This window comes from Argentina anserina, chromosome 5 (assembly GCF_933775445.1).
Source record: "Argentina anserina chromosome 5, drPotAnse1.1, whole genome shotgun sequence".
Taxonomy (NCBI): domain Eukaryota; kingdom Viridiplantae; phylum Streptophyta; class Magnoliopsida; order Rosales; family Rosaceae; genus Argentina; species Argentina anserina.
The window spans coordinates 21,695,427-21,983,784 of record NC_065876.1 but is presented as its reverse complement, the minus strand read 5'-3'; the positions used below and the strand labels follow the sequence as shown (position 1 = coordinate 21,983,784).

At 38.6% G+C, this 288,358-nt stretch overlaps 23 protein-coding genes and 3 pseudogenes across 30 annotated transcripts; 12 read left to right on the top strand and 14 right to left on the bottom strand.

Annotated features, from left to right (window-relative positions):
• The first annotated feature begins 3,450 nt into the window (after positions 1-3,450).
• On the top strand, positions 3,451-5,183 carry LOC126795743 (peroxidase 43). Its single transcript, XM_050522510.1, has 4 exons — positions 3,451-3,666; positions 3,805-3,987; positions 4,062-4,224; positions 4,639-5,183. The coding sequence occupies exons 1-4, from the start codon at positions 3,451-3,453 to the stop codon at positions 5,058-5,060; spliced, it is 984 nt and encodes a 327-aa protein (XP_050378467.1). The 3' UTR covers positions 5,061-5,183.
• Positions 5,184-16,594: 11,411 nt separating this feature from the next.
• On the top strand, positions 16,595-18,445 carry LOC126794327 (cytochrome P450 94A1-like). The gene has a single exon (XM_050521007.1). It carries the CDS (start codon positions 16,685-16,687, stop codon positions 18,188-18,190), a length of 1,506 nt encoding a protein of 501 aa, XP_050376964.1. The 5' UTR covers positions 16,595-16,684; the 3' UTR covers positions 18,191-18,445.
• Positions 18,446-19,224: 779 nt separating this feature from the next.
• LOC126795742 (phosphatidylserine decarboxylase proenzyme 2-like) lies at positions 19,225-30,988 on the top strand (the record flags this gene model as incomplete). The annotated part of the gene is given in 22 exon segments (XM_050522509.1): positions 19,225-19,389; positions 19,482-19,533; positions 19,536-19,554; positions 19,967-19,991; positions 20,747-20,806; positions 21,391-21,459; positions 22,081-22,185; positions 22,264-22,314; positions 22,494-22,577; positions 23,663-23,754; positions 24,317-24,472; positions 24,579-24,663; positions 25,537-25,648; positions 25,745-25,845; positions 26,258-26,305; positions 27,678-27,824; positions 28,523-28,618; positions 28,709-28,783; positions 28,867-28,959; positions 29,119-29,205; positions 29,535-29,786; positions 30,857-30,988. Coding segments are annotated over 21 exon segments (1,869 nt in total), but the record flags the coding sequence as incomplete, so codon positions are not given.
• A 797-nt stretch (positions 30,989-31,785) lies between these two features.
• Positions 31,786-36,078, top strand: LOC126793441 (uncharacterized). Its single transcript, XM_050519962.1, has 9 exons — positions 31,786-31,943; positions 32,051-32,244; positions 33,670-33,768; positions 33,974-34,030; positions 34,593-34,673; positions 34,951-34,985; positions 35,146-35,235; positions 35,351-35,510; positions 35,634-36,078. The coding sequence occupies exons 1-9, from the start codon at positions 31,820-31,822 to the stop codon at positions 35,736-35,738; spliced, it is 945 nt and encodes a 314-aa protein (XP_050375919.1). The 5' UTR covers positions 31,786-31,819; the 3' UTR covers positions 35,739-36,078.
• Positions 36,079-36,696: 618 nt separating this feature from the next.
• LOC126794532 (cytochrome b-c1 complex subunit 6-1, mitochondrial-like) lies at positions 36,697-38,560 on the bottom strand. The gene is made up of 4 exons (XM_050521281.1): positions 38,491-38,560; positions 38,292-38,376; positions 37,002-37,091; positions 36,697-36,915 (listed from the first exon to the last, which is right to left on the bottom strand). Coding segments are annotated over exons 1-4 (210 nt in total). The 5' UTR covers positions 38,493-38,560; the 3' UTR covers positions 36,697-36,882.
• A 1,258-nt stretch (positions 38,561-39,818) lies between these two features.
• On the bottom strand, positions 39,819-43,824 carry LOC126795741 (uncharacterized). The gene is made up of 5 exons (XM_050522508.1): positions 43,701-43,824; positions 43,565-43,602; positions 42,413-43,354; positions 41,227-41,954; positions 39,819-41,088 (listed from the first exon to the last, which is right to left on the bottom strand). The coding sequence occupies exons 2-5, from the start codon at positions 43,571-43,573 to the stop codon at positions 40,257-40,259; spliced, it is 2,511 nt and encodes an 836-aa protein (XP_050378465.1). The 5' UTR covers positions 43,574-43,602; positions 43,701-43,824; the 3' UTR covers positions 39,819-40,256.
• A 2,061-nt stretch (positions 43,825-45,885) lies between these two features.
• LOC126794505 (protein ECERIFERUM 16) lies at positions 45,886-49,347 on the bottom strand. 2 transcript variants are annotated; one of them, XM_050521237.1, is made up of 4 exons: positions 48,967-49,347; positions 48,742-48,872; positions 47,229-47,333; positions 45,886-46,664 (listed from the first exon to the last, which is right to left on the bottom strand). In XM_050521237.1, exons 1-4 carry the CDS (start codon positions 49,229-49,231, stop codon positions 46,020-46,022), a joined length of 1,146 nt encoding a protein of 381 aa, XP_050377194.1. In that variant the 5' UTR covers positions 49,232-49,347; the 3' UTR covers positions 45,886-46,019. The 2 variants fall into 2 exon arrangements, with proteins under 2 accessions (XP_050377194.1, XP_050377195.1); XM_050521238.1 differs by having other exon boundaries at positions 45,886-46,661.
• Positions 49,348-60,165: 10,818 nt separating this feature from the next.
• Positions 60,166-62,475, bottom strand: LOC126795740 (subtilisin-like protease SBT1.4). The gene has a single exon (XM_050522506.1). It carries the CDS (start codon positions 62,473-62,475, stop codon positions 60,166-60,168), a length of 2,310 nt encoding a protein of 769 aa, XP_050378463.1.
• Positions 62,476-64,542: 2,067 nt separating this feature from the next.
• On the bottom strand, positions 64,543-66,847 carry LOC126795270 (cytochrome b-c1 complex subunit 6-1, mitochondrial-like). The gene is made up of 4 exons (XM_050522114.1): positions 66,770-66,847; positions 65,568-65,652; positions 64,833-64,922; positions 64,543-64,756 (listed from the first exon to the last, which is right to left on the bottom strand). Coding segments are annotated over exons 1-4 (210 nt in total). The 5' UTR covers positions 66,772-66,847; the 3' UTR covers positions 64,543-64,723.
• Positions 66,848-67,991: 1,144 nt separating this feature from the next.
• LOC126795739 (fructose-1,6-bisphosphatase, cytosolic-like) lies at positions 67,992-69,373 on the top strand. The gene is made up of 7 exons (XM_050522505.1): positions 67,992-68,013; positions 68,066-68,096; positions 68,388-68,465; positions 68,560-68,625; positions 68,802-68,934; positions 69,070-69,144; positions 69,272-69,373. Exons 1-7 carry the CDS (start codon positions 67,992-67,994, stop codon positions 69,371-69,373), a joined length of 507 nt encoding a protein of 168 aa, XP_050378462.1.
• Positions 69,374-92,694: 23,321 nt separating this feature from the next.
• On the top strand, positions 92,695-97,122 carry LOC126795265 (uncharacterized). Of its 3 annotated transcripts, none has more exons than XR_007672255.1 (3): positions 92,695-94,155; positions 94,580-94,710; positions 96,589-97,122. XR_007672255.1 is itself a non-coding variant. In XM_050522109.1 (2 exons), the coding sequence occupies exon 1, from the start codon at positions 92,785-92,787 to the stop codon at positions 94,117-94,119; it is 1,335 nt and encodes a 444-aa protein (XP_050378066.1). In that variant the 5' UTR covers positions 92,695-92,784; the 3' UTR covers positions 96,589-97,121. The 3 variants fall into 3 exon arrangements, 1 of the variants encoding a protein (XP_050378066.1); XR_007672254.1 differs by having other exon boundaries at positions 92,695-94,119; positions 96,589-97,121; XM_050522109.1 differs by lacking the exon at positions 94,580-94,710 and having other exon boundaries at positions 92,695-94,119; positions 96,589-97,121.
• A 558-nt stretch (positions 97,123-97,680) lies between these two features.
• On the top strand, positions 97,681-103,014 carry LOC126795262 (disease resistance protein RPV1-like). The gene is given in 5 exon segments (XM_050522102.1): positions 97,681-98,311; positions 98,402-99,506; positions 99,654-99,929; positions 100,022-101,464; positions 101,619-103,014. Coding segments are annotated over 5 exon segments (3,348 nt in total). The 5' UTR covers positions 97,681-97,805; the 3' UTR covers positions 101,637-103,014.
• A 28,755-nt stretch (positions 103,015-131,769) lies between these two features.
• LOC126795738 (plasma membrane ATPase 4-like) lies at positions 131,770-134,555 on the top strand (annotated as a pseudogene).
• A 5,699-nt stretch (positions 134,556-140,254) lies between these two features.
• On the bottom strand, positions 140,255-143,256 carry LOC126795269 (Golgi apparatus membrane protein-like protein ECHIDNA). The gene is made up of 6 exons (XM_050522113.1): positions 143,102-143,256; positions 142,222-142,278; positions 141,901-142,104; positions 141,720-141,779; positions 140,897-141,023; positions 140,255-140,540 (listed from the first exon to the last, which is right to left on the bottom strand). Exons 1-6 carry the CDS (start codon positions 143,114-143,116, stop codon positions 140,452-140,454), a joined length of 552 nt encoding a protein of 183 aa, XP_050378070.1. The 5' UTR covers positions 143,117-143,256; the 3' UTR covers positions 140,255-140,451.
• A 2,430-nt stretch (positions 143,257-145,686) lies between these two features.
• On the bottom strand, positions 145,687-150,555 carry LOC126795263 (YTH domain-containing protein ECT3-like). 5 transcript variants are annotated; one of them, XM_050522103.1, is made up of 9 exons: positions 150,298-150,555; positions 150,151-150,212; positions 149,462-149,618; positions 148,886-148,950; positions 148,444-148,794; positions 147,631-148,143; positions 147,081-147,293; positions 146,638-146,811; positions 145,687-146,057 (listed from the first exon to the last, which is right to left on the bottom strand). In XM_050522103.1, exons 1-9 carry the CDS (start codon positions 150,323-150,325, stop codon positions 145,947-145,949), a joined length of 1,674 nt encoding a protein of 557 aa, XP_050378060.1. In that variant the 5' UTR covers positions 150,326-150,555; the 3' UTR covers positions 145,687-145,946. The 5 variants fall into 5 exon arrangements, with proteins under 5 accessions (XP_050378060.1, XP_050378061.1, XP_050378063.1 ...); XM_050522104.1 differs by having other exon boundaries at positions 148,444-148,785; XM_050522106.1 differs by having other exon boundaries at positions 149,540-149,618.
• An 11,185-nt stretch (positions 150,556-161,740) lies between these two features.
• Positions 161,741-244,826, bottom strand: LOC126795268 (40S ribosomal protein Sa-2-like). Its single transcript, XM_050522112.1, has 6 exons — positions 244,822-244,826; positions 163,656-163,813; positions 162,852-163,114; positions 162,479-162,676; positions 162,154-162,358; positions 161,741-162,014 (listed from the first exon to the last, which is right to left on the bottom strand). Exons 2-6 carry the CDS (start codon positions 163,798-163,800, stop codon positions 161,929-161,931), a joined length of 897 nt encoding a protein of 298 aa, XP_050378069.1. The 5' UTR covers positions 163,801-163,813; positions 244,822-244,826; the 3' UTR covers positions 161,741-161,928.
• Positions 167,539-170,191, top strand: LOC126795267 (WAT1-related protein At1g68170-like). The gene is made up of 7 exons (XM_050522111.1): positions 167,539-167,735; positions 168,206-168,268; positions 168,856-168,972; positions 169,130-169,403; positions 169,502-169,660; positions 169,780-169,931; positions 170,044-170,191. The coding sequence occupies exons 1-7, from the start codon at positions 167,539-167,541 to the stop codon at positions 170,189-170,191; spliced, it is 1,110 nt and encodes a 369-aa protein (XP_050378068.1).
• LOC126795737 (uncharacterized) lies at positions 182,114-184,832 on the bottom strand. Its single transcript, XM_050522504.1, has 4 exons — positions 184,827-184,832; positions 183,604-183,960; positions 182,775-182,894; positions 182,114-182,602 (listed from the first exon to the last, which is right to left on the bottom strand). Exons 1-4 carry the CDS (start codon positions 184,830-184,832, stop codon positions 182,588-182,590), a joined length of 498 nt encoding a protein of 165 aa, XP_050378461.1. The 3' UTR covers positions 182,114-182,587.
• On the top strand, positions 196,890-199,536 carry LOC126795266 (WAT1-related protein At1g68170-like). Its single transcript, XM_050522110.1, has 7 exons — positions 196,890-197,086; positions 197,494-197,556; positions 198,008-198,124; positions 198,223-198,490; positions 198,603-198,761; positions 198,906-199,057; positions 199,207-199,536. The coding sequence occupies exons 1-7, from the start codon at positions 196,890-196,892 to the stop codon at positions 199,412-199,414; spliced, it is 1,164 nt and encodes a 387-aa protein (XP_050378067.1). The 3' UTR covers positions 199,415-199,536.
• On the bottom strand, positions 203,096-204,112 carry LOC126795736 (uncharacterized). The gene has a single exon (XM_050522502.1). The coding sequence runs from the start codon at positions 204,110-204,112 to the stop codon at positions 203,096-203,098; it is 1,017 nt and encodes a 338-aa protein (XP_050378459.1).
• On the bottom strand, positions 210,015-210,542 carry LOC126795735 (uncharacterized). The gene has a single exon (XM_050522501.1). The coding sequence runs from the start codon at positions 210,540-210,542 to the stop codon at positions 210,015-210,017; it is 528 nt and encodes a 175-aa protein (XP_050378458.1).
• LOC126795734 (uncharacterized) lies at positions 238,884-245,873 on the bottom strand. The gene is made up of 6 exons (XM_050522500.1): positions 245,421-245,873; positions 244,294-245,014; positions 242,642-244,173; positions 241,389-241,679; positions 239,787-240,426; positions 238,884-239,224 (listed from the first exon to the last, which is right to left on the bottom strand). Exons 1-6 carry the CDS (start codon positions 245,871-245,873, stop codon positions 238,884-238,886), a joined length of 3,978 nt encoding a protein of 1,325 aa, XP_050378457.1.
• A 19,341-nt stretch (positions 245,874-265,214) lies between these two features.
• Positions 265,215-269,421, top strand: LOC126795732 (WAT1-related protein At1g68170-like; annotated as a pseudogene).
• A 1,352-nt stretch (positions 269,422-270,773) lies between these two features.
• Positions 270,774-274,770, top strand: LOC126795924 (CDP-diacylglycerol--inositol 3-phosphatidyltransferase 1). Its single transcript, XM_050522652.1, has 11 exons — positions 270,774-270,922; positions 271,475-271,615; positions 271,705-271,789; positions 272,154-272,203; positions 272,942-272,981; positions 273,071-273,115; positions 273,192-273,257; positions 273,359-273,473; positions 273,586-273,642; positions 273,722-273,820; positions 274,383-274,770. The coding sequence occupies exons 2-11, from the start codon at positions 271,543-271,545 to the stop codon at positions 274,440-274,442; spliced, it is 690 nt and encodes a 229-aa protein (XP_050378609.1). The 5' UTR covers positions 270,774-270,922; positions 271,475-271,542; the 3' UTR covers positions 274,443-274,770.
• A 1,156-nt stretch (positions 274,771-275,926) lies between these two features.
• LOC126795922 (uncharacterized) lies at positions 275,927-279,334 on the bottom strand. The gene is made up of 2 exons (XM_050522650.1): positions 278,965-279,334; positions 275,927-277,007 (listed from the first exon to the last, which is right to left on the bottom strand). Exons 1-2 carry the CDS (start codon positions 279,256-279,258, stop codon positions 276,168-276,170), a joined length of 1,134 nt encoding a protein of 377 aa, XP_050378607.1. The 5' UTR covers positions 279,259-279,334; the 3' UTR covers positions 275,927-276,167.
• A 1,324-nt stretch (positions 279,335-280,658) lies between these two features.
• LOC126795731 (exopolygalacturonase-like) lies at positions 280,659-283,157 on the bottom strand (annotated as a pseudogene).
• Positions 283,158-288,358: the final 5,201 nt, after the last annotated feature.

Genomic DNA, 288,358 nt, shown 5'->3' with positions numbered 1-288,358 from the left:
TGGTCCAAACTGTCAACATACTCCGGTTCTAAGTCTGTATACCACTCGAAGGCATTTCCCTTCAACGAGCGAACGAACTGCTTGACAAGGTGATCGCCTTCTGTCCCGGCGTTACTGCAAGTCTCCACGAAGTGGGCAACATGTTGCTTTGGGTTTCCTTTACCTTCAAATTGTTGGAAATTTCGTGGCTGATACCCCCTCGGCATCCTTAAGCTGTCGATCCTCTTCGTGTAAGGTTTGGAGTAAGTGATGGAGTCACGAGAAGGACCTCCATATTGAGCCCGAATTGAGTTGGTGATGATGTCTTGCAATTACTGGAGTGATAAGGAACCAAGCGAGTCGCCATCGTTCTTGAACGTTTCTCCCTTTTCATTCACTTTGCTCCTCCCAGGCGACCCCTTGGTGGAGTTCTCATCATTTTGATCTTCCAACTTGCTATAGAGCTCAGGGATTTGCACATCCTTTTCTTCAACTGTTCGGGTGAGCTTTTCAACCATCTCCAACAGATTGGAGAGTTGCTCCTCGACTGTGGATGCCCCCGTCACCAAGACCTACGCATTGTCAGAAGATGATTCATGTGTCATAGAATGAAAGTTATCGCCATCTTCTTTGGGACTTCCATGGTATGATGCCGTGCTTGATTCGTCATCAGAGAAAACGTCTTCTAGGATAGGGCCATCTTCTTTGGGACTTCCATGGTATGATGCCGTGCATGATTTGTCATCAGAGAAAACGTCTCCAAGGATAGGGCCATCACCATGAACGGGTAGAAGAGATTGCTCACTTGGCTCCTTCTCCTTTGACACTTGCTTCTTCCCGCTTTGAAAGGCATGATCTATTGCTCCCAAGCTCTCCAAGGTGATGACTGGTTGACGAGGCTTACTAGAAAGTGCTATGAACGTCGTGGGTTGAGCTGTAGCCACGCTCCGGGTGACAAGGGCAATCGGTTCACTCTTTGATTTGGAGGATGTTTGGTTGGACTTCTTGATCAGCTCGGCCTCTCTGCTTAACCTCGCGGTTGTGGACTTGGATTTCTTTGTTGGAACGACTTGGTTGTTCTTGGAAGCCATCGCACAAACGGATTTGATTTCTTCGGAGAAGGAGATGAGAGGCCAAAAATGTCCCACTGGGCGTGCCAATTTGTAGAACACGAATCTGAAAACAAGCAAGAGAATGCAGACACGTATACAAATAAATGTAATTTATTGAATATCAAGCGCAGGGTTACAATCTTTGGTGAACTCCTCTGATTCTATCTCCGTATGTGATTTGGCTCAAGGGTGATATGCACTTGATCTTGAGGATTTGAGTTTGATTTGGATTTGATTTGATGAAGAACGAGCGATTTGGCCGCTTGATGATTCTTCGTGGACTTGAGTTTGGATTGGATTTGGATTTGATGAAGAACGAGCGATTTGGTCGCTTGATGATTCTTCGTGGACTTGAGGTTGGATTTGGATTTGATGAAGAACGAGCGATTTGGCCGCTTGATGATTCTTCGTGGACTTGAGGTTGGATTTGGATTTGATGAAGAACGAGCGATTTGGCCGCTTGATGATTCTTCGTGGATTTGAGAGACTTCGGGATTTGTCGAGAGTGATTCTTGCTCGAGTGATTTCTCTCCTTCTTCTCCAAGTCTAAAAATCCCTCTCTTCTCTTCATGTTGAAGGGCTATTTATAGTGTCAAAGTTTCCATTTTGTAGAATATTTTAATGACACTTAAAATAATAAATTTCTTTAATTGTATAATTAAATCAATATGTATTTTCCGATTAATTGAAAATTAGTTATTCTCATAACTAAATTAAACAGAAAATAATTGATTTAATTATAGCCATTAAAGAATTTATTAATATAATCAAATGTCCGATTACTATTTCGAGTCGTCAACGACATTAAATTTTCCGATTTACGTCAGAATCACGTACCTTCGATTACGATCATCCGTTTATGTGCTGACACGAGTTTTATTCGGATCCGCACCAACTTTGTTGACTTTTGGCCACATGTGCAATTTTTTCGGGCTCTTGGTTGATTTAATTATTTAACGAAGATAATTTACTTCATTAAATTTCATGTGTCTACAATATGTTCTGATCAAATCACATTCTGTTATAAATTGTTGATCAACATGAATCATATATGTGACAATTGGTTACGGCATCGATAAAATTGCTTGTCTTTGATCATATGCAATATAGGTAATTCATTTATGGTTTTATTCTTTACTCAAAGGCAGATTTTAAGTATGCTTAATAACGACTCGAAGAAGGGATAATTTCCATGCTTGTTTCGAATGCCAAGTATGTACAACTACAGAACTACTTGCAGGGTATCCATGGTGCCACAATTTAAGAGCAACTTCTCGAAGCAAATCATGCATCATTAGCTTGTTTCTTTAACTAGCAGATACAAGGCAACGTTGAAGGTCTCTGGAAAATAACACCACCTTTGCAGTATATGTGATATAGTTTCTGTCCCTTCCAATCAAGAAACAAGATGTATAGGGAGAAATGCATGCCAATAAGTAAATGGCTCAACAGCTTCTTCTTCATTATTCATTTTTGGAGTCGGATATATATGTAGTGATTAAGTGATATGGGCATATGGCCGGCCTATGCATTCAATTGTTCCACAGATCATTATCAAGAATGACAAGTGCCTTTCTCGATCCAAGTTTCAATCTTATCCCATCATTGATCAATCCCTCTAGTAACACCACCTAGATCCATATTTCTCGTTTGGTTTTAATATAAATCGATCGATCACATAATACAAGTCTCTCTTCCAAAGCAATAACACCATTTGGTTTAGTTGACATCTGCTGGGAAACTTCTACTGTCAATCAATTAACTGGTTTTAGATGTGGGGCTTTTGCAAGTGATATTTCCCCAATTACAACCGTGCGAACATCCTCTCTAAGAAGCCAACAGAGAAAGATTCTAATTCTGATATATGCATGAACGTACGTGATTCCAGTTGGGTTGTCTGCTACATTTCGATCTAGCTAGTTTTATTAATTCTTGGGTACGTACTTAGCAGTTAGCACTATGAACAAACTAGTATAATATATATAATCGGTGTTTACCCCAGAAAATAAGTTAAGAAGAATAGTATTCACATGGATGGCGACTCCTTTAGACTTTTTGGATGACAATTACGTAAGATAATAACTAGTAATAACTATGATAGGTAAACGAGCGGTAATTAGCAAGGTGCCAAATTCTCATGCATTCTATTTGACACATTGCAGTCCATTTTCCTTAGAGCTGTCAGTTGAAAAGCTTCTTCTTAATAACTGCAGCCGGGGACCGTTGGCCTCTTCATATAAATATATAACTATATATATATATATATATGTATGCATATAACTTGCTAGGGTCTCTTCTTCAGTTCCTCATCTTATCCAGCTTGCGTGCTCGATCAGATTATTGCGTTCATCAGAGACTTATGGCTTTGGTCTCTGGTTTGATTGTGGTCTTATTAGTTGTTGGTAGCATTTGTTTGTCGGAGGGCCAGTTTGACCAGCTTACAGTTGGTTTCTACGACGAAACATGCCCCAATGCTGAGGCCATTGTTCTTTCAGTTGTCCGGGAAGCTGCTCGCTCGGATTCCAATATGCCGGCCGTCTTGCTCAGGCTCCATTTTCACGACTGCTTTGTTGAGGTACTGAGCTAGTTCCAATATATATATATATATATATATATATATATATATATTTTCTATCTTCTTCTCCTTTTTGATTGACTTCTGATCGCACTACCTAGTGCAATGAGTTAATTGTGTTGTTTTATATATATGTAGGGTTGTGATGGTTCAATCCTCATAGACAATGGTGAAAACGCAGAGAAAAATGCCTTTGGTCACCAGGGGGTAAGGGGATTTGAGGTGATAGAGAAGGCAAAAGCGCGGTTGGAGGCTACATGCCATGGCGTCGTTTCCTGCGCAGACATTGTGGCCTTGGCTGCTAGAGATGCCATAACCTTGGTACTTCCAAATACCTGCTCTTGTGTTAGATGATTTATGTATGATTCTAAACAGTTTTACTGTAAAAATTGGAGGCGGGTGGGCCGAGTTACGAGGTGCCAACAGGGCGGATAGATGGCCTCGTTTCAAATCTGTCCTTGGCCGGTGATATGCCGGATGTTGGTGATTCGATTCAGCAACTCAAGGCAAAGTTCATGAGGAAAGGACTCTCAGAGAAAGACCTTGTCACTCTCAGTGGTATGTAATTATGTATAATCTTTTCTTTTTCTGTTAATTAGTCCTTATTATCTCTTAGTCTCATGCAAGTTGAGTGATGATAAAGGTTGGTTATACATGCAATTTGACAACAGTGGAAGATTCACAGTTTCGCACTACCCCATTATTAGCTAGTAATCACAAGTCGACAGAAAAGACTAGCTGAGATTTAGATGTTTTAAGTTGGCATTTTTTCAATGAATTATTAGGACAGATAGATTAACGTGGCTACTCTATATATATGCTCACCAAATTGGAACTGTGTCATTTATGAACAAATCTGTAAATTCTCTATATAACGTACATATATATTTGAATTTCATTTGATTCATAGTCATTTTCAGATTAGCATAATGTTTCTTTTAATGATCATCGTTATTACGTACTATTATGCAGCTGCTCATACAATTGGGACAACAGCCTGCTTCTTCATGACCAAGAGACTCTACAATTTTATCCCGGGAGGTGGATCTGATCCAACAATCAACCCAAATCTACTCCAAGAACTCAAAGCAAAGTGTCCTCAAAATGGTGATGTTAATGTGCGCTTGTCAATCGATCGAGGAAGTGAGGAAACATTTGATATTCACATTATGCAAAACATCAGAAATGGTTTTGCAGTGTTAGAATCTGACGCCAAGCTCAATGAGGATGAAACAACCAGTAGTGTAATAGACTCCTACTTTGGTTTTTTCTCTCCACCATTTGGACCTTCATTTGAGGAAGACTTTGTCGAATCGATCATAAAGATGGGGCAGATTGGTATCAAGACAAGTTCGGAAGGTGGGGTTAGACGAATTTGTTCTAGTATTAGTTAGAATAAGAGAATATGGAGACTGATTCTGAAGAAAATTTTGCCTCTCAAATCTTATGGTCTTTTTCACCACTGTCTTGGAATGAATTTTGTATCCTTCATTTCTACAAGTCCCTACTGTAAATGGCATTAGTAGATACTATAAAGCTATAGAATTAATAAAGAGATATGTCTTCGGTCCTTATCTTGTACGTAGAAGGCCTTCATTTCTACAAGTCCCTAGGGTATGTTGTTTTGCACCTTCGCTCCATATACCACATGTTTTTGTGATGATCAGTTGTTTTTCTCTTTAATGAGCGAGTTTAATCTGAACTTATATCCAAATTGAATTGATTTCGATCCTTCTGAACTCCAAGAATAGACAAGATCTTCGTGTTCTACGTTAAACATTTCGAGGTCTAAGATACGCAATCATATCAGAGACTCACTAAAAAATTTAAGCCTTATGAGTTTATGAGGTTGGTACATTTGTCTGCGCTTGTTCAGGGATATTCGATCAACTATTTTCATCATCTATGGCGAGAATTCGATACGCAGAATCATTCATGATGAGGCCTGCATGTAGATTTGTCCTAAGAAGCAGTTTCCTTATAATAGTGATGATAATTAGGCCCGAGTTATTTTCACATACAACCAGAAGTGAAGATGTCATCAAACTGTTTCATTCCTCTCCATTTTCTTTTTCAAGAGGTCGATCTTCAAACTATCCTTTAGTTGGGGAATTGAAGAAGAAAAGGTATGTGCCTAGTTTGCGCTACATGAAAGAGACTTGTGGCCGTGGAGAAAGTCATAGTGGCACAGTGCGCGCTAATGTAATTTTCATTAAAGGTTGAGGTAAAATGTTCTACCCTACAAAGCATTGGAATCTGCTTGGTAGGTAATGTTATTTGCTTTTGTTCAAAAGATATACATGGTGTGGGAGGACCAATGTTGTATTGAGCAAATTTCTAGTACATGTACCTCACATATAGAATCTTATGTTTATTAGTTATATGTAGGTTTTGTTAATCTGCTGAATATGTGGGAGGATCGATGTTGCACATATTGAGTAGATTTTTAGTACATGTACCTCACCAATAGATTTGATGTTACTATTGTAATGGTAAATATCTGTGTAGTTGTCCGTTCATAATGTATAGGTAATTTAGTTATGTACATAGAGTGGATATATGTACCTTACATGTAACTTAATTTAAATCTTGATTTTTTGTTCTTTGTCTACAGATTGTGTCCTTTTTTGATGGTGAAAGAGTATGCCCACCTAGAGTTTAGGTGTGACCTACTAAAATTTGAGCGCATTATGACTGATGAATTAAGGGCAAAAGTTATTGAATCAAAGCTACAAATGGTGGGAATCACACCATTCACTAGTCTACCTTTCCTAAGGTGCTATAATTGAGTAGAGGGCATAAGTCTTAGAAAGGTTCATGAATGACCGAAATGGCGGTTAAGGGTGGAAGGAGTTTTGCGAGACTGAATAAAATGACATCTTATGTAATTTTTTCCAGTGACATTTTACGTTTAAATAAGTGTGGTTTTTTAACATGCACCTTGAATAATGTTATTTCACAATGATGTTGTTGAGACCATTAATTGGATTGCCTTAAACAATATTTTTATTTGATTTATTAGTTGAAGAGCTTCGATATTGTTCACTAAATTACCTTTAACTCATGTACCAACAACTAAACAAGGCAGTAAACCCTCTATCAATTAATAGGTTTGAGACTGAGAAAATTTATTATTTTAGTGAGATATTAATATATCGATAAATTAATAATTTATTAATTTATAGATTAATTAATAATTTATTAATTTATCAAGATATAATAAATATTTTCCTTCATTTTTTCAAAGAAAAAAGTTTTACTTTTTATTCATGCACAACATTGTTAGATTTATCACAGATACCATTGTTCAAAATATTATGTTGTAATAATCCTAAATTTCAAAAACAATATTTGGTTTAATTTAAATTCTTTTAAGTTGTGAAGTTTGTTTAAAAACGAATGTGATGGTTGCGATACTTTGAAATGAAAAACGGAAACGTTTTCGGAACGTTTATTAAGAAAAACGTTACATTTCCGAACGAAATTATCGACTTTTATTCCGTCGATCGGTTGCGAAAACTTCCTTCACGAAAGTTGTAGAGCTCGTCGATACGATTTCGTGAGTATGTGACGCGTCCTAATCGGACGATGTATGTAGAAGTTATTGACGTCGGAAGTTAGTTTCCGATTTGGGAATGAGTATAAATAGAGTGTTTTGTGATTAGGGTTTTCCACATTTGGAAACCCTCACTCTCTCCGCCTCCCTCTTTCCCTCTCTCTCTCTCTCGGTTCTCTCTCTCCCTCCCCGATCTTCCTTCCCACCTGCGACCTCTGCCTCCAGCCCGGCGTGTCGTGCACCGCCGACCCAGAGAGCACCGCGCGGCCCTCCTTAGCCGGCCCAGAGGTCGACGCACTCACGCACGCAGCGTCGGAGCTCCACCAACGGCGTCAAGGTTCTGCGATTTCCACCGAAGCCTTCGTGAGCTCTCCGGCGACGATCCAAGAGCTTGATTGAGGTGAGGGTTAGCCTAGGATGATTGTTGTGAGGCCTTGTTGAGATTTTTGTGGTTGTTTGATTCGTATAGAGGCAGATCGGAGGATGAGGTTTTGGGGGGGGGGGGGGGAGATGCCGCCGCCTTAGGCGGCGCGTGTGGGCGTGTGGAGGGGGCTAGGCGCGGCGTGAGGCCGTGGCGGAGAAGAGGGGGGAAAAAGGGAGAGAAATGGGGCGGCGGTGGCATGCAACGCGCCGTCCCTGGGCTCGGCGCGTGTGCCCCACGCGCGGCCTGCCGGCGGGTGGCGCGTGTACCCCACGCGCCGCCACGTGCGGCGGCGTGAACAGTGATTCCGAGAAGGGTATTTTGGTAATTTACTTAAATGTAAATGTAAATTTTATTTACTTACGGTAAATGTAATTAAATTTTACCTACGGTAAATGTAAATATAAATTACTTTCAGTAAATGTAAAAAGTAATTTGTAAAAGGGTAATTTGGTGAATTTTATTTACTGAAATTGTATTTACATTTAAACAGTACGTATACGTACAAAAATACGTATATAATATTTATACGTACAGAAATACGTATATAATATTTATACGTGCAGAAATACGTATATAATATTTATACGTGCATAAATACGTATATAGTATTTATACGTACAGAAATACGTATTAATTGTGTATTTGTACAGTAACAGTGAACAGTAACTTCGTAAAACCGAAAATTGCTGAACAGTAACCGATTATTACTGTTTCGGCATTTAAAGGTTTACGAAACGATTCTAAATTCTTTTCTTATCTTTTCAAGGTGATCGTTAAATCGAGGAAAGGAATTATCTTCGGAAATTGTGGAATTACGCTCAAGTCAATAAGGTGAGTAAAATCTCACATAATTACGAATCTACCCTCGCGGTGATTCAATATTTTGCAAGAGTATTTAATAATGAATTACAAACATGTATACAATATAGTGGACTACATATATACTGTATAAATGGTAATAAGTATATATATATATAGTTCATTATGTTACGTACTGTTATTAATTCATTAGAAATGGTCATTTCAAAGACGAGAAATTGTGTATTGAGCATGTGTTGTGAAATATGACATGTATAGGATTTAGTGGACTATATATATATTGTATAAATGGTAAATAAGTACGAATATATATAGTTTGCTATATAATATACTGTTATGATTTTTATTGTGAATTATATCGAGCATGATTTTGAAACGTACAATATGATGTGTGATTATTGTACATGATTTTAACATTGAGATTGTTAAAATGTTGATTTGTCTTCGGACGTGATTGGTACAATATGATGTGAGATTATTGTACGTGTTTGGCAAGTCGGAACCTAGCCTTTGGCCGGGCGAAAGTTACGATACAGTTAGAGCTCTAGTCTGTCTGCCATAGTACCACATGGGAGGTAACGGGTGGTTGTCTGCTCATGAGTACTCAGTTGTTTTTGGATGTTGGGTGGCGGGTGGTTACCCAACATCAGCGGTATACTAAGTGAGGGGTAACAGATGTGTACCAACGCTCATTAGTAACCATATTGTGAATGTGTTAGAGTAACCAGATGGGTTGCTCGATTTCTCGTGATTACATTTATGTTGTGGTGACGTGGATTTTTGTATATGTTGATACATGAGTTATATTAACATTTTACTCATACGAGCTGTAAAGCTTACCGGGTTTGTGTTTATAATCCCGGTGCACCAATTCAATGGTGTAGGGGATACTTCTGCAGGTGCTGAGTAGTGGTGATTGAGTGACGACTCCGAAGACTCGAAGTCGATCTTATCCAGTTTGTGGTGAGGTTCTTGCGTGGATTTGTGTGTGGGAATTTGAGTGAATTTATTTGTGAGATTGTTGTGAGGATTATACAATTCCATTTGTTACATGTTGAATTATCATTGGGTTTGTAATAATCGGCTTGTCTGAATTATATTTTAAACTCAGAGATGATCCGCTGTGGCATTCTAAATGATTTCGATTTCATTGAAATTGTTTAGTGTATAGCGACTTTGGAATTTTGAGTTTTTAGGCTCGAAATTTTGGGGTCGTTACATATGTTATCCGATGTATTGTATTATTTTATTTGATAATAATTAAATCAACAAAATTCTTCAATGAAATCCTCATAAATGTAAAGTTTATTATATAAATTATGTCATTATTAATTTATATATCCGATGGGGTCTATATGAATTCTCAAATTTTATATTATCTTACAAATTTAGCGAAATATTAATTTAGCACATTATCCCCGAGTTAGAACAGGCAGAAAGTAATTTTAGTGAGATTAATAATTAATCGGGTATTAATATAACGAGATTATACTGTATGTTGAATCTGCTCAATAGGTGCAATCTTAAACTACCTATAATGACGACATGAATTGTAGGTAGTACAATCTAATACCTTAATAGTGTGCTTCTGCATTTGTGTGTCTAGAATCAAAATCGGCTATGAATTATCAGTTTTTTCAAAACACTTTGAGAATGTAATTAATTAACAATTAATGTTGTTCACCAAATTAATTAACATACCTTATGAAGGAAATTAACCGTTAATAACAGTTAAGAAATCAATTGTGAGAGGAACAAGAAAAAGTTTCATTGTCACATTCGCATTTTCCAATACATGACAAAATAGAGAAAACGTTTGGTCATAAGGAAATAATGAAAGTTAGTGATGACATAATGTACGTGACAAAAGACTAAATAGAACTAAGAAACAGAAACTAAGGGCCAAAATTAAAGTCCATTATGGCAAAATTCAACATTAATTTTCTTAATTAAGGGGCAAAATTGAGAATGCAGTTATGAATTTATTAGTTCCGTTTTCAGAATGTAATCCTAAAATTCCTCTAACATAAAACTGCAAATTAATATTTTCAAATTAAATTGTAATTTTCATTTATGATAGAAACAATTATATGTTAATTAAAATAGAAAGTCGTTAGTCACAATTAATTTGAAGAAGATGTTTCACATTTTTAATCAGAATGTTAGAAACGTGAAACCATCTAAAATATAAAATAATTTAATTGAAATAAAACCTATAAATAATGTGAAAATAACTAATTTGGGTATATATTGAAAAAGTTTTGGGCATGGGTCTAGATTCAAGGGGAGGGTTGAAAAATAGGTTTATATCTAATTTCCTAAAAAAAAATAGCAAGAGCAGCTTTGTTAAAAACAGACACAGATCTAAGACCTAAACCACTTTTAGCCTTCGGACTTCTGAGTGCAGACTTGTGACCAAAGACATAGGAGAAGAATTTGTCGACACATGGAGTCAACCTGAGTAGCTAACTTTGAGGGACACTTAAAACAAGAGAGAATATGGTTAGGCATACCAGTAACATTAGCTTTTAGAAGAGTCAACTTACCTCCTTTGGATAAAGAAGTGGCCTTCCAGCCAGCAAGCTTCTTCTGAACTTTGAGAACAATATCTTTAGTATCGAAGGGGTCCTTCCAGCAAGCAACATTACTAATGCCTAAATACCGACAAATGGAGTTCTTATGTTGAATTTGCATAATTTGATAAAGAGAGTTCCTATTATTAGCAGAAACATTAGAAGAGAATAATACAGTAGATGTGTGAAAATATATCTGTTGACCCCTGAAGCAGAAGAAAAAGTATTTAACAAAGCTTTAAAATTTCTAGCTGCATAAGAAGTAGCCTTACCAAATAATAAAAAATCATCTGCAAAGAAAAGGTTAGAAATTCTAATGCCTTTTGGAGAAGATAAGAATAGAAAAGAATAGAAAGAACAATGGTTTGAATATGAATGATATATTGCACTTGTACGTGATCTACAACTGAGAATACACAAAGATATATAGGCCAAGAGAAACCAGCCTTTATCTAACTTTAGACTAAAACCTACAGAGTAAAGAGTAGCTATATATACATTGATTTAATCAACATGATCAGACAGATCATTAGGACTTAACCAAGACACAAAGCTGAAACTAGCCGTTGCTTTCTGCACAAGGAACTGCAGAGGAGAAGGAGCCGTTGCAGGTAGCAGCCATTAATGCAGTAATTAATGCTAGGGCAAAACCAGATAGGTAAAACCCTAATTAACACAGATATCTAGTTCATCCAATACTCCCCCTCAAGCTGGATCAAGAGTCTTTCGAGCCAAGTTTGGACAAAAGACGTTGAAACTGAGCAGTAGGCGACATTTTGGTGAAAACATATGTCAGTTGATCAGAGGAACAAACAAAAGATGTGGCCATAATTTTAGTTTGAACCTGGTTACGAATGAAATAACAATCCACTTCGATATGCTTGGTGCGCTCGTGGAAAACAGGATTGGCAGCTGTGTGCATAGCTGCTTGATTGTCACAGTCCAAAGTGAAAGGAGTTTCGCACTTCGAAATAAGTTCTAAACTTTAGAAGGATCAGTAATAATAAGTCCTTGATCATCTTGCAACTAAGAAATTTGCTTTTTTCTTTTGCCCTTATCAAGTTTGAAAAAAAACAGTTGTTCTTTGAAGCCAGAAAATCTCTTCATCCCTACTCAACTTGTCCAGTTGAGAAAATCTACATTAGTCAGTGCGTAGATGATTTTCATCAACGTCAGTAGCATAAGCTTGTTGTTCCTGTTGAATGTGTGGGCTAAGAGATTTTTTTTTCTTTGAAAAAGATTGCCAAAAGTAGTACGATTCCAATTTGTAATTGAAAACAAGAAGTAAAAGAAGAAAAAGTCTGCATAGGAATACCATGATAAACATGATTAGCGGCAGTAGAAAAAACAAGAAACAACATTCATAAAATCATAATGGTTGTAATTATTCTGTCTATCCGGAACACCATGTGACACTGTCATGTGGTGTACCTAGCCAATCATATTACGCCATAGTATAATTAACATCCACGCGGTGAAAATAACAAAAGTATATTTACATATAATAACTAATAAAAAATAAACACAGTAAAAAATAGATCAATGACATTAAGGAGGTACGCCACGTAGGCTGTGTACCAGGTATACATAATAACTTCTATGCATCACATAGCCTCAAGCCTGAAATTCTTTTTAGAAGATGGGATCATGGGAGACAGAGATAGCAAGATAGGAGCGTGGTCAGAATGAAAAATAGGTAAATTGGTAACATGTAAAGAAGGTAGTAATTGTAGACAATTGGCATTAGCAACAAAACGATCACAGTTTTTTTTTAAATTCTATTAGGAGGGCGTTGCTTATTTGTCAGGTAAATTTGCTACCAGTCGAAGGTAAGGAAATAAGAGAACATGAGTTCAGAAAGTCAGCGAAATTTAACATATATTAGTAACAACACGAGCACCACCAGATTTTTCCGAAAGATCTATGATACAATTAAAGTCACCCAAAATAATCTAATTAAGCATCAGAATTGGCAGGTCTTAAAGATGCTATATCAATAATATCATTCCAAAGGTCCAGTTGTTGATTCTTATGTGCATACATATAAAGAAAAGTAACATAAAAGCTCTTTTGGATAGTGAGATCAGTAACAAGACAATGGAGATAACGATCATGTTTGAAAACAAAATAAGTTTAGTATCACAAAAACAAACAAAATAAGTCTAGATAAATCAACCTAATAAAAAACAGGGATGAACTAAGGAAACCATCTTTAGAACGAGAGTGTATTTAGTGCTCTAGTGTGCGCATACTGACCCAATTTAATGCTTTATATGATATGTGGATTCCAACTTTTAATATCAAATTAATACTTTGTTTTAGTTTTCTATTTTTACCCCCTTATTTATCATTCTCTCTCATTCGATCACTCCTCATCTTGGTTTATGATGATGATGGTCGATGATGATTGTGATGGTACCACTCAACAATGATCAGATTGCCTCTGAGCTGCATGGGGTCTTCGATCTGCATCTTCTTGAGCAAATTAACACAATCATGACCTCTCTCTCTCACGGTCACACTAATACCAGACCCAGGACCTAGGAGATCAACCACCTCTAGCTCTTTTGCCTACATCATCGACCTCCTCCAAGTTCTCGACTGTGCATGTCATCAACATGTGTGGTTGCCTAACATTTTTTTTATTTCGTGAATCATTGAGAAGAGAACGAGCTTTGCCTAACTTTCTTTGATTCTTACTATGTAGAGGAACATGTGGCTCTCTCTCTCTCTCTCATAATTTCCAAACCCGATTCTCTCTCGCTCTCTCAACCCTAACCATAATCTCTCAAAACCAAACACTCATCTCTTCCGCTTCTCGTCACTGAGAGCGACGAGATGAGTCAAATGAAGAAACATAGAGACAAAGGGGGCAAAAGAGGAATCTAATGTCAAAAGTAAATTATTCATTTTTTAATTGTTTATAGAACATTGTGAAAAGACAACGTGTCATATAAATATCGGTTGGTGTGCGTACACAGTTCAAATAGAATGTGTATTGAATATGTTTCCCTTTAGAACATCACGAACGTTTCAAGAAAGCCAATTAATAGTACATGACCTATGAAGCACGAATATGCTATTTGGGTCGCGTGTCCGACACGGAAACGCTCAGACACACGAACTGATTTTGACACGGCTCGAACATGCTGCAATATGTAATGGACACGCGAGTATCCGCATAGGACACGCGGACACGCACTAACTCATGATAAAAATGAAAGTGCTTATGGTGAGATTCGAACCTTGGTCATCTAAGACACCCAACAACTTCTCAACCATTCCAACATATTTAGTTTTTGTTATATTTATGCACACTTTAATATATATAAGGAGAGAAACTCGTGATAAAAATAAGAATACTTGTTATGAGATTCGAATCTTGGTTATCCAAGGTACTGATCAAGTCCTTACCATTACAACAAGTTATGTTTTCTTCATTTTAATGCACACTTTGACATATATATACATCTAAATACTTATAAAATTAATTTTTAAAATAATATATATATTAAAATAATAATTAATTAATGTGTCCACCACGTGTCCGTGTACGTGTCAAAAACTTTTTTTATATGCCGTGTCTACATATCGAATCGTGTCAAATACGGACACTCGTGTTCGTGTCCGTACTACTTAGGACAGAACACAATCAAGCTGAACTAGGAAAAGTGAATAGTTAAAGAAAAAGAAGGCAAATCGAAACAAGAACAAAAAAGGAAAAGACTACAGCAAACCAGCACAATGATCACAACAACAAATAGCAAAGAATATAACAACAATGTACAAGAAGAAAAAATAGAAAGCATGGGGTTTAAATGAAGAGGTTATGGAGAAAGCGCGGTCAAAACGAATGAAAGAGGAAACCGTGCGTAATCAGATTGTAATTAGAGCAATATGACGACAAATTCGGCACGACAATTATATATGACATACCACATAACCTTGCCACGTCAGTAATTAAAATAGTTATAAAATATCATTTTTAAATAAAAAGACAATTTTATCCTTGTTTAATATTTATTCATTATGATTATTAAATTTAAAAATATTTTCGTTAAAAAAAATATATTTTCATGGACATAATTCGGATATCATATTTTGTAAATAGAAATTAAACTTCAGATGATTTAGTTACCTTATTATATTTATTTGAAAATTATTTTACGATATTTGTTAAAAAAGTTACCTTATAAGTGATGAAAACAACATTATAATCTTATGACAATTTATTAGATTTTATGGGACATGTAAGGTAACAAATTATTTTTTCCATGAAATTAATATTGGCCGATAATCATCATATATATGGCCGACAATTACCATATATATTTGAAAATAATAATTTAGGACGAAAATAGTTTTATTTTAAAATATATGTTTTGCACACACATGTTTATTTTTTCCGCGGATGAAATGATTTTATTTTGAAAATAAGTTTTATGAGTGCATACACACACACACACATATAAGCATACTTTCATAAAAATATCAAAAAAAAATTAATTTCATTTTAAAAGTATTATTGTAATGAAAAAATTATATTTTTATAATAATTTAGAGCTGTTAAATTAACACGAATAATATTATTTTTTTATTTAAAATGACATTTATAATTATTTTAATTATTGACGTGATAAAGTTATGTGCCATGTCGTATATGATTATGACGTCTAATCTGGCACCATATTGTGATGTTAAAATATTTTCCTCGTAATGTTTTCCTCGTAACCGGCGGTACCGCAAATTAAAAGAAACCCAGTTTCCGACGATCAGAAGAGCGGCTAGCTAGTAACATAGATTGTTGATTGTTCCTCGCTCCTTCCTAATTACTGTGGAAAACTGCAGGTGAAATTTTACAGACTAGTGGGACCACCTGAAAAACGACCATGCTGACGAATCCACTTACGTAGTATTCGAGGGGCCCACATCTTTACATGGCAATTGCAAAACACATTATTTTACTCAGTCTTACCACCTGAATCGAGCCACTTTTGCTGACGAACTTACTTACGTATCATTATCATTATCATTATCATTATTACTCGTTATTACCACCATGACAGCGACTCTCTATACAATTGTATTAAGACTGAGAAGAGAAATGATTACTGTAACCGTTACATAGATCACTTGTCATACTCTTTAATATTATATTATTTTTTTATTGTAATTATTTCTGATTAATTTTATATATAAATAATTTTTTATAATTTTCACCACCGCGTAGACGTTAATTCATTATATAATTAATTAAATATATTATATAACAGTGTCATAGTGTGTGTAACGGGTATATAAAATAATTACTCGATTAATAAATCAAATATTATACGTCTTAGAAAAGAATCAAATATTGTACGTGTTAGAAAATTCTACAATGCATGCAGTGTACGTCACTGCCCTAAAAGGAAGATAATTCTTCTTTCTTAGCAAAAGAGAGAAGAACGTTACAACACCAAAAAAAGAGAGAAGAATTGTTCGAATTACCATTCCCACGTATATACAGAAATGCATATCAGATTATCAGTGGTCTCTATAAATAGAACCACCTTTCCCACCCTCTCATACACAACCACGAGCTTTATCCTAATTAAGCCAAAACACACAAAGACTGCACCTCCTAGCTCTACTGATCCATCAGCCATGTTTCTCCAGCTGTTAGCTTTCTCCCCTCTTCTCCTTCTCCCTTTGCTTTTCTTCATCCTCAAGCTTTCCGGCGACTCGAAAACCGCCAACAGCAAGCTCCCCAAATCTTACCCAATTATAGGATCCTTTCCTGCCATTTACAAAAACCGTTCCAATAGATTCCCGTGGATCACTGACCTTGTCAAAACCTCCCCCACATCTACTATTTCCATGCACCATTCTCCTGGCCACCGCATAGTCATCACTGCCAATCCCGCCGTGGTCCAGCACATCCTCAAGACAAAGTTCCATATATACCAGAAGGGCAAGTCCTTCCGTACCACTCTCCAGGACCTCCTCGGTGACGGCATTTTCAACGCCGATGGTGACAACTGGAAGTTCCAAAGACAACTCTCCAGTCATGAATTCAATACCAAATCGCTGAGGAAGTTCGTTGAACAGGTAGTTGATACCGAACTTTACGACAGACTAGTCCCTATTTTATCGAAATCTTCTAGCAATCGAACCGTTCTTGATTTCCAAGACATTCTCCAACGGTTTGCATTTGACAACATATGTAAAATCGGGTTCGGATACGACCCCGAGTATCTCCTTCCTTCTCTACCGCAAGCGAAATTCGCTGTGGCATTCGATGATGCGGTCCAGATCAGTGGCGAGAGGTTAAATTCTATGCGTATAGTGTGGAAGATCAAGCGAGCTTTCGGGATCGGATCGGAAAGCCATCTTCGTCGGGTGGTTTCCGAAGTCCGTCAATTCGCGAATACCATAGTCAAACAAAAGAAGAGCGAAATGGACGAGATGAAGACTTCGGAGTCTCACGATTTGCTGTCTCGATTCTTGAGCTCTGGCCACTCTGAAGAGAAGTTTGTCACCGACATCGTCATCAGCTTCATTCTCGCCGGAAGGGACACGACCTCGGCAGCACTGACATGGTTCTTCTGGCTGATAGCAAACCATCCTAACGTTGAAGACGAAATTCTCAAGGAGATCAATGAGAAAGTGGAGACCGGAGCCGGATATGACGAAGCCAAGGACATGGTGTACACACACGCGGCACTGTGCGAGAGCATGAGGCTGTATCCGCCGGTTCCGACAGACGGCAAAGAGGCTGTAGAAGACGACGTTTTACCGGACGGCACTGAAGTGAAGAAAGGGACGACGGTGTCGTACCACGTTTACGCGATGGGGCGGATGGAGCAAATATGGGGTGAGGATTGGGCGCAGTTCCGACCGGAGAGGTGGTTGGAGCATGACATGGCGGCGGACAAGTGGAAGTTCGTGGCGAAGGACTCGTTTAGCTACCCGGTGTTTCAGGCGGGGCCAAGGATCTGTTTGGGGAAGGAGATGGCGTTTTTGCAGATGAAGAGAGTGGTGGGTGGCGTTTTGAAGAGGTTTAAGATTGTGCCGGAGAAGAGGGAGAATGGGAAGGAGCCAGAATTCGTTGGGTACCTCACCGGAAAGATGAAAGGTGGGTTTCCGGTGACTGTTGTGGAGAGGGCATAAGTACGTAGTAGTCGACTATCAATAGTAGTGTGCCATTGTGTGTATGTGTGTTTTTGTTTTTGATGATGAGTGTCAGTGTGTGTTTACCTATTCGAGACTATATATAATGCACTCTCCCCTTTGAACAAAAAATGTAGAATGTACTGTTGTACAGATGCATGCGATATCTTTATTAACTTATTGTACAAATGTCTTTCAATTTGGTGCTATGTTATTTCAAGCATCAAGCTTATTAGGAATAGGAGGTCGTTACTTAATTAGTGGCCAATCAGTTATACATGGATTACAATTTACAACCATCAGGCAGTGTAAAACACACAAGACGATTTCAAAGATCCCAGAAGTTACAGATAACAAGATCCCAGGTGACCAGTCATTGGTCCTCAATGGCCAAAGCAAAATAGAGAAAAACAAATTAGGAGAATACGAGAAGAAGCAATACGTAACAGTACGTCGGATCAAGGGTTTAACTAAAATTCTAAAATTAATATGAGAATCAAGAAGTGAAAAGAAATCGAGTTAAGATAATAAGAAAGGGAGCTGCTGATAGCTAAGATCGCACAGCTAAATGAAAATGCTCGATCAACGATATATATATCTCTCTCTTAAGATTTCACACTTCCTGATAATTGGTTTCGGTAGTGAATTCGATTTCCTAAATTAAACAACCACTGAAACAATTGACAGAGAGATTGGATTGAAATAGCAAATAATATATTTTTAATAGTAGAATAAAAATGGTGGTGCGTGTTACAGTTGAATAAAAATGGACATGGCCGGCATAAAGAATCAACCCCACTTTTTAAAAAAAAATGTCCAGACAAAGCGGACCATAAACATATGACATGTCTCGCGCGTCCATGGTAGCACCAATGGTGCGCCCTCCCACTCAAATGAGTCAAATCAAAATCCCCACTGAAACACACAAACAAATAAACAAACCCGTCAAATTGTAGGTTACAAGTCTCCTTAATATTCTGAGAATTCCAGGAGTGACGTATAGAGAGAGAGAGAGAGAGAGAGAGAGAGAGAGAGAGAGAGAGAGAGAGAGAGTGGGGCAGGGAAGCTCCAGAGAAGACTCCAATGGCCTCAAGCACCGCCTCCACCGTCGTCGCCGTAGCCGCTCCAATTCCTCCTCCCATACCAAACACCTCGCCGCCGAGGATTTCGCCGGCATCGCTCTCCTCACCCTCCTCCGAGTACTCCTCCTCCTCCTCCTCTCCGTTTTTCTTTTTAGAGATAGATTGAATGAAATTGAAATTGAAATTTTGAAATTGAAATGGTGTGGAAGGCGGAGATGAAGTTCAAGGACAAATGGCTGGCCTGTCTTTCCTTCGGAGAGCAATTACGCAGACCTCCGACCAGTAATCGCCTTCTCTGTCTTATTCTTCTTCTTGTTTTTATTTTATTTTATTTTATTTTAATTGAGGTTATTATTTTAATTTTTAATCCCGGTATATGTACAGTAATCTCACATTGATGAAACTGTAAAAAACTAGTTACAACCACAACGCAGGCTGAAAACTGTAAATAAACTAGAAATTAAATACTTCCATTTTGATGATGACAGATATTTGTCACAGAGTAAAGAACCAGTGAATCACACTGTTTGCTATATAGGGGAATGGATTTGGTCAAGTTATTACTCTTTAACAAAAAAGTTACTTTGTATATGTATGATGTATGTGGAAAGTAGTAGTTTCTGTAGCTTGCTAATAGTTATGCTCCGGCTGTGTATTGAGTCTTTGTTTCTGCATCTTTTTTATTTATTTGCAGAACAGACAAACCTGTTTGGAACTCTGTAAGTACACTAAACCTGTGTCTTGTCACTGTGTTTATGTGCATTTATGGCAATTACATCTGTTCTTTGCTTTTGTTCTTTTTTTTTTAATCAACTTAGTGCCCTTGGTGCACAATTGGCATACTCATAGTCATAACCCAGGTGAGACTATGTATACCTATGAGTGCTCACTTCTGGTGCCATCCTTAGTTGGCGGCTGTAGTGCATGGGTTTCCGTAGTGAGAAAATCTAGAGGCTGTGTTCAGACCATTGAAGATAAAAGAAAAATGAATCTGTATGAACGGGAGACAGTTTTGGGGGGTTAAGGGCTGTGATATTTACTTTGGTGCAGTTAAATCTGGCAACAATGCAATCTATTACTTAAGTTGACTTTTTAGAATTTTTTTCCTTGTCACTGTTTCTGAAAATTCCCAGTAGGAAGCAATCAGACTTAATAAACTCGGTTTATGGTCTCAAATTTGGGATACTGGACATTTTTGGGGAAGGCAATATTGTTAAAATAAATGCTGCTCTTTTAGTTAAATGAAAAAGGTTGGGGTGAGAGCCATTGTAATTTGTAAATTAAGATGCTAGTTTGGTTATTGGCTTGGGGGAGGGTTAAATACATGTGATCAGATCCAAAAGAGAAGGCCTAAATGCATTTTGAATCCCTTTTTATTTTATTTTGAATATGGTGGAATCTGAAACTCTCAATACAGTATTTGAGCTTGTTGGAACACTCATCTCTCAGTACTTTTTCCCTTTTATTATTGCAGCAAAAGAAGCTTCTTTTGGAAAAAAATGGGCCTCATGTTGCAAGGATCTCAGTGTATGAGGTGTGTAATGAACTTAATCTATTTAGTCTCCTGTGTAGCTGTTTTGTGGAAGAGGCTGTGAAAAACTGAAAATGAGCTAGTTAGAGTCTTCCCATGTGGAAGGAATCTGGTTTGTAGGTCTCCTTCTTTGGGCATCTCTGCGGCTTTTGGCATAGATACTAAAGAGAGTGGGATGCATTGTTACAAGGAACAACACATGGTAACACCTTGAAAAATGAAAAGTTAGGGCGTCTTGTAGTTCATTTACACAGTCTTTTAAGTTTTAGCCCTCTGCAGCCATCTCTACTTTCAGGTTCAGTTGTTGTTCTGAGTTGTTTAGAGTTTCTATTTGGGGCTGAAATCCACCACTCATTTTTCTACTATCCTCCTTCTAAAGTCACCAAAGTCAGAAAATCTCAAAAATATCCAAGAAAGAAAAGAGTGTGAACTGTAAATGTCACCGCCTTGTATATGGTGGTCTTGTTAATTCTATGAGAAAGACATATATCAGATCTTGCCTGTAATATTTTTTGGAATATGTTGAAAAGTTTATAATTGCTGTTATTTTGCATGTCCTTCCACCTGATTAATATTACATGATGCAGACAAATAAAATGCATAAAAACACTCTGATAGGATATTGTGAGATTGGTCTACTGGAATTTCTAAACAGGGTAAGTCACCTTCCTTATATACTAATTCACCTTTCTCAACATGTTACAATTGTTTAACATGGGATGACATATCTACTTGCTGCAATAATGACACAGTTATGCACAACTTAAGTATATTCAGTACCCTTAAAGTATTTAAATTAAATCCGCTGTTTGGTAATTTCTGTACTTCTGGACCATTTGCTATGTGGAATAATGTTTTTTTTGGTATTTTTTCCTTCAAAAAAAAATAAAAAAAAATCTAGGGGGATTACATTGATATAATTTGGCAACATATTTACAGAAATTTTAGAAAGAAACAATTTTTGGTATGTAGCTCCAGTTCCTAAAAGAATTGCTTATTGCAACATGCCTTATTTCCGGGCAAAGTTGATGCTCACATTCTATGGCTGGTAAATTGACATAAAAAAACATGTATCAGAATTGCACGGGAGATTGTTGAGTGAAATTTATTTGATTTTAGCTTTTTTCATTTCTTTGTTTGAAGTTTGTAAGTTTTTGGGAACAGAAAGAGGGGAGTTAACTGATTAATTCGATATGTATTCTCTTTATGTTTATCTATTCATTACTGTTTAGGATTTTGTCTTTCTAACACTTAGCATGGATTGTAAGCTGTCATAGGAATTAGAATCCGATTCCAGTTCCTTGAGTGAGACACTGAACCTGTTGGATCCATCATCACCAGACAAAGTTGTGGGACAAATATCTGTTTCAATATCTGTTGAGGTGTGAAATTATAATCTCAAGTTTTGCATAAGTTAATTAAACTTGTAACATATTATATGTCTTTTGAAAAATTGGCAGGACCCAATTGAAACAGAAAAGAGTTTTGCAAGACGAATTTTATCCATAGTGGTAAGTTCAGATTTTTGTTTACATAATAGTAGTTTTGACACTGTTTGATTTTCACAGGAAAAAAATCTATGTTGCCGTTCTATTTCTAATTTCTTAAAGGAATCGCAATGAATGAGTGTTTTTTTTTCTTACAACTGATGCTTACTAATAAAAATTGTTCTTGATTGTACAATATACAGGACTACAATGAAGATGGACACTTATCATTGTCTGAATTTTCTGACTTAATTACTGCTTTTGGGAATCAAGTGGCAGTGAACAAGGTTTGACCTATGTGTTAATATATAGGAAAATCTGTTATCAGTTCCTTGGGTTCTGATTTTTATTATCTACATTCCAGTTAGATTTCTTCTTTTCTTATTGTTGCTTACTGTTCGGTATTTAACATATTCTACACTCACTGTCATGTTCCCAGCCCCCTCTGTTTCAGCCTATAAGTCGATGTTTACCTTACACCTATGAATGCACAGCATACCATCTCATTTGTTAGAAGTTTTATCAAATGCTTTTTAACAGGAGGAGCATTGTGGTGCATACCCTTATTGTGACTTCTTTAAAATTCCTCATCTTCATGATGAAGGGCATGAAAATTTCCCTTCTTCCCACTCTGGTTATAAAATTATAAGAAGGCATTTCCTAGACAAAAAAGAGTAAAAGAAATAAAGAACATTAATAAAAAACAAGGTTCGAAAAAACGTTAGGCGGTAACCGGGCGGACAGTCACCGCCTAGTGCCTAGACGGCGCCTAGGCGGTTTTGAATTATTACATATTTATTTATTTTTATACATGTATTTAATACTATTTATATGATTAAAAATATATAATGAGTAAAAAAGTGCTCAATATTAATGTTCAAAAATCAAAATAGTCTCAACTCATCCAAAGTTCGTACCATAATTTAGAAATTTAGAACAAAAGGTAAATATTTTTTTACAATCACAAATGGCCTAACCCCCAAATCCAAAAAAATGAGATTAAAAAAAATATATTTAAAAGTCAACCCGCCTAGGACCGCCTAGGCGGCCGCCTAATCACCCGACCGCTGTGGACAACTGAATAGCCTAAAAACGTAATGGTGACCCACTGCCTAGCGCCTAGGCTGCCGTTTTTTAGAACACTGATAAAAATTAAAAAATCATGGTACCCTGATATTTAATGTTGTACACATGTCCAATTTCACACTTTAAAATCAAATTCTTGCATTATAGTTTTCAGGATAAATTGATATTAAGTACGTTCCTCCAATATCAGATATGTGTGTGACTGTCTGATATGTATTAGTTTGTTGTCTATGTTATCTTTTCTTTTTGGTTTTATGCTCTAAAAAGTATTTTCTTAACTTGCTAGAAAGAGGAGATGTTCAAAGCAGCTGACAAGAATGGGGATGGTGTTGTTAGCATGGATGAGTTGGCTGACCTTCTTGCCATTCAACAAGAAAAGTAATGATACATATAGATATTGCAGCAAATTGTTAATCCATTCATTATATCATGAAGATATCTATTGTTCCTCTCCACATGTAGGTTACATAGATACTTTTGAGAATTTTGAAATATATGTTTTCTTTCCTTCAAATATATCATGCGGATAGTATGTCATCGTACTTGTAGATATAGTATAACCTTTTGCAGCTCATATTATGAAAGTTTCCTCTTTTCCATGCTTTTTGTCAAATTTGCGCTATGGAAAAGTTCTCGTCTAATGGTTTGATAGAAAAAGTTTTCTTTAGTTTATCATTTGTTAGCATTTAGATTGTTGTTTGGTAGTGGCTTCATTTCAACATCGGTTTTCCTATATTTTTCTATTATAAGGTTCTGAAAAAGACGAAACAAAGTGCTTGCATGCCTTTTAAAAGTTGAGCAATTAATATCACCACTTTTTATATAGCAAACCTGAAGTTTTTGGTGTGCCATGTTCTTGAGTTCTGTATGATTGCAGCATATTTTTAGTTTAGAATGTAATTCCCTTTGGTTCTCATGTGAAAACCTGTGCGATTTACAGGGAACCACTAATGAATTGCTGTCCCGTTTGTGGCGAGACCCTTGAAGTTTCAGATCGACTGAACCACATGATTCATTTGACCCTGTGTTTTGATGAAGGAACTGGAAAACAGGTTATGACTGGAGGATTTTTGACAGATAAACAGGCGAATTACGGGTGAGAGTTATTCCATATCATTTTTATGCGAGATAGCGAGAATCTACTTTCATTTTTCTGGCTATGAATATGATTCTGTGATACTAATATCTGTTTATGTCTGTAGGTGGATGTTTAAGCTTAGTGAATGGGTCAATTTTTCATCTTATGACATTGGTTTAAACTCTGGATCAAGTGGTTCCCGTATTCTGGTATGCTTTGGTAGATTTTGATTTTTATAAATTTTCTTAGTTGTTTGTATGGTTTTACAAATAAAACTTTTGGGTGATGATTTTGTCAGTTAGAGTCTGGTTTTCGTGATTTCATGTTACCTATAGTTACCACCCTAGTCAGGCTTTTTACCTTTTATGTCTTCTGGTATTAGTTAATGTTATAATGACATAATACCTCTGGTCACGAGAATGACTCTGGTCTCCGGTTTTAGGTGTTACAAGGACACAATGAACTTCCGCTTTCACGCTTTGTTTGCTGTGCTTTCCGTCATTAAAAAAAGAGCATTAGGGATGAGAAATTTGGAATACAGTTAGATTTGCATTTGTTCACAGGTGTAAATTTTCGTTTATTTTAAGAGATCGGAAGCCTAAATCTTTCAGTGTGTTGATTTACTCTGTTTAAATCATCATATAGTAAATTGTATCCATAATGTTGTACTATCTTATTGTTTTAGCTTGTATGTACTTATTGATGATGTCTGTATCAACTTATATATCTACCCTGTTTCTTTCCATATTGCGATTCCACCTAGAATATGAAAGTGAATATATAACTGAATGTTAACTTGTAAGCATCACAGTACTTGGCTGTGGGTAAATCTAACATTGCATAAGATCTTGTACCATCCCCACATAACCAATTGGCATGACTTGTACATGATAGATATATAAAACATTGGGACCATCCATAAATATCTTTGCATTAGAGCTCATAAGGTCCACCTAGCTATTGACTTTCTTCATTTTTTAGTTGCCTCTTTCTCTCCACTGGCATCTCATTTATGCATTGAACATGTGGTTCAATCACTCTCTAATGCTCTTGTAATGTATTCTTAACCACTTTTTGGTAAGGTTTTTGATCGGAGGACAAAGACACTTGTAGAAGAATTGATAGATGGAAAGATTGCCTTGTCAATGAGAGCCATCTACCAGTCGAAACTAGGGCTTGGCCTTATGGATACAGGTAATGGTGTTAATGACGATAAACTTTAAACAGAAAAAATGTAATGAGGTTGCTGTAAATCCGCTTATTTTTTCTTTGCTTGCTGTTGTAATATAGGGGCTAAGGACGTCTTGCAGAGCATCTCCGAAAAGCAGGGGCGGAAAATGAACTCGGTGGAATCTGCTAAAGAGATACCAAAATTCATTGAATTTTTTAGGGTGTGCTTATCTCTTCGAGTTATCATCATTTTGTGATTATGTATTAATGTTCTTTTTCACAACTTTCTGGAAACGATTTCCAACCAAAAGGTACAATGATGACCTGGAATTTGTCTGGGAATACGAAAATAGATGAAAAAAATAGGGGTGTGTGTGTGTCTGATGCAGTCATGCTTTGATTATACCTAAATAAACATGGTATTCTATGATCAATTCAAGTTGGCTGAACCTTTGCAAAAATAAATAAAGATTTTTTATTAATAAATGTAATTTAACATTATGTCTATGAAAATTGTAAACTTAATTAAATCTCTAGGTTTATAAATTTTTAAATGTTGGTTTCTGTGTCTAAGTATGTGATTTGACTGTTTTTTATTGGTTAGTTTGATTATATATAACTATGGTATTGTAGGATCAACTAAATTTGGCTGAAGTCAAGTACCCTTTGGAACATTTCAAGGTAACCACACACTTCAAGTATTTGAAATTTATGATAATTTAAATTAGATCATATCCTAAATGTCTTAATGAGGTCGAGTATGATCATATTTTTATTTTATAATTGCTTAAGTTAAAGATAAAGTATAAACTTTGGCATGTGTAGACCAAAGTAATTTATATACTTATCAGTTATCATTTTCTTGATTGAATGAGCTTTAATTTGAATGCGATTCGAATTGAAGATTGAGGCGAGGCTATCATCTGAAAGAATTTAGATGTAACTTTTTCCCTTTTGGCTTAGGAGTGACTAGAGGACAATTAACTGATTCTCCTTTTTTTTCACCTGAATCATTAAAACATTGTCCAGATGGCATGCTCGTATTCATGTCAGACCAATCCAGTGGTCTGACAGCTTGACTCAAGACTCTTGGAAGGGAGAAAGATGCAACTTTTTTTTTGTCCAGGTATTTAGGATTATTTTCAGAGATAATATGAGTGCCCAAGTAGGTAGAAGTAGAACATTGAGGTCTGCTAATAAATTAAATCCTGGGGCTAAGCAGACCACTTGGAGCAAAAGCGTATCAGAGAAGAAAGCATTGGCATGGAGCATTGTTTCTAGTGAATCGTGATATCATCTTCATTTACTTCACCCACATTAGCTGCAGCCGTAGAAAAAGCAATTACTGGAATTGAATAGGGGGGAGAATGTGCAGCTGAAGGAATAGCAGATGAGAACGTCACGCACACTGAACGCAAGTGGTGAAGATTATGAGGGGAGGATACTACCTTGAATTGTATCATCTAAAAAATACCTAGCCTGATCCCTTATATATGTCCTCTAATTCTGTGGCTAAAGTAGTTCAGGAACAGCTACCACTCATTTGAACAGTGCTTCTCACATTATATTGACTTTTTTTTTTACAAATTATTACAACCATGACACCAAAAGAGGTATCATCATGCCTGTTAAGATAAAGTCATAAAGATAATACTTAAATGCTAAGTTTGAGCTGAAGTCATGGTCATAATATATATGCTCTGGTACCAAGAGATGTGAGGAGCTGAAATTGGGGAAGATTTGGTGGCAAACTGTATTTATTTTGCTCATAATACCAGTGGTCTATGCTAATTTGATAATTAATGTAGTCACTAACCGGAAATTTTTCTAATCAGCTTACACGTTAATGCTGCATGTTTAAGTTTCCTGACTTCCTCTGATTATTAGTTTATTACCTCTGTAGAATTTTTAGTCGTTTAATAACTCTAGGATCTTAGATTCCATTCTCGTTGGCTGATGACATGCTCCTACTTTTTGGAGCATTTAACGTGTAACAGTCCCCTCTCAGTCTCAAGAAAGTAACATTTGATTTTCTAATAATTTGTGTTTGTAGACATTCAATCAATTTTTCGTGAGAGAGTTAAAGCCTGGTGCAAGACCAATTGCCTGCCCAGAACGTGATGACGTTGCCGTCTGTGGTGCAGATTGTCGTCTTACAGCATTCAGAACTATTGATGAAAGTCTAAGATTTTGGATTAAGGTAATTTCCAACTAATGCACCTTGAACAATTCTGAGGCAGACATACAAATTAATTTGAAGAAATTTTTAAGTCTTGTCCCTCATAGTGCAGGGAAAAGATATGCATATATGGTTTGATGCTGAAAATAAATGAAATTAAACAATGAACAGGAACCTTTAAAGTAATAAATCATTCAACAGTTGATCAACTCAAACATTTTAACTTAGTACTCGAAGGAAATAAATGAGGTGCTTGTCTATAAATTTACTAATGCAGCAATCTATTGCAGATTGTAGAAATTATGTATTTTTGGTAGCCCTCATAGTTCAGGGAAAAGAATTGCAGCTTCTTAACGATGCTGAAAATAAGTGAATTTAATATGATGAATATTGGATTAAGAAAAGAAATCTTATGCCATTAATTACAAATTTAAATTCTGTTTACACTCAATCCATCCTAACCTTCTTAACTGGGTAGTTGCCTATTTTGTACTATATTATTATATATCAGTCTGCATGGACTTTACTGAATTCATATTAGATATATATTTCACGGAACAAATAGCTAAATAGATAAAGGCAACTACAAGTCTACAATAAGTTAAGTCGTGCACACCTCTATGATATTCTTATGTCTCCATAAAGTCATATTATATATACATTATCCATTCTTAGTCTTAACCTTGGAATGTCTCTTGACCATTCATTGTTACTTTTAGGGTCGGAAATTTTCAGTTCAAGGACTTCTGGGGAAAGATATATGTTCTAGTGCTTTTATTGACGGAACATTGGTCATCTTTCGCTTGGCACCACAGGTACCTGTCATTTTGTGCACATTATTACCTTGTAGCATGAACTTGTACTTAATATTCTCTGATAAAGACTGAAAACTAAAACTGTTTCAGGATTATCATCGTTTTCATAGTCCTGTTTCTGGAACTGTTGAGCAGTTTGTAGATGTACCTGGATGTTTATATACGGTATGTGACTGTAGATATGATTCTTAATGGCTTCTCATGACATGTTTTTGTTATGCCATTAATGTCTTTCTATCCCTTGTCAGGTTAATCCTATAGCTGTTAATAGCAAGTATTGTAATGTCTTCACTGAGAACAAGCGAGTAGTATCGATTATATCAACAAAGGAGTTTGGAAAGGTTAATTACTGCAATCGTCTGTCTTTTCAAATTGTTGAAACTCTTTTCTATTTCAATTCCTGTTTAGTTTGCACTCCAATGAATAAAAAAATCTATGTTCTGAACTCATAAGTGGAGCGGCACTAGTGTGAACAGTTTCATTAACTTTCTCTCTACCAGGTGGCTTTCATTGCAATCGGTGCAACTATGGTTGGCAGCATCAGCTTCTTGAAAAAAGAGAGAGACCGTGTAAAGAAAGGAGATGAGGTTAAGATTCTTTCTTTGATTGATTAGTGTATTCTTCATTTTGTTTTTCTTTTTCTGAAAGGGGTTTGGAACCCAGCCCCTGGGAGGCTCAGCCTCATGATTAATTTCTGTATCATGTAGAATTATTTGTAAATGATGTTATACTTGTATCTGTTTTTAACTATGTTCATCTCATTTACAGTTTGGATATTTCTCGTTTGGAATGAATAATTATCGATGATCTTGGCCTCTTATTATATGTTGAGCAGAAGCAACATCCCGTTTTTTCAGTTCTTAACTGCTATGAATATAACCAGGTCCTCTGGCTTATTGTTTATACTGTCATGCAGGATGCAATTCAGATAGATGAGGATCTCTTGGCCAATAGTGCACGGTCGCTGGAGACCTTGGTGTATGTTGGAATGAAGTTGGGCGTCTCGAAGAAACAAGCCAACGTTGGGTTGCCAAACTTACAGAACTGTGTGTTGCAGGATTAAGGGTGTACTAACACGCTAGACTTTTTTGTATGAACATAAATAATGTTCAGTTACAACTAATGAAATACCATAAGTTGGCATCTAAAAGGTTTGGGATTTGATTTGGAGTTTTTTTCACCAACAGTCCCTCAACTCTGGTGTACCTACCAATGTGATACCTCAACTCTTAATTGTACCAATGTGATACCCAGACTCTAGTATTGCTATCATTCAAGTACTTCCGTTAGTTTTTTTAAACTTTTCCGTTATCTTGGTGACGTGGCAGGTACGTGAGGCCCATAAAGAGGGTTAAAAGACAAAATTAACCTCATCTGAGAGGAGCAATGTTTTTCCCACCCTTTACCTTGAGAAAGACACCAAACAATTCCAATTTTGGCGCCAATTTTCACTCCATACTCCTTAATTTGTGTCTAATATCTAAACTAAAGAACTACCGCCAACCAGTCGACCACAATCTGATAAAACCTAGATCAATCTCATTTTCTATTTTTACCCTAGCACTTGTTAAACTAACAGAATAAATATATAAATTTATATGAAACATCTCATTTCCACAATCTCATAAGAATATAGAAACACATAACTTAACGAAATTCAACTACATGTACCATTAGTTCTTACAAGCAAAAATCATGGCAGATCAACATAAAAGGTGGCAACTAATGGTACTTAAACATGTATTTGAATTTCGTTAAGTTATGTGTTTTTATATTCTTATGAGATTGTGGAAATGAGATGTTCCATATAAATTTATATATTTATTCTGTTAGTTTAACAAGTGCTAGGGTAAAAATAGAAAATGAGATTGATCTAGGTTTTATCAGATTGTGGTCGACTGGTTGGCGGTAGTTCTTTAGTTTAGATAAGAGACACAAATTAAGGAGTAGAGATGGAAAATTGGCGCCAAAATTGGAATTGTTGGGTGTCTTTCTCAAGGTAAAGGGCGGGAAAAACATTGCTCCTCTCAGATGAGGTTAATTTTTTCTTTTAACCCTCTTTGTGGGCCTCACGTACCTGCCACGTCACCAAGATAACGGAAAAGTTAAAAAAAACTAACGAAAGTACTTCAATGATAGCAATACTAGAGTCTGGGTATCACATTGGTACGATTAAGAGTTGAGGTATCACATTGGTAGGTACACCAGAATTGAGGGTCTGTTGGTGAAAAAAACTCTATCCCTCCAAGTTTAAGCTAGGAGTTGGTTCTCCAACGTTTTCAACAGGATTGGATTCTTGGTATAGTGGTATAGAGTCAGTCGAAGGAATCAGTTTGAAATTCATTATGTGCGACTCAATTCATTTGCCAATATGAGATTGTCTCTTCAGGAGTTGGAACTTAGAACCCGATAGGTCGTTTCATTTTCGATTTGGACAAATTAAGAAATTTCATATCCAATTAAAGAGTGTCACTGCATTTCAGTTCGGATTACAATAGTTACAATGTTACATGCATTAGTTCGGTTCATGCTTAAATCGACACTTTTGTTTGGGTGAAAAATGAATAAATTCATTAATGAAAGGGCAAGTCCAAATACAAGACCACATATATGTTAGGTCAAAAGAAAAACACTTACGTTAGGTCAAAAAAACTTGCACCATTTTTAACCAAAAGAAAATAAAAATAAAAAGTATGGCTCGCTAAATCGATTAAACTAGAAAGAGAGTAAGGAAACTGACAACTCGTTAGGGTCAAAGACTCTACAACCGAAAACATAAAAAACAACTAATTGCACCACTCTCACCACGAAAACTAGCTAACATTAACATCATCATCAACATTGGCACATTGGAACAATAAGCCCGAATATCCGGCTTCATTCTAATTTCAAAACATCATATGGAAACCCACGAACAAAACAACATCATACAAACCACCGTCGAAACTCAATACATCGTAATTAGGAATTCTGAAACCAAACGGAAAGCAAACCCCGTCCATATGATCCTTCCTTCATTCATCTATTAAAGACGGCATGAAGGTTGCGCTATGCGGTAAGAAAAGTAAAAAAAAGAGTTCGAAGTTGCGTATCACCCAAAATTGAATAGCAAATGATAATGGCATATCTTCCCAAATATGGATAAGCTCTTTTGTGACAACCTTATATATCAAAATCAGAAGAGAAGAGAGCTGCCCAAATATGGAGACCCTTTTGAGGGTTGTTGTTTGCTCCTCATTCCCAGCAGCTCCTCTGTTCCCTCATCGCCCTCTTTCCAGTAGAAACCCATCTGTCTCTGCCCTCAGAACAACCACCCCAGCTCCTTGTAAATATTGCTTCTTCTTCTTCTTCTTTGTTTTTTTTTTTGTGGGGTTTAACATTAGTTGCATTTCTGGGTCTTTACTCATTTTTCCATGAACTCGACAATGGCAGTGAGTGAGGTTGCGAATGAGGACGTGCTGCAGACGTTCTTTAAGGAAAGACGGTTGAATGGAGACTTTGTGTCGAGACTTTCTGACGTCTTTTGGCAGAAGGAGTTTAATAATTTAGTTGATGATGATGATGATGATGATGATCGAGTTGGTGAGAGTGATGAGACCGCTTCTCAAATACATGCAGAAGAGCAGGTACATGAAATTCTAGCTAGCTTTTTCGGCGACCTTTGATTTTATTTATAATGTTTTGATCTGTTTGGGATAGAGATGTCAGTGTACATGTAATGTCAGTTTGTTTTTTTCTGAATGAGTTCCTTGGTTGGTCAAAATGTTCATAAGCTGAATTTGAATGTTGCATTGCATTGATCTCTAGTAAAGGTTATGTCTTTGTTGGAGTCATTTCATGCAGTTAACTATAGTATACTGATTGTGCTCTCTTTGTAATTGTCATTGTCGTCCTACTCATTGCCTACTCATTTCTGGATAAGCAATTGGATGAGACTAGGCAGATGATACCTCATCCTCTATCCCTTTACCAGCTCTGAAAGATTTAGTTAACTACACAATTTGTAATTTTGAAAACTAGTTGAAATGATACATTGCATGATTTGTTTGACTACTACTCCAACAGAGGAACCGCAGAGGCGCAGAGCATATCGTACGCTTTAGAGAGATCAATTTTCATGCAATGAAACCCTTGAAGCCACTAAATTTTACTGCACTTGTGCGACTACTCTAAAGTAACCATGATTTATCAGCCATAGTTTTCCCAGGGACAAAGCTTGCTTAATTGGTGCTGACGAGTTTCTTCAAGTTGATTAAATGTAGCCACCAGCAATTCCAAATAACCATGAATTAAATGTTGTGTGTGCTGATGGGTCTAGTAACGACATTCTCTTAGGTTTGCAGTTTTACGAACCAAATTTTTATGCCTCAAGGGTAAGAAGCTTTCTCAATGCTTATGGTACAGATATCTGGAAAACCATTCGCTCTCATATCTTTTTGTCCTTAAATAAAAAACAATGGCGTTTTCACTTCACCATGATAATCTTCTCTTTGCATTCGCTGAAGCCCATTTGCAGCAAATCAGAGTAAATCAATTAAAGATGTTTTCAAATTCCCATTTTAGGAATCCCCTTTTTAATTTTTATGATACATGAATTATTTTTTCTGTTAAAATACATATGCATGCATTGTATATATTATTCTTTAAGAAGGCACCACAGAGGCATATTTTGGAGATCATTGCATGTGTTGAAAGTTTGAACACTCCATATACTTGAAGGAAAGTTCTGACTTGTGGGAGCTGGAATAGTTAATGCATTTTAGGTGTGTGCATGTTTTGATTGTTGAGGCTAAAGGTTGTGGATTCGTGTTGTCGATTGATAGTCCATTTTTCAAAAGTGATGAACTTAATGAAGGTTGGAAGGCATTTGCTTCCTAAGTTTTAAAATACTTAATGGCAGTACTGTTGGTCTTTCTCTTTAATGAAGCTTTCTGTATCATCTGTTCCAATACAATTGACTAATGCATTGTATTTTGAAGCAAACCGTTTTAATTGCTGAAAAGACAAATGTATTGACCTTTTATTCGATCTTTTCTGATCGACTTTGTTAGGTTGTGAATGATGCTGGTGGGTTTTTAAAACTGTCAGGAACCAATGAATGGGTATTAGGTGATAGCTCTGCACCTATTAATAAAAAAGCCATTGCTAAGGTATGCTTGAAATTATTCATCAATATTATGGTTCTCTTATGCTTACTTTGGACCCTGCTATTATAATGAAAGGCAGAGAGCAGAAACAAATCTCAGGATTGGTGCAATAATGATACTTTTTTAAAATGGAACAATAATGATATATAAAATGACGCCTTTTGGTGACACTGATAAATCTCTTTTGTTACTTAATATGTCTTTATAGGCGATGCGGAATGACAGTGAAAGAAGGAAGAAACTAAACTATCTTCAGTATGAAGCTGTATGATACTCTTTCTCAGTATGTTTCTCAGTTTTCTGCTTGTATAAGTCAGGTGTTATGTGTATTTTTTTTTGCGGTATATGAAATGGGAATATCCTTGTAAAGTGGTCATATTCCAAATGATCTATAACCGTATAAGCATTTTTTTTTCTTGTTATTTTCTATGTGTCTATAATCATTTGGTGAATATCTGTCTTCTAATTATAGAAGTCATACTTTCTCCACACCCAGTTATTAAGTTTGTATAAAGAAAATAACAGCACCTGTAGCAATATGATTTACAATTAGGCATATACAGATAAGGTCTATTTTATCCACTAGATTTCTGGGGTGACTTCAAAAAGTATCGATTAGGGGCAAATATCATGTGAAATGTCTCTTTGTTGATCATATATCATTTCCTGTTTATATATGTATGTTCGCCCGCATGCTTCCGTATTATCGATCATTGACCTTATTGTGTTGTCAAGTGTCCCACTGATGATCGTGTGTACTGTGTGAGTGTGTGTGTGTGTGTTTCAATTGATGTCAATTAAACTCTAGTGACTGTCCTTCCCTGCAGCTACAGAGGGAACTATTGCTTTTGTCTATTAGTATTGGAACTGCTTGTACCGGATATTGTTTAATAATACTGTCATTCCAGGTAAACCTTTAGATGGAGCAGACTAGCTTCAAATTATTTCAGATTATTCCATGATTCCAACGTACCGTTCTTAAATTTTAATGTTCTGGCCCAAATAATTTGTAAAGTACTCAGGTTTTGGAACTTGCGTCTACTAGGAGATATTTCAATATTAAGGAACAAAGAAACAGTGTCTGCTGATCCATCCTTTCATTCACTTTAGTGCCAATTTGATATTGCTGAAAAATTGTAGTTTGTGTTTTTCTTATGGAGAACTAACATGAAGATATCCACCCAGGGTGCTATCAGTTACGCGACTGGAGTTCTATTCAGGTTTGTTGATTCTACTTGATGTTAAATTTTTCAAAGGAATTGTTTGCACGTTTACCAGGTCCACAATGATTTCCCAATATAGAGGGAATTTTCGCACTCTTTGATGCAGATCCATTTATTTGTGATTAATCAAATGTTAACTATCTTATTGTCAATGCAGTTGCTTGTACCTTAAACTCTTGTACCAGCATGTAGACAATGTATCTCGAGAAGCAGTCCCTCAGATTTTCAGGCAGAAGAAGTCTAAGAAGTACAACGATAAACTTCTTTGTATTGGAATAAGAAGTTACTTAATGTTTGGTCTTATTGTTTCTGTCAATGTTCATTATTATTGTTCCTCAAGTGAAGGTTATCCTCTGATGCAGAATTGGAATAAGAACTCAGGATCTGGAGGATTCTCTAGAGAAACTGATAAAGGGCTGTGGTATGGCTCTTTCATCCCCAAGGCTTGTGTTACCAGCAGCAATTTATGGGTTGTGGATCCTGTCTCATCAATATATTTCCAGTGATCTCTTTGATTTTCAGGTAAATCTCGAGACTATTTTGTAGAAAGGGTGAAGAAGTTGACCATTTATAGGAACGGAAAGAACTCAAACCTATTAATATTCTTGTTTTCTTGTTGTTTACACAACTGCTTCTTCCTCACAGCTTGCGCCAGCCATGGTTGGGTTGTTTGTTTATAAAGCTGCTGCTCTTGTTCAAGTCTATAGAGATAACAAAGACCTGCGATTGATATGGCCTGATGACCTTTAGGACTCTCAGTAATTTTTGGTATCTAGTAGGAGTGTGCAGTACCAGCTTCTGGTTAGATTTTACAAGAGCTGGGTGTGCCTCAGAACTTTTCCTCACACAGTTATACAATCAGCGACCCTTTGAGAACACCAGCATTGCCTATTTGCATGTATGCTTGAGATATCCGGATGACTAAATTGATGTACCATGGTCTGAGCTAGTTAAATTCTGTAATTATACCAAGGCATATACCTATATACTAGACAGCAGAATCTGGACTGGAGAATTGGCTCCTGCCACAATTGCAACTTTGATCTGATTGCTTTCTGTCCTACAAAATTTGGAAAATCTCATCTATGAATTCTCGGAAAAAGTACTCCTACATAGAGCTGTGTTGCAGGATTAAGAGTTCATTGACACGCTAGAGTTTTGTATGAAAATAAATAAAGTTCAGATACAACTAATTGAAATACCATCACTTGGCATCTAAAACGTTTGGGATTTGATTTGATTTGATCCCTCGAAGTTTAAGCTAGGAGTTGAGCAAATGCAGTATCTTGGTTCTCAGACGTGTCAAACAGATTGTATTCTTGATTACTAAGGGTGGAAAAATAGTGGTATAGAATCATTCAAAGGGACCAGTTTGAAATTTATTATGTGCAATGCGCTCGGTTACCAGTGAGAAAAGTCTCTCCATGATTTAGAACCTGATGGTCTCTTCGTTTTTGATTCAGACGAATCAAGAATATCGTATTGTCTAATTTTTAAATTTTGTCAATACTTCGAAATATTGCACCACAATTACATCAGCTCAGACAGTTTTGTTTGGGGCATAACTACAGCAGATCCTACTCGAGTACTGAAACAACCCTTCCAAGCCAGAGGGGCCTAAAATGTCTGCTTTACTTTGTGTCACACAAACAGTATATTCACATTGTTATATATGTAATAAACTTTCAAGTCTTTCACCCGCAGATCATAAAGCGAGGTAAAAACGGTGATTTTTTTTATTGATTGTAAACTATTGTCTCCATGTTTAGCAAAGATGTGCCATACATCAGATACTACCGGAAATAAAAGTAATCATTCTGAAGGGACATTTATACGTTTCAAAATTGAAAGGGGGAGAAAAAATTATTTCAGTTTGCAACAATTGATCTCCGCATCACTTCAGTTTTTCAAAAAGCTTTGGTGCAACCTGCATTGCAAAATGGTAGCTTTAGCTGAAGAACTCTATTGCTGAATTAGTCTCAAAATAATTTTGAAGCAGTACTTAGTACTTACACATTTGTCCACGCAAGACCAGTGATCAAAATATTGTCCGGTACAATGCATGTGGCCGCTTTCATCACTTTGGATCCTCTGAATACATGCCTGTAACAAATTATAAGTGAAACACTGTATAACGATGCCTGTAACTCATGTATTTCACAATCCATTTCTTAAAATTTGGACTAAATGCATTCCAGAGCCTTCAAATTAGTCTTTTTTTTTTATCTTAACCACCAGTCAGTGTTCCTAAGCCAACTTACACAGCCTAACAGCTAAAGGATAGTAGTAATTCACCAATTTCCAATAAATGGTATCACAATAGAAGACCTCATGCCACCTGGCTGCCCGCCAAGGAAAAAGTTCATTAATCATACCACATACCACAGCTCCAGTGACTATCTCTTTCGATTGCAACTTTAATTTTGAATAGGGTAGGAAGTATCTTTTTTTTTTCTCCTCAAGAGCTTTTACAACTCTAAAAAGTTTCCCCACTAGATTAGAATTCAAATGAAAAAATGAGAAAAGAGAACAAAAATAAATGTGGATACCTTTTAAAGAGATGCACATATCACGCACAAGACCAGTCATACGATTACTTGTGTATATGATACTCTACCGTGTATTCTATTTTCATTGATAACTTTGTCTCTTTTACATTCTCTACTGCTTTGTCTGTTGTTATTACCTAGGTGATACAAGTTATTTTTCATTGCTATAACCCAGGTGAATCCATAGGAAAAGACTTTTCTACTGGATCTGGCATGATACTATGTTTTTGACATGAAAAATGGGACTGGAAGTGAAGAAGTTGCTCGGAAAATCATTTTCTTTATAAGAATGTTTGTTTTAGATAGTATTCTTATTGAGAGTAAATAAAAACGAGGACATCCAACAGGAAACAGTGAGTAACCATTGTTACCAGCCAGCTTCATGAGGCTGATCCACCCCTCCACCACCACACACACAAACACACAACCTTTTCAGGTGTTATGGATGAGATATCAACTCTGGTTGCATGCGAAAAGAACTAATAGACCTTTGAGACCAGGATACAGTTAAAGCCTTGGAGGGGCAAGTGAACGGAAACACAAAACAGGGCCCAAAAATATTACTCTACAATTATTATGCATTATATGTTAGCAACAATCTGTTCAAAACATACACACTAAAATTAAAAACTTCAGCCATTTCCATATAGATGATAGAAATGATGCCAATGTACATGACGAATAGTTCATATTCTAAGACAATAGTTTATTTTTTCAGTCGGTCAGCAATATTTTACAAAATGCTGGAAAATACCTGGTACTGAATATATGGTTTCACACATTTTGACTTGCAAGACTCTTCGAGGGTCTTCTTCTGATCAATAGGTTCCTCGTCTGCCCTAATGTTTTAAGAAAGATAATAAGTGGAACATGATAATAATTTCCTTTTTGTACACACAACCCATACACGACAACTAAGACACTTGGCAATAAAACAACAACATGACACTTACATTAGAAAACAACCAAAGCAGAGAAGTCACAAAACTCGGCACGAAGGAGCCTTCCAACCACCTCCTGACTCTGCTAACAACAAGAAATTTTATGTTATAAATATCCTCATGTGGGAAATAAAAGACATGCACAGTGTTATATACATCACTCCAAGAACATCACAGATATTATCCATGTGGGAAATACTGAATGCAGAAGGACAATTGTGAAAAACACAACCAATGATCACTAATTCACTATTCGACGTAAGTGGAACGATTGAGCTAAACTCAGCTAGCAACCGTGCATTTCCAGTACATTGTTCATAAGAATGTGCATTACAGAAACTCAAAAACCAATATAATATGAACCGAAAACCCAAAAGTTTCAACATCCCAATAGAAACCTGTAAGCCCATCTCCAATTCAGTTCTACAACCCGAAAAACCAGACCCAAGTTCCTTTATAAAACTCACAATCAGTAATCCAAGAAATGCTGAAATAAACCGATGAACAGATCAGAAACATGAACACAACCCAAGAACACAAACACAGAAAATCGTAGATTCATAAACAAATTTGGGCTGTAATTTAATCAGATTGCAAACTACAAGTACTGTTTTACTGTAATCAAATAACATCGACTAACACAAGATAGAGAGAAAGCTAACCTTAACCAAGGGAACGACGTGGAACTGCTTCTAAAGCGCGTTGCTTTATATATCAGGTCGTTTTGTTTTTTACTTATTTTTCTCTTCGTTTTGGTAAAAAGGGAAAGGCAATATTTACCTAACCGGTAAATTGTTCCAAGTGTTCAATTGTTAGTGGATGTAAATCCAATAGTTGAGGATAAATTTATTTTTTCTTGAGAAAAGTTCAAAACGGAAGTCCCCGATATCATTTGGTATAGTGACATAAATCTGTTTCCATAAGTGAGAAATCGACTCACAACAAACTCGTTTTAACATATTATTTGTTATATTTTGATCAACGAGAAATATAATGAAAATGACAAATAAACTATTACAATCGGTTATTTTTGTATTACAATTATTTTTTTCTAAAAGGAAACCACATTTCCCATTTGTTTGCCACAGCCAACATACACTTCTATCAATGCCAAAAACACATTGTGTCACTCATTTTCTTATGAAATTTTTGGTGATAATCGTCAACTACATTGGTGAATGCCTGCTTACACAACTTCCAGTTTCATTAGTCCAAATCTGCGGCTCCAGAATAATTGAGTTCAATGTAGTAACAAAGCTTTCCCCGGATCACTTTGCCCTCAAGGATCCCCAAGAACCTCATGTAAGAGGGTCCGTACGAACTTCCGGTATCATATATACTCCCACCATGTAAGAAAACTCATTCACGATTCCAAAGCTTATTCACCAAAGAATTAGGGTATATTGAAACTCACCAGTGGAAAACACCCTTTCAATTGACAAAATTTCAGGAAATGCATTTAATTTTTGCACAAAGTTTCTTTTGTATACAGAAAACAGGACACAAAACTCATCACAAATTTCCTGTGCAAAAATGATACCGAGCTGGTTAGGTCTCCCTCTCAACCTTTTCAGAGATAGAGGTTTCCATATTCTTCACTAGCTTCGTCTGCTACTCACTAGTCACTACCTTTAGCAAAAGTTATGTTTCAACTTCCTCAACATTCCTTTGTCCCTAGTTTTGCTTCAAGTTCCTCCTTGCTGTCATCCTTATATTCTAGTTGTGTTTCATATCCTTCTTGAGTTTTGCTGCGCCATTACTTTTCTTCCTAGACTTGATTAAAGATTCTGTGGAGGTTCGTCACTCACTTTCGCTGTTCCTAGTTGTGTTTCAAGTTCCTCTGATGATTTGCTTCCCATTTCCTTTGTGCCTAGTTGTGTTTCAAGTGCCTCTGGTGGTTTGCTTCCCACTTCCTTTGTTCCTTGTTTTGTTTCGAGCTCCTCTGGCAATTTGATTGTCACTTCTTTTGTCCCAAATTTTTCCTCATGTCCTGTTGGAACCTTACCACTCGCTTCCACTGTCCCTGCTTCAGCATCTTCAGTGGGTGTTGAACTTCTGACTTCCTTCGCAGCTGGTTTTGCCTCTACATTTTCTGCAGGTTTAACTCCCAATTCCTTTGGTGCTTGTTTAGCTTCATGTCCTGTGGGGACCTTGCCGCTCACACCCACTGGCTTTTCTTCAACATCTTTCAGGGGTTTCGCACTTATGGCTTCCGGTGTAGCTGGTTTTGCCTCTACATCTTCTCCAGGTTTAGTGCTTGATTCCTTTGGTGCTTGTTTAGCTTCATGTCCAGTGGCGGCCATGCCGCTCACACCCCCTGACCTTTCTTCGACATCTTTCAGGGGTTTTGAACTTTTGACTTCCTTCGTAGCTGGTTTTGCTTCTACATCTTCTGCAGGTTTAGTGTTCAATTCCTTTGGTTCTTGTTTAGCTTCAAGTCCTGTCGGGGCCTTATCGCTCACACCCACTGGCCTTTCTTCAACATCTTCGGGGGGTTTTGAACTACCAATTTCCTTTGGAGCTGGTTTTGCTTCAAGATTTTCAGCAGGTTTACCGCTCAGTTCTTCTGGTGCTGATTTAGTTGGGGCCTGACCACTCACTCCCACTGACCTTGCTTCAACATGATCAGGGGATTTTGATCTACTGACTTCCTTTGGAGCTGGTTTTGCTTCCAGATTTTCAGCATGTTTACCGCTCAGTTCTTCTGGTGCTGATTTAGCTGGGGCCTGACCACTCACTCCCACTGACCTTGCTTCAACATGATCAGGGGATTTTGAATTACTGACTTCCTTTGGAGCTGGTTTTGCTTCAAGGTCTTCAGCAGGTTTGGCGCTCAGTTGCTCTCCTGCTGGTTTAGCTTCATGTCCTGTTCGGGCCTGACCACTCGCTCCCACTAACCTTGCTTCAACATTTTCAGGCAATTTTGAACTACTGACTTCCTTTGGAGCTGGTTTTGCTTCAAGATCTTCAGCAGGTTTGGCGCTCAGTTCCTCTCCTGCTGGTTTAGCTTCATGTCCTGTTGGGGCCTGACCACTCACTCCCATTAACCTTGCTTCAACATTTTCAGGGGATTGTGAACTACTGACTTCCTTTGGAGCTTGTTTGGCTTCAAAGTCTTCTGCAGGATTAGTGCTCAGTTCCTCTCGTACTGGTTTAGCTTCAAGTTCGTCCACGGGTTTTGTACTGTCTTCTTTTGGCTCTGATCTTGCTTCAAGATACTCCGATTGTTGGCTAACTCCCTTTGGTGCTGCTTTTAATTTAAGGTCCTCTTCAGGTTTATTGCTCACTTGTTTTGTCCCTGATTCCACAAACTCTGGAGCTTTACTGTTTACTTCCTGTAGCGCATGTTCTGCTTCAAAATTCCCTTGTTGTTTCCTGCTAATATCCATCGCTCCTAGTTTTTCTTCAAGATCCTTGACGGCGGAGGTTAGAGATCTCACATCTCGAGCTCGTGCCAAGTTATTGGATGAAGATGCCTGTCATTAGGCCAAACATTCTCATCTTATTTAACTGTGACCAAGTAAGTGGTACAATGATCTAGAAACAACAACATTACAATACATAGCTAATACTAATAAGTAAGCAATATATGGCTTTATCTATAATTTTTGTTGATCTGCTTTCTATTAGTTTCTGATTCATATACAATAGCAAAAACGCATCTGAAGGACTTCAATCATTTAAAGAGAATTCATTACAGTCACACTAGTCTTTCATCATGTGCCAAAAAACCCTCAGTTCCTGCAGGCATATTCTAAAAGGGTTGATGACATAAAACTAAATCACAGAAGAATAACAAATATTTTGTCCAAATACGTTTCTGCTATTGGTGGAAAGAGAATTTCAAATAGCATATCAATCTAGTGTTTGCCCTTAAACTTTAGTAAACAAAAGTGCAACCAGATATATAAAAAATAAAAAAATAAAAACTTACGCCTTTTAGTTGCTCCAGCCTTCTTTTCAAATCTTCTATAGATGTCTCCTTATGAATACTATGTAAAACCAGCAGCATGTGAGAATGGAGATCATCTGAACGATGCTGCTCAAGGTTACAATGCGGGACCGGGGACTGACAACCCACTGCATAGAAAGGACAACTAACAAGCTTCATTGGACAGACGGTGATACAATGTCTGTCCATGTCACGTCTCATGATCATGTCAGAGCAGTTCTGTTCGCACGGAATTATCTTGAAGGGGCAAACTGCATCATGTTTATCCACCTGACTTGCACAAAAGATGGCATTGCATCCTTCATTTATGCAACCCGTAGACCGATAGCTACAGTTTGGGACATGCGCTTCAAGCTCCTCTAGGGTGTGAAATCTCATACTGCAGTGATGCTCATTCTTAAGGTCGACATTCTTTAACAAATTCTGTGCTATTGTTTCTCTTTTATCAAGCAACCAAAACCCATTTATTTCCATCTCCTGAACAAAATCATCAATATTATCTTCTCTCTTCTCACTGAGCAGCCATCCTGAAACCCGACTAAACAAATTCCTCTTGGAACTCGCAAAGTCATCAACAAAATCAGAAATGATGTCAAAGGGATGATCAGACGCTTGCCCATCCTGACCACCACCCTCTAAAACAACAGACTCCGCAACAAAACTCTCGCTCCTCTGAGTGATATCCTCCACCATTTCCTTTCTCACCTCAGCCGCCACAGAAGCAGGTGTCTTGAAAATATCACCAGACGTGTAATCAACGCACGCGGTAGCTAATCCAGGAACAAAACCTTGTGCTATCTTGTGGACCAGTTCCGTGTCGTAAAGGTCACAACTGAAGGAAGGACCTCCATCTTTCCCATCCTCAATCTTTTCTGGCTCGAATTCCACATTAGTGGCGGCCAGGTCATCAAACGTTGACAATTCCTGTAAACAATACACATTGTCGACATGAACACAATTTTGCAAGCTCAACTACGCATCGGACATTGCAAAAGGCAAACAGACATAGTTTTGGGTCTGGTTCCTATATGCCAAATTGCCAAAGCTTGGGTTATACCCGACACAGATTCACAATGTATATTAAGTATTGGTATCAAAATCAAAAGCACAAGGAGAATGGTGGGTTTGAATTACCTGCATCATTTTGGTAGGAGATGGGGTCTGGTTTCACTCTGCAATAACCCAATATGACAATTACATATCAAACTCAAAACACGAGAAAACATGAAACCTTTGATTTACCCGAGTAGAAATTTGCAATGGAAAATACCCAAATGAAAATTCACTCCGAATCTGCGATCAACTCCGGTCTCGAGATCATGGCCCCAAATTCTTTCTATTCTCTCTTTTCTCCCGCTGAATTCTCTCTTCTTGGGGGAGTTTTTGTTTTCTCCTTTTGTTTTTGGCTTTGGCTTCTCGAATTACCATCATATCCATTCCACATGACAAGAGTTTTAAATATAAGATGGGCAATTTGGGAAGCTTTAATTCTTTATTTATGTATTTTTTTTTGTTATTATCAAAAAACAAAGATTACTTCGAATATCCGACTATTTAAATTTCCCTTCATTTTGTTTCAATTAAAAATATGGGGTTCGGCTGTGCAAAAATCTAAAACTTATAGCTCGAGTAATAGTACATGCATCTTTGTAAGGTGCATTTTAGATGTTCAAACTTATGTTCTGCACAATTTACTTCACCATAAATAGTCAAGAAAGAGAAAAACCGAATGGATCTCAAATTATGGCTTTAACTAATATAAGAATATTGAACCATTCAATAACATTTCGCTTTTACCTTTATAAAAGAAAGTTGATTTCATAATGAAAAGCTTGAAACAACGAAAGAACAATTTCTTTACCTTGTAAAAGTAACACTCTTTGCACATCTACTCTACTGCCCACTGTTTGGCATCAAGGTAATTGCTTTTGATACCACAGTAATTGCTTTTGGTCACTTTCAATTTTTCATTTTCCATAACCAGAGAATGAAGCATGTAACCACGTCAAAATGACTTATGCCATTACATGATAGTGAGGATAGGCCTCATCATTTAACACGCGGATCCGAAAAGTGTCTACTAAGGAATTATAACCTTTATAATAAATCTATGCATTATGTAACGACTATATGAAAAAACCTTCTTGTAATCGATCGACACCAGCCGATGTGATTAGTATATATATTTAGTGACCTTGTAAAAATTTCATCCAATTCGGACTTCGTTTGACCGTCGGAATTTTCGGTAAATCGAAAACACCACTAATATACCCTAAGGGAGGGCCTATTACAAATATGCGAATGCCGAAAGTCGTTTGCATATATGAAATCACATAATTTTTGTTACCTATCATGCGCGGTCGAACTGAATAAATCTATTTGGGAAAGCCTCGGTCAATGGGGTTTCAATATATCAAAACGCCTCTTTAGTAGTTGACCGTTGGTACGAACGGTCAAACCATGTCCAAAATGAATGAAATTTTTATGGGTTCCCTAAATATATATACCGATCACATCTACTGGTATCGATCGACCATATTTTGAATTGGAGTTGTCAATCACCGAAGTGTCTACTAATGTATTATAACCTTTATATTAGGTTTTATAATAAAACTATCACATTATAGAGTGACTATAGGCAAGAAACTTCTCGGAATCGATCAACACCATCCGATGTGATCAGTATATATATTTAGTGATCATTTTAAAATTTCATCTAATTCGGACCTCCTTTGACCGTCGGAATTTCTTGTAAACCAAAAACAACACTAATGTGTCCCAAAGAGGGACCCATTACCAAGATTCGAATGTGAAAAGCTGTTTACATATTTGAAATCACCTACTTTTTTTGTCACCGATCGTGCGTGGTCGCAATGAGAAAAACCATTTGGCAAAGCCCCGGTCAATGATGTTTTATTATGTGAAAACGCCTCTTTTTTTGGTTGACCGAAAATTCCGACGGTTAAACGAGGTCCGAATTCGATGAAATTTTTACAGGGTTCCTAAATATATATATCGATCACATCTATTTATGTCGATCGACAATATTTCAAAACTAGAATTTATTTGTGACTTTTTTTAAGAATGTTTTCTAATAATTCTTTTATTGTTTCAAACCCATAAATTAAAGTATTTTTTTTTCTAATACAAACCCACAAGGCTCGGCCCGCAAAAGCCCGCAATGCCCGCTTTAATTGGGCGTTGGATCTTCATATTTGTGGAAATACTCGGCCCCCCATTTATTTAAACTTATTAAAGCCTAGACCGAAAGCCCGCAATGCCCGCTTTAATTGGGCGTTGGATCTTCGTATTTGTGAAAATACTCGGCCCGCCATTTATTTAAACTTATTAAGACCCGGCCCAAACTGGTCCGAACCCGTCACTCATGAGCCGGGCCGGGCCTGGGCCGTTGACGAGCCCTAAGTGAGGATACCAATGGCCATCATCATTTCCAAAAAAAATGTTACAATTTTGGATTTCTTCCATTCAGCAAAACAAGGTTCTTCCCCTACCCTGTGCTAAAAGTGACCACGAAAACCATCTAAAAATAAGTCTACATAGAATTGTGGATTTCTAGATTACAACCAGATCAAAGTGTATCAAACCAAGAATCAAAATCTTCCAGTTCTTTGGACTTTGAACCAGTATGAGAAGAAGATTGGAACTCATGAACCACTATAGTCTCCTGGGGGAGAGATGGACGAGTTTGGTTGATCGGGATAGATGTTTGGCTTATCAAGTCATCAAGAGCATCATCAAGGTTGGCAGCCATCAGGATTGACGAATCTGTTCCTTTTATAGGAAGTTGAAGTGGAGACATAGAAGCTTCTTCTGGTACAGACCTCAAACCAGATGGATCATTTATCTTGGTCTCACTAAATGAATTGAGAAGCATATCCAGTTCTTCCTCCGCAGTTGCTGCCTCAAATGTGGCCGCATTCTTGTTTGGAATGTCTGCAGTATTGGACTCTGGTTGCTTCCTTTCATTGGTGGATGGCTCAACACCAACTTGGTTGAGTAAAGTTGATCTCAGGTTGGACAAATTTGGATCTAGATAATCACTCTCAGGAAAACTTGATATCATAATATCAATATCTTGATCTGCCTCGTCAATCTTATCAGGATATTCACCACAGCTTGCTTCGGATATTAGTGTGGCTCCTTTGTTGGTGAATGTATCTTGGTCCTGATCAGCATACTGACTGCTTGTAGACTCTAGCCCCTCCACATTCTGCTGTTGCATAAAACAGAATCATGTATCACTTATATGTAGCACACACCATCAAAAACCTAGGAATGGAAGTTTGTTCATGATCATTTGAACAGTACTCCCTCCGAAAATAAAGAAGAAAAGGAACTGAGCATCTAAGACATGTTCTAAATATTCTGAGGATGTGCCAACATGACTAAGTTTCAAAATACTACCATCGAGACATGTAGACTAATATCAGTCCCATATCTCAGACATTAGTCACTTACGAAAAAATATTACTTTAGTCACTTACGAAAAAATATCACTTGCATACATATATATTCAGGCTTTACCAATTCTGACTTTTCATCAATTTGATATCCCTCTGAGGCCTTTAATTGGTATCACTTGCAATGGATATAATCAAATTAACCCCGCAAAAATACGTACAAAGTCTCCAGTAGTCTACAAGTACCTACTGATTCAATTATCATCTTCACCTACCAAGCGCAGATGCATATTAGATGGTACAAAATTTCAAATAGAAGACCAAAATTCTATTTTAGTAATGATCCAAAAAAAAAAAACAATCAAAGGAAAGCATACCAGTTCTAGAGGCAATAAGTCAGGCTCGATGAAAAGCCTCTGTGATAAGTCAACTTTCTCCAGTTGTTCTGCAAGGGAATGCAAATTCAACGAGAGAAATGATCCCTGCATGAGATATAAATAAATAAATAATAAAGCTCATTCTCTCAGTGTAACTACAGAAATTATAAGAAATGAAATCAAAGAGCATAGCTTAAAAGTTCTTACACAGAAAGACTTTCATGTAGAACTTATAACATTCTATTATAATTATACTTGCCCCTTATTATTGTATTCCAAAGTATTTATAAACATGCTTTCCAGGTGTAATTATTCTCCATATTTTTCTGCTTCTGGTTGACAACCCTGTATCTATAAACTTGCAACCTGGATTTAGATTTTAGAATAGATCTGATATCTGAATGAATAGGAAATGGTTTCAGAAGCTGGAAGGGGTGAGTTCGGTTCCAACAAGTTTGATGCAAGATAATAGAGATTTTAATCAATTGGGGATATGGGAAAATTCTACTTTAAACATCTACTACAAAACAGAACGGTGATATTGGACCACATTGTCATAATCCCCTAGAAGCACTGAACAGCCCTCTTGGCCTTCCAAATATCACTATAAAAAAAAATTGAAACTCAATCAATGCCATATCTCCATCATGCTCCAAAACCTTTATCTTCCAGCACTTGTTACTGGGCTGGAATTTGCTTACAGATAAGATTGATGAAAGATGAAGATTGGAAATTCAGGGATTTCCATGCAATGTATCATGCACATTTATTACTGTAATGGCGCCTATTTAATGCTCCAACCGTTTATGTGAAGGGGGAGGGAGAAGATACGTATAGTTAACCACCTAAAGCAGGAAAAGAAACAAAATGCTGTAATAAAGATAATGTACCTATAGCCAGGCCAAGCGGGCATAATGAAAAAATATAGCTATCGTATCACATTTTGCCAAAGTAAAAATCAAGAAGTATAAATAGATAAATACTTGAAACAGATGTGTAAGATAAATAGTTGGAAAGGGAAGGCATATCAATATCTAAAAGCAGCAACACAAAAAGAACTAAATTAAAAACCAAGTTTAAAATCCCTTGTCTTTCTACAAAAATCAACCAGCAATGTATTTCCTTGTACATAGATGTTCATTGCAAATTACAGTATCAAAGAAAATGCAGCAGCCAGCTGCTTAAACAAATTCAATACTTTTTTCATGTAAAGAGGTGTTAGTTTTAAACCTACTTCGTAGTCATAAAAAGTACATTCGGAGTAGCTTATGAGCTTTTCTTTGCCTTCTTAAATATATGACAGCATGATTTCAAGATTGAGAAAGAACATAAAAACCCAAAACTTGAACCTAACGAATGGCATTACATTAATATGTGTGTATATATAGTTCTTAAATTTTGAGTATCAAGTCTCCAATTTTGAAGTATCACTCCTATCGAATGCTGATTGTCTAGGAACTCAGATTCTCAACTTAACTTCATATAAACAGTAATGACATGAAGAGTGCATTACCTCATGATGTGCAGGAGCAGTCTTGTCGAAACCCACAACAAAGTTATCATCACCAATCCAAGACAGAATACTCTCCCCCCTTGCCGAAACCATAGACATCATCCCCTCCTTATTCCATTCCCCTAAGTTTTCTACACATAACTTAAACAACAATCATTAACAACCAAATGAACCAAACAAACACGCTCACATGTAGAATGCATAAGCAAAGCAAACAACACATACCAGACAGAACATGGTCGAGTTGAGACTGAGACTGTGCCTCGGAAATCAGATGACTGTAATCCGCGCCTTTGCTCTTGGGCATAACAGCACCTGCTTCATGGAGTTGTTGTTCTTCTTGTTCTTCTTCATCGTAACGATCCCAATTTGAGGGGATTTGCTTGGATGGGGCTGGGGAATTTGATTTCTGATTTGGGTGGTGGTGCTTTTTGTTGGAGTGGTGTTGAGAGTGAGCCCTCTTGGATTTTGCTAAAGCCTTGGAATCCATCCCCAAATGCCCAGTTGAACAATACAACGAGCTCCTATTTTCTACTTGAATTGTAATCTCCCTTTAGTCTAAACTGGCTTATTAACGGAAGATAGAAAGTTAAAGGTCGATCTGAACGGAATGGATCCATTAGTCCAAATTATAGAATACGAGGAGTATTCTACAATTGGGAAAGAGAGGACTACAAATTTGGAGATATTATCTGAAAAAAAAATTTAGTGTTCACGGATAACCACGTGTTAATTTGACTTTTATGGGTATTGATAATTTCGGGTAAAAGTTTATGGTTTTTGATATAGGGTTTTAGAGTTTAGGGTTTATGGTATTAGAGTGTATGGTGTATGATTTTAGAAATAAACTCAAAATAATCTTTAATAAAATAGCTTAAATATAATTTTTTTAATCAAATTCTAAGAGTTAAATTGTGATTTAAATGAAGTATCACTGGACATTGCCACATGGTTCTCCGGGATGACTAAAAAATTCCTCGATATTATCTATCGAGTAGTGCTACATGCATCAAAAAGATTTAACAAAAAAATGATAACAAATTACATAGCATCATACGTGGCACAAGACATGTCATTACTTTCAATTGTATAATTTCCAACTAACATAACTAACTATTTCAAATTTTCTCATTAACCAAAAGTTAATAATAATAAAATAAAATAAAAATAATAATAATAATCAATAAATAACTTCTTTAGTAGAAGAGTTGATGAGATTAATCTAGACTTATCAGATTTGATTTGACCAATTCCAAATGTATTCTTCCATAAATGAATATCAAGTCTGCTCTTGTTGTTGTTTAATTAGATCGTAACTTTTCTCACATACGCAAAGTCTAAACTCATATATACATTATATTGTATATTTATTTTATTTCTAATTTTCTTTATTGAATTTTCAATTAGATTCGTTTATTTTTTTTCAAGCAAATTAAAATTGAAACGGTTTCCTAACCTCAACTTAAAAACAAGGAAATGGAGCTTTGGTGTGATATAAATATATATGTTAGGATCTTGTTCTTTGTCTTCAGTTTGATCAAAATGATTTTTTTTTCATCTTTGATTTTCACTTTCAGATTAATAAGCATTTAATAGATTTAGGAATACCATACATGTTGGAAATTATTAAGGTTAGGATGATGATATGGCATATGCCACATCATTTGGTATAGATTTTTTGTATAATATTTTTGTGCCTTTAGCATTTTCCTTATCTATATTATAGGTTGTACATTTTCGGTATCAAACAAATAGGGTGAGTGTAGTTTATAACAATATTTAAAAAGACGCCCATTGAGACATGTTATAGCGCGCCTTTAGGCAAGGCAAGTCAATTTTGCATAAGGCTCCATCTGTAAGGTTTTTGACACAAAGGGCATCCCCTTTGGCTGGCCTCGGCACGCCTCAACACGCCTCGGTGCGCCTTTCACGCTATATCATGCATTGAGATGAATTTAATATTTTTGTTGATGTATATGCAACAACTCTAGTGATTAATAGAGAACAAATTAGAATGAGAAAATTAAAATTTATGCGTTTGTTAATTTAAAAATGTATGAATTTAAAATATTTTAAGTATTTATTTAAATACAGTAAAACCTCTATAAATTAATAGGCTCAGAACTGAGAAAATTTATTATTTTAGTGAGACATTAATATATTAATAATTTTTTTAATTTTTTTAATTTATTGATTAATTAATAAGTTTTTAATTTATCAAGGTATAATATATATTTTCTTTCATTTTTTTCAAAGAAATAAGTTTTACTTTTTGTTAATACACCACATTGTTGGATTTATCACGGATGTCGTTGTTCAAAATATTATGTTGTTCGATATATTGTATTATTTTATTTAATGATAATTAAATCAACAAAATTCTTCAATGAAATCCTCATAAATGTAAAACTTATTATATAAATTATATCATTATTAATTTATATATTCGATGGGGTCTATATGAATTTTCAAATTTCTATTATCTTACAAATTTAGTAAAATTTTAATTTAACACGTTAGCTATGAGGTGGAACCAGTAAAAAGTATTATTTTAATAATATTATTCATTAATTGAGTATTAATTTAACGAGGTTCTATTGTATTATGTAATCTGTAAATTAGGAATATTAATTATAGGCATATATTTTCTGCCTCTTTTACTCCTTGATTATGAAGATAGTTTCCTTCTAGGCAAGGTTCTCTTCCTCTTGTAATCTGTATATATGTTTCGAACGTGAATGAATGAATTAAGTCGAGACAAAATATATTCTTTTTCATGAATTAAGAACTGTTTTTATCCACATATATTTACTTATTTTATTATAATCTGAATATTTATAAAGCACGAAATGTTTCGTCTCGGTGCCTTAAGGCTTCCAAGGTTTGAGGCTTCAACAAAACGCCTCACCTCATGCTTTTCCCCTTTTTAAACCTTGGTTTATAACACTTTAGCGCCAAGAATAGCGTTGGAAGAAAAGATGAGGCATTTTGTTTCAATGGGTACATTTGGAATAAAAGCAAGACACACATAAATGTGTTATGTGCTAGCGCTGAGGACTAGTTGAGGACTTTTCGGATTGTCACACTTTTTTATCTTATATTTTCATCTCAACCGTTCAATTTACATATATTTATGAGAATTGAAAATTATGGAGGCATTCATAAATGTGATTTACCAATTATGAATTTGAACGGTTTATGTTTGACAGATTTTGTTCGTTCATTATTTTGATCTAATTTGATACCTTAACTATTACTAATTTGGCTGAAATTTTGTAACAATGATCTAATCATATAGACCTATAAATTGAAAGGATGAGATGTTAAAATGTGATCGAAAAATGAACATTATAAACCATAAACCGAGAAGTTCTCAACTAGTCCTCATTATAGTGGTTCTCATATGATCGGCTCCCATGTAGTAGCAATTTCTTGTCTATATCTTGTGAATTTTTAATATGCCAACCCCTTCTTACCCAACAAGCAACAATGTGGCGGATCATGTCTCTAATCTTGAGAATAATGTGTTTCAATTTATTTATTGCATAGGCTTACAAACTTCAACTTTGGAGCAATGCAACATATGCAAATAAACACGCTCTGAACAGACAACACCCTTTCCCCAAAACCACATTTCGTAAAACTTACAAAGGGGAAGCTAGGTTAAATTTGCAACAAAACGAAGCCAATTTGCAACCCTAAAGCAATCATATTGATCTAAGTATCCCTTCATCCCCCACCAGTGGCGAAATTTAAGAATAAAGAATGGATATGGCTCGTTTTATGCATAATTTTTTTATATATAGAAAATTAAATATTCATTGAATTTGTGAAGAATATGTTGTAGTTAAAGAAAATAAGTGAGAAAAATGAGGAGATAGTAGAAATAAATATAGATTTATTAATAAAAAATGGTATCACTAAAGTATAAGAATAGAGAAAAAAAATAAAAAAAAGGAAAAAAATGAGAAGTGTTCCGGGAGAATTATTATTCTACCCTTGTGTGTGTCTTAGCCTAATAGGTTTCCTGTTAGGAGATAGATTAGCATCTCCGTAGTAGATTAGAACTCCGAATCCTACGGGATTGTGGTGTTGTAAATGCCTATATATATAGGCCCCCATATCATTCAATAATATACAAGTATTTCATCCTCAAACACGTTATCAGCACGAAGCCCTAAAACCCTGAATCTTTTAGAGCCTTCCGAAATTTTTTCTCCTGCCCTCGCAGCCCCTGCCCTCGCAGCCTTGCAGCCCTGCATCCCCGCAGCCCCGCAGCCCCGCAGCCCTGCAGCCCCGCAGCCCTGCAGCCCCGCAGCCCCGCAGCCCCGCAAAGCTTCCGCCGCATTCGCCGCTCGCCGCTCGCCGTTCGCCGCATTCGCCGCTCGCCGCATTCACCGCTCGCCTCAAAGCATTCAAAATTGCTCCTCCCGCATATTCACGCAAGAGACGTGAAAGTCACAAGCAAGGACTTCGCTCAAGAGAAGCTACTCCCGTATACTACAAACCTCCCAAGGTAAATTTTTATAAACGTTCCCGCTTTTGAACGTATAGATATATTATATCGGGCGCTATTAGCCTTCTTCTTGTCTTAATTCCGGCCTTTCTTATAACGCCGATGAGACTATAGAGGGATGGGTTTCCCCTCTTGGTCGATGTTTTCTGTGTGACGGTCCTGGGGGAGTCACGATTGTTTTGAAAGGGAAGTTAATCGATTTTCGTGTGGTCGCCTGAGTGCACCGCTGTTTTGGGTGCGATCATGAGTATCGCCGCTTGCATCAATTTTTCTTGTGACCATATACGTCACCCATTCTAATTCCTATTATACTTGAATCTAATTGATTCCGTATTCGTGTTTGTAGATGTCATCGCCATCTCGACCGGAATTTGGCCTTCTTGATCTAGAAGGAAAGGAATACCACCGCTGGGTTTCCGATATGGAACTCGCGTTTGAGAGCCGAGGGATTGAAGGCATGTTTGCCGACCCTCCTGCTGATTTCCCACCTATGGCTAAGACTCAGACTCTCATCTTTATGAGACGTCACATCCATGCAACTCTCAAGAGGCAATACTTGAACGTAAAAGATCCTAAAGAATTATGGGACAAACTACGCTTGCGGTACAACAACGTTCATGATAAGCTTCTTCCTGAATTGACCATTAGATGGGATAACATCCGTCTATTGGACTATAAAAGAGTGGATGAGTTCAATCAGGATATGCTATGCTTGCAATCCGATCTTGGCACCGTTGGTGTCATTAAGACCGACCTAGATCTTCTCAATAAGACATTGGACACGTTTCCAATCAACTATGAGGTTCAAGCTCATACGTACCGCACTCATGTAGAAGAAGGGAAGATCCGGTCTTTTGCCGACTTAATGGCACTCTTAGCTAAGAAGGAGAGACATTCTGAAATTCTCCTCAACAACAACAATAGACCTGTTGGCACTAAAAGAATTTCTACGCCACAGGCTAACTATGGGAAAGCTCCTAAGCAAAAGAATCAATCAAGGAACGCTCCATATCAGCACCAAAATAACAACTCTCGTGGTGGGAGGCAACAAGGCCGATCTCGGCCTCGGTCCAATACATGGACCCGTGATGGTGGCGGTGCCGCACCCTCAGGGGGAGGCCGTCCCCGTCCCACACTCCAAGGAGGCCGTGCACCTCCTAATGCCTCCACTTCCGGTAATGGCAAGTCTCCATGCTTCAAATGTGGCTCCTTTAAGCACTTTAATCGCGATTGTCGCGCTAGCAAAGAGATGATCAAGGCTTACTCCGCCTACAAGAAGTTTCTACAACCCGAATCGAATCATGTGGATGAGGACCATGAGATCGAGACTCACCATATCTCCATGAAACCCGAGCCCCTTGCTTCTAAAGCTAGGCCTCCGGTTGCTACCATGGATACTCCCGACTTTGATTAGTCGTTTTAGCTTCTTTAGCTTTATGATTCAAGTATCGTTATGGCCGACCGCCATTGTTATTTTCATTGACTTTGTAATAGTCTTTTGATTTTGGAATTAGAAGTTTATGAGTGATGTATTAAAGATTGGCATTCAATAAAATTTCTCATTTCTTGCTTACAAGACGATCTCTTTGAGAATTTTATCCGACACTTAGCATGATGATCAACGTGTGCAACTCACGTGGTTTTTAAATTGGACGCTTTTTGGGTCACATGGGACCCCAATAGCACTACATTGTGAATTTGGAACTTAAAATTCGGAAAACGAACCTCGGAACGTCGAAAAACGACGTCGTTTTGCCTTGGCCGGCCCCGGTTACTATTCCGGCGTTTCCGGCACGTTTTGCCGGCGTATTCGCCGTCTTCCGGCCATTTCCCGGCGTTTCCGGCACCGCAACTCGGTTCCTGCCGGCGTCCCCTGTTGGACCTGAAGTCCCGGCCTCCATACCGGCCAGTTTCGACAGCCGCCGGCCGGTTTTTCCGGCAATAGGTGCCGCCGGTTTTCCACCGAGTTTTTCGACGATTTTTTCGTCGTTTTCTCGTGTTTCTTCCGGCATATTGCAGCAGCCCCTGCTGCCACGTTTTCCTCGCCCAAAATTCACCCGGTTTTGAGTTCTTTTGACATGGTTTTCCGGTTTGTTTTTCCGGTTTTCTCCAAGTCCGTTCTATGCACTCACCGGTACTCTTTGTGTGTGTTTTCCACACCTTTATTGGATGGTTTCTACCACCCTCGTTTATTGTTTGGTATTTCACTGCTTCAATACCATGATTTCCAACTCTTTAGTTGAAGAATGTAGTACTATTGCCATGTGATACATTCGATGGAATCGCGCTTTGTTTCGATTCCCTTTCTTACAATATCCTACGGCGTATTGTATAGAATTGTTCCCGTGTCACTGACTCTCTTAATTGTCATTTTGTAGATGTCATGCGGTGAAATCGAATGTCTAGCTGATTGCGGAACCACCCACACTGTCCTACGGCACAGGCAGTTGTTCACGGATCTAGTGTTTTCGACTTCTTCGATGACTACAATGATTGGCTCAAAATCCATCATTCAAGGAAGAGGCACTGCTTCTTTCATGTTGCCTAATGGTACGACTCTTAACGTCGTAGACGCTCTTTATGCGCCGAAGTCTCCCCGCACCTTGCTAAGTTTTAAGGACATACGTGCCAATGGTTTTCACCTCGATACTTATGTTGAGAATGGAGAGGAATATCTTTGCGTTACCTCTGAGAAAGCAGGCCATCGCCGCATCTTAGAGAAGATGAAGAGTCTTGGGAATGGTTTGTATCTTACTTCCATTCGGATCTTTGAATCATATGCGGTTGAACGCAACTTTTGTGATTCGGACTCTTACATGCTTTGGCATGCCCGTCTCGGGCACCCTGGACGTGATATGATGATTAGAATTCTTAAGAATTCACATGGTCATCCATTTTTCAAGTCCCGGAAGCGATTGGACGATCACCTCACCCGTGCTCCGCACGGTGAGGCCGTGCCGACCCATGCACCGCATGGTGAGGCCGAGCATGCCTCACTCGGCAGCTCCACGGCTTTCATGCCGTCGGTGGCGGCATCCCCTCCTTCACAGGAGCTTGTGATGCCTCCCGTGCTTTCCAATGCCTCCATGGCAATTTCTGATGCCCATCGCTCGTTTTGCAAAGCTTGTTCTCTTGCTAAATTTCAAGGAAGTCCTTCTTTTGCTAAGGCTTCAACCGAGAACATTCCATTCTTACAACGTATCCAAGGTGACATTTGTGGACCTATTCAACCAGAATGCGGACCTTTTCGATATTTTATGGTATTGGTTGATGCATCGACGCGTTGGTCACACGTCGCATTGCTATCCACAAGGAATGCTGCATTTGCTAAGTTATTAGCTGAGATCATCAAACTTCGGGCTCACCACCCCGATTATACTATCAAATCCATTCGTTTGGATAATGCTGGAGAATTCACCTCCAAAACTTTTGATGATTACTGCATGTCTATTGGGATCGAAGTTGAACATCCCGTTCCTCATGTTCATTCACAGAACGGTCTAGCAGAGGCTACCATCAAGCGTATTCAGCTTGTTGCTCGGGCAATGGTTATGGGTACTAACCTGCCGGTCTCTGCGTGGGGATATGCAGTGTTGCATGCAGCGACACTTATTCGTTTCCGACCCGCGGCTAACCAAGCGTTTAGTGCGTACCAGATGGTAACTGGTTACGAACCCAATATTTCACACTTACGCATCTTTGGTTGCGCCGTTTATGTGCCTATTACGCCTCCGCTGCGTACTAAGATGGGTCCTCAGAGACGATTAGGTATCTATGTTGGCTATAATTCCCCAACGATTGTCCGCTACTTAGAACCAACCACCGGAGATCTCTTTACTGCAAGATTTGCAGATTGTCACTTTGATGAGACATGCTTCCCGTCGTTAGGGGGAGATGGGAATGTTATCATTCCAAATGAACGTCAGGAATTGACGTGGTGTGTCCCCACTATGTCTCATTATGATCCCCGCACTGCTCAAAACGAGTTAGAAGTGCAACGCATTATCGACCTCCAGAAAGTCGCGGATTCGATGCCCGACGGCTTTGTAGATATTGCTAAAGTGACGAGATCAAACATACCCGCTGCAAACGTACCGGCACGGTTGGATGTCCCGAAATACGGGCGTGGAAGACAAGCTCCTGGACCTAGCAACGTTGGCACCGCCCCTGACAGTGGGACGGAGGCCGACGGCGGCACCACCGTACGCCGTGGTGTTGCCGGCGCCCCTTGTGGCGACGATGCCGAGATGGCCCGGCATGGAGCAGCTTCGGCCTCGGCTCCTCAAAGAAAAAGGGGAAGACCGATAAACTCTAGGGATTCAAAACCTAGAAATAAGCGAATGACTAAGGCACAGCGCGTCATCAACGATGAATCACCATCGTATGAAGTTGTCTCTGATTACAGCTATGTCCATGAATCAACTCAAGTGTTTCCGTGGGACGCTATGGAACCTTGTTTGATGCCAGAGAACAACGAAATCTCAGTAAACTACACAAGTGAGCAGTCGGTCCGAAACCGAGCCACTACATGCATTGATGACGTTTTCGCTTATTCCGTCGCACTTGAGATCATATCTGAAGATGACGTTGAACCTCGCTCTGTAGCTGAATGCGAACGCAGAGCAGATTGGCCGAAGTGGAAGGAAGCAATCCAGGCAGAACTTGACTCATTAGCGAAGCGAGAAGTCTTCGGAAAGGTTGAATTGACTCCAAGAGATGTCAAACCTGTTGGACATAAATGGGTCTTCGTTCGTAAGCGTAATGAGATGAACGAGATCGTGCGTTATAAGGCAAGACTCGTGGCGCAAGGATTCTCACAACGACCTGGTATTGACTATGAAGAGACTTATTCTCCTGTTATGGACATCATTACCTTCCGCTACCTTATTAGTCTGGTAGTGTCCGAAAGACTAAACATGCAGCTTATGGATGTGGTCACAGCTTATCTCTATGGGGATCTTGACGCAGAGATATACATGAAAGCTCCTGAGGGACTACCTTTACCTCCATCAAGTGCCTCCAGACCACGGAGTGCTCATGCAGTCAGATTACGTCGTTCGTTGTACGGGTTAAAGCAATCCGGAAGAATGTGGTACAATCGGTTGCATCAATACTTGGTGAGAAGGGGTTACAAGAATGATGAACTATGCCCATGCGTGTTCATACGAAAGACAAATTCCGGATTCGTCATCGTTGCGGTCTACGTTGATGACATGAACATAATCGGTACTCTTGATGAGATTGAAGAGACCGTGTCTTATCTGAAGTCGGAATTTGAGATGAAAGACCTAGGGAGGACGAAATTCTGTCTCGGCCTTGAGCTTGTGCATAGGGCCGACGGCATCTTAGTGCATCAGTCAAATTACACGCAGAAGATGCTCCGACGTTTCAATATGGATCTATGCAGTCCATTGTCTACCCCCATGGTCGTCCGAAGTCTAGATATCAAGAAGGATCCCTTCCGTCCTAAAGAGGATGATGAAGACGTTCTTGGTCTTGAAGTTCCATACCTTAGTGCGATTGGGGCACTATTGTATCTTGCTCAATGCACTAGACCAGACATATCTTTCACAGTGAACTTATTGGCTAGATTTAGCTCCGCACCTACGCTACGTCATTGGAATGGAATCAAGCATTTGTTTCGATACTTGAAAGGTTCCCTTGACATGGGATTGTTCTACCCCTATTGCAGAGAGAACACCGCCACGGTATCTCCCCACACCACCGCCGTCGCCGACCCCGGCCTTGCCGCCGTACGCCGCAGCGACGCCGCCGGCCGCCATGGCGTGGAGACCGTGCGCGGTGCCGAGAGCAGCCACCGGTCCCATGCAGCTCTATCCCCCGATGCAAAGACTCCAAACAACTTGTTAGTTGGTTATGCCGATGCAGGGTACATCTCTGACCCTCACAAGGCTCGTTCTCAAACCGGTTATGTGTTTACCATTGGGAATACGGCGATATCTTGGAGATCCACAAAGCAATCTCTTGTTGCTACTTCTTCGAATCACGCGGAGATCATCGCTCTCCATGAAGCAGTTAAAGAATGTGTTTGGCTACGATCACTTGTTCGCCATATTCGTGATTCTTGTGGATTAGTCTCTACAACTGATCAACCTACGTGCATTTATGAAGATAATGCTGCTTGCATAGAGTAGACGAAGTTAGGTTTCATCAAGGGAGACAACACCAAGCATATTTCGCCTAAGTTCTTCTACAACGTTCAACAACAGAAGTTCTTGAATGTTCAGATCAATCAAGTGAGTTCAGAATCCAATGTTGCGGATTTGTTCACCAAGTCTTTGCCTAAATCTACTTTTGTGAAACATGTGAAGAGCATTGGCATACGTCGTTTATCGGAACACTAGAGTTTGGTAGACTTCAGGGGGAGTCTACATCACATGTTAAGATCCTTAAGTAGTTGGTGCGTTGTGCTCTTTTTCCCTTCGATCAAGCTTTTGTTTTACCCAAGAGGTTTTTGTTTTGCTTGACAAGGTTTTTACCGAGGCAACGATGTGTGCACCATGCAACCTAGGCATGCGACACAAGGGGGAGTGTTCCGGGAGAATTATTATTCTACCCTTGTGTGTGTCTTAGCCTAATAGGTTTCCTGTTAGGAGATAGATTAGCATCTCCGTAGTAGATTAGGACTCCGAATCCTACGGGATTGTGGTGTTGTAAATGCCTATATATATAGGCCCCCATATCATTCAATAATATACAAGTATTTCATCCTCAAACAAGAAGGACGAGAAATAAATATAAATGAAAAAGAAAACAGAGAAAACAAAAAGAAAAAAGTGAGAATTGAACCCAGGAGCCCCTACCCAAGTTTAATTGTGGTTAGATGCTTAGCACATATACTAGGTAATATTTGAAAGCAATTTTTGGCTACCAGCCCACTGTACCTCTCACATAGAGGCAGAATACCCAGAACTAGTAACAGCAACTGGACTCCTCACAAGGTGACTCCCATCGCCCCACTCAATCGACCCGTATCTCTCCCAGTTTTCATACCCAAAACCTTTGGCAAATGTAACCTCATAACTCTGAGTCTGATTTACTTCACTGAAAACCAGCTTACTTGGCTCAACACTGATTTCAACACCCGCCGGAGCATCCACATTAACCTCATAAACTGCATCAGCAACACTCCCAACATTTGTCGCAACTCTCTTGTACTTCACCAACTCCTGGCCAGGCTTAAACTCCACTGCAAAAGACGGATAATTCAAATCACCAGGGCTAGCTAAACTGTTTTCAGCACATACATCATCCCCAGGCAACTCTCCCGTGAAAACAGCTATCTGCCTAGGACTATAACCAATCGAGCACATGAATGCAACATAGTCTTTCACATCGATATCATACACCAACCCAGGACTAAGTGCCTTATTAGGATCAACATGCCCGGCTCCATGAACAAAAGGCGTTGACTCTCCCCCATTCGCAAGATCCTTAATTTTGTTCCTTGAATTGTCCACAGTGTACGCTGTTGTCATTAATGCGGACTTAATAGCAGCAGGAGACCATTTCGGATAGGTTTTTCGCAACAGAGCAGCAATGCCGCTAACATGCGGGCAGGACATGGATGTGCCGGAAATGATATTGAACTTAACTCGCCTCGGATCAATGTCTAATTCAGTAGGCGACGAATCACCGGTCCATGCAGCTAGAATGGCCACTCCCGGAGCAATCACATCGGGTTTGAGTATCTCCGGAGTCACCGAATTCGGACCCCTGCTCGAAAACGATGCAACCTTTGGCGATGGCGGAGAAGTGCCAATCACAGTACCCCGGAATTTGATGGTGGCAGTCGGATATTGCCCATCTCTGATGTAACTCCGTATCTGATCAGCGGCCATTTGGCCCACCATTGTTGCTGGAATAAGGTGAGAGTCAGCAAAAAGCTCCTCACCGCTCTCTTTTGTGTTTGCAATTATCATCCCGCTCCCACCGGCGAGCTTTACGGCGCTTCCTATGGCGACTCTGGAGTTACCTCCACGATCACACACAACCATCTTGTCTTTTACTCTCGATGGCTCCAGAGCACCGGACCTACTGCCGCAGTCTCTGCCGTAGACTAAAGGGAGCTTGTCGTCCGGTAGCCCCTTGCCGGAGTACAACGACACACCCTTGAAGACTCTGTCGTCACCCAAAACAACGTCGGCCGGGAACTCCCTGTCAAGAGTGGAAGCTCCGACTGTGAGGATCCAAGGCGCGATGTTGGTAGCGGTGAACTTTCCGGGACCTTCGTTGCCAGCGGAGGCCGAGAGCAGAACGCCGTGCTGGGCCGCGCCGAAACCTCCGATGGCAATGGAGTCGTCAACGTACGGTCGAGCGCCGCCGCTGCCTCCGACGGAAAGCGAGATGATGTGGACTCCATCAGCGATGGCTTGGTCCATGGCGGCGAGAATATCGGAGTCCTGGCAGCCCGAAGCCCAGCAGATTTTGTAGGCGGCTATTCTTGCTTTGCTGGCCATACCTCTGGCCTCGCCGGAAGCGTATTCGTAGAAGCTGGCATTGGAAACCCTAGAGCCGGCGGCGGTGGAGGAGGTGTGGCTGCCGTGGCCATTTGTGTCTCTCGGCGATTTTGATTCGTTGGACTCGTTCATTGGTTTTCCGAGGTTGGATTCATAGCCTCTGAAATAAGCCCGAGCTCCGATGATCTTCCGGTTACAAGCGAACGCCGGAAAGTCGTCGGTGGTGACGCATTCGCCTTTCCATGATTTCGGGACGGGGCCCAGACCCGAGTCCGAGAAACTCAGGCGCTCGGGCCAAATGCCGGTGTCGAGGACTCCGATGATGACGTCGTCAGCGTAATCGGAGTTGGGCCAGATGCCGAAGTTGTCAGCGAGGCCCATGAATTCGTATGTACGCGTGGTGTGGAGCTGGCGGGGCATGTCGGGGACGACTGAGAGAATCGCGGGGTGGGATTGGAGCGCGTGGGCTTGGGTGGGGGAGAGCGTGGCGGAGAAGCCATGGACGGCGCGTGAGTACGTGTAGAGGAGCTTGGTGGGGTGAGGGGAGGGAGGGAGGGAGCGGAGGACGGAGGTGTACCAACGGCGGTAGGAGGAGAATAAGGCCGGCTTGGAGGATTGCGACACGTGGACGATGAAAGTCCGGGGAGGGTCGTCGGATTGGTCAGCTGAGAGAGCTGCAGGGACGGAACAGAGGACGAGGAGGAAGAAGAAGAAGAGCAGACGAGATGAAAGAGCCATGAGGGCCGGGGTTTTGGTGGGAGAAACACAAGGGTCTGAAGAGTGAAGTGTCTACCCAATCCAGGAGCTGGGTTTTAAAGCTAATCAGGTTTGGGGTAATCTGGACACGTATAATGGTCAGCTTCATCTAGGTATACCTAATGTTTAAAACATTACTTGTGATTCACGTTAACAAACTCTGGTCAGTTCCTCTTAATTATGTCAATATAGAGACTGCTAGCTTGTATGGATTTACAGCTTTTGAACAAGACATTCTAATCGTCATCACCTTAACGGCTCCACTCTCATCAATATCTCCAAGAGGCAACTGCATTCAGGAAGAGACCCTCGATCGATCTAATGAAGCAAGTTAATCAGAAGAAAAAGGGTGATGGATCACCAATACTCTCTAATCATGGTTTGCCCATTTGGCCCTTAATTTCTTATTTCACCTCAATAAGAGAGGGAGCCATAAAACTCTCGCATGCATATATTGTCTCTTGTGTTTGAACGAAAGCCGGGAGGAGATGATATGTCTACTTTGGGTTTGGGCAGACCTTTTATCATTGAGTTGAACACTGAGCTTCAAAGGGAGAGAGTCCAAGGGGGAGAGCTAGAGCACTTGCGAAATCTTCAGATCGATGTTCATGATGCATAATATTGATGGTTAAATACTTGTAAGTTGTAACAGAAAGGATGACATACAAGTGATGATACAAACTGATTCAAGAGACAGTACATTCACTAGCTATATTGATCAGATAGCTTTGAGCTGGCATCAATATCCCCTTAATTAATCCACCCTGAAGACTAGAACACGCATGGGCAATGTACACAACGGACATGCAGGACATAATTTTGATTAGTATTTTAACTAGTTATAGGCTTCTCATAATCTCATTAGATGAAAGATTAAGAACCGATTTTAAAAAGATTAAGAATCGATCTCAAAATAATCAACAACGATGGAAGTTACAAATACTATGATTTTTTTTTTTTGCATGCATATAATGAATCGAACTCATTCAATGCTATGAAGTCAAGAACAACGTACGAATATCTCAGACTACAAAAATCTAAGGGAAGGAAATTTTACGGCCCTCCAATTGATTGGGTGCAAAGTACTATTGGAGTATTGGCTGCAGTAGATCGGATGAGCGACCTGCTAGTGATTCTATCAGGACCTCTGGTTGATTGATATTCATGAAGACATATTATTTGTTTAGAGAAAGTGTTAAGAGTTCATCATCTCATCATCTTGTTTGCGATCACTAGCAAAAGTGTTGTGGGGGTGGCAAACGTCCTCTATGCTGGTGTTGCTAGGCGTGCCAGTTCTTGACGAACAATGATTGTGAATGTGTGATGCTGCGCTTCCTGACTCCGGCGACGATGACATGGATGAGAACTTTCCCTGCTTGGTCCGTTGTGATAGGTCGCTTGAATGCTTCAAGCCTTCTTTCACGCTCTTAGTACGAGACGTGAGTCGATACTCAAATCACAGTCGTATGCAATTGAGCAGAGTTTACAAAATAGGTCGCCGTTCACGTGCTAAGGATGTTGTATCTTTAGCCGAGATGAATTGTTCGCTAAGGACAAGGGGTCTTTAGCAGGTTTGACAATGCTTGTTCGTTGGGTTTGCCCGGTGGGTCTTTTGAATTTTGATAGCTTGTGCGCTAAATAGTAAGATGAAAGACTGGTGTTTTATGCTCAAGTAGAAAAATCTGAACAAGGATATATAACATTACTCACATTAGCTAATTCAAAGTGCCTAAAGTGCCAATCCATGAATGCTATTATGGCGAGGTCAACTATCATAAGAGAAACAAGCAAGCCACCCTGGGAAAAGGTCAATGTTTCCAAGAAAATACATCACCTAAAACAAGCCGGATGGCTTAATGATCAACCTCATGCTTTAACAAATGGAAAGTTCCTACGATCGTTAAGTACATAAACTACAACTATTTTCTTGGATAATGATGAAACACAGAATGATCAACTTAATCGTGATTTAGTTTCTAAACTGAAGAGGCAAAACATAATTGTTTCATTATTGTTCATAACTAGTCAGAATTCAAACTACCAAGGATATTTGTATCAATGACTCTAAAAAGGAATTTTATTTATTAAAAAACAAGTGCCTATGTTCTGAAAAAATTCGCCAAACATCACAGGCTGCTTCCATTAATTAACATTCAGTGTTCTGAAGCGTTTAAACGTTTCCAAAATCATCAAAGAAAATTGCTCTCGCTGTATAACAGAATATGCCGCATCATTTCAGCTTCGTAAAGAGCTTTGGTGCAACCTGCATTGGAGAATGCTTTAGCAAAAGTACAGGAGTACATATAACCTGCATTGGAGAATGTTTTAGCAAAACTTACACATTTGTCGACACAAGACCAGAAATCAAAATATTGTCCAGTACAATGCTTGTGGCCGGTTTCATCACCTTGGATCCTCTTACCGCAATCCTGTTAAGATTATGAAAAGACACCGTATATATGAGGTATACTGTTTACAGCTGATTTGAGCAATAACATCTAATTTACTAACCCATATATATCTCTCTAAATGTTTTGGGTTATGTACATGTAACAACATTCAAGTTTGCCATGTATTACAGTTCACCACCAGTCAATTTCCAGTAAACAAAGAGACGCACTTGGTAAAGTCAAAGAAAAAGAATCAACAAATTTCCAATAATTCTTTCAGTATAAAAGACCTCAAGCCTCAGACCGGCCAAAGGAAAAGCTACTTTAGCAATCACCTCAACCACCAGTGACTACCTTTTGTAAATCATGTATCCAATGGAAGTATAAAAAAAAATTCCTAATTTTTTTCAGTATGAAAGACGTCAAGCTTCAGACTGGCCAAAGGAAAAAACCTCAACCACCTTCAGTGACTACCGCTCTTGTTTGTACAACATGTAGGACTTATCATTTGCCAACAATGAGTTTCCAAGTTTAAATATTTCACTACTAGATTCGTATTCAAATAACAAAATAAACAAAAAAGAAATAAAAATATAAAATAAAGAAAACATTGTGTTCTTCAACCAGACAATTCTTTTCCTGGCAACATTTTAAACTACAAATGTCCGAAATGCTGCAAAATACCTGAAGGGAGAGCCATTGTTTCACACATTTCGGCTTGCAGGAGTCTTCAAGGTACTTTTTTTGATCAACAGGTTCCTCGTCCGCCCTATATAGTTTAAGAATTAATAATGAGTGGAAAATAACTTGCAACCATACAAGCATGCAACCTATGAAGCACAGAAAGGGATGCAGGCTGTGATATGAGAAGAAGTGTAATCACATTGCAAAAACAGATGCTGGCTGTGATACGGGATGAAAAGTGTTGAATGACATTACAAAAACAATTCCACTGAGACTCCACAAGATAAAACGCGAAAGATTCAATACACCATGTTATAAAACAGCACTCTTTTTGTACGCCACAAATTTATCGAACCAAAGGCTCATGATACTAAAGGTTCTGTTTGAACCACAGGATGTTTAAATAACAGGATTAAGATGTAAGAGCTTATCATTCGCCTCCTATTCCTCAGAAGTCTTTATGATATAACGAAGCTGAACCTAGCTTTGTTCATGTTTAAAAGAATTTAAACAAATGAAGGACCAGACTGTGTTTTCTGTTTCTCTGATAGATGTTTAAAAGTATCTACCCAATAACAAAAAAAAAAGTCACCAGAAAACCAGGGCTTGGCTTTAAAATTAACTAATCTGAAGACCAAGAGTTGATATGCACATCAAAATTAGTTGATCAATGTCCGTACCCAATCTCTTACACGCGTAAAAATCCAGCTCCCCAGAGGATAATAAAACTTGGTCTTTTACCACAAAAATGGTCAACTAATTTGGCATCGTTGCATATCTAACATTACCAACGTCCTAGACCGCTCTCTTTCTGATTCTATCAAATGTACACAAGATCGAAGTCGTCACTTATCTTAGACAGCAACACTAAGGGGTTGCAGGGTGCTACCTTGTAGCATTCACCTATTCTAACAGGGAAGAAAGAGTCACGTATGTCAAATCAACGCACACACTTTCTCAATCTGTTGCAGAAAGAGGGAGGCCCTACTCTACAGAAACCGGTGGAAGCAACAATTGGAGAGCGAAAAAGACAAGAAATATATAGGTGCAGGTTGAACCACGGTACCAGGCATTAAATAAACAGACACGAAACAATTAAGAACTACTCAACTGCCTTTCGGACACTTATGTGTGGAAGTGCAACCATATGCAGCGAAAACAATAATTAGATGTTATCAACAAAACAGAACTAGCGCACTTACATAAGCAAATATACAGAGAAAGAGAGACAAGCTGAGAAGACACGAAAATCGGCACGACAGAGCCTCCAAGCAACCTAACTGCATCAACAGAACAACAGCAAAATAAATACCCTAAATTGGACAAGAAAGTATGAAATAAAAACGTAATACACATGACTTAAAACCCTAAAGTGGAACACCAACTAGATCTTAAGGCAACATTCAGTTCAGTTAATCTAGCATTTCCAGATCAACAGAAGAAAAAACAAATGGAATCTGAAGCGAAAACCCAAAAGAGATGGAAACTAGAACAAAGACCCAATGAATAGATCAGAAAATTGAATCAATCGAAAACACAGAAGCAAAAAAATCGTAGATTCATGGAGGTAGCCGGTGTTGATTGAAATAATAAGATGAGGGATCGAAGTGAATCTAGAGGAGAAAGAGAGGGGGCTTACTGAATCGAAAGCTCGTAGACTAAAACGAATGGAGGAGAAACTGCGTTTTTATAGGTCGCGTACCGACTCACATTAGCAAAAGCGACGTCGTTTTAGCGATGACCGAAATTGAAAATAATTAAATAATAGTGTGTTTTGGATAGGCTTTCTTCCTTTCTTCTTTGGTTAGGCTTCATTAGATTCAAGGATGTGTTTTTCTTCACTTCTCTTTCTTGTATTATTTTTTTCCGAAGAAAACACTTTTCTTGTTTAGAATATTTTCTTTCAAATATTTTTTTGGATCTAAAATATTTTCTTTCATTAGTTTAGTTTTCCAATTTTCTACATTTTTACTAACATGCATTGCATTAATTTCATATAGGTCTACACTTGCATCAGTGTGCCTTATATGGAAATTTCAATTGATAAGTCTTATATACTTCAAAAAATGGTTACAAAAAAAGTAAAATAAAACATTACACTTATAATTAGCCTAGAGAGTTTTGGGATCCTAAATCCGCTTTTGAGTTCAATTCATTTCCAGTGTTCCAGTCTTCTATAACTTTAAGCGTCATTTTAAGTGTCGACTTTACTAATAAAGGTGCTACTACTTGCACCGTCTGTTTTCCACAAATCTATTCACGGTCTTTGCTAGAGAAGCTTCAACAACACCAGGAAGCAAACCAAGGCATTGCAATGACCAAATAAGTGTTTGAAACATAATAATTTTAGTGATAATATTCCTATAATATTAATATAGAGTTTCATGTTTCTAGCGAAGTTCCTAATATAATTGATGTGGTAGAATGGACTTTTTCCTGATCCATGGTAGTGTGGGATCAATTTCCACCATTGAAGTAACAACGTACACCATTTTCAGGCCTAGGAGAATTTATATTAACACACCCTAAGATAAGGTATGAATACTCATCTGAAGTTTTTTTTTTTAAGTTCTAATTAATGTGGTTGAGTTGCATGTAGTATATATATATATATATATATATATATATATATATATATATATCAAAAGAACAAATATATTATTATATATGAAAAATCTATATTATTACTTGCCTTTATCTCTTTACAGTTATCTTTAGCTGATAAGTGATAAGTTTTGCAGGTTATAAGTTACAATTCCAAAGTTGTATAGAAACCAGAGATCACAATGAGTAAAGCTTTTTATTCTAGTTATGTAAATTTTTACAAATTCCAAAGAAGGAAAAGATCTACTCAGTAAATGAAGGAAATGCAAAAAACTGGGATAAACAATCTACTGAGTATGTTCCATTTATGCTCTCGTAAAGAGTTGAAATGTATGCTAAAACTAATTCATAAAGTAAAAGAACTTGTAATTGTTTGTTATTTTTCTAGATATGTGACAAATTGCAAGTTCCCTACAGATGGTTCATCTCCCAAATCTCTCAGATACATTGGAAGGTATTAGTTTAATATCATGTCATTGCCTAAGACGTATTTTCCATGCGAGGCTAATTTGTTAAGTACATCCATCAGATTTTGCCTACTTGAGTATCGATCTGTAAAACCTACTTGTGATTCACATATTTGTTAACTATTAATAACAGACACAATTGCTACTGCTTACAATACTGTAGCATGGTTGCTAATGTTCATAGAACATTATTATACGGTAGCATTTTTTTATACCCTGGTAACAAGAAAAACCCAAATGGGAAACCCAAATTTTTTCTACATATAACAAGAATCTATTTATGCATTTTGATTAGAGTTAAAGTTTTCTCATGCCACATACATAAAGAAAAACATTTGGTTTTGATGACAATAGATGCACATAATTGATTTAGAGACCAGTTTTAACCGAAAAGTAAGCAATTGAATGTAATGCAATTCTTATGAAACAAGGTTCTTTCTGAAGTTTTCCCAATGTCCTATCTGGTTGAGCAAGCAAGAGGGCAATCTTTTACTGGCAAGAAACGAGTATATATCAATATATTGTTAACTGCTTTATTTGTATTTGCACCACAAATAAGACCATAAAGAGTTTAAATTCATCGACGTATAGGTGTTACTGTAATATATTAATAACAAGTTAACTTATTTGCAGGCACTTGATCTGTTTCCAAGGAAGATACATGAAAAATCCTCAATTTTCCTTGGAAGCTATGATGAAGTCGAAGAAATAAAACTACTCTATAAGGCTACTTGAAATTTTTTCACATATAGGGTTTGTTTTTGTATTAATTTGATACGGGTTTCTTTGTTTAGATGAGGAAAATTGGAAATAAGCTCTAGATTTCGATCTATGTGGAATTAGGAGTTTGAATATATTCAAGTGAAACAGTAGAAAGTTATCGTTCTTCACATATTCATCCTAGTTCCTCAATCTTCAAATAGGTGGTATACTCCATGGTTTTTCCCTTAAAACTAATATAAATATTAAGTGCTATATATACTCATGCCCTAGATCTTATAGATACACCGTGTACGAATGTAATAATTATCTATAATGAATTCAACATGATCTTTTAAATACTTAGTAAGAAGCAAAAACACAATTTGTTACTTAATATAATATCAAGAAACCTAGACCGCCATCAAATTGAACTGGATACTACAACTTGTTCAAAACGAGTATAGTTGGAGATCAAAATGGAGACCATAAGACGTGTTAAGCTCCGAGTTGTTTTGTACTATAATGCTCTAAATTACTGTTTATTACTGATTCTTCTCACTCAAGTGCTGAACGGTCATGGCCTTCAGATGCCTTATTCTTTTGCGTTGCTTGGTCTGGTTTGTTATTTGAAACTTGTGCTCTCATTTCTTCAATCTGTAGAGGTTGTGTATATGTAATTAGGGTTTGGAGAAACTAATATTAATTTCATGCTCCAATATTATTTTTTGTTTCAAATGATTGCTTATATATCATATGAAATACCATTATGCCAAACTCTTAATTGGCTCCAGCTAAAGGTGTACCATAACAATTTAAACTCAATTATTTAATTAAAAAATTCTCATTTAATCAAGTCACCCACTATAATTCTAGCCCTAGTATATTGTAATTCGAGTACATATTCAGGAAAAAACATTGGGATCCAATTCCCATTTTCTAAAATAATGAATACGTAAGGTAAAGTATGATACCGACTATAGAGGTAAAATTAATCAAAATACAAGAAGTGCTTTAGTAATGAACGGATTCCGACACGGGATTGAGCCTCCTAACTAGGCTGGGTTCCAAATCCCATTTCAAAAAAAAAAAAACTATCTTTGGAAAACCATAAATCACACATCCCATATTATGTATAAAGGCTGAGAATCTAAGATGTTAACAACTTAACAATGGATCAAAAAATAACTCAAGAATGAACGTGGGTTTAAAAGGTAATACGATGACGAAATAAAAATGAGTTATATTGAGTTCTCAATGGGCTCATAGGGATATCATAGGTAATCTCTGATAGTATATGTAACAAGATTAATTAGCCTGAGTGAGGGTGGAGAATGAATTTGAGAATCAAACAATGATGGTAATTTGATTTGATATGCCATCTCCAACCAGCTCTAGAGTCTTAATCTCTACGTGGGGAAGCCCATTCTGATCATTAAAAAAGGGAGGCAAGTATGCAGAATGTTAAAAGTGAGAGCGTTAAAACTTTGAAAATTATCCGCTCTTGTAAATCGTGATTTTCTAGTTATCTCGTTTGTTTTTCAACCTTGCATAAAGATGATTATTCAAAGTATTAAAACTTAGAGTATCCCTTCACCAAAATACTAATTTATTTAATTGAATCATATGTAAATTACTTGTAAAATATGAGACTGTGAAGTTTGATTTGTACCGCACTGAGCAAGGATCCAATAGACTTATCAGGGCCAGTCTGCACTTTGTGCAAAGCTTCGGTTCCTTCTGCTTCTGCTTCTTCTTGTTCCTTTGGCTTATTGATATTACTGTTTGGATCTTTAGCTGCTGCTACTGATTTGATTACATCGTCTCTATCACTGCAACCGCATCCCATATTATTGCCCATCATACGACAAAACGATTAACATCCAATTTGTGAGGAGAATGTTATAATGATATAGGCCAAGGGGCCAATTGTATATATGTAGAAAAGTTTCCTAATTTTCATGCAATTCTAAACTTTCCTAGAATCAATATTAACATGTATATTCTTTACCTTTTTGGTCATCCTTGGTTAATGAATGATTATGAATCATTGTATATAACTATAACTACCCTAAATGGTCTGTCTTTCTATGAACATGTTTATGGTAAAATTAGTTGAATCATCCAATGTATGTATACATATCCACAAAAAAAAAATTCATGTACGTAAAAACTTGCACAAGATGAGAGAAACCTTATGGAATATTATAATTCAAAGTTAGAATATGATTCATTGTATCTTGTATTGCTCTATATTTAATTAGAGAAATTTTATTCACAAATCTCAAAAAACTAGATGCACATCCCTTTTTTCTTACACCCAATATTAGATTTTGTAGGTTTGTTAATCAACCAAAATATACATTTACTGTTTTATAATATAAGTTGCAAATTTGCAAAAACATTTCACTTTCCCTTTCTAAATTTACTATGAATGGAAATTCTATAATGGATTAATAAATTATTTCAATTAAATTTTATTTCTTTTCCCTTTCCATTTCTATTACAAATGGAAGTTATGTCATAGTTCATAATTAGTTTACCTTAAACTATTTCAATCATAATACATTTGATTTATTTATTTAACCTAATTTAAAAATTGTACATGACATTAACTAAATAAATTACAAACTTGCTCATGATTGAGGAAATTAATGACAAAACAATGAACAAATGAGTTCATATATGAATAGAATTGTTAATCTTCAACATCGACTAAATAATAAGTTGTGCTTATTGAGGTTTTCAACTTTTGATTATTTTAAAAATGTATGAATAGATGAATATATGCACCTTTGAATTTTATTTTTGAAATGAATGTTGTTTGTGTATTGTAGAAGAAAAAAAGGATGTGTATATAGTAGATAGGATGTGTATTTTAAATTAGGGCATTTAAAATATTTTAGGGGTGTGTATCTAATAAATTGTAAAAATATAAAAGGTAATTGTGTATTAAAAATGAGGTGTGTATCTAGTATTTAGGTATGTGTGAATAAAATTTCTCTCTTTTATTTATCAATCAAATATATTAATATACACCAAAGTTTACTTCTGTACGACATACATCGTAACTAGTTAATTTTTTATTGCTATTGCTAGATGTGTCTCCTCAGTAAGGGAATTTCAATTCAATCTCCAAAAACAGCTAGCTATTATACATCCTTGCTTAATAGACATCCCATGCATTCTCTTTTACAAATAACAAAAATGCTATTTGCGTGGAATAATGCCTGTAATCCAATAAAAAATCAACAAATATTTATTTTTAGAAACTTTTTGTACCTTCAAATTTAATATTAAACCTCCTTAATTGTTTGAATCTTAAGAACATAAAGTTAAATTATCCCAACAAATATAATAGTGTATATATATCTATATATTCATACACAAAAAAATATATATAAATTTCATTTTCTTTGATAAAATTTTGAAGATGGTGGGAATATTTGAGTTAGATTATGCAAGTATGATTATACAATTTGGAGCAAAATAATACTCGTTGACACTTAGCTAGGTTCCATATTATGTACCGTAATCGATGGTTGATTGGGTTAACATACTGGATGATGGGGTAAATGAGTATATAATTAGCTATCCTCAATTTCATTATATTAATTTAATATATTTCCTTTTCTTAGTTAAACTGTTTTGGTATAATGACATTAACTTTATTTGTGTTGTCACATTTCTCTTAAACAAATATTTATTGATATTATTTAATTAATATATTATGTGTCTTTATTAGTAATTATTCGTGAGTTGAAAAGGTCAACATCAATATCCAAATATTACTTTTGGAGGTATCAATATAAAAGCTCACCCTTCGTTATCACTTGAAGAAACTGAAACATATATTTCTCAAGTTTTTTGTGTGTTTCCAGCATTGTAACATAAATTATATATGAAACTGCTCTAAGAGGCAAAGTAAGGGTTATGCGTACCAGGATCTATTCCTGACCTCTCAAAGCTTTCCAAATAAAACTAAAATGGGTACAGCACGAGCAAAGTTACAAATGAAGACAATGAACATTATCAATGCCTAATCTAGGAGAGACAACTAAACCTTGGTTATGTGTGATACTTATAGCCTGACCGGAGAACCAATTCTAACAAACAAGAGATTTCATGCATGCCTGCAACTAAGTGGCTAATGTTGTTGTTGTTGAAATGCTCTTGTATGGTTTGGGGAAGGATTACACCTTGTCCCAAAAAAGTGAAGGGCCACTAAGTGGCTAATATGTGTCTCTGTCCTCAGGGACTGGAATATTGAAGCTGCCGCTAACAAAGCATTTGGCTATGACATTGTTGAAGCTTATTACAAGGCAACTTGCTTATATGCAAGAACCAATAGTGGAGTGATGACAAGGTTGTGAAAATTTTAAGTTGGTCATTCTATGAGATGCAAGTACATAATGAATTATGGGTGGCTCGATATATTTTAAAGAGGATCACAGAGAGATCGTTTGAGTAGTTTGATCTTTCTTCTAATCCTAAGCCAATGAACGGTGATTGGAACGGAGTTGGACTCACACAAAATTAGAAATTACAATATTCACTCCATGAAGAACAAATGAGTCTATGTTATCATCAAGCTACATAGAAATTGAAAAGCTGGGACTAGTATTCAATCTAGATTTCAAATGATTTTGTTTGAGTTCTTATAATTCGTGGAGTCTTACTGAATTGCAGAATCCATGGATTATTTAAACTCCGTATGAATTTGAGTATAATCTATTGTATTATATTTGAAAGAATTTAATAGATTTTACGATGGTATGTTGGTAAGATTTACTAGTTACTTATATCCTTATTAATTTTATACATGCATGTTAAGCAATAACAAACATCCATATGTATTATTAGGGATTAATATCTCATTTTTACATAATCCTAAAGTCACATGAGTTTGATTCAATTCTATAAACTTCCATAAGCATCAATAAAACAAAGGTACAAGATCAATATCACAAAGGTGCAACTATCTTGAATGAAGATCAGAAATATAATAACAATTTTATCAACTTACACCCAATTAACATTCAATAGTATTCTAAAATCTGAAATTCGATTGTTATACAATTGATTTTTTAGCAAAACAACTATTAGTACAATTATAAAAACAACCATCATTTCTTTTTTGCCTACACCAATTATACAAATCATAAGAAAAACTCGGAAAATTTATTTGAGCAATTAAAATAAAACACATGATTAAGAACATAATTTTTTTCGATCTTATTGAGAGAGAGAGAGAGAATCAAAATCTCATGTCTAGATGCTTGATTTCTAAAAAGCATGATATGGTGTAAAAACACTTCAAAACAAAATCAACTAATAAATGAAATCATTCAAAATCAATCTATTTTTAAATACCACCAGAATTCATAGGAATTTTTGAAATCTAAATTGAATATCTTGAGATTTCAATGAATTATTTAAAATCTTAATTGAATACCACAAAATTTCAAAAGATTTTTAAAATACAAAATAATCTTATAGAATCTTACTTGAATACACCCCCTAAGTCACAAAAATAAAATACTGGATGTATATAGTTAATTATATACACTCATTATTGGGTACGTTATTCAATTTATTGTCATTCTTGGTTGACCTCCTCACATACATCAAATGCATGTACTTCGTTTTAGTTGCATGTCCTCATGTGTATATATGTTTCAATTCGAACATTTTCAATTACTACAAACTATAAAAATCAATTGTATAGATCTCATAAACCACAATGACCAACACATCCAATAGCTTTCCCTTCAAAACAATAGAAACACACATGTTTATATATTTTCTAGTAGAATTCAATTACAAACTCACAACGACATATTTCTTAATCATTTAATTATCTGGCTTTTTTTCTATCATTTGATCATACTTCACTGCTTTTTCAATCTCGACACCCCTTTCTTTGGGTTTATTTTGCTCGTTAATCTCTTCAGGTTTCTTTATCTCCTTGACTTCTTCAATTTTCTTCATCTCGTTAATCTCTTCATATGGTTTTTTGTTACCTTCTTTTATTTCTTCTACTAGTTTCTCGATATCAACATTATCTTCTGCTAATTTCTTAATTTCAACAATCTCTTCCGCCGGTTTCTTGATTTCAACGATTTCTTCTAGTGGTTTATTGATATCGTTGATCTCTTCTGCTAATTTCTTGATATCTTCGATCTCTTTTACTGGTTTCTTAATCTCGGTGGTCTCTTCAGCTAGTTTCTTATCCTCATCGACTACTTTGTCTTCATGGGCAACTACAGCTGCTAATACTGATGTTGTTTCTGCTTCAGGTGCTTTAACTTGGTCGACACATATCTTCTCTTTCATTTCGGTCACAAGTTTAGGTTTTTCTTGTCCTTTTTCTTCTATGGGCTCAACGTCGACCTTCGTCATTTTTGGCTCAATTACTACTTCTGTTTCTTTTGGCTTTGATGGAATCAGAACTGCTTTCTCTTCTTCCTGTCAATCATTACAATGTGTGGGTCGTCATTTGAGCATTAGTTGAGGTAATGTGAAGATGTATTGGTGTGTATAGTAAAGTGCTTTCTTCGTAAATTAAAAGATTTGTGCAATAACAAGGAATTCTCATTATTTGTGTGACTAATTGATCACGAGGAAATGAGGAATCCTCATTTTCCTATAAAAATATAATCAATGTAATTCAAAACTAGTTTCGTAAAAACCACACAATGTCAGATCAAAGTAGTAGAGTGAAACCCTAAGGTTAGAAACATCCGTGAAGATGAAGTGTTTATATTGCAAAACTACTTAGCTCGACCATTTTCTTTAAAAAAATAAATAAGCAAGGCTCTTCGTTAGATTTGATAGGCTGGTAAGATTATCGTACATGCATGTTCTCTTTTACAATGTTTGCAACGAGGGCTATCATTATTAAGAAAACCCTCTTTGTATTCCTATGTTTTTAATTTTGAAGATTACGTACATAAAGACCTAGAATTCATTTTGGAAAAGAGGAAAGAATTAGATCATGATGGTAAATCATACCTCCTTAAGCAAGGCCCCAAGAGATGGTTGCTTATTCGCGTGGTCATAATCAGGTTGTGTTGAATACTCTTCATTCTTTAGAACAGGTGCTAGTGATGCAGAATCATTGGTCTTCGGTTCGCTAGCGCAATTACCCATAGATGCTAAGTTAGATTATGTGTTAAATCAGGTCTTCTTAATCTCTTTCTCTACGTTTTAGTGAGAGAAAGGTTGAAGAAGACTAACAAGATTTTCAGGGACTACCTTAAGTGGTGCATTGATTTATAGTAAAGGGCATACATTCTTCTAGTGGTCCAGAATATTTTTAGGAAATGTAGCAGTTAGTCATTTTGAAAACAATTTATGTTTAGCACGCAAAATGCATCAAACTGTGAGTAATTTATCTTAATATAGTATTTACAAATCATTATGTACGTGTGCCTAACTGCCTATAAATTAGAAATAGGCATTGCAACTCTGAAGAGAAATAAAGGGGAAGAAAAAGTACATAAATTTGTCAGTAATCTAGCAGAGCCAGCCAGATTGATCAACAAATACATGATCAAAATGGACAATTGGAGCGGTACCTACAAATCTACAACCCAATTTCACTACAATGGTACTTGCATATGTAAAAGGGTAAAAGTTGCACTATATATATTGCTTGCCATATATATTAATTAAGTAAAACATATATATTATTATTATTTTAAAACTAAAGCGGTCTTTGAAAGCCGGAAGCCTTGTGCAACCGCACGGTTGCAAATCTCAAATGTTGATTGTGATGGTTCGAATGAGTGATTGTCTCATTGTTGAACCATTAATATATATTTTTTAAAACAAGAACTTAATTAAAGGGTCTTTGGTGGAAAGGGAACTTCTCATGGGCTCTAGTCTAGGCCACTGGTGTAGTATGTTGGTGGTGGTTGTACACAGGTTTGTGCAATGCGACGTCGAGTTCGTTGTTCTTCCCAAACAAAGAGGACGACAAATGTGAGGAAGGCGTGTAACCTCCTTAGAGAAAGGGACTTGTGCGTAGTGGCGTCGGTAGCAAGCTAGGAGATCGGCGTAGGGATTTGTGGGTTCTTGAGTTTAAGGTTAAGCAACGGTGGATGTGTATAATTGGATTGATTTGTGCAGTGGTGACAATCCCTTCTTGTCGAACTTTGGTTCGCAAAGGGTGACGGCCACCTGGAATGGTAGTCCTCCAGACAAAACATCGGTGCCGTCGGTTCTGATCTCGTGGACTGACTTTAGTGGAATGCTTATCTGGGACATGACTTTAGGGTTTGGCTTTGGGTTTGGGTTAACAAAATATAGACTCTAATGTTGTTTTATTTGGGCCCTAAGTTTAGGGTAGCTTAGTTTGTATTCTTAGATAATCTACATTTTATTATGCACAATTTCGTATTTACAATAAACAGAGCGTAAACAATGTAATCAGCCTTAGCAAATTAAGTTATGTTAGTTGGTTGCTTGCTGTAGAATATGAATTTGAAAACAAATAAGAGTGCAGACACGTGTACAAATAAAATATAATTTATTGATAATCAAGCGCGAGGTTACAATCTTTGTGAACTCCTCTGATTCTATCTCCGTATGTAACTTGGCTCAAGGGTGACATGCACTTGATCTTGAGAATTTGAGTTTGGAATTGAATTTGATGAAGAACGAGCGATTTAGTAGCTTGATGATTCTTCGTGGACTTGAGTTTGGATTTGGATTTGATGAAGAACGAGCGATTTGGTAGCTTGATGATTCTTCGTCGACTTGAGTTTGGATTTGGATTTGATGAAGAACGAGCGATTTGGTAGCCTGATGGTTCTTTGTGGACTTGAGTTTGAATTTGGATTTAATGAAGAACAAGTGATTTGGTAGCTTGATGATTCTTCGTGGACTTGAGAGACTTCAGGATTTCTCGAGAGTGATTTTGCTCAAGTGATTTTCTCTCTTCTTCTCAAGTCTCATTCTCTTCATGTTGAAGGGGGTATTTATAGTGTCAAGACTTCTATTTTATAGAATATTTTAATGACACTAAAATAATAATATTTCTTTAATTGTATAATTAAATCAATATGTATTTCTTAATTAATTTAAAATTAATTATTCTCATAACTAAATTAAGTAAAAAATAATTGATTTAATTATAACCGTTAAGGAAACTTATTAATTTAATCAAATGTCCGATTACTATTTCGAATCGTCAATCACATTCAATTTCCGATTTAAGTCAGAATCACGTAGCTTCGATTACGATCATCCATTTATGTGCTGACACGAGTTTTATTCGGATCCGCACTAACTTTGTTGACTTTTGGGCTACGTGTGCAATTTTGTTGGGCTCTTGGTTGATTTAATCATTTAATGAAGATGATATACTTCATTAAATTTCATGTGTCTACAAATGCCCCCACTTCAAGTCGTGCTGCGGACATGTCGTCGTCACGTGTCGAAAGCGCAGCTTGAAGTATGCACTTTGATTTGGAGAATTTGTGGAGCTAGCTTCCGAGGCTCCGCAAATTTTGTAGTAATCTTTCCATCATATAGTTGTTTGAAGCTTAAAAGCATATAATATCTTGCTTTGTTATTGCATAGAGATTCCACCACCGAAAGCATGTTTTGCTTTAAATTACTTTGTGCTTTCTCTTTACTTTCAATTGCGATGCATAACCCGGCTGTGATTCTGCTGATTTCATGTCGGTACATGGTTGTAATCTTTGAGTAGAGGACTGCCAGCTTTGTTAATTGGGCATGACAACGGAGCATATAATTTAGTGGAGGAAAGCTAATGTCGGTGAGCTAATATGAGTGAAAAGGTTCGGGAAAGCAGAAGAAAAAGAGCAAAAGGTTCCAAGAAATGAAGGGCATTATTGTGCCAGGATGGTAAGCATATTCGTGTCATTGATGTTGATGATGGTGATGATAAGGACCTTGCATTTGTCATCATCAAGAATCAAAGCATAAACACAACTTTTGCTTTATCAAAAGCCTAAAGCCCTTCTGTCAATCCTTGTTTATCAAATGCTTTTTAGGCGAACATCTTTCCAGGGGCTTGACGACCACTCTATAGGAGATAGCATACAACTTGCCTTGTATATCATCCAAAATTGCCAGAACCTTCTTGTCTTTTATCCTACCAAAAAGTCCATCCCCAACTTTTTAGCAATTCTTTTTTTGAATTGCTTCCAAATCTGGAATATTTTGTTTACATCTAGTACTATAACAACATCATCATCGCCTCATCCCCAAATTTTCAGCAATTCTTTTTTTGAATTCCTTTCAAATTTGGAATCTTTTTTACATCTAGCACTATAACAACATCATCATGGCCTTCCTCTTCACTGTCACTTAACATATTACCGACCTCCATCAAAGTCTCAATGCAATTGTTTAAGTCAAGCCCCACTTCGCCAAATTATAAAAGCATTTGGCAGCCTTCTTCTTGGTCACTATCTTCCTCAAATTGACCGTGTATGACCGGAAACACTATGTCCATATTGACAGCAAGGTGATCCGCAAAGTCAGACCATGACTTGAAACCTAATTCATGCAAAAAGACTTCCGACCAAGAACAACCGAAATCAGACAAGGCCAACATAAGGATAAGGGAGCCCATTGTTGCGCAGAACAACAGTCAAGGATGGTGGTGACTGGTCAGCCCATCGCAAAACCACCGATCCGCAGCCAACCGCAGCAGCCTCATGACCCGATTTGCCTCTACGAATCCATTCCATTTTTAGCTCTTCAAATCTTGAGCATTTGGATCTAATTTGTTGAATAACCAGATGGGTTCTCCAATCAACTTTCAATCTCTTCAATAACCTCCAATGAATCTAATTCCACTCAAATGACTCTGCTTCAGTGATGGGGCTGTAAGTACTTGGAAATCCAGCTCCCGTAATCATACTGCCCAACTCGTTCATGATAATCACTCTAATACCTGATCGGTCCAATTTCCAGGCTGCATCCGTATTGACCTTGCAAAAACCCGATGAAGGAGGAGACCAAGAAAGAGAGGATGATTCCTTGATCAGACCGCCAGGCAGTAGAGAAGTGGATGAAGATGGTACCATTTACTTTGATGATTCCTGTTTGTGCGGCTGGGAAGAGGAGAAGAGAGAGGGAGAGAGAGAGAGAGAAGGGGGGATTATGTATTGACTAGTTGACCTGGTTTTTTTTTTTTGCTTAAATTACGGATTCTTTAGCATGTTTAGCAAACATGCTGTCATGATGTCTTTCTAAAGGCTCGGCTCCAGTTCGGCTTGGCTCCTGATCGGCTCCGGTTCGGGTATGTGATCCTTTTTTTTTAGGATATTGACAACAATTTGAGTCGCGGTCGATCTAGCCATTTGACTGCTTTCAAAACGCGTTGATTTCTGGTAGATTTGAATAATGTAAACGACCTAATTGCTTAACTGCTCTCATTTCATAGAATTGACAACACTCAATAAAAGCGTTTTAGACTTTACACATCATATTCACCACGGTGGCTTTCAAGAGTTTCAAGAACGTAAACGACCTAATCGCTTGAATGCTCTCAATTCATAGACTTGACTTGACATCACTCAATAAAAGTGTTTTAGGATTTATGCATCACATTCAGCATGGCGGCTTTCAGGAGTTTCAAGAACGTAAACGACCTAATCGCTTGACTGCTCTCATTTCATAGACTTGACATCACTCAATAAAAGTGTTTTAGGCTTTACGCATCACATTCTGCATGACGGCTTTCAGGAGTTTCACGGACGAGACAATCACTATCCTCAACGATGTTAAAGATGAGCAACATGATGGCACCACCTTAGCCGTATATCCCTTGCTTACCTAACCATTCGCTTTTAAAGCCCCATTCTATGGCAGTTCAACTCCCGTCTTGCAGTGGACTTAAGCAGTGAAATAAGAATTTGCTCTATGATTGGTAGACAAACCCTTATTTTTATTTTGATGTGACTGAACTTAATATTGTTATTCTCAAATTGCCTACGTATCTTTCTAAAGAAGGAATCAAGTCATCACGTAGTTCAAAGGTTTTTTTGTTTTTTTGTGCCTTGTGCAGTTTAAGCTCATGCAGGCGTGAAACGTTTTTGTTTTGTTTTGTTTTTTCATGTTTTATGCAGTTTAGGCTCGTGTAGACTTGGAGCATTTTTGTTTTTTTTTTTGTTCTTTTTTTTTGTCTTGTGCAGTTTAGGCTCGTGCAGACTTTGAGCATACTTTGACGTTTTCAAGCATGGTACTTCTTCAAGAACTTGCCGTTAATGAGACCGATCCTCAAACCGTGGGTGTATACTTCTCTGACGACGTAAGGACCATCCCACTTTGACTTGAATTTTGGGCCAGTATTATGCGTCATAATGATGGGTCTTCGAACAGCAAGAACTAAATCATCAATTTGAAATGACCATGGTCGAACACCTTTGTTTAAGGCGTGTGACATCAGAGCTTGGTAGCATTTCAGGTATTGTTGTGCATCAAGCCTCTTCTCGTCCAAAGCTTCTAACTCTTCAAGGCGCAATTTGACATTTTCCTCATTTGTGAGACATTCTTGCAAAGCGATCCTCAATGACGGAATTTCTTTCTCTAATGGTAACACGACTTCGACACCATAGACGAGACAATAAGGTGTAGCATTTGTGGCTGTCCAATTTCTCATGCCAATCCCTATGCTTCTTGCTGACAGTTTTCTTCAGAATGTTACAAAGCGTTTTATTGAATGCTTCTGCCAAACCATCTGCCGAAGCATTGTACATAGAAGAGATGTGAAGCTTGAAGTGGAATTTCTTGCTCAACTTTTCTGTTGAGGTATTCAAGAAGTACTTGGCGTTGACTGTGATGATGCATCGCGATATACTATAGTGTTGTATAATGCTTCTCGTAATGAAGCCCACAACATTTTCTTTATTAATTTTTTGAGCAGTATCGCCTCTGCCCACTTTGATAAGGAATATATGGCTGCCAGAATGTATATATGACCAGCCATTGATTTCAAAGTGATAGGTCTGATTGCATCAATTCCCCATACATCGAATGGGTGCGAAGCAATTGTCGGATGCAATAGCTCATGTGGTTGATGAATGAAGTTGGCATGAAACTGACAAGCTTGGCATTTCTGTGCGTACTCCATACAATCCTTGACCATGGTGGGCCAATAATACTCTAGTCGTCTTATTTGAAAATATAACTTTGGTCCTGACTGATGTGCTCTACACACTCAAGAATGAACCTCTTTCATGGCGTTGACACTCAAGAATGAACCTCTTTCATCTTTTCCCAAGCATCGAAGGAGTACTCCGTCAAATGACCTCTGATATAAAGTTTCTTTATAGTAGAGAAAATGCGGTGCTCGCCGTTTGATGCTCCACCTTTCATTCGAATCTTAGAGAAGTTTGTTGTGCTCAAAATAGTCGATAAAATGATGTCTCCAATCTTCAACATCATTGGTGTAAACTGACAGTACTGGCACACTGGAGTGAATGCTTTGTTGTCACGACCTACCTTTGGCAAATTGGGATGTCCAAAATTTTGTCTCCAGACAATGCCAAGTTTGCCTGCCATTTGATTTTCTTTCTGTGGCACATGTATGAGTGTAACATTATCAAAACCCTTCAAGAGTTGTGTTGCGAGTTGGAAATAAGGTACCAAATTTTCCTTCTTGACCTCGTAATTAGTGAGCAGTTGATCAATCACCAACTTCGAGTTTCCATACACTTCGAGACTTTGGATTTCAATTTCTAACGCTGTTTGCAATCTCATGATCAACGCTTGGTACTATGCGACATTGTTGGAGCACAGTTTCCGAAGAGTGAAAGAATAAGACAATATATGTTTTTGTCGAGAGAAAAAGATAACACCAGCCTCTGCTCCGTCTGCCTTAGATGAGCTATCGAAAAACATCTTCCAAGTAGGGAGAACCTCTGCAAGGAAAACTTCCTCGTCCGGGAAGTCATCTGAGATTTCCCAATCCGCTGGAATAAGGTGGTCAGCCAAGGTCGGTCGTTTCACTGCTTTAGCAGGAACATATATGATGTTGTATTGATTTAATAGTAATGCTCACTTAGTCATGCGCCCGGTTAGAACTAGTTTAGATAATATGAACTTATGTAAACTTGCATGTAATGCCTCAACTTTTGAATGACGAAGACGAGTGCAAGACACATCTTCTCTATCGGCGGATAATTTAGCTCAGGTCCGGTGAGGGTCCGACTTAAGTAGTACACGGCTTTCTCCTTTTTGGTTTCATTTTCTTGCGCAAGAAGGGCCCCAAATGATCTCTCTTGAGCCGCGATGTAAAGGATAAGAGGTTTCCCGGCGATAGGTGCACCCAACACCGGAGGATTTGCTAGGTATTTCTTTATGCTCTCAAAGGCATTGCGACAAGCTTCATCCTATACAAATGGAACATCTTTCTTCATGAGTTGACTGAATGGTTGGCAACGGCCCGCCAGGTTCTATATGAACCGTCTGATGAAGGAAAATTGTCCTTGGAGGTCCTTGGAGGCTTTTAAACTCGCACAAATTTCTTGGCTCTGGCATTTTTTGGATGGCTTTAATGTTGGATTGTTCTACCTCGATGCCTCAGTGCTTCATGATGAATTGTTGGTTGAATCACTTAAGTATGATTATGTGTATTTATGTGTGAAACTACCTACTCCAAAGTATAGGAGGTCACATTTTAATAAGGGAAAATGTAGAGTATCGTACCCAAGGGAATGGGGGATACTCAACTCTAATTAGATTTCCGCAACAAAAACTAAAAAACATGCATTCTAACTTTTTACAAGTTCACAACCTTAGCCCTTTGGAAGCTAAGAGTCATAGAGATAGTATTAACCAGTGGTAGTGAATCGACTTGGTTGATTTTAGAATTAAGCTAAGCAAACTAATTCTTGCACAAAAACAACAAAGAAAGATAAATGTAGAGATAGAATCAAAAGAGGAGTAGAGACTTAGGTATTGCACCTAGCCTTACTCATGCACAAATGTAACTCAATATTAATGCATAAACATATTTGACAAACTTCCCCCTAGTGTTTGGTGAAGCTACTAAGAAACCAACTAAACATGCAATTTAACAAAATCTTTTGGAGCCAAATTAAATCACACAACCTTAGTCCCAATTATATTACCTTATAATACAAGTGGGTTATGTACCACAAGCATAACACCCCCTTAGAGTAATTACACTCATGGCACAAATATTAAGTTCAAGGTAAGAAATTCAAGCAACTTAATATTTCCAGTAAGAAACACTAAACCACCACCTAAAGACTACCGATGCTCACAGATTCAAGAAGTTGTCAAGTTCAAGTTCCGAATCATTAATTACCTAAACATGTTTTTAGGTGACAAAACTAGCAACACATTTAGTAAACATTTTGAGTGTAGAAGCCCATAGATTTAACATGCATCAACATTAATTAAAAGTAATTAGCACATGAGTTTGGCTAGGGCTAGCCTAGCCTCAAATCCAACTACTTACAACCCATTAAATACAACAAATCCTTGAAAATGAAATACATCAAAAGAGAAGTAGAGTAAGAGAGAAGAGATTACCAAGGGTTTGGTACAAATAATACCAAACCGTACCTCTAAAGGTTCACTACCCACAAATAGGGGTGTTAATTGAAAACCGAAAACCGAAAAAAAAACCGAACCATAACCGAAAAAAACCGAAGAAAAAAAAAAACCGCACCAAACCGCAAAAAAACCGCACCAAACTGAAAGATTTGGTGTGGTTTTGGTTTGGGATGTTTGGAAACCGAAACCGAACCGAAAAACCGAATAAATATATATATTATAAAGAAATTATATTATTTATAGATATATTTAATATACATAATTAAATATGTTATCGATCGAGAGCCAAACTTTATCAAAATTCGGTGAATTTTTTACCATATCTGTATTTATATATGCTGATCACATCCGACGGTCGAAATTTAATAATTTGAAATTTAGATATTGGAACCACAACATGTCTACTAATGTGGTATAACTTGTTTAGTGGTCTTTTTGCAAATGTATGCAGTTGTGAAGCAACTATATCTTATAAATAGAATTTTGCAAATCTGTCCGCATGATACGTTACGTATAGTAAAATATGGTTATGGTAAAAAAATCACATATTTTCGATAACGTTTGTGTCCCGATCGAGGCGGTCAACCCTTTTTACGCTTATTATCACCTATGGGTAGTCTTATCCCTGGAACGTAAAATTTTTGAAAATTTTACACTAGCTGCTACATCACATATATGTGAGAGTGTGTGCATGAAAAAATCCACCAAAACTAGTCAAGAAGGAGGGGGTAAGAACAAATTCACTTAATTAGATGAAATTAAGTTAATGTTGACCACATCGATCGAGACCCAAATATTATCAACATTAGATGAATTTTTTACCATATCCTTATTTAAATATGTTGATCACATCTGACGGTCAAAATTTAATATTTTGAATTTTAGACATTGGAACCACAACATGTCTACTAATGTGGTATAACTTGTTTAGTGGTCTTTTTACAAATGTATGCATTTGTGAATCAACTGTATATTATAAATAGAATTTTGCAAATATGTCCGCATGATGCGTTACGTATTGTGAAATATGATTATGGTAAAAAAAATCACATCTTTTCGATAACGTTTGTGTCCCGATCGAGGCGGTCAACCCTTTTTACGCTTATTATCCCCTATGGGTAGCCTTATCCCTGGAACGTAAAATTTTTGAAACTTTTACACGAGCTGCTACATCACATATATGTGAGAGTGTGTGCATGAAAAAATGCACCAAAACTAGTCAAGAAGGAGGGGGTAAGAACAAATTCACTTAATTAGATGCAATTAAGTTAATGTTGACCACATCGATCGAGACCCAAATATTATCAACATTAGATGAATTTTTTACCATATTCGTATTTAAATATGCTGATCACATCTAACGGTCAAAATTTAATATTTTGAATTTTAGACATTGGAACCATAACATGCCTACTAATGTGGTATAAGTTGTTTAGTGGTTTTTTGCAATTGTATGCATTTGTAAAGCAACTATATCTTGTAAATAGAATTTTGCAAATATGTCCGCATGTTCTTTTTATTTCGTTAAGAATCAAGTAGATAGACAAGGAAAGAAACTCCGATTTTCTTTACAAAATAACCGAAAGAAAAACCGATATAAACCAGAGAAAAACCAAACCGAACCAAACCGAACACAATTGGTTTTTGAAAAAAAAAGTGAAAATCAAACCGAACCAAACCGAATAAATAGAACGGTTTGGTGTTCGGTATCACCTATAAACCGAACCATTCACACCGATTAACACCCCTACCCACAAAGATGTAATAAGAAAGAAAGTGCTTCTAAGTATGAGTAGAGGATGAAGAGGGTGCAGTGAGTATGACTTTGGTAAAACCTCTACACTATCACAACTCTTTACTCCAACCCAAATCTATGAAACAAGTTTGTGATTGATCAAAGGTGTAAATAATCTTTAGTTTTTGGTGAAAACCCAAGACACTTTACACTTCTCTTTGCACAACTTTATATCTATGACTTTGGCCTAAGAAAACTATGTTAAAACTATGGAAAATATGAGGTTTTGATGGAGTTTTAGTGTGGTGAAGGAGATTGCACGAATTTGTGAAGAATGAGGATATTTAAATGCCTTAAGGTCACAAATGAATAGTGGAGATGTAAGAGGATGAATGACTAGATATGGTGGATAAATGTGGAAGCACAAATTGTGGATCTTGTTCTTGAAATGGTCCCATTCATTTGTCTTTTCTATTTTAAATTTAAATCCCCAATTCATGGAGTACAAATTGTAGATCTTGTTCTTAAAATTGCCTTGTTCATTTGTTTTCTTCTATTTTGAATTTAAATTATAAATTAAAATCCACAATTCATGATTCACCAATATGGTTCATTGACTTGTTGACTTTAACCACCACCATTTCCGGCAACCACATTCTTATCGCCAGAGTTTAACCGGCATTTTCCGGCGTTGACTTTTGTTTTCTTGTGAAATCTCCACATTTGCTCTTTTTGGCTTGAAACTTTCACCTGAATCCAGAATGTGCGCTAAATCCACTCGTTTTGACGTGTTTCCGATCATTTGCACATTTTCCTAGTATGAGTAAGAAACGTAATAAGAAATAAATAAATATATAAAAAGATAAAGTAAAAGAATAAGAATAAGACAAACATTATTAGGTTAATATTAACCTAACAAACTACCTCACACTTAGACTTTGTTTGTCCTCAAACAAACAAAAACTAAAGTAACACAGACCAAACTAAATGGATCACTTGCTTCCATCTTGAATTCAACCAATTTCCTATAAAGAACCATGATATCAATTGAGCATGATTAGAAATTAAAATTTCAAATAAAAACTAAATGGTCATGTTCAAGAAAGTATATATATGTGTAGGCCATGTGTGTCATTTTAAAGTCATTCATATACGATTAACTGGGACTACATTTACCTAACCATCAAACTCACATGGATACACTCATTTTCACTCAAAAGCAATTCAATGGACACGCTTTCCATAGGCTTGCTCTTCAATCTTTTCTTCACATGATCATTGCATGAGTTCTCTCGGATCACAAGGTCTTTTATTTTGGTTGTATAGGGCTTAAGGCGGGAGCTTAAGAAATAAATGAAATATATCACAAATTCTAAGCCTCATGGTAAGCAATTCTCTTGTTGAGATCCCATAATACATTTTCACAATTCTATGTGCTTTGTAACTTCCTCATTCCACAAACTCAACTACAACTAGACTACTAAATTATTCTCCTCATTCTTTTTGGATTTTTTAAACTATTTTTTTTCACAACAATTTGTTTTTAACTAGCACTAATTTTCGGTAACCTAGTCCATATTTGATTTTGAGTGATTCTTTTGATATTGTGAACATGTCTAGAGTCACCATTTTTTTTTTCTTGGCTACACACAAGACTAATCTACCCCACCTCACACTTATTCTTTGAAATATCTCAAACTCATTTACATGCACCAAAATAACAATAGGACTCACATTGCTTACCACTTGGCTTAGAGAGGATAGAAATGAAAAGGCTAACACAAAACTACATAGGCTCAAATTGGCTTACTAATGGATATTTTTAAAGGATAAAAACTATTTGGCCTTGGTGGATACGTAATGCCTTGGTCTTCCCCAATAACAACTCATTCCTTGATAAAAGTCTCGAAAGATTTAAAGCAAGTTTTAGATTGCAAGCACAATGAATTAATCACACAATGAAACAACTAGTGCATTAGAAACTTTTATGCACTCTCATCGGCTCAAAATCTCACATAGGTATAGATCGTTTCAACAAATATAGTCATCATCTTTCACACATGAATGAATTTTAAAATGACATAGACAATATGACTCTAAACACATGTGAGCACAAAATGTCAAATCCTCCTATTAACAAAGCATTGATTTTTAACCGCTAAACATGCTCAAAATCAATCTATCCAAATATGATGATTGTTTTGTTATTGGAACCAAGCAAGTAAACCACAAACAAACTTGTTTTTGCATTTTTCAAAATATCTCAATTTTTATGGTTTTATTTTATTTTATAAGGTAAACATAAAAAAAATTATAAGGAATGAAATTACTTAGCCTTATACCTCACACTTAATTTACACATTATCCTCAATGTGCTGTGAACAATAGTGAAACAAATATAAGGTATAAACTATGCTTATTAATTACCACATGTTAGTCAATACAAACTAACCAACACAATTGCATAGCAAGCACCTCACACTTAAAACATCATATAGTTTTTAATGTGGTATGAAGCTATTAAGATCCTATCAATGTTTTTGGAGAGCATGCATAAGTAGGGCCACAACTAGCATTCAAAACAACTAACTAATAAAGAAGAGAGAGAATATAGTCACCTCACACTTAAACATTGGATAATCCTTTCATTAAAAGCTAAATCTTTGTGTTTTATTCATTGGTCAAGGATGAAATGACTATCCAAACTCTCAATGCCATAATTTATAAATATGGAAACACAAACACAACGAATCATGTGTAGAAAAATGAGAGTGAATGATAAGAAAACGCAAACTCTTTGAAGATCTCATATAGCTCCATAGTGCAAATTGTTGATGGTGAAAACCCACAAAGCCCGTTGGGCCTTGCAATCCCTTAACTCCATCTTATTGTGCTAACCCTTGGAGTCCGCCAAGACAGGTTTAAGTAAGGACATTAAGAAGGTCCATAATGCTTCCTCAAATGGTGAGAGGGTCCTCGAATTACTTCACCTCCGCATGAGTATCTTTTTGTGCATCCTCTAGGTAAGGCTTTACTCGATGACCATTAACCTCAAAGGTAGATCCATCTCTTAAGTTCTTCAATGTGACCGCCCCATGACTAAGTACTTCAACAAGCTCAAATGACCCAATCCACCTTGATCTTAGCATGCCGAGAAGCAATTTTAATTTGGAGTTGAAAAGAAGTACAAGTTTCCCAATCTCCAAGTGCTTGGTTTTGATCCTTTGGTCATGTAATGCCTTAGTTTTCTTTTATAAATCTTTTCATTCTCATAGGCATCCATCCGAAGCTCCTCTATCTCACAACGCTCTAACTTCCGCTCCTCACCACACTTTTCTATGTCAAAATTGAGGGTCTTCAATGCCTAATAAGCCTTATGCTCCAACTCAACCGGCAAATGACAAGCCTTTCCATAAACAAGGCGATAGGGAGACATTCCGATAGGTGTTTTGAATGCGGTTCGGTAAGCCCATAGAGCATCATCAAGCTTTATTGTCCAATGTTTTCTAGTTGTAGACACCACCTTTTCAAGGATGCTCTTTATCTCCCGGTTAGATATTTCAACTTGACCATTTGTTTGGGGGTGGTATGGTGTCAAGATTTTGTGTTTAACCCCATACTTCTTCAATAAGGCCACAAATGGCTTGTTCATAAAATTGGAGCCTCCATGACTAATTATTGCTCTAGGTGTGCCAAATCTTGTGAAGATGTGCTATTTAAGAAACTTGAGCACGACCTTGTGGTCATTTACATTGGTGTCCACGGCCTCAACCCATTTGTTTACATAATCAACTCCCACAAGGATATAGAGATAGCCATATGAACTTAGGAATGGTCCCATAAAGTCTATGCTCCATACATCAAATATCTCCACTTTAAGCATATAGTTCAAAAACATTTGGTCTCTTAATGAAATATTGTCTACCCTTTGACAATGATCACAAAAGCTCTCATAAGAATGTTTATCTTTAAATAATGAAGGCCACCAAAACCCAGAATTAAGCACTTTTTAGGCCGTTTTCTTTCCTCCATGGTGACCGCCACATGCTTGATCATGGCAAAAAGATAAGACACTTTGTATCTCTCCCTCCGGTATGCATCTCCTCACCAATTGATCCTTGCATTGCTTGAATAAGTATGGATCATCCCAAAAGTAGTGTCTTACTTCTTTAATGAGTCTCCTCTTTGCATGGAAATCAAAGGTCTTAGGAAAGCATTTCCCCCCACTTGCCAAGAAGTTAACCAAATGTGCAAACCATGGTAGCTTCTTCTCAACAATGGAAAAGAACCTCTTATCCGGAAATGATTCATTCAAAGGCACCCCCATTATCTTCACTTTGATGAGTAAGTCGAGAGACATGATCTGCTACCAGGTTAACCTTGTCGGGCTTGTCAACAATTTCAATGTCAAACTCTTGAAGAAGTAAGATCCACCTCAAAAGTCTTGGCTTGAAATCACTCTTAAAAAATTAATACTTGAGTGCGGAATGATCTGTGTGGATAATGACTTTAGACCCCAAGAGATAGCTTCAAAACTTTTCTAAGGCAAATACCACCGGCATTTCTTAACCCAAATGACATGACCTGATAGCAATAAATTTCTTTGGGAGTTCGAAATGCAGTGAGTTCTTTATCCTCTAAGGCCATCCTTATCTGATTGTAACCTGAGGATTCGTCCATGAATGACAAAGCCTCATGCCCGGTCGTCGCATCCACCATGAGCTCTATGATTTAGCAGAGGGAAATCATCTTTTGGTCACGCCTCATTTAAGTCACGAAAATCTACACAAACGCGGATTTGTCCGTTCTTCTTCTTGACAAAAACAATGTTTGTTTGGATTTCTTGACCGGCTCGGCCTCTTCGCTTAACCTCGCAGTTGTGGACTTGGATTTCGTCGATGGAACGGCTTGGTTGTTCTTAGAAGCCATCGCACAAACGAATTTGAGGATTTCTTCGGAGAAAGAGATGAGAGGCCAAAAATGTCCCACTAGGCGTGCCAATTTGTAGAACGAGAATCTGAAAACAAATAAAAGTGCATACACGTCTACAAATAAAATGTAATTTATTGATAATCAAGCACGAGGTTACAATCTTTGTGAACTCCTATGATTTTATCTCCGTATGTAACGTGACTCAAGGGAGACATGCACTTGATCTTGAGAATTTGAGTTTGGATTTGGATTTGATGAAGAACGAGCGATTTGGTAGCTTGATGATTATTCGTGGACTTGAGTTTGGATTTGGATTTGATGAAGAACGAGCGATTTGGTAGCTTGATGGTTCCTCGTGGACTTGAGTTTGGATTTAGATTTGATGAAGAACGAGCGATTTGGTAGCTTGATGATTCTTCATAGACTTGAGAGATTTTGGAATTTCTCGATAGTGATCTTACTTAAGTGATTTTCTCTCTTCTTCTCAAGTCCCATTCTATTCATGTTGAAGGGGGTATTTATAGTGTCAAGACTTCTATTTTATAGAATATTTAAATGACACTAAAATAATAATATATATTTAATTGTATAATTAAATCAATATATATTTCCTGATTAATTTAAAATTAGTTATTCTCATAACTAAATTAAGTAGAAAATAATTGATTTAATTACAACCGTTAAGGAAACTTATTAATTTAATAAAATATCCGATTACTATTTCGAATCGTCAATGACATTCAATTTTACGATTTAAGTCGGAATCACCTAGATTCGATTACGATCATCCATTTATCTGCTGACACGAGTTTTATTCGGATCAGCACTAATTTTTTTGACTTTTGAGCTACGTGTGTAATTTTGTCGGGCTCTAGTCGATTTAATCATTTAATAAAGATAATTTATTTCATTAAATTTCATGTGTCTACACTTGCAAGTAGTGAGATTCATTGGTTTTAAGCAACTTGGTTGTTCATCACTATTATCTTATAATTTCGTTTGTTCTTACCTAAATATTACAAACCCTAAACGGGATAGCGGAAGTGTCAAATGAGTCAAACAAAATTTATTTTTTAATAAAATTGGGCTTATTTGTAATTATACCGCAAATGTAAAACCTCAAATATCAAATGAAAATACGCTTAAACCTTCAGTCAGCTGCTCAAAGCTCAACCAAGAAACCCAGTTTTCCGACGACCAACCTCGCCGCCTGATGGAGGCCCAAACACCCAGCCTCACACTCCTCGGCGACTCCGAGCGTCGAAAGCCGCAAGCGCCGAAGCGGTTCATCCGGAGCCAAATCCCGGACTCCATACTCCACGACCCAGCCCTCAACGCCGCCATAAGCCTCCTCCCTTCCAACTACCACTTCGAGGTCCACAAATGCGTCTGGCGCGTCCGTTCCACGCACGCCACGCGCGTCGCCCTCCAGCTCCCGGAGGGCCTCCTCATGTACTCCCTCGTCCTCTCCGACATCCTCTCCACCTTCGGCGGCGCCTCCCAGTGCTTCGTCCTCGGCGACGCGACTTACGGCGCGTGCTGCGTCGACGACCTCGCCGCCAAAGCCCTCAACGCCGACCTCCTCATCCACTTCGGCCACAGCTGCCTCGTCCCCCTCCACGTCACCTCCATCCCCTGCCTCTACGTCTTCGTCGAAATCTCGATCGACGTCGGCCGCTTGATCCAGACCGTCCATCTCAACCTCCAGAACCCCATCCCCCAAACCCTAATCCTCGCCGGAACAATCCAGTTCGCCTCGGCGATCCGCGCCGCCAAACCGGAGCTGGAGGCCCGGGGATTCAAGGTGTTAGTCCCACAGTCGAAGCCGCTGTCCGCCGGCGAGGTTTTGGGCTGCACCGCCCCGAAAATGTCGCGAAACCACGGTGGCGATGACCGCGACTCTGTGCTGGTGTTCGTGGCCGACGGTCGGTTTCATCTAGAAGCTTTCATGATAGCAAATCCGGGAGTGAAGGCGTTTCGATACGATCCTTACATGGGGAAGCTGTTTCTGGAGGAATATGATCACAAGGGGATGAGGGAGTCGAGGAAGAATGCGGTGTTGAGAGCCAAGGAGGCTTCGAATTGGGGCATTGTGCTCGGAACGTTGGGAAGGCAAGGGAATCCGAGGATTCTACAGAGATTGGAGAAGAAAATGAGGGACAAAGGGTTTCATTATACTGTGGTGTTGATGTCGGAGATTAGTCCGGCGAGGATTGCTTTGTTTGAGGACTCCGTGGATGCTTGGATACAGATTGCGTGTCCTCGTTTGTCGATTGATTGGGGGGACGCGTTTACGAAGCCGCTTTTGAATCCTTTCGAGACTGACATTGCGCTCGGGTTGGTTCCTGGTTGGTGGGAGAGGGATAAGAAGAGTGATACGGGTTCATGTGCTTGCGGTAATGGCAATGGGAGTGGTGAAGAACTTGTGGGGGACTATCCCATGGATTACTATGCTGCCGATGGAGGGGAGTGGAACTCCTCTTATGTTAACAAGCCGGCGCGCCCTGTTCGCAGGGATTCTGCTTTGGGGAGTGCTAACATTGAATAGGTTAGCTTTGCTTTCTGGACTTTGATGTACAAGATAGTGAGTATTCTTATCAACATTTATTGGTCAGTCCTCTGACACAAAGTTAAATACATCTCGTTTGAAGATGCTACCATGTATTGTTTATTGTGTTACCTAGAATTGGTCGCATATAAGCTTTGTTTTTGAATTCTTATTGACTGCATTACAACAGTAATACTAGGGAATCATTAAACTGAGAAACTCTCTAACTTCTTATTTAGCTTGTACAGTTTTCAATTTGTTTGAATGTAGTTTAGTATCCATCCTTTCCTTGGAAAACATGCAATTCCTTGATGTTAGTCTGTAAGGATCTGTAAAGGCTGAATAGAGTAATGCGAGTCTGGCAGGAAGGCCTTAACCCTCAATTTAGTTGATAAAAGGAAAGATTTAGGATCACACACATGCCTAGTCTTCAAAATGGATGTGGTTGTGCTAATGACAGTGAGACTGCTGAAGACATAGGTGCTTATTTCATGCATTACTACGCTCTGGATTGAGAGAAATAGGACTTTTGTGTGCCGAAAAACCAACATCTGTCGGCGTGTGTATTCAAATACTGCCGCCATGAAATAGGTATGATTTGCTTCTTGGAGAGAGAGTTAGTTTTGTATCCCATCTCTGTTGGTTCCATCCTTGAGTTAGGACTTGCACATCAATTGTCATTGTTGAATTTCACAATTTATAAGTATGATGTCATTGATTTGCTTCTTGGAGAGAAAGACAGAGTTTGTTTTGTGTTTCATCTCTGCTAGTTCCCTCCTTGAGTTAGAACTTGCACATCAATTGACATTGTTAAATTTTACTTATTGTACTTTTACCTAGAGTTTAGAATGAGTGAAGTTTGTTCCTCAAAAAGTTGAGTGCATTACAACTGAGCAATGTCATGCTTGAGAAGTATAAGCATAAGAAACTCCTAATCTTCTAACTTTAGTTCTCATTTATGTTACATATAGCCTGATATGATTCAGATCCTACATACTTGGACAACTGACATAGTTAAAGTGCTGTCCCCTGACATCCTTAGCTCTTGCCTGTATCGGGATTGTGGTTCTTTAATACATATGTGTTCATTGATATTTTGACTTGTAGGCTATATATACACACTTGTTAATATAAGCTCCCATTTAATCAAAACAAACTCTCCAAAGACAATTTCAAAGATGTGAAATCAAGCATATCTACAGAAGTAAACAAGGTTGTTGATGTGTCGTCCACGATTGGGTTGGATACTGAGATTGTAATGCATTTCATGATGCAGCCTCCTCCACAAGTTATAAACTTACTGTTGGATGACTTGTGTGAAACTCCTCGGTTTAGGTTCATACCTAATAGGTAGTTTCTGTTTGTTTTGTTTTGCTGGGTATTTGGCCCCCATTTAATCAAAAGAAATAAAAATTGTTGAAATATGGGATGTCATGGGTTCTTGAGTTAGTATGGATGCACCAATTCATGGTTTCCTTGAGTAAGCATGAAAGTGCTAAATCATGGTCTCTTGAGTTTGCATAAAAGCGCTATTACGTATTCTTTAGCATGAGAGTCAGTGACATCCTGTAAGAGTTTTGAACGCAGCAAGCTAATTGGCCTGTTAGAAAAGTTTAGTAATTGAAGGTAATATGTTAGATGATAAACACAAGCACATTGGTCTGTGGGAGTGGAGTGACATCCTGTAAGAGTTTTGAGAGTCAGCAAGCTTTTAGGTCTGTTGGAAAAGTTTGGTAATTGAATGTAATTTGTTAGATGACAAACATAAGCACATTGGTCTGTGGGAGCGAGGTTGACTATATGCTGCAAATGTTGGAGTGCCTCCTTGTAGTCTATGAAATAGATATTCTGGGAAATGAATGAAGTATTGAAGGTACAGTGCAGCTGCTAGGAAGGATTTTTTTCGATTGGAAACTATTCACCAATCGGAAAATTGTGAAGCAAAGGGTGAGAAATGCCTCTGATAGAACGTAAGAGAAGGAGATAATAGTGACACACCGCTAGACCATAGTTGCTGTATTGGTGTTAGTCTAATATATCTTCAGTTTCTTATGTTTACATGAATGCTTTTTTTCGAATTTTCATGTTTCCATTTTTCATGGTTCCATTTTTCTTCCACAAAGAGGGTGCTGCACCTCATACTTTATAGCTTTTTTAGAGGAACTTTTTAGCTTCTTAAATTAATATGATGGTGTTTCTACGTAGTCAAACCGTGTTGACTCAAGCTTCAAGTCTCTTATTTTTCATCAGTTGAGACTTTAGGCATAGTAGTCTTATATTTTATGACTACCCTACAGTGTTCTCCCATAGTGGACGATGATTATGTTTACTGTCATTACATTAATGCTAAGCCAGTGCAAATGTATTTGCAGTAGGCATAAGCTTAGTTTCTCACCTTTGTGGATGTTAGCTCCTGATCATCCTGTCGCATTACAAGGAAACTGATATTTGATTTTTGATTTTTTACAGAGCAGTCTGTGCTGATTCTTCCAGGCTTATCCGGTCAGGGACTGAGTTCCTCAGACTCGTTACGGCAAATCAAGATGGACAGAAACAATTTACATACGGAAGAGTAAAGTTAGCCTGATTTGAACCGGTTTCCAGATAATTGGCAACTTGAAGTCTTGAACCATAAGTTCTAGGACTGTTTTCTACTTTTCGGTTATTACATTGCAAGTGGTTTAGAGAGACGTGAGGTTCCGAGAGCCCCAATATTGTGAGAATGTGTTTGCATCCATTTTCTACAAGCAATGCCACATATGACACCAAAAATTTTGCTCTCTGTTTGGTGTAATTATGTGTTGCAGGGGCATGTATCCTAGTTGAATCTATGTAACATCTCATGTCACATGTATTTTGTAGCAAATCATTTCTCTTTCGAATTGCTGCAACTTGTAAATTTCGTAGCACATTAGCTCCAGATGGGGAGCGTGAGACTGATGTAATACTGCTTGATAGTCTTCCTCCCTACTTTTTATTTTTTTTCTTTCTGTTCAGTAGCAGGTTCAGCTAGACAAGCTGATTTAATGGCAATACTTATGGGGGTGCAGTATGACCTCAAACCATTTTGTTTCTCTGCTTGTCGAAATCGATTGTCAAGATTTAACCCAAGGTGTTGTGCAGTATTTCCTTGATCAGTGTGAGCTAGGATTTCTTGTTTAAGATTGCTGGGAGCTTCTTCACCGTGCCTCAACTCTTCTGCTCAGTTTCTCAACGTAACCCAGAACTTGTTTTTATATGTTTCAGGGCTTAATTTGACGACTTCCCTTCTAACAAATTAATTTCCTTAATTTTCCGTCACCTGCTTGTTAGTATGACATATTTTGTAGTATTTTGTATGACATATTTCATCTACGTAGTTGCTGCCGACTGCCTATTGCATCTGCCAATTACATGCGCAAAGAAGAATTAAGGTATGATTAATACTTTAATTAATATCCTTGATGATGAAATGAAAAAAAGAAAAGAAAGGTGATGACTTGACTCGATTCTTTGTGAGCACCAAGAGCTTTCAGTCATGACTTTACTTTACTCCTTATTAGCTTTCGGTGATGACTTGACTTCACTTTCGGTGAGAGTTTCCTAGATCGAAGCTCACAGCAAAAACAGTGATCAGTACACCTATTGAAACCCTCCTCCTCTTCTGACCCTTCTTCATTTCACCCGAAACCAACAACTCAGATCTAATGGCCATCCAGTTGAGGGCTTCTTCCTCATTCTCTTGTGTTCCTACTTTCACTCGCTCATACACACATGATGTGTTTCTGAGTTTTAGAGGCGAAGATACTCGCTACGGTTTCACAGGTCATTTGCACAAGCACTTGGTTAACAGAGGGATCAACACCTTCATAGATGACGAGCTTACAAGAGGCGAAGAAATTTCACAATCACTTCTCCAAGCCATGGAAGGATCAAAGCTCTGTCTCATCGTGTTTTCGGAAAACTATGCATCCTCAAAGTGGTGTCTGGATGAACTGGTTCATATCCTTGAATGCAGACAATCTAAGAACCAAATGGTCCGGCCAATCTTTTACAAAGTGGATCCATCGCACGTAAGACACCAAAGAGGTACGTTTGGCGAGGCACTGGCAAAGCATGAACGCAGATTTGAAGATGACATGGACAAGGTGTCAAGATGGAGAGCAGCTCTAACAGATGCAGCAAATTTGTCTGGATGGCATTACTCTACAGGGTATGTCATGCATTTAATTTTACTAATTCTGATCTAACAAACTTCTAATGTCTTTTACATTAAAAGTTTATTCGATTTTAATAACCGCAGGTATGAATCTAAATTTATTGAGACAATTGTCGAAGAAATTTCTCAAAAAGTAAGAGAACCTACCTATTTGGCTATGCCAAGGTGCCAAGTTGGGCTAGACTTTCCGGTAAAACTTGTGCTTGAAATGTTAGATGTTGGGGGAAATAGTGTGCGCATGGTAGGGATATGGGGAATCGGTGGAATAGGCAAGACAACAATTGCTAAAGCTGTTTACAATGAAACTGCCCATAAGTTTGATGATAGCTGCTTTTTGGGAGATGTAAGAGCAGGTTCAGAGCAACATGGAGGTTTACTCAACTTACAAAATACTCTTCTCTATAGCATTGTGGGTCAGAAAGGAATGAAGATAACCAATGTTGATGAAGGAATTACAACTTTGTCAGAAAGGTTGAAACACAAAAGAATTCTTTTAGTTGTTGACGATGTGGATAGTTTGAACCAGTTAAAGAAATTAGCCGGGAGAACTGATTGGTTTGGTCATGGCAGCAGAGTTATCATTACAACAAGAGATATGCGTCTGTTGACTGCTCATAGAGTTAGTCAGATATACAAGGCCCGGGAACTAAAGGATGATGAAGCTCGTAAGCTGTTCTGTGAAAATGCCTCAATAGCATATTTGAATATGGATAACGATGAAGAGCTTGCAGTGAAAAATATTGTTTCATATGCTCAAGGTCTTCCATTAGCGCTAGAAGTTTTGGGTTCACATCTACGTGGCACATCTATAGATCAGTGGCAAGGTTCATTAAATGTGTACAGAAGAAGCACTCTTCAAGGGATTCAAAAGATTCTCAGAATCAGTTACAGTTCCCTGGAAGAACAAGAAAGACAAATATTTCTTGACATTGCATGCTTCTTCAAATATAAAAACAAGAATGATCTGATAAGAATATTGGATGGCTGTGGTTACACTAACTCTGCATCTAGTATTGAATTTCTTGGGCAAAAGGCCCTCTTAACTACTGAATATCATCAAATTTGCATGCACGATTTGCTAGAAGAGATGGGAAAAGAAATAGTTCATGAAGAATCCCCTAAAGAGCCTGTTCGCCGCAGCAGATTGTGAGATCACAGAGATGTTCTCCAAGTTCTAACTGAGGACACAGTAAGTTTGCAGTTCTCTCTATCTTAATAACCAATCTACATATAATACAATTGGATTTTGAAGGAAAAAAGAAGGTAAATTTTCAGAACACTTGCACTTTATTTATGTACAGTCATTGTTCTGCTAATACTATTGTTTTTTCCTTAGGGAACAAGTAACATTGAAGGCATAATTGTAAAGATGCCTACAGCCAAGGAGATACACTTGAATCCTAAATGCTTCAAAATGATGGAAAGACTTAAAATCTTTATAAACGTCAATGGCCGGTTTGTCGGAAAGGTTAAGTATTACCCGACTCAACTGCGGTTACTTGATTGGCCAGAATGTCCCTTACAATCTCTGCCCTCCAATTTCAATATGAAGAAAATGGTCGAACTTAACCTGCGTGGCAGCCACATCTCACGTTTTGGAAAAGGATTCAAGGTATACATCTCTATTTTCAGCAGTATCCGTGTATTAGAATCTTCAGACCTTATCAATTTACCATTCACTTTGTCTTTTCTTTGGTGTGACAGAGTATGCCAAATCTGACATCCCTAAATTTGAAGAAAAACAAATTCCTTAAACAGATCCCCGACGTTTCTGGATGCCCAAACTTAGAGTTCCTGAATCTAAGCAAGTGTACAAGTTTAGTGGAGGTTCACTCTTCGGTCGGATCCCTTGAAAAGCTTATTAAGCTGGATCTTTACAGCTGCCATAACCTTGTAAAGCTACCAGACAAGGTCAACTGGAGATCTCTTCAAGACATTAATCTTCAATTTTGCTATAGGCTGGAGAGATTCCCAGAAATAGTGGGAGAAATGAAATACATAACAGAGTTCGAACTATACTACACTGGAATCAAAGCATTGCCTTCATCCATTCGGAATCTAATCAACCTTGAAACCTTGAGGTACAGATGTGGAAACCTCATAGATCTACCTCGCAGCATTCCATTGCAAAAGTTACGTGAATTTAATTTGACCTGGTGCCCAAAACTGGAAGTGGTATACTCGGAAGTTTTAAATCACGACCATGATTTCTCGCCAGATCCAGGCAATTTGGCGCCTCCTCGGCTGCGTAGTTTCACTGTGGGAAAATGCAATTCAGCTGATTTCGATATCATGGCATCCCTTGGTCTTCCATCCACTTTATGTTCACTTAACTTATCAGGATGCCCCATTGTTTTTCTTTCCGAACGCATCATCAAGAAATTAATCAATTTGACGTCGCTTTATTTGAGCGACTGCAGGAGACTCGTAGAAATTCCAGAGCTTCCATCAGGTGTTGAAATGTTGGATGTGAGGGGTTGCGTATCATTGGAGAGAATATCACTGTTGTCAAACATTGCGGAGCGTAAAGAATCACAAATGATTAAAATAATGGACTTGGCTGATTGCTGGAGACTGTGGCGAAACTTGGTTGGCAGTGTGGAAGATGATGAGGTGCTTGCAGATCTCTTCTCTCTACTCCTATCTTCTCAGCTATCCCCTTTCACAATTAAATTTCCAGTTCCAAGAAGCGAGATTCCAAAGTGGTTCAGCTGCCAAATGGATTTCAAGGGGCATCGACTGTTTCAATTCTGGATTGAAGCACTCCCAAATTTCAAATGGGACAACACTGGATTGGCTCTCTGTGTTGTTGTTGATCCGCATGAGTACGATTTGCACTGTTTTATGGTATATATTCACATCAATGAAGTGTGTGTGTGGCATCTCCCCTTACGGTTCCTTTATTCTACGGATTGGAATCATGCGTGGGTGCAGTATGTTCCATTCCTTGACATGTGGCGAGTTGATTCTACGCTTCCAGTGCCACCTTTTACTTGTCGAGTCACTATTCATCAAGACCATTCCTGTAAGGTGTTCTTAAAAAGCTGCGGGGTGCACCTGGTAACGCCACTCAAGGAAGACGTTTGTATGAAGCTAATCCGTGCGGAGAACCTCACCAGTAAACTTTCTGATGATGAAGTTTCTCAGGTAATTCACTATTCTCCCGAATGCGTTTGTTGAAACGATACCCTTTTGTGAGAATTTCATGATAATTACTGACATTTGTAGCAAAACGGATGACTGATTTTTGAACAATTATGCTGCTTTTGCTGGTTAATGGTGATAAATGGGCCAAGTACAGATCAGAGCAGAGGACTGACTGCAAAAAATTATATACAGATGCACTACTGGAGAACCAAAATCTGTAATAATCACTAATGCAGCTAAGTATTATGTATATCGGAATCAATTCTCGGAGACAGGTCTGCATTTCAAGTTCTCCCTTCTTTGTTATCTTTGGAGTTTCAAACTGATTCGTATTATTAACTATTGATTTCATGTAACTACTAAATTCTAAAATTGTATCAGTGAAAGGAACATTACATTTCTGATTTCACCAATGAACTTGTAGATGCACGTTATCTATTCACTTGCAAGTTCTTTCTATTTATTTCCTCACCATAAAGTAAAGAGTGATCAGATCGTGCGTGTTGCAATCATGCACGAACAAATTTACTGTTTCTAATTTGAATGCATGATATTGAACCCAGCAAGACCATTGCACATCTCTCAGTATTCCAAAACACGAAGCCAAAATATGGTCCTCAGTTTTGCTTTTGCTCACTAGCTAACTCTAACTCGCACTCATAAGTCTCATTGATATGAACATGCTTTATCTTCAACTGTATTAGTTGCCTACAGGGGCTAGCTTTGACAAGAGAAGCATTGCTCTTATATGAATAACAATACCTGCCAACGTTTTCATTCTTGTAGCAATGACGCCTTTTTTACCAGATTAATATCTGAAGTGTACTTAAACCTGTTCGACACTTTGCCTCAACCATTCTTCTATGTTAGGTAGGCTTGGAAGAGTAGTGGATGCATACGAGTTTGTTCAAGGGTTGGGTGAAGAGGGTTATGTGATGGAAATTTGGGGATCACTTCGTGGTGCAGGCAGACATTTCATAAACAATTTGAACTGGGCAAGATTATTGCGTATAAATTGCTTGAAATAAAAGCTGCAATGACAAGGCACGCTACCACGTTTTGCTGTCGATGCCGGAAAACGACAGATATGAGCGCGTGATTTTGATCTTTTATCACTGGTACTATCTAATGGAGTAATGGTTCTTTAATATGCAACAATGTATATTGTACTTTTCGGAGAAGATATAATTTCAGGAATTTGGCGAACCTGTAAATTTAATTTATTCTTTCTATTAGAAATAGGAATTTACGTATAAGAAAGAAAGCTAACAGATTGCTGTGGAAAGAGTTATGGAAGTATCCCACTTTTACTTTTGATTCTGAATCGTAGGAATTCTGTTGCTTGTAAACAACAGTCGTAGGGGATTCTCTTCCGATATTGGTCAACTTAAAATGTCGAAGAAAGCCTAAACTAGGCTGATATGGTTACCTTCAAAATTTGTATACTCTCTGTAGATAAAAGATGTGGTCGTTGTGTAGAGGTGGAGGAACTATGGAGACTGGTTAAAGCCATGGATATCAAGAAACTGTGGGGGTTCTGTTTCTTGGAGGATTAAGCGCCATTGCAACTTGTGTGCGAAACGCTCCGTAGTGTAGCGAATCAGTGATATGAGTCATATGACTGACAAAGAGATTGTTGCTTATGTTAAACATTGTAATATGAGAGAGATTGCAGTTTGTGCTTGTGTATATGTAGAGACTTTGTTTCTTTTTGTACCAAATATGTAGGGCGTTTTAAAATTACGACAAGGCTCTTTTTACATACTACAATTTGTATAGCTTTTTTCTAAGTTTTCTTTCAATGTTCTCATGAAAAAAAAAATTGATTTGTATAAACAGTTGTACCATATATTTTTCTCAATCATATACTGTACACTACTTCTTGCATTTACATAAATATATGCAAATCTTAAAATCAAATCGTCAAGATTCAATAGTTAGCCAAACAGATTTTTTGAAATCCTATGATTTCAATTGCCATCTCCTTTTATTCCCACATGAAACACTCCATCCCCAACACCAAAACTGACCCTTAGACTTTCTCTTCCACCCTCAAAGCTTGCGCGCTCACCTAGTTGCGGAATCAGAAGCTTAGATGAGTGGGGGCAAAATTAGTCATATTTATATGCGCGAAGTGCAAATTTTTTTAATATAATATTATTAAATTAGGTATGTCGTTATTTTTCATCAAAATGAAGTTTTTTTTAAATTAATCTCTACACGGCTCTATTTTGATCTTTCATTCTATATAAGAAGAAATGATATATGTCTCGCATTATGTTTATTTATAAAATCTCTTAATTTTTTGTATCTCACAACTACAAATTTAAATAAAAAAAGCAAATTTATCTAATAAATAAGTCATGAATCTAAAAACTAAATTAGTAAACACTATAACAAGGGAATCCAACATACAAAAGAAGAGAAAAATATAAGATTTTAGACTTTTTTTGAGTGATCAATTGTCAACTGTAATAAATTAAGTGGAAATATTTGATAAAAATAGATTTTTTAGGTTATAGGACAGAGAAAAATATAATAAAAATTTGAGTGGGGGCAGTGCCCCCCCCCCCCGGTTCCGCCTTTGCGGCCTCACTCGCAGTCTCTCAATCTCAGCAAGGCTCTGGATTGTCAGACCAAAGGACATGACAACAAACTCATAGTGTCCATACCAGGTCCTGAAAGCCGTTTTTGAGATATCTTATTCCTTTACCCTGAATTGATGGTAACCGGATCTCAAATCAATCTTAGAGAATACCGAAGCCCCTCTAAGCTGATCGAACAAGTCATCAATCCTAGCTAAATGATACATATTCTTGATGGTCACCTTATTCAATTCCTTGTAGTCCACAGATAACCGCAAATAACCGTTTTTTTTTCACAAACAACACCGGTGCACCCTAAGGTGAGACACTAGGTCTAATGAACCCTTAGTCCAATAGTTCATCTATCTGCACAATCAACTCTTTAAGCTCGTTTTTCCCCATTCTATAAGGCGCATTTGGCACTGGTGCCGTACCGGGTACCACATCTATGCAGAAATTCACAACTCTCCGAGGAGGTAAACCCGGTATCTCTTGGAACACCTCACTATACTCAGATACTACAACAATGTCTACAATAGTTACTTTCTGATCTACAGATTCCATATGTGCCAAGACTCCTGCTCTCATGGCATTATCTGACTTGAGGAACGATAACGAAAAACTGGTTCTCCGGGACTATGGAAAAACACTACCATGTCAAAGCAATCGATTAATGCGTGCTGCGGCCTCAACCAATCAATTCCTAGGATCACATCATAGGTGTGGTCCAGAATCACTATCAAAGAAGTAGAAAATTCTCTACCTCCAATCACAATAGGACAAGCCTTGCAGATTGTCTCCAGTTCAAGAGACACTCTAAGAGTGAAGTGACACATAGAGAGTTTCCAAGAAGTGTAGGAATCAATCCTAACATCTCCACTACCAAACTAGCAATAAAATAATGTGATGCTCATGTATCAAACAATACTCTAGCAAGGTAATCAAAAATAGATAAGGTACTTTCCACTCCCGTGTCTCGCTGACCCACTGCAAACACTCTAGCTTGGCCCGCATGTAACTGCCTCTGCTGATGTTCATGTCTACCTTGCTGAGGTCGGGTGCATACTCTATCAATATATCCCACTTGGCCACACTTAAAGCAGCCTGTTTTCTTGGGTTTCAGACAAGTTGTGGCGTAGTGCCACATTTCGTTGCAAACGAAACACCTTACTGATGCTAACTGTCTAACAGGTGCAGTCCTAACAGATGGAGATGCAGCCTTAGCTGGAGTCTGGTAATAGGTCCTCGGCCTCTTCCAAGATCCCCCTTTCGGTCCCATAGACCCGCTGCCTGAACTAATTGCCTTCCCTTTTCCTCGAGTATCCCTAACTTCCATATCTCCTCTGTTCCAAATTCAGCTCCTTGGTAGACAAACAAAGTGCTGATATGATGGTCTTGTACTCTTGCTTAAAGTCCCTGTAGAAATTTCTGGACAAAGGAGGTCACACCCATTGGCCTGACAAATCGATACAACTGTGCAAAACAGGCCTCATACTCCCTGACGGTCATATCTCCCTGTACTAGATCAAGTAACTCAAGTTCTAATTCCTCCTGCTTTGTAGCTGGGAAGTACTTTCTCGAAAGAGTGCCACAAAACCCTCCCAAGTCAAAGTGGACACATCCATAGTCCGTCTTGTACTCTTCCACCAATCAATAGCAGTATCTTTTATGAAGAATGTGGCTATCATCATTTTCTCGATCTCCGAGCACATTACCATCTCAAAGTAGGTTTCCATACTCTCGATCCAATAATCTTCCACCATATGATCCAGACCCCCATGAAATGATGGCGCTGACAGGCTACTGATGTCCTTAATCAGCTTTAGCACACAACCCTCATCTCTAATGACAGCCTCGGGGTCAACATGCTCATCATGTGGTGCCACCTCCTCATAAGGTTCTCCACATTGCGGACTCGGCCTCTTGCCCGCCTCGGCCTTGTGCACGACCCTTCTCTAATAGAATAGATTTAAACACTTAGTCAATACATGTAAAGTCTTGAACCCAAATAAAATAGATCCAATCAAATATTAACTAAGATATTTAGAGAGAAGGTGAATCATCAAAGTATTATGACAACACTTCTATTTAGAGGACCAAACCTTAAGGTGTGGCTCCTAACGCTCTTGCATACCCAGTGACATATCAATACCGAAGAGCATGTGATGGGGGTCCGCTACAGTCGGGCCATCGCTCTTGGATGATATTGATAGATCACCAAATACACAACCTACGCTCTGATACCAACTGTCACAACCTCGAAATTTCAAACGATAAACTCGAAATCGAAGCCATGAAAAACTCTAAAACAATCTCAAAATATTGAAATCATCTTATAGTCACAGCGTATCATAACTGAGTTCATAGTACATCTCAGTCGATTTGATTATTACAAAACAAGATTATAATTCAAGCATTATAACCAATGGAAATGTAAAATCCTCACAATCTTCACCACAAATAGAAATAATAAACTTCAAAATCTTCAGAGTAGCCCTGCAATTCCGCTAATCCACACTTGCAGAATTATCCCTTACACCATCAAATATGTGCACCGAGATTGTAAACATAAACCCGGTATGCTTTGCAGCTCGTATGAGTAAATCAAGAGTATAACACGCATAATATCCAAGAGAAAAATACTGAAAACATTTAATTATAAATGCACTCATAAGTCACAGGACAACCCGTCTAGATGTTGAATAATATCTGAAAATATAAATGCTCATGAGACATTGGGCAACTCATATGTTTACCCAAATTACATTTATAATACGGGTACTCATGAGACCCAAGTACACATGTGTTACCTCTTATGTAGTACGCCGTCAGACACTAGGGAACCCATATGTTACCCAATATCACAAAAATATGGGTACTCATGAGACCCAGGTAACCCATATGTTACCCCTCATGCAGTACACTGGCAGACAAACTAGAGCTCTAACTGAATCATAACTGTCACCCGGCCAAGGCTTGGTTCCGATCTTGCCAACACGTCTGAAGACAGAAAAAACGTTTTAACATGACTCAAAGTTAAAACCACGTACAATACAATCCTCACATATTATTGTACAACAACCAAGCGACTCAAGTTCAAAAAAAAATGGTGCCATTAATAAACTCATTTGGAAATAAGAATGTGACAGTATATAATATAACAACCTATATATATGTATCGTATTTACCTTTTATACACATACACAACCCACTATATCATATACATGTCATAATTCGGTCTTTTAAACAAAACATAAATATGAATCACCACCAAGGATAGACTCGTCATAGTGACATTTACTCACCTTATATTTCCTGAGCGTAATTTTCCACAATACCGAAAGCAAATCTTTCACTTGTTTTGTCAATCACCTAGTTGTATAATAAAGTGGTTAGAGACGTTATCTAAAACCTCAGATGCCGAATTAGTACTACGTAAATATTGTTCACGTATTACTGTTCAGAAATGTACTTTTACATTTACTGCCCAGAAATCACTTTTACAATTTACCGTACAGAAATTACTGTTATATTTTTACTGTACATAAATTAATTTTTACATTTACTGAACAAAAATTACTTTTACCATTTAATGTAAAGAAATTACTTTTTACAAAATTATTGTTCGGAAATCACTGTTCACGCGCCTCCGCATGTGGCAGCGCGTTGGGTTCACGCGCCACCTCCGGCAGCCGCACGTGGCACTCACGCGCCACCCACAGTAGCGCATGGGGCTCACGCGCCGCCCAAACCGGCGCGCGTGGCTTGCCCACCACCACCCAAAACTCTCTCTTCTCATCTCCTCCACTATTCCATGGCCTAATTCCGTCTCTTGCCCTCACGCGCCGCCCTAGGTGGCGGTACGAACTCTCCCTCCTCCTCCTCCAAAACTCCACAAATCGCCACAAACTTCACAAAATCATACATATCAAATGATTTAAAACCTTTCCATACCTATATTGAACCCTAGAGCTGCCGGGAAGTCACTAGAAAAGCTTGAATGCCGACGGTGGTCGAATTCGTGTAGGGTTCAGGTGGCGGCACGATTTGAGCACCCCGTGGCTTGCAGGTTGCACCGGTGGTGAGGATCGGCGAAGATGAGCTAACCCCGTGCTCTGGTGTCGCCGAAGAAGATCCTTGAACGGCGGTGGTTTCTGCAATATCTTCAAGTCGCCGGTCGAGCTCCGATGCGGCGTGGGGTGGTGTGTCGAGCTCAGGGGTTGATGTTGAGGACTACGCGATGCCTTTAGGGTCGATGGTGAGGGCCACAGCGGGCGATGAGGCGAGAGCGCCGAGAGAGATTTTCGAGAGGGAGAGAGAGTCGAGGTCGAGAGGGAGAGAGGCTGCAGGGAAGAGAGGGAGAGAAATGATGAGTTTCTGTTTTTGGAAACCCTAGTTTCCAAAAAAACTCTTTTATACTTTTTCCAAAATCGGAAACCAACTTCCATCGAAGATAACTTCCTCATACGACGTCCGATTAAGGTGCGTGACGTGTCAATGAACTCGTATCGACGGGTTCCACAACTTTCATGAAGGATGTTTTCGTAGAGAGCGACAGAGTAAACGTTGACTCTCGTGTTACGAAAACGTAAAGTTTTCAACTTTTAAATTTCCGAAGTTGGTTTTTGTTTCGTTTGTCATCGATGAGAAAAAAAAAATACGATTTATTCAATTATCAAGTTAAATGACTTATAAGAATTTTTACAACGCAAAACCGAAAAAAATCGGGGTATTACACGTTGAGGGCTTAATTGTGAAGATGCCTACAGCAGAGGAGATACACTTGAGTGCTAAATGGTTCAAAATGATGGAAAGACTTAAAATATTTATAAACGTCAATGGACGGTTTGTTGGAAAGGTTAAGTATTACCCGACTCAACTGCGGTTACTTGATTGGCCCGAATGTCCCTTACAAACTCTGCCCTCCAATTTAGATATGAAGAAAATGTTTAAACTTAACCTGCATGGCAGCCACATGGAGGTTCACCCCGTATATCTTAACGGCGCGTGTTATACACGATTTAATAGACTTGGGTTACGCAACCAAAAAAGAGGTCGCAACAATGTGTTTTAACCGTTCGTATTGTAACCGGGATATTAATTTTTTAGGAACTATGAGGAGCAACTGAGCAGGAGGTCCAAAATTTTGTCGGATCTTTAAGAATCCAAACCGAAGTCGCTCTTCTCATCGTCTATAGATTGCGGATCCCTTCCCTTCCCTTCTTTAGAGTTTCTTTGTTCGGCTGTTCAACTTTTTTCCTATCCATATCCATTTCACAATTTTGATGCCAGGGACAAACATATAATTGAGGCCAATATCATCCATATCAATTGCAGAAAATCCAGTCAACATCTCCAACCCATGATTCAAATCCACTGTGACTCCATTCGCATGTTTCTCTTGCTCTCACTTTCTTCTACTCTTCATATTCAGTACCCACAACAAAAAATCTGCGTTTTCTATGAAGGGGTTGTTTAAGAACATGAAATGGGTAATTTATATGGAGCCGTCTTCATCTGCTTTACCATTATTAAGATTTGGGCTTTTAAATTCTTTTCTGGGTTTCCATGAGAGTGATGAGCCATATATTATGAACAATGGGTTATCAGTGTCGATAGAGATAATGAGTTAGGAGAAGGAAAGGATGAGAAAGAAGAGGAGGAAAAAGGGGAGACACATAACGAGGAAGATATATCGGAAGAGGAGGAGGAGAACAAAGAGGAGTGAAGGAGAAGAGTAAATTCGCACACTTTTTTTAAAGGAAAATTAGCACACTTTTAGTATAAATGAAATATTTTAAGTGAGATGTGGTCACAAAACTGCCACGTGACATTTTGATATTTATATTAATTTTTAAAATGCTAAAAATCTTTTGAAATCATTATAAAATAGTTTGAGTGCTCGAACAATTTTTATAAAATTATAACGCTCTCAGAATAATACATTCTAATGATCAGAAGACACATATACAATTTTCGAGGTAGGAAATACAAAACATCTATCTCGGATCGTGATTCAAACACAGTGGCAAACATATATAATTAAACATTTAAGAATAGATACATCTCACTTTTGGGATCAAATTAAACAGTCAATTTTTTATTTTGTCAAATTTTGTTACATAAAACACAACGTGGTTATTAAAATTCTATAACATGTTTCACATATTATATGTAAATATGTACGTTTCCAAACTAACTATACATAACAAATGAATTTTTAATAAATGACCGTAGGATATTATGAATATAGTGATGTATAACTACATTAATTTTTTTTTACTTATTTTCATTAATGTTTACGCCTCGATCCATGCACCAAATTTATATCTCATTCTTACTCCTTACGAACAGCCGTGTTGCGGGGTGATAAATGACTCAAATTTTTTACATGGGTGCATAAAGCAATCACTATGGGAGTATATTAATTTTTTGAAAAATTTTCGGGCACTAGAGTTATTTTTGAAATTTTTTTGAAGTAACCAAATCATTGAAAAAGGTTTTGTGAGGATGGAAATGTGCCACTCTTTTGACTTGATTTTATTTTCAAGTTTTTGAAATCTTACTATAATCTTAAAAAATAGTCTGAATACTCGAACAATTCTTTAAAAATTACTACATTCTCATAATGATGTGTTGTGTTCACCCATCTAAAAACTATGATATATTTATTATTAGGGGACACATCTGTCCTTTGGGAGGTAGGAAGCTACAAATGGTTGATCTCGTGATCAAACCCAAGTATTAACGAAAGTATGTAAATTTTGAATCATAACCACATTTCACTGTCATGGTCACATCCAACAGTCGAATTTTTATGATGACAATTTTAGCCACATAAATCATAACGTATTAAGTGTATATATTTTCAATTCAACTATAATGTGGAAATGAAATTTAGATATATCAACTGTTGGATGTCACTATTATGGTGAAATATGAATATGATAGAAAATTTACATATTTTCGACAATATTTGGGTCACGATCCACTCAGTTAACCTCATGTAACTTAATACCTGCTTAAGAGCAACCGTATCACATGGTAATAAATAGCGTGAAATTATAAGTTTATAACACAAGTAGATAGAGAGCATCCCCTTACAACCCTACGAATTTTCGAGACATTTTTAAATACCTCAAATTATTTAAAATTTTCAGAAGGTCATGGTATTTTTTTAAAATTATCATACGTTAAATATACGTGACATAAGTAGGGTTCTTACACCTGTCCAACTCTTTAAATTTTTATTAATTTAAATAATTTTAAAATTAAATTTTTTATTAATTTAAATAATTTTATAATTCAAAATTTCTAGACATTCCTTATTGCCCTTGGCTTTCAGTTGTATAGTAGTTCTAAAAGAATCCCTCTTTTTGGTTCCTCCCTCACTCTCTCTTATTGTCTTTGAGTACTCTTCTTAATTCTCACCCAGAAACTCAAACTAAGGCATTCAATCTATGGAAGAACCTCAAGCTCTCCAATCACCATGGCCCGCTCAAAGGTCCCAACCTCCTTCTACTGCACATCATCATCAAAATTTCCGAATCACAATCTCAAATCTTCATCCCCAAATCACTCACTAAATCCCACCTACTTCCCTCAAATCCCTCTTTCTAATCACTGCCACCTTCCTCATCCTCGCCCCCCCTCCCTCGCCACCGAGATCGAGACATCGGTGGTCTTCGACTTCGTCCTCCGGATCCAAGTCGTCATCGATATGGGGCTCTGCCTTTGTCTGGGATCACATATTGGCTACTACAGAGAAGAATGGTTCGCAATAGAATGATGAATTTTATACACGATTTGTTTTCTTTTACATTCTACTTGTATTAAAAACAAACGGTGTCAGACTTATATTGACTAACATCATATCAAAAATTGACTGGAAGAAGTGGCTGAAAATTTGACACGTAGGATAAGTGAACCTTCACCCTGTGAAGGGAAGAAATTTCGTGTTACATCTGTGCAATATGCTACACGTGGCACGATTTTTAAATTTTCATGTAATGTATTCTAAAATTTTATTTAGACATTTATTAAACAAAAAATAAAATAAAAATCTATAATATATGCATTTAAACCCTAAAATTTTACCCTATCACCATCATCACCATCACCATCCCGTTAACCAAACTAATAAAATTTAACCATATCGCCTCTGTTTCTCTGCGAGTCAGCCGGCCACCCTCCTCCATCTCCTCCATCAGTCCATCGATGGCCATAAAAAATTTCAACATTTACCCCATCAAAGAGTGATCACCACCACCCCCTCCTCCTCATCACCGCAGACCACTTCCAACCCTCCTCCGACGCTGTTGACAACCACCTCCAGGGTCCGTTGCCGCACACACACTCTCCCTCTCCAGCCACATGCCCCCACCACCGGTGTCTCCTTTTTCTCAACCTCAAGTCTCTTCCTCTTCCATCTTTGGGTTCCTCAATTGCACAACCAAGCTCCATATCAGTCACCACACACCACCTCCTCCAATCCCTTAAATCTCCAATACAATATTAGATTAAATCTAAATCTCCAGTGCATCATCAAAAAGTCTCTCTAATTAAGGATGGATATGAGAAAGAATTCAGACCCTTTATGTTGGATTTGGGTTTTTGATCAAACCTTCATTCGATAATTTGATTTCACCAAATCCCACTGTGTTTTTTTTCATCTTCACTTGAAAACGGTGACGGCCAAAATTGACTAACGTCAATACCAAATACTGACTGAAAGATGTGGCTATTATTATGCCACGTAGATAGGTGAACCTCCACCATGTGAAGGGAAGAATTTTCGGGATTCAAGGTATGTCTCTATTTTCAGCCGTACGTATCTGTGTATTAGAATCTTCAGACACTATCAATTTGTCATTCACCAAGTTTGGCTTTTCTTTGGTGTCCCAGAGTATGCCAAATCTGACATCCCTAAATAGGAGGGAAACCAAAATCCTTAGACAAATCCCTAACTTGTCTGGATGCCCAAACTTGGAGTTCCTTAATCTAAGTGAGTGTACAAGTTTAGTGGAGGTTCACTCTTCGGTCGGATCCCTTGAAAAGATTATTAAGCTGAACCTTCTCTATTGCAAAAATCTTGTGAAGCTACCTGAAAAAGTCAACTGGAAATCCCTCGATGACATTGATCTTAAATTTTGCAGTAAGCTGGAGAGATTCCCAGAAATAGTAGGAGAAATGAAATACATAACAGTGTTGGAACTATACTATTAGTGTGATTCAAGGAGGAAATCATGGGCATGATTTCCTCCGTGATTTGTGGGGGTAATCTGATTATATATAGAGAACAAATTATGTGTAATAGACCATCAATCAATATAGCATTTCACTTTTCACTAAGCATCAGAACCAATTTTTTTTTTCTGTTTTCTGGGTTTGGGTTTGTGTTCTTACCTTTAAGAGAACCGGCAGTATTCTTGTAGGAGCTCGTCGCCTTCCTCCATCCTCGTCGGAATCATCCGACGACGTCGGCAATCCGCGGCGCGGCCAGCAGTCCTCCAAATCGGAGTAGTACTCCTCGTAGTCGTCACCTTCCTCCTCATTGCCCCCAGCGCCTCCTCGCCACTCTTTGCCTCCGCCTCCAAGCGCCGCTTCGTCCTCGGCGCCCAGTTCTTCAGCTCCTCGACCAAGCCACTTCGTCCTCACCGGCCCGCATCGAGCTGTTCACCACACCGAGGTCCGGCTCCACCGCGCCGCCTGAGCACTCCATCATTTTCAACCCTTCCAACCAAAACCGCTAGATCTCCTCATTACTCCTACAAACCCTAGAGAGCAAAAGCCAATCGAAGAGGGTAGATCGGTTATATCTGTGCGCCATGGACGGAGATCGAATCGGACAGGGGAAGCTTTCGGGAGAAGAAGAAGCAAAGTAAGGTGGGTGTTTCAGCCCTAAATACCACCCGAACCAATTTCAACCCGACTCGGCCCGGAACCAATTCGACCCGACCCGGTCAGATCCGACTCGACATGGACAGATTTGATCCAACCCGGCCCGAACCAGATTCGACCCGCCCCGGCCCAAATTTGAGAGGTTCATATCAGTTTTTTGGTGCTTCTGCTGTATAATTCTTGATTTTTTAATTTGATTTTTCATTGGTTTTTAGAGATGAAGTTGAGAGTTCTGAGAACAATGATGTTCCAAAATTGGAAGTATCTGTCAAGAGTTCTGACAATGGTTCTTTTGGAGGAACCAATCTCAATGAGACCAATTTCCGTAAATGGAAGAGAATTATGGCTGCTCACCTTCAAGGAATGCACAAGATGGGGCATGTAACCGGAGTAACTAAAGATCCTCGTGCAGACGATATTGTTGCCTACACTAAGTGGGACGACGATAATGGTCTTGTAATGTCAGTCTAGAAAGCTATGAATGAAGAGATAGTTTATCTGGTGGAGGAATGTGACATTGCACAGGCAATATGGAGGACACTGGAAGGCTTATATACTAATGACTCTGATTTCATACAGGTTCATGAGTTAATGTGCACAGCTTTGGCGATTCAACATGATGGGCAACCGGTGGCGCAATATTTCACCAAACTAAAAAATATTTGGGCTGAGATTGATGTGAAACGTCCTTGCATGATCAAGAATCAAGATGATATTGTCTGGTACCAATAAGAAAAGGAGCTTGAGCGCGTTCATCATTTCCTGAAAGGTCTTGATGCAAAACATAACAGTGCGAAAGGAGAATTGCTCAGAAAGACCGAACCCCTTAGCTTGATTACAGTTTTCACATATATCTGAAAGGATGAGTCTCAACATGAGAGTCTTCATCAGACACAAGTTGAAGTTTCCAGCCTTATTGTTCGTGCTAGATCTCAAGCACCACCCCTTCAGCAAGCAACTTCAGCTCCACTTCATCGGCAAGAACCACCACCCGGCTTCGAGAATCAGCCCCGCCCTCTTTGCTCTTATTGTCATGATACTAACCATGCTCATGCGAGCTGTTGGAAGTTGTATCCACACCTTAGGCCTAAGAGGTCTAATTATCGTCCCAAGGCGAAATCATCTATTCAATTCATCCAGGAACCAGATGTCTATGGTATGGTTGGACATGATCATCATACAGTAGGAGAAGCAATGCCTACCACATCCATCGCTGGTCGTGGTAAAATTGGTATGGCTTTAAATATTTCTAACTTTGTTGGTTTTGATACATGAATTATTGATTCTGGTGTGTTTGATTATATGACTTATGACAAATCTTATTTTACCATATTGTCTCCTCCACCTGTACCCTATGTTACTAATGCTAATGGTGAGGCCTTTCTTGTATTCGGGAAAGGATCAGTTCGTATTACTCCCACAATAGAGCTTCATAATGTGCTATATGTCCCTGCGTTATCTCATCATTTGATATCTGTTCCCCAATTGAATAGTGGCGCTAAGTGTTCTGTGACATTTTTTCCTATGTATGAGATCTTTCAGGATCTTCTCACTGGGGAGTTAATTGGTCGGGGGTATCTGAGGGGCAGGTTATTTCATTTGGATCAGACATATGCGGGGGAAAAACCAGAGGCACAATCTCGGACTGCTTTAATCTCCACTTCTGACAAGCTAAGTGAAGTTTGGTTATGACAAAGTCGCTTAGGGTATCCATCTTTTAGTGTTATGAAGCAATCCATGCCTACTTTGTCTATTAGTGTCGATGAGTCATCTTTACATTGTGAGACATGTGTTTTGGGTAAGAGTCATCAATCTACTTATTCCCCTAGTCCTTCTACTAAACGTATTCTTCCTTTTGAATTAATTCATTCTGATGTTTGGGGACCCTCCAAAGAGTCTACTGTATCATGAATGCGGTATTATGTGTCGTTTATTGATGATTGCACCTGTCTTTCCTGGATTGTTCTCCTCAAAACTAAAGATGAAGTTTTTCCGGCTTTTCAAGCTTTCTATATCACTGTCCAAACACAGTATAATGCCACAATTTGAGTTCTTCATTCTTACAATGGGGCGGGGGAATATGTGAATCATGTCTTTCATGAGTTCTTTACTAAACACGAAATTGTTCATCAAACAACGTGTCTTTACACACCTGAGCAAAATGAAGTTTCTGAAAGGAAAAATCGTCATTTACTTGATATGGCTCGATGTATTCTTTTTAGTGCCCATATGGCTAAATACCTTTGGGGTGATGTTCTTACTTCCGCCCACCTCATTAATCGTCTTCTCTCTCATGTCATTCTGGGAAAAGTTCCATACGAGGTGCTTGCATCTCATGTCTTATTACCTTCTTTTCATAATCTTCTTGCCCGTGTTTTCGGTTGTGTGGCTTTTGTCCATCTTTCAAAACATTAGCGATCTAAGTTGGATACCCGGGCAGTTAAATGTGTGTTTGTTGGGTATTGAGGACATCATAAATGGTACAGGTGCTATCATCCACCAACCCGGAAGTACTATGTCACTATGGATGTTACTTTCTTTGAGGACATGAGCTATTTTACCCCTTTTGATACTGCTCTTTAAGGGGCGAATTCATATTTTGAAGAGTTGTATCATGGAGAGTGGGAGACAAGTAAACCAGTAGATATGGTGACAGATTCAATTGAAATTACCTATGTGTCAGCTACACAGGCACCATCAGATGGTTCTGGTGTAGTCACTCTAGAGATTCAGGTACCAGAAGATGACAACACAACTGCCCCTCATGTCTCCCGTACTATTGTTTATACACTTGACCAATGCTCTCCTAGTACGGAAGATCACTTACCTGAGGTTAGTCATTCTATTGGGGCTAATACTCGTGAGGTTAATAGTAGACAATATGTCTTGCCAAATAGGTCTACTCGGGGTCAGCCAACAAAAAAATATGAACCTACCCTTCAGGCTAAAGCTAAGTATCTTGTGGCAAATTTTATGTACCAAAAGATTGTCTAAGTCATATGAATCATTTGTGAATCAAATATCTACTGTATCTAGGGGTGGGCATAAAAAACGAAAATCTCGATCCCGTCCGGAAATTCATAGGGACGGGACGGGATGGGACGGAGGTCTAAAAACGTTCGTCCCGTCCCGTTTTATAATAGTGGGATGAGAAGTGGGACGAATAATTTCTATCCCGCTTCGTCCCGTCCCGTCCCACCATTAATGAAAACTTAAAAATTCGTATATATTTGTATCAAAATGAAACTAATTTATGTTCATAATAACTCCAAAATTATATCAACTCAAATAATAATGGTAAATTATAATATTTTGAACATAATATGCATTGTTTTTGTTAAAATTTCATTATTGAATGTTACTTTTTTATGAACAAGCAAAAATATAGGTTTTTATTCAACTTCATAGGAAGGTGGGCTTTGTCCCGTCCTGTCCCAACTGAGATTAATCCCGAGTGGGATGTATTCTTAAAAACCCTCGTCCCGATTCAAAAGAGTGGGATGGGACGTGGGATGAGTTGCGTCCCGTCCCGTGCCCACATCTAACTATATGAGTACCTAACAAAGTGCATGATGCATTGGGCGATCCAAAATAGAGGAAGAGATGGAAGCATTATAAAAGAACAATACTTGGGAGCTTGTATCTCCACCACATGACAATAAGACTGTATGATGTCGTTGGATGTTTACAATGAAGCATAATGCAGATGGGTCAGTGAGCCGGTATAAAGCACGTCTAGTAGCAAAGGGGTTCACCCAGACATATGCCATATACTATGATGAAACATTTGCACATATTGCAAAAATAAACACTATTCGGGTATTGCTCTCTTTTGCTGCTAACTTAAACTGGCCACTTAGACAGTTTGATGTTAAAAATGCATTCCTTCATGGAGAACTAACGGAGGAAGTATACATGGATCTTCCGCCTGGATATGTGGCCGCTTCTCCAAGTAACCCCGTATGCAGATTGAGAAAGTCTTTGTATGGTCTTAAACAGTCACCTCGTGTTTGGTTTAGAAGATTCTCACAATTCATGACAAAAATTGGCTACAGACAGAGTAATTCAGACCGCACATTATTTCTCAGACATCAATAAGGGAATGTAACAGCCCTAATTATATATGTTGATGATATGGTAGTTACTTGAAATGATACTGTTGAGGTGGGTAGATTACAGAAACAGCTAGCCACAAAGTTTGAGATGAAGGACCTAGGTACACTCAAATACTTCTTGGGCATTGAGGTAGCCCGAGGAAGTGATGGTATCTATTTGTGTCAGAGGAAGTACATCATTGATCTACTAACATAGACATGTATGTTGGATTGCACTTTCATTGATACTCCTATTGAGCAGAACCATCGGTTAGCAGAGTATCCAGATCAAGTGCTTACTGAAAAACCTCGTTATCAGAGGCTAGTTGGACGCCTGATTTATTATCACATACCAGACCAGATGTTGCATATGCAGCAAGTGTAGTGAGTCAGTTCATGCATAATCCTAGTGTGTACCACATGGATGTTGTTATAAGGATTTTGAGGTACTTGAAGTCAGCTACAGGGAGAAGAGTAATGTTTTCTAATCACAATAATATCCTTGAGGTTTGTGGCTTCACAGATGCAGACTGGGCTAGAAATATTACAGATCAGAGATCCACATCAAGGTATTTTACCTTTGTTGGGGGTAATCTTGTAACATGGAAAAATATCACAGTGATGTGGTATCACATCGATGTTCTCCAAGTTCTAACATAGAACACAGTAAGTTTGCAGTTCTAATCTATTTTCGCAACCAACATATGTATAATTGTAAAGATGCTTACAGCAGAGGAGATACACTTGAGTCCTAAATGCTTCAAGATGATGAACACACTTAAAATCTTCATAAACGTCAATGGACGGTTTGTTGGAAAAGTAGACTATTACCCGACTCAATTGCGGTTACTTGATTGGAATCAATGTCCCTTTTGCCCTCCAATTTTAATATGAAGAAAATGGTTGAACTTAACATACATGATACATGATACATGACAGCCACATATCACGGTTTGGAAAAGGATTCAAGGTATGCCTCTATTTTCAGTAGTATCTGTGTATCAGAATTTTCAGACCTTATCAATTTGCCATTCACTTTGGCTTCTTCTTTTGTGTGACAGAGTATGCAAAATCTGAAATCCCTAAATTTGAAGGGAAACCAATTCCTTACGCACATCCCCGACGTGTCTGGATGCCCAAACTTAGAGTTCATAGATCTAAGTTATTGTACAAGTTTAGTGGAGGTTCACTCTTCGGTGGGATCCCTTGAAAAGCTTATAGAGCTGAATCTTTACGACTGCAATAACCTTGTGAAGCTACCTGAAAAAGTCAACTGGAGATATCTTCAAAACATTAATCTTGAATATTGCAGGAGGCTGGAGAGATTCCCAGAGATAGGGGGAGGAATGAAATGTTGGAGAGGAGAGATCCCACATCTAAGAAGTGACAAAGAAAATAAAGCTTATAAATGGGTGGATAATAACCAATTCTACCGAGGCATTTTGTGATTAAAACTCAACACCTGTAAGGTGGCTAAGTTGAGACAGTTTCGGTACAGTTGGTCAACGGGTCACGCTTGTCGCTGTTTAACATGGTATTAGAGCCTCTTGCTCTGTTTTTTCTGGGATCCTTTTTTTTTTCCTTCTTTCCTTTTTTTTTTTCCGGCAGCTAGCTCGGAGCTTCTGTTTTTCAGCTCCTCAAGGGTGTGGGGCATTGTCACCAGCTCGGAACTTACCCGGAGCTCCTCCTCCACCTATACCCGGAATCTCGACACCACGTTCCGGCCCGGATTCGCTACTCCCTCGCCAGCCTCCGCTGCCTCTCCTCACACTTCTTCATCTCGCCGCCGTCAACACCCGGAATCTCTCTTCCACGGTCTCCACGGCCACGCCCCCTGATGTACACTTTCTTGATGATTAATTCATACCCACATGATGTACATATATACTAGTCTACCCACAAAAGCAATCCATGATTCGCTCCGTGAATTCCGGAACCGTGTTTCACGCCATCACTCCCCCTCAAGTTGGTGCATACATATCAACCATGCCCAACTTGCTAAGTGAATCATAAAAGACCCTTTTAGACACTCCTTTTGTGAGCATATCGGCAAGTTCCTCTTCTGTAGAAACAAAAGGAAAACTAATGATCTTTGCGTCTAGCTTTTCTTTTATAAAATGACGATCAACCTCCACATGTTTTGTACGATCATGTTGCACATGAATATGTGAAATATCAATGGCTGCCTTGTTGTCACAGTACAGCTGCATGGCACATTTAGGCTTAATACCCAAATCTTGTAGCAAATTTCTAAGCCATAACAATTCACACACTCCCTGAGCCATACCTCTATATTCTGCTTCAGTACTAGATCGAGCTACCACATTTTGTTTTTTACTCTTCCACGTAACAAGATTACCTCTAACAAAGGTAAAGTACCCTGATGTGGATCTTCGATCTGTAATATTTCCAACCCAGTCTGCATCTGTGAAGCCACAAATCTCAAGGATATTGTTGTGATTAGAAAACATTACTCCTCTCCATGGAGCTGACTTCAAGTACCTCAAAATCCTCACAACAGCATCCATATGATCCACACTCGGATTGTGCATAAACTGACTCACAACACTTAATACATACGCAACATCTGGCCTGGTATGTGATAAATAAATCAAGCGTCCAACTAGCCTTTGATAACGAGTTTTGTCAGTGGGCACTTGATCTGGATACTCTGCTAACCGATGGTTCTGCTCAATAGGAGTATCAATTGGAGTGCAATCTAACATACATTTCTCCGTTCGTAGATCAAGGATGTACTTCCTCTGACACAGATAGATATCATCACTTCCCCGGGCTACCTCGATGCCCAAGAAATACTTGAGTGTACCTAGGTCCTTCATCTCAAATTCTGTGGCTAGCTGCTTTTGTAATCTGTCCACCTCAATAGTATCATTACCAGTAACTACCATATCGTCAACATATATGATTAGGGCTGTTACCTTCCCTTGTTGGTGTTTGAGAAATAATGTGTGGTCTGAAATACTCTGCATATAGCCAATTTTCCTCATGAATTGTGAGAATCTTCCAAACCAAGCACGAGGTGATTGTTTAAGACCATACAAAGATTTTCTCAATCTGCATACGGGGTTACTTAGAGAAGCGGCCACATATCCAGGCGGAAGATCCATGTATACTTCCTCCGTTAGTTCTCCATGAAGGAATGCATTCTTAACATCAAACTGTCTAGGAGGCCAGTTCAAATTAGCAGCGACATAGAGAAATACCCGGATAGAGTTTATCTTTGCAACAGGTGCGAATGTCTCATCATAGTCTATGCCATATGTCTGAGTGAACCCCTTCGCTACTAGGCGTGCTTTATACCGGTTTACTGACCCATCTGGATTATGCTTCACTGTAAATACCCAACGACATCCTACAGTCTTCTTGTCATATGTTGGAGGTACAAGCTCCCAAGTATTGTTCTGTTGTAATGCTTCCATCTCTTCCTCCATTGCTTTCCTCCATTTTGGATCTCTCAATGCATCCTGCACTTTGTTAGGTACTGATACAGTAGATATTTGATTTACAAATGACTCATATGACTTAGATAATCTTTTGGTAGATATAAAATTGGCCACATGATACTTGGCTTTAGTCTGAAGGGTAGGTTCATATTTTTTTGTTGGTTGACCCCGAGTAGACCTATTTGGCAAAACATATTGTCTACTATTATCCCTAATAGAATGACTAACCTCAGATGAGTGATCTTCTGTACCAGGAGAGCATTGGTCAGGGGTATAAACAGTTGTAGGGGAAATCTGAGGGGCAGTTGTGTTGTCAGTTTCTGGTGCCTGAATCTCTCGAGTGACGACCTCCTGTGGTGCCTATGTAGCTGACACATTGGTAATCTCAACAGAACCTGTTACCATATCGACTGGCTCATTGGTCTCCCCCTCTCCATGATACAGCTCTTCAAAATATGAATTCTCCCCCTGAAGAGCAGTATCAGAAGCGGAAAAATAACTCATGTCCTCAAAAAAGGTAACATCCATAGTGACATAGTACTTTCGGGTAGGGGGATGATAGCACCGGTATCCTTTCTGATATGCTCCGTACCCAACAAACACACATTTAACTGCCCGGGCATCCAACTTAGAACGTTGATGTTGGGGAAGATGAACAAAAGCAACACAACCGAAAACACGGGCAGGAAGATTATGAAAAGAGAGTAATGAGACATGAGATGCAAGCACCTCATAGGGAACTTTCCCTTGAAGGACACGAGATCGAAGACGATTAATGAGGTGGGTGGAAGTAATGACAGCATCACCCCAAAGGTATTTAGGCATGTGGGCACTAAAAAGAATACACCGAGCCATATCAAGTAAATGACGATTTTTCTTTCAGAAACCCTATTTTGCTCAGGTGTGTAAGGACACGTTGTTTGATGAACAATTCCGTGTGTGTTACAGAACTCCTGAAAGACATGATTCACATATTCCCCCCCCCCCGCCCATTATCAGAACGAATAACTCGAATGGTGGCATTATATTGTGTTTGGACAGAGGTATGAAAAGCACAAAAAGCGGGAAAAACTTCATCTTTAGTTTTAAGAAGAACAATCCATGAAAGACGTGTGCAATCATCAATGAATGACACAAAATATCGCATTCCTGACACAGTAGACTCTTTAGAGGGTCCCCAAACATCAGAATGAATTAATTCAAAAGGAAGAAAAATTTTAGTAGAGGTACTAGGGGAATAAGTGGATCGATGACTCTTTCCTAAAACACATGTCTCACAAGATAAACAAGACTCGTCCACATTAATAAACAAAGTAGGCATGAATTTTTTCATAACACTAAAAGATGGATGCCCTAAGCGACGATGCCATAACCAAATTTCACTTAGCTTGTCAGAGGTGGAGAGTAAAGCGGTCCGAGATTGCCCCCCTAGTTTTTCCCCGGTGTATGTCAGATCCAGATAAAACAATTGGCCCCTCAAATACCCCCGAGGCCCCGACCGATTACCAAAACTAACAGAGTGAGAAATATTAAAAGCCATACCAATTTGACTACGGCCAACCATGGAGGTTGTAGGTGCTCCTCCAGCAGTATGATGATCATGCCCAACCACATCAAGAAACGTAGAACCCTCCGGTTGGTGTCCAGAACCCATTGAATCTGTCTCCGGTGCACTTGCATTGACGGTGCACTTGCACTGTCAGGAAGAAAGACTACTGATTCTAACCGGACTGGGCCGGGTCGGATGCGGGCCTCTAATCTGTCGTGGGCCTGAGTTGAGTGCCACTTTGTCATGAGCCCAAGATGGGTGTCATTATCATGCCATCGGAGAGTTTCCGATTGGATGGTCACCAAGTGTCGTTGGTTACTGAACATTAGTTCACGTGCAGACCTAAAAATTAGGTTGCACGTGAGGGGGCGTGTTGGAGAGGAGAGATCCCACATCTAAGAAGTGACAAAGAAAATAAAGCTTATAAATGGGTAGATAATAACTAATTCTACCGAGACATTTTGTGATTAAAACCCAACACCTGTGAGGTGGCTAAGTTGGGACAATATCGGTACAGTTGGTCCACGGACCACGCTTGTCGTTATTTAACATGAAATACATAACAAAGTTGACTCTAAGGAACACTGGAATCAGAGCATTGCCTTCATCCATTCGGTATCTAATCAATCTTGAAACCTTGAGTCTCCTTAGGTGTGGAAACCTCGCAGATCTACCTCGCAGCATTCCATTGCAAAAGTTACGTAGATTTGATTTGACCTGGTGCCCAAAACTGGAAGTGGTATACTCGAAACATTCGAAAGTTTTAAATGACGACCATGACTCCTCGGCTTTAGAAGTATACAGTCCATTAGATCCATGCAATTTGGCGCCTCCTCGGCTGCGCAATTTCACTGTGGAAAAATGCAATTCATCTGATATGGATATCATGGCATCCCTTGGTTGTGCGTCCACTTTATGTTCAATTGATTTATCAGGGAGCCCCATTATTTTTCTTTCCGAACGCATCATCAAGGAATTTGTCAATTTGAGGATACTTGATTTAAGCGACTGCAGGAGACTCGTAGAAATTCCAGAGCTTCCATCAGGTGTTGTAGAGTTGGATGTGAGGGGTTGCGTATCATTGTTGTCAAACATTGCGGAGAGTAAAGAATCACAAATGATTAAAAGGATGGACTTGACTGATTGCTGGAGACTGTGTCGAAACTTGGTTGGCAGTGTAGAAGATGATGAGGTGCATGGAGATCTCCTCTCTAGTCCTATCTTCTCAGCTATCCTTTTTGTCAATTAAATTTCCAGTTCCAAGAAGCGAGATTCCAAAGTGGTTCAGCTGCCAAATGGATTTCAAGGGGCATAAACTGTTTGAATTCTGGATTGAAGCACTCCCAAATTTCAAATGGGACAACACAGGATTGGCTCTCTGTGGTGTTTTTGATCGGCAGCCAATTCTGTCCAATTGGTACAGTTTTGAGGTCTATTTTCACATCAATCAAGTGTCTGGTGGCATCTCCCCTCAGAGTTCCTTCCCCCCCCCCCCCCCCCCCCCCCAGAGAGTGGGATCATGCGTGGGTGCACTATGTCCCATTCTGACATGTGGCGCCTTGCTTATACGTGTCCATTTTTTACGTATCAAGTCACTGTTCGTCAAGACTATTACAGTAAGGTGTTCTTAAAAAGTATATACACATGAAATTTAATAAAGTAAATTATTTTTATTAAATAATTAAATTGACCAAGAACCCGATAAAATTGCACACGTGGCCTAAAAATCAATAAAGTTAAAACTCGTGTCAGCACATAAACAGATAATCGTAATCGAAGCTACGTGATTTCGGCTTAAATCGTAAAATTAAATGTCATTAATGACTTGAAATGGTAATCGAAAATTTGATTAAATTAATAAATTCTTTAACGGTTATAATTAAATCAATTATTTGAAACTATTTAATTTAGTTATGAGAATAACTAATTTTAAATTAATCAGAAAATACATATTGATTTAATTATACAATTAAAGAAATTTATTATTATATTGTCATTAAAATATTCTATAAAATATAAGTATTGATACTATAAATACTCATTCCAACATGAAGAAAAGTAGACTTGAGTAGAAGGGAAAAAATCACTTGAGCAACATCACTCTCGAGAAATCCCGAAGTCTCCCAAGTCTACGAAGAATCATCAAGCTACCAAATTGTTCGTTCTTCATCAAATCCAAATCCAAACTCAAGTCCATGAAGAATCGTCAAGCTACCAAATCGCTCGTTCTTCATCAAATCCAAATCGAAAACTCAAATTCTGAAGATCAAGTGCATGTCACCTTTGAGCCAAGTTACATACATAGATAGAATCGGAGGAGTTCACAAAGATTGTAACCCCGCGCTTGATTATCAATAAATTACATTTTATTTGTACACGTTTCTGCACTCTAATTTGTTTTCAGATTCTCGTTCTACAAATTGGCACGCCCAGTGGGACATTTTTGGCCTCTCATCTCCTTCTCTAAAGAAATCTTCAAATTCGTTTGTGCGATGGCTTCCAAGAACAACCAAGCCGTTCTATCGACGAAATCCAAATCCACAACCATGATGTTAAGCGGAGAGGCCGAGCCGGTCAAGAAATCGAAACAAACATTCTCCAAATCAAAAAGTGAATTGATTACCCTTGTCACCCGGAGCGTGGCTAGAGCTCAACCCACGACATTTATGGCATTTGCTAGTAAGCCTCGTCAACCAGACATCACCTTGGAGAGCTTGGGAGCAATAGAGCATGCCTTTGAGAGTGGGAAAAACCAAACGTCAAAAGAGAATGAGCCAAAGGAGCAATCTCCTCTATTTGTTCATGGTGATGGCCCTATCCTGGAATACGTTTTCTCTGATGACGAATCAAGCACGACATTATACCATGGAAGTCTCAAAGAAGATGGCGATAATTTTCATTTTATGACACATGAATCCTCTTCTGACAATGCATATGTCTTGGTGACGGGGACATCCACAATCGAGGAGCAACTCTCCAATCTGTTAGAGATGGTTGAAAAGCTCACTCGAATGGTTGAAGAAAAGGACATGTAAATCGCTGAACTTTATAGCAAGTTGGAAGATCACGATGATGAGAACTTCACCAAAAGGTCGCCTGGCAGGAGCAAAGTAAATGAAAAGGGAGAAACGTCCAAGAACGATGGTGACTCGCTTGGTTCCTGATCGCTCCAGCAATTCAAGACATCATCACCAACTTAATTCGGGCTCAATATGGAGGTCCTTCTCGTGACTCCCTCACTTACTCCAAACCTTACACTAAGAGAATCGACAGCTTACGGATGCCGCTGGGGTATCGGCCACCAAAGTTCCAACAATTTGAAGGTAAAGGGAACCCAAAGCAACACGTCACCTACTTTGTGGAGACTTTCAGTAACGCCGGGACAGAAGGCGATCACCTTGTCAAATAGTTTGTTCGCTCGTTGAAGGAAAATTCATTTGACTGGTATATAGACTTAGAGCCAGAGTATGTTGACAGTTGGGACCAAATGGAGCCCAAGTTCCTTAATCGATTCTATAGTACAAGGTGGACGGTGAGCATGATGGAGCTAACTAGCACGAAGCAACAAAATGATGAACCCACGGTCGACTACATCAATAGATGGCGCTTACTTAGCCTTGATTGCAAGGACCGACTATTAGAGGTGTCGGCCGTTGAAATGTGCATCCAAGGCATGCACTTTGATTTGCTATACATCTCGCAAGGAATCAAGCCTCGTTCTTTCGAAGAGTTGGCTACTCGAGCCTATGACATGGACCTAAGCTTGGCAAGTCATAAAGGAAAGAATGAGTTCATGGTTGACCAACGAAAACATAAAGTCTTCGGAAGCAGATTTGACGAGGTTGTGAAGAAGCCTTCTAAAGAATCAATGGTCATCAATACTGCACCGTTTAAGATTTCTACGCGGGATAAGAAGGAGTTCAATAAGGTGGAACCTCCTCGAACCTACGATAGGAGTAAACGCACGTTGAAGGAGATGGAGGGAAAGACGTACCCGTTCCGAGACTCTGATGTGGCAGGCATATTAGAGGATCTGCTCGAAAACAAGATAATAGATCTTTCAGAGTGCAAGCGTCTAGAAGAAATGCATCGAGTCAACGATCCGAAGTATTGCAAATATCATCGCCTCGTTAGTCACCCTATAGAGAAGTGCTTTGTTCTCAATGATTTGATAATGAATTTCGCCAAGCAAAGGAGGATTGAGCTGGACGTTGACGACGTTGTTGAAGTCAATTGCACTGCCGTAAATTTGGGTCGTTCGAGCCAGTTCCACTCCATTTTCACACAATAAAAGCACCATCCCATTTCACGAAGGAGGTGCGCGAATATAAGAAAACCAAAGAAGTTAAAGAATGTCATGTTTCCACGCCTATCCTCCAAGTTGCCTCTAATGCCGATGATGAAGGATGAGATATTGGTCACCCGGAGAAGAACTCGAAAAGGTATGATGTCAAATTCACCGATTGCCCAACCAAGTCATAAGAAATCACCTCCAAGACGGGAGGAAAATGGACGAGGACGTTTTGAGACGAAAGTCGTTCCATATTTATGGAAGCATCTTCGCCGGAACTTGTCAATAGAACACTTGCCTATAAAACAACCCAAGGTCACTTAAATGGCCAGAAGTTGTGAAGTTAGCTACAAAGAAGACGAAAAGTCTAAAGTAAGAGAAACAGGTGCAAGTCAAGTGTTAAACAATTGGAGAGTCTACCTTTACAACTTAGCCTCTTTGACTTGATGCAATTGCCAAAATAACCGAAATGCGCACTTGTGGAGTTCTCATTGACGTAGGAAAATACTCCACAAGCATGAAGGAATGTGGCGCATGTGATGCATATTGTGATGACATTCACTTCACAGATGATGACCTTCAATTGGGCTCTAAGCCACATAATCGGCCTCTTTTTGTGGCAGGATACATGCGAGAATGGAAGTTGAATCGCATGCTCATAGACGGAGGGTCAGTAGTAAATATCATGCCCAAGTCAACCATGTCTCAACTCGACATTAACATTAATGAGTTATCAAGGAGTCGGCTCATGATCAAAGGTTTCAACCAAGGAGGACAAAGAGCGATAGGGATGATCAGACTAGACATGGACATCGGAGAGCTAAAATCAAACACCCTTGTTCCATATCAACGATGCAAAGACATCGTACAACTTGTTGTTGGGACGACCATGGGTACATGAAAATGGCATTGTTCCATCCATTTTACACCAGTGCTTCAAGTTCAATTACGGAGGTGTGAAAATTGTGGTAGGAGATACCAAACCATTCACAGAAACTGAATCATACTATACGGATTCTAAATTCTACACAGACGAGGAGTCAATGAAAGAAGTCCTTTCAGTCAGAGTACCATCTACGGGGAAAGCCGTTAAAGTTAAGGAGAATAATGCCAAATCAAAAGACATTGAGCTTCATGGTGAAATGTTGCAAAAAGTCTCATTTGAAGCGGCAACATCGTCTGCAAAAAGAAAAGTCAGCCATGCATTTCTGGTCCTTCGCTATGTTCTGAAGTCTAGACGAAGGGAGGGGGAGTCTCCATTTGTGGGGACAAAGTCACAAGAGTGTCCACGAAAATTAGCAGAGGATGATGTGAAATTGTTGAGGGAGGAATCAACATTGCCATTAATATAGGTGAGCAACCGAAATCATACAAAGCAGCTACTCAAGGAGTTTGTCAAACCAATTCAAGGTAAGACGGAACATGGATTGCTGCCCAAGAAAAGGACAAGTGAAGGGTTCGATCCTAACGCATACAAGCTGTTAGAAAAGGCTGGATACGACTTTAGTTCATCAAGCAAAAATGACGACCAAGCTACAACAAAGATGGCGCATGAGCTCGATGAGCCACAAAATAAGTTAAGAGAGCAAGGGGCAACAATTGATTCTTCTAAAGTTGGTCTCGGTTTCACTTCAAGCAAGCTAATTATAATTTCAGAATGAAAGGCGGAGTGAGCCAATGTGCAACATATCAGTGTCGAGGTAGTTGAAGAGAAGAGTCAAGAAGTTCAGTCAACCCCTCGCATTTTGTCGTTCGATCGCATTCATCCAGGTTCTCGAAAAGCAACATCTGAACGTATTGAAGGATCAATCACAAGGGTGTCGTTTTTGACCGTGTGAACATGACACCAAGTAGAGGTTCAGTCTTCAATCGCATCGGTAGTGCAACCACTCGGCCTTCCGTATTTAAAAGGATGTCAAGTTCAGACAAAGATAAGAAAAAGTCAAACCTCATTCCGCGAAAGCCTACATTGGAAATGATCCAAGCACTTAAGGAACGACAAATAAGCAAGAGGAAAACGACTTGTAGTCAAGCGGAGAGCAAAAAAATCAGAAGTCTTATCGCGTCGCGCGTGAGAAGGCATTATGTGTTGGAAGTGGATTCCACGGATCAACTCAAAGTGAAGCAACATACCATCATATTCATTGGTCAAAAGGGAGATAGCAACCTCGGTAATGGCGATAAGGATAACATTGTCCAAACCTCTTATCATATCATGGTGACAGAAGCATATGTCGTAGAGGAAAACGATCATGAAGATTTTAAAATTGAAGTAGACGAAGCTCCTCCATAACTTGAAGACGGGGGGCAAGCCACAAATGCTACACCTTATTCTCTCGTCTATGGTGTCGAAGCTGTGTTACCATTAGAGAAAAAAATTTCGTCATTGAGAATCGCTTTGCAAGAAGGTCTCGTAAACGAGGAAAATGTCAAGTTGCGCCTTCAAGAGTTAGAAGCTTTGGACGAGAAGAGGTTTGATGCACAACAACACCTAGAATGCTACCAAGCTCGGATGTCACATGCCTTCAACAAAGGTGTTCGACCACGATCATTTCAAGTTGATGATTTAGTTCTTGTTGTTCGAAGACCCATCATTATAACGCACAAGACTGGCCCCAAATTCAAGTCAGAGTCGGATGGTCCTTACGTCATCAGAGAAGTATACACCAATGAAGCTTACAAAATTATGGCGGAAGATGGTTTGAGAATCGGTCCCATTAACGGCAAATTCTTGAAGAAGTACCATGCTTGAAAATGTCAAAGTATGCTCCAAGTCTGTACGAGCCTAAACTGCATAAGACAAAAAAAAGAACAAAAACAAAACAAAAAATGCTCCACGCATGAGCTTAAACTGCACAAGGCACCAAAAAAAAATCATTGAACTACGTGATGACTTGATTCATTCTTTAGAAGGATACGTAGGCAGCTTGAGAATAACAATCTTAAAGTTTAGTCACATTAAAATAAAAATAAGGGTTTTTCAGTCAAATGATAAACCAAATTCTTATTTCACTGATACACTCTGCATAGGTAAACCCGCCGATAGTTCGAAACGCACCCCATCACACATAGTTGTTGGATATAGAGTCGTTGAGAAGCTTGTATGACACCGTATGAGCATCTTTGTCACGATGTACATGCTTCAACATCAAAAACGTCTGAACTTAGCCCCTCGTTGCCTGACTTAGGCGATTGGAAGTTGGCTACCCGGCGATTCACTGCGTAAGTCCACTGCAAGACGGGAGTTGAGCTGCCATAGAATAGAGCTTTAAAGGCAAATGGCCCAGTGAGAGAGGGATATATAGTTAAGGTGGTGCCATTATGTTGCTCATCTTCAACATTGTCGAGGATAGTGATTGTCCCGTCCGTGAAACTCCTGAAAGCCGTCATGCTGAATGTGATGTGTAAAGCCTAAAACGCTTTTATTGAGTGTTGTCAAGTCTATGAAATGAGTGCAGTCAAGCCATTAGATCGTTTACGTTCTCGAAACTCTTGAAAGCCGCCATGGTAAATGTGATGCGTAAAGCCTAAAACGCTTTTATTGAGTGTTGTCAAGTCTATGAATTGACATCAGTCAAGCAATTAGGTCGTTTACGTTCTTCAAACTCTTGAAAACCATCATGGTGAATGTGATGCGTAAAGCCTAAAACACTTTTATTGAGTGTTGTCAAGTTTATGAATTGACAGCAGTCAAATGATTAAGTCGTTTGCATTCTTTAAACTCTTGAAAGCCGATATGGTGAATGTGAAGCGTAAAGCCTAAAACGCTTTTATTGAGTGTTATCAAATATATGAATTGACAGCAGTCAAGCGATTAGGTCGTTTAGGTTCTTGAAACTCCTGAAAACCACCGTGGTGAATATGACGCGTAAACCCTAAAATGTTTTTATTGAGTGCTGTCAAGTCTATGAAATGAGAGCAGTCAAGCGATTAAGTCGTTTACGTTCTTCAAATCCGGCAGAAATCAACGTATTTTGAAAGCAGTCAAATGGCTAGATCAACCGCGACTCTCAAATTTTTATCAATATCCTACAAAAAAAACAGGATCGCATACCCGAGCAGGAGTCGAGCCGAGCCGATCAGGAGCCGAGCCGAGCCGATCAGGAGCCGAGCTAGAGCCGAGCTAAGCCGAGCCGAGCTAAGCCGAGCCGAGCTGGAGCCGAGTAATCACCAAAAGGAGAAAAGCAAACATCACTTCAGCCAGAGGAGTCACTACCCTCTCTGCCCTCTTCTCCTCTATTCATTCAATGCTTTAAAATCCAAAAGGATTCTAGAGCTTCACTGGTACCACCAAACCGTGCTAGTAGGAGCCTCAAGGTCTCTTCTTGGTTATATATACATAGACATCATCGTGTTCTCCGTATAGGTTTGACAAACTCGAGGGGAGAAGATGGGGAGCACGGACAAGGCTATTAGCCCATTGAGGAAGTGTTTGCCCAGCTGAAATATTCCAGAGAAGGTCTAAGCGTCGCGGAAGGCGCCCAGAGGCTCGAGATTTTCGGTCTCAACAAGCTAGAAGAGAAGAAGGAGAGCAAATTTCTCAAGTTCCTTGGGTTTATGTGGAACCCTCTATCATGGGTCATGGAAGCTGCAGCTATTATGGCTATTTCTTTGGCTAATGGAGATGGGAAGCCCCCAGATTGGCAAGATTTTGTGGGTATTATTTGATTGTTGGTGATCAACTCCACAATCAGTTTCATTGAAGAAAACAATGCTGGAAATGCAGCTGCTGCACTTATGGCCGGTCTTGCTCCCAAGACTAAGGTACTTAGAGATGGAAAATGATCTAAAGAGGAGGCTGCCATTCTGGTTCCGGGAGATATCATCAGCGTCAAGTTGGGTGACATCGTCCCAGCTGATGCTCATCTTCTTGAGGGTGATCCTTTAAAGATTGATCAATCTGCTCTTACCGGAGAATCGCTTCCAGTGACCAAGCATCCAGGAGATGAAGTTTTCTCGGTTCAACATGCAAACAAGGTGAATTTGAAGCGGTTGTCATTGCCACTGGTGTGCACACTTTCTTCGGGAAGGCTGCTCATCTTGTGGACAACACCAACAACGTTGGACATTTCCAGATGGTTCTTACTGCTATTGGAAACTTCTGTATCTGCTCCATTGCAATTGGAATGTTGGTTGAGATTATAGTCGTGTATCACATTCAGTACAGGAAGTACAGTGATGGAATTGACAATCTCCTTGTATTCTTGATTGGAGGCATTCCTATTGCCATGCCTACCGTCTTGTCTGACAATGGCTATTGGATCTCACAAGCTCTCTCAGCAGGGCTTGGAGACCATATTATAAGCTTGGAGATAACTATAATGGGACTGAAGAGTTTGATTTGAAGAAAGTAGAGGAACAAGCAGCAAAGTTGGAGAAGGATCTGATTGTGAAGGAGCTAGAGGCACTTTATGGGCATGGGGTAACAACGAATATGGACAGCTTGGAACAGGGGATACACAGCCGAGATACACAGCCGATTCTTGTCAATGGGGCCTCTGGTCTTACTGTGATGGATATTGTTGCTGGAGGATGGCATTCTACTGCACTGATAGATGATGGGTTGGTTCGAGCACATGATGGGAGGAGCACACGTAAAACTATAATAATTCGTAGGACTCGTCGTATGGGTTCCTTGAGTGGTTTCTTCATGTGTCATGGTTTCTAAAAACCTCAGCCAGCCATTTGTTGTTCCACTTGAATAAAGCAAGGTTAAGTAACCGAGTCATGATAAGAGAGATAAAGAGAAAGAAATGAGAGCTAACAAGAAAAAGGAAATTTAAAGTTGTGACACCACAAAAAGTGGTAAAGAAGCCACGAGATAGCATTAAGGAAAGTATAGAAGCCATTAAGATTCTTAAAGTAAAAGATGTTTTCGGTGGTAGTGAGAAACATTGATAGAAAAGAGACAAAGAGAAGAAAAAAAAAAGACAAAACAAATGACAGAAAATAGTTTGATGTTTTCCGTGGTAGATGAAAAGATTTTTAAAATTAAATTCATCTGATTAAAATATATGATGTAAATATTACTAAAAAATTTGCGGAGCCTCGTTAGTTCTACAAATTCTCCAAATCAAAGTGCATACTTCAAGCTGCGCTTTCAACACATGACGACGACATGTCTGCAGCACGACTTGAAGTTAAGGCATTTGTAGACACATGAAATTTAATGAAGTAAATCATCTTCATTAAATGATTAAATCGACCAAGAACCCAATAAAATTGCACCCGTGGCCCAAAAGTCAATAAAGTCAGTGTGAATCCGAATAAAACTTGTGTCAGCACATAAACGGATAATCGTAATCGAAGCTACGTGATTCTGACTTAAATCATAAAATTGAATGTCATTGACGATTCGAAATGGTAATCAGACATTTGATTAAATTAATAAATTCCTTACCGGTTATAATTAAAACAATTATTTGAAACTGTTTAATTTAGTTATGAGAATAACTAATTTTAAATTAATCAGAAAATACATATTGATTTAATTATACAATTAAAGAAATTTATTATTATAGTGTCATTAAAATATTCTATAAAATATAAGTCTTGACACTATAAATACTCATTCCAACATGAAAAGAAGGGGACTTGAGAAAAAGGGAGAAAAATTACTTGAGCAACATCACTCTCGAGAAATCTCGAAGTCTCCCAAGTCCACGAAAAATCATCAAGCTATCAAATCGCTCGTTCTTCATCAAATCCAAACTCAAGTCCACGAAGAATCGTCAAGCTACCAAATCGTTTGTTCTTCATCAAATCCAAATCCAAACTCAAATTCTCAAGATCAAGTACATGTCACCATTGAGCCAAGTTACATACGGAGATAGAATCAGATGACTTCACAAAGATTATAACCCCACGCTTAATTATCAATAAAATACATTTTATTTGTACACTTGTGTGCACTCTTATTTGTTTTCAGATTCTTCTACAAAAAGTTATCGGGTGCACTTGTCATGCCGCGCAATAAAGACGTTTGTATGAAGCTATCAAGCTAAATCGTGAGTTGGTATCGTTTCCTTTTGTGAGAAGAATTTCATGATTAATTACTGACATTTGTTGCAAAACGGATGACTGATTTTTGAACAATTATCCTGCTATTGCAGGTCAATGGTGATGAATGGGCCAAGTACAGGTCCGAACAGAGGACTGACTGCAAACAATTATATACTGATGCACTTCTGGAGAACCAAAATTTGTAATTAAATATTACTAATGCAGCAAAGCATTGTGTATGGAAGACTAGAGAGAATTCTGCAATATTCTAAGTTTCCGGCAACGAAAACGCCGTCGTGGACATGGACAACCAACATGATCACCTCGTTCTATTCAATCTCTAATCAGGCGTTTTGTTTCTAACTACTTGTCTGCTTGATGTGCAATCTTGTTCCCCAGTATCAACGTCATGTAAATACTGAAAATTAGTTGATCACTTGGTCTGGCTTCCACTCTAAACAGGTCATTGACTTGCATCGCGTTTTTGTTTTGGACAAAGACTACGGAGAAATCAAATTCCTGCCAAAACTTTTACTCCACACTCATCATACATTTCACGTGGTCCTTCCTTTTGCCTATAAAATTATATTGTATATTATAGATGTATGTACAGCAGATGGACACAAAGACTACCACCACTATCAATACCAAGATAGACGTTGGCATTTAGAATGGATTTTTGAATGGTGGTTGAACTCATGGCACGCCGCTGTTATCACGACCAACATGCATTTGAAAATTAAAGCTGGTCCTAACCGCATATCACAGCCAAAATCCCCCAAGGAATTTATACTAGGGTTAAATACTTGTGACACTTTATACTTTAGGTGTAAAAACAGTTTTGTCCTTCTACTTTCAAATTTAATCTGTATATTCTTTAACTTTTATTTTTTAACAGTTTTGTCCATTCCGTTAGTTGACCGTTAAAAAATTCTGTTAAGCCATTAAAATGTCTAGAATACCCCAAATTCAAATCATATTTTTTTCTTTTTTTCTTATGCCTTTTTTATTTTCTCTTTTGGTCTTTATTTTTTCTTGGTTTTAACTTTCATTCATCATATGTGCTATCAAATATATATAATTGTAATCAACACAAATTATCAAATTAATTGTAAACATCTTATAATCAATTGGATAATGCCTAAAATGACATGTGAGTGTCAGTACTCAAATACAGTTATAAACTTCATTTATATTATGATGTTCTACAAACATATTTTGATTAAGTTCTATAATGCTAAGAAAAAAAAGACTTCTACTATCATATCCATACTTTGATGCAAAAATAGTTTCAAATTATTTATTTCCAACTTGATGTTAAGCAATTGTCATTAATTCTCCTCTTGTTTACAATTAATTTGATAATTTATGTTGATTACAATTATATATATTGGATAACACATATGTTGAATTAATTGAAAATCAAGAAAAACTAAAAGAGAAAATAAAAAAGGCATGAGAAAAGAAAGAAAAATATATTATTTGAATTGGGGGTATTCTAGGCATTTTAACGGTTTAACGGAATTTTTTGATGGTCAACTAACGGAATTGACTAAACTGTTAAAAAATAAGAGTTAAAGGATAAACAAGTTTAATTTAAAAGTAAAAGGACAAAACTGTTAACAAATAAGAGTTAAAGGATATACATATTAAATTTGAAAGTAGAATGACAAAACTGTTTTTACACCTAAATTATAGGGTGTCACAAGTATTTAATCTTTATACTATATGGGCGGGCCGGGCTGGGTTTTCACATTTTTTTTAAGGGTAGATCATAAAAAATTTAATTTATACACACTTAATTAGAAAAAAGTCAAGCAAAGATTAGAAATTAGAATCTAGTCACTTTTTTAAACTGATACAACGTTGCCCATAAACTTCAATTAATTTACGAGACTGCCACTGACTTAAATGTAAAACATATCTCGGCATCTCGCAGACCATCGTCGGGAGTTCTTCTCGGTGGCGACAACCAGATCTCACAAACCTTCATCAGACCTTCATCTTTAGGTGCTCTTCTCAGTGGCGAGAACGACCATGTTCTCGACGAAGACGTGGAGATGTCGAAACTCAGTAGAGACTAAGTTGGATCTCCTTCGTTGAAACTAAAACAGTGGCGACAGATACCTGGAACTCGGCATGCTGTGTCGGATTGGTCCTTTGTCGGCGGCGTTGTGTCATTGTCTCTAGGCTGGGTTGATAGCTTTCCAGGTTGATACAGATAGAATCGACACCGCCACTATTCTTCATCTCATGTCGATCTCTCCAGCTCTCTCTCTCTCTCTCACTGATCGATCTTGCTTGAGGCTTCGATTGAGCTCGATCCAAGTCACCGGGTAGAGTCCTCGTCGGAGAAGATGCGATGCAGATGCAGAAGATGTCACTGATGGTGCCCAGAGGAATTATATATATATATATATATGTTGATGTTGAACGAATTTACCGAAGTTGCTATCACAGTAGCTATCACACTACCTGTCACAGCAGAAAGTTAGTGTGACAGCAGTTGTGACAGCAGGTGTGACAGTGGTTATGACAGTAGTGAGTTGTGGTTTGACAATGCAGGTGCGGGGTAGAGGTGCGAGGTTGAGACGCGAGATTGAGTCGTGGTTTGACAATGGAGGCACGGAGTGAAGATGTGGGGTGGAGGCGCAGGTTCACGGAAGATGCACATATGCTGATTTTGAACGAATTTACCGCTACTGCTATCACAGTAGCTATCATATTGTGTGTCACATTAGTTATCACACTACCTGTCACAACAGAAAGTTAGTGTGACATCGGTTGTGACAGCATGTGTGACAGGGGTTGTGACAGCGGTGAGTTGTGGTTTGACAATGGAGGTGCGGGGTGGAGACGCGGGGTCGAGGTGCGAGGTTGAAACGCGAAATTGAGTCATGGTTTGACAATGGAGGCGCGGGGTGGAGGCGCAGGTTCACAGAAGATGCACATATACTGATTTTGAACGAATTTCCCGCTACTGATATCACATTGTGTGTCACATTAGCTATCACACTACCTGTCACAGCAGAAAGTTAGTGTGACAAAGGTTGTGACAGCAGGTGTGACAATGGGTGTGACAGAGGTTGTGATAGCGGTTACGACAGCAGGTGTGACAGTTAATGTGATAATGGTTGTGACAGCGGTTGTGACAGGTAGTGTGACAGTGAGTGTGACAGGTAGTATGATAGTGTCTGTGATAGTGGTTGTGATAGGAAGTGTGACATGCCGAGAGGAAATATGGAAATATGCGAAATTTTTTTAAAATTCAAATGAGATTGATATAAGTATTATGAGAATGAAGATAATAACTAGAATTAGGGAACCATAAGCTTCGGTTTCGCCGGAATTGCTTGGAGCACCGCTATCGATGGCGGCAACCATTTGCGATGGTTGTTGCGTATTGTACGGTTGGTCGATTCAGAGTGGGTAATATATCAAATGAAAGAGGGGAGCGAGATCTTTCTAACGGTACCAATTTCGTCAAAATCTATCGCCGGACGAGAAAGTTATGGCCGAAATTAGAAAAAGAAAGAAAAAATAGTGAGAAATGGCAAAACAGTCCAGAAAATATTTTTAAAGTGACTTTTTTCTAATTTTATTTACTTTTTTATAATTTTTACTTAAATGTGATGATTTTTTTAATAATTAATTCATAAGTAATGACTTTTTTCTAATATAAGTTGAGATATAGTATTTTTTTATAATTTGCCCTTTTTTTAATTTTTCAGGACATACCGGGCTTACTAATAATAAAATCAAGGGCTTCTTATAAAAATGTTGATGTGGACACCTTAAATTAGAAAATAGTCAAGCAATGTTTTAAAATTAGAATTTAGTCACTCAATTAAAAATCTTTGACCGTTGCCCATAAAATTTGTGAAAATTACAAAAATTGCCACTAGATGAAAATTAATAGTCTTGAGTTGCCCAAATCTACCACTCTCGAAGCTCTAATGCCGCTGATGACTCTGACTGCGACGCTAGTTGCTACATCACCAATCTGGGAGAAGGAGAGTCCTCCCTCAACGGATAGCAAGAACCCAATGGAGAAGACAAACGGTGTTGTTTGGGGCAGTGGTGGAGTTGGAGTTGGTGGCCTGGAAGGACTTGGGTTTGGAGAAGCAAGACTCAAGGTGGCTAGGGAGGTTGGAGTCATTGTGAAGGAGGAGCTACTCAACAAGGATACGGTCTTTGGCTTAGGAGATGAGATCTGATATGGCAGAGTCGAAGAGGTAGTGGTGGTGTACTCCACACTTGGAGCATTTTCACAAGTCGTAACCGACGAATAGCTTTTTCTTTGGATTTTGTTTCGGTTGCGGTGGTGCAGGTAAGTTTAATATATTGAAGGAGCCGACATGTATTACTGGGTTGGTTTGAAGCCATGACTCTGCATATTTGTGAAGAGAAAGAAACATAATAAAGGGACACGTACCAAATAGAATAGAGAATGTTGCATTGTGACAGCGTCTGTGATAGTGGGTGTGATAGGAGGTGTGACAGGAGGTGTGACAGGTAGTGTAATAGGTAGTGTGATAGTGGTTGTGACAGGTAGTGTGACAGAAGTTGTAACAGTTGGTGTAAATAGATAGTGTGATAACGGCTGTGACAGCATGTATGACAGTGTCTGTGACAGGAGTTGTGACATGCCGAGAGGAAATGTGGAAATATGTGAAATTTTGTTAAAATTCAAATGAGATTGGTATGACAGTGGGTGTGACCGTTAGTGTAAATAGATAGTGTGAAAGTTTCTGTGACAGTGGGTGTGATAGGAGGTGTGACAGGAGGTGTGACAGTTAGTGTAATAGGTAGTGTGATAGTGGTTGTGACAAGTAGTGTGACAAAGGTTGTGACACTGAGTGTAAATAGATAGTGTGATAGCGATTGTGACAGTAGGTGTGACAGTGTCTGTGACAGTGTCTGTGACAGGAGCTGTGACATGCCGAGAGGAAATGTGGAAATATGCGAAATTTTGTTGAAATTCAAATGAGATTGGTATAAGTATGCTCAGAATGAAGAGAATAGCAGGAATTATGGAACCTTGAGCTTCAGTTTCGCCGGATTCGCTTGAAGCACCGCTATTGATGGCGGCAACCCTTTGTGATGGTTGTTGCACTTTGTAAGGTTGGTCGATTCGGAGTAGGTAGTATATCAAATGAAAGAGGGGAGTGAGATCTTTCTAACGGTAGAAATTTCGTCAAAATCTATCGTCAGACGAGAAAATTATGGCCGAAATTAGAAAAAGAATGAAAAAAAGAAGAATAAAAAGTAAGAAATGGCAAAATAGTTCATAAAATATTTTTAAAGTGACTTTTTCTAATTTTGTTTACTTTTTTATAATTTTCACTTAAATGTGATGATTTTTTTTATAATTAATTCATAAGTAATGATTTTTTTCTAATATAAGTTAAGAGAGACATTTTTATAATTTGCCCAAAAATCAAGACCCACGTGACCGGACCTTACGCATTCTTTCGGGCCTGGATTTCTGAATGAGCCAAGCCCATTATCATGTGTAATGTATAATTGTTTTATAAAAAATAAGATATAGTAATTATTTAATTAAATATAGTACAAAAATAATAAATATAACTAAATAATTTAACTTATTAAAATATAAAAAATAAATACATATAAAATTATTAATTTTAAAATGAATGGACTTTTAATCGGACTTTGGCCTTATGGCTCCAACGGACCGGACGGAGGCTTTGAACCCTCGGCCTCTACCCAACCTTATTTATACTCATAAGGCCAGGCTTTGACTGGAAATTAACCGAACCGGGCCGGGCTACCCACAAACTTTTAGGCCCGCGGGACAAATGATGACCATTAGACCATCTAGCGTAATACACACGAGCAAATTTTGAAGTGAAAAATTATAATTATGTTTTGAAATGAGATGATTTGTAGTAATGTACTTTGCATATGACTGTTTCATACATATCAGTATTAATAGAATGAGTTCTTACAAAATTTTCTTTGTAACCCTACGAAAGCTCAACAAGAAAGCCAGACTAATGCTGGGCAATATGGTGATCATGTACACACTCTTACAAAAGTTTTCATCATCCAGACTCTCATATTTCCTGCAAGACTGATTTAGACAACACTGAATGCTGATTGGATCGTGGATGACATCCGGGATGCAATGGTTTGGGAGGCAAATTGCTGGATTTGCTTTTTGGCATCTGAAAGGAAGATCAGCAGTTCTCATTAAAAATGAAACAACATATACCAACGAAATACTAAAGGGAGTTAAAAACCCGTGGCTGCGCAATGCATTCATAAATGGATTGTATTACTGCAAATTTCATAGTAACCGATGCGGCTGGGTGATCTGCATCTAGCATTATCTTCAGTGTAATCCATTGAAGCTAGTTTAAAAACGCACCTCTAAATAAGAATTTTGTCAAGTATCTAACATAACACAAAGGCAGAACCACTAGATGTTGTGACTTTTAAAGGGGAGAATTAACTATTAAGTGATGACAATGCACGGATTAAGTAAAATAAGCAACTCCATATTTGTGAACTACTTCCATACCTTTACGGCATTTGGTGAATCCAACGATATTTGCAATGCTGAGAGTCAAACAAACTCCGACAACGAGCAGATAATCAGCTTGAAACCGAATCAGAGAAAAGATTCCGAGCACAATCCAAAAGACAGCCTACAAAGAAAACAAGGAAGGTGCAAGAACTTAAGTCACTTTGCAATTTGCAACATACAAACAATCAAACAGATATTCAGATATGCACATGAAAGATGAAATTAGACAGAATAATAAAATACATATTATTAGAGAGCACAGACCACAGAGGAACAGATTCTCACTTAATTAACTGCCTTCCTAGCCCAAATCTCACATAGTGCAAACACTAAAATCTATAAGAACTCAAACAAATGTGCATTCCTTTCCCTAAGCAATTCAAGAAAACAACAACCGCCTCACATAGTAGAGGACAAGTCATCCAAACGGAAAGAAACATTAGCGATTTGAAGAGCATCACACAACAAAACAATGCTAAGAAATTGAGCAACCATCTACGATGAATAAATTTAAATCCTCATTTTTCAAATCTTCCTTTAACATGGCTTTCTGTGTTTTTTTTTTTTGGAGAATATATATCAAATTTCACCAGAATATGAAGCACATCATTATCATGTTCGACTCCCATGTGTACCCCCAAAAATTGTAACACAGTTTAATGAAAATATATATATTGATTCGAATAATTATGTAATCGATCTTCACAAGTATATATTAAAATCAAGTGTACTCATCCAGCTTGATTTAGATTGCCAGATCTGTATGGATAATGTATTATGATTTCGTGCTTTCCTAAATGTTTTCATCTATGCTTACCGTGAGATAAAGTGTCCACCAGAAAAGCCATGAATCCTTTTTATTCATCCTGGCTAATGACTACAGCAAATGAAGATCATTTGGGTAAGAATCTTGTGATAATGGACCCAATTCAACGTAGGGAAAAAAAGGACAGAGAGGAGATAATCTGATTCAGAAAGAATTTGAAATAAATACCAACCTCTTGGTCAAGGCACTCAAATTTCCACACGCTCTCCCCAAGATCATTTATTTCATTCCACCACCTCAAACCAACTAAAATGCGCCCACTGACATTCTTCACTACCCAGAAATCAAGAGCAGAAAGAAGCACAGTTACAACAAATATGATAACAAAGTTATCAAAGAATATGGCTGAGAGTATGTAAAACGCCAATGCTGCAGCCTGTGGAAGAGAAGGAAGATAATGTTACAAGCAAGAATGCATGATGTTTGCAAATAATAATCTTCAAATTTTCATTTTCTATCAGAGAATCGAATGACAAAGTTCCAGATACTAGACCTTGAAAAGAACATGAAAGAAGCATGTCTTTGGGTTGGCGTAGTTTTCTCCCTGTGGCTGCACATGAAAGCAGATGAACTAAAAAAATGCAGCCAAGTTTCTACCGCAAATCATTTACGCAAAAGAATTAACTAAAAAGGAAATCCTCGCTGTTAGACATCTGCAATACAACATGACAACACTTCATGAAGAACTCCTACAGCCCCAACGAGTAACGGAAATAAAACCATTACAAGCATGGGAAATAGCACAGTATCATCCTACTCATGGGGATATGAAAGTTTGCTCAGTGCCAAAATAAGTAATACTAATAAAAGGCCGCACCATGCTTATTACATTTTCAAACGGCATTTAAATATAGTGGGAAACTGTAACATGTCCTAATACCAACACCAATCCTCATTCTCAGTGACATTAAACAAAACCTTTGACACGAACTGAAGAATCCTTAAGCGAGTTAAACTCATTGTTTCTCTTAATGAATTCAGGGATTTTGGATCAGAACAAAACACCAAGGCCATCCATCCTAACGAGTCTTTGTGCATAATCGAGTCAGTTGCACAACTGTCTCCCTAACTAACAAATGATCAGGCTCGAATCACTCCAAAACAACAACATTCACCTAAACAGAATACGAGCGCACAGATCTAACATTCACCGAAATCGGCAATCAGAGCAGAACAAAACCACAAGAACTCTTAACACAAATTAGCATAACAGACTCTCAAATGCAATGTTAAATTCCCTCACAGGGCCTCAAAAACCTCAAATCAGATCCCAAATTAACCCCAAATCCCTAAACCCATTACAAATTAGCTCCAGAAAACCAGATTCGGATCTAAGCAAAGCAAGAAAGAGAGAGCCGCGAGTTGGATTTCACCTGGCTGAGATCCATATCTGTTGAGCTGCGAAGAAGATGAGGAGGTTGAACTAAGAAGAATCTGGAGACCTTGGAAGAGTAGTAGATTTCAACTTGTATATTAGGCTTCGATACCCACAGAGCTTCCTTCTCTCTGTCCACCAAAAGTTTCTGAGAGCTTCCTTTTCTGTTATACTACCCCACGTTTCTTAGACCAAGCCTTTTCTTATAATCGGACTTTTTTGTATTTTCCATTGACTTTAAGGGTATTTTGGTCATTTATTATTATTATTATTATTCGTTTTTTATCTTGTAATATCAAAATAGGCCGTCTTATATATTTTTATAAGGACACGCATAAAAGTAATCGGAATTACATGTGATTGAGTGTTTCTTGACATATAAAGCAAGCAGATAAGAAAGAAGAATTGGCTTATGGAGGTGGGACATGTGTTTAATGAATTTGCGGAATCAATATTGATCTCTTTTGTCTTCAATTCCACTTGTTTCATATTCATGAGAAATTGAGAGTTGAGGACTTCCATTAATCGATCGTTAGACCCACTGTTCGATCACATTGTATCATCTTAACCATTGTTTATATAAATTGGCCACTTTTACATATCAAACCCACTCCAATCAGATATCTATTTTTTAGACATTTTACAGAGATAAGTCATTAGTTAACTTTTCGATCACATTTCAACAATTTTATTATTCAAATGTGTAGATTATTCATGTAAAATTTCAGCTAAAACGAGTTACTTTGCTGAAATAGTGATGGAAGGTCGAGATTTGGATTAATGCTTGAGGCTAATTACACCCTTGATCTCATCCTAAATTTACTGCCGTTAGACCCGTAAAATAGGCAGTGAAAAGAAAGAAAAAAAGATCGAAAGGAAAAGTGAAGCATACGAAATACCATCGTTTTCCCTTGAGCTAATAGACAGAGCAGTAAATAAACCTAGTACACTTTGAGGCATACAAGAAGAGACTGTTGGGGGCAATTGGCTCCCAATGACGAGGAAGCCGATTAAGAAGTGTTCACCAAGGAAACCATCCTTTTTCAAGGTGCTGATTGGTGACTTCTCTAAGCGTCTGGTATAAACCCTAATCCTACCTTCATTTTAAAAAAAAAACAAAAGAACCTAGCCGTATATATATGCTAGGACCAAAACGATAACTCATCACTGCAAACTCAAGAATGCATGATTTTCTCTTTGCTTTTGTCTTGGTTCATATTGGTTTTGGATTTGAAGTTAGGGTTACAACCCTGTCCATGATTCATATTGTTCATTTTGAAAGGAATCTAGGCCATGAAGGGCCCATGTTCACACCATCAATTTTCTCTAGGTGGATCTTATGTTTTTTATCAATATAGGTTTAATATCAGTCCCCTACTACCTTCGCTTCTGTGTTGATGTTGATTTGAGCGAGCAATATGGAGGAATCAAAATGCTAAAGTACAGGGTGATGAGGTCAAGGTGCCTTCAGCACCACATCTTACAACCAAACCATACAACACATTGGCATTTCTATAGTCTCCCATGGCGGATAAAGCAGGGAAAATTTTGACGAAACTCACAGAACTGGGAATGATTCTCATACTAATCATCATCCTGAACTGCTTAACTGCTTCTTCATACCTCTCAGTCTTAACACACCACGCAACCAGTGTATTCCAAGCAACCACATTTCGCTCAGGCATTGTATCGAACACTTTACGTACTAAGTCGTGCCCGGCATGATCACAACAAGAGTACATATTCAATAACGAAGTCTGCACAACCACACTTGGGTTGGGAAGGGACCGAAGAATTTGACAATGCAGGGCCTTGCCGGCGTCGAGATTGTGGGTGAGGACGCAGGCTTTGAGGGTGGAAGAGAAAGTGTAAGGGTCAGGCTTGGTGTTGGGGGAGGAGTGTTTCATGTGGGAAAACAAGGAGAGGGCTTCAGTGGGTATGTTGTTGAAGATGAAGCCAATGGTGATGGTGTTCCATAGAAGAGTGGATGGGGGTTTGGAGTTAAGATTTGAGTTGGGGTTGGAGAGGAAGCCATGGCACATGTTCCTCATAACAAGATCAAATCTTTAATATCAAAAGCTCATTTTTTTCTTCTTCTCCATATAAGAGAGCTACCATGCATGGAGTTTCAGTTTTCCCGGAGCCTGCTTTTGCTATAAGAAACGTGACAACTTCTGCCTGGTAAATGACTCCAACACTTGACCAAAGAGTCTGGTAAGTGATAAACTAGTATTTCAGCTCTTAAAAACCCACACGGATATTACAAGTTCTTGAACCAAATGAAAACTTTGAATCATTTCAAACAGCTTACCCCTGGTAATAGCATCCCATTAACACTTAATAGTTAATACTACGAAACTAGACTAAGCCAATGTTGTTTTCTTACGCAAGTACAGCACCGTACTTTAGAGAAAATTGGTTGAATTTTGACATTTACATCAAGATTACACGATTTTAACATGAAGCTACTGTACGCACTCCAGACCAGCAAGTTAGCATAATGTTAAATTTTATACATCACACACGGGTGTCAAACTGTCAACTGTCAACTGTCAACTGTCAACCCCGTCATGCAATAGGACAAAAGAAAAAAGAAAAAGATAATTTATTACTACCAAACACAAATCTTAACAAGAGGTTCAGCTACAACTCACTGCTCACCAACTAATGACTCAAAAACAGAGAACTTAAAATGACAAATTGGAGAAAAGCTAAAGAATGAAAAGATAAAGACAAAAAAATAAAAAAGGAAAGGAAAAATAACAATAACAAAACCAAATAACCTAAAAACTAAGACCTAACTCGCAAAATGGCTCTAGTTCTGCAAGCATTGCTGCTCATGGTCAAGCATTGAGGGAAAGATTTTTAGTAAGCGAAATAAGAGATGCTCGATCAGAAGTCATTCCGAGCCCACCTGAATCAGCTTCAAATTCCTCCCCTCCAGCATTCATGTGCTGCAAAATGTTCATAAAATTGAAGTAAGAAAGTAAGACCTTTGTTCACAGCAATTTAGAGAATAAAGAGCAGAAAATTGATGCCTTCTTTTTCTTTTTTCCATTTTTGCATTTCTAGTTATGTTGAGAGTAAAGTCAATAAACTACTTGATGACTACATTTTGTACAAAAATAATATATACATATATTTGTGGCTTTAAGAATTATATAGGGGCTGCTACTGTGCAACCGCTACTAACAAAGACAGCTAACGGATATCGAAGGATATTGACAGGTCTTTTCTCCACCCTCCTGAGAACTTCAGATACAGTTAAAGTAATAATGAAAAACGTATTTTGGCCAAAATCAATCGGGCTTACAAAGTGAGTTAGTCAATGCCACATTTGCATAGCAAGAGAAGTAATTACTTGGTACTACACTACGAATTCATTAAATCATCATTTCACAACCGCCGAAAAGCCACAGCATAATTAACCAATTCAAAGCTCTAGAAAAGGAATTTCAAGAATGGTACAGAATAATCGCCAAAAGCAACAAAAAAAAGACAGAAGCAAGATACAATGAAAGAATATAAACTTACAGTGATATCCCCATCAATGTATGCTTCAATCTTTAAAGTTGCAGGTTTACTGCCCCTTTTGGCTTGTAGAGACTTTTCACGATTTTCATAGAAATTAAAGTCATCTAACAAGGATGTTTTGGGTGCGTAACTCTTGAAGATGTTCAGCATTTCCAAACCTTGCTTCAGTCCAATCTGCAAATAATTATACAATTAAACATAATCTGTAAAACGCATCTTTCAAAAACTATAGATGTAACCCCCTGACCTCCAACAGTGTTTAAAAAAACACACACACACACACAAAACTTTAATGGGGAGCACAATGACTGTCAATTAACAGATCAGATGTCTAACACTAACAAGGTAAACTCCAAAGACTTAATAGTCAATAAACTGCCAACAATATATAAGCTTGAAATGAGAATATGAGATTAAATTTCTTTTAAAATAACAAGCAGTACCTCTTGAGTGTCCCGGGTAAAAGTTACAGGTCTGTTGTCATTGTTTTCAAGAATGATATGCCGCAACTGAGTATTAGGTATATCCTTTATTACATGCCAATTAACTGGGAAGAACCCACTCCACTTGTCAACTTGCCAGAAGTCCATATCTTTGTTAAAATCTACCACCCCAATCATCTCGGCCAGGCCTACAAACTGCCCACTACCATTCACCTGTAATAAAATTTGAAAATTATTATGTGGCCAGAATATGTAAAAATTAAATATAACACATCAAGAAAATCAAGTATAATTGCATTTTGACCTTGAACTTAGCAACAGTGACCTTTTAAATAACTGAAATAACGACAGATCTAAATGAGGGAAACCTCTATTGAAGTCTCATCAGTACAACGTTCCGAAATTTGCACTACTGATGTACTAATACCAAAAAAAAGTCCTGTGAACCTTTCTAAAATGTTGAACATTTAGCAATCACAAAACAGGAGAATCATTTTACAAGCATGAAACTAACAAGTGAATACATAAAAACTCTTATGTGAATTATTACCGAGAAAAAGAGGAAAATAGGGCACCGTCTGCCTGTCTCACTAGATTTTGCTTCAGCCTCACGAAATGCTGCATCCAGTTTCTTATTGCCATTCGGAGTGCTGGCCCAAACATCATATTTAATGCTCTTATGGACATCATCCTCACTGTAAGACTTAATGACATAGAACTTTGCACTTTCAAAATCAGTCTGAAAATCTGGTAGGTTATATTTGTCTCTACAGACTGTAAATTCCAATGCTTCTTTCTCAACTGATGAGTCTGAAGGAGGACTCTTGTTGCGAGATCTCGGACCACGTGGCAACTCATTTGGGGATTCAAAATTCTCATTTCTATTATATTTTTCCCTTGGTTTATATCCGTCGTTTCCACTTGGAATCCTCCCATAGGATTTGTAGTTTGTTTGAGCGTTAAGAGGAAACATACCCTTCTGGTTAGTGAATGATGAGAACCTTCCAGTTGAGGGGTATCCCTTCAAAAGACTGGCTGAGAAATCAGAACCTAAATGAGGCGCCTGCAAAATAAAATATAAAATTTTAACCTTATTGGAATTTAGGTCATACACTTGCTATATTGGAATATACAGGCCAAATGTATATATGAAACTAGCACATTTACTTCTCCCAATGTTAATTGCAAGTTTGGTTACTAGTAATAAGGTTCCCAACCTCAGTCCCATATCTTACAGAAAATAACAAAGTGCAAGCTGCCTAGAAAGAACTGAATACTGGATTATGTTGCTGATAACATATGGCCAAGCAATTCAATGAAATAACAAAATAAAAATAACATGTCTTTACTTGTCTTTACGAACCTTGTTTAATGATTTGATGGGTTGTGTAGAAGGGAAAGACTTGGAAAATTTGCTGGCAAGATTTCCATTTGCTTTGGCCGACATTATGCCACTAGACCTAGACAAAGCAGTACCACCTGGTCCTGACTTTAGATTTCCAAAACCAGAGGTATCACCAGAAAGTGTTGTGTCCCATGAATAACAAGGCATAGCTTCTGAACCATACGAAACTGGTGGTTGAAGATAACCAGATGAAGAATAATACTGCTGTTGACCAGCACCTTGGCCATCAACACCCATAAGAGTTCCGGGGGCATAAGGATTATAGCTGGGCAGATAATAGACCATTGAACCATTATCTGACTGCACACCCTTAAAAGAACAAAACCATTGCATGTGCAATTAGTTATGAGTCGATGTCAACTACATGGAACTTTATTCACCTCAAAAAGAAAGAACATACCGCATGAGAATTACTCGCATGTGCATAGCGATGTTCGTCCATTTGAGTATAGGAACCATTATATCCTGAAAATCAAAAAAAAAATGCAATTTCATTTAGAGAGTAAAGCAAAATAATGACGAATCGTATGCAATTCATAAAAATGTATTACCAATAAAGGCTGATAATACATTGAACCATAAATTTCCAGTCAAAAGTTTCAAAATATGAATCACATTACAATGCATTGGCACCCTTAGTCAAGAATAATAACAGTAATCAGTCAAACATCCTTCAGTCAAGCCAATACCTCCAAAAAGTTGTCAAATAGAACCCATTGGGCCCATGCAAATTTACAAAATTATGATAGCAATGAACCTACGGTCCCAAAAAAAAAATCCATCAACGCCTAACTAGAGTAGCATCTCATAAAGTTCATGGAAACACTAATCCTGAAGATATTAAAAACATAAGGAACAACCTAACAAGTATTGACTTTTAAAAAATATGCCACTAAATTCATGAGGTTGTATGAGCGAAACTCTATATCATTAACAAGATTATGTTTAAAGACAAAGAACCATTCTGACATCTGACCTGGATAATAATAATTGTAACAGCTAGTGGGGGGATAGTAAACACCATGCTCTCCAACCGACTCTTGAACAGTCTCACCTTTGATGCTATAGTTGGCATCCCGTGAAGCAGAGATGGAGGAAATCGAATCATATGGTATCCCTTCCTTCCCAGAAACCTGGAATAGAAAAAAAAAATATGGAAAACAACAAACTTATTCTCAAATACAATGATTCACACATTATTTGTCACACCAGCACGGCGGCACCTCATCCACGAATCATATACAAAGGTCAGTTTTGATCCACAGAAGCCAACATCAATAAGGTGTCTGCCACGAAATTTCTAAAACACATTGGTTCTACTGTGCACAGTTATCATTGTTCCAAGGGTAATACTAAACACAAACTTATTGATAAGACCGGTTCGAATCTACTTAATTTGCAAATTAAACTATTCCCTGTTATTTGATTAGTTCAGGATTCTGCTCTTAGATTACATGAAAATATCAAAGAAGAAATCAAAACTAGGAAAACGTGCACACTTGTTTGCTAATTATTGAACAAAGCAAAAGTAGTTCCGAAATTCGACTTAGTAAAAACATCACGCTCAATCAATTACAGTAAATTTCCACCGGATTCTGCTGCAATAATCGAAATCAAAACCGAATCAAATTCGAAACAACTAGAGTGGGAGAGGCTTCAACAAACCAGTTTTGGCTCTACTAATCCTGAAACAGAGTCCGAAGCCAACACAGTGGCTACAGCTTCAGCTGTTAACAACAACAACAAAATTAAGCAACGAAAATAACAGAGGAATCCTACTGTTACTACAACAGTTTACCACAAGCAGATTACCTTTCTCGATCTTCTTCTCGCCGGCCATGGCTAATTTTCAAGCAGAAAATATAAGCAAGGGTTTATGGAGAAGGAAGAGAGTCGTAGTTGGAGTGACTAGCGTTGGTCTACGAGAGTCCCGAGGCTTGGTTTGTGCCCGTGCAGCGGCTACCAGCGTCCGAGTTGAAGCCGCTGAGGCTCGGAAATTGGTAGGGATAGGGTTTACGAATTGGGGCTAATTGAGAGAGAGAGAGTGAAGTAGAAGAAGAAGAAGACGAAGAAGAGCAGAAGAAGAGGGAAGGCGAACCGGCAATGACGTATGGAGTTGTGTAAGCCCTTGCGAGAAAAGTGTGCAATCTATCGGACGGCTACTATTTGTTCCTAAAAATAATTAAAGAACTTCTGTGAGCCGTTGAATTATCCGGGTGCCGACGTTTTGTTGGGGGATTCTACAGTATCTAACCTCAAAATTTGCTGATTACACTCCCATTAATGGTAAAGTTTATATCACTCGCTATTATCAGTATTGTGTGAACAGAAGTTACAAAGTAATAGATGTTTGAGGAGAACCGACGAGAATAATAACGATGTAATGGAACTGAACGTAACCGTTTATTGATTGATAATAAGGCATATATATATCTATGCTACACGGAATCGGGTACGGGTACGTGGAAGCGAAACGTTTGAAAACGCGGAAGCGTGTTTTTTAAATTTTTTAAGAAGCGAGTTCGTTTTGGAAACATAAAAATAAAAAATATATATCAATTATAAAAATATATATAATAACAAATTTTTAGTTTAAGTAACTCAAAATCTCAAATAACTTAAATAACTTGGTGTTCAACATTCAAAATAATACAAATATAATGAGAGATCTATGTATCGACAAGAGAGAAGGAGGGTCGGCGACTTGGTGGGAGGTCAAAAATATGTCGAAATAAGTCATTTGACTCGATGAATGTAAGTCTAGTCCTTCATTTAAAAAATAGAAATAAAAACATAAAAAAAACCTTTACTTTTTTGGAAACTCGCATTTCCACAGCGTTTCCAAAACACATTTTTCTGGAAACACGTTTCCGTTGTGTTTCCGGAGTGGTTCCGCTTCAGAAGCAGGAAACACGGGTGAAGGCACGTTTCCGTACTTCCTAGCTATATATAGGCATTACATAACCACAAACTCGTAGGATTCGGAGTTCTAATCTATTACAGAAATGCGAATCTATCTCTAACATGAAACCTAAAAAGGCTAAGACACACACAATGGTAGAATAATAATTCTCCCGGAACACTCCCCCTTGTGTCGCATGCCTAGGTTGCATAGTGCACACATCGTTGCCTCGGTAAAAACCTTGTCAAGCAAAATAAAAACCTCCTGGGTAAAAATAAAAGTTTGATCGAAGGGAAAAAGAGCATAACATACCATCTACATTTGATAGCATCATGTGAGGTAGACTCCTCCTGAAGTCTTCGTAACAACTTCTCTTGATTAGTGTCATAATCATGGAGTACAAAGAACAACGTATACAACGTTCATTACATGCTTCTCAAAAGTAGTCTTGGGCTGATGATTAATCATTAATCTCGCCACACATCCTTAGATCATACATGTTATACATAGCCAAATTTAGATCTTAGGAAACAAGATTGCATAACAACTCAAAGCAAGAGTTTACAATGAAAATCAGATTCTCGAGTAGAATGACTTTTAATCACTTAAATAGCCATAACTTTTTCGTCAAAATAAGTATCAGTGAACTGTAAAATGTTCTGAAAAGTAGACACATGTGGCTTTCAAATGACATAAAGTTCACAATCTAATTTGATTGGAGCCATTCACAGTGCTCTGTCGAAGTTGATTGACTTCCAAATTTCTGGACATAACTGTCCTATTTTTCTAAAACGGCCATAACTAACTCAATATGATAGATATGAACAAATAGTTAGTGTCCTTGGAAAGTAGACGCATAACCTTTCCAACGGTACCAATTTCACCATATTTCATCGAGTGAGCTGTTCTGTAGGTCTCGTTGAAGTTGACCTTCGAAACTTGACATATTCTTATTTGTCACATTCAATGTGTCTTTCACAAAGGAATAGGGGAATAGACCAATGAATGACTGATTTTGGTCCGATACAGAATCATACGTATCCTCTATGCTACCAGTGTCAACATTAACACTAACGCGTACGCTAGTGTGTATGAGCTGCTGGCGGCATTGGTGTGGGAGGAATGTATTGATTCGCTAAATATAGAACTAAACTCATGTCAATGGAACAATGCAAGTCCAATGACGATGCATAGGCACATAGTTGATCACATCATAATGAAAGCAATAGTGTCCCAACAACACTAACATATTTGAATCTATAGCTCATTGAGTCTCTTCATCATCTATACTTAGACGAAATTGAGAATCAAGAATTATCTTTCATATGAACACATATGGATATCAGTTCTTGCAACCGATTGTACTACGTTCTCTCAAACATCGCAATCTAATTACATAAGTTCTCCCTGGTCTAGAGGCATTTATAGTCCCTCCGGCACTCTCATATCTGCGTCAATATCCCTTTACATATATGCTATGACTCTTATCATATGCTGCAAATCAATTTTCATGGAAACTACTACTGATTAAGTAGCGGAAAGCAATATGTCCATAACGAGAGAATATAACTCATCGTAGTCAATACTAGGATAATGAGAGAATCTTTGCGCCATAAGTCCTGCAAATATTGCATGACTTCATCTTTCTCATTACGCTGACGAACAACGACTAACATAACAAGTATAGTTCAGCTTGTATTGATTCTTTTCACTTCGGTCAAGTTGCTCATCGTTGATATTTTACAACGGAATAAGAGCATAAGCGAATACATCATCAATCATGGGAGATCAATCCATTAACATACGCGCACGCTTATACGATCAATTTGAGAGATTTCTAGTCTTCTCTAACATCAATAAAGAGTCTGTAGCGTCCCACATAAACTTAGTTGATACATATGTTTAGAGAATATCTCTTGATGATGGACGAAATATTTGTGCCTACGCACCTCGCTTCTTTCTGGTTTTTGATTCCAAAGAATAATGCCCCCCCCCCCTCATCTAGGTAGGAGCCAAGACAAAAGTTATGGCCCTTACTAGTCCATCTTTGTGTTTGCCGCCCTTGTTTTGTGGTGCAATACCACGGACGCCGACAACACCACAGCGTACAATGGTGCTATTGTCGGCTTCCTTCCCAATGTCAGGGATGGTGCCAACAGTACTAGTACCAAGTCATATGAAATTCTACCATATTCTGAGAGTTCCAACCTTACCGGCACATCACAGCATTTATGTGCGATCTCGTCACTTTCGCAATATCGGTAAAGTCAATGAGCATCAAATCTTTGACTTTCTAGAGGTTGATAATGCGTTGCACTTATTGCTTACTCAGAGCAGTGTTGGATCTTAATGAGACATAGTGCCAGACCACGTCAATTCCTAGCGCTAAAACCGGAAGGGGAGCATTCCATATCTCCCCCCTAACGACCGGAAGTATGTCTCATCAAAGTGATCGTCTTCTAATATCGCAGGATAGATATTCACGATTGTAGATTGGAAATAGCTGACAAGTGTTGGTGATTCATAAATCATAACCAACCAAAATACTTAATCGTTTCAAGTAGACCCATTGAGATTACTACAATAGAGGCACATAAACAACTTAACCAAATAGGCGTTAGTGAAAAGAACGTTGGGACCGTGTCCAGTGACCATCTAGTATGCACTAAACGCTTGACAAGTTGTGGGTCTGAAACGAATAAGTGTCGCTGCATACAACATCATTACATATCCTCATGCAAAAATCGACAGGTTATACCATAACCAAGTCTGAGCTCTGCTAGATCGTGCAGTGAATAAACATGAGAAATAATATGTTCAACGACGATCCCAGTAGACATGCAAAACGAAATCATCAAAGTCGTAGAGGTGAACTCTCCAACGGTATCCAATCAAATAGATTTGAGAGGATGGGAAGGGTGGTGAGCCCTTAGGATGATCATCATAGCTAAAACTTTAGCAAACGCAGCGTTCAATGTGGAAAGCAAAGCAACGTATGACCAACGCGTCGATGCTCTTAACCTATACTATAAAAATACCGAAAAATGTATGCATTCATTTGGATAGGGAAATATGCCGGAAAAATGACGAGAAACGATGAAAAAATCGCCGGAAAACTCGTCGGAAACCAGCGACACCGATTGTCGGAAAACTGGTCAGCGGCAGCCGGACCTGCATGTCCAATAGGGGACGCCGGCAGGAACCGGATGGTGGCGCCGGAAACGCCGGCAAGTGACCAGAAGGTGGCTAAAACGCCAGTAAAACACCGGAAAACGTTCCTAAAATGCCAGAACAGTAACCGGAAAAAATGACTTTAATTTTGACGTTCTGAGGTCCGTTTTTCAAAGTTTAAAGTTCCAAATTCACAATGTAGTGCTATTGGGGTCCTATGTAACCCAAAAGGCGGCCAATTTAAAAACCACGTGAGTTGCAAACGTTGACCATTTATGCTAGGTTTAAAGCAAATAAAATTTTCACGAGTTCATCTTGTAAACAAAAAATAAGAGAAAGTTTTTTGAATATGCCAATATTTAATACAACACAACCAAGCTTCATATTCTAATAGACGACTTAAGCTAAAGTCGAGGAAGAAACATGGCAATGCCAACGTCGTACTTGAAAAATAGTAAGCAGAAAACTTAGTCAAAATAGATTGACAAATCAAAAGTCCGTAGCAACAAAATCTTGCATATCGGATCGGGCGAAGTCTTAGCCTGAGGCTCAAAAATTTACTTACTTAAGAATGGAAGAATGTTACGTTTCTATCTCCAAAATTTCCCCAATAAATAGATACAGGTGCCAAAAATGACATGTGTTTCTTGGATGTGAAACATGCATCAAGGTCAACCCTGGTAATACAACGTTATAGACGTTTATTGAATCACTTTAAGTGCGTCCCATAAAATTTGTTATTTTTGGGATCTTTTGTCAGCATATAGTGCTGCATCAGGGTAATGAATTTCAACTCAAATAAATGAGTATGTAGACCTTGAGATTATCGTTTATAGACATGAGTTTAAGAAAATTCAAACATTCAAATAACAGTTGTGATGGCGACACATCCATAAGAAACGAGGGTTGTATTGGTTTTGAATAATCGAAACTATTCAAGTATGTAACAGGAATTAGAAGGATTGTGATGTATATGGTCACAAAATAATCGATGCATATCGACGATTCTCATGATCGCACCCAAAATAGCGGTGCACTCAGTCGACCACACAAAATCTATTTCTTCATTTTAAATAATAACGTAACTCTCCCAGGACCGTCACACGAAAAATGTCGACCAAGAGGGGAATCACATCCCTCTTTGGTCTCATCGGCGTTATAAGAAAGGCCGAAAAATAGACATGAAGAAGGCTAATAGCACCCGATAGTTTATATATATATATATATATATATATATATATGTTCAAAAACAGTAACTTTAAGAAAAACATACTTGTTGGTCTCCCAAATAGACCGCATATAATTAAATTGCTCTGCAAATCAATCGTCATGCAGGATTCTGCTTGATGAATTCATTTTCGATCGTCGTATGGATGACATAGAAATCTCTTAAGGATACGATCGAAACAATATGCAAATTGCAAAAACAACGTCCACCTCTAATGTATGTGTCATCACTGTGATACGACAGCCGATCATTTTTCCTATACGACCACGTGAAACTTAGTTAGTAACTATACATGCAAATAAAAGATGAAATAATCAAATAGGAAAAGAAAAGGAGAAAAGAAATAGATTGTAAAGCCCAATGGTCAATTGGGCTCGGCAGGCCGTAGGCCCAAAAGGAACTGCTGGGCTCAGTCGGGTATGGGAACCGGGACATGGGTCGGATCCTGCAAATCCGGGTCGTCAGTCCGCGTTGGAGATGGCTAGGAGCGCGGCGACGATCGTGGTTGACAAATCGGCGACGTCAACGATTAAAAGTAGGTGAACAGATTGAACAGACACATATATCAAGCTGGATGAATTGAACGGACTGGCGTCGGAGATCCGAAGAGGAGGCCAGGTCGGAGAGGAAAGTAGCTAGGGTGCCCATAACAAATTATTGGGTGCCCATAGCAATTTGCGATTTGGAAGAAAATTGTTTCTTGTTCGACTACTATCCGTCGGTAACTAGTCCAATTTTCGGCGATGCACAAGAAAAAGAGATTGCCGGAATAAGAAATTTCAGGGTTAGGATTATATTTTTCTGGTGGTGGCCTCGTCGCTCAGACACTTTAGAACAAAGTGCATGATAATGTGTTAAAGGAGGAACGAAACAATAATAATAACGACGTAATGGAACATAACGTAACCGTTTATTGATTGATACTAGGGCATATATATAGGTATTACGTAACCACAATCCCGTAGGATTCGGTGTCCTAATATATTACAGAGATGTGAATCTATATCTAACATGAAACCTAATAAGGCTAAGACACACACAAGGGTAGAATAGTAATTATCCCGAAATAATAGATTAATTTTTCAAATAACTATCATTTTTATATTTTTTATTTAGTAATTGCTATTTTAGTCATGTTGATCAGAATTATTGTAAATTATTATAATATTTTAGGGTCATTTCGGTAAAATATTTCTGTTTTGGTTAGCAAACCCTATTTTGGTTATAAGAGTATATAGTTTATGTCCCTCGCATAATTTTTGTCACGTCCCTGTCCCACTGGTCTGCAGTCCCGAGGGGCGCGACTTGATGTTACAGTGCAGAATGTAGTAAAAATAAAAACAATTTCTTTCTAGTCTCTATCTAGGCTCGTCTAATCTCTTCCCAACTCGACAAATATATACTTATCTGTAAAAGAGTGTATAAAATTGGTGGGTGAGCAAAACCACACGCTCAGTGAGTAGATCATGTAATATGACAGTGAAGTAGTATCATTTTTAACACACGCTACAAAATAGTTTGTATATCGTATACACATCGATCAGATCAATTCATCATATCACATCCTCTCTTCTTATTAGTTATCCTTCAATTTAGTGATCCCCATGGGTCACCTAATGTCATCTTGCCCTATACCTCAGTGTGACACATCCTTACTTTGGCATAACTCAATTTAGTTCACATGTTCAATTACTAGTCAAACAATAGATCCACACCATATTACGTATAATCTAACGCAGTTCATAAATTGACATGTTTCACTTTAAAATAGATATATATTTCGTAAATATATTCAAAACATATTTTTTGACTATTTTAAAAGCGCATAAGAATATTTGAAACACATTACATAAACCACTCATCTCGAGAATACGAATTGTCATCCAGACCGTAAACCGAACCTCCTAGAACGAGTCTTCTAGAAACAACAGTTGGATCTAGCTCAAACCTCTAGGATAGAAAGACCACGCCTATACGAATTCGTAACCTTTTACGGATTACAAATTGGAGTTAGTGATCAAAAGATATGATCTGTGTAACTTTCGTCGCAAAACTAATAAAATAATAATAAAATTAGAGAGAGGATGATCCTATTTATAGGTTTCCATCTTGACACGTGGCCGCCAATGATTAGCCTCATTGTGCCATGTATCAACACCGCAAAAGCGCACACCCACGACTTAACAAGTGTCCCATGTGACCCACCAAAAAATGGCACATGGGTGAGGCTGAAAAGATTAGCAAGTAAGCTATGTCTTTGGACCAATGGGGCAGCGCCACATGGAAAATAGAAGAAATAAACCAAACTTCGGAAAATCGCTAAAAATAGCTCAGGACTTTGAAAAAATCACCGAACAATACGGCGAACTCATGACAACATCTACTTTCTTTTTCTCAAAAGAAAAATTAAATTTGGCCTACTTTAAAAATTGGGATATTATAATTTTAAAAAAAATGTATTTCTATAATGCTACCCTAATTCTCCTTGATCCTTAATCACCATTTGCATCCTCATATCTTCTTTGTTCAGGTATATCTTCGGGTGTTGTTACTGGGACCTTCACATTTGCTTACTAGACCTCTCATGCTCTCTACACCTCTATTTTATTTTTAAATATAAAAATTTGCTCACTAGACCTCCATTTAATTTACTTAAATAATATTTTTATTGACTTATATTTCAATTAGTTACTCATTACATCTCATACTCACTGGACCTTTATTTCATTTATTTTCTTTTTGTATCTAATCATTCATTCCGAACTCCACATGTTTTTTATAAAAATCTCTTTTTTATTAATATTTCTTACATATAATGTTGTTAAACCTGTATTCTTTGCTCAACTGTAAATAAGATTTTACAAGATATCAATTTTAGACTAATTTATTTAAATAAGTAATCATTCGAACAACCAATTATAATTAATAAAATACATCAACTCCAGTTAATTATTATTACAAGAGACAATGAAAAATCATTCTCAACATCACGAGAGATATATTCTAATCGCCATTACTTACTCAATTTTCAAGTAAAGAAAATTAGGAAAAATGAAATATTACAATTGGGAGAAGAGTGAGGGAGGTACGTATATGATGTTGAGAATTGGGAATTGAGAGGTAGAAGATGGTGTTGTCTTCATGTCTTTCATATCTTCATCAATTCACGTTAAACCTAAACCTTGTTTGACAGGGTTCGTAAACAATGATATTTTAATTCTTATTAAATAATTATTATGAAAAGAAAATAATTAAATGCTTTTATTTTTATCGAATTTAATGTCTAAAATTATATTTTTATAAGAGCTGTTGTAGGAGAATTACTTTCTGTAATCTTCCGGTGTATCTTGTCCTAATTAATATATGTTAGTCTAGGTAATGAAGGATATATAATTCCTAAATCTACATGATAATATATGTAATGCCTATATATAATGCCTCTTTATCAATGAATAATGATGATGTTTCTCCCTATTCAGATACGTATTACATTCTTCTGTAACACGTTATCAGCACACGACCTCAAAGCCTACTTGAGTTCACATAGAGACATAAAGTTAGCCTCATGTGTGGCGAATGGAAGTGTATTATTATGTGAAATTCGTGAGAGTTTTAAAGAAATCCATGGATTTCAAAAGTCTAGATGTATTCAATACAAACATTTGAATTATCCATACAAGTTTAGGTGTATTCAATTAGGATTTGAAAAGTCATTATAAAATCTATAAGAGTCTGGAAGTATTCAATCAAGTCTTTTCAAAATGAATAGAAGTTTGAGTATTCAAATATCATTCATACTTATGGAATTATAAACTCATGGAAGCTCATGGATTTTATAGTGTAAAATACACACACCAGACTCTAAAAATTGTCTAGCCTCTAGACCAAAGATTTTCATATACATTTCCATGGACTTTCTCATTTCTTTCAAAGATCGATGTTCATCCTCCATCATTTTTCTTTATTTTCGTTTTGTCTTTTCTTTACCAATTATTTTTTCTACAACCCAATATGGTTATTCACCCTTTGACTATTTTCTTCTTCTTTTTGTTATGGTCTTACCTTGTATCTATATACTTACTAAAACCTTATTCTCAATTGTGGACACATGTCCAATGCTATCAATAAAAACAATGACGATGAAATAAGTACATAAGAAAAAAAGGTTAAATTTGAAGGGTTTCTCTTACTCTCTTATAAATAGTTGAGATTCTCTAATTTCTTTGTAATAGACACAACTAATAAATTTGTTTAGAATAGATATAATACCCGAAAACCATAGCAAAAGTTTATTATACTAATTAAATTTAGAAATTTATATACTTATCGATTTTTTTAAAAGGAAGTCGGTTTCGACCGACATATGAAAATAGATAAAAATGAAAGGACTGGCATATGAAGGGGATACCTCGGCTCGGCTTCTCTCTCTCTCTCTCTCTCTCTCTCTCTCTCTCTCTCTCTCTCTCTCTCTCTCCATACAATTTATCGTCGAGCACTGCCGCGATGGACGACGTCGTTATCTGTGGGAACCAATCTACAAGACCATGCCCAAAAACTCTCTTCTCCTCCTCTATAAAACTGCTCCCCGATTTCAGTGTTTGGTGTGTTTGGAATTATTTTTCTTGATTTATTTTAGTCGGGATCTCACAATAAAAATTGTTTTGTAGAAAATTTTATTAGCATGCATTAAGTCCCCGTTTAATAGCACTCACAAGGCGTTAGAGAACCAAGCCAACATAGGTGATTAAGGCGCACTCGAGAGTGAAGCAAATTATCACGGAACTGTGGACAGTGAAACAACAAAACCGTAAGCTTGTAATTAATAGACATGGTATGTATATTAATTAGTTATCATACCTTATTTTCTTAACTAATAAAAAAGAAAGTATTATTTTTTATGAGTAATAAAAAATCAGTATAAGTCGTTCAATATGAATTCTGTGGATTTCATGAATCAATAAAAATCTATAGAAATAAGTCAAAAGTATGTGTTTGAAGTCAGTGATTTTAACAATTCTATGAAAATATGTGAACTTTTTAAGGAGTCTGTGAACTTTCTAAAAAATTTGTCAATTAAAATAAGTCCACACAAATCCAAATACAATACTCTCCAAAAATTAGAGATTTATATTTTCATCGTGTTTATTATACTATTTCTATTCCAACCTATAAAGGCTAATTTCTTTTTAAATTGTAGGTAATTTCCTTATAAATGAGTTTTAATATCTTACAAAAATTTATTCAATTTCAAATTAGTTTGGAAAGGAAAAAAAAATTAATGTACATTTCTGCCAACCAAATGGGGCCTTAGACACACTATCCAAGCTATCCTATGCCTTACAAAGTTACAATCCTTGCTACTCATAGGCATCACCTCGAGGCATCAGGCATTCCATGAAGCTCCTCCAACATAATCTGAGATTACGGTCACCCTTAAGGCCTTAATACAGTAGACGTCTCTTCTCAAAAAAATTAATACAGTTAAACATCGGAGGAAGAATTGAAGAAGTACGAGACCGGGTCGCATTGGGGAATGCTTAGCAGAAACTCACAAGCAACATTACCCCATACAAGCATCACCCACTGAGCTCAACTTTGTTCACAATCAACTTACTACAACGAAATCAAGGCGGCGGGTAGAGTTATGGGTGCTGGAATCGCGTTGACTGAATCTGGATAAACTTCGGCTTTATTTTCCGGTTGGCATCCGCCCCTATCCTGACCTCATTTTCCAGGTTTGATGAACTATCAATTAGCAGACTTCTTGGTCTTCTTAGTTTTATTTTTTTGGTACAGGAGTAGTTTTAGTTTGATTTCATGGATAGTGTCTTGCTGCTGGCGACCAGCTTAGTATTAATAACAAAGAAATCTGAAAGACAAAATTCATTTAGGACCTAAATTTTTAACCTAGTTGATCTAGTTGTGTTAACGAATTTATGGTGCAAGCCAAGATGAGTAGAATATATAAAACATTAAATCACTCGAGATAACTCTCTCAAAATCTCCGAGAACACTGAATCTAGAACTTAATTGTCTCAGGAACAGTTGATCCATCATCTGAAAACTTTAACGAACCCAAAAAGGAAAGAAATTACTCTAGTTCCATACAAGCTTCAACACTGATGATACTAGCAAAATCTCCTTAATCCCAACCAGTGGCAACTACAGAAGCACCACCCTCAACGGCAGCAGCTGGTGGAGGGGCTGCAGCATCCCAGCCTTCTTGTCCTGCATCCAAGAACATGAACAAAAATGCATCAGTATAAGCAGAAAATGCATCACAATCCCACTGTAGTCAACTAATTCAACATAAGGTGATGATGCTAGCATGAACTTCAGACATAAAAATAAATAAAATCAAGAGGACCTTCAGTCCATCCAGCAGCAGGTGCTGGAATAGCAACAGCTGGGGCCGCCGCATCTGCAGACCATGAAGCATCAGCAATTTGGGCAGGCCATTGATCGCCGCCAAGAGCGGCAGAATAATCTGCAATGTACTCTGGAGCTTGGACTGCATCTTCCTCCTCTTGTGGCTTGGCCTCCTCAGGTTCTCTGTAGAAGAACAAATCAACCTGCAAATTGAAATTGTGTCAACAGAAATATATGAATTGCCAATCATGTGAACGGACTAGTTTCTTCAAACAATGTGATCATCTATACATCAACTTTCTCAACTAGTGGCAGAGGCTTACCATGACATCCCATTTATGGCCTGGCCTAAGGGAACCACGCATCTGCAGAACCATTCTTGCTAGCAACCAGAAAAGGCATCCAATACTGTGTTTACCCTTGTTGTTGGCTGGAATGCCAATGTCAACATACCGCATGGGGGAGTCAGTATCACAGAAGGCAATAGTCGGGATATTCCCAAGAGCAGCTTCCTTAATTGGCTGCAAACACATTTAAGACTATTAGCATGCAATCACAATTCCAAACAGCATGTAGGGAAGAGAACACTATTCATATACTCCTACCAAATATCACAGCTTTAATATCATGACCGCCTCAAAATGAAGCAACACAAGAGAACAAAAACCACTACTAATAAAGGAGCATCCCCATCACCTGGTGATCAGTCCTTGGGTCAGTCAAAATGAGAAGGCGGGGCTCATTGAAAGAAGTCTGGAGCTGATTGGTAAATGTACCAGGAGTATGCCTTCCAGCAATGGCATTAACACCAGTGTGCTGAGCAAATTTCAAGACAGCCCTCTGTCCGTAAGGCCGTGCAGACTGCACAATGATGTCCTTCGGGTTCTCAATAGCAACAATAACCCTCGCAGCAAGCTGGAGCTTTTCCCATGTCTTCCCAAGGTTGATAATGTAAATACCTGAGAATCACCACAGCAACAACCAATTAAACAACAACGCCACCCAAAACTCTCTTGACTCTCTGACTAAAACTAAAGCAAATCACACCACAGGAATACCACTCTATCACCACCAAAGATACCGTCAACTACAGTTACAATGTCAGATATACATAAAACAGAGCCAAATCCTACGCATTATACCCGCCACACCCAATCATCATTGCAGTAAAAGGCCGATTACCAATGTGTATATAGTAGCATAGAGCTGAGCTTGGTAAAAAACCCAACCACATTCACAAATTACTTGCTTAATCTCTAGTTAACTGAATCAAAGCAGTGTTCAAGTTTCAATTACGAGATGTAACTATTCGATTCGAACCACAATTTAGAGATAAAAACAAACACTACCAAAGCCACACTGTACTCGTAGATCTACCAAAACCCTAAAACTGAAAGTACAACACAGCAGTCGGAACACCTTAAAAATCGAGACCTCGATACAAGAACAGATGAGACACCTAGAAATAACAACACAGAAATCGAAGGAAGAAAACAATACCGTCGTTGCGGCGCTTGAAGACGTATCTCTCCATCTGGAAGTCGCAGTTCTTGGTTCCGAGGTGGACCTCGGCCGCCAACATCATCTGGATGTCAGCCTCCTTCTGGGAGAGCTGACGTGGAGGAGCGGCAGTGGTCGTCGCCATGGTGGTGGTGGTGAGAGAAGAGGGACTGATAAGCTCTGGCTAGAGCTCCGCCTCCGGGGATTAGTTGGAGTGAAGAAGAGAGGGAAAGGAGAGTTTACAGAGGAGCGGCTGGAGAGTGTAACTTCGAGGCGTGAGTCCTTTTATACGGGTCTGCGATGGAAAACCTAGGGTTTTTCAAAGAGAAGGTTTTTTTTTCTTTTCTTTTATTGTCATCATTCACATTTCCCATTTCTTAAAAAAAATGTATTTTTTATTTTCTCAATGTATTTTAGTTGTAGCAACTATATATATATATATATGTAGTGCCCTTAAAGTACGAACGTCTTTTGTTTTTGCCACGATCAACCGCTGCCGACGACTCTTCTCTTGTTGAGTGGAGGGTAAGCCTCAATCCTGAGCTTTTGATCACCGGTGAAGTCGCTAGCTATCGGTTTGCGGCAACCTTGATCCATACTTGAAGTTTTAGGTGAGATCTCGGGCTAAAACTTTAAGGAGATTGAGGTGGCCTTCATCTTCATGGAGGTGCAACCCATGAAGCATATGCTATGTGATCGCCCAGATATACACCATCGAAGACACTTGAGGGTTGAAAACGCAGAGACATCCGTACTTATTTGGCACTGCGGACGTCTGTTTTATAATGGGTCTTTTATATATTGATGTGCATATCAAATTGGGTCTTCTGCTTATTTGAAAGATTTTTTTTGTTAATTTTAATGAGAAATTACACATTAAAGTTGCTGGTTACTTTAACTAAATCCACGTAGTATGGGTCAACATGTAGGAATACTTATGAGGATAAGTATTGTTCATTTCTTTAGTTTATGCACATTACAATAAAAATAAAAATAATGATCTCTCTTTCGGGGGAGAAAAAAACCCTAAGCATGTAGCTTTCATCCTTCAATGGCGGCGGGAGGTCTGCAAAGCATCTGGCCTTGGGCTCAAATAATAGTCATAATACCCAGAGACACCGAGTTCTCCTATTCTGATGGATTCCATCATTTGGGGGATCTTTGTCCAAGTTCTTTGGAGAAGTGGTCAGTGATGATGATGACTTTCTGATTGGGCTGAGTTTTATAGGCTCGAGCGACATTGGATTGTGGAGCCAATGACTCCGAAGACAATGGTGTCGACAGGTTTTGAGGCGTTGATGGTCCTCGAATCCGATTTAGATCAGCTTCTTGGATCTAAGATGTTGTCGTTAGTAGATGAATCAGATGAAGGCCATTCATTCACCGGAGCAGAGAGCTTCACGCTAGGTTTCGATTCAGATCTAGCTTCAAATCTAGAGTTGGGTTTGGGCGTGGGACTCAGGTAGCTCTTGGGCCTAAGACCAAACCCAAATTTTTCTACTGGAATCTACGCCAATTTTGGTGGTTTTGGCTACATTTTTGTTTTATTAATTATTGGTTGTCAGTACCACAATTATGGTACTTGTTTGCAAAGGATTGTCTACCAATATGGCCATGTTTGGCAATGCCCATGGTCAGCTTCGATCCTTTAGGTGCAAGATTATCCCCAATTCTACGTACGATTGACTTGTGTCTTCTTGTGCATAGGATCCGCTTGGCTAATCATATCAACGACTACTCACTTAACTCTTTGGTTCCAATCCGTAATGTATTTATTTTTCATTTATATTTTAGAAACAATTGTTATATATTTTCAGTTTATGTTTTGTAGTTTAGTGATGCATCTTTGCATCATATTTTTGTAACTTTATATTAAATTAAGGGTTGACATTTTCGATTCATCATATTTTTGTAAATTTATATTAAATTAAGGGTTGACATTTTTGATTCATAAAAGTTCTTTTGTTTATGAGGATGAGATAACATCATAGAGAAATTTTATAAAAGTTATGCAAGGTGCGTGTGAATTGTATAAATGGGTGAGCGCGCAAATTTCAGTACCCATCATCAAAATGTCAAAGTTTTTGTATACAACGTTATAAAAAGGTCAAAATTTTACCTTTTTATGACTATTTTAATCTATTTTCTTCTTTATTTTTTTATTTCTTCTTTTTCTTCTAATTTTGACCATAACTTGGCTGTCTGGCTAGTTGGGCAACCACACCGGTTCTTAAACTAAAAAGGAAAACACTTGCAAAGATCTCCTCAATTGCACGAATCTGTCATCACCCATGCATATATTCAGTATTACAGAGTTTTGAGAATATCATATAGGGTGTGACTATTGCCACCGTACATATTTCTTTGTTCACCCTACATTCTTTTGTTCACCCACCATACATTTTATTAATTTCATGTTTACTTTTTGCTTACCCATTTGAAGTACCCTAAATACCCCTTTCTATTAATACTTTTGTTCACTTACTATGTTTATAAATCTCATTTCTAAGCAATTCCTCATCAATGCTTGGCATCAATGAAAACCAAAATCCTTATGGCAAGGTTGCAGGAAATTGGAAAATTTTATCGGCAGGCTTTAAGGCTCAAAAACAATTTAATTAGTACTATTTGAGAAGAAACAAAACTCAAAGCTATCACGTTTATCAAAACAATGAAACCCAACCTTGCCCACTTTTAAGAATCAAGAACTGGTAGCACACAAAAGAGTGAATTTTATTGTTGAGACAATAATACTGCTATCTATTGGCATGGGCAATTGAATGGAATCAGAGTTATGGTAGAAGAAAGAAAATTTCAAATTACAACGCTAATTTCTCCTCCAGTCAATAATTGCCATGCATGTTTAGTATGAAAGAACTTTAGTGTACTATCCAATTTTTAGATATGTCATTTATACATGGCCTTTAAAGTTGATTTTACTGATCCTTTTTTACTTAGTGGCCGCGGAAGAATCATACAGAATGCAGAGATGTGCGGAAAAGATGATGAACAAATGCTGATTACCCTTTACAGTTCATAGAACCACATCTTCACTTTGCCTTACACTGATTTCATAATAATTACAATACTTGATGTCACCATCCATGGATCGATCTTACCCTAATTGAAATGATAAAGCATGCAAATCAATGGTTTTAGAATGCACGTTGTATTAAATTAAAGAAAGGAAGCCAAAGAACAAGTCATGGATCGTTTATTATATCAACTTTGCATGCGTGTATCAATGAGAAGAATGTTCCAAAAACTGAAACTGAAAATAACGTCTGATTCTTCATTGTTGAATGTCCATGCTCTTTTCCGATCTGCATGTTCTCACCACCTGATATATATATAGCAAATGATCAAGGGTAAAGAGGTAGAAGACAATACCATAATATATGTACATTTAGAAAGATGAATTGGTTTTGCTATTTTTGGCTAATGTAGAAGGGAAGTACTAGTAGCCCTTGTTAATTCGTAGAAATTAAACTTGAAAGAGGTCAAAAATCTATTGTTATATGTAGTAAAGAAAGAAACAGAAAAAAGTAAACGTACTGGAACGATTCTCTGCAGCTGCTCGAACGGTGTAAAGTTAAACATAAACCGGGGGTGACGTGGTGAGCGACCAAAGAAGCCAGAGGTGTGCACAGGCTATCTTTGCTACCTCGCTACCAGCTGCAGCATGGCTATAAAGTCCCATGCCATTTCCCTAAAACTAATCACTACCCAATTCAATTCACTGCACTTACTTTAATCACTCACACAATCTTCTCCAGACCTCTCTCTCTCTCTCTCTCTCTCTCTCTCTCTCTCTGGGTGCGCAGATATCAGATATATATATATATATATATAGCCTCGATCGGATAGCTAGATCGATATACTGATGGGTGGTAGTTGTCTTAATGCTTTGCGTGGGCTGAAGCCATTGATGCTGATGCTGGTGGTTCAGTTTTCATCCGTTGGAGTCAACTTGTTGTACAAACTGGCTGCTAATGATGGAATGGACATCAGGCTTATTATTGCCTATCGCTTCAGTTTTGCCACTGTTTTCCTTTCTCCTATTGCTTTCTTCGTTGAAAGGTAACACATAACAAGTCATTCTTTCATTCACTGCACGCATCTTATCTCTACGTTCTAGTTAATCCGACCGCAATTCCATTGCCCTCCGAAGCCGATATGCATAGCTCAGAAATGCATGCCAGACGGTGTTTAACCTTTACTCTTTTCCAAAAGAAATACGAATGCAACAGGGATACCTCTTCTTTATTTCAGTGCATGTCATGATATATATGATGTCATATACTATTTGATTAAGTCAATTCAGATTATTCTTATTTTGGGTTTTCACACGTACAATATTTGATCGGTTTCAAACCATTCTAGCAAAATAACAATATGACTTTACTCTGAAAGTCTCTCGGAAAAGGACGGACAGAGAGCATTGCTTTACCAATTTTTTGCGGAAATGAATTATTACTGATTTATTTATCGGTTAATTAATATCAATTTGAGGCGTTAATTAAGATCAATTAATCTGCTTTTACATGCAGAAAGAGCAGGCCAAAACTCACTCCGATGGTACTCCTCCAAGCTTTTTTGTCTGGGTTGTTTGGGTAAGCACACAGCGCGCATGTATGTTTGTGTTCACTTGTGCGTGTTTCTGTATAAGAAGTAAGAACATGCACATACACATATGTACGTATTGTTTTTCTTTCGACTATTCTTGATCAAATTTTCAGGAACTAAAGCAAGAACATGGATCATAATCGATATCAAAATAATCGGGGTATGTATACATGTACTGACGTACACGCACGTACACATATACTGAGAGAGACAGTTAGACAGAGAGAGAGAGAGAGAGAGAGAGAGAGAGAGAGAGAGAGAGAGTATACTCGTGCATGTATGCTTACACTTGGAGCTCCTTTGGAACTCGCAGCTGCCAACTATATCTGTATATGTTGATAATATCTATGAATACCTTTTACATGACTATCATGTTGTGTATCACTTCTAGGCTATGCTGCTTTAATTTGCGTGGCCATGCCAGTCATAGTTGTGAACACTAAAATTAAATCTATGCAGCCTGCATGTCAGGAAGTTAGCTAGCAGGCTTAATGACTCTCTTTGTATGTGACTCTAAATTGTTGTCAACTACAACTGAATTTTTCACGAGTGTCAATATATATTATTGATGCAGGGGATCATTGTCGCAAAATCTGTACATTGCAAGTTTAACGTTAACGTCGCCAACATTTGCTTCTGCCATAACTCAACTCGTCCCGGCCATAACTTTCGTTTTGGCCGTCTCCTTTGGGTAAGTAGTGAATCACATCCCAAAACTAGTCCTAATTAGTTGACATTTGATGATGTCATATTAGCTCCATCTTCACCAAAACCCATATATTTTTCTGCATTTTTGCTCTTCTATTATTCGATAATCAGCCTTGGTAATTTGAAAAATGCATGCTTAGGTTGGAGAGATTGAACTTAAGGAGCGTAGGAGGGAAGGCAAAGGTGTTGGGGACATTCTTGGGAATAAGTGGAGCGATGCTTATGACCTTTTACAAAGGGGTGGAAATCCACTTATGGAACACCCATATTAACCTGCTTCTGCATAGTAGTCACCAGCAACAACCGCACTTAAGTATGGAGGCAGCAGCTTCCCACGAGTATGCTCATCGAGTTCTGGGTTGTCTTCTGGCTCTCGCCTGCTCCTTTGGCTATGCTTTGTGGCTAATAATTCAGGTCATCCATGACTTCACACACAATTTTGTTATTTTAACAATAATGAAATATATTCCACATTCATTTAGCTAATTATTTCCACTTTCTACACTATGTAGGCTAAGATGGGTGAGAAATACCCTAGTTATTATTCAAGCGCAGCTCTAATGTCATTTATGGGAGCAATCCAGTCCCTTGGTTTTGCCTTCTGCGTTGACAGGGACTGGAACAACTGGAAGTTGGGTTGGAATATTAGACTTCTAACAGTCCTATACCTGGTACGTACGTACGTGACTCGATCTCAGAATTTACCTTTATTTATCGGTTGCAATATAACAGTGATATTTTTCTTTCTTCTGCTCATGATTCAGCATTTAAAATTTCACTCGTGTTTTAGGGTATTGTGGGTACTGCAGTAAGTCTCACATGTACTACACTTTGCATAAGCATGAGAGGCCCTTTGTATGCGTCAGTTTTCGGGCCTCTGGTTCTTGTTTTTGTTGCCCTCGTCGGCTCCTTGTTGTTGGACGAGAAGCTGCACCTCGGCAGGTTCATTTCGTTAAATCTCTAATCAAACTACTTTGAACAGAACTCTGTATGCAAGAAATACACACTCAATTTTAAACATTCTTTTTGTTAATAAATTTGAAATAACATGCAGTGTGCTAGGAGCGGTGTTAATCATTGGAGGCATATACGCTGTCCTGTGGGGAAAGAGCAAAGACATAAAGAAGATGAATCAATCGGTGCCAACAACAAGCCTTGAGGAGGAATCTACAAGATCTGTAGTTGAAATTGTCTCAATATAATGCCTCCGGATAATAACAAAGGCAATCACAACATGAATGAGACGGTCATGATAGACAACACGATCGATCGTATAGAAATCTCGCTAGCTAGGTAGAAACATATGGAGAATTGAAAATTGGACGGTAAAACCACTATGAGAGAATAGACCTACGATGGAATACTTCAATGGGGATCAAGTTTATTTGAAACAAACTAAATTTAATGTCTTCTGGTGACTGGTTTAATTAAAAGAAAATGTTTTAACTGAAACAATAGAATGAATTCGAGAAAAATAATTGTGATTTTATTGATAGCATAGAGCCTTATATATAGGCATTACAACAAAGATACTGATGAATCATGGAATAGCTAACATTCTTTATCTAACTAGGCTATACTAATTAGGACAAAATACAGTATGAATATGAGATGATTCTCCTACAACACTCCTCATTGTATCGCGATCCTAATGTGACATAGTGCAATACTGTTGCCTCGGTAAAAGCCTTCCCAAACAAAACAAAAACCTTTTGGGTAAAATTAAAAGCTTTGGTCAAAGGAGAAAAAGAGCACAACGCACTAACTACAAATGATCAATGCATGTGATGTAGACTCTCCCTGATGTCTACAAAACCGCTCCCCTTGATCTTTAACTCAATCTTGGAGCTCTGATAGACGACGCAAGCCAATGCGTTTCACATGCTTCACAAATGTAGATTTTGGAAGAGACTTAGTGAACAAATCTGCCACATTATCCTCAGAACAAATCTGATTAACTTGGATATTTAACATCTCTTGTTGTTGCTGATTATAAAAGAACTTTGGCGAAATATGCTTTGTGTTATCACCCTTAATGTAACCTAGTTTAATCTGCTCAAAGCAAGCATCATTATCTTCGTAAAGACATGTAGGTTCAATTGTAGTAGAATTTAATCCACTAGCCTATCGAATATGAGTAATGATTGCTCGAAACCAAATACACTATTTGACTGCTTCATGCAATGCTATAATCTCATAATGATTTGAGGAAGCAACAACAAGGGTTTGCTTGGTTGATCTCCAAGAAATCGCCGTATTCCCCATGGTAAAAACATAACCAGTTTGGGAACGTCCTTTGTGTGGATCCGAAAGGTATCCAGCATCAGCAAATCCTACCAACTCATCACTAGAAGTTGTAGGAAAGTAGGAATTGCCATTCAAATGCTGAGAAGCAGCACCGACAGCAACACAGGCGGCGGTGGCAACATGGCCGTGTCCAGCTTTCCGGGAGAGCATGGCGGCGAAATTGTGTCGATCATCACCATCAATTCTTGCCGGAATAACACTTTTCTTATCATAATACTGATAATACAACCCCATATCAATGGAACCTTTCAAGTACCTAAAAATGTTGTTGATACCGGTCCAATGACGCATAGTTGGTGCAGAACTAAACCTTGCCAACAAGTTAACTGAGAATGCAATGTCTGGACGAGTACATTGAGCTAGGTAAAGTAAAGCTCCTATAGCACTCAAATATGGATATTCAGGACCAAGTATCTCTTCATCGTCATCTTTCGGACGAAATGGATTTTTCTTGGTATCTAGACTTCTTACGACCATGGGAGTACTAGAAGGGTGCATAAATTTGTCCATACAGAACTGCCTGAGCATCTTTTGGACGTATGCAGACTGGGGTACAAGGATTCCACCAACTTTATGCTCAATTTCCAAACCTAAGCAAAACCGAGTCTTTCCCATGTCTTTCATCTCAAATTCTGCTTTCAAGTAGCTTATCGTCTCACCAATCTCATTAAGAGATCCGATTATGTTCATGTCATCGACATAGATAGTTACTATAGCAAAACCAGAACTATTGCGTTTGATAAACACGCTAGGGCACAATTTATCGTTCTTATATCCCTTCCCAATCAAGTATTCGCTCAAACGTGTATACCACATTCTTCCGGACTGTTTAAGTCCATAAAGTGAGCGTTATAACCTAATGGCATAGACATTGGGTAGCTTACTTGACTTGGGTACTTGAAGTCCATTAGAAACCTTCATGTATATCTCAGTATCTAGATCCCCATAAAGATACACGGTCACAACATTAACAGTTGCATGTCTAGCTTTTCAGATATCATTAGTCTTATCAGATATCGAAAGGTAATGATATCCATAACCGGAGAACATGTTTCCTCATGGTCAACATCAGGACACTGAGACAATCCTTGAGCAACGAGTCACATTTTATACCGCAGGACTTCGCCTTTCTCATTCAGCTTGCGAATAAAGACCCATTTATGTTCAACATGCTTAACATTTGGCGGTACTTCAACGACCGGACTGAAACATGCCTTTTATTCATAGAGTCTAGTTCTGTCTGGATTGATTCCTTCCATTTCGGCCAATGTGCTATTCATTGACATTCTTCAACCGAGCACGGTTCCATGTCGTCGTCGTCGATGATTTCCCGAGCGACGGAATAAGCAAACACATCATCTATCCACATGGAATTCATATCCATGACTTCTAGAGCATTTAACTCAGTTAATGAGATTTCTTTGTTCTCTGATATCAACAATGAGTTCGAAGCGTTCCTCAGATCATCAAGTGTTGATTCATGAACATAGTTATAATCAGAGATAATCTTGAAGCTCGGGTTCTCCGAGTCTATGATGAGTGGATCAGTTTGTGCCTTGACTTTAGCTCGTTTTCTTGGCTGTGAGTCAGTGGAACCTTTCGGCCTCCCCCTCTTCTTGGGAGGAGCTGTGACCGTCGCCGTGCCTCCACCTAGGGTAGGCTCGGCCGAGCCTTTCCCCGGTACGGCAACATCTTGCCCGAAATTCAGGACTTCTAACCTTGCAGGACAGTTTGTAGCATGTATACTTGATCTCATCACTTTTGCAATATCCGTAAAGGTGTCAGACATCGAATCTGCCACCTTATGTAACTGCAAAATACGTTGCACTTCAATCTCAGGATGACATGTGCGGGGATCCCAATGAGACATACTGTGCGTATTCCACGTCAATTCTCGACGTTTATCTTGAACATATATATGTTCATGTCTCCTCTTAAATGCGGGAAGTGTGTCTCATCAAAGTGACAATCTGCAAATCTAGTAGTAAAGAGATCTCATGTCTGAGGGTCAATGTAGCAGCAGATAATCGTTGGAGAGTTATATCCAACATAAATTGACATTCCCCTCTGTGGACCCATTTTCTTACGCAGTGGAGGCGTAATAGGCACATAAATCACGCAACCAAACGTGCGTAAATGTGAAATGTCAGGCTCATATCCAGTTACCAACTGGTACGCACTAACAGGTTGTTTGGCGGTGGGTCTGAAACGAATAAGTATAGGTGCATGCAAGAATGCATATCCCCAAGCAATTATGGGCAAGTTACAATGCATAACCAAAGCCCGAGCTATAAGCTGTAACCGCTTAATTATCGCTTCTGCCAGTCCGTTTTGAGAATGAACGTGGGGTACAAGATGTTCAACATCAATCCCGATGGATATGCAACAATCATCAAATGTCTTTGAAGTGAATTCTCCCCCATTATCCAGTCTAATAGACCTAATAGACTTAATTGGATGGCTAGGGTGGTGAGCCCTGAGTTTAATTATATGAGCAAGGAGCTTCAGAAATGCAGCATTGCGTATGGACAATAGATCGACATGTGACCAGTGTGTCGATGCATCTACCAAACCATAAAGTAACGAAATGGTCCGCATTTTGGATGTATTGGTCCACATATATCACCTTGGATCCTTTGTAAGAATGTAATATTATGTGTATTATCAACTGCAAAGGAAGGCTTTGCCTGCATCTTTGTGAATGCACAAGCTTTACAAAATGATTTATGGTCATTAGAGATCGCGGAAAAGGTATCGCATAACTCCTTTGGCTATTACGGCCTTAGAGGACCGTGGGAAGCCTTGGCAGTCCGAGAGGCCGAACCATGGCCGGACACAGGTGCCATGGCCGTGCTAGCATCATTCACGGCTTGTGGGGTTCCCACATGCATGTTGGCTTTGAAAAATGGATGACCGTGTGAAGTTTTTAATATACAAATCATCATATCACGTCCACGATGACCTAAACGATTATGCCATAGCCTGTAAGCGTCAGAATCACAGAAAGACTTGCTAACTGCATTAGATTCAATTGCACATAGTGTGGTAAAGTACAACCCATTACTAACACTCTCAAACATCTCTTGAGTGCGACGATGACGTCCATAACACGAGGTAACACAAAGGTACTCCTTTCCATTAAGAACTTTGGTGTTCAGGTGATAATCGTTGGCACAAATATCTTTAAAACTGAGCAAGGTTCAGTTCCCCTCTGGTGCATAAAGTGCATCTTTGATTGTGATGGGAGTACCATTAGGTAGCAAGAATTGCGCTATACCCCGCCCTTAGATCAATTGATTAGTCCCAATTAGACAAGTCACAAAGGATTTGTAAGGCACAAATTTTGTAAAGAGCTGCTTATCCCGCAAAAATGTGTGAGTTGTTCCACAATCTGCTAAGCATTCTATCTCGCCGGTTGACATCTACAAGTAAATTGTAAAACATAGTTAGTCTTCAAAAAGACAAGGCGAATGTTTTCTAAGAGAAGAGAAAAATGATAATATGAAGGGTTAAAACAAGTTGTGATCCCTTAAATGTGCATAACGGTATCATAGATACTTAGAGAAACCACATGAGAAACTTATGTGTGCCAAAGAGTAAGCACGTTGTCATTGGATCAAGTAACTATGATCAGCAAAAGACAAAAAGTAGCACTGTAGGGTCGCATGGCTAGGGCGGGGGTGCCTAGACGGGACTGCAGTGTCGCCGTGCAGAGAAGATGTAGGGGCGTTGCAAGGGGAACTGCAGGGGGGCCGTGTAGGCTGCGGGGTGGCCATGCAGGGGTCCTGCGGGGCGGCTACAGGGGCCATGCGGGGCTGTTGCTGGGGGGCATGCAAGGGTCGTGCGGGGGTGTGCGGAGGTCGTGCGAGGGTGGGGGCTGTAGGGCCGGCAGTAAGGCTGCGGTGGTCCTGCGACTTTCCGGCGATATCTCCGGTGATTTTTTCCGGCCAATTTTTGGTGACTTTTCAGGCCAAAAATTTTAAACGTCTTGCGGGGGTAAACCGGGTGGTAGACGGACCATCTTGGTAAATTTCCAAGGCCGTAGCTCGCGAACCTGTTATAGTTTGCCACTCCCCCTAAGTTTCATGTGTTAGTTCAATTGTCGAACCATTAATTCGCAATCATCACTAAAAATCGGTGGAGTTTAGTTCTATGAATCCTTCCGTTTATAGATTCGAAACCATACATACTTTAAGGAAGACAAAGTAATGCTTGTATACATTCTTATAACAAAGAACCAAAAACGAAACTTTTATTAATTGCCAAAAGAATCGTACATCAACATTGTTCTTGAAAAATAAAGACTTAAAGACTTGAAAAAGTCTTATTAAGGTGATACTGCCATTACAAATCAAACTTAAAGGATCTTATTCAAAATCAGGAGTGGAAAGAGCCTCCGGACCGACTTTCTCTTTCTCCTTTGTCTGAAAGTCTTCAACTTGAGCTTGATGGTAGTATTAGCATCAGGCATCTCCACATCTTCAACATAGTTGCTTTCATTGGACAAGTATTACTTGCACTGCTTGTGAGTGCGAACAATCATCTTAGGAGCACGACATTGCTTATGAGAGTCCTTAGTTGAACCGCACTTGTAGCATAGAAGGTTCAGATTTGAAACCTTGGCCGAGTTGTCAGATTTGGGGAGACGGGAGGCACCACGGCCTCGAGGGTTAGGGGGGCCGGCGGCGGCGCCATCCCTAGTCAAAGTCATGTTGCGATGAGGCCCTCTATTTCCTCCAGTTTGATACGGTGCAGATCGATCCCTTGATTTTTCTTTACGATTTTTCCCTTACTTGCCTGATGAGAGTCCAGAACTCTTTTCGTCCCTGCAGGTCTTAGGTTGTTGTTGTTGAGAATGATCTCATGATGACGTTCCTTCTTCTTGAAAATGTTCATCAAATCTGCAAAACCCTTGATTCTTTTGGTCTCATAATCAAGGCGATATTGGTGAGCTATTTCACTCGCAGATTATGCGAAAGTCTCTAGGGTCCTCTCGATCATGTCATCGTCAGTTTTCTCCTTGCCACACACATTTAAGTCTGCCTGGAGATTTAACATTGCCTAATGGTAATCATGAACCTTGGCAAAATCCAGTAGATGAACAGATCTACATTCCGCCAAAAGAGATGGCAAACGTGCGTCATGCACATTATTAAACCGTTCCTTGAGAGCTTCCCAAAGAACACTCGGATCTGTATACTTGAGGAATTGTTTGTTGAGTATCTTGTCCATATGACGCTTGAGAAACATCAGGGCCTGGACTTTCACCTCATCGGACGCTTGGTCCTCTTTTTTCTTTTGGAGGGTTGATGGCAGTAGTAAATTTCTTTCCGACGAACGTGATTTGCACGTCGAACACCCATCGATGATACTCAGTTGCATGAGAATCTAGGATGTCAAACTATGTTCGTGTATTTTCAGGCATGTACAAGAAAAGCATCGAAGATGTTAGTTTTGATTTAACGAAACAAGTTTGATTTGATAAAACTATTTCAGAACAATTGTACGGGTCAAATTGATGCGAATTTGCAGCTATGACTGTCACGATCAAAATTTTTTATTGTTCTTCCCTTTTTTTTTGTATGTAGCTATTCCATCGGCTACGAATGGTAACAACGGCACTCCCATCCGCTCCTAAAACTCGATACTAGGGGAATCATATCCCTGTGTATTACCGAGAAGCAGAAGAATCGGGTTGACAAGAAAAAAGAATTTGAAAGTTCCCGATGCAAGACAAAAATCTCATCAAAGTAAATTTCATTGAAAGCATGAACTTTAATTTTTAAATTTACCTTGAATTGCAAAAATCTTGAATTTTCTTCTTCTTCTTCTCTTCTTTTCCTTAGCTTGGCAACAATCTTGAAGCTTTGTCTTCAACTTGGTGCGGCGGCAAAAAAAAGGGTTAGGCCACCGAGAGGCAGTGGCTGGACATGGGGGTAGGGAGGAGGCTGGCGGCGCTAGGGGAAGGTGCAGTCGGTCGAAAAAAAAATCTAGGGTTTTAAGTTTTTTTTTTCGGGTTCTAGGCCTATGGTTTGTAGGGCTAGAGTTACGTGCTAATAACGTGAAACAGTAGAATGAATTCGAGAGAAACAATTATGATTTTATTAATAGCATAGAGCTTTATATATATGCATTACAACAAAGATCCTGATGAATCATGGAATAGCTAACATTCCTTATCTAACTAGGCTATACTAATTAGGACAAGATACACCAAGTATGAATAAAAGATGATTTTCCTACAACATTAACGCCACATTATGAGTTGATTTTTCTCACCAAAGAGATGGTGGTGGTGATATGATCATCTTATTAGAATTAGCCACGTCTTATAAACTTTAATCATGGTTAATAATATTGTAATATAAGTCTTTAATTAAATTTTATTACTATTAGTTTTTAATAAAAACTGGAATATATGTGTTTCTCTCTCCCTCTTATTTGCTATACGTACCACTTACTATCACCTCATCCACCACCATCGCCGCCATAGTCACCGCCTCCGCCATGGACACGTACATGACCTCGTCTCCACACTATGATATAAAAAACAATCACAGCAAAAGGTCCCGGCAACATATTTCAACTCATGAGAGATTGTCTATTGAAGTCGGAGACTACTATATGATCCAAGTCGATCACTTCGATTTCTTGAAAGTCAAACAAAGGAACAAACCCAACTACTTAGAACTATCCAATAAGTTGTTGAGTAATTCCAGCACCACCCATGGAATTTGTTCTGATGGATACAGAGCAAAAGAAAAAACAAGACTCCAAAATTCAAAATGTTGAAATATGAAGAGATAATGAAGAGGATGAATTTGGAAAATTTTCTAATTGTATTGGGTTTTGTATATTACAAACTACAACAGATGACTATATAGCCAAAAAGATGAAAGGAAGCTAACAGCTCTAACCCTATTATACACAGCTACTAAGGAAAAAGTCTAATTTACTCTATATATAATAGTTAATCAACCAGAAATCATGGAGGAGAGGCACACCACAAGACACATTCATGTGGTATACCGAGTCAATCATATTACTCTATGGTGTGGTAAACATGCACGTGGTGAAAGAGGAAAAAATTATTTAAATATGAGTAACTAATCAAAAACAAACACAATAAAAATAGATTAATAACATTAAAATAGTACACCACGTAGACTATGTACCAGATACATATAATAATTTTTCGCTTACGTAACTAGCAAGCTGAAAATCTAGAGAGAAAGTCCTGCAATGGGAGGCTCATCCTCAGGCTTTTATTACTTTCAATCAAAATATAGACTGAGGGGGACATAAAACCAAACCTCGTGAATTGAAAATTACAAGCATTAAAGCGTTATACACAACAATAAGCTACCTAAAATGTACCATACGAGACCCGCTCAATTCAAACTCTGCAATCATAGAATCATTATCAATGTTATCGGTAAGTTCTTTTTCAATATAGAGAACCATTAAATCATCAAGAAATTCATCTTCCATTCTGTTTTGAAGTTTGTTTTCTATGATGTTCGTAGATGAAAATGCTCTATCCGTTGTTGTTGTAGAAACTGGCAGACTCAAAACAAGACAAATCAATCTATAAATCATAAGAAAAAATGCTGATTTTCTTGACTCAACTAACCGCCGACACAAATCAGATACAGATGTTATGTTGGCACCACATATCTAAAGCAAGCAATTCATATGAAGTAAAATCAGTAGGATAGAATCTCAAAGCAAGATTGTGAACATCTTCACTTCTAAATGATTGAAAGTTATCATGTGGATCAAATGTAGCACTAAGAACAAGAAGCTCCACAGAATCATCAAGAAATCTACTATTCAACTCTGCCAACTGAAAGTCAATCATAGCATAAAATACATTGACTCGAAAATTGCTCAATTGTGATATCTTGTTCACAAGCCCTTATGCCTTTCTTGTAAGGAGCATACATATTTGGAATAAGAATATCAACTCGCAACAAAATGATATGACCTTCATAATCAAAGCATCCCAACCATTATCTCTCATATCTTGAAGTTTTGACTTTGTGAGTGAAAGAAAACGGAGAGCATTCAAGATGTCTATAGATTTCTTTTACAATGATTGACAAAGAAAATCAGTAATCATCATGACATCATACATCAAATGCAAGCAAATCACAAAATCAAAGCGCTTCAATGCCTTACAAACACCACATGCTTCATCTTGTACTTTATTTGGTCCACTTATAACTAAATCTCTACAAGTTGTCCGGGTAGCTCCAAACAACTTGATTAGACTTGAAATAGAGCGAAGATGTGAACCCCAACGAGTAGCCCCTGCTCGTTGCAAAATGGAAAACTGATTAAGGCCTAGTTGGTACAGCTGTGGTGTGAGCAAAATGACTTTTAAAGCTGCTGTGAGCAAAATGATTTTTGAAGTTGTTGTGAGAAAAAACTGTTAAAGCGTTTGGTAAACTGTTTTGGAAAGTGCTGTGAGAGCAAAAAACTATTATTTGTGTTTGGTAAGTTGTAAAAAAAAAGGTTTTTAGTATGTATAATTACCAAAATATTAATAAATATTTAAAGTGTTATTAAAATGGATAAAATAATTCATTCACCTTTGATTTGTGTATTAATTATATGAATTATACACTATGGGATATTCCAATTTTTAGTATAATTATTTGCAATTGTTTTGATTATACATTGTTTGAACCAATTAAAAAATTTACGTTAAAACACTTAAATTTTTAACAAAATTCATCCAGAATATTACACAAATATTTATCCACCATAATTAAATGGAACCCAATTTATGGGCATGTAATATTTAGGAAAGACTAAAGACAAAATGAGTTACCCATAAAATTTCATTAAAAAACAATGTAGCTCCGTGTTTTTGCCAAAAACCACTTTCAAAAGCTACAATCCCTAGTTTTTTAATTTCAGCTGTGATCAAAATCAATTTGAGTCAAAAGCAGTTTTAGAGAAGTTTACCAAACATCATCAATTGCTCCTAAAAGCTAAAGCACCTCCAAAAGCAGGTATAAAAGCTGTGCCAAACTGGGTCTAAGCCCTGAACCTGTCTTAAGTGTCCCAACAACCACTAATTCAACAATTTCTTATTTTCTAATATCTCTTAAAGTTGAATGTCTTTTTGCAGAAGAATCAACAAAGTTAACAATCATATTTAGAGTAGAAAAGAATCCACTAATACTATGCACTCCTTTAGCTGAAGCATTCAAAGTCAATTGTAAGCGATGAGCAAAATAATGAACATAATATGCAGATGGACATTCTCTTAGAAACAAAGCTTGTAACCCATTATATATACCCCGCATATTGCTAGCACCATCATATCCTTGGTCACGCATATCTTCGACTTGAAGTTCATTTTGGATAAGAACTTTGGTTATCTCATCTTTGAGAATTTGAGAACAAGTGTCATTCACACTTAGCACTTTGAAAAACATCTCTCTAATTAAAACCATGAAAATCAACAAATCGAAGAATTATAGCCATTTGTTCCCTATTGGCCACATCAACCGCTTCATCAACAAGGATACAAAATTTGCCAACCCCTACTTCATCTCGAGTATTTTTCCTAACTTTGTTACCAAGTATGTTTACAATCTCTTTTTGGATACTTGGAGTAGTATACTTGGCATTCCGAGGAGCATTTTTTGTAACTCTAGAAACTTCTAAACTCACTATTCCAAAAGAATTCACAACAACATCAAAATTTCCACCATTAGAAGAATTAGCTGATTCATCATGTCCTCTAAAAGCACATCCTTGGTGTGCCAATAACCTTGCACTTTCTATACTAGTAATAAACCAGAGTAGGTTATCTGCTATTTCTTGCGATGACTGTGTACTAATCAATTGCTCAATGTGATGGGATGGGTTTCTCAACGACCCCCACTGATGCATGGCTCTACTATGTGGGGAATTGATGCCTCCCATGTGAAAGATCATGCCAGATTTCTTAGAACTAACATTCTCCCATCCATTAAACCCATCGACAGTAAATGCTGGATGATGAGATGGATAAGTATCAAATAAGAAACAGGGGAAACAAAATGTTTTATCCTTCTCTTCAGAATACTCAAGCCAAGGCCATTGCTTGAACCACTTGGGGTTAAACTTTCAACCTTCACCTCCATCAAATGAAAGTGGGTAAAAACTTGAGCATGATAAGGTCCTAATACCACATAAGCTTTTCGAATACGGTCACACATATCCATAGCATGTGATGATATAGGTTGGTGTAATCCTGGATCACGCTGAAGAGAATTAATATCAAAACTTTCAGACCGCTCTTATAATAGAATGGATGGAGAAAAGTTCAAACCAATATCATTAACAGAATTATCGGTCACTAGTCTACTCCTGCTCACACTTCCAATCTCAGCCTCTACCTCATCAACATTATCACTTAATGAAGCTACAAGTGGTGATAAAAATGAAAACAGATTTTTGAACCTCTTCGGTTTCCGGCAATCAGTCATTTATCCTTACCTATAATATTATATATATATCACTACTAAGACAAAACATAATAACAAGCAAATATACATGCTTAACAAGATGATTTAAATTAATCAAAATAAACTAACCTCAATTGCAGCCCAATAGCTTTACAATCACACATTCAAATAGGCAAGCTATATGAGTATATTTTATTCAAAAGCCTGCTAGAGGATGAAAGTAAATGAAAATGTGACAGAGACAAACAATACATAAGGCATGTCCATCACATATCCGTGTCTAAAATATTTTACATTTGACGTGTCCATCACATATCTGTGTCTAAAATATTTTACATTTGACGTGTCTACATATCGTATTGTGTTCAATACGGACACTCGTGTCCATATCCGTGCTTCATAGCATACAAGGTTCCCGTTGAGAAAATATGACACGCGTCCACACATACAGAAAACAAGGTTGGAAAAAAATTATGGACCTAAGGTGGTCAACCAAAAATTAACAGAGTTAAACTACAAGAACTTATTTCAGAGAATCAAGTTCTTCTGTGAATAAATTTGGCGTCTTGATACTTAGGAGTCAAAAACAAAATTTAGTGAAGACAAAATTTGTTTATGTGCTGTATGCCAAAACACTTCTTCACAAAGGCTAAAAGATAAGAGATTCATTGCTTTATTATACAGGCATATCATTTACCTATAGTATAAACAATATATGCATATAAAACAAAATATGCAAGCGAGATGACATAATGAAATCAACAAAATAAGCTTAGGAGAAGCCTACCCGCCATTGGAAAGTGAACAACTGAACATGCTCAGAGATCACTCAGCAGCAACCTGAATATGTAAACATGGAAACTATCAGGGTTCGAGTTCAAAAAGATATCCTTTAGGTTATTGATGCATCAGACCATAAAAAGTCCATTTCGTATAAAGAGCCAAGGTACTTAAAAAAAAAAAAAGAAATAGAGAAACAAAAACACTATTGGTGAAATTAATAGCAATGTACCTGATTAAGAGGATTATCGGGAGACTTCTTCCATAGCTTCCATATCATGTCCTTGTATTGATTGTGAGTAAGTCCTGGTTTCTCTTCCTTCAACCTGGGGAGCTCAGCTTCTTCAAATGCCTGCAATGTTTACAACAATTCATCACATTAACAATTATCAACAGATAAAAAGTAATATAGCACTGGCCAACTGGGTAATAAGACAATCTTTAAGAAATAAAGCTTCTAGCAATAGCCATGTAGTTGTACTGTGTCAGCAATTTCAACCATATGAACCTGCCAATTTTTACAAAAATAACGACCAGCTTAATATTTAAACCAGCAGCAGTAATGACATATAATACAAATTATTCAACTACAAGAGGCACTAAGCATAATATATTCGGACATTGCACACATAAACCAATATCATTAGTTTACAAATGAGAATTCCATTCCACTACTAGTGCGGATAACTCACACCGATAGAAGGCCATATATTATATTCTTCTATGAGAAAGCACTTTGTCATATGAATTCATCATAACATGTACCCAGGAAAAACAAAATGAAGCAGAATCTGTTCACCACCGTGACCAAACGGTTCAAAATCCATAACATTCCATACACCAAAGATATACGGGCCAACAAAACCAAGCATGCTTTGATGACAACGTCTATGAATTGAGAAGCTTAAATGTCAAAGTCAACAACAACAGCACAGACAAGGGAGGGGAACTATTTCAGAAATATCAATCTGCCTACCATTCCAACTTCCCACCAATTACAAAGACCGCGATTAGAAAACGAATACAATCAATGATTCAGCACAAGATCAAACAATACAGACACTCAGAAAGACACAAGATCCAACATTTGAAAGCTCAATTGGAGCAAGACTGGTTATTTTTCCCGCTCTAAGTTCAAGAAGAGAGAGCAGGAGGTGGCCTTGTGGAATCCAACCGATCTGATTTCTGAACCGGTCACTGATGATGGAGTCGGAGACGAAAGTACTTAAGAGAAGAGATGAGTTGTTGGTTTGGCAGAGATGGAGAGACTGGGTGTTGAATTGTGGTTTGACATATATATACTTGGTGTTTTTTCCCCCAAAATTTCGTACGGACTCAAGCCCATAGAACCCTCTGACTGCATCCGCTCTTGTCCATGAGAGATTGTTTATCGAAGCCGGATGAATTTGGAGAATTTTCTAATTATATTGGGTTGTGTATATTACAAACTACAACATATGACTATATAGCCAAAAAGTTGAAAGGAAGCTAACAGCTCTAACCCTATTATACACAACTACTAAGGAAAAAGTCTAATTTACTCTATATCTAACAGCTAATCAACCAGAAATCACAGAGGAGAGGCACACCACAAGACACATCCATGTGGTGTACCAAGTCAATCATATTACTCTATGGTGTGGTAAACATACACGTGGTGAAAGAGGAAAAAATTATTTAAATATGAGTAACCAATCAAAAATAAACATAATAAAAATAGATTAATAATATTAAAATAGTACACCACGTACCCTATGTACTAGATACATATAATAATTTTTTGCTTACGTGACTAACAAGCTGAAAATCTGGAGAGAAAGTCCTGCAAAATAACTTATGCACGATCCTGCATTAAATGCAACAATTGAGCACAATACGACACAGATCAGTAGTAGACGACCACCAAGAAACTAACTGAGAATGACGCTAAAAGCGTCAAACGACAATCATCGATGTAGGGGCTGCAGCTATGCACGCGTGCAGCCTTACCTTCTATCCTTTCATGCTCCTGCATGCTTCCACATCACATAACTTCAATACAAAAGATGTGAGGACAATAATAGAGTAGAAGGAAGCATGTGCTTGCTCAAATCCAATAAAAATCGAATTAATTTATAAGCACATAAGAACAATTTAAATATTAAATCTAAGCTAGCTATAGCTTACAAGAAACGGAAAACAAAACATGAATTTAATTTCATACCAAAATTGCCGAAGTGATGATCATTGATCACCTGGAAACATAGGAGATCGATACCGCGAGTTAGCTAGCTAGATTAATTACCTCCATTGTTGCATAGAGAAGTGTCTTCTCTAGTCTGTCAGTACATGCATGCAAAGTCATTCGCGCGTGGAGCAAGCTAGGGCAACTCCACAAGATCGATTCATCAGAAAACCCCACAAGACCGATCCAATCATATCATCAATCATGGCAAATAATATTTGTACACCCATGCGAAAGACTTTAAACAGTAAGTAGAAACAGTGGAGTTGGATGTGCGTTTCCTTTTAAAAGTCGAAGAATCATATTAATGTGGAGGTGTTTTAAGTGGATGGCTCACAAATACAGTGGAGATTCACCAGATTCTATGGTAATCCGATAACATCTGAGTAGTGGCTTGGGTGGGAGTTGTTGAACTGGCTGTGTGAGGTCTCCGGGTTACCTTGGGTTGTCATCGGAGACTTTAATGAGATCGTTTATGATGAGGAGAACGAGGGAGGGGTGGTAAGGTCACGTCCTCGAATGCAGCACTTTTAGGAAACGCTTGATGCGGCAAAGCTGATTGATCTTGGCTTCTTCGGTGCTCCATTGACGTGGTAGGGGGGAGGTGTTCAGTGTTGGCTGAACAGAGCTGTAGCGACGCCGGCTTGGCTTGATTTGTTCCCTCCAGCAAGAGTGGTGCATTTGCCTCCCATTCATGGGGATCATGTACCTCTTCTCTTAGGGGTGTATGCCACCGAGCTAACAGCTAGGGCACGGCAAAAGCAGAGGTTTAAGTTTGAATCATTTTGGATGCAGCATGATCAGTGTAAGGAGATTATCAAGCAGGGTTGGTCTAGGCCGGTTTTGTCTGGTGCGCCTATGCATTATGTGGTTCAGCGTATCACTAATACACGTATGTTGTTGAATAATTGCCAACGTGTAACTTTTGGTAATCGTTCGAGGGAGATTGGTTTGTTGAGGGGACAACTACAACAGCTCCTTCAGCTCCCAATGTCCCCGCAGTCTCTCACGGAGCATAGTGAGGTTTCATGCAGGCTAGAGGTGTTGTTGGAAGATGAGAGATTGTATTGGAAGTAGCGTTCAAAGATTACTTGGCTGACGGATGGGGACCAGAATACAAAGTTTTTTCATCTTAGGCTTCCAATCGGAGAGCTAAGAACCGTCTGTCTCATTTGTTTAATGATCAGGGTGTATGGCAAACTTCCCTGGTAGGTATGGAACGTGTGGTGCTCGAGTATTTCTCTAGTATTTTCCATATTGCTTCGATTGATGTGGTTAGCATGCATAAGACTGTTTCGTTGTTAGAACCTAAGGTGACATGTTTGGTGAATGAGGAGTTATGTGCTGAGTACACAGATGGGGAGATTAGGGCAGCGTTGTTTCATATGTATCCAACAAAGACCCCTGGACCCGACGGTATGTCTCCAGAATGTTTTCAGAAAAATTGGGAGACTATTGGTAGTGACATTTGTGTTGTTGTGACATCGTTTCTATCTTCTGGTTCATTGTTGAAGGGTGTGAATTTTACCCATGTTTGTCTCATTCCAAAGGTGCACTCGCCTAAACTGGCTTCTGATTTACGTCCTATTGCTCTCTGCAATGTGGTGTACAAGATTTGTTCAAAAGTGATTACAAATAGGTTGAAAAAACATATGACGGAGATTATTTCACCTTTTCAGAGTGCTTTCATTTCAGGTCGTCTAATCACTGACAACTCTTTGGTCGCTAATGAAGTGTCTCTTTATATTGATTCGATGGATACTGATACAGTTATGTCTCTCAAGCTTGACATGAGTACAGCTTATGACCGCATGGAATTGTGTTTTCTAGAGGCGGTTTTGCGTTGGCTGGGGTTTGCTGATCAATGGGTGATGTTGGTTATGCAATGTGTGACGACAGTTAGGTACTTGTTTTTGGTGGGAGGTAAACCTTTTAGTTCGGTGCAGTCTACCCGTGGGTTGAGGCAGGGGGATCCTTTGTCACCTTATCTTTTTGTGCTATGTGCTGAGGTGTTTACTGCTTTGTTGAATAGGCAAACAAAGATTAGTGTTCTTCACGGTGTTACTGTTTGTTCGGGTGCCCCAGTGATTAATCATCTACTGTTTGCATATGATAGTTTGTTATTTGGATTGGCGACTATGGAGGAATGTCTTGCTATTCATTCAGTTTTGGGTGCTTACGAGGTCGCGTCTGGTCAGAAAATTAACTTTGCTAAAAGTAGCATTATGTTTAGTAAAGGAGTTTCTATGTCCGATCAGCTGTGTTTGGCATATATACTAGGAGTAGAGATTGTGGAGAAAAATGAGAGGTACTTGGGGCTCCCTACAATGGTAGGGCTTAACAGAACTGAGATTTTTCTTTCATTAAGGATCAGTTGAGGTTGAAACTTGAAGGGTGGCAAGATTCTTAGTGGTGCTGGGAAGGATATCCTTATTCGGGTGGTAGCACAAGCTCTTCCAACTTATGCTATGAGTTTTTTTTTTACTTCCTAAATCGTTTTGTCATGCTCTGCATCAGATGTGTGCTAGGTTTTGGTGGGGGAGTAAGTCAGAAGATCGAAAGATTCATTGGATGTCTTGGGAGAGGTCATGTCATCCGAAGAAAGAGGGAGAGATGGGATTTCAGGATCTCTATGCTCATAATTTGGCTCTTCTAGCTAAGCAGGGTTGGAGAGTAGTTCATAATCCTTCTTCTCTAATCAGTCGCATGTTTAAGGCTCAGTATTTTCCTCAGTGTGACTTTTGGAATGCAGCCAAGGTAGTTAATTCTTCGGCTTGTTGGAAGGGTATTTTTGAAGCCCGTGACTTGTTGGTTAATGGTCCCCGCTAGCATATAGGAGATGCGGCTAATGTTGATGCTTGGGAGGCTCTTGGTTCCCTAGGCTGTGGGACTTCAGGCCTCTGGGAAGGTTGAGTAATACGTGTGTAATGGTGCACGATTTTATCACAGATAGCAGGTGCTGGAACTGGGTTCTGTTGGAGGAACCTTTTCTTCCGGAGGATGTGCATATGATATTGGAGATTTGATTAGTCAGCGAGGTTCGGGTGATCGTTTGATTTGTCATTTTGATTCTAAGGGTCGGGTTATATCCAAGTCTGCTTACTAGGTTGGTCAAAGGTTGGTGCATGTGATATGTTTAGGTCTACAATTGTCGGGGTGATAGATTTCTGGAAGAAAATTTGGTTTTCAGCAGTTCCGGGTAAGATTGAGGTTCATTTCTGGAAGGTTTACTCTTCAATCTTACCTACTATTTTTTCTTTGAGATGTAAGAGAGTTTTTTATTCCGGATGGATGCTACCTCTGTAATGATGAGGATGAGATTGTGGAGCATCTAAGTAGAGACTGTTTTATCTGGGAGTTAGTGTTATCTTTCCCTAAGGCTGTAAGTAGGCTCGAGCCGCCCGTGTTCGACTAGCTTTTAACCCGTTCGACTCGAGCTTGTAAAGTTAAATGAGCCAAATTTGAGCTCAATATTAAGCCCGACCTTGGAAATGAGCTGAACTTCAACAAGAAGTATTCAGCTCGTTCGACTCGTTTAGCTCGCGGGCTAGCTCGGGCTTGTTAAAAGCTCAGCCCGTTAATAAACGAAACTTAATTTATTAACTTTTATAGTATGTATAAAGTATAATTTTTATATAATAAATAATATTAAAAATATAATATTAGTTCGACAGAACTGAAATGATTCTTTCTAGAATAATTAGTTACAGACTTTAAGTTCAATAACGAGTTTGATTTGTTATTTTTAGTTTATTACAAATAAAAGGGATTTTGTGTGATACTATGACTCAATTCAAGTTTGATCTCATCTAATAAAATGAGACGGATCGAGCTCAGTTTGAGCTTTTTCAAGCCAAGCCGAGCTTAAACATGAAGCACAAAAATTAAATTGTGGCCCGGCTCGAGCTCGATCGAATGAAAACAAGCCAAACATGAACAATCTAATATTCGGCTCGGCTCGGCTTATTTACACCCCCTATCTTTCCCGGAGTTGAAATCTGTTTTTCAGGGCTTTGGTGACTCCAATGACTATGCTGATTGGTTGATGTGGTGTTCTTCTGTGTTGACTATAGATAACTTTGCACTGTTGTTAGTTACTTTATGGTCGGCATGGAAAGCTAGAAATCAGTGGGTTTGGCAAGGTAAAGCCAGTTTGTTGTCACAGGTGTACTTTCAAGCTCGTACGTATGCTCATCGTATGTTCTCTATTCGTGTGAAGAAGGTGAAGAGGGGCCTTGTTAGACAACCTTGGACTACTCCGCCTGCTGGATGGTTAAAGGCTAATTTTGATGGTGCATTTGATGTTGGGCGGCGACAGGGGGTATAGGTGTGGTTTTTCGTGATTCTACTGCGGTTACAATGGGTGGTATTAGCTATAGGGTAGACCTGTTACATCCCATGAGCTTGTGGAGGTATTAGCAGGGAGGTTGGCTTGTTCCTTTGCTACGGACAAAGGTTTGGCTCCAGTTATCTTTGAGTCAGATTGCCTTAAGTTGGTTCGGGCTACTCAGAGCCCAGAGATGGATATCTCTTCTTTTTAGGGTCATTGTTGGAGATATTTGTTATAGTTTGGAGGGCCTTCCCTCTTCTTATTTTCATCATGTTTATAGAGAGTCTAATGTAGTTTCTCATAGGGTTGCATGATTAGCCTTACGCAGTGTGTTGCTTATAGTTGGTATAGTGATAACCTCCTGATGTTGAGGTTCTCCTCAACATTATGTAATCCTTTGTTTCTTAATACATCGTAGTTTAAAAAAAAACATTAGAGTATCTACAACTATTTGATTAAATAGTACAAAAACTATGATCTTATATATATTTTTGAGACTATTTTACATTGATCTATCTAAGCAAATAGACATAAAAAGTTGATGAAAGATATCACTTTGCCAGAACTTTGTCGGACTCCAAGCTTCGATCACTGGACTCCGGTCACCGTCGCCAGACTCCGGTCACCGTCACCGGTCTCTAGCCACTAAACATTGAAATGGGCACATGAAATTCAACTGGGCATGATTAGGTTGTTTATGTGTAAATGGTCATCATTCCTAAAAAATATTCTATTGACATGTGAACGTAATTAAGTTTTTCATGTGAGATAAGCTAAAATCCACTAGTAATATAGATAATTCTTTAAAAATAGAGTTTTTATTGATAAAAAATATGTCTCAAACTATGAAGCACGGAAGCGCCAATGCACTAAAGTTTCGCGCTCCCGAAGCAGAAGCGTCACGGAAGCTCGTGGAATCGTGCGGGAAGCACGATTCTTGAAAACAAGTTTTAGAAGCGCGATGGAAGCGCAAGTGATGATTGCTCGATTACTCGACATCAATATTTAACCCTGTAAGCATCGTAAGTAGTATAAAGCAAGAGGGTATCGTTCACAAACCGGGGATCCAGCCAGGGCTTAGGATCACAATACTTAAGACGAATTCATAAAGATATAAAAAGTTGATATATTATCGGTATTCAAAGATAAAAACAGAAAATAAAACCTAAACTAATATATACATGTGATCAACCAACCAACACATAAACAATCACCAAACAAATCATGTAAGAACAAAGCAATCGAATTCTGTTCTCAATCATGTTCATGCCATAGGTATCAAGATTCCAAACTAAGTTCGATCATGCATCAAGTTCCTACTTGGTTCCTAATACATGGATACATTCGAGCTTAACTACTTGTCTTGCTACGAAATCTGACATACCAATTCATCATGCAATTACATATCACATAGAGAAATCAACATGTTTTAAGTACCTATCCAATGCCGAACTTAGAATAAAAAATCGGTGGAAAAACCAAAGAACAATTACTCCACTACTTGTGTCATAATCGTTACTAACTTTGAATGATTAACATATGCAACATCAACTACTTGTCTTAATCACACATGCAATATAAGAACACATCGAAATTTGATCAAGAACACAAAACAATAACTCACTGCATCAAAACAGAAATCATTGAAAAGAAATCGAAATCTTTAATTCATACACAATTCGAAAGAACAACTATCTCATAGACAAGATTGAATTGAACTTTAACAAAACAAAACAGAAATCATCCAAGAACAAGAACATAGAAAACCGAAATAAAACATGAAGATCATAGAGTTACACTTTAAAATAATCCTACGGGGTTTATTCCAAGCAAACAAAGATCCTAGGCTACTTGCTTCGAATCCAAAGGGTGGAAAAAGATGAATTTCGGTTTTAGGATTTCTTAGAGGATGGAAGAGTGTTTCGGCAGAGTTATGGCTTGTGCTTGTGTGCAAGGTTGATGATGATCTGAATGGGGAGGCCGAGCCTCTATATATAGGAGTCTAGGAAGCCCTCTTTCCGTCCCAATTAGGAAGTAGAATCCAATTGGGAAGCTGAAATCCTCTTTGTTATGGATTTGATTCATGTACTCCATATCCAACTTGATGTAGGAAACCAAGTCCAATAGGGAGATCACAAATAGGGCTGCATGGCATCTCTCCATGTTCAACTAGGAATAAGTAGGCCGGCCTCTTCTTCTCCTTCTTCAACTCGGATATGATTTCCTTGTCTCACTAGGAATGCATCACGACATCTCTACTTTCTTTCCAAATATGATTTGTCTTTTCTGAAAAGAATTCGACGATTAAGGAATAAGAAAGAATGAAAATAGGAAAGTAGAGTCCTAGTCGAGTAAGGAATCCTAGCTCAATAAAGAGTTCTAACACTTATCACAATTTCATCATCAATTTATTCAATTTCGGCATAGCTCTACTTAGAACATAGAAATGACAAATATGAACCTAAAACAACTAAATAAGAAGTAACAAAGCATAAGAATAGGGCATATAAACATTAAGAACGTCACACTTTGTGCTCCTATCAACAACCCCACACTTAGACTTTGCTAGTCCCTTAGCAAACATTAAAAAGGGAAAACAAAACACAAAACAAAATCAAAGCAACAAAACTAACGACACAACATTCTAATGCCTTCAACATTTTGTCTCAGAGATCTTCAAACTCATAGCATCAAGAATGACACTCAATCGAAATAGATAGATGAATTCAATGGTTAATAAAGATGAGATTTCATTTAACAAGTAAGACATGGTAAAAACAAAGGTGAAATTAAGCTCGACATGTTCAAAACAAGTTCAAATTCAACTCACAAAGGATATGCACTCTAAATCTTTTCTCTCAAGAACATGGCATATGCTTAAAAGCTTTTCACACACAAGAGTTATAACTTAGTGGAATCGAAAACCTCATGAAAGATACCAATCATATGCACAAATGAACCCAAACCATATGCTTACTCATGAAACAAACTCCACAGACCAAGAGCTACTCATTTTAAGAATCATGCAGATCTTTAGAAAAGGGTAGACTTAGGCTCGGCATGGATGTATTTTTCAGGGTAAAGGAATCACAAAGGTCATCCTCAAGACTTAGCAGAGCAAAACATTCACCTTATGTCGCCATACTCCATAAAACAAGGCCAAATCTCATCATGTTGGACCCATCCTTCACTTTAAACATTGTGAAAACGAACAAAGGCTAAAGTATAACATTATTGAGCCTTCAACAAATACATCACAACTCCAAATTCACATATACCAATGCCATGCCGTGATTTCTTCATCATTCTTTTTATTTTGCAAACCGTGTATATCTTTTCTTTTTTTTTCTCACGGCATCATTCATTTTTTTTTCTTTTTCATACTCTTTTCACGACATAACATACATACAATAGCATAACCCCACACTTGAATCAAATCATCACTCCATATTAACTCCAAGAATCGGCTCTGCCAAGCCTCAAAGACAAGGTAGAGATATAACTATACTAAGCAAGGATATAACATGTTGGTAATGAAAGAAAAGGCTTAACGTAGGCTCAAAGGGGTTAACACTAAGGTGTCCCAAGCAGGGCTCAAATAGGGAATACGGCTTTTTAGCTTAAGTGGTGGAAATCCTAAAAGGATCCAATAATCCTTTTCAAAATCAGAGTATATTATGACATAAAGCTTCGAAAGTTTCACAAAGTAAGTTCTAGCATTCTCTAGTTCATTGCAATTCTATGGCATATGAATTGATCAAAATAGATGTAATGAGGTTATAAAGCCAAGAAACGATAGAATAAACTCTCCAAAGAAAGGCACAATATATGGCTCGAAACTCACATAGGTTACATGAATTCAAACAAGTAAGGAACATGCTCATTCTGTACCTAAGTTTCAAAATCCTCATCTACTACATGTTTGTACAAAATCTACACATCGATTAACCATCAAATAACAATGAAGTTCAATTCAATATCATGATCATCTATTAACCATAAATTCAAAGATCAACTCATCCTAGACAGTTAAAGGCATACCTAGGACTCAAATCAAAAACAACTTAACTAAAGATCTTAAAAATCGAAAAATTTCAACCTAAAAATGATACTAAAAATCGAAAATCAAAACAACAAAATCGAAACACATAGGCATCAAACAATAGAATACAACGAATGATGTATACCCCACCCCACACTTAAAACTTACATTGCCCTCAATGTACAATATGATAAGCAACGAAAATTTAAAAAGAGATAAGGGATAAGAAAATGCAAACACTCGTTGACGGCTCCTTCATTGGCTAAAGTTTAGAGTCTATAGCCTAGACTTCTTCTTACAACAACTTCCTTCTCCTAACTCAACTAGGAATCCATCTCTCTCTACTTTTGAAATCCCAATCCAGATGGAAATCTCCTTCTTGATGACACACGCACGCCTTCCTTGTTCGACTAGGAGTGTCATGGCCACTCCTCTCCTAATCCAACTAGAAATTGATCTTGTCATCACCTAATTTGCTTCATGGATCCGTTAAACATTGGTGGTAGCTTCAGCCTATTGGGGAATATACACAAGCAAGGACATTAGTTGAAACTAATCCACGTGAGTTAGAAAACTTACCTTATCATGCACGACATGATCAATTTGAGACAAGGACACGGCGTCCTTGTCTTTGGAAGGCACGGCCTTCTTTGGTGGTGGCATGAGAGTGTCGAACTCTCTCACTTCTTCGCATATAAGAATACAAAAATCATACAAGAAAGATACAAGGTTTCGTTTCAAAATTTTTTCACAAAAGTCTTCAATCAAAGCAACATCCTAAGATAAAATTACTATACATTACAAGAAAATAAGATAAGAATATACAAATGTACAATATAAACAATGAATTCGAAATTAAAAGATTTGGGATCCATCTATATGGATCCCCGGCAAAGGCGCCATTTGATGATTGCTCGATTACTCGACATCAATATTTAACCCTGTAAGCATCGTAAGTAGTATAAAGCAAGAGGTATCGTTCACAAACCGGGGATCCAGCCAGGGCTTAGGATCACAACACTTAACACGAATTCATAAAGATATAAAAAGTTGATATAGGATCGGTATTCAAAGATAAAAACAGAAAATAAAACCTAAACTAATATATACATGTGATCAACCAACCAACACATAAACAATCACCAAACAAATCATGTAAGAACAAAGCAATCGAATTCTATTCTCAATCATGTTCATGCCGTAGGTATCAAGATTCCAAACTAAGTTCGATCATGCATCAAGTTCCTACTTGGTTCCTAATACATGGATACATTCGAGCTTAACTACTTGTCTTGCTACGAAATCTGACATACCAATTCATCATGCAATTACATATCACATAGAGAAATCAACATGTTTTAAGTACCTATCCAATGCCGAACTTAGAATCAAAAATCGGTGGAAAAACCAAAGAACAATTACTCCACTACTTGTGTCATAATCGTTACTAACTTTGAATGATTAACATATGCAACATCAACTACTTGTCTTAATCACACATGCAATATAAGAACACATCGAAATTTGATCAAGAACACAAAATAATAACTCACTGCATCAAAACAGAAATCATTGAAAAGAAATCGAAATCTTTAATTCATACACAATTCGAAAGAACAACTATCTCATAGACAAGATTGAATTGAACTTTAACAAAACAAAACATAAATCATCCAAGAACAAGAACATAGAAAACTGAAATAAAACATGAAGATCATAGAGTTACACTTTAAAATAATCCTACGAGATTTATTCCAAGCAAACAAAGATCCTAGGCTACTTGCTTCGAATCCAAAGGGTGGAAAAAGATGAATTTCAGTTTTAGGATTTCTTGGAGGATGGAAGAGTGTTTCGGCAGAGCTATGGCTTGTGCTTGTGTGCAAGGTTGATGATGATCTGAATGGGGAGGCCGAGCCTCTATATATAGGAGTCTAGGAAGCACTCTTTCCGTCCCAATTAGGAAGTAGAATCCAATTGGGAAGCTGAAATCCTCTTTGTTATGGATTTGATTCATGTACTCCATATCCAACTTGATGTAGGAAACCAAGTCCAATAGGGAGATCACAAATAGGGCTGCACGACATCTCTCCATGTTCAACTAGGAATAGCTAGGCCGGCCTCTTCTTCTCCTTCTTCAACTCGGATATGATTTCTTTGTCTCACTATGAATGCATCACGACATCTCTACTTCCTTTCCAAATATGATTTGTCTTTCCTGAAAAGAATTCGACGATTAAGGAATAGGAAAGAATGAAAATAGGAAAGTAGAGTCCTAGTCGAGTAAGGAATCCTAGCTCAATAAGGAGTTCTAATACTTATCACAATTTCATCATCAATTTATTCAATCTTCGGCATAGCTCTACTTAGAACATAGAAATGACAAATATGAATCTAAAACAACTAAATAAGAAGTAACAAAGCATAAGAATAAGGCATGTAAACATTAAGAACGTCACACTTTGTGCTCCTATCAGCAAGCTTCCAAGATTGGAATCGCGAAAGTGCAATAATGGAGGAAGTGCGCTGTGTGAAATGAATCTCGTCCATTCATTTTAACTCTAGTTCCAGAATTCCATCTTTTTCTTCACTTTTCTGGGCATGAATTGCTCTTCCAATAGAGAGAAAACGCTGCAATGAATCTAAAACAGGAGGGGAGAGAGAGAGAGAGATGTAGAAGATGAGGGAGAAGAGAGTGGATTCCGTCTTGTGACCTTGACAATAGTCTTGATTGGTTTCTCCTCTTTTGATTGAAGTTTACCTGGCTTCACGCTCTTTGATCTTTCGACCCCAATACAAAAAAATTGGAAAAGACGTTGAAGAGAGAATACAGAGCAGAGCAAGAAGATGAATGTCTGACTGTCTCTTGATTTTCACAATTGATAAGGCTTAAGGAGTTAAAGGATAAGTTTGAATAATAAAAACAAAAACCAAGGGCAAGTTTATTAATCCTTTAATAGTTATCCCAATATACAATCTCGTTCTGAATGTGGGCAAACTATACCCTTTAAATCTATTATCAAGACTTTAGTATGTAAAATTGTTTCATTAATTTGTATTTAAAATTAAAAAAAATAGGTGATATATATATATATATATAATTTTATATATTATTTTATTTTGACGCTTCCAAACTGCATCCGCTTCTAAATAATTTTGAGAAAACACGCTTCCACGTTTCCAAACGCTTCGCTTCCACGTACCCACACCCGATTCCATGCAGCTTATGTCTCAAATACATATGATCCTAACAAAATCACAACTTCAATCTAACACAGAATCCTAAGGATCCAAATTCAAAAAGAGAAAAATAACCATAAATAAAAAATCCTAAATCAGAAATAATACTACTCTAAATAATATTGAAACTCAGATATGATAATTAATTTGGATGACACTTTTAGGCATTAAATCTGGTCATACATCAATCTTGAGGAAAAGAAAGAAAGAAAGCTACCGAAAATATTACACTGGAACGATTCTGCAGCTCGAAAGATGTAAAGTTAAACTTAATAAACAGGAGAAGCCAGAGGCCACATCGCTGCCAGCTGCAACACTTTAAAAGTTTAAAACCGTCCCATGCCATTTCCCTAAAACCAATCACTACCCAAATCCATCAATTCACTTAACTTTTCTTCAATCACTCACAATCTTCTCCAAACCTCTCTCTCTCTCTCTCTCTCTCTCTATATATATATATATATATATATATATATCTGGATGCGTATATAGTCTCAGATAGATACAGTACTTGATGGGCCGTAGTTGTCTTAATGCTTTGCATGGGTTGAAGCCATTGATGCTGATGCTGGTGGTTCAGTTTTCATCCGTGGGAGTCAACTTGTTGTACAAACTGGCCGCTAATGATGGAATGGACATCAGGCTTATTATTGCCTATCGCTTCATTTTTGCCACTGTTTTCCTTGCTCCTATTGCTTTCTTCGTTGAAAGGTAAAAACATCAAGTCGTCATTCATTCAATCACTATATGCATCAGGCATATATCTCTCTCTGTTCTACTTCATCTGGCCGGCCACAACCATTCTCTTGCCAGACGGTAGTGGTCCTACCTGTACTCTTTCCAAAAGGAATGTGAATGCAACAATTAAACAATTAAGATCGTTCAGTTTTGGATTTCACAAAACATTTTTTTTTGGCAATTTTCACAAAACATATTTGAATGATACGGTTTTAAAACCTTCTAGCTCTTTTCAAATATAATAATATGACTTTACCACAGAACTGTCTAGAAAAGAACGGACGTACATAAAGCACTAATTGTGGAGATCGATGGAGATATATTGCTGAATTATTATTTTCTTGGTTGATTAAGATAAATTAATATGTGTTTACATGCAGAACGACCAGGCCAAAGCTCACTCGAAAGGTACTCCTCCAAGCATTTTTGGCTGGGTTGTTTGGGTAAGCAAAGCAGAAAATATATATATATATATATATATCGTTTTTGTGTGCGCGTTAGGATATATACACATGTGTACGCATTGTTTTTCTTTTCACTTCTTCAAATTTTCATCAAATAAAGCATGAACATGGATCATGACATCGATATCACGATCTGCGCATTCATATACGTACACATATACTGGGTGAGACGGATAGAGTACACTCATGCATGTATAAATACTTTTTACATGACTATATATATATATATATATTGAAAATGGAAGCTGCCAACTTACATCTGTATATGTTGTCATGTTGATGGTATCTATTTTAACATGACTAATTAGCATATATATGACCTCTTTTATATAATTAGCATGCTTAATTAAGACCTTATATTGTTACTCTAATTAGTTGTCGACTAATATATACTGATTTTTTTTACGAGTGCCAATTAAAATTGATGCAGGGGAACATTATCACAAAATTTGTACATTGCAAGTTTAACGTTAACGTCGCCAACATTTGCTGCTGCCATAACTCAACTCATCCCGGCCATAACTTTCGTTTTGGCCGTCTCCTTTGGGTAATTAAATAATTGAGATTCAGAGTACACTCATGCATGTGGTTTTGTTCTTCTACTATTCTAAAATTGCCTTGGTAATTTGCAAAATGAGTGCTTAGGTTGGAGAGATTGAACTTAAAAAGAGTAGGAGGGAAGGCAAAGGTGTTGGGGACATTATTGGGAATAAGTGGAGCGATGCTTATGACCTTATACAAAGGGGTGGAAATCCACTTATGGAACACCCATATTAACCTGCTTCTGCATAGTGGTCACCAGCAACAACTACACTTGGAGGCAGCAGCTTCCCACGAGTATGCTCATCGAGTTCTGGGTTGTCTTCTGGCTCTCGCCTGCTCCTTCGGCCTTGGCTTGTGGCTGATTATTCAGGTAATCATGAATGATTTTACATAAATATATATTTCTTAATTCCAATATATTGAACAATTTTAATCAGTCATTTAGCTAATTATTTTCACTCCCTGCAAATATATATATATAGGCTAAGATGGGTGAGAATTACCCTTGTTATTATTCAAGCGCAACTCTTGTGTCATTTATGGGGGCGATCCAATCCACTGGTTTTGCCCTTTGCGTCGACAGGAACTGGAACAACTGGAAGTTGGGTTGGAATATTAGACTTGTAACAGTCTTATACCTGGTACGTACGCGAGTCGATCTCAAAATCAATGACTCCACCGTATCTTTCCTTTATATATCGGTTGCAATACAACAGTAATTACTTTCATCAGCACCATCTTCTTAAGTTTCCACTCACGAATCTAGTTACTTCTACGTTTTATAGGGGATTGTGGGTACTGCAGTAATTCTCACATGTACTGCACTTTGCATAAGCATGAGGGGTCCTTTGTATGCGTCAGTTTTCGGGCCTCTGGTTCTTGTTTTTGTTGCCCTTGTTGGCTCTCTGGTGTTGGACGAGAAGTTGCACCTCGGAAGGTTCATTTCTTTTATTAGTTACTTCTCTATTGAAACTGCGTACTTTGAAGAATAACTTTTGATTTTTGAATAGTCATCTGTATGCAAGAAATGCAGACTCGATCATGTTTAACAGTCTTTCCTTTGTTAATTAAATTTGGGAATAACAGTGTTCTAGGAGCGGTGTTAATCATTGGAGGCATATACGCTGTGCTGTGGGGAAAGAGCAAAGACATAAAGAAGATGAATCAATCGGTTCCAACAACAAGCCTTGAGGAGGAGTCTGCAGGATCTCTGGTTGAAATTATCTCAATGCCTCCGGATAATAATAAAGGCAATGACAACATGAGACCGTCACGGATAGACAACATCGTATAGAAACCTGGTTGCTAGCTAGCTTGGTAGCAAGTCATAGAGAATTCGAAAATGGACGGTGGAACTACAATGTATGAGAGCATGTCAAGACCTACGTACCATTTGCTCCTATCTACATTGTCCAACTTTTTATTCTATTCATGAAGATATAAGGTTTAAAAAAATCATACTGATAAATATATATCAATCTTTCTGTTGAAAAACCTAAAGCTAATGCAGAATAACTCTCAATGCTTTAGCTGAATGATTCTTATTCAATGAAGAAACTACTTAGGCTATATATATAGCCATAACACAGCAAGAAATCAAAATCGAATCCACGACTTTAACAACCCCTAAGTTCGTGGTCTACTAACTGAAGAATAGAGCAAACTCTAACAAACTAACAATCTCCTAACAATTAGGAGTTATTATCAAACATGGAAACCACAATCATAACAGAAATGAATAATTCAAACATCATCCAAGCCAACGACTCTAACAAATCCTCCCCTAAACTGAATAATGCAGAATGCATTCAGTTTAACTCAGTGTGCAGTCGAACTCCAAGCAGTCCCCTTAGCTTCTCAAAAACATCAAGCTTCAAAGGCTTGGTCAAAATATCAGCAACCTGTTCACTTGTTCCACAATAAGCTAACTCAACAACACCACTCTTTGTGAGATCACGTAAGAAATGAAACCTCACATCAATATGCTTGCTACGGCCATGTAACACAGGATTCTTAGACAACTTAATAGTGGAGCTATTGTCACAGAACAGAATCGTGCACTTATGTTGTGTGTAACTGAGACTTTCAAGCACCCTTCTCATCCAAACTCCTTAACAAGCACAAGATGCCGCTGCCACAAACTCTGCCTCAGTTGTGGACAAGATTACCACTGGTTGTTTCCTTGAAGACCATGACACATCCCCTTCACTCAACATAAACACATAACCAGAAGTACTTTTCCGATCATCCAAATCTCCAGCATAATCACTGTCAGTATATCCATGCAATGTATCACCTCCACCTCTTTTATAAAACACACCAAATTCCATAGTACCTTTAATGTATCTGAGCACTCTCTTGGCTGCAAGCATATGCGACTCAGTAGGAGCTGCCATAAAATGACTTAAAAGACAAACAACATACATAATGTCTGGTCTAGTGGCTGTAAGATACATAAGACTTCCAATCAGCTGCTTGAACAAAGTTTTATTCACTTTAGCTTCACCTCCTTCTTTTGTAAGCTTTGAACCAGGAACTATCAGATTTTTCACAGGGTTACTTCTTTCCATCCCAAACCTTTCGAGTATTTCTCTAGCATACCTTCTCTGACAAATATGAATGCCACCTGAGTCTTGAACCACCTCAACACCTAGGAAATATCTCATATTCCCCAGGTCAGTCATATCAAACTCATGCTCCATAGAATTCTTAAATGATTCAAACATGCTAGCATCATTCCCTGTGTAGATTAAATCATCGACATATAGACTCACAATTAAAATCGTACCACCCTCCTCAGTTTTAATGAACAAAGTGTGCTCATAGCTGCATCGTTGAAAACCTTCCTTGAGAAAGTATGATTCGATTCTGCTATACCAAGCACGTGGGGCTTGCTTCAGCCCATACAAAGCCTTCTTAAGCTTATACACCTTCTCTTCTTCACCCTCTCGGACATATCCCAGTGGCTGCTCCACATACACATCTTCTTCCAACTCACCATGAAGAAATGCACTTTTGACATCTAATTGATATGCACTCCACCCTTTTTGTGTTGCCAGGGCCAAAACCATCCGAATTGTATCCCACCTTGCTACTGGAGCGAAAACTTCATTGTAATCAACCCCATGTTGCTGTGCATAACCTTTGGCTACAAGCCGTGCCTTGCACTTGTCAATCTCCCCATTCTCATTCAGTTTGGTCTTGTAAATCCACTTCACTCCAATTGTTTTTGCTCTCTGAGGCAACTCCACAAGTTCCCAAGTATTATTTCTTTCAATTGCTTTTATCTCAAGGTCCATTGCAGCCTTCCACTTATCACTCATAGCAGCCTCCTCATACGAGCTTGGATCGGCATAAGAAATAAACATAGCCACATTCTGCACATCTTCTTCTAAACAAGAGCCAGGGGAAAATTGCTCCCCACTAACATAGTCCTTCATCCAATTTGGTTGCCTCCTATTTCTTTTCTCATTCAAACTCAGTGAACTCATTTCACCTTGTTCTTGTGCTTCTCCTTCCTCGTTGGAACCAGTCACTCCTTCAACTTCTTCTGCATTCTCACCATGCTCTTGTGCTTCTTCTCCTCCTCCTCCTGCTTCTTCTTCTTCTTCTTCTTCTTCTTCTTCTTCTTCTTCTTCTTCTTCTTCTTCTTCTTCTTCTTCTTCTTCTTCTTCTTCTTCTTCTTCTTCTTCTTCTTCTTCTTCTTCTTCTTCTTCTTCATTCTCACTAACATCCCCAGCCACATTTTCACTCTCATCATCACCCCAAAGTAAAATATCATGTTTCACTTCCTCATCATTCCTTCCCCAATTCCAACTCTCATTCTCTTCAAACACAACATCCATACTTATCAGAATTTTTTTAGCAACTGGATCATAAAGTCGATATGCCTTTGACTCCTCACTGATTCCAAGCAACACACATGCAGTACTCTTGTCATCCAACTTCACTCTTTTCTTATCAAGAATATTTACATAAGCAAGACAGCCAAACACCCTGAAATACTCCACATTAGGCTTGATTCCACTCCAGCTTTCTTCAGGAGTTTTACCTTTGACTGCGGTAGTAGGGCTACGGTTAAGAACATGCACTGTCCATCTTACTGCTTCAGGCCAAAAGGTTTTTGGTATCTTCTTCTCTGAGAGCATACATCGGACCATATTCATAATGGCTCGATTTTTGCGCTCAGCCACCCCATTTTGTTGAGGAGTGTAAGCTGCTGTAAGTTGTCTTTTTATACCACTGACTTTGCAAAACTCATTAAACTCAAATGAAGTAAATTCTCCTCCTCTATCTGTGCGTAAACAACATATAGAAGCACCTATCTCTTTTTCAACAAGAGCTTTGTAATTCTTAAAAGTTGTGAAAGCCTCTAACTTAGCAGTAAGAAAATATACCCACATCTTTCTACTATAATCATCTATGAAGCTTATAAGGTACCTCTTCTTGGAATTAGATATAGGCGTTACGGGACCACAAATATCAGCATGCACAAGTTGAAGTGGTTGTGTAGCTCTCCACAGACTCTTCCTTGGTATTGCTTCCCTATGTTGTTTTCCTATCATGCAGTGTTCACATACCCTAGACGCAGTCTTGATATGAGGTAGCCCATTCACCATTTTCTTGTACTGTAGTGCTCTCAATCCTTTGTGACTTATGTGACCGACCCTGCGATGCCATAACTCAGTTTTATCTTCAGCTGCTATTCGAAAACAAACCGGATCTTGTGCCACTATCCTTGCATAGATCACAAACATCCGATTGGTTGTCATTTGAGATTGCATGATCAAGCCCATCCTGGAATGATACACTCTACATGTTCCTTCTTTTATCATAATGGTCAAACCATGTTCCTGAAGCTGACCAATACTGAACAAGTTGTTTCTAAAATCAGGAACATAAAACACATCAGTGATTACTTGTGTTATTCCATCAATCTTCATCTTGATATTACCTCTCCCCATTACTGGCATCCTCATATTGTTACCGAGCTCTCCTCATCAAGATTAGTGAACCATTGTTTGTTTCCTGACATATGGTTGCTACACCCTGAGTCAAGGAACCACACACCTTCTCTATTGTAATTATTCATCTCAACATACGACATTAGAAGCAGCTCCTCATCTTCATCCAATTCAGCATAGTTGACTCTTTTCTCCCAGCTAGGACATTCATATTGAAAATGCCCAAGCTTGTGGCATTTAAAACATTCCACAGTTGCTTTGTTGAAGCTTTGTCTACCTCCACTTCGTCCTCTTCCTCTAAAAGCTCCACGTCCTCTTCCTCTTCCTCCAAGCCTATCTTCAAGCGAGACTTTAATAACCTGTTCTTCTTTCTCATGTCCCTTCATCCTTTGTTCATGTACCAATAGGCTACTTTGTAATTCGTCGATTGTTAAAGTGTCCAAATCTTTTGATTCTTCCACGGAACAAACGACATAGTCAAATTTTGGCGTCATTGATCGTAGTATTTTCTCAATTATCAAGGTACGAGCAAAATACTCATCAACACTTTCTCCTACCTTCATCTGCAAGATTTCAAACTCCTTTCTTAGAGCATGTCGTTGTGCTCTATGCACCTTACTGGTTCCTTGGTATTTCAGCTTCATGGAATCCCAGATTTGTTTAGATGTATCCTTGACAAGGATAGTCTCCATAATTTTCCGATCTATGGCTAGAAACAGAAAATTTTTAACCTTGAGATCTTTCAACTTCATCTTCTCCACAAACTTACATTGTTCCTCCATTTGTTGGCGTCGCTCCTCCGACTGCTTCTGCTGCCCTTCAATTTGCTGCGTCCTTTCTGCTACCACGGAGGAAAACGATCTTGGCTGACTAATTTCAGCCCCTTGTGGCATCGCTGGAATTCCTGGCTCTATGACATCCCAACACTCCTTTGATCTAATGAAATTATCCATTGTCATGGCCCAATGATTGTAGTAGCCATCGAACCTAGGAATTGCCATTGGCACAGAGCTTCCCTCTGTATCCATTCTCACTCTTTTTACTCACTCACTCTTTTCTGGCTCTCACTCACTCTCCCTTTTTTTTCTCTTGGTCAGGCCCCTATGATGGGGCTCTGATACCAGATGTTGAAAAACCTTAAGCTAATGCAGAATAACTCTCAGTGCTTTAGCTGAATGATTCTTATTCAATGAAGAAACTACTTAGGCTATATATATAGCCATAACATAGCAAGAAATCAAAATCGAATCCACGACTTTAACAACCCCTAAGTTCGTGGTCTACTAACTGAAGAATAGAGCAAACTCTAATAAACTAACAATCTCCTAACAATTAGGAGTTATTATCAAACATGGAAACCACAATCATAACAGAAATGAATAATTCAAACATCATCCAAGTCAACGACTCTAACACTTTCTTGATTCATCTTGGTCAATTTGGACACTAATTTATACTAAACAAGCTTGGCTTCCTTTTGTTCTCCAGTGTGTTTCTGTACAATATTCTATTTTGAAAGATCAAAAAAGGGTTATGTGGAGCGTATAACTCTAAACCTTCATCTTCGATCTGCTAGCTAAAGAGAAAATTAATTGAGCAAATGCATTCCTTCCCTTTCGAGTTACCTAGCAAGTGGCCACTTGCGTCCATGGACGTACGATGATGTTAACGCCACCCCCTGAATGGGGTGATCTCCGACTTAATCTCATCCTGCTCTGGTCACCGAAACGGTGGCCGAAGACCTAAAAGATCCAACATGCAGACATGCCGGCTGCCCTCAGGGTGAGTTGGGCACTCGCGCCGGGGGCCTTCGGCCGTTGCAGCGGGGGACATTCCTTGAATGAGGACTCATCATATAACTCCGAAATAAGGCAAATCTTTAACCCGGGCCAATCTCCAGATCCATGGAAGCTCCGAGCATGTTAGTTAACCCGCAAGCCTAACCCCGAGATCCTAGGTCACTCCAAGTCCAGGGACGCTCCGATGTTAGTTAACCCACGTACCTAACTGCGTTTCTTAGTTAACCTTTGTCTAACATTGAGGTCCGAACCACTCTCCAAGCCCTAGACCACACTTCAGGTCGACGACGCTCGCGCACATGGTTAACCCATGTGTCCGATGAAGAGGTCCTTGATCAGATCCATGGGTGCCGCATACGGTCGGCACCCGACCGGGAGGTCAATACCTGACTTGGTGATCAAAACCTAACCCCGACATAACCTGGTCACGCCAGATCCATGGAAGCCCCAAGCACACTAGTTAACCCATGTGCGTAGCCCTGGGGTCCTAGATCATTCTCCACGGCCACAAATAGGTCCCGAGTAATTTGAACTCGGATATTTGCGCGCCAGAGATGAAGAAATGAAATTCCCCACCTAAGGAATCTCCTTGACTGGGGACTTGGGGACTTGTTAACGCCACCCCCTGAATGGGGTGATCTCCGGCTTAATCTCCTCATGTTTCGGTCACCGGACCGGTGGCCGGAGACCTGGAAGACCCAACAGGCAGACATACCAGCCCGCTAACCCCTCTTCTTGCTCGGGTATCGCCATCAACACCACTCACAGTGGCTCGCCTTCAAGAATAGATGCAATGTACTGGCGCACATTCCCACATCGAGGAAAGGGCCAGATACATTCCCGAGTGTACCTATAAATAGGCTATCTAAACCACCTAAAGAGGTAACTTAAGTTTCGGAGGGTCAAATGTCGGCGTACTGAGTTTGACTGGTGTTATGTGTAGGTCCCACTAAACTGACACACCGGAATACAAGACTACGAGAAGCTCGATCCTCCGGATTCAGCTGCCGTAATAGATGATGATGCTGCTGAAAGTAGCCTGATATATATTAGCAATAGAATTAATTAGCCGTGCATGTGTTAGCATGGAGAAGTGTTTTATCTTCTAGTCTGTAGTACAGGCACAGAATCATTTGTGGAGCAGGCCACGGCAACCGATCCTATCATATATATTATCCTTTTAGTTTGCAAATTATACCCTCGCCATTTTTGTAGTACGTTTAATAGTAAGCATTATACATGTACCTCCATAGAGTCTTTCTCATGAATAATTAAATTGAACATGTAACAAGCTAGGGTTTCCCATAATTGGCGCAAGACGTACAGCTACAGAGCGGTATCCATGCACCAAAATTGAAGATGGTTTGACACTTGCTTGCTTGCACCAATATATATGAGTACATACTCAATTCAATTCACATGTTTTCTTTGATCAATGAAGCAACATTATACGTACGTACTCAACAAGATGGATGCCACGGACGAGAAGTCTTATGCACTAGCTAGCGTAATTAAGCTTATGAGATATATAGTATCTGATTCCAGATATCATGTAATAAAGCAATATGTTTTAAGGCGTCAAATAAAGCATCAGACATTAACATATCCCCCAAATACACTCTCAACAACCAAACATAACTAAAAGAGCCAGCCATGATCCATGTTCTCCAGGGCTCGGCAGTGTCGAGGCTTCCATGAACCACCAGATACGGCTGATATGCACAAGCTTTCTAACCAAATAATTAGACGTTCAAATTTGGACTCTAAGTATAAGTCTCTTCCTCTAGGATCAGGAAATCAGGATTATAAGCTCAAATGTGCCTCAGAAAGCCAATCCCGTATCCTCCCATACCTAAATATAATAAGACGCTAATAGAGATGGTGTTATGTACTGCTTACTGGTGGGGGGAAGGTTTTGTTAGGAATGTAGATATGAGTACAAGGGTATTTCGGGCTTATGCTAATTTTCATACATTTGTTCCCATATTTGTACTTTTTGGTTTTTAGTTAGAATGTTCACAATGTAGTCCATAATGCTCTATGCGTTTCCTTTTATGCTCTTTAGTTCTGCATTTAACTACAATTAATAATCCATGAATCTTATCAGGTTTTACATTTTTTAGTACTCTGTATTTTTTTTGGATCAGGTTCTCGTACTCTTCGCTATATTTGTTGTTAAGTATAGTTTTGTGAAATTTTGGTTCCTTCATCCTCTGTGAGCAACTATGGTTTGTAACTTTGGTGTTGTTATCACTTTTATGTGTCCTTCTTAATGGTTCAACTATTGGTCCTCCTAAATTTAACGAAATATCGAAATAAATAAACCCTAATACTTCAAACAGGTTCCCTGTTAATTCTTTCTCAAAACCCAGCTTCTCCAATTCAACTCTCTAAAAAAAACCCAAATTCTGTAAGTTCCAAAGTCTCAATCTTTGAATACAACCATGGCAAAAAAGAAGCTCACAAATATCGACGACGAGCCGCTATGGCATCAAGCCCATGCCGTTCTCCAGAGATTGACATGGTAAAAAAAAATCACTTTTTGATACTTTCTTAGTTCTCTTGATGTAAATGGTAACAAAGTTTTTAATTTTTCAATGACTTCTTGGTTCTCTTGATGTAATTGGTAATTTTCACTTTTCGATGATTTCCTTGTTTCTCTTGATGGAATTTGGGATTGATAGTTTGTGATACTTGTGTTATTGACTGTTTGTGATATAGAGATGTGTTGGATGAGGTGACATATCAAATGTCAAGAAATAGACTTGTGCCAGAGCTCAATCTTAAAACCATCAAAGTCTGAGACGGCAAAGCCTTTATTCCAAAGTAGAAATTTGGGCTTTTAAATCATGTGTATCGATTTGGAGGTTCATTCGGTTGGTGTTTGGTAGAGTCGGCAACAATCATGTGTATGCTGATTTCTTGAAGAAGCTATAGGCTGTAAAACTGTCTGTGGAGAAATTTCAAAATCTGTATTTTCATCAGTTTTTACAAAGTCGTCAGGCCATAACGGACATTTCATGTTTGACCAATGAACACCTCAGGCAGGTGAAGGTGGTTTGGTACGAAGGTAAAGACATAAGTTGGATGAATGCTTATACAAGATGGTGCCTGAGAAACAATGGGTATGTTTGGTGCAGCTGGGCTTTACAGAACAGCTGGCTTCTGCTTTTTTTTTTTAAATAAACTGCTGAAAAGTAAAGTGGCTGAGTGTTTGGTAAACTGACTTTTTTAAGTGCTGCTGGTGGAAAAGGGATTGACAAAGTGTTTGGTAAACTGAATGTCAGCTTGTGCTTTTTGTTTGTAAATGACCAATTTAGACATGAAAGAAATTTTAACTTTAATTGAATGGTAATACTTATTAATTTTAATTTTATGGCTAATTGAATCTTTATCATGCTTATATGAAATTATTCCTAGATATAATTAATTACTAATCATTATGGTGAAATTATAATTTTAAATTATGTTTTACAAATAACCATTGAGTTTCATTGACATCAAATGACTACAAAATGATAAATTAACACCATTAGACATTAACCAGCATTACTGACACTCATTAAGCTTTGGGTGATGCTATTTTTTATCCTTTCAATTTCTTGTACACCACCATGAGCATGATGTTCTTATTCTGCATCATCGTCCATCTCTATGTCACGTGCCATGTCATCGGATCTTTCTCCAATACGGATAAAATGTCTATCACGATTTCCATATCTCCGAATATAATTATAAAAGTGTCATAGTTGCAATCACGATCTTCACTTGCTTTGGAAATGAATAATCTTGCATATTTCTTAAAACCTTCCATTTCTTTTTTCAAACTCCAAATGTGTGTTCTATGACGCCTCTAAGAGAAGAGTGCTTGGTTAAATACCTCTTTCGCATTCTTGGCTCTTGCCTGCGGTATTGTTGAAAATGTTGTTGTGGTCCTATATAAGGACCCAGAAATCCAATCATTTGTGGGTACCCCGAATCTACCACATAATATTTTCCTGTTAAACTAACAAAATATTATATGTAACAAAATTTAATTAGAAAATAATATATTTTTTTGACCAAAGTAAAATAATTTAATTAATTATACCTGGTGGAGGCATTGGAAAATTTATATCAGGATTTCGAATAACTGATTGGAACACCCTTGTGTCATGAGCAGATCCTTCCCAGCCGGCACATACAAATATAAATTGCATATCAAAATTACAGGCCGCCATAACATTTTGGGTTGGTACTCCTTTTCTATTATAAAATGATACTGACTCTTCAGTAGATATAAAAGCTGGAATGTGCAGTCCATCAATAGCACCAATGCAATCCTTAAATTGATGAAATTATTTGTTAATAGATAAAATAATTAAAGTAACTTATAATATTCTAATTGAGTAACAAACTAAGTACCTTAAAATGCGACATATCTCTTTTGTCCATTTCTATCTCTAGTGCAACCCCATTAAATTCAGGATCTAACAGCTTGATGATTTCATCACCAAAGGCAACCAACATATCTAACGCTTCTCCAAAATATCTAGAAATGGTTTTCCCAGAATGTTGGAATTGTTCTTGTGCGGACCTATTACCGCACTGTTGTCCTAGCATATATACTAGCAATCCCACTACTTCCACGTGACTTGTTCTATTTGAACCCAACATCCTATATTTGACCTCTAAATAAACGATAAAACACATCCTTCTCCATTCTAAAAGCATTGTAACACCTTGCATCATGACCTCCTAATACTTCCAATATACACTTATTACCTGTTTGAGATGATGTCATGTAAGGAGTTTTATGCACATAAATCTCATAATAGTGTTGAATGAGCAAGGCATTAAGTTGCGCGAATCGGAAGTATATCTCCTCCTCCACGTCATCTACTCCAGAATTGTTCATATATATATATATATATTCAGTCCAAACCTGCCAATATAATTTAAATTTTGTAAATCATTACAGTAGTAGAGTAATTAAAAGAGTAAAATATCCATAATGTAATTCAAGCAATGCATACACAATATCCAATCTTTATTTAAAAACTACAATGAAGAACCTTATCCAACATAATATAAATTAACCAACAATGCATGAAAATAACCAAATAATGTCCACACACACATGAATAAAATCTCAATCTAAACCTATGTCGTATGTTTCACTCATCTCAAACTTTAACCACTCTAACTTGATCGTAGGATATTCCATAGTGCAAAACATCTCTTTCTTCTCTTGATTAAGAAATAACCGAGTGGCAAAGAACCACAACTTAGATCCTGGCTCACCTTCAAGCAAAGAAGTGACTACCTTCATCACTTCTTTAATGCTACTATTCGGATCTTCTGCACTCTTACTGATCATAGAAGATGATGTACTCCTACTCTCAATGGCCTCACACATTCGATCAATCTTCTTTGCTAGAAGAGCAGCACCTCCGACCCTACCGGTTTTTTTGGCCGATCCTTTACCTTTCTCAACAGTACTTGATTTCTTTTTTCCTTTTCTATTAGAAAGACCATCAGCTTCCGGCTGAACCTCATCAGAATCACCACTTGACTCAAGGAAATCTTCATTGATTCCTTGTTTTGGACTTCTAGGTAGAGGTAGTCCAGAAGAGGGTACATATACATGTTGTCCAGTTGCTGAAATATCCAAGTACATCATATCCAACTTAGCTTCGAATTCAGGTAAAACTCCCTTTTTCCTAAACTTTGCACAATCATTCTTATCATGTGAAGGAAAAAATACATAATGTAAATCTGCACTCTCGATTGAATGGCTTGTAAATAAAAATGTAGAAGTAAATATACAAACCTCAATTATTTTTGCCCACCAATCGTCTTCTGCAAAAATGGTTCCTAATCGGTTATCCCAACCAAGACCGGTATAATTATTGTGCAAATCTCTCCATAACTTCCAATCAGTTTTAAGAGAATCCCATTTTTTTCAGTTGTTTTTTAGTATATTTTTTCCGGTCTCATTATAAAAACTACTCATTATATTCTCCCATCCTTCTGAATTAAAATGAGTGTTTGGACGATTACCCTTTTCCACCTCCTTAATACATAGGTCACAAAATGCATCTACAAGAGTATCATTCCAAGAAGCTTTCTCTTTTTTCATCTAATAAACATAAAAACACATGGACTGAACATGAGCAAATAGATCCAAAATTTATATGTTCTATGCATATCCAAACATATACCATTTATAGTAAAACATAAGTGTTATCAAAATAGACCTAAAGGAAGCATATATTTTTATCACATTGTATAATGTTACAAACAAAATCTGAAGAGAAAGAACAAGTCCTGCCTATATATAACAAGTTTCGCAGAAAGAGAGGAAACTATAATAAATAGAAGCCTTTCTTAAAATTTAACGAAAGGGATCCTATGGCAACATGGTTTGTTAATTTATTACCTACAAACAGATTAAGATCTATCACTTATGTATATACTCTTCTAAGACAGAATTTCTCTTTTCTATGATTGCAGAACTGTCACAACAGTTTTCATCTCATGCTCCGGCTGCCTAAGAACTAGAACACGATCCAAGTTCAAATGTACAATGATCTATAAGATACTTTAGTAAGCAAATATATACACTTCGAGAGCAAGGCACAACTGAACATCATAATTCAGTGCTTTAGGCAGCTTAATTATTAATAACATGAAAATTATAGGTACAAATATAGTCATAGGCATATGAGAAAAGGTGTTTTTTTTCTAGCCTTCTGTCCCGCGGCTCTGACCTCTCACGCTACTTATTCTCCAATTCAACACTTTCATCCAATTCCAAATAATCTCCATTGGCAGGTTGCTGCTATGACTCCTTAAAAGCCTATACATTCTATTATTCTCAGTTTCTTACTAATGTATTAGCTTTGTAAACTGAGAGCCTAACAATTACTTAACATCATGTTTCACGACCACAACACATGTAATAAATCTACAATCAGATGAAACTGTGACTAAACAGATTAGAAGGTCACTCCACACAAAGGAACAAGAGTTTCAATTGTAACAAACACGATACTGAACCAATATTGTCAATCAAACAACCTATTTGGCTATTTCTTTTTCCCATTCACATAAAGATCCAAGCTTGCAACACTTATTGGAAAATTTAGATGCAATAAATCACCATAAGTGTGTAGAAATTAATTATATTAGGAAGGTCTTAAATAAACTTGATTGAGTGCTAAACACAAGTCTGAGGCCTTGCACGTTCAGAACCGAATTAGAACTCAAGATTTCAAACATATGCAAATAAAAACCCCGCTGGTCTTGATCAAAATGCATATGAGGCCCCTCTTAGACACTTAAGGAAAAACAATAAGATGAAGTGTTAGCAAGTAAGTACCTAGTACGTTGTTCCGTGTTCTTGATGCTGATGTGCCCAAAGCAGATATACACTACTACAATTGGGTTTACTGGGTTTCTATCCGATGGGTTCGTGAGTCATAACTTCATATTCACTTTAGCTCCATAGCCATTCTAATTTGAACTAAGCAAAGGGAACAAGCTTGAATCTGAATAAAAGCAAATAGTTGGATCATTAAAATGAGAGGTACCCGAAAAGTCTGGAGAAGGGCAAAGACCGCAAGAAAACAAAAATTTAGTTCCCATAGTAACAAAACTGCACCATTCTATCTAAACCCTGTACATTACTTGGAATACCTGAGAGAAAGCGTCCAAGAGAGAACTTCGTGTGGCTCGAAGAAAGAAATTTGCAGCTATCAATCTTCGTCCCAGATCTGGTTAGATTCGATCAATCTTCTTCGCCATAGAATCTGTATCAGCCTCTTCCTCTTCCTCAAATGGTGTATCTGTTCAAATGTGGAAAGAGCGGCTTAGAAAACAAGTAGGGTTTTCAATGGCTCATCTGTGTTATTCGTATCAGAGAGTGAGGGTAATGGCTGGTATTTCAAAAGTTTCATTTAACTATAGTACATGCGTTACAGTGCAGAAGCCCGCTTCCGGCTTCCAAAAGGAGCCCTCCCCTTACTTCTGCGTTTAAAGGAAAAAAGCCGGGGCTTCTCTAATAAGCTGCCTCCACCCAAATTTACCAAACACTTTTCCCTTCCTTGCTTATAAGTAGGGGAGTTAAAAAGCCCCCCCAAACGCAACCATTAATGAGGAGCCTATTAACTTAGGGCACATCCAATGATGTGTTTATTGTATGGGTTAAACTCATTTTTGGACCAATTTCATGATCCACCAGGCAAATAAACAACAAATGTTTCTATAAATGCTACAACTCTTCTTCATATTTCAAATACTTCACCTACATTCATCTCTTCCTTCTCTACTATTCTTTCATTTCCTACATAGTTTATATACTCATCTCATCGTTCATCAGTTTTTTTTTCACAATTGATGAACCATTTTAAGGCCATCAATAAAACCATGTAGGAGATAGTACAGTGTAAGTAAGTGTATCGTTATACGCCGGGGATTGAGGGTACTCCTGCGAGATAGAGCGTTAGTAAATAATATCTACAATATTCATATATATATATATATACAAGGATTTATAAAATGGTTTTGAGATTTTGATTATGAGTTTTAATTCATACGAGAAAGAAATAGATAAATTAAATACATATATACAATTGACTATCGTTAAACGCAAACAAAACCAAGAAAAACATGAGAACACACTTATGAGAATCTAGCAACCCTAGGCATGTTTATTTCGTATCTAAGCCAAATTCAAGAGAAAACAACCCATGCAGCCAAGTAATCTCTCATGTCTATAATAACTATCCCAAGTACCCGAGAACGCCTATGACAATACTAGAGAAATTCCATGTAACAAAAACACGCTCCATATTACATAAATCATTGAGTACAAGCACAATTTGGACATACTAACACATAAATCCGAGCACGCCTCCGAAAATCTATACGTTAGTATGCAACCTATAATTAATCACTACCAATTTTACTTAAATTCGCGCACGCCGCTGATAACCTAAGTCATTGGTACATTCTAGATGAAGAACATATAATCATAAGTACTTATAATCGAAACAACATGCTTTAGGTAACTAGATAACAATCACATCACAAAGAATGAGAACAAAGAACAATGAAGAATACTGAAATTAAAATAAATAACAAAAGAAGGTCATAGTTTACACTTTTTGTTCTTCAACACGCTTGAATCACGCCAAGGAAAACTTGAACTATCACAAACTATATCTATGGCCAAAGGGAAATTAAAAACCTAAACAAAAGCTAGAGTTTTGTGGAGAGAAGAGAGGACAGTACAAAGAGCAGAGAAGAAAGAAGATTTACTGCGGCAAAAAGGACGTCCCTCATTCATCTATTAAATCTCCTATATATAGGGAAGAAACCCTATAAAATTGAGCTAATATTTGCCCTTCTTTTTTATGATGAAAAACTGATCCAAGAGCATGAAATAACTCAACTTTCTATCCATAATTTATGCTCAAAAAAGCCATGATAAAAGTTTAATTCGGTTGACACCTTCTTTCCTTCCTTAACTAGGATTGCTTTCTCTCTTTATTTTCAGACAGTTTGACCTCTGCTCCGTAAATCGAGCATAACTTCCTCCCGAAAGTTGATATTGTGTGATTCCACCGCCTCTGGAAACTAGACGTATAGGGCTTTCCATAGATATATTATTCATAATTTTCCTCTAAGTAGATTGTCTGCTATGATCTGTCGAAATTGACTATTCTACACAGGAAGAATCTTGATTCCGGGTTTTATTGCTCATTTTGGTCCTTTAAATACATCTTCCTCTTATTTTGTTCCAATCTGCCTAAAAACAGTAAACTAAGTCAAAATGAACATTATTAAGAGCATAACTAAATTAAATGAGAGAGATAACATATCAAAAACGTCGCATTGTATGCTCCTATCAACAATCTTTTTTATTCTTCATGCAACAAAATGAGAGTTTTATTCTACATGGACCACCAAGGAGGAAGTTCAATTGTGTGATCATGGGCAGAGGTTACCATTTGCCCCATCACCGGGAATCAACAAACCATTGCAAAGTTGTGACAAAAGGTTTATCAAAATTTGGAATCTGATGGGTTGACACACAAAGTTGTAAACGTCTAAAAAAGTATAATACAAATTTATCATTGGGGTAGGGATTCCGCTCACGCCGCTCTATAGCTGTTAGATCGTGGGAGATCTAACGGATGTGGATTAACACACAAGTGATCTTCGTATAAAGTTTTGTGAGAGATGCTCTACTCACTCCACTTCTATAGTCGTCAAATGTTTTGAGATCTGACGACTGTGGATGGACAGGCTGGCGATCCTTAACGATTCCGCATATTAGTGTTGTGTGAGAGACCATCCTCTCACTCCACTTCTATATCCGTAAAATTTTGTTAGATCTAACGGTTGTGGATGGACATGCTGGTGATCCTTGACAATTCCTCGTATTAGTGTTATGTCAGAGATGATCCACTCACTCCACCTTTACAATCGCCAGATTTTGTTAGATCTGACAGTTGTCAATGGGCGATCCACGCCAAATTTTATCCACTAAATTAACTTTGTGCTTCTTAACTCTCTAGTTTCTTTCAGTGTTTTTATAAAGAGAAAAATTCACCAACAGTCCCTGAACTCATGTGGTAAGGACAGTTTGATCCCTGACCTTTAAAAAGGATCAAAGAGATCTCTGAACTCTTATTCTGATATCAATAAGGTACTTATGTTAAACCTTTTAGAATATTCCGTTAAAATATTCTTTTTCTGTTAATTTTGTCATTTTGTTAAAATTTTGACAGAGCATGGTGGACCTAATTCTTAAAATTTATTTTTCTAAGCAGTTTACTAATTTTTAAATCTACCCTATATACTCAAAGGTAAACAGTTATTTTATCATCAGAGCACTAATCATATCTTCTAGACTTAAGTTTTTAGCGTTTGCTAAACTGTCTTTAAAAGAACTGCAACAAGAAAAAGAAAAATATAAAAAACTAGAAAGAAATAGAAAGAACCTTCCAAGAAATACAAAAAATTATTGGGATATTATCTACAGAATACATCGTAGAATCTACGCATCCCAAGAAAATATCGAAGTTCTTCAAGAAATGTTTGAAGAAGATCAGAAACCTCTTCACATTTTGAGCATCGGTTAGATTCGCCCTAGCTGGTATCAGAGCTTGTTTCGCTCAGAAACAAGTGAAGATCAGGCTTATGCCACAAAATTGGCTCATTTTATCCAATAAAAAAAAAGTCAGACCTAAAAAATACCAGTCTTTTTGTACTGAAAAAGCTATTGATAAGTGGCAAATGTGCTTTTATTCAAAACATATTCAAGAAAGCTAGTACTCCATAAAATACGTTTGTAGAATATTAAATATCCTAAACGACGAACATATTCATTTCCAAAAGGAGATTGGAGTAGCAGATATTGATCCGTTAAGACCTAGCCTGATTGAATTTCTAGATTATCTATATAAAGAAAAAGACAATAACAAAGTTGCAGAACTCGAAAGGTTTAATCTTCGATTAGATCAACTCAAAAAAATAAATTCCCAACTAACAAATAACAAAATGACAAAATTAACAGAAAAAAGAATATTTTAACGGAATATTCCAAAAGTTTTAACAGAAGTACCTTATTGATATCAGAATAAGAGTTCAGGAATCTCTTTAATCATTTTTAAAGGTCATGGATCAAACTGTCCTTACCACATGAGTTCAGAGACTGTTGGTGAATTTTCCTCTTTTATAAATTTAAATTTAGTGGTTGAAGTCGCACCCAAGAATTTGAAATTGAATTTGCCCTACCCTCTCTAAAATGTGGAGCAATAATGCATACAAAATCAACAGCAAAAACCTCTATCTCTCTCTAAACTTTTATTAGCTTGTTATTGTTTTTAGCATCAATCATGGTTGAAGAGAAGGAGAAGGTAGATATGCCTCATTTTTTATCCTATTTTTCTCCTTTTTGTTCTCAATTTAGTTTTCGATTTATATTTTTCTTCTTCTGTAAGATTTATCTATCATCTCACTTGTCCAAAACTGAGTTCGGAGCAGATTTAATTTATGTGAAGCAGATGTGGAAGAATGATTATGAAGGGATTGTCGACAATAGGTCAATTCCCATCCGCCATTATTTTACTTTTTTCATATTTACTCTTTTCAAACTACCCCTCCCTCTTATCTCTCTCCCCTTTCCACTTAGATCTATCTCCTCTCTAACGTCGAACCATTCTTCTCTCTCACCAAAGCGTCCAACACCATGGACAATCACCGTGGCAGCTACGGCTACGGCTACGACATGAAGACCACCGAAGCGGTCATCAGTCTTCCTTTGTCGCCGATTGACTCCATCTCTCCTAAGGGTCTCTCTTTCCACCAAACGAAGCTGACTCTCTCTCTCTCTCTCTCTCTCTCTACCTCCTCCAAAATGAATCCAACGCATAAACTTCATCATCACTGGTATGGCCACTAACGGCTCCTACGTTGCCGATGGACTCATCTCTCCCAAGGCTTTAATGGTTCCATTACAACGACCTTTGCTTGACTTCGTGTAAGACCATACAATCAGACAACTAGAAGACTTTGGTGAGAAATTAAATATATGTTTTTTTTTTTCAAAAAACCATATGCAATAGTCTATAGTTTTGGGTGAAATCATACAAAAAATCATGGAGTCACTTCCTTTAGGTGTTGGATACTAGACCTTACCTTTTGGTTTGATTAAGGCTTTGACAATGTGTGATCTGACAAGTTTTTCTTATCTAGTTTATTGAATCTTGGTGACTAATTTGTATAGGTCATTGCAGTGATCAGGCTTTGACTAATTTGCTACTGAGACCTCTACAATTACTTGACCTCTACTATTTTTTAATTATTAGATTACATATATGTTCTCTTGTAAAAATACAATTTTAGACATTAAATTCGATGAAAAGAGGATTGTTTACGAACCCCGTCAACAAGATTTAAGTTTAACGTGAACTGATGAAGACATAAAGATATCACCATCTTCTACTTCCTAACCCCAAATTCTCAACACATATACGTACCTCCCTCCCTCTTCTTCCAATTACAATTTTTCATTTTTCCTAATTTTCTTTACTTGAAAAATGAGTAAGCAATGATGATTAGATTAGAATATATATATATATATATATATATATATATCGTGATGTTGAGAATTATTTTTAATTGTTAGACTATTATAATAATAATAATTAACTGGAATTGATGTATTTTATTGATTACAATTGGTTGTTCGAATGATTACTAATTCGAATAAATTAGTCTAAAACCGATATCTTGTAAAATCTTATTTACAGTTGAGCAAAACATACAGGTTTATCAACATTATATGTGAGAAAAAATAAAGAAGAAATTCGCATAAAAAACATGTGGAACTCAGAATGAATGATGAAATATGAAAAGAAAAAAAATGAAACAGAGGTTCAGTGAGTGAATACGAGATGTAATGAGTAGCTTGAAATATAAGTCAATATAGTATTCGATGCTATTTTGGTAAATTAAATGAAAGTTTAGTGAGCATATGCTTATATTTAAAAATAAAATAGAGGTCTAGTGAGCAAATGGGAAAGTCTCAGTAGAAACACCCTTTTAAAATTGGTAATAATACTTTTTTTTAAATTTTCTGAGCAATGCACTGTGTATTTTGAATATAAACTTTCAATCTTCTCCATTGTAACCGATGACATCATTTTTTCGATTAAGAAAAAAATCAGAAAGCAAATCCTCTCTTACAACCTACATTTGTTATATCGATCGATCGAAAGACAGAGTTGAAGCAATGTATAATATCGGAAAAAGATTAATTCAACTGTTCAATATGCCAATTTTTAAATAATCGCGATGGCATTTTTGGCTTGGGACTGGCTGAAGTAACCCTAAGTAGCATTGCATGTATTTCAACTGAAACCTTCAATTACTAATTATTCTTAGAGTATCTAATGCCATTAATTTTGGATAGAGATTAACATGCTAATTGATACAAGGGGACATTGACACTAAACATGCATATAGAAAGCATAGCTTTGACATCAACGACATGTACTTCTGCTATAACCCAGCTAATTCCGGCCATGACTTTCGTTTTGGCCATCTTTTTCAGGTATGTTTATCTTCATTTCAAACTAATTTAGTGAAATGCTCATATTTGGTTGGCTTTATTTTTTTCCTTTGCATGAAATGGTTCTGTACACTACAAAAAATGTTTTCAAAACCCACGTCTTGGTTTCGTGGACATTGACCCCAATACCCACATTTTATTGTGGCCATGGCTATTGCCCACTGTGCAGCAACATTTTTCCAAAACGTGGGGATTGCGCCGTGGCCATTGCTAAAATTGCCACATTTCTAAGGCATTTGTGGGATCTTCTCACATGGGCCAGGCATGAGACCTACCACTGAAAAGTTATCTGATGACCCTTACGATTATACAACAATCGTGCCAATCTCTATTTAATAATAATAATGTATACCCACGATTGCTTTGCTTTCGTGACTATGACAAAAGTAATTTTAAAAATATTGTTCCGGGAGAATTACTATTTTACCTTTATGTGTGTCTTAGCCTAATAGGTTTCCTGTTAGGAGATAGATTAGCATCTCCGTAATAGATTAGGACTCCGAATCCTACGGGATTGTGGTTTTGTAAATGCCTATATATAGGCCACCATATCATTCAATAATACACAATTATTTCATCATGCATCACGTTATCACGCACTTTGCCCTAAAACCCTGAACTTTTAGAGCCCTAAATTTTTTTTTCTCTCTCTTCTCCTCCGCCGGCCGCCGTCGATTCCAAGCTCCGGCATCTCCTCGCCGGCGCACCTCCTGCTCGCCGCCCCTGCAGCCGCCGCATCGCTGCCCCTCCAACCCCCCCCCCCCCCCCCGCAGCCCCGCACGCAGCCCTCCCCGCAGCCCCTGCAGCCAGCCCATGCACGCAGCCCCTGCAGCCAGCCCATGCACGCTGCCCCTGCAGCCCCTGCACGCGGCCCAGCCTCGCAGCCCCGCAGCACCGCAGGGTCTCCTCCGCATTCACTCCGCAAAAACATCTTTTTGCCCCGCAAGTCCCCGCAGCAAAGCATTCAAAATTGCTCCTCCCGCATATTCACGCAAGCGACGTGAAATTCACAAGCAAGGACTTCGCTCAAGAGAAGCTACTCCCGTATACTACAAACCTTCAAAGGTAAATTTTTCATAAACGTTCCCGCTTTTGACGTATAGATATATTATATCGGGCGCTATTAGCCTTCTTCTTGTCTTAATTCCGGCCTTTCTTATAACGCCGATGAGACTATAGAGGGATGGGTTTCCCCTCTTGGTCGATGTTTTCTGTGTCACGGTCCTGGGGGAGTCACGATTGTTTTGAAAGGGAAGTTAATCGATTTTCGTGTGGTCGCCTGAGTGCACCGCTGTTTCGGGTGCGATCATGAGTATCGCGGCTTGCATCGATTTTTTCTTGTGACCATATACGTCACCCCTTCTAATTCTTATTATACTTGAATCTAATCGATTCCGTATTCGTTTTGTAGATATCATCGCCATCTCGACCGGAATTTGGCCTTCTTGATCTAGAAGGAAAGGAATACCACCGTTGAGTTTCCGACATGGAACTCGCTTTCGAGAGCCGAGGGATTGAAGGCATGTTTGCCGACCCTCCTGCTGATTTCCCACCCATGGCTAAGACTCAGACTCTCATCTTCATGAGACGTCACATCCATGCAACTCTCAAGAGGCAATACTTGAACGTAAAAGATCCTAAAGAATTATGGGACAAACTACGCTTGCGGTACAACAACGTTCATGATAAGCTTCTTTCTGAATTGACCGTTAGATGGGATAACATCCGTCTATTGGACTATAAGAGAGTGGATGATTTCAATCAGGATATGCTATGCTTGCAATCCGATCTTGGCACCGTTGGTGTCATCAAGACCGATCTAGATCTTCTCAATAAGACATTGGACACGTTTCCAATCAACTATGAGGTTCAAGCTCATACGTACCGCACTCATGTAGAGGAAGGGAAGATCCGGTCTTTTGCCGACTTAATGGCACTCTTGACTAAGAAGGAGAGACATTCTGAGATTCTCCTCAACAACAACAATAGACCTGTTGGCACTAAAAGAATTTCTACGCCACAATTTAACTATGGGAAAGCTCCTAAGCAAAAGAATCAATCAAGGAACGCTTTATATCAGCACCAAAATAACAACTCTCGTGGTGGGAGGCAACAAGGCCGATCTCGGCCTCGGTCCAATACTTGGACCCGTGATGGTGGCGGCGCTGCACCCTCTGGGGGAGGCCGTCCCCGTCCCAAACTCCAAGGAGGCCGTGCGCCTCCTAATGCCTCCACTTCCGGTAATGGCAAGTCTCCATGCTTCAAATGTGGCTCCTTCAAGCACTTTAATCGCGATTGTCGTGCTAGCAAAGAGATGATCAAGGCTTACTCCGCCAAAAAAGAAGTTTCTACAACCCGAATCGAATCATGTGGATGAGGACCATGAGATCGAGATTCACCATATCTCCATGAAGCCCGAGCCCCTTGCTTCTATGGCTAGGCCTCCGGTTGCTACCATGGATACTCCCGACTTTGATTAGTCGTTTTAGCTTCATTAGCTTTATGATTCAAGTATTGTTATGGCCGACCACCATTGTTATTTTCATTGACTTTGTAATAGTCTTTTGATTTTGGAATTAGAAGTTCATGTGTGATGTATTAAAGATTGGCATTCAATAAAATTTCTCATTTCTTGCTTACAAGACGATCTCTTTGAGAATTTTATTTACCTGACACTTAGCATGATGATCAACGTGTGCAACTCACGTGGTTTTTAAATTGGACGCTTTTGGGTCACATGGGCCCCAATAGCACTACATTGTGAATTTGGAACTTAAAATTCGTAAAACGAACCTCGGAACGTCGAAAACGACGTCGTTTTGCCTTGGCCGGACCCGGTTACTATTCCAGCGTTTCGGCACGTTTTTCCGGCGTATTCGCCGTCTTCCGGCCATTTCTTAGCGTTTCTGGCACCGCCACACGGTTCATGCCGGCGTCCCCTGTCGGACCTGAAGTTCCGGCCTCCATACCGGCCAATTCCGGCCTCCATACCGGCCAGTTCCGACCGCCGTCGGCCGGTTTTCCGGCAATCGGTGCGGCCGGTTTTCCGGCAATCGGTGCGGCCGGTTTTCCAACGAGTTTTTTGACGATTTTTTCCGTCGTTTCTCGTCATTTTTCCGGCATATTGCAGCAGTCCCTGCTGCCACGTTTTCCTCGTCCAAAATTTACCCGGTTTTGAGTTCTTTTGACATGGTTTTCCGGTTTGTTTTTCCGGTTTTCTCCAAATCCGTTATATGCACTCACCGGTACTCTTTGTGTGTGTTTTCCACACCATTTCTAGATGGTTTATACCACTCTAGTTTACTGTTTGGTATTTCACTGCTTCAATACCATGATTTCCAACTCATTAGTTGAAGAATGTAGTACTATTGCCATGTGATACATGCGATGGGATCGACCTTTGTTCTGATTCCCATTCTTACAATATCCTACGGCGTATTGTATAGAATTGTTCCCGTGTCGCTGACTCTCTTAATTGTCATTTTGTAGATGTCCCGCGGTGAAATCGAATGTCTAGCTGATTGCGGAACCACCCACACTGTCCTACGGCACAGGCAGTTGTTCACGGATCTAGTGTTTTCGACTTCTTTGATGACTACAATGATTGGCTCGAAATCCATCATTCAAGGAAGAGGCACAGCTTCTTTCATGTTGCCTAATGGTACGACTCTTAACGTCGTAGACGCTCTTTATGCGCCGAAGTCTCCCCGCACCTTGCTAAGTTTTAAGGACATACGTGCCAATGGTTTTCACCTCGATACTTATGTTGAGAATGGAGAGGAATATCTTTGTGTTACCTCTGAGAAAGCAGGCCATCGCCGCATCTTAGAGAAGATGAAGAGTCTTGGGAATGGTTTGTATCTTACTTCCATTCGGATCTTTGAATCATATGCGGTTGAACGCAACTTTTGTGATTCAGACTCTTATATGCTTTGGCATGCCCGTCTAGGGCACCCTGGACGTGATATGATGATTAGAATTCTTAAGAATTCACATGGTCATCCATTTTTCAAGTCCCAGAAGCGATTGGAGGATCACCTCACCCGTGCTCCGCACGGTCAGGCCGTGCCTACCCATGCACCGCATGGTGTGGCCGAGCATGCCTCACTCGGTAGCTCCACGGCTTTCATGCCGTCGGTGGCGGCATCCCCTCCTTCACAGGAGCTTGTGATGCCTCCCGTGCTTTCAAATGCCTCCATGGCAATTTCTGATGCCCATCGCTCATTTTGCAAACCTTGTTCTCTTGCTAAATATCAAGGAAGTCCTTCTTTTGCTAAGGCTTCAACCGAGAACATTCCATTCTTACAACGTATCCAAGGTGACATTTGTGGACCTATTCAACCAGAATGCGGACCTTTTCGATATTTTATGCTATTGGTTGATGCATCGACGCGTTGGTCACACGTTGCTTTGCTATCCACAAGGAATGCTGCATTTGCCAAGTTATTAGCTGAGATCATCAAACTTCGGGCTCACCACCCCGATTATCCTATCAAATCCATTCGTTTGGATAATGATGGAGAATTCACCTCCAAAACTTTTGATGATTACTGCATGTCTATTGGGATCGAAGTTGAACATCCCGTTCCTCATGTTCATTCACAGAACAGTCTAGCAGAGGCTACCATCAAGCGTATTCAGCTTGTTGCTCGGGCAATGGTTATGGGTACTAACCTGCCAGTCTCTGCGTGGGGATATGCAGTGTTGCATGCAGCGACACTTATTCGTTTCCGACCCGCGGCTAACCAAGCGTTTAGTGCGTACCAGATGGTAACTGGTTACGAACCCAATATTTCACACTTACACATCTTTGGTTGTGCCGTTTATGTGCCTATTACGCCTGTGCTGCGTACTAAGATGGGTCCTCAGAGACGATTAGGTATCTATGTTGGCTATAATTCCCCAACGATTGTCCGCTACTTAGAACCAACCACCGGAGATCTCTTTACTGCAAGATTTCCAGATTGTCACTTTGATGAGACATGCTTCCCGTCGTTAGGGGGGGTGATGGGAATGTTATCATTCCAAATGAACGTCAGGAATTGACGTGGTGTGTCCCCACTATGTCTCATTATGATCCCCGCACTGCTCAAAGCGAGTTAGAAGTGCAACGCATTATCGACCTCCAGCAAGTCGCGGATTCGATGCCCGACGGCTTTGTAGATATTGCTAACGTGACGAGATCAAACATACCCGCTGTGAACGTACCGGCACGGTTGGATGTCCCGAAATACGGGCATGGAAGACAAGCTCCTGGACCTAGCAACGTTGGCACCGCCCCTGACAGTGGGACGGAGGCCGGCGGCGGCACCACCGTACGCCGTGGTATTGCCGGCGCCCCTTGTGGCGACGATGCCGAGATGGCCCGGCATGGAGCAGCTTCGGCCTCGGCTCCTCAAAGAAAAAGGGGGAGACCGATAAACTCTAGGGATTCAAAACCTAGAAAGAAGCGAATGACTAAGGCACAACGCGTCATCAATGATGAATCACCATCGTATGAAGTTGTCTCTGATTACAGCTATGTCCATGAATCAACTCAAGTGTTACCGTGGGACGCTATGGAACCTTGTTTGATGCCAGAGAATAACGAAATCTCAGTGAACTACACAAGTGAGCAGTCGGTCCGAAACCGAGCCACTACATGCATGGATGACGTTTTCGCTTATTCCGTCGCACATGAGATCATATCTGAAGACGACGTTGAACCTCGCTCTGTAGCTGAATGCGAACGCAGAGCAGATTGGCCGAAGTGGAAGGACGCAATCCAGGTAGAACTTGACTCATTAGCGAAGCGAGAAGTCTTCGGAAAGGTTGAATTGACTCCAAGAGATGTCAAACCTGTTGGACATAAATGGGTCTTCGTTCGTAAGCGTAATGAGATGAACGAGATCGTGCGCTATAAGGCAAGACTCGTGGTGCAAGGATTCTCACAACGACCTGATATTGACTATGAAGAGACTTATTCTCCTGTTATGGACATCATTACCTTCCGCTACCTTATTAGTCTGGTAGTGTCCGAAAGACTAAACATGCAGCTTATGGATGTGGTCACAGCTTATCTCTATGGGGATCTTGACGCAGAGATATACATGAAAGCTCCAGAGGGACTACCTTTACCTCCATCAAGTTCCTCTAGACCACGGAGTGCTCATGCAGTCATATTACGTCGTTCATTGTACGGGTTAAAGCAATCCGGAAGAATGTGGTACAATCGGTTGCATCAATACTTGGTGAGAAGGGGTTACAAGAATGATGAACTATGCCCATGCGTGTTCATACGAAAGACAAATTCCGGATTCGTCATCGTTGCGGTCTACGTTGATGACATGAACATAATCGGTACTCTTGATGAGATTGAAGAGACCGTGTCTTATTTGAAGTCGGAATTTGAGATGAAAGACCTAGGGAGGACGAAATTCTGTCTCGGCCTTGAGCTTGTGCATAGGGCCGACGGCATCTTAGTGCATCAGTCAAATTACACGCAGAAGATGCTTTGACGTTTCAATATAGATCTATGCAGTCCATTGTCTACTCCCATGGTCGTCCGAAGTCTAGATATCAAGAAGGATCCCTTCCGTCCTAAAGAGGATGATGAAGAAGTTCTTGATCTTGAAGTTCCATACCTTAGTGCGATTGGGGCACTATTGTATCTTGCTCAATGCACTAGACCGGACATATCTTTCGCAGTGAACTTATTAGCTAGATTTAGCTCCGCGCCTACGCTACGTCATTGGAATGGAATCAAGCATTTGTTTCGATACTTGAAAGGTTCCCTTGACATGGGATTATTCTACCCCTATTGCAGAGAGAACACTGCCATGGTATCTCCCCACACCACCGCCGTCGCCGACCCCGGTCTTGCCGCCGTACGCCGCAGCGACGCCGCCGGCCGCCATGGCGTGGAGACCGTGCGCGGTGCCGAGAGCAGCAACCGGTCCCGTGCAGCTCTTTCCCCCGATGCAAAGACTCCAAACAACTTGTTAGTTGGTTATGCCGACGCGGGGTACCTCTCTGACCCTCACAAGGCTCGTTCTCAAACCGGTTATGTGTTCACCATTGGGAATACGGCGATATCTTGGAGATCCAGAAAACAAACTCTTGTTGCTACTTCTTTGAATCACGCGGAGATCATCGCTCTCCATGAAGTAGTTAAAGAATGTGTTTGGCTACGATCACTTGTTCGCCATATTCGTGATTCTTGTGGATTAGTCTCTACAACTGATCAACCTACGTGCATTTATGAAGATAATGCTGCTTGCATAGAGCAAACAAAGTTAGGTTTCATCAAGGGAGACAACACCAAGCATATTTCGCCTAAGTTCTTCTACAACGTTCAACAACAGAAGTTCTTGAATGTTCAGATCAATCAAGTGAGTTCAGAATCCAATGTTGCGGATTTGTTCACCAAGTCTTTGCCTAAATCTACTTTTGTGAAACATGTGAAGAGCATTGGCATGCGTCGTTTATCGGAACACTAGAGTTTGGTAGACTTCAGGGGGAGTCTACATCACATGTTAAGATCCTTAAGTAGTTGGTGCGTTGTGCTCTTTTTCCCTTCGATCAAGCTTTTGTTTTACCCAAGAGGTTTTTGTTTTGCTTGACAAGGTTTTTACCGAGGCAACGATATGTGCACCATGCAATCTAGGCATGCGACACAAGGGGGAGTGTTCCAGGAGAATTACTATTCTACCCTTATGTGTGTTTTAGCCTAATAGGTTTCCTGTTAGGAGATAGATTAGCATCTCCGTAATAGATTAGGACTCCGAATCCTACGGGATTGTGGTTTTGTAAATGCCTATATATAGGCCACCATATCATTCAATAATACACAATTATTTCATCCTGCATCAAATATATATTTATTGATTTGATATTTGGTAATTGGTACTGTAATTGAGCTGTGAACGAGTAATACTGTACAATCTCTACATACAACCCATTTGACAATTGGCAATTACATATATTAACTGAGAACTTCTCTAATATTAATGGAAGCACCAACTACATGAGTTTTCTTCTTCTACCTTTGCCAATATCATTGTGCCTCCACACATCTAATTCTTAGCCCCAAGTGCAAGTCTACACCTTACATGGTAAAAGAAATTTGTAAGTCACAAAATACTACCTCAAACACTTATCAATACAACATCCTTCTTTGTGATACATATGGTTCTAACTGTGTAGAATTTGGGACCAAAATAATAGTCTAGTAGACTAGTACACAACCCACCTGGCATTATAACAGTTGAAAATAAGTTATTCAAGATCAATAATTTCAAATTTTATATTTAAGGAATGAAGTCGATAATCTAATACTGTAATACATGCAAAGCAATTCTTGTCAAGTTAATCTACAAAGTACTTTGGCGACAGGTCTCATAATAGCTCTGCATACATAAATATCAACAGTACTAGTGTATGATAAAATAAGTAATAATCAAATACAATCAATTTCACCATAACATATATACAATTTTCTTTGCATGAACAGATATACACATACAACTACTATACAAGAGGATTACATAATTACTCTCCATTTTGTCATATATATTCACTCATTAATATTAACATTAACAAGCAATTAATACAATAGAAATACTAAAACTATTTTACTTTCAAAGTGACAATAACTAACACTTACAGTTTCTCACGGCAGTATGGAGCACATAAAAGCACTAAAAGGTTCATAAGAGTTTCTCTTTGCCATGATTCTCATCCTAGGAAGCACGGAAACGTCCTATCACCCACGTTTCCCGCTTCCGAAGCGGAATCACTCCGGAAACGCGACGGAAAAGTCCGGAAACGCTCGGAAACGCCCGGAAACGTGTTTCCAGAAAAATGTGTTTTGGAAACCCGAGTTTCCTAAAAAATAAAGGTTTTTTTATGTTTTTTTTAAATGAAGGGCTAGATTTACCTTCGTCGAGTCAAATGACTTATTTCGACATATTTTTGACCTCCCACCGAGTCACCGACCCTCATTCTCTCTCGTTGATACCTAGATCTCTCATTATAGTTTTATTATTCCGACTGTTGAACACCAAGTTATTTAAGTTATTTGAGATTTTGAGTTATTTAAACTAAAAATTTGTTATTATATTTATTTTTTGTATAATATATATATATTTTTTTTATTTCGACGTTTCCAAAACGTACCCGCTTCCTAAAAATTTTGAAAAACACGCTTCCGCGTTTCCAAACGTTTCGCTTCCACGTACCCGTACCCGATTCCATGCAGCCTAGTTCTCACCTAACAAAAAAAAAAGACAACTACACATTCAGGCATTTAGCAAATGAGAGAAAGTACTTTGTCATTTTAAAAATCCAAATGAAACTAGAGTCATATACTACTTACCTCTGCTCATCAAATTTCACACACTAAGCAATAGAGTCTAAAAGTACGTACTGAATTTCTTCTTAAAGGAAAGGGTCTCCAAAAAGACAGTAAGGAATGCTTGCCATTTATGTCATCTAACATAAAAAAAGTAAGAGTTAGAAGCAAAAATAAACCATGCAATACTAATATCATTTGGTAAAAAGGTAAAAAGGATCACATTGAGAATAAGTTGAGTGAGGCATGAAAAAATATTATATACTTACCTGGTAAAAACCAACTGAATTGAAAACCCAAGCTGAGATTCAAAAGTTCAAAAGAGGTTCCATTTAAAATTCCATTTTTCTCATCACATACCTAGCATCAAAAGGCATGTGCTCAAATTTTCATCCATAATGCTACGTGAAGAGCGCAAACTGTGACCAAAAGATGCCAGCTTGTCAAAGTAGTGGCTGTGTATTTAGATAGAGGATTAGCATGTTATACTATCAACACAAAATCTGATGATAACATATGTATGATGACGTAATTTAAACAAACTATGCAAGTATGAGAAGCATATAACCAAAACAATTAAGGCTTTCCCCAGATAGAACTAATAAACTGAGAGTTATGTGCTAGCATCTATGAGTTTTGATAACTATATAACATGTAATCAGTGTTTGATTGATATGATCAAAAATCAACGTTGAAAACAAGTTCTTGCTTTATTGCAACAGTCTAAACAAATATGTGGTACATGTCTTTTCCCAATGTAGCAGCTGAGGATATATATGAAATGAAGAAATACAAAATTTCAAACAAGGAAACTAAATACCAACTAATTGCAATCATATTTGGTGTCCTCCAATTTTAACAACAAAAATGAAAGTTGATAGTTCATATTCCTCTTCGGTAGAATATGGATTCATATAATCAAATTTACAGTGCCTACCAATTGGACCCATTTTTCTATATATCCGCCAACATGATTGCAGTGGTCAATAGTTCCTTACTCGAAGCACATCAACGCAACTCTATGTTCATCATTATATAACCACATTCATATGGAAATAGTAACTAAGAAGTAGCCCTTTGATGCGATTATATAGATGCAAACTACGTAAATAAGAACTCCTACTTATGCAAACAAAACCCAGTTCCAATTTGCATTACAACAACTAACACAGTTCTTATTGATCATATTATCCCAACACTCACCAAAAAGTAAGACCAAGTGAGCTAATAAGCGCCTCAATTTCTTTAGTTCTCTGTCGAATATCAAATTCTTTCTCGTCTGAAGAAGCTCATTTCTCACCACTCTCCGTCGAACCAAATTTTGATTTAAATTTTAACGATAGATCAAAAACTAGGAACTTTTTCAGAAAAAAATGGCCTAATAGAAAAAGAGAAGGAATCTGAGGAACTCACAATTTCACAAGTAAGAAGGGCGCTCGATTATGAGAGAGAGAGAGAGCCATTTTTAGGTTAGTATAATATATTTGAGTTCAGTTTAAACAGAACTGAGCGAGCGTTAAATAAACTTGACCTATAATATATTGAGTTCAATTTAATAGATAGTATTTAAGCTACTCACAAATCTTCACGATTTGTAAGAAATTTAAATTATTTAAGATAAAATTTATAAATTATGTAATTATATTTTGTTGATGTCGGAAGAATTACCCCACTTTAAACTTAGAAATTAATATTGTATATAACATACCCACGCTTTTGTAGTAAATGTGGCAATATAAACATCATTATGGTGGGGGCAGTGTTTCTACAGGGGAGAATAGAACTACATCCCACGAATCCGATAGAAATTGTGCCCAAGACGTAGCTATTGGTCCCTTTTTTTGTAGTGGAATTAAAGTAAATTAATTTGGACAATGCATATATGCATGCTTAGGTTGGAGAGATTGAACTTAGGGAGCGCAGGCGGGAAGGCAAAGGTGTTGGGAACATGTTGGGTTTAGGAGGAGCAATGCTTATCTTCGTCAGCCTTCGTCGGTCCCTATGTCATTTAATCTTATTGTTGTGACCTTTTACAACGGTGTGGAAATCAATTTATGGTCCTCCCATCTTGGCCTATTGCTTAGAAGTGAGCAAGCTGGCCACCATGTGGCAGAACATAACAGTAAGACATAATTCCAAGATCGTATATTAGGTTGTCTTCTGGCTATCGGTAGCTCTTTAGGCTACGCAATCTGGTTGATTATTCCGGTGATGATTTATCTATCACGTATTCACGTTCAATTAGAGTTCAGGTTTATCAAATGACTCAAATCTATCTATCAAAGTACGTGGTTACACATGACGACGGTCTCTAGCTACTGAATTATTTTTAGATTATTTCTAGCTGTCATTGAAATCACTTAATTACTCCATAGATCATTGTTCATGTTTTTGAATACCCTTGCTATTATTCAAGCACAGCTCTAATGTCACTTATGGGATCGATACAATCAGTTGGTTATGCACTTTGCAGGGAGAGGGATTGGAGCCAATGGAGATTACGTTGGAATATTAGACTTCTCGTGGTTGCATACATGGTACTTGTCTATAGCTAATCTTCTTTTTATTTTATTTTCTATATATGTTGTATTTTCGAAGGAGATTATAATGTGCTAACTGTTCTGGGAGAATTACTATTCTACCCTTGTGTGTGTCTTAGCCTAATAGGTTTCCCATTAGGAGATAGATTAGCATCTCCGTAATAGATTAGGACTCCGAATCCTACGGGATTGTGGTTTTGTAAATGCATATATATAGGCCACCATATCATTCAATAATACACAATTATTTCATCTTGCATCACGTTATCAGCACGTTGCCCTAAAAACCCTGATTTTTTTTAGAGCCCTAGAATTTTTTTTCCTCTTCTCTTCCTCCGCCGGCCGCCGTCGATTCCGGCCTCCGGCATCTCCTTGCCGGCGTGCCTCCTGCTCGCCGCCGCATCGCAGTCCCTGCTCCCAGCCACGCACACAGCCCCTGCAGCCAGCCTTGCAGCCCCCCTGCAGCTCTGTACGCAGCCTTCCCTACAGCATCGCAGCCCCTGCACGCACGCAGCCCCGCTCGCGACCCTTCAGCCCCGCTCGCGACCCTTCAGCCCCGCTCGCGACCCTTGCAGCCCCGCTCGCGACCCCTGCAGCCCCGCTCGCGACCCCTGCAGCCCCGCTCGCGACTCCTACAGCCCCGCTCGCGACCCCTGCAGCCCCGCTCGCGACACCTGTAGCCCCGCCACCCCGCAGGATCTCCTCCGCATTCGCTCCGCAAAAACATCTTTTTGCCCCGCAAGTCCCCGCATCAAAACATTCAAAATTGCTCATCCCGCATATTCACGCAAGAAACGCGAAATTCACAAGCAAGGACTTCGCTCAAGAGAAGCTACTCCCGTATACTACAAACCTTCAAAGGTAAATTTTTCATAAACGTTCCCGCTTTTGAACGTATAGATATATTATATCGGGCACTATTAGCCTTCTTCTTGTCTTAATTCCGGCCTTTCTTATAACGCCGATGAGACTATAGAGGGATGGGTTTCCCCTCTTGGTCGATGTTTTCTGTGTGACGGTCCTGGAGGAGTCACGATTGTTTAAAAGGGAAGTTAATCGATTTTCGTGTGGTCGCCTGAGTGCACCGCTGGTTTGGGTGCGATCATGAGTATCGCTGCTTGCATCGATTTTTCTTGTGACCAAATACGTCACCCCTTCTAATGCCTATTATACTTGAATCTAATCGATTCCGTATTCGTTTTGTACATGTCATCGCCATCTCGACCGGAATTTGGCCTTCTTGATCTAGAAGGAAAGGAATACCACCGTTGGGTTTCTGACATGGAGCTCGCTTTCGAGAGCCGAGAGATCGAAGGCATGTTTGCCGACCCTCCTGCTGATTTTCCACCCATGGCTAAGACTCAGACTCTCATCTTTATGAGACGTCACATCCATGCAACTCTCAAGAGGCAATACTTGAACGTAAAAGATCCTAAAGAATTATGGGACAAACTACGCTTGTGGTACAACAACATTCATGATAAGCTTCTTCCTGAATTGACTGTTAGATGGGATAACATCCGTCTATTGGACTATAAGAGAGTGAATGATTTCAATCAGGATATGCTATGCTTGCAATCCGATCTTGGCACCGTTGGTGTCATCAAGACCGACCTCGATCTTCTCAATAAGACATTGGACACGTTTCCAATCAACTATGAGGTTCAAGCTCATACGTACCGCACTCATGTAGAGGAAGGGAAGATCCGGTCTTTTGCCGACTTAATGGCACTCTTGGCTAAGAAGGAGAGACATTCTGAGATCCTCCTCAACAACAACAATAGACCTGTTGGCACTAAAACAATTTCTACGCCACAGTCTAACTATGGGAAAGCTCATAAGCAAAAGAATCAATCAAGGAACGCTCCATATCAGCACCAAAACAACAACTCTCGTGGTGGGAGGCAACAAGGCCGGTCTCGGCCTCGGTCCAATACTTGGACCGTGATGGTGGCGGCGCCGCACCCTCTGGGGGAGGCCGTCCCCGTCCCAAACTCCAAGGAGGCCGTGCGCCTCCTAATGCCTCCACTTCCGGTAATGGCAAGTCGCCATGCTTCAAATGTGGCTCCTTCAAGCACTTTAATCGCGATTGTCGTGCTAGCAAAGAGATGATCAAGGCTTACTCCGCCTACAAGAAGTTTCTACAACCCGAATCGAATCATGTGGATGAGGACCATGAGATCGAGACTCACCATATCTCCATGAAGCCTGAGCCCCTTGCTTCTAAGGCTAGGCCTTGGGCCGCTACCATGGATACTCCCGACTTTGATTAGTCGTTTTAGCTTCTTTAGCTTTATGATTTCAAGTATTATTATGGCCGACCGCCATTGTTATTTTCATTGACTTTGTAATAGTCTTTTGATTTTAGAATTAGAAGTTCATGTGTGATGTATTAAAGATTGGCATTCAATAAAATTTCTCATTTTCTTGCTTACAAGACGATCTCTTTGAGAATTTTATTTACCTTACACTTAGCATGATGATCAACGTGTGCAACTCATGTGGTTTTTAAATTGGACGCTTTTAGGTTACATGGGACCCCAATAGCACTACATTGTGAATTTGGAAATTAAAAATTCAGAAAACGAACCTCAGAACGTCGAAAACGACGTCGTTTTGCCCTTCACAGGAGCTTGTGATGCCTCCCGTGCTTTCAAATGCCTCCATGGCAATTTCTAATGCCCATCGCTCGTTTTGCAAAGCTTGTTCTCTTGCTAAATTTCAAGGAAATCATTCTTTTGCTAAGGCTTCGACCGAGAACATTCTATTCTTACAATGTATCCAAGGTGACATTTGTGGACCTATTCAACCAGAATGCGGACCTTTTCGATATTTTATGGTATTGGTTGATGCATCGACGCGTTGGTCACTCGTCGCTTTGTTATCCACAAGGAATGCTGCATTTGCTAAGTTATTAGCTGAGATCATCAAACTTCGGGCTCACCACCCCGATTATCCTATCAAATCCATTCGTTTGGATAATGCTGGAGAATTCAGCACTAAAACTTTTGATTATTACTGCATGTCTATTGGGATCGAAGTTGAACATCCCGTTCCTCATGTTCATTCACAGAACGGTCTAGCAGAGGCTAGCATCAAGCGTATTCAGCTTGTTGCTCGGGCAATGGTTATGGGTACTAACCTGCCGGTCTCTGCGTGGGGATATGCAGTGTTGCATGCAGCGACACTTATTCGTTTCCGACCCGCGGCTAACCAAGCGTTTAGTGCGTACCAAAGACGATTAGGTATCTATGTTGGCTATAATTCCCCAACGATTGTCCGCTACTTAGAACCAACCACCGGAGATCTCTTTACTGCAAGATTTGCAGATTGTCACTTTGATGGGACATGCTTCCCGTCGTTAGGGGGGGATGGGAATGTTATCATTCCAAATGAACGTCAGGAATTGACGTGGTGTGTCCCCACTATGTCTCATTATGATCCCCGCACTGCACAAAGTGAGTTAGAAGTGCAACACATTATCGACCTCCAGAAAGTCGCGGATTCGATGCCCGACGGCTTTGTAGATATTGCTAACGTGACGAGATCAAACATACCCGCTGTGAACGTACCGGCACGGTTGGATGTCCCGAAATACGGGAATGGAAGACAAGCTCCTGGACCTAGCAACGTTGGCACCGCCCCTGACAGTGGGACGGAGGCCGGCGGCGGCACCACCGTACACCGTGGTGTTGCCGGCGCCCCTTGTGGCGACGATGCCGAGATGACCCGGCATGGAGCAGCTTCGGCCTCGGCTCCTCAAAGGAAAAGGGGGAGACCGATAAACTCTAGGGATTCAAAACTTAGAAAGAAGCGAACGACTAAGGCACAACGCGTCATCAACGATGAATCACCATCGTATGAAGTTGTCTCTGATTATAGCTATGTCCATGAATCAACTCAAGTGTTACCGTGGGATGCTATGGAACCTTGTTTGATGCCAGAGAACAACGAAATCTCAGTGAACTACACAAGTGAGCAGTCGGTCCGAAACCGAGCCACTACATGCATTGATGACGTTTTCGCTTATTCCGTCGCACATGAGATCATATCTGAAGACGACGTTGACCCTCGCTCTGTAGCTGAATGCGAACGCAGAGCAGATTGGCCGAAGTGGAAGGAAGCAATCCAGGTAGAACTTGACTCATTAGCGAAGAGAGAAGTCTTCGGAAAGGTTGAATTGACTCCAAGAGATGTCAAAACTGTTGGACATAAATGGGTCTTCGTTCGTAAGCGTAATAAGATGAACGAGATCGTATGCTATAAGGCAAGACTCATGGTGCAAGGATTCTCACAACGACCTGGTATTGACTATGAAGAGACTTATTCTCCTGTTATGGACATCATTACCTTCCGCTACCTTATTAGTCTGGTAGTGTCCGAAAGACTAAATATGCAGCTTATGGATGTGGTTACAGCTTATCTCTATGGGGATCTTGACGCAGAGATATACATGAAAGCTCCAGAGGGACTACCTTTACCTCCATCAAGTGCCTCCAGACCACGGAGTGCTCATGCAGTCAGATTACGTCGTTCATTGTACGGGTTAAAGCAATCCGGAAGAATGTGTACAATCGGTTGCATCAATACTTGGTGAGAAAGGGTTACAAGAATGATGAAGTATGCCCATGCGTGTTCATACGAAAGACAAATTCCGGATTCGTCATCGTTGCGGTCTACATTGATGACATGAACATAATCGGTACTCTTGATGAGATTGAAGAGACCGTGTCTTATTTGAAGTCGGAATTTGAGATGAAAGACCTAGGGAGGACGAAATTCTGTCTCGGCCTTGAGCTTGTGCACAGGGCCGACGGCATCTTAGTGCTTCAGTCAAATTACATACAGAAGATGCTTCGACGTTTCAATATGGATCTATGTAGTCCATTGTCTACTCCCATGGTCGTCCGAAGTCTAGATATCAAGAAGGATCTCTTCCGTCCTAAAGAGGATGATGAAGAAGTTCTTGGTCTTGAAGTTCCATACCTTAGTGCAATTGGGGCACTATTGTATCTTGCTCAGTGCACTAGACCGGACATATCTTTCGGAGTGAACTTATTAGCTAGATTTAGCTCCGTGCCTACGCTACGGCATTGGAATGGAATCAAGCATTTGTTTCGATACTTGAAAGGTTCGCTTGACATGGGATTGTTTTACTCCTATTGCAGAGAGAACACCGCCACGGTATCTCCCCACACCACCGCCATCGCCGACCCCGGTCTTGCCGCTGTACGCCGCAGCGACGACGCCGGCCGCCATGGCGTGGAGACCGTGCACGGTGCCGAGAGCAGCAACCGGTCCCATGCAGCTCTTTCCCCCGATGCAAAGACTCCAAACAACTTGTTAGTTGGTTATGCCGACGTAGGGTACCTCTTTGACCCTCACAAGGCTCGTTCTCAAACCGGTTATGTGTTTACCATTGGGAATACGGCGATATCTTGGAGATCCACTAAGCAAACTCTTGTTGCTACTTCTTCGAATCACGCGGAGATCATCGCTCTCCATGAAGCAGTTAAAGAATGTGTTTGGCTACGATCACTTGTTCGCCATATTCGTGATTGTTGTGGATTAGTCTCTACAACTGATCAACCTACGTGCATTTATGAAGATAATGCTGCTTGCATAGAGCAGACAAAGTTAGGTTTCATCAAGGGAGACAACACCAAGCATATTTCGCCTAAGTTCTTCTACAACGGTCAACAACAGAAGTTCTTGAATGTTCAGATCAATCAAGTTAGTTCAGAATCCAATGTTGCGGATGCTGCTTGCATAGAGCAGACAAAGTTAGGTTTCATCAAGGGAGACAACACCAAGCATATTTCGCCTAAGTTCTTCTACAACGGTCAACAACAGAAGTTCTTGAATGTTCAGATCAATCAAGTTAGTTCAGAATCCAATGTTGCGGATTTGTTCACCAAGTCTTTGCCTAAATCTACTTTTGTGAAACATGTGAAGAGCATTGGCATGCGCCGTTTATCAGAACACTAGAGTTTGGTAGACTTCAGGAGGAGTCTACATCACATGTTAAGATCCTTAAGTAGTTGGTGCGTTGTGCTCTTTTTCCCTTCGATCAAGCTTTTGTTTTACCCAAGAGGTTTTTGTTTTGCTTGACAAGGTTTTTACCGAGGCAACGTTGTGCGCCATGCAACCTAGGCATGCGACACAAGGGGGAGTATTCCGGGAGAATTACTATTCTACCCTTATGTGTGTCTTAGCCTAATAGGTTTCCCATTAGGAGATAGATTAGCATCTCCGTAATAGAGTAGGACTCCGAATCCTACGGGATTGTGGTTTTGTAAATGCATATATATAGGCCACCATATCATTCAATAATACACAATTATTTCATCCTGCATCACTAACTTTATAATTAACCTGTACATGCATTTTAGGGGATTGTGGCTACTGGAATAAGTTTGACGATTTTAGCATTGTGTTTTTGCATGAAAGGCCCGTTATTTGTATATGTTTTCAACCCTCTAGTGCTTGTGATCGTTGCCTTTGTTGGCTCTTTGCTATTAGATGAGAAGTTGCACCTTGGAAGGTAGAACTATATCACATACGTACTTCGACCTTTTTCTCCATTCTATTTTATCTAACTAACTTCAACTCTTTTTAACATTTTGATTTGTTCAATATAGCATGCTAGGATCATTGTTAATAGTAGGTGGTTTATATACCGTGTTGTGGGGTAAAAGCAAAGACATAAAGATGATGACACAGTCTGTGCATATAACAAGCTTTGAGAGGAAGGAATCTGCATGATCACTTGAAATTGTTACCAGGTCTAGTCCAGATGATGAAGCCAACATCAAGAACAAAGAGAGTGAAACAAAGATCAATAATGCTGATCCAATTGCCTCGTATAGTTTGTCAAGGACAGTTCGCTGATCCTCTTGTGGCACCCCCAACATCTAGAGGTCTGAGGTCATGAATTCTATGAGTTCCAAAAAATTTGGTTTAAGGTAATCATTTGAGAAAGGAATGTTAGTCAGGCTTGCAGTCCGTGGTTGTTCAGTGACGTCGAACGGCTGGAGCCTCCGATCATCAAAGCAAACGGTGCTCCTTCTGAGGAGTTGGAATCGACCATAACCCTGTTCTCTTGTCCCGGCCTTGGTTCAATTTCATCTCTTTGTAACACTAGTAAAATAGTATCGCTTCACCGGAATCGTTGACAACATTCTTCAAGTAGTGAAATTCACAAACCGGAGATTCAAACAATGTGATCAATAAAAAACTGTGTCACTTCATATTATATATTACACAGCTAGCTAAGTAGCCTGATTCTAAATAAAACTAGGAACAGAAGCCTTCTTTTACGAGGATTATGAAATCTAGTTTTGAAAGGAGAAATTTATAAACGGATAATGGAGTAAATCATATTAGAACATTTTTCATCATGACTGAAACTAGGAGTCGATCACAATGAGATCTTTAAGGAAAAAAATAATTCAAATCAGATCTGGGTAACAATCAATCTTGCACTAATGAACGAAATCAACGATTGAAAGAGAAAAAACAATCAAAGCAAACACAGGAGCAAGGGACCGTTTATCACCTGATTCAACGAACTGACCAAGACAAGGTGGAATTTCGGGTTTTTTGAACTTTGGAGGCGGCAGTGTACCACTATGAATACCCATCTTTCTATCTGGCATAGTGGCATTTTACTCTATTGTTCTCGGTGCTCTAAGTATAAATTTACCTGAATACCCACTTCTTTTTCTCCTCTTTTGTAACGATCCTGAAATTCATTACCGTGGAAAGCCATAACGAAAACAAGAAATGAAAAGAAAACTAAGATAAACTAAATGAACTAAATTACAATATTCTTCAATCCATTACAAAAAAACTTGATTGCCTTATATAGTAAAAGGCAAAACCCTAAAGACCCGTCTAAAAGACTACCCAAGTCCAATGACCCGTTACAAGGAGGCCCAACCCAAGCATATTATTTAGACTCGTTACATTACTACCCTCTTAACAGAAACTTGTCCTCAAGTTTCACATTTGGGTCGAAATTTGGACACTTTCCAAGCTCTCATATGAGACGTCGCCTGAAACCAGTTGGCCCATGATCATTGTTGTCCCTGTAAACCTTAATATCAACTGAGCAAAAGCTGTAGCAATAACTTCATTCAAGTTTCTGACTGACATGAACAGAGCACTAAGGAGTAACAGCATAAATGAAGTACCAAGAGAATAATCAACTATGTGTATTGGTTGGAAAGCCATACCAAATGCAGTAGCACTTGTGTCCAACAATCCACAAATAGTGGTATCACTACCATGAAGAGCCGCATGACTATCATCACCGAGGTCATGAGAACAGAAGTGAGTGTCATCTGCCGAAGTAGAGGAACCAAAGACCAGGAAAATGATATTAAGAAACAAAAGATGTTCAACACATATTTCCTTGGTTTTTGTAAGAACTCCATGACTTTCTCTTTCACTGTATCCACCCCTTGTATGTAGTAACTCCCAAGTTGTAAATGGTTCTCCCAATTCAAGCATAATAACATAAGATAAGAGCAAGTGAAGCTGCCAATATCCATTTGTAAGCTCTAGGATAAAATTGGGGACAAATATTTGTAAGTACAGCCATGCTCCCTCAACTCCCAATTCAATGAATGATAAAGGCTGATGACTACTACAAAGTTGAACACCAATAATCCTCATACTTTTTTTCTGTTCCCAATATAGTAATGATGGTATACTCGTGGCCATGGAGATTCAAGCTTCCAATAACAAGATTATTGCTAATGTGAAATCCAAATAGTAAAGCAGGGACATAGCGATCATCACCAATAAAAAAAGTATCACTGATGCATGATAGTTTCTTTTGCAATCTCAGATGTTGCATCACAGATCTCTCAGAATGATGCACTGTAAATTTTCTTTGATCACAGCTGTTGTCATTGAAATTAAAGTCTCTCGTATATGCTCCAAGAAGTACGCTGACTTCGGCCCTCTTATGCACAAGTTTATACATCAGAACTGAAGATCTGTAACCATATAGAATAAGTTCTCTGGTAAAAGTTGGCCTCATTGAGCAAGAGAAGTACTCAGTTGCCACAAGTTCAGATAAATCCCCATATGAGAATGATGTGCTCTTATAACGGACTCTCATGCCACTTGATAGAATCCACTCAATAGCCTTGCCATATACTTGATCAATCTTATTCTCATTTTGCAACAACTCCAAGCTCGTAAATGCTTCTCCCGTCACAAACACACTAACACATGATGAGAACACCTGAAGGACATTCTGATAGTTGAGTTTGAGTTCCAACTTTTGAATTGTGTATAGAATAAGTTCTCTGGTAAAAGTTGGCCTCATTGAGCAAGAGAAGTACTCAGTTGCCACAAGTTCAGATAAATCCCCATATGAGAATGATGTGCTCTTATAACGGACTCTCATGCCACTTGATAGAATCCACTCAATAGCCTTGCCATATACTTGATCAATCTTATTCTCATTTTGCAACAACTCCAAGCTCGTAAATGCTTCTCCCGTCACAAACACACTAACACATGATGAGAACACCTGAAGGACATTCTGATAGTTGAGTTTGAGTTCCAACTTTTGAATTGTGTAAGGTGCATCTAGAGTACACAAAACATATTGCACTGCATCCAGGGTACACAAAACAAACCGTACAAACTTTTCATTTGACTTCATAGAGTCAGTAATTGTCTCTGAGCACCCAATTGCATATGTGAAGTTGGGAAGAAGTACCAAACGCCTTGTACCTACAAGCTCTTTATACATGATAGAATATTCATGTGTGAAGAGAGGGTTGCCACCACCTTTATCACAAACCTTCTGATCAAACCCAAAGAAGCATAGCTGCAGTACAAACTGTTTAACCTTCTTTGAACTCTCAAAGTAATACTCAAGTCTTGAAAACAATGTTATAGAGTCATTCACCAGAGAACATGTACCTGTTGCTGCTTTTGACAGAGCTACCGATGCACTAGAATTGAATATCTTTTTTACACTCCCTCCTTCATGAGTAACCACATCATCATCTGAGCCTGTCACAATTGTCCCATCAACTCTTTCAGAATTATCACTATAACTCCAAGAAATTAGGGTTGCTATCTCTTCATCTGAGTAATAATCAACATTCCATTCTTCACTTTTATCCTCTTTGTCATGAATACTTGTAAGAGAAGAATTGATCCTCCCTGCATCATACAAGCCATCTGACTTTGGCATTTTATCAAATAGGTTGAGAGCATGGTCTTGAATAGCATCCATTATTTCACAACAAGTAGCAAGTCCTCCTCCTTTGTCAAGAATGCTCTTAACAAAAGATTTGGACAGTCCATTCTTCTTGAACCTTACGGCTTGGAATAGCCCTCTCGATTGTGGCTTACCATCGGAGGCCGGAATTAAACCCTTGCCACTACTTGCATTACACAGTCCATTTTCTCATTTTGCAACAACTCCAAGCTCGTAAATGCTTCTCCCGTCACAAACACACTAACACATGATGAGAACACCTGAAGGACATTCTGATAGTTGAGTTTGAGTTCCAACTTTTGAATTGTGTATAGAATAAGTTCTCTGGTAAAAGTTGGCCTCATTGAGCAAGAGAAGTACTCAGTTGCCACAAGTTCAGATAAATCCCCATATGAGAATGATGTGCTCTTATAACGGACTCTCATGCCACTTGATAGAATCCACTCAATAGCCTTGCCATATACTTGATCAATCTTATTCTCATTTTGCAACAACTCCAAGCTCGTAAATGCTTCTCCCGTCACAAACACACTAACACATGATGAGAACACCTGAAGGACATTCTGATAGTTGAGTTTGAGTTCCAACTTTTGAATTGTGTAAGGTGCATCTAGAGTACACAAAACATATTGCACTGCATCCAGGGTACACAAAACAAACCGTACAAACTTTTCATTTGACTTCATAGAGTCAGTAATTGTCTCTGAGCACCCAATTGCATATGTGAAGTTGGGAAGAAGTACCAAACGCCTTGTACCTACAAGCTCTTTATACATGATAGAATATTCATGTGTGAAGAGAGGGTTGCCACCACCTTTATCACAAACCTTCTGATCAAACCCAAAGAAGCATAGCTGCAGTACAAACTGTTTAACCTTCTTTGAACTCTCAAAGTAATACTCAAGTCTTGAAAACAATGTTATAGAGTCATTCACCAGAGAACATGTACCTGTTGCTGCTTTTGACAGAGCTACCGATGCACTAGAATTGAATATCTTTTTTACACTCCCTCCTTCATGAGTAACCACATCATCATCTGAGCCTGTCACAATTGTCCCATCAACTCTTTCAGAATTATCACTATAACTCCAAGAAATTAGGGTTGCTATCTCTTCATCTGAGTAATAATCAACATTCCATTCTTCACTTTTATCCTCTTTGTCATGAATACTTGTAAGAGAAGAATTGATCCTCCCTGCATCATACAAGCCATCTGACTTTGGCATTTTATCAAATAGGTTGAGAGCATGGTCTTGAATAGCATCCATTATTTCACAACAAGTAGCAAGTCCTCCTCCTTTGTCAAGAATGCTCTTAACAAAAGATTTGGACAGTCCATTCTTCTTGAACCTTACGGCTTGGAATAGCCCTCTCGATTGTGGCTTACCATCGGAGGCCGGAATTAAACCCTTGCCACTACTTGCATTACACAGTCCATTTTCTCATTTTGCAACAACTCCAAGCTCGTAAATGCTTCTCCCGTCACAAACACACTAACACATGATGAGAACACCTGAAGGACATTCTGATAGTTGAGTTTGAGTTCCAACTTTTGAATTGTGTATAGAATAAGTTCTCTGGTAAAAGTTGGCCTCATTGAGCAAGAGAAGTACTCAGTTGCCACAAGTTCAGATAAATCCCCATATGAGAATGATGTGCTCTTATAACGGACTCTCATGCCACTTGATAGAATCCACTCAATAGCCTTGCCATATACTTGATCAATCTTATTCTCATTTTGCAACAACTCCAAGCTCGTAAATGCTTCTCCCGTCACAAACACACTAACACATGATGAGAACACCTGAAGGACATTCTGATAGTTGAGTTTGAGTTCCAACTTTTGAATTGTGTAAGGTGCATCTAGAGTACACAAAACATATTGCACTGCATCCAGGGTACACAAAACAAACCGTACAAACTTTTCATTTGACTTCATAGAGTCAGTAATTGTCTCTGAGCACCCAATTGCATATGTGAAGTTGGGAAGAAGTACCAAACGCCTTGTACCTACAAGCTCTTTATACATGATAGAATATTCATGTGTGAAGAGAGGGTTGCCACCACCTTTATCACAAACCTTCTGATCAAACCCAAAGAAGCATAGCTGCAGTACAAACTGTTTAACCTTCTTTGAACTCTCAAAGTAATACTCAAGTCTTGAAAACAATGTTATAGAGTCATTCACCAGAGAACATGTACCTGTTGCTGCTTTTGACAGAGCTACCGATGCACTAGAATTGAATATCTTTTTTACACTCCCTCCTTCATGAGTAACCACATCATCATCTGAGCCTGTCACAATTGTCCCATCAACTCTTTCAGAATTATCACTATAACTCCAAGAAATTAGGGTTGCTATCTCTTCATCTGAGTAATAATCAACATTCCATTCTTCACTTTTATCCTCTTTGTCATGAATACTTGTAAGAGAAGAATTGATCCTCCCTGCATCATACAAGCCATCTGACTTTGGCATTTTATCAAATAGGTTGAGAGCATGGTCTTGAATAGCATCCATTATTTCACAACAAGTAGCAAGTCCTCCTCCTTTGTCAAGAATGCTCTTAACAAAAGATTTGGACAGTCCATTCTTCTTGAACCTTACGGCTTGGAATAGCCCTCTCGATTGTGGCTTACCATCGGAGGCCGGAATTAAACCCTTGCCACTACTTGCATTACACAGTCCATTTGACTTGGGCATTTTGTCAAACAGGTAAAGTTCATCAGGTTCCCTCCCTTGTTTACCAGAATTTGGTATCTGAATATCTTGCTTAAGAACAACACGCTCAAGCTCAAGCTCATTATACTCTCTACCATTCCCACTATTCACCCACATCCTTTCATTATATTCTCTCTTATCAATACCAAACACACAACCTGCAACATGATGCATATTCAAGCAACTATCCACATGGGGTTTACAAATATTACCATTATCAACAGGAGAAAGTGATGGCAAAGCCTCAGTTGCAGCTGAAATAGATTCGGACGGCACCACCGTAGAGGCAGATTTCTGCAGATTATCAACTCGACTTTGAACCCCTTAACAACCGCATCTGCTCTTTGAACTCAGAGAGGAAGGCCTCTGTGGATCTCTTCAAAGATTCCCGCAGCTCCAAATCTTAGCATCTATCGGCTCTTTGTGTGAAAGTTGATAGGCACCTTGCTGTTGTGATGACACAAGTTTCCCACTTCCTTTCTGCTGGGCCATAGATTCTGGGTTCTCCCAATTAAATACCCAACCATTCTCGAGAGGAATTGTTTGTGGTTGCTCACACGCTAGAGGTGACGGAGCAGAATGAGAAATAGCTTGTGTGGCCATGGCTTTTGTGGGAATCAATTGAGAATGAACGCTGGCGCTTGATGATTCATGTGACTGGCTTTGAGAAATCATCGGGAGAGGAACCTCGAGATTTGGGTTAAGCGGAGGTGAGTGGTATGGTGTAGGGCTGAATTGTGCGTGAGTCTGAGAAGCACCAGGAAATTGGTTTGGCAACAAGTGACCATTGACAACCATTGTGACGCTATTTTGCTGTGGTGGAGGTGGCTGATAGTAGCCCAGAGGGTGCGAGTACTGATAAATGGATTGCGAGTAAGCTGGTGGTTGCCGCGCCTGTGCGTGAGGGTGAGAAGATGGAAATTGCTGAGACATTAGGCGGCCATTTATGAGGGTTGTAGAATTGTAGTATTGTGGTGGTGAGTAAGGGTTTGGTTGAGCAGATTGGTGGTGATGCGATGGTGGGTATGGGTTCGGTTGAGTGAAATTGAACGATGTATGAGGTGGGTAAGAAGAATAGTGATTGTAGTACCCGCCGTAGATACCACCGCCATACCCCGACGGACATATGCCCAGATGTGGGCTCTGATACCACTTGTAACGATCCTGAGATTCATTACCGTGAAAAGTCATAACAAAAAAAAGAAATGAAAAGAAACCTAAGATAAACTAAATGAACTAAATTGCAATATTCTTCAATCCATTACAAAGAAACTTGATTGCCTTATATAGTAAAAGGTAAAACTCTAAAGACCCGTCTATAAGACTACCCAAGTCCAATGACCCGTTACAAGGAGGCCCAATCCAAACATATTATTTAGACTTGTTACATCTTTGTATTCCAAAACATTACAAAATAGGAAATGGATATTAAAAGATGATTATTTTCCAAATACAATTTTTTTTGAAAGGGGAGAAATTGCATTAAAACTGAACGAAGATGGTTACAATCAGAATCAAGTACATCAAGAATTGTACTTGGAGCATGGTCAAGTCATATAGTAGCATATACTGAATCGAAACCTATTGCGGCAAGCCTATGAGCAACCGAGTTGTAATTTCGAGAACAATGCTGAAGCTCAACAGCAGTTAGACAAGTCCAGGTATCTTGGATATCTCTAATTATGCCTCCATTAGCAAGTAAGTCAAAATTACCGACTCTGGCTTCAGCAGTCGCTTCTAGTGAATCACTTTCAACAAGAACATGTTGAAGGATTAGGGATTGGAGAATATCCATACTGGCCCGTATAGCAACCAGTTCACATTGCTTTGCCGATGAAGTAAACTCTATCGGTTTAGCAAACGCAGCCACACATTGACATCTTGTATCCCTAATCACACCCCCAATTCCTCCTCTTGTCTGCTCCGGAAGGAAAGCAACATCTACATTCAATTTGAAGCTATGGTCTCCTGCAGGTGCTTGCCATCTTTTAGGACTAGAGACACGAGTTACCCGAGAAGTCATATTAGCTTTCTAATACTCCTCAAACCAAGCTACTGCTTCCAACACAGTTTCTTGAGCATTTTTGGGTTTGTTTCGCCATAACAAATTATTTTCGATGCCTCCATAGACTCCACAATAGCACAAGCAGCTTAGCAAAAGCTTCATTCTCCAGTTGTTGTGCCTCCATAAGCAACCGATCTTTGAACCACATACCATCTTGGTAAAGGATATGAAAACCAGCAAGGAACAGAACTTGTTTAGCAAAAGGACACGTACACATAAGATGCAAAGTACTCTTAGTGCGATGATTACAGACGAGGCAGTGCATCTCCCCCTGATACCCTTTCGAAACAAGCTTCTCACGAGAAGCTAACAGATTCTGGACTGCTCTCCAATTGCATATTTTCACCTTGCCGAGAATTTTTGCATTCCAAATCTTTCTCTAGAGAAGTTTATATGGATCACCTTGAGATGTTGAAGCAAGCACATTAGCAAGGACCTATTGTCTAGCAATCCATTATGCCGATTTCACCGAGTAGGAGCCTCGCTTTTCAGGGGCCCAAACTGATAGGGTCAGTCCCTCTTTAATGGAGGTGAGAAAACTATGTGATGTTCACATGAGTAAATCAAGCACACATTACTTTGGTGATCCATTAATTGATGAAGGTGATTTTGTTGAAACTTGGAGCAGCCTTTATTGAAGGTAAGAAATAAAGCTACAACCTTTGGGTGGTAGGTTGCTGATTTATTTGACAAAAAAGAAGAATGCATTGATAAGCTTGCCAACATTAAGCATGAATCAAGGAAGAAGATTGACTTTGATTCCATGCATGTTACATGCAAATGCATGAATTGCACAAAGATGTTTGTCTATATAAAGACATGAGAAATGATGCAATAAACGTAGAAGAACAATAAGGGAGAGTTCATCTTCTGTGTGATCAATAATGAGAGATAGAGAGAAAACTCTAAGTATAGAGTTTTGTGTGTGTAGTAAAATAAAGTGTGTGAGAGTGTATCTCTTCAAGTGTGAGTCTTGAAGTAGTGTTTCTCTCGGTGTAACCTTTCTTCATATAGTGGAGGTTCTTTATTGTTGATACTCATGGACGTATTCACTTTGCTGAACCAAGTTAAATCCCGGTGTTCTCTATTAATTTTACTTTCCGCTTGTGATTGTGAGTTATTTCGATTTTCATTCTACAGTTCAATCTTCCGCATTCTCCAACAGTGGTATCAGAGGTCCTGAATCTGACTAGGAGCTATAGAATGGAAGGATCATGAAGTACCACGATCAGACTTAACCACTCCAACTGGATTACCTGGAAGCCGAGAATGGAGGATATTCTCTATTGCAAAGATTTGCATGAGCCGATCGAGGGAGACGATGCCAAGCCAAGTGAGATTTCACCAACAATTTGGATCAAGATGAACCGCAAAGTCATCGGTCATATTCGTGAATGGGTGGACAATAGTGTATTTCACGATGTTGCCACTGAAACCAGCGCATATGAGTTTTGGTTGAAGTTGAAGTCCTTATTTGAGAAAAAGACTACTGCCAAGAAAGCTTTTCTCAATAAAGAGCTCATCAACATGAAGTACATGGGAGACGTTCGAGTGACCAAGCACCTCAACCACTTCCAGAGTGTACTCAATCAATTAGCCACGATGAGCATGAAGATTGATGATGAGTTACAAGCGTTGCTGCTGCTCAGGTCGTTACCGGATAGCTGGGAACATTTGTTGTTACAGTAAGTAACTCTGCAACTAATGGTGTATTATTTATGGAAAATATTAAAGATAATATGTTGAACGAAGAAACAGGAAGGAGTTCTTCATCAAGTTCAGAAAATGGTCGATTCTTCATTGTGGAGAGGAGAGGAAGGAGTAAGAGAAAATGACCCAGAGGTCACGAAAGGAGTATGAGCAAATCCAGAACAAGGTTCAGCGAAAAGTGTCATCATTGTTGTCTTCCAGGCCACATGAAGAAAAATTGTAACAAATTGAAGCGAGAATTCAACGAAGCGAGAGTAGACGTTACTCATCAACAAAAGGAGGACACAACCAATGTTGCTGCTGCGATGTCTTATGATGAGTGTGAGTTCCTGTCACTTGGAGGTGAATGTCTACTAGTAGATCATCCTGGAATTCAATGCCACCTCGTTACATGCCACCTCTCACATAGAGTTTTTCACTACGTACAAAGCAGGTGACTTTGGTAAAGTAAATATGGGCAATGATAGCTACTCCAATATTGTTGGGATTAGAGATATTTGTTTGCAGACAGAAGTGGTTGTCAGTTATTGTTGAAAGATGTGAGACATGTTCCTGGTCTACGTCTCAATCTTATGTCAACTAGTGTACTTGATCGACAAGACTTTTATCATCATGGTGGTGATGGAAAGTGGAAGCTTACCAAGGGATTTCTTGTAGTTGCAAGAGGAGAAATGTGTTGCACACTCTACAAGACCTATGAAAATATATGCAAGAATGAGCTAAATGCAGTCGAGAAATCTTCTCCAAGTTTGTGGCATAGACGTCTTGGCCACATGAGTGAGAAAGGACTGCAGTTGTTGGTAAAGAAGTCACTAATTCCTATTGACAAAGGTAACTCACTAGACTCTTGTGATTATTGTTTATTTGGTAAGCATAAGAAAATTAATTTTCCAAAGACTTTCACTAGGAAAAAATATATTCTAGATCTTGTACATTCAGATGTGTGTGGTCCGATGGAAGAAGAATCATTGAGTATGCATAAGTATTTTGTTACTTATATCGATGATGCTTCACGAAAGGTTTGGGTTTATTTGTTGAAATCCAAAGACCAGGTGTTCCAGACATTTACGATTTTCCACGCTATGGTGGAAATGGAGACTGGAAGAAAATTTAAGTGTCTTCGTAGTGATAATGGCGGAGAGTACATAGCGCACAAATTTAGAGATTATTGTGCAAAGCATGGCATCAGACATAAGAAGACAGTTCATAGCACCCCTCAACATAATGGCGTAGCAGAACGGGTGAACCGTACCATTATGGAGAAAGTCAGATGCATGTTAAAGATAGCCAAATTGTCAAAATAATTTTGGGGAGCAGCTGTGAATACTGTGTGCTACCTGATCAACAGAGCACCATGTGTACCTTTGGATTTTAAGATTCCAAACGAAGTGTGGACCAGGAAAGATGCATCATACCTACATTTGAGAGTATTTGGATGTAAAGCATTCACACTTGTATCCAACGAGCAGAGGAAAAAGCTGGATGACAAGGCGACACCATGCATATTTTTCGGCTATGGTGAAGAAGAGTTTGGCTACTAGTTGTGGAATCCAAAGACAAAGAAATTTATAAGAAGCTGAGATGTGGTGTTCCATGAAGACCAATCTATTACAGATTTTGACAAAGAAGTACTACCAAATGCAACAAGTGATAGTGACATTTATGATTCACCATTGCAGTAGGAATCCAACGTTGGGCTGCAAGGTGATAGAGATGAAAATATACCTAACATGGGAGATGCTGAAGTCAAAGATGAGAGGGAGCTTGATCAGGGGGAGCTGTCACGACTCCAAAATTTCGAGTATGAAACTCAAATTTCGAAGTCATGAAAAACTATAAAACAATCTCAATGAATCGAAATCATTTTAATGTCACAGCGGATCATTTCTGAGTTCAAAAGACAACTCAGTCAAACCGATTATTACAAACCAAATTTATAATTTAACATTATAACAAATGGAAATATAAAAATCCTCACACAAATCCTGACATAAATCCACACAAATCCTCACCACAAGATACAATAAAAATGACTTCGAGTCCTCAGAGTGGTCCGTCGACTTCCGCTAATCCACACCTGCGGAATTATCCCATACACCATCAAATAGGTGCAGCGGGAATGTAAACACAAACCCGGTAAGCTTTGCAGCTCGTATGACTAAAACAACAAATACAATTCGTATAAAAACATATACGAAAATCCACAAAACATCAATTATAAATGCACTCATGACTCATTAGACGGCCCATCTGGTTGTCTAATCATGTGAAAATATATATGCTGATGAGAAGTTAGGCAACTCATCTGTTTACCCAAATGCATTTATAATACGGGTACTCATGAGCGATGGTACACCTCTGTTACCCCTTAGGTAGTACACCGCCGACATTGGACAACCATCTGTTATCCAATATAAAAAATATGGGTACTCATAAGCCGATAACCCATTTGTTACCTCTTATGCAGTACCCCGGCAGACAGACTAGAGCTCTAACTGTATCGTAACTTTCGCCCTGCCAAAGGCTAGGTTCCGACATGCCAACACGTCCGAAGACATAAACACGTCTGAAGACAAAACACGTCCGAAGACAAAAACACGTTTTAACAAAATTCAATGTTAAAACCACGTACAATAATCATCACGTTATATTGTACAATCAAATCAACAAGCTCAATATATATATCTCATCATCAAAATGATCTTATTCGCAATGAAAACATGACAGTATATAATATAGCAAACTATATATATGTACCTATTTACCATTTATACAAATACAGATTCCACTATATCATATACATGCCATATTTCATTCTTTAAAATTCCGCATAATCTTAAATCTCCGCAATGGTAGATTCGTAAATGTGCGATTTTACTTACCTTATAATCTCGAGCGTAGTTTCCACGATTCCAAAAGTAAACCCTTTACTTGAAGTATCAATCACCTTGAAAAGATAAGAAGTGGATTTAGAATCATTACGTAAAACTATAAATGCCGAAGCAGTAATAATATTTTACTGTCCAGCAAATTTCTGGTTTTTACAAAACTACTGTTCATAAGTACTATTCACGTATTTACTATTCACATATTACTGTACAAATACATATTAATTACGTATTTCTGTACGAGTACATACTGTTTACGTATTTATGTACATATGCATACTATTCAAAATGTAAATACTGTCTCAGTAAATAAGAATTACCGATTTACCCTTCCGAAATTACTTTTATATTTACTGAATCTAATTGACATTTACATTTACCGTACGTAAAATAAATTTACATTTACCGTATGTAAAAATAAATTTACAAAATTACTGTTTCGAAAACATTATTCACGCGCGGCCTCCGGCGACCGCGCGTGCTGCTCACGCACCACTCACTGTGGCAGCACGTGGGGCCCACGCGCCGACCCTAAGACCGGCGGTGGCGTGCCCCAAAACTCCCCCATTTTCTCCGCTCTTCCTTCCCACGGCCTCACGCCGCCTCTAGGCCACTCCACGCCCCCACACGCGCCGCCTAAGGCGGCGGTATCTTCACCAACTTCCTCCTCCACCGATCTCCTCCAATTCGAATCAAAACAACCACAAATTCACATCAAAGCATCACAACCACCAATTAAATCGAAATCTCAGCTATTCCCGGCCTTGGAAACACCGGAGCTCGTCGGAGAGCTTGGACCGGCTGTGCTTTGTTCGAGTGAGGAGCGGCGAGCTTTATGGCGGCGAGATGGATCGCGTCCTGCTCGGAGGAGGGTGGAGTCGAGCCTGCGAGATCGTTGGTGCCAGCGGTGAGGAACACGTCCCTCGGAGGTGCGAGATCGGCGACCAATTTCGGAGAGGGAGAGAGAGACTCGGGTGAGAAAGAGAGGAAGAGAGAGAGGGAGGCGGGTGAGGTGAGAGAGAGAGAGGGTTTCCGAAAATGGAAACCCTACTCTTAAAAAGTTTCCTTTTATACCCACATCTAAAATCGGAAACTAACTTCCGGCTTTAATAACTCTTACGTGCAATGTCCGATTAGGACGTGTGAAGTGTCCACGAACTCGTATGGACGAGCTCTACAACTTTCGTGAAGGAAGTTTTCACAAACGAGAGACGAAATAAAAGTAGATTCTCATGTCGCGAAAACGTAACGTTTTTCTAAATAAACGTTCCGATAACGTTTCCGTTTTCGATTTCCGACGTCGCAAAGCGAAACAAACGTGTTTAATAAATTTCACAAACTTTATAAACTTAGAATCAATCCAATAAATCGTCCCGAAAAGCTGGTACATTCTTCCTTCACCTTAATGGTATTTTCCTTCACCTCAATGGTGCTATGGTCGATCACATGCGACTCATCTGGTACATACTTGCTCAACATGAAAATGTGGAAGACATTGTGAACGCCCGACATGCTAGTAGGCAAGGCTAGTCGATATGTTAGTTCCCCTACCTTCTCAAGAATCTCAAAGGGCCCAACATACCTCGGAGCCAACTTTCCTTTCTTGCCAAATGTCACTACACCCCTCATAGGTGAAACTTTTAAGAATACATGATCGCCGGTCTCAAATTCCACATGTCTCCTCTTTAAGTCCGCATAGCTCTTCTGTCTACTTTGTGCGGTCCGGATTCTATCTCGAATGATCGAGATCTTCTCTGTGGTTTCCTAAACCACCTCTGGACCCATCAGTGCTTCATCACCTACTTCAGCCCAACAGATAGGTGATCGACATGGTCTACCATAAAGAGCCTCATAAGGTGCCATGCCGATGCTAGAATGGTAACTGTTGTTGTATGCAAACTCAATCAATCTCTAATGATCCTCCCAACTACCTTTAAAATCCAGCACACAAGCTTTCAACATATCTTCCATCACCTGATTCACCCTTTATGTCTGTCCATCAGTCTGAGGATGAAAAGTTGTACTCATATCCAAGGTAGTACCCATAGCCCTCTGTAAACCACTCCAGAACTTCGACGTGAAACGTGCATCTCGATCAGAAACAATAGAAACTGGAGCTCCATGAAGTCTCACTACCTCATCCACATATAGTTTTCCTAGCACGTCCATAGAATACTTCATTGACACTGGAAGAAAGTGAGCCGACTTGGTCAATCGATCGACAATCACCCATATAACATCGTGACCCTTCTTGGATCTAGGCAGTCCAGTCACAAAATCCATAGATATCTGCTCCCACTTCCAAAGAGGAATAGTCAGTGGCTTCAACATGCCAGCTGGTCGTTGATGTTCTGCTTTTACTTGCTGACATGTAAAACAATTCGATTCAAACTCCGCTATATCTTTCTTCATATCGTTCCACCAGAATTGCCTTCATAGGTCCTTGTACATCTTGGTGTTCCCTGGATGAACGGTATAACGAGATCGATGTGCCGTACGAAGGATCTCCTCCTTGAGATCATCACAATCTGGGACACACCATCCTGCCCCAAACCTCAACCCTCCATTGGGTCCAACTCTCCACTCGAAAGGACACTCATCAAGCGTATCCTCCACAAGATCTGCCAACTTAGCTTGAGAGAATTTATCTTGTGCCTGACCCTGTATGATCCTTGAGATTAATGTAGGTTGCACAGTGACGCTACCAAGAAAGACCTTTGGTTCTCCTCTCGATGGTACCAAGTCAAACTCTGATGCCGTTTCGAGCATAAACCATTCCTGAACCATAAGTGAAGCTACCACACCTCTCGGTTTCCTGCTCAAGGCATCAGCCACCACATTTGCCTTCCCAGGGTGATACTCCAATGTAAAATCATAATCCTTGAGGAGTTCCATCAATCTCCTCTGCCTCATATTCAATTCTTTCTGTGAGAATAGAAACTTCAAACTCTTATGATCTGAAAAGAGTTGAAATTTCTCACCATACAAGTAATGTCTCTAAATCTTCAGGGAAAAAACAACTGCCGCAAGCTCTAGATCGTGAGTGGGGTAGTTCTTCTCATTAATCTTTAACTGTCTAGAGCCATATGCAACAACTCCTCCATGCTACATCAACACATAACCCAAACCTTGGAGCGAAGCATCACTGTAAATGACATAACCGCCCCCACTTGTGGGAATTGTCAACACCGGAGCTGTGGTCAAATTGGACTTTAGTTTGTTGAATGCCTCCTCACATGCTTCTGTCCAAACAAACGGAGCATCTTTCTTGGTCAACTTGGTCGATGACGATGCAATACTAGAAAACCCTTCGATAAACCTCCTGTAGTAACCAGCCAAACCAAGGAAACTACGAATCTCAGTAGGGTTCTTCGGACGACTCCAACTCTTCACTGCCTCCACTTTTGCTGATCTACTAGTACTCCATCCTTTGAGACGACATGACCGAGGAACTTGACCTCTTTTTTCCAGAACTCACACTTCTCTAGTTTGGCATACAATCTTGCTTCCTTCAAGGTCTACAACACATGCTCTTCTTGTGATTTGGAGTATATCAGAATGTCATCCACAAACACCACAACAAACTCATCCAAGTACGGGCTAAAAACTTGGTTCATCAAGCTCATAAAGACAGCTGGTGCATTTGTTAGACCAAAGGGCATGACCACAAACTCATAGTGCCTGTACCGAGTTCTGAAGGCTGTCTTCGATATATCTTCTTCCTTCACTCTGAGTTGATGGTAACCAGACCTCAAATTAATCTTAGAGAACACCGTAGCTCCTTTAAGCTGATCGAACAAATCAACAATCCTAGGCAAAGGATACATATTCTTGATTGTCACCTTGTTCAGTTCCCTGTAGTCCACACATAACCGCAGAGAACCATCTTTCTTTTTCACAAACAGAACCGGTGCTCCCCAAGGTGAAACACTAGGTCTAATGAACCCTTGGTCCTATAGTTCATCGATCTGCACCTTCCACTCTTTAAGTTCGTTTTAACCCATTTTATAAGGTGCCTTTGACACAGGTGCCGTACCAGGTACCACATTAATGCAGAAATCTACAACTCTCCGAGGAGATAACCCTGGTATCTCTTGAAACACCTCGCTATACTTAGATACTACCACAATATCTGCAATAGTTACTTTCTTATTTACTGATTCCACATGTGCCAAAACTCATGTTCTCATAGCATTATCTGACCTGAGGCAACGATAACGAAACACTGGTTCCCCTGGTCGATGAAAGGACACCACCATGTCAAAACAATCAATCACCACGTGCTGCGGCCTCAACCAATCAATTCCTAGGATCACATCATAAGTGTGGTCAGGAATCACTATTAACGAAGCAGAGAACTCTCTACTTCCAATCACAATAGGACAAGCCTTGCAGATTGTCTCCAATTCAAGGGACACTTCAAGGGGTGATGTGACACATAAAGAGTTTCCAAGAGGTGTAGGAATCAATCCTAACATCTCCACTACCGAACTAGCAATAAATGAATGTGATGCTCCCGTATCAAACAGTACTCTAGCAAGGTAGTCAAAAATAGATAAAGTACCTTCCACTCCTGTGTCTCGCTGACCCACTGCTCTCTTTGGTTTCAGACATGTCGTGGCGTAGTGCCCCAGTTCGTTGCAAACAAAGCACCTCACTGATGCCAATGGTGTAACAGGTGCAGTCCTTGCAGATGGAGATGCTGCCTTAGCCGGAATCTGATAATAGGGTCTTGGCCTCTTCCAAGATCCGCCCTTTGTCCTAAGGTCCCACTGCCTGAACTGATTGCCTTACATTTTCCTTTAGTATCTCTATCTTTCACGTCTCCTCCGCGAGTCTTATCTGCCTGCTCTAAATTCATAACTCTCTCATACATCAACTCCTTGATAGACAGACAAAGCGCTGATATGATGGTCTTGTATTCTTGTTTAAGCCCCCGTAGAAACTTCTGGGCTAAGGAGGTTGCACCCATAGGTCTGACATACCGATACAGCTGTGCAAAATGAGCCTCATACTCCCTAACAGTCAAATCCCCATGTGCTAGCTCAAGGAACTCAAGCACTGTAGCTGGAAAGTACTTCTCTCGGAAAAGTGTCGTGAAACCATCCCAGGTCAAGGTAGACACATCAACCGTCCGCCTAGTACTCTTCCACCAATCTAGTGCATCATCTTTCAGAAAAAATGTGGCTATCATCCTTTTCTCTATCTCATAGCACTATCATCTCAAAGTAAGTTTCCATGCTCTCGATCCAGTGGTCTGCTACCATATGATCCAAGCCTCCATGAAATGACGGCGTTGAAAGACCACTGATGTCCTTGATTAACTTTAGCACACGACCATCGTCTCTAACGACAGCAGCATGATCAACATTTTCTTCCTGTGGTGCTGCCTCCTCATAAAGGTTCTCCACATTACCGACTCGGCCTGCAGCCCTACCTCGGCCTCGGCCTCTCGCCCGTCCTCGGCTCTGTCCACGGCCCTTTTCCACATTCATCACCTTGAAACAAGTAAAAACTTAGTCAATACATGTGAAGTCTTGAATCTGAACAAAATAGATCAAACATATATTAACATGAAATTTTAGAAGAAGGTGAATCATCGAAGTATCGTCACGATACTCCCTAGATGACCAAACCTTAAGGTGTGGCTCCTAACACTCTCGCGTACTTGGCGACATATCAATACTGAAGAGCATGTGATGGGGGCTCGCTGCAGTCGGGTCATCGCGCCTGGATGGTATTGACAATCGCTAAATACGCACTTAGGCTCTGATACCAACTGTCACGACCCCAAAATTTCGAGTATGAAACTCAAATTTCGAAGTCATGAAAAACTATAAAACAATCTCAATGAATCGAAATTATTTTAATGTCACAGCGGATCATTTCTGAGTTCAAAATACAACTCAGTCAAACCGATTATTACAAACAAAATTTATAATTCAACATTATAATAAATGGAAATGTAAAAATCCTCACACAAATCCTCACATAAATCCACACAAATCCTCACCACAAGATAGGATAAAAATGACTTCGAGTCCTCAGAGTGGTCCATTGACTTCCGCTAATTCACACATGCGGAATTATCCCCAACACCATTGAATAGGTGCACCGGGATTGTAAACACAAACCGGTAAGTTTTACAGCTCCTATGAGTAAAATAGCAAATACAATTCGTATAAAAACATATACGAAAATCCACAAAACAATAATTATAAATGCACTCATGACTCATTAGACGGCCCATCTAGTTGTCTAATCATGTGAAAATATATATGCTCATGAGAAGTTGGGTAACCCCTCTGTTTACCCAAATGCATTTATAATACGGGTACTCATGAGCGATGGTACACCTCTGTCACCCCTCAGGTAGTACACCGCCGACATTGGACAACCACCTATTATCAAATATATAAAAATATGGGTACTCATAAGCCGATAACCCATCTGTTACCTCTTATGCAGTACCCTGGCAGACAGACTAGAGCTCTAACTATATCGTAACTTTCGCCCGGACAAAGGTAGGTTCCGACATGCCAACACTTCCGAAGACATAAACACGTCTGAAGACAAAACACGTCCGAAGACATAAACACGGCCGAAGACAAAACACGTCCGAAGACAAAAACACGTTTTAACAAAACTCAATGTTAAAACCACGTATAATAATCATCACGTTATATTGTTTTGTGATAATTTGAAATTTCGTGGTTGTTTTGTGAACCTCATCATTCTCTGCATATTCAATGACTATGTGCCATAACTTTTAATGGACTCTAGAATTTACTAGAACTCATCTTTTGTGATTGTTGAAACTTTTAAGTAATAAAATGCTCTGATTTTTAAAGGGATTTATAGATCATTTCTAGGATTACCACCACTTTAGCCAAACAACCATGTATCCCTATATGTGCCCTATTTGGGACCCCTTAGTTGAACCCCATTTGAGCCTACATTGAGCCTTTTCTTCTTCACCTATGTTATCTCCATGCTTAGTATAGTTACAACTACCTTGTCCTACAGACTTGGCAGAACTTTTGTTGAGATGATGTTGTGATGATGCATGAAATAAGTGTGGGGTGGAATACATGAAAAAATATATATATTTATGAACAAGCTTTTAAGCATGCCGAAAAAAAAGAGATGAAAAACAAAAGAAAAAAATGATAAATTCGGCAATACAAGAAAAATGAAAGAAAAGATGTTGTCTTCCATTTGTGATTTGGAGTTGAGTTGTAATTGACGGTCTAAAAATGTTTATTTGACCTTTGTCCATGTTCACTTTGTGGTTAAAATGATGTTTAGGCCCAACTTGTTATATTTGGCCCTTGATGGTGTGTGGTGTCATAAGGATGATGTTTACTCTGCTAAGTCTATAGGATTGCTTTTGTGATTCCTTGATATTCCATGCCTTTAGCTAAGCCTAAACATTCAACTTATCAAATGATCCTAATGATTCTTAAAATGAGCAAATCTTGGTTTGTGGAGATGATCACAAGAGTTGAGCATATGGTTTTGGTCCATTTGTGCACTTAGTTGTTAAATAAGGTTTTCCTTTTGTTATTCACAAAGTGCTTTCATTTGTTGAAATATGCAAGCTATTTGATACTTTATTATCCTTTCTCTTGCATATACTTGTGTGTGAATCATAACCATGAATCTGAGTGAAAAGAAGAGAGTATGCCTTGTGAGGAGGATGGAATTGACTAAACATGTTATGTACCTATTGTCTCGTATCTGACTTATTCATACTATGAAACATGTTTATGAAACTTGAAATTTATGTGCTTACATGCAAATGCTTAAACTTGAAAGCTATGTGTTTGAGATTCTGAGACAATCATTTAGGGGCAATAGAGTTTTGTGTAGTTTTGTTTTGCTAAGGGACTAGCAAAAGCTAAGTGTGGGGTAGTTAATAGGAGCACTTTGTGCTACGTTCTTAATATGTTTTTACCTCCATTTGTACTTTACTTTGCTTAGCCCTTAATATCGAGTCATTGAGTCACAATAGGAATCTTGGACGGTTTTGGACGTGTCTTTGTGCTTAAACGAGTTAAAAACGAATAATTGGTCTAGAGTCATAGTTTGAGTATGAATCCTTATAGGACTAGGAAATCTAGTTGGATTAGGAGTCTTCATCTTTCTACGTTTTGGTCGCATTGGCGATATCTTGAGAGTCCTTTTTACATTAGGAATCCATGTTAGACTAGGAAACGTACCAATTTGGAAAGTCCTACTTGAACTCAAACTCTTATTACGAAACTTTCCTAAATGAACTTTCTTCATCAAGTAACTTACCTATTCTAGTAAGTTTTCTTTTTGCAAATTAGAAACTTTCCTAATCTAGTTTAGCTCATCTATTACATGTGTCTTTTTAAGACAACAAATGTCTAGATTAAGACATAATTTTCGAAAGAATTATCTCTTACTTATGATTTTATTTTCTTATTTTCAGATTTGAAGAGATAATTCAAGGAATTTAAAAAGAAGCCGTGCAAGGGAAAAGGAGTCCAATCCGTGATTAATTCTTGAGCTTGTGAAAGAAGCTATGCCGTGCCTTATCCTTTTAGCTTGGAGAAGAAGTCTTTGCCGTGCCTAGCAATCAGCCCATGAGAAGGAGAGTCCATCCCATGCCGTGTAACCCTAGAGAAATAAGGAGATAAGAGCTTGTTCTACAAGGAAAAGAAGGGCAGCCATTCGATCCCATTAAAGAGAGAAATCCCAGCCGTGCATACATGGATCAGCCCATCAAAAACCCTAGCAGCCTCTCCTCCTTCCTCTATACAAGGCACGGCCTCCCTTCACAAATAAGATCTCCATTCTCTCACAAACAAAACCGAATTGCTGCCTAAATACATCTAGAAAATTCAAGCCAAAAACCTTCATTCATCATCACCAAACCGTGCTCATCTTCTTGCCTCTCCATAATCGAATTCATCTTTTCTTCATCCTTCAAGGTTTCTAATGTGTGATTCATCCATGGCTTGTAATTTATCTTTTGGTTTTCTGAAATTTTCGAATTCATTGTATGATTACTTGGATGTTATTTTCGGTTTTATATATGAAGAGCATAAATTCAGACTTATTTGGTTTTATGTTTTGATTGTATAAACTCATGGGATTTGTAAGTATGCCGTGTATAATGAATTAGGGCAGTAGGTTTTTGAAATTAATTTAGGTTTTATTTCAATTTATTCCTTGAATTCGTACATCTAAATCAATGCTTGAGGAAGCCAAGGCCATGGTTCTCCTAGGGTTGCGATTTAATTCACCAAAGTGTTCTTTGATTGAATATGCGCTTCGTGTTTTAATTATTGATACTTGTTTAGGGTTGTGATAGTTCTAGGAATTTGCATGTTTAGTCAAGATGAGTGACGCCATGCTTGCTTACATGTTTCCAATTCGACTTATTGTGCTTATGTGCTACTTTGTTGTTTAACTAGTACGCTTCGTTATGTTGAACTCTTTGTAGCATATGTTTAGGATTGAACTCTTCGTTGATTCTAAATAACTAAGAAGTCTTAATGATTAGATGAACCGCTTCGGACTCTAATTAGAATTGGAATTGAAATGGACTTAAGAAGAATCGAAATAATTCGCTGCCTATATGTTGTTCTATACGTGTCATACATGTTTCTCGAGTAGAATTCGTGTTTTGGTTATGTGATGAGTGGTCGATCAATTGTATATAAGTAATTTAGGATTTATTTTAAGTAGTAGTTTTAGAATCCAAATCAAATCCCCTATTAACATGATAAGTTTTGAGGCCCTTTTGATTCCCCAGACTGAACGATCCCTGCTTATTCTATACTAACGATGATGTTTTTCAGAGTATTTTATAAACGTTCTAACAAAACGCTCTATCAGAGAGAGAGACTCGGGTGAGAGAGAGAGAGGACGAGAGAGAGGGAGGCGGGTGAGGTGAGAGAGAGAGGGTTTCCGAAAATGGAAACCCTACTCTTAAAAACTTTCCTTTTATACACACCTCTAAAATCGGAAACTAACTTCCGTCGTTAATAACTCTTATGTGCGACGTTCGATTAGGACGCGTGTAGTGTCCACGAACTCATATCGACGAGCTCTACAGCTTTCGTGAAGGAAGTTTTTACAAACGAGCGATGGAATAAAAGTCAATTCTCACGTCGCGGAAACGTAACGTTTTTCTAAATAAACGTTCCGATAACGTTTCCATTTTTGATTTCCGACGTCGCAAAGCAACACAAACACGTTTAATGATTTCAAAAACTTTATAAACTTAGAATCAATCCAATAAATCATCCCGAAAAGTCAGGTTATTACAGGAGCAACATGTGAATAATCAAGCAGTTGTTCGTAAAAGCACTAGGAGGCAAATTTCATCCACCAAGTATCCATCATCTCAATATATTTTGGTGACTAATGATGGAGATGATCCTTATGTAAATTAAATCCTTTTGACCAGTGACTGAGAGCCTGAAAGTTACAGGGAAGTAAAGATTCATCAAGACCAGGACAAATGAAGGCTAGCCACGGAGTTTGAGATGGAATCTTTACTGAAAAATGACACCTATGAGTTGGTGAAGCTTCCTAAAGGCCGAAAAACACTCAAGAACAAGTGGGTGTTCAAGTTGAAGAGATATGAGAATGAGAAACTGAAAAAGTTCAATGCTCGCTTAGTTGTCAAAGGATTCATCCAGAAAGAAGGAATTGATTTTGATGAGATTTTCTCACCTGTTGTCAAGATGACTTCGATTAGAGTCATTTTGGGCATGGCTGCATGGATCTAGAGTTGGAGCAAATGAATGTGAAGACTGCATTTCTTCATGGTGATTTAGATGAAGAAATATACATGGAGCAACCAGAAGGCTTCGAAGTCAATGGAAAAGAGCATATGGTTTGCAAGTTGAAGAAAAGTCTGTACGGATTGAAGCAAGCACCAAGACAATGGTACAAGAAGTTTGACTCTTTCATGGTGAGTCATGGGTGAAAGAGAACGTCAGCAGATCCGTGTGTTTATATTCAACAACCCGCTGGAGGTAATTTTATCATCTTACTACTTTATGTAGATGATATGTTAATTGTTGGCAAAGATACTGCTATGATTCAGCAGTTAAAGGCAGATTTGTCAAAGTCCTTTGATATGAAGGATTTGGAACCAGACAAGCAGATTTTGGGTATGGAGATTGCCTATGATCGTCAGAACAAGAAATTATGGTTATCACAAGAAAAGTACATCAATAAGGTACTAGAGCGTTTCCACATGGAGAAAGCAAAACCAGTTGTTACTCCACTTGCTAGTCACATGAAACTGAGCTCAAAGGAAAGTCCTACGAGTCAGAAGGAGGAGGAAGAAATGGCAACAATGTCATATGCCTCAGCAGTAGGGAGCTTGATATACGTGATGGTTTGTACTAGACCAGACATAACACCTGCAGTTGGTGTTGTTAGCAGATTCTTATCTAATCCAGGCAAGGAGCACTGGAATGCTGTCAATTGGATTCTGAGATACTTGCGGGGAACTTCAAATATGAGTCTATGCTTTAGAAGTGGCAAGTCTGAACTACTTGGCTACACATATATGACCGGGGATATTGACACGAGAAAGTCCACATCCGGATACCTGATCACATTTTCAGGGGGAGCTGTCTCGTGGACTTCAAAGCTACAAAAATGTGTTGCTTTGTCAACTACAAAAGAAGAGTATATTGCAGTTAAGGAAGCGTGCAAAGATATTTTATGGTTGAAGAGATTCCTACAAGAATTGGGTCATACACAACAAGAGTTTGTCTTGCATTGTGACAGTCAAAGCGCGATTCACTTGAGAAAAAATTCGAGTTTTCAATCGAGGTTGAAATACATTGATGTGAGGTATCACTAGATACGTGATGTGCTGGAAGCTAAGCAAATGTTGCTGAAAAAAATTCATACAGAGAAGAACAGTTCGGATATGATGACGAAGTCTCTACCGAATGAGAAGTTCGAGTTCTGCAGAAGCGCGTCTGGAATGGCGCATCCCTCCATCTAAGTCGGGAGGGGAGATTGATAGGGTCAGTCCCTCCTTAATGGAGGTGAGAAAACTATCCGATGTTCACATGAGTAAATCAAGCACACCTAGTGCTTTGGTGATTCATTAACTGATGGAGCTAATTTTGTTGAAACTTGGAGCAGCCTTTGTTGAAGGTAAGAAACAAAGCTACAACCTTAGAGTGGTAGGTTGCTGATTTGTTTGACAAAGAAAGAATAATGCATTGATGAGCATGCCAACATTGAGCATGAATCAAGGAAGTAGATTGAGTTTGCTTCCATGCATGTTACATGCAAATGCATGAATTGCACAAAGATGTTTGTCTATATAAAGGCATGAGAAATGGTGCAATAAACATAGAAGAACAATAAGGGAGAGATCATCTTGTGTGTGATCAAGAGTGAGAGATAGAGAGAAAACTCCAAGTAGAGAGTTTTGTGTGTGTAGCAAAATAAAATGTGTGAGAGTGTATCCCTTCAAGTGTGAGTCTTGAAGTAGTGTTTCTTTCGGTGTAACCTTTCTTCATATAGTGAAGGTTCTTTATTGTTGCTACCCGTGGATGTAGGCACTTTGCCAAACCACGTTAAATTATGATGTTCTCTATCATTTTTATTTTCCGCTTGTGATTGTGAGTTATTTCGATTTTTATTCTACAGTTCATTCTTCCGCACCCTAACAGAAACAAGTTTTTCACATGCAGCTTTACGACTAAGAGGAATGCACAAGATTTTAGATGCAACATGATTATCGAAAGTGGCTTGAACTAGGGCTGTATTCCACCATTTAAGAGGATGATCAATAAGGTCTGTTACCTTCTACAACATACTATGCACTGGCTTTTGTAATTGGTGTCCTAAATTAGTTGGAATCCATTTTTCAGATCAAACATCAATTTGCATTCCATCACCAACTTTCCATAGAACTCCGGCACTCAAAACAAGCCTAGCAGAAAGAATACTTCTCCAAGAAAAAGAGGGACTATCCCCCAAAGACGCATCCCAGAAACTGGAATACGGATAGTATCTGGCCTTGAAAACTTGAGCTACAAGAGAATTCGGCTGAGTGATAATACATCATCCCTGGTTTGCTAACATGGCAAGATTAGAAGCAAACAAATTCTTAAAACCCATACCTCCTTCATCTTTGGTTAGGCAAAGTCTCTCCCAACTGTGCGAGTGAATACTTTTCTTTTCCTTCGTGTCTCCCCAAAAGAAAGAAGGACATAATTGATGAATGTCATCACACAGAGTTTTAGGCAAGAGGTAACAATTCATCACATAAAGAGGCATAGTATGCGCCACAGCCTTAATGAGAATTTCCTTGCCTGCACAACTTAAGATCTTCAATTTCCATCTCAACAGACGTTTAGACAACTTTTCCTTAATGTACTCAAAGATAGCTGTTTTAGATTTTCCTACTCGAAGCGGGAAACCGAGATAACGATCATGCTCTTCCTTGCCCTCCACGGCAAGAATAGCGGCAACAGAAACTTACATATCTATATCCACATTCATGCTAAACCTCACTACTCTTGTCAAATTTGATTTTCTGGCTCAAAACTTGTGCATACACATCCAGAATTCTCTTGTAATGATCACATTCTACACTGCTAGAAGCTCCAAAAATAAAATTGTCATCTGCAAAGAACAGGTGGTGAAGAGTGGGTGCCTGTGGACTCATTTTTAAACTCTCAACCGTACCATTTTGAACTACCTGACTAATAAGTGAAGATAAACCCTCAACACAGATGTAAGGAGAAAGTGGATTTCCTTGTCTAATACCAAGAATGTAGCTACACACGGGTTATAACCCACCTTAAATTACTAAAAAAATGGTCTTTCTAGCTAAATTGTAGTGTAAAAATGTAAATTTTAAATATTAATCCATCCCAAATTTCTATATATAGTTAATTAATAATCGTAATTTTTTTCTAGCTCAACCTATTATAAATTCTGGCTCCACCCTTATCTAATACCCCTAGAAGGCACTATTGTTTCAGTTGGAGTACCCTCAATAAGAATGGAATATGACCCTGGTGATACAACGCATGACCATTTTGATCCAAGCCTCTGTGAAACCCAACTTCTGAAAAATTGCATAGATATATGTAGCTTTACTAATATCAAGCTTTTCCATATACAATTGATACGGAAGATCGGCTTTTTTTCTTGAATGGATGGAGGATCTGCTTTCTCGAACGCACAAAAAATAGAAATATTACTCAATTTGGACTTTGGAGAATAAAAATGCATGCGCCGATATTTATAGCCTATCTAGTCGAATTTATGCCTCCTCATGTGGTGTATAGGTAGAGACATGGGAAACAAACCAAATAATACAGAAGCACAGATCGAGACACTAGCCACTTGATACACAGGGGCTATGGTGGGCTGTAGCACACCTCAAATTATTAAAAAACTTGTTTTTCTAACTAAATGTTAGTGTAAAAATTTAAATTTTAAATATTAGCCAATTCCAAATTTCTATATATAGTTCATAAATAATCGTAAATTTTTTTCTAACCCAACCCATTATGAAATCCTGGCTCCGTCCTTGTACCCCCATCCAGTTGACTTCCTCCTCCATTAACCCCCATTGCTCTCTCTCTCTCTCTCTCTCTCTCTCTCTCTCTCTCTCTCTCTCTCTCTCTCTCTCTCTCTCTCTCTCTCTGTTAGTGCATGATCGAAAAAGGTGATGGGTGCCTCAATTAAGCTTCGCAATGCTCAGCATGGCGTGAAGCCCGTTCTGCTAATGGTAGTGGCCAGGTAATCTTTGCCGGAGTCAACATTTTATACAAACTCGCCACCAACGATGGCATGAATCCCACTATTGCTGTTGCTTATCGCCTCCTCTTTGCCACCGCCTTCCTCACTCCTCTTGCTCTCTACTTCGAAAGGTATATATGTCCCTATACATCTTCATATGTATAAAGAATTATACTTCTTCCTTTCCTCTTTCTGGATGGTACTACTGCAATCGTTTCTGTGTGGCTTGTTTGGGTAAGCAAACCAGACCAACTAACTAATGAAGTTCATATATCGGTTCTCTTATCAATTTGTGCTATTGTTTGGTGCTCCATTTGGAATGGAAAACGTCTTTTTTAATGCAATCTTCCGTTCTTCCTACATGTTTTACTCGCTATTACAGAACATACCTCATCCATTGATAATATATATATATATATATATATATATATGCAGTCCCTATCCAGAGTGAAGCTTCACTATGAAATTACAGAGTGAAGTTCCGATTTTAGCACACTTTTCGGTCAAATGTTTTCACCATAAACAATTCAATATTTAGGTATGCTATTCAAGATCATCTCTACAAAATTTCATCCAATTTGAGAATGGTTTGAGCTTTCAAAATTGAGATTTACACGAACGGTTCACGTTGAACAGTTTTAATTCATTCATTGATTTAATCTAATTTCAATACATTAACGATGTCTGAATTAGATGAAATTTTGTAGAGATGATCTTGAATAGCTTACCTAAATATTGAATCGTTTATGTTGAAAAAAACTTGACCGAAAAGTATGCCAAAATTGGAACTTCACTCTGTAATTTTAGAGTGAAACTTCACTCTGGATATAGACTGTATATATATATCTCTTTCTTGTATAGCTGTACATTTTTTTGAAATAATTGTATTGTTGTACGCTACGTTGGCCAAACAAAATAGTTTTATGCAGTTTTATTATGACTTGATTAACTATCCAAATTTTATTCTCAGGTATAGAGAAATTATTATATATACCCGCCACATATCCCACATGGCGTACGTCCTTAATGTTATTGGTCTATTTTTTACTGTGATTATTTATGATTAGTTCTTATATGTAAATTAACTTTGTCCTTTTCATTGCGTGCATGTTAATTATACAATGACGTAATATGATTGGTTTGGTACATCACATGACAATGCTACGTAGTATGGCGGGTACACAAAATAATTACTCCTCTGGTATAGAACAATTCTAGTGGTCTGATTGACTAATGCACGCTGATATGCATACCATATTTAAATTGGTAATGATACTTTTTTAAAAAAAAAATTCCGTGCAATGCCGGCACTGTGTATTTTGAATATAAACTTTCAATCTTCTCATTTGTAACTGATGGCATCATTTTTCCGATCACGAAAAAAGTTAGAAAGCAAACATTCTCTTACAACTTACATTTGTTATATCGATCGATCGAAAGACAGAGAGTTGAAGCAATAGTGTCGGAAAGAGATGAGTTCAAGCTGTCAATTTGTAAATAATCGATGGCACTATTGGCTTAGGACTGGCTGAAGTAACCCTAACTAGCACTGCATGTATTTCTACCGAAACCTTCAAATATTAATTATTCTTGGAGTATCTAATGCCATTTTGGATAGAGATTAACATGCTAATTGATACAGGGGGACATTGACTCTAAACATTCATATAGAAAGCATTATGAAGGTACATATATTGGCTTCCATAGAGGTGATGAAGAACCAAAGATGTGAATAACAAGTTGTGACAACAAAGGGGGAGCATTGAGGACATTTCCTAGTCGGACTAGGAAACATCTTGCGACAAGGTTTTTATGATTTGGCCAAATCAAATATATATGGGATTATATATGGGTAGAATAAAGCATATTTGGAAAAATAGTTTCAAATATATTTATATTAAAATGCATTCCATATGTATTGTTTTTCCTTTTCCATAGAAGGATGTATTAAGAAAGGATTTGGGTTGATTGCCTATTAGTACTAGGATTAAGGGATTTAAGGCATAGAAAGGCTAGGTAGGCTATAGGCAGTGGCTCTGCCATAAGGAAGAGATCAGATCTGCATAAAAGGCCAAATAAAGAAGTTTCTTGTTGGACTTAGAATGCTTCACGGCTTGGTTATATTACCATAAAGTTGAGTTGTATTAGGAAAGTAGGTATTCCTATCTTTATGAAGAGTTGAGCCGTGAAGAGTGATGATATATATATGTAGTAGGTTTGCTGCCTCCTAGTAAACACGTATAGAAGAAACAAGGTGAAACTAAAGAGAAGAAAATTCACAAAAAGGAGGGTTTAGTGCTAGGAGATCTGTGTGACTCCATTGAAGACCTTAGTGGCAACATCAACGATCTTAGTGAGGTTGATCATCTGTGTGACTACAACGATCTTAGTGAGATTGTATCGACACTTGAAGCAACGATCTTAGTGAGGTTGTTTCATACTTGATTGTGACTATCAAGTAAGAAGTATTTTTATTTTTGAGAATAACATTATTATTGATTAAGGTGTAATCATTGTAATATCGATTATTTAATAGAAAAGTAAAATTCTTCTACATATTCCGCTGCTATTACTCGTTATTGTTCTATCTTGTATTTTCACATTAGTTGGACATCAACGACATTTAGTTCCGCTATAACCCAGCTAATTCCGGCCATGACTTTCGTTTTGGCCATCTTTTTCAGGTATTTTTATCTTCAGGTCAAACTAATTTAGTGAAAAGACTCATATTTAGGTGGCTTTTTTTTTTTCCATTTGCATGAATTGGTTATGTGTTGAAGTAAATTAATTTGGACAATGCATGCTTAGGTTGGAGAGATTGAACTTAAGGAGCGCAGGCGGGAAGGCAAAGGTGTTGGGAACATTGATGGGAGTAGGAGGAGCAATGCTTATGACCTTTTTATAACGGTGTGGAAATCAATTTATGGTCCTCCCATCTTGGGCTATTGCATAGAAGTGAGCAAGCAATCCACCATGCGGTAGAACATACCAGTAAAACAGAACTCCGAGATCGTATATTAGGTTGTCTTCTGGCTATCGGCAGCTCTTTAGGCTACGCAATCTGGCCGATTATTCAGGTGATGATCTATCTATTACGTTTAGATTTTAGACGATTTATTTGTTAGATTAAATCTATCTATCAAAGTGGTTACACATGCAGGACGACAGTCTCTAGCTACTGAATTTTTTTCTAGATTATTAATTTCTAACTGTCATTGAAATCACTTAATAGCTCCATCGGTCATTAATGTTCTTGTTTTTGTTCGAATAGGCGAAAATGGGTGAGAAATACCATTGCTATTCAAGCACAACTCTAATGTCACTTATGGGGTCGATGCAGTCAGTTGGTTATGCACTTTGCAGGGAGAGGGATTGGAGCCAATGGAGATTAGGTTGGAATATTAGACTTCTCGTGGTTGCATACACGGTACGTACTTGTCTATAGCTAATCTTCTTTTCATTAATTTTCTTTTCTATGTTGTACTTTCGAAGGAGATTGTGGCTAATTAACTTTATAATTAACCTGTACATGAATTTTAGGGGATTGTGGGTACTGGAATAAGTGTGACGATTTTATCATTGTGTGTACGCATGAAAGGCCCGTTATTTGTATCTGTTTTCAACCCTCTAGTGCTTGTGATCGTTGCCTTTGTTGGCTCTTTGCTCTTAGATGAGAAGTTGCACCTTGGAAGGTAGAACTATATCACATACGTACTTCGATCTTTTTCTGCATTCAATTTTATCTAATTAACATCAACTTTTAACGTTTTGGTTTGTTCAATTTTGAAATTATACCGTGCTAGGATCATTGTAAATAGTAGGTGGTTTATATACCATGTTGTGGGGTAAAAGCAACGACAAAAAGACGATGACACAGTGTGCCAATGACAAGCTTTGAGAAGAAGGAATATGCAGGATCACTTGAAATTGTTACCAGGTCTCCAGATGACGAAGCCAACAACAAGAAGAAAGAGAGTGAAACAAAGATGATGCTGATCCAATTGCCTTGCCAAATGCCAACATTATGCATTAATGCTAGAGGAAATAGCATATATAGGAATAACAGGCTAGTATATATATACTATTACCAGCTAGCTAGGAACTGGAGAAACATGATCGAGGTATCTAGCAGCTAGCTTAGAATCACGAAGAGCTCTCCAGATCTTGAACCGAATAGCGTCGTTATGAATGGTAATATGTTTTGTAGCGCTGTACTCTGAATGTAGTTGATCGTCATGCAAGTTATTGTATGCTTAATGTATTATGCATGGTAATTGTTTCTATTTTTATTTTTATTTTTATTTATCAAATTAAGAATAGATCGAGGATATATAGGAAGATCCGGAAGTTACAGTTTAAATCGAGGATATAATGGTTCTTGCTACTGCTATTTGTTCCCCTAGCCCTTTGTTGTTTGTGTGAACGACACCGGCGCCAGGCCACCAAGCTGCTATATATTCACCCCCTCTGTAAACCTTTACACTCTGCCTTTGGACATCAGCACTGCTCATTATGAGCCTTTGACATTCTTGTATCAGTTGTATGATATATTACTAGCAAATCACATCAATGTTTCCGTGCGTACTCGTATACGTACCCATTTAGTTGAATCATATGCTAAATTCTCCAAATAACGAAAGCTTACAAATCAAGCTCCAAACCTTTAGTAGAGTACCCAAATCAAGAAAACAAAACGTACAACCTTACCTTATTTAGGGTCTGTCGGAGTGGTTTTCATATATTTCTTATGATCGTCCAAAGTCTCTACGTGGATGTGACTCATTGGAATGTCTGCTAAACAAATTAGAGCTTACTAAGTTTGATAAAATGAATAGCTTAATTGGTAAGAGCATCGTTACTTAGGACCTAGATTATTACGTCTTACGTTCAAGTTATGATAAGAGAGTAGGTGCGGACCTCTTAGATTTTTTTTTCTGGATAAAAAAAAAACAAATTAGAACTAAGATAGGAAGCTCAATCCCCCTCCCCCTCCCATAACACATTTTCATTCTAACTATTTGTTTGCCTTCAATTCTGAGACCAAATTATTCTGTTTGGGTCTTTCTTGTTCTGTATTGATATTTCAACACGTACGTGCATTATAATTCATGACACAAACTTTGTACACGCCTTGGATCAATTTAGAAATTGAGTTGAAATAGGGGGTTTTATTTCCTTATTTTAATTTTGGTTCAATTGTGTTGTCCTCACTCTATTTAAATCAAATTTGGGATTTTTATTTTTGTTATCAAACAAGTCTGTTATGAGTCGAACTCATGAACTCCTACGTTTAAATGGGAGATTGATGCCGCTAGAGTAGATAATCTCTTGGGTTTAGGTTTATGTTTTAGATCAATATATTTTTTTTGAAAAAAAAAGTTTTCTTTTATCTTAAAATAATTAAAATTAAAAATTAAATTTACAAAAAGAATTTCAATAAAAAAATAAAAGGAAAAAAAGGAGGAAGTCTGGGATGCTTTAATTTCAGGTCTCTGCGCCAATTAATGGGATACGCATCTCGTTGTAAAACACGAAGAATCCCTTTGCAGAAAAAACAACACACAGTCGGGTCGGGTCTCCTCCTCATTCCTCTCAACCCCTCACCGCTCTTCCCTCCATTCCCAGATTCCGATTCAGGTCTCCTCTCTCTCTCTCTCTCTCTCTCTCTCTCTCTTGATTACCTTGAATTTCCAACTGGGCCGATCTTTTTTGCATACCTAGGTTGCTTTCCGGATCGAATTCATTTCACGATTAGGTCTCAACTCTTGTTTCAGGGCTCTGCCTGAATCTCAAACAGAGTAGAGTCAGTATTAAACACTTTTCCAGATGCTTTTTTCTTGTTTGTTAAGTAGTTTAATTAAAAGGCTAAATAGAGTAGTGAATACTCTCTCTTCGGATAACCCAATAATCAGGGAAAGAATCTGAACCCTAAGTTGGTATTACACACGCCACGAATCCGAGTCTTCCCTCCAACATATTTACCTTGCAATCTCCCGCATGGGTTCCGTTCCGTAGATTTGTTTGGTTCTGGGTTTTGAAGTTGATTCATAAAACTCTTGTGAGAATTGGTGTTCAATTTCCATATAGTTTACATGAATGTATATAGTGTAGCTTTTTCTATATTTGTCATAGAAATGCTTGAATAAATGAGTTATGATAAGAAAGTTTTTTTTTTTTGGGTGAGTGCAGGAGCTACTGGTGTTTGGTAAATCCGATGCATTTCTTGTAATTTGAAGTTTAACAAGCACAGTTTTTCAATGGCCAAGAAATCGGTACCAGAACCACGGCTGACAAAGCTTTCTGTCTATCTTTATATACCTAATATAATTGGTGAGTATTCATGTCCTTGACGTTGTATGTTACGCGTTGAAGTTAACACAAGAAGCTCATTTTTTGTTTTGTGCTTCTGGGGGATGCAGGGTACATTAGGGTTCTCATGAACTGTTATGCTTTCGCCATATGCTTCTCCAACAAACGACTTTTCTCCCTTCTCTATTTTGTCAGGTGAGAATATATGCGCTTTGGAAAGATTATCTGTTGTATATGAATTTGGATTTTTAAAGATATGAATGCAAGTTCTGTTAGTGTTGGAGAGATCTATCACTTGAATTTTGAAAAGTAGGTAGTGTAGATACTGAAGGAAATTGCAGTCATCCATTTATCACTTAAATGTTGAGCTGTCTCTTTGATTCTACAGAGAATATAATTTTATGCTCTTTCCTTAACATCTGATGTGAAGAACACAGGAAAGAAGAATTTCTTGATCTCTTATTCGAAAACACAGCCCACATGCAATCATTATACTGAGCTTTGCTTTGTTAAACGTGTCTATTTTGGTTATACATTATGATTAAATTTGCTGTTCCAGCTTTGTTTGTGACGGAGTCGATGGTTGGTGTGCTCGGAAATTCAATCAAGGTATGTGTTATGTCATTTGTGCATCATATATATTTGTATAAACAAATAGCTGTTTCTATGTTTTTGTATCTGTCTGAAAAATTTTCTGAGATCGAGAACTTTGAGGTTTTTTTTCCTTTGTTTTGTTTAACTCTTTTTTTTCTTTTTCTTTCCGAGAACTTTAGTTTGATTGGTAGATTTCAAGATTAACATCAGATAGAGCAGGACCCATGAGTGGTGCATAGTTTCAGACAATCAAATAACCACTGGAAACTAGAATGTTCTTTAATTCAATTTAAATTTCTGTCATTGACTTACAATACTGAGTATAACAATAGTATGCCATGCAAGCTGAGCAGAACAGAATCTCAGACACTATTGCTTTTCATTTTTGACAGATTAAATCTCTAACTTGTATTTTTTCATCATACATTCTACTTTTACTCATCAAATGGTTTATAAGCAGATATGTCCATAGATCTAAACATCAAGTTCATCAGGTTGTGGCCTTGATTTTTTCATTTGTTTTTGGGCTATTGCTATATATAGTTGGTACAAGCCTTCTAATTTTACTATAATTCTACTAAGGCTTAAATAATTACATTATGTAAGCACTGTCATATGTTCGGTAACTAGTAAAATAAGAGTCTTTCGGTTGCATATATGATGAAATTATCTTTTGTATACTATATCTGTAAGTTGTAAAATCATCATTTGAAGTAGTTAATATGTATCATTTGATTTATCTTCCTGGTGCAGTTTCAACATTTGGAGCCGTTTTGGACATGGTAACAGACAGGTGCTCTCCCTCCCTTCCTCCTTCCTCCTTCATGTATTTCTCTTGTAATTTTCTGCACTGCCTGTATTGATTCTTATGTCATACCTCAGGATAAGCACTGCGTGTCTCTTGGTAATTCTTTCACAAGTCTATCGGTGAGATATTTTATTTATACATTGCTGTAACTATACATGCATGTTTATCTTAGCTTCTGGTGGGTTTTAATTGCAGGCCTGGCTTGATTTTCCTCTCGTTGCTTGCCTTAGATATTGGCAGCCACTGGCTGCAGATGTACAGGTTACTCTCCATCTTCCTCTTCATTTTGATAAAACGTATAATTTTGGTTACAAGACCTGTCAAAAGTTTCTATCTAACATAGCAATACATTTTCCTTGCAGTACTTTCCTGCTTGGCAAGGCTAGTCACAAGGATGTGAAAGACAGCACTAATTGGCTTTTTAAAGCATACTACGGGAATCGGATGATTATGGCATACTGTTGTGTGGCATGTGAGGTAATTGCAAACTTTTTGTCTTGTATCCTGATGGTTTTGTTTTCTTTCCTTTATTGGTTCAGAATCTGCTGTTGCCACTCCTTTTAAATTAACCAGATTTTTCACTTTTCAGGTGCTTTATATCATTCTATTTCTTGTTGCAAAGAACGAAACTGAGAATTTGATTGAAGTAAGTGTGTGTGGTTTATGTATGATATAAAGAGGAGAATTTCAGATTATTTTGCTTTCTGAATGTTTTCCTCTTTCAGGTTTTGATGGGTCTTGCGCAGCATAATACACCTCTTTCTGTTATAGTTGGTTTTGTTTTAATTGGATGGGCAGTCAAACAAGCAGTTAATTGTATACAGGTAAGGAATAAACCTGCATGACTTGAATTCTCGGACAAAATCATATCAGTCTGTTATCTACCTGAAAATGAAAGCAGACATCTGATGTCGGATCCCAAAAAATAAATTAACAGATTTGCCTGTTAGTGTTAAGGTTTTTTTTTTAAGTCTACCAGTAGTGCTTAATTTAATCTGGTATAATTTTAAATTAGGAGGTGATATCGGATTTGGATAGCTCTAATGCAGTGGTAGTCATGTTCCTTGTTCCTGTGACCATCATTAATATCATCTTTCTTGTTGGGGAATTACAACAAGATGGTTATAATAAGTGAATTCAGCCTGACTTCACAAATTTTATTCAAGATTATGAGTGGTAGTAAGATTTCAAAGACACTGTTCTTTACCGTGGATGCTGATCTCTAAGTTGGTACCCATATTAACGACCCTAGTCAGTAGTCACCTATCCACCAGATTTCTTAGCAGCTTTGTTCTACCAAATATTCTTCTGCATTGTCATTCATGTAGCTTCTCAGCTTCAAGTTTAAGTCTTCTAATTATTTGTATCTGCTTTTCATGACTTCAGTTGAAGACAGCAGCAGACATATGTGTTCTTCATGATATTAACAAAAAGCATAGCCCATAATGCTTCACAATAGGGCCAAGGAAGTGCATTCTAAATTCAGCTTTGCTGCTCAGGTCTTCTAGTTCAGATATGTAACTCTAGCAGATGGGTTTGCTATATTCTTGTGAGACATACGGAGATAAAAAATTTATAACACTTTTCATTTCATTTGTTTTATTCTTTCCAATTGAAAGGCGCTGAATTGACATCTTATTTTCACAAACTCAGAAAAGTATTTCGTGCTAAAAGAAGAAAATGTACATTGAGAGAGCTCCAGGGCCATGGCCTTAATTGCACTCGAGCAATATTTGGTTTAGGGATTGTGTTCTGGTCTCTTCAGTTTGACATCCATTGCAGTTCTGGTCACTTTCTTCATTTTGGAGTTGCAAGTGAAGGTGTATTGATACAGTTTTCATTCTGATGGCGGAACAAGATTTTTCTCTCTTTCTTTGTTTTTTGTAAAGAGCTGAAACTGAATATTGAAGTTGAAGGAAGTTCAAATATAGCCGGTTGTTTCGAGCTTTTTCAAAACTAGGTGGTGAAAAATTATGATTGTTGCCAAATTAAAATAGATGAAACAGTTGCAATACTTATAAAAAATACGTCTAGAATCAGTAGAGTGCATACGTTTAAGATGGAGATGTTCCGCGTTGCGTCGTCGGAATTGCAGGTGGAGGATAGAGTGACCCTGGGGGCTATACACTGCAAAGGCAAGCTTCTGATGTCACCTAAGGAGAGGGCAGAAGGCCTACAAGGAGTAAAATTAAACCCTTGGCTGCCTAGTATTTGATGGAAGATGACTCTGGAACGAAACGAAAGAAATGGAAGCGTGTGGAAGCCGATCATACTACGGGTGGGGAAAAGGTACCCACAGTTGCTGAAAGACTCCTGAAAGGTCTATGATCATGACTTCGGAAGAGCTGGCTGTACCAAATAATGCAATGGAGGAAGGGGAGACTGCTACCCCTCCAACTTCTGCTATTTAAGTTTGTTTTCAGATTGCAGGATGCAGTACCAAACGACTCTTTTGTTTAGCTTCTTACTGCTGTCAGGTAAGAATAATCGTGCATAGTCACCTTGTAATGGCGGGTGTATCAAATGTTAGGGGGATCAATTTTGGTTAAGAGTTGGGTTTATTTTGGTCTAGAGGATGACACTATTGTCCATCCTGAGGGGTGTCAGTGTCATCCAAAAACTGCTTGTTGAGCAGTTCATGTAATTTCAACCTATTTTGAATTTTTGATCATGATAAAAACAGCGATGAAAGTGCAAATCCTGATGCACACTGCAATATGGAGTCTAGGCACAGCGGCCCTCATCTATTATGCGGTTTCACTTTGTAGACATCGCAAATAGATACAGATTACTGCTTCTTCTTTTTTGGTTAACATGCATAGATTACTGCTTGGTGAGACATTAGTAGTCAAAATGTTCATCAAATAATAACTGGTGCAACGAGATATAACAGTATAGATAATAGTTGACCATTTTTTACACAAATCAAATGATGTAATGCAAATCCTTAAACCAATCTGATTTTTACCATAAAAGAATTACAAACGCTGAAGGGTTCGTCTCTATATTCAAAGAAAGCTTTAAAAACAGAACAGGATGATACTCTTGCTGTGAAAAGACGCTTCGAAGTTTAATTTTTGCTCTAAGTAACTGGAATAATCCTTCTAAGATCATTATCTAACACTCTGGGAGAAGCCTGCAATACACGAATCTTAACCAGGTCAAAAAAAACTAATACAGACTATACCCAAAGAACTGGCTGATGATGATGGAGAATCCAAGAGCAATAGCAATTAGGGAAGAAGCCCATGTCAGTTTTTCTGTTATTCTGGGCACCCTGTCCTTTAAAGCCTGACTACATGAGCCTAGAAAGACTGTGTAGCTTCCCATGGCAACTACTGTACCAACTAAGAACATAAACAGAAATGCAGCACCAGCAACACGAGACGGTAAAGCAAGTGCAGGCAACACCATCATCAATGCATCTGGCTGCAACCCATGCACAATTCCAGTGGCAAAAGTAGCAAAACCAATCTTCTTCTTCCCAACAGTTGGGTTCTCAAGAGTTTCATATACACTAACATCACACTCACCATTCTCCAAGGCAACACAAGGAGTAGGGACTTCAGAAGCTTCCTTAATACCCATAGCACCAATAACTAGTAGAGTAAGCCCAACTACTCTTGTGCCCCAAGTTCGGATAACTTCAATGTGCAGCCGGTCCTTTAGTAGCAAAAATAATAAACCAAAGATAACCTGGCCAGCATCATGGCCACAACCCCAGAGGGCTCCAACAAGAGCACTTTCTATGCGGGTACGCCCAATTGAGAGTGGAGCCAAAGCAGCTAGGTGGTCAGGCCCTGATAATGTGTGCAAGCAACCAGCAAAGAAACCGGTCCATGCACTACTAAGTAATTCAGTTTGGATGAGTCTTCCCCCAACTGCAACAGCAGCTGGACCACCTGTCCTTGTTGTAGTCTGAAAAGAAGCAAGAGCAGCTGGTGCAAAGGCAGGTTGTACTAAGACCAAAATCAGAGCAGAAAGCGCAAGAACTGCCCCAGTGGTGATGGCCTGTCAAACGTTAGTACAATGAAATGTGTTAGGTGAGGGGAAAGAAATTTTTTAGGACTAGTGGTTAAATGTTAAAGGTGAATCTAGAAGTTGGGGTTCGCATACCCTTATCATTTGAAAGTTAAAATGATAGTGGTAGCAGAAGCAATTGAATACAATAATTCCACAGGGTCGGATGTAATTACACAAATGATTTATTTGGACAGTGATAAAAACTTAGTGTAGCAGTCTGTTTCAGTAAAAGTCATTCAGTTGGAGGCAAACTCACCTATGCATCTAAGCTTACCCACTATTTCTTTCATAATGATCCCAGTTAAGATCCTCGGTTATTCTTCTAAAAATAATGTTTAAGACCCGCCCTGAGGGTTTGCAATCAAGTAGACAAGCAGCTAAAAGAGAAAACCAATTTGAAATGCAGTAAGCTCGATATGGATATATCAGACTTGTAAAGATCCCTAATTTCAAGACCATACTTACCAATACTATCAACGTAGTCAACTTTTGAGTAAAATGTCTAATATTTCCTTGTATGAAATCTGAAAATGGTTCAAAATCTGAAACATAAACAGAGCTGCAATGATTAGCAATCACTTGAATACTACAAATCTTAAAGCAGCAACCCTTGCAATCAGTACAAGGGTTAGTATGAACCTAGGACACCAGTAGATTGCTGTATTACATAGGTATTACATAGGCTTAATATTGACCTCAGCTAGCTATTGAAATAGTTTCATATTACCATAACTATAATATCTGAGACAACCCAGCCTAAGTCTGAACCTTGATAATCTAATATGTGTTCAAACTTTAAAGACTAATATAAGCAGAGAACCTAATGAAACACCTACTACACGCCTACACTGATGGACTATCGACAGGTCATTCAAACGTGAATTTCCTAACTTCTGTTCCTTTCTGTCTGGACCCTCATGCTAACAGTTTGTGAGACAAGTTTCAGCCCTAGGTCCCTAATTCATGGTGTGCTAAAGTTCAAGAAAACACAGCTTGTATGGCTTCCCTATGAATCAGGAAAGGCTTCCAATTGCCTCCACCCCATGGCAGTTTTCTGGATGTTAAATACCATTGGATGGGTTACTTTTTATTGGCATTGGAAGCACATCACATTATGGCAGGGTAACGTTTCACAGTTTAATGAGTCTTCCACTTATTTGATGGGATGGTTAAGAGGTTATCTATGGTTAAACTCTTCCCAACTTATTAATGGATATAACCCTTTTGGAATGAATAGTTTATCAGTCTGGGCGTGGATGTTCAAGAAAACACAGCTTGTATGGCTTGGACATCTTGTTTGGGCTACTTGTTTTATGTTCTTAATTTCTTGGTGGGGTTATTGGCAGGAATTAATTGAAACTTTAGCCTGGGCTCATGAACGCACACCTTTAGCTAATTTGATTCGATGGAGAGATAAACCAGTCGCTCTTTCTATTGTACAAGCGAGATTGGTTGGATTAGCCCACTTTTTCTGTCGGTTATATATTTACTTATGCAGCTTTCTTGATTGCCTATACATCCGTAACCGTAACTTCCAATTCCTTCACAATTCAATTCTCAGGCCACAAAAAAGGAGGATTTCTAAATTCTTAATGTGTAGCTACAAATATTTAGTTTTATGATGTGTAGCTATAGCCTTTTCATAGCCATGAAATTGGCTACGGCAATTGGTTCGTAATCAAACATTCCAGCAGCTAATACTCACAAACACAAACCGCAGATTGAAGCACTAAATATTGCATCTTCATGTGACTCAGTTGCCATAGTTTGACTCAAACATTTTATCACCCATCAAACCCAATTCCTCACATTTCAATATTCACCAATTGCATCACAACCAACACATCCATAAACGTTAAAGAACACCATCAAAAACAAAATAGCCCAAAAAAATAAAAATCAAATTTTTTTTCTTTTTGGATGAATATTGTTTTCGGATGAATACCTTGCGTTGCTTAGAAGCCCCATCTGCGATCTGATTGAAAAGATGGGTTTTTGGCTCCGACCCGACCCGGTTCAGCGGGAGAGACGGCAAACCCTCCGGAGAAGATGAAGAAAATGGAGATGGGTTTTGATGTTTGCAGGAAACAGAGGCGACCCTGTTCAAAGTGGGCAGCTTTGAAGATGGGAAAGTGAGCCTGGACGAGTCGAGACGGGCGAGGCGGTGGTGAAAGGAAGAGGGTTTAAGATGGAGTTTAGGGGTTGGGGTTGGGGTTGAAGAGGACAGAAGCCTTTCCATGGCTTCTCAATCCTCTCTCTCTCTGTGTCTCTCTGAGTGCGTGTAAAAACCAAGTTGGGGGTATTTAGAGGTAAAGAAAAGGAATTTGGAAGAAATGAAGATAAGCTTTGGAGTCCTCCTTGTTAGATTTAGAATGGGGTTATACTTTAACACAAACTGACTAGTATTCTGGTTCAAAAGTTAGGTTAACTATTGAACCTATACTTGTCATTTTGTCAACTGATTCCATCATACTTCGCCTCCAATTAGTGCCCAAACACACCATGATCATTCCACAAGAGAAAATCATTTTAAACTCTAATTATTCCTCTATTTGGTTGGAGTAACCATCATACAGTTTCAGACTATAATCATTTTAAACTCTAACGTAAAATGACATCGTTAAATTGTAATATGGTGGAATAAAATAAAGATAAATATGGTTACTATAAATTCGTAATCAATACTAATGAACTAATTCAAATCACTTACGATTGACGCTGTTAAGGGGTTAATTTTTTTTTCATAATCGTACTTTGGGAATTTTTCAACACTAAAGGCAAGGAAACAAAAGTAGTTATAGTATTATTAGGTTGATGTGTATGGCCAACAAGTCTACAACCCCTCCCATGGTCTCAATCTGTCCACAACATCCCCTTGAAGTTTTGAACAAGTAGTAGCCTTCACGTAATCACGTTTAATCTTTCTTTTCAGTTCTGTCTCCCACTTTCCCCTTGGCCAATCCCAAATGAGTGGCACATTGATATTCTCCCAAACAAACATCCTCAGTAGTCAATCCCATTGGACATTATGTATTTAAGTACCAAGTCTTTGGGTCTTCCTCAAATTTTTCCCCTTAAACTTCCAAGTTTAACTCTTTCAGTGCATTTTAAAGGCAGCTTAATCATGTAAGATTCAGATTAAAATCATTATACGCTATATTAATAGTGAAAGGGCCAATCTTGTTTTGGAATAAGTCTAGTTCAGCAGGTAACATTCGCTTCAAAGTTGGTGGAACTTGGAATTTGGACTTTTCTAGTATATTAATTGTGTTAGCAAGGATAGAGGATAAGTTGGTCCTCCCTGGATTCATCGTGCAGAAAAAGAGAAGCTTCAAATAAAACACATACCAATTTGCCCACTCACGCCTGACACATAGACGCCCCATGCCTGCATGCTCCCGGCACACGCACTCTTTGGCCACTAATATATTTCATATGGTCAAGAATTTGAAATTAATGACTCTTGAGTAATTCCTATGACTGCTACTAATTCCTTCCAGGTGTTCTTGATCGTAATTAGCCCCTTAAAAGCTTTGTTAAAATATTTTGAGGCAGAAATCCACAGAGCATCTTAAGTGAACCTTCCTGAAACAGCTAAGATCGTAGATCAAATTAAGCACCAAGCAAAGTGACGACTGATTAAGTACATGGTGGTGGGATTTGAGTGCCAATGAATTTGGCTCTGACATTGCTGCAAGTTGAAGTGGCTGCCTTCTTCCCAGATGACAAATCCAGGTGAACATCTTCAAGGTAAATATTCTGGCATGGAAACCCTTTGCTACATTCGAGTGCAACCGCTACTTGAGACGACGAGGTGCCTCTTATGTTCTTGAAGTATATGTTACTCAGCTTCACTCTCGAGGGCGTCCGCATATTGTTTACATATAATTTTTTTTGAGTGTTTATGAAGCCTAGATTAGAGACCATAATAAAGTAAACATGCACGTTTGCACCTTATTGATTACCTTACACGCGCAAGACGTGAATGGACAGTACTGTTGATCGATTATGATGGGGTTGGACACATTGTTCATGACGATGTTTGTGAATGTCATGTTGGTGGCTGCACTTCTACCTGGAGAGTTTGCCCATGTCTTGATCCTAATACCATTTGTGGTACCTGAAATGGTGCAGTCTTTGACCACAAGCCCTCTAACATCTCCTTCATTCGGATATTTTCCCAAACTTCCCACACTGGAATTACAATCAGATCGATTAATCTCAAGACATTATATAATTTAAATGAATTGGCCGGCCAAGCGTATTACTGACAGAGAACTTGAATGTATATATACCTGATGCCATGACCAGGTCCACCAGCCATGCTAGTTGTGGTGACTTGGGAGTTCCCTTCTCCAACTGAGATGCAGTCATCTCCAGTAGCAATGTGTGACGACGAGAAGTACACACTCGAGCTTCGTTCAATGTGGATTCCATCAGTATTAGGGCTAGTTTCTGGGGCTTGAATTTTTAGTTTACTACCCTTGAAGTTATGACAATCTACAACAGCTATATGAAAGAACTTGCTGTTCACCGAAGTTATGCCCCGAATCACTGTCTTGTTCATTCCCACAAATTTCAAACTCTGAGAAAGAATAATATACAAAAAGGTTTATGACTCATTTAGTACTACTTGTAATCTAAGCCTTCTCTACTTTTATTTAATGAAGTCCTTCATATACCAGTGCCCTTACTCAATGGAGCTAAAAGTTGTGAACACAATGAGGTAAAAGTGCAAGGTATAGAACATGTACATACAGTTGGAATAAGTCTGCAATTGGAGTCTTTAGAGCATTTATTGTGAGGCCAGGCTTTAGCACCTTGACCATCAAAGTTCCACCTCCGATCAAAGTTAGCCCCTTGATCCAAGCAAATTGAACCCAACCATCACCGGATTCATAATTGGACAATGCCGTTGTAGCCTTCAAGTAACCCTGCAAGTAGTATCAATTTCTTAAAAAAATCAGACATCACTAAAGAAACGGCAAAAAATGTCAAGCTGATAGAGAGACACTCCTACATTGACTCGAAGATTTAGAGCCGATACGTCTTGGCAGGGTCCTGAAAACTTAAGAGGGCCAACAATGTATGTTCCTCTTGGGATTATGAGGTGGACTCTACCTTTGGACTGACACGCCTCATTCCATGCTGCAGTGAAGGCCTGCAATTACAAGCACCATTACGAAGTACTCCTTGAAAAAGTATCCATTGCTTAATATGAAGCTGTGCCACATGTTTTAGGTATACAAGAGCCATCCATGGCTAAAATCACTTTTGACTCAATCAAGCTTCAACCTAATAGGTGATATCCTAATAGAAATTTGAATCAAGCATAAACATAAAAAGAGTTCAAGAAAATAAGGGCATGGAAGAAAGAATGATATCAGACATTGCTGTCATCGGTTTGGCCATCTCCTTTGGCACCAAAGCTCTTGACATCAAAAACAACAGAGCTTGTTGCCTTGTGATTTCCTCCTGTTTCTCTGCCAAACACACACTGAAAGCAGAACGAGGAGAGCAGTAAGAGCATTAATCGAACAAAGAAGTGGTCGAGGCTCATGACCGTATTGCTCCTTTTTCACTTGCACCTGTGCTTTGCTCAGTTTTTAGTTCCGGGTGAGTAGTGCAAGTGTTGGCCATTATATTCATCAGGGTAGTCTCTGTGATTTCAAAACTTCCCGCCCTTCTGAAACTGCTAGTGTTAACTCCCACTCGCTCCCACAACGTGAGTAGTGGTCGTCAACCGCGTGTAGGTAGTTTTCTTCTTTCTTTTTGCATTATTTTTGAAGTGATAAACTACTCGGCATAGTACAAACATGTTGACGTACGAAGAAAAAGCCCGCAGAGAAATTGACAATGCGAGAGAGCATAGTACCCAACTCGGCATAGTACCCAAATTGAAATGGAGGAAGGGTGAAATAGGGGAAAAGGAAAAACGACCTCACGGCGAGAGAGCAGCTTCGCGTTCGCTCTTTTCTATGACGGCATGCAGATTAAGCTTCCTTTATGTCACATCCCGCGAAACTTATTCAAATTTTACCTTGAACATTTTAGACAGATCCGGAATATGGCGGAACTCTTTGCAAAGTCATAGAAGATCCTAGAAGACGTTCGAAATCTCAAGAAGCCTTGAGACATTTCCGAACATCTCTAGAATCTTTGAGAGGCTAGGAGAACTAGACCACTCAAGAATTCTCTAGAATACTCAAGGATCACCTTAGATGTGTGTAGACATGTATAGAGTTTTCTAGAAATCTTTACACTTGTACATAGTCCTAGAATTCTCTAGAACTAGTGAGGTATGATGAGGACGCATATAAATAGTAAGGCACCCCTCTCATTTCATCCATCAAGTAAGTAAGCAAGCAATCAAGTAAGGAGCATACTTGTAAGCTTTCTTTATTTGTTCAATATAAGTTTTCTTTCGAGATATTCTCTTTACATTTCAATTGTTCTAACAGGGCGTTTGCAAGATTAAGACTGACTTAGCATAAGGGAGTTACTAAGGCCGCACAAGTTGCATAGCGAAAGAGTAAGCTCGTGACAGTTGGTATCAGAGCCGAAGTTCGATCAAGAGGCTAGCTCGACACAATGGCAAAGAATGACAGTCCTGTTGGTAGTGGTTCCGACGACACGCAAGAGAATGGTCATGAAGAACTTGTCAACCCGACGGTTCCAAAGAAGGAACGAGTGAAGGACATGTTAGCTGCAATCGACTCACGACTAACTCAAGTGGAAGAGAGCGTGAGTGGCATGGGAGCACAGGTGGAAGACTTGGAGGCGGAGGACGCCGCAATCTACACTGCGATTAAGGGTATGATGCTCAAGCTAGAGGAGTCTTTGTGGGGTGAGATAGACAAGGTTCGCGAGGAGTTCATGGGGGAACTCGCCCGGATGCGTGAAGTGCAAGAAAGAGAGCACAATAGCATGCGTGCACGCATGGAGAATGTTAACAGTGTGATTACCGGATGGGTGGCTGATCGCACAGTTAGCTATTAGTGAGTGTTAGTTTGACACGAGAAGTATAGTGGTTCACCTCCCTCTCTTGGGGTAGGCTACGTCCACTTGAATCCACTAGTATAGGCAAATAGCCTTCACTTATACATGTAGTGATCCCCCTTCTAAGTGGGATGAGGGGTCCATTTTATAGGTGATGGAACCCCTCTCATTTACATATTCTTCAATGTGGGACAAGTGCCCCTCTAGGCTTACTATGGAGCCATCTTGATGAGGTTGAAAATGTGTCTTCTCGGTGGTGTCTTGGTGAGTTCCGACTATCATTGGAAAGCTTGTATGACGAGGTACGCTATGAATATCATGGTTGAGCCACATAGTGACTTGTAGATCCACTTCGAGAGTGATGCTTATGCTCGGTGGCATGCCATACTAGCTCTATGCTAGTAGGGGTGCCAACAGAGAAGATGCAAGGAGATTCTGCACGCATGGAGGCAATGCAGGCAGATCTTGCCCTATGCAAGTGCGCACTAGCTGCGGGAGCTAGCACCAACAGCGGCGTGGAGGCCAAGCGGATTGAGGTGCCAAAGCTAACAAGCTTCAGAGGCATGCATAACGCTCGAGAAGTAGACAACTTCTTATGGGGGCTAGATTAATACTTTGGGGCTGTAGGCATCATGGAGGAGGATGCCAAGATAAACACTGTGACTCTTTATCTCACCGATACCGCCATGTTATGGTGGAAGAGAAGGCGTGGGGACGTCGAAAGAGGTATGTGCACCATCTCTACCTTTGATGACTTTGTGAAAGAGCTTAAGAAGCAATTTTATCCCGAGAATGCCGAGGATGAGGCAAGAGCTCGCTTGCGAAGGCTCAAGCACACCGGGCCTATTGGTGATTACATTAGAGAATTCACTAACTTGGTGCTTGAGATTCCCGACCTATCCGACAAGGATGCTCTCTTCAATTTCATGGATGGTCTCCAATCATGGGCCAACACGGAGCTAAGGCGACGAGGAGTGCAAGACCTTGCTACCGCCATAGCCATGGCTGAAGGCTTAGTTGATTTCTCAAGTCTAATAGAGTCCACCAAGCCCAAGGAGAAGAAGAGCAACTATGCCAAAGGTGGGGGAGACAAAATCCAACGCAAGGAGGAGCCCCGCCGCGAGAGCTACTCGGCAAAGTTCAAGGACAAAGGCAAGTCAAGGGACATGCGGAGCTCGGACAAGCCACATGACAACAAGTGCTTCCTATGTGATGGTCCGCATTGGGCTAGGCATTTCCCATAAAGGAGAGCACTAAGCGCACTCTTAGGAAGTCATCAAGGCGGGAGTGAAGCCGAGGGTGGCAATGAAGGTGCACACTTGGGGTCGTTCCAGGTGCTCAATGCAATCCGTTCTACACCCAAGGTCCAAGCCAAAGGTTTACTCTTCACGGATATCAACATAGGTGGGAAGCCAACAACGGCAATGCTCGATACGGGGGCAACCCACAATTTCATTTCCATTGAGGAGGCACGCAGGCTAGTGCTAAAGGCGAGCAATGGAGGGGGCTTCATCAAGGCGGTTAACTCACCTGCCCGCCCCATACAAGGAGTAGCTCGAGGAGTCAAGACAAGCGTGGGAGCTTAGTGTGGAAGCCTAGACTTCTCGATAGTACCAATAGATGACTACAAGGTAGTCTTGGGGGTTGGAATTCCATGATTATCAAGGCATTCCCAGTGCCATTTGCCAATAGCTTATGCATTATGGATGGCGAGAGGTCGTGTGTGGTGCCAACAACCCGAGGAGCAAAGCAAGACATCAAGGTGTTGTCGACATTGCAATTCAAGAAAGGCATCAAGAGGGAAGAGGAGAGCTACTTGGCCATCCTTAGTGAGTTTGATGACGAGGAGCCAAGGCCACAAGATGACATGCCCAAGGAGGTAGCTGCAGTTCTTGAGGAGTTCAAGGATGCATCACCCGCGGAGCTGCCCAAGAGACTACCCCCAAGGAGAGAGATCAACCATGAGATAGAGTTGGAATCAGGGACCAAACCACCCGCCATGGGTGCATACCGCATGGCGCCTCCCGAGTTAGCGGAGTTAAGTAGGCAATTGAAGGAGCTTTTGGACGCGGGGTTCATTAGACCTTCGAAAGCCTCATTCGGTGCCCCGGTCTTATTCCAAAAGAAGAAGGACGGATCTTTACGCATGTGCATCGACTATACGGCGCTAAACAAGCGGTAAAGAACAAATACCCTATCCCTCTCATTACCGATATCTTTGATCAATTGGGCCATGCACGGTATTTTTCCAAGTTAGACCTTCGTTCGTGGTACTACCAAGTGCGTATTGTGGAGGGAGATGAGCCGAAGACCGCATGCATCACAAGGTATGGATCTTATGAGTTTTTGGTTATGCCTTTCGGTCTAACTAATGCACCGGCAACCTTTTGCACCTTGATGAACAAGTTATTCCACCCTTACCTTGATCGGTTTGTGGTCGTCTACTTGGACGACATAGTGGTATATAGCAAGACCTTGCAGGAGCATGTGGAGCACTTGCCGGAAGTGCTTAAGGTATTGAGGGAAAACCAGCTATACATCAAAATGGAGAAATGTTCATTTGCTAAGCCGGAGGTGTCGTTCTTGGGGCACAAGATCAAGGACGGCAAGCTTATAATGGAGGATTGCAAGGTGCATTCCATCAAGGAATGGGAGCCACCCACCAAGGTACATGACTTAAGATCTTTTCTTGGGCTAGTTAACCATTACCGCCGCTTTATTACAGGATATTCGGCAAGGGCTGCACCATTAACCGACCTCCTCAAGAAGAACAAGGCATGGGAGTGGACAACAAAGTGTCAAGAGGCCTTTGAAGACTTGAAGAAGGCGATATGCAAGGAGCCCGTGCTTAGCCTACCCGACCACGCCAAGCCATATGAGGTGCACACCAATGCTTCCGACTTTGCCATTGGCGGAGTACTCATGCAAGAAGGACATCCAGTTGCTTATGAGAGTCAGAAGCTTAATGACACGGAGCGACGCTACACCGTGCAAGAGAAGGAGATGACTACCATCATCCATTGCCTTCGAGTGTGGCGACATTACTTGCTTGGGACAAAGTTCATGATCATGACCGACAACGTAGCCACAAGCTACTTCCAAACCCAAAAGAAGCTAAGTCCAAAGCAAGCAAGGTGGCAAGACTTCTTGGCGGAGTTCGACTACACCATGGAGTACAAGCCCGGGAAGGCGAACGTGGTAGCGGATGCACTAAGCCGCAAGGTGAAGTTTGCAAGCATTTCGCAAGTCACTAGCCCATTGCTAAACAAGATCAAGGAGGGACTAAGGGTAGACCCTCAAGCACAAAGCCTCATTACCTTAGTAAAGGAAGGCAAAACTCTGAGGAAACAAGGAAACACTGTCGCTATTATGTTATTATTTAGCTAAATTATCGATCTTGTATTATCTTTGAAGAATGTTGTTTTAAACTTTACATGCATGCCAATATAATTATTGAAAATTTAATCAGGGGACCTTTGAGTCTAAAAACTTTTGTTTCTTCTTTTGTTTAGTCCATAGGTTGGCTCTGTTTCCATAGACTTAAGATTGCAAACAGAGCTAACCTATGTGCTAAACAAAGACGAAAACTGAGGTCCTTAGACTTAGAGGTCCCCTAACTAACTATTGAAATTTTATCTTGGCATGTATGTGAATTTAAAACAACAGTACTCTTCAAACATTTGATAGTTTAGCTAAATTATAACATAATCACGACAGTTTTTTCCTGTTTCAAACTAGAAGTCTACTAAGAAAACCAAAAGAAAAGAGAAAATAACTTACTCGTATGTTCTAGTAATTAGTGGCGGATCCAGAAAAACTTGCCAGCTAAGGCAAAGAAAAATTTTCTTGCCACTTGAAAATATGATCTAACTCATTGAAAAAATTACAGTACGGAAAATACTTGTATCTATACCGATATGAACGCACACGTCCATACCTTATCTTATTTTAATACTTTTAGTAGTGTAATTTTATAATGTTAACCGTTCAAAAGTTTAATGGTTTAATAAAGATCATATATGTAAAATATAAATTGAAACAAAAATCGTTTGCTAAGTTGTTTACATCAAACAAATGAACGGTACTTGTGAAAGTTAGTAATAACATAATCAACCGTCTGTTTATTTGATACAATCGGCTAAACAAACAATATTTGTTTACATTGATTTTTTACAAAAGTGATTTTTATTGATTAACAAAACTTTTGAACAATTAAGATTTTTTATTCACACTACCAAATATATATAAATAAGAGGAGTTTGGACGCACACGTCCATACCGGAATGAATAAAAGTATTTTCCATGTTATGGGTATAATAACATTTTAGAATTTATTATTT

What these genes read in the sequence shown, in the direction of transcription:
- LOC126795924 (XM_050522652.1), top strand. Translation starts at nt 271,543, where the DNA reads ATGGCCAAGAAATCGGTACCAGAACCACGGCTGACAAAGCTTTCTGTC. An exon ending in TCCCTTCTCTATTTTGTCAG is followed by an intron (nt 271,790 to 272,153) that starts GTGAGAATATAT and finishes TTGCTGTTCCAG; the next exon opens with CTTTGTTTGTGACGGAGTCG. An exon ending in TGCTCGGAAATTCAATCAAG is followed by an intron (nt 272,204 to 272,941) that starts GTATGTGTTATG and finishes TTCCTGGTGCAG; the next exon opens with TTTCAACATTTGGAGCCGTT.
- LOC126794505 (XM_050521237.1), bottom strand. Translation starts at nt 49,231, where the DNA reads ATGGATTCCAAGGCTTTAGCAAAATCCAAGAGGGCTCACTCTCAACAC. An exon ending in CTGCTCCTGCACATCATGAG is followed by an intron (nt 47,334 to 48,741) that starts GTAATGCACTCT and finishes TATCTCATGCAG; the next exon opens with GGATCATTTCTCTCGTTGAA. An exon ending in ACTTATTGCCTCTAGAACTG is followed by an intron (nt 46,665 to 47,228) that starts GTATGCTTTCCT and finishes TTTATGCAACAG; the next exon opens with CAGAATGTGGAGGGGCTAGA.
- LOC126795737 (XM_050522504.1), bottom strand. An exon ending in GATCTTGTGTCTTTCTGAGT is followed by an intron (nt 182,895 to 183,603) that starts GTCTGTATTGTT and finishes TAAACATTGCAG; the next exon opens with GCATTTGAAGAAGCTGAGCT.
- LOC126795740 (XM_050522506.1), bottom strand. Translation starts at nt 62,475, where the DNA reads ATGGCTCTTTCATCTCGTCTGCTCTTCTTCTTCTTCCTCCTCGTCCTC.
- LOC126794532 (XM_050521281.1), bottom strand. An exon ending in AACCATATATTCAGTACCAG is followed by an intron (nt 37,092 to 38,291) that starts GTATTTTCCAGC and finishes AATTTGTTACAG; the next exon opens with GCATGTATTCAGAGGATCCA. An exon ending in GGTCTTGCGTGGACAAATGT is followed by an intron (nt 36,916 to 37,001) that starts GTAAGTACTAAG and finishes TTTGCAATGCAG; the next exon opens with GTTGCACCAAAGCTTTTTGA.
- LOC126795743 (XM_050522510.1), top strand. Translation starts at nt 3,451, where the DNA reads ATGGCTTTGGTCTCTGGTTTGATTGTGGTCTTATTAGTTGTTGGTAGC. An exon ending in CTAGAGATGCCATAACCTTG is followed by an intron (nt 3,988 to 4,061) that starts GTACTTCCAAAT and finishes TAAAAATTGGAG; the next exon opens with GCGGGTGGGCCGAGTTACGA. An exon ending in AGACCTTGTCACTCTCAGTG is followed by an intron (nt 4,225 to 4,638) that starts GTATGTAATTAT and finishes ACTATTATGCAG; the next exon opens with CTGCTCATACAATTGGGACA.
- LOC126795741 (XM_050522508.1), bottom strand. An exon ending in GGCTGGAGCAACTAAAAGGC is followed by an intron (nt 41,955 to 42,412) that starts GTAAGTTTTTAT and finishes GCCTAATGACAG; the next exon opens with GCATCTTCATCCAATAACTT. An exon ending in CCTGATCATGTTGAAGCAAG is followed by an intron (nt 41,089 to 41,226) that starts GTCAGTGGGAGT and finishes TGTTGAAGCAAG; the next exon opens with GTCAGTGGGAGTGAGTGGTC.
- LOC126795270 (XM_050522114.1), bottom strand. An exon ending in AACAATGGCTCTCCCTTCAG is followed by an intron (nt 64,923 to 65,567) that starts GTATTTTGCAGC and finishes TAATCTTAACAG; the next exon opens with GATTGCGGTAAGAGGATCCA. An exon ending in GGTCTTGTGTCGACAAATGT is followed by an intron (nt 64,757 to 64,832) that starts GTAAGTTTTGCT and finishes TCTCCAATGCAG; the next exon opens with GTTGCACCAAAGCTCTTTAC.
- LOC126795267 (XM_050522111.1), top strand. Translation starts at nt 167,539, where the DNA reads ATGGGTGGTAGTTGTCTTAATGCTTTGCGTGGGCTGAAGCCATTGATG. An exon ending in GTTTTGGCCGTCTCCTTTGG is followed by an intron (nt 168,973 to 169,129) that starts GTAAGTAGTGAA and finishes ATGCATGCTTAG; the next exon opens with GTTGGAGAGATTGAACTTAA. An exon ending in CTTTGTGGCTAATAATTCAG is followed by an intron (nt 169,404 to 169,501) that starts GTCATCCATGAC and finishes TACACTATGTAG; the next exon opens with GCTAAGATGGGTGAGAAATA.
- LOC126794327 (XM_050521007.1), top strand. Translation starts at nt 16,685, where the DNA reads ATGTTTCTCCAGCTGTTAGCTTTCTCCCCTCTTCTCCTTCTCCCTTTG.
- LOC126795268 (XM_050522112.1), bottom strand. Translation starts at nt 163,800, where the DNA reads ATGGCGACGACCACTGCCGCTCCTCCACGTCAGCTCTCCCAGAAGGAG. An exon ending in GCCATAAATGGGATGTCATG is followed by an intron (nt 162,359 to 162,478) that starts GTAAGCCTCTGC and finishes TTCAATTTGCAG; the next exon opens with GTTGATTTGTTCTTCTACAG. An exon ending in TGCTGCTGGATGGACTGAAG is followed by an intron (nt 162,015 to 162,153) that starts GTCCTCTTGATT and finishes TCTTGGATGCAG; the next exon opens with GACAAGAAGGCTGGGATGCT.
- LOC126795736 (XM_050522502.1), bottom strand. Translation starts at nt 204,112, where the DNA reads ATGGATACAGAGGGAAGCTCTGTGCCAATGGCAATTCCTAGGTTCGAT.
- LOC126793441 (XM_050519962.1), top strand. Translation starts at nt 31,820, where the DNA reads ATGGAGACCCTTTTGAGGGTTGTTGTTTGCTCCTCATTCCCAGCAGCT. An exon ending in AACAACCACCCCAGCTCCTT is followed by an intron (nt 31,944 to 32,050) that starts GTAAATATTGCT and finishes CGACAATGGCAG; the next exon opens with TGAGTGAGGTTGCGAATGAG. An exon ending in AGGCAGAAGAAGTCTAAGAA is followed by an intron (nt 35,236 to 35,350) that starts GTACAACGATAA and finishes CCTCTGATGCAG; the next exon opens with AATTGGAATAAGAACTCAGG.
- LOC126795739 (XM_050522505.1), top strand. Translation starts at nt 67,992, where the DNA reads ATGGACTTTTTCCTGATCCATG. An exon ending in TTTATATTAACACACCCTAA is followed by an intron (nt 68,097 to 68,387) that starts GATAAGGTATGA and finishes GTTATGTAAATT; the next exon opens with TTTACAAATTCCAAAGAAGG. An exon ending in ATTTATGCATTTTGATTAGA is followed by an intron (nt 68,935 to 69,069) that starts GTTAAAGTTTTC and finishes TTATGAAACAAG; the next exon opens with GTTCTTTCTGAAGTTTTCCC.
- LOC126795263 (XM_050522103.1), bottom strand. Translation starts at nt 150,325, where the DNA reads ATGGCCGGCGAGAAGAAGATCGAGAAAG. An exon ending in CCATCAAATCATTAAACAAG is followed by an intron (nt 148,144 to 148,443) that starts GTTCGTAAAGAC and finishes TTTATTTTGCAG; the next exon opens with GCGCCTCATTTAGGTTCTGA. An exon ending in CTATTTTCCTCTTTTTCTCG is followed by an intron (nt 147,294 to 147,630) that starts GTAATAATTCAC and finishes ATTTTATTACAG; the next exon opens with GTGAATGGTAGTGGGCAGTT.
- LOC126795265 (XM_050522109.1), top strand. Translation starts at nt 92,785, where the DNA reads ATGGAGGCCCAAACACCCAGCCTCACACTCCTCGGCGACTCCGAGCGT.
- LOC126795734 (XM_050522500.1), bottom strand. Translation starts at nt 245,873, where the DNA reads ATGACTTCTCGGGTAACTCGTGTCTCTAGTCCTAAAAGATGGCAAGCA. An exon ending in CCGCAATAGGTTTCGATTCA is followed by an intron (nt 245,015 to 245,420) that starts GTATATGCTACT and finishes AATGAATCTCAG; the next exon opens with GATCGTTACAAGTGGTATCA. An exon ending in ACTATCAGAATGTCCTTCAG is followed by an intron (nt 241,680 to 242,641) that starts GTGTTCTCATCA and finishes AATGTCCTTCAG; the next exon opens with GTGTTCTCATCATGTGTTAG.
- LOC126795269 (XM_050522113.1), bottom strand. An exon ending in TTGAGTGCCTTGACCAAGAG is followed by an intron (nt 141,780 to 141,900) that starts GTTGGTATTTAT and finishes CATTTGCTGTAG; the next exon opens with TCATTAGCCAGGATGAATAA. An exon ending in GGTGGACACTTTATCTCACG is followed by an intron (nt 141,024 to 141,719) that starts GTAAGCATAGAT and finishes TTTTCTTTGTAG; the next exon opens with GCTGTCTTTTGGATTGTGCT.
- LOC126795735 (XM_050522501.1), bottom strand. Translation starts at nt 210,542, where the DNA reads ATGTACTTGGATATTTCAGCAACTGGACAACATGTATATGTACCCTCT.
- LOC126795266 (XM_050522110.1), top strand. Translation starts at nt 196,890, where the DNA reads ATGGGCCGTAGTTGTCTTAATGCTTTGCATGGGTTGAAGCCATTGATG. An exon ending in ATTGCTTTCTTCGTTGAAAG is followed by an intron (nt 197,087 to 197,493) that starts GTAAAAACATCA and finishes GTTTACATGCAG; the next exon opens with AACGACCAGGCCAAAGCTCA. An exon ending in TTGTAACAGTCTTATACCTG is followed by an intron (nt 198,762 to 198,905) that starts GTACGTACGCGA and finishes TACGTTTTATAG; the next exon opens with GGGATTGTGGGTACTGCAGT.
- LOC126795922 (XM_050522650.1), bottom strand. Translation starts at nt 279,258, where the DNA reads ATGGAAAGGCTTCTGTCCTCTTCAACCCCAACCCCAACCCCTAAACTC. An exon ending in GGGCTTCTAAGCAACGCAAG is followed by an intron (nt 277,008 to 278,964) that starts GTATTCATCCGA and finishes AACGTTTGACAG; the next exon opens with GCCATCACCACTGGGGCAGT.